Genomic DNA, 256044 nt, shown 5'->3' on the forward strand with positions numbered 1-256044 from the left:
GGGGGCGCGGGGCTTCGGCCGAGGCGGCCCCGGCATCGGCCCCGGCATCGGCCCCGGCCCCGGCCCCGGCCCGGGGAGGGGCAGCGGCGGCGGCGGCGGCGGCGGGGGGGCAGCGCGGTTCTGCTTCTGCTTTTTTCCCCCTTTTCCTTATTTACAAAACTCGCCGCTGCCCCCCCACAGCCGCCCGGCAGCAAAGCTAAAACCGGCAAAGCGGGTGCGAGGGGCAGCGCCGGAGCTGCCCCCAGACCCCCCGCCGCTGCCCGGCCCCCTAACCCGAGCGATGCCAGGGCGGGATGGTGAAAGCGCTGAGCGGGGGTGGGCAGCCGGGGGGGGCCGTGGGGGCGGCTCCGCATCTGGAGCCCGACACCTGGGAGTGAAGCGAGGGGCGACGGAGGCGGCAGGGAGGGAGGGAGCGTCCCGCCGCCGCGGCCCCCGCGGCCTTCCCGCGCCCCCGGAGGCCCCCAGGGTGGGGGGGGGCAAGCGCCCCATGCGTCCTTCGCCACCGCCGCCCAGGCCCTCACCGCCCTTAGGAATAGGCCAGTCCTTGGAGCGAGCGCGCCGAGGTGTGAAACTTGTCCGAGTCCTCGAAAGACTGGTCTGGGCGCCGGGGAGGGAAGGCAAAGGGGGGGGGTGAGTGGTGGGGCACGGGCCCCCGTCGGCGCGGGGCCGGCGAGGGGGCCGGCGGCGGGCTGCGCTCACCTTGCAGGCTGCCGCCGCTGGCACTGGAGCAGGCGGGCGGCGGGGAGCTCTGCGGTCGCACCACGGGGGCGAAGGCGCTTTTCTGCTTCACCGCCGAGATCATGTTGACGGGGGAGAAGGAGAAGACGCCGGCAGGGCTGGAGGTGTTGGTGCCCGACGGGAGGCTGATGGAGGAGGCACCGAGCGGGGGGCTGGAAGGCATAACTGGGGGGAGAGACACCCACTGAGCCACGCAGAGCTGCACGGGGCGAGAGCCGGGGACCGGGCATCGCTCCTGGCTCAGCCCAGGACGCCCGGCGGCAGCAGCCCGGCACCTGGCTTCACTCCCGGCTCAGCCAGGGACGCCTGGTGGCAGCATCCCAGCACTGGGCATCGCTCCCGGCTCAGCCTGGGATGCCCGGAGGCAGCAGCCTGGCACCTGGCTTCACTCCCGGCTCAGCCCGGGATGCCCGGAGGCAGCAGCCTGGCACCTGGCTTCACTCCCGGCTCAGCCCGGGATGCCCGGAGGCAGCAGCCTGGCACCTGGCTTCACTCCCGGCTCAGCCCGGGATGCCCGGAGGCAGCAGCCCGGCACCTGGCTTCACTCCCGGCTCAGCCCGGGACGCCCGGCGGCAGCATCCCGGCACCTGGCTTCACTCCCGGCTCAGCCCAGGACGCCCGGAGGCAGCAGCCCGGCACATGGCTTCACTCCCGGCTCAGCCCAGGACGCCCGGCGGCAGCATCCCGGCACCTGGCTTCACTCCTGGCTCAGCCCGGGATGCCCGGAGGCAGCAGCCCGGCACCTGGCTTCACTCCCGGCTCAGCCCGGGATGCCCGGAGGCAGCAGCCCGGCACCTGGCTTCACTCCCGGCTCAGCCCAGGACGCCCGGAGGCAGCAGCCCGGCACCTGGCTTCACTCCCGGCTCAGCCCGGGATGCCCGGAGGCAGCAGCCCGGCACCTGGCTTCACTCCCGGCTCAGCCCGGGATGCCCGGAGGCAGCAGCCCGGCACCGGGCTTCACTCCTGGCTCAGCCTGGGATGCCCGGAGGCAGCAGCCCGGCACCTGGCTTCACTCCCGGCTCAGCCCAGGACGCCCGGAGGCAGCAGCCCGGCACCTGGCTTCACTCCCGGCTCAGCCCGTGATGCCCGGCGGCAGCAGCCCGGCACCTGGCATCACTCCCGGCTCAGCCCGGGATGCCCGGTGGCAGCAGCCCGGCACCGGGCATCGCTCCCGGTTCAGCCCAGGATGCCCGGCGGCAGCAGCCTGGCACCTGGCATCACTCCCGGCTCAGCCAGGGACGCCCGGCGGCAGCATCCCGGCACCAGACATCGCTCCTGGCTCAGCCCAGGACACCCGGCGGCAGCATCCCGGCACCAGGCATCGCTCCCGGCTCAGCCTGGGATGCCTGGCGGCAGCAGCCCAGGGCCCTGCTGCCCCGTTTCATTGCAGCCGGCTCGGGGCCGTGGATGGATGCGGGATGCCGGGGGCCCCGGAGCACCGTGGAGGCAGTCGCACCGCGCCGCGGACTCACTGGCGTAGGGGGAGTTGGCGGTGGAGCCGTTGAGGAAGCTGGGGGAGCCGGGCACCCCCAGGCTGGCCATGGTGCTGCCCCCGTAGCCGCTGATGCTGGAGGCGCCGCTGTAGCTGCCCTGCTGCGGCGTGGAGCTGGGCACATAGCCCCGCGGCGAGGCGCTGCTCGTGCTGCGCGCGTAGCCTGCGGGCGACAAAGCCGGCGCTGGCACTGCGGTGGCAGCCCGGCGCCCGGCCCCGCGCTCGGCCCGGCGCCCTTCCCACCTTGCTCGGTGCCCTGCGCCGCCTCGCCGATGTTGACGGCCAGCTGGCTGCCGAAGGAGTTCACCCCCATGACGCCGGCGGCGCCGTGGCTGCCGGCGAGCGAGGAGAGCTGGCCGGGCGTGCGGGGGACGCTGTACAGCGCCTCGGCGATGTCTGCCGCCCGCTTCAGGATGATGTCCTGCGGGGACGGGGACGGCGTCACCCCGGCGCACAGGCTCCGCTCCTGCCACCCTGGGACACGCGCAGCCCGGGCGGCCCCAGGAAGGGGAAGCGGCTGTGCCGCGGCGGGGGCGGCCGAGGCTGCTCCCGCTCGTGCCAGGGGCCAGGAAGGACGTGGGAGCAGCGGAGGCTCCGGGGCGGCAGCGCCCAGCCCAGCGGAGCCGCGGGGCCCTGACCCGGGCGGCCGCGCTTTCCGCCCAGGTGGGGGGCGGCCGGCGGGGCCCTGACGCAGCGCCCGAGGAATCCTAACGCGAAGCAGATGTGGGGCCGGGCGGCCTGCTGCCGGCACGGCACCATGTGGCGCTGCACAGCACGGCACAGAGCATCACAGCACGGCACGGCACAGCGCTGCACGGCACGGCACAGCACTGCACGGCGCTCTATGGCACGGCACAGTGCTGCACGGCACGGCACAGCGCTGCACGGCGCTCTATGGCATGGCACAGCGCTGCACGGCATGGCACAGTGCAGCCCAGCATGGCACGGCATGGCACAGCACAGTGCTGCACAGTGCTCTATGGCACAGCACAGCACTGCACGGCACGCCACAGTGCTGCACGGCACAGAGCATCACAGCACGGCACGGCACAGCGCTGCACGGCGCTCTATGGCACGGCACAGCACTGCACAGCACGGCACAGTGCAGCCCAGCATGGCACGGCATGGCACAGCACAGTGCTGCACAGTGCTCTATGGCACAGCACAGCACTGCACGGCACGGCACAGTGCTGCACGGCACAGAGCATCACAGCACAGCACGGCACAGCGCTGCACGGCACGGCACAGAGCAGCACGGCACGGCCCAGCGCTGCATGGCCCAGCGGCATCCCGGCACGCATGGCCCCCGGTACCTGGTTGCTGTGCGGCATCCCGTAGAGCGCTTCCACCAGGTCGGCCGCCCGCTTCAGCAGCACCTCCTGCGGGGGAGCGGGTCATGGTTTGGGGGGGGGACGGGCACTGGCACCCCGTCCCCGTCCCCGTGCATCGCCCGGGCGGCCCAGCGCCTACCTTGGGCAAGCGCTCGGGGTCGCCGGGGTGCCGGGGAATGACCTTCTGCAGCCGCTGGAAGCCGTAGTCGATGGTGGGCTCGTTCAGCGCTGGGCGAGGGGACACGGCGGTGAGGGCTGCCGCGCATGCCACCCAGCAGGCCAGCCGCCACGCCGGCACTGAAACCCTGTGATTGCCCTGCACATCCCACGTGCAAGTGCATGCGTGTGCACAGCCCTCGGGCACTCCGCACGTGTGTGCATGGCTGCTGCTCATACCAGATGCGTGTGCACGCTGCCACGCTCACCCTGCGTGCATGTGCACACTGTAGGCATGCATGCTGCCCTGCTCACTGCACACGTGTGCATGCTGCCACACTCACATCATATGCATGCTGCCACGCTCACACTGCACACGCATGCATGCTGCTGTGCTCATGCCACATTCATGACGCTGTCCAGGATGGGGCTGGGTCACCCCACGGAGCCAGGGGAGGGAGCTGGCAGGAGGCTGCGGGGACCCCCGGGCATGGGGACAGGCACATCTGCACACACGCGTGCACGTGCACATGCACGCACATGCACCCATGTACACATTCACCCACGTGCGCAGGGGCTCCCCACTCTGCCCCGGCACAGATGCCTCAGGCGGGTGCACGCTGGCTCCTTTGCACACGCGTGGTGGATCCCGCAGTGCCCACACACACGTGACGCCGCACAGGTGCGGTCATGCACTTGCCATGCCGGACGTGCACTGACACACTCTCCCACACGTTATTGCACACGTGGAGTCTCAGTGGTGCCTCCTGCATCGTGTTGTGCATGCATGCACAACCGCTCTGCACACACAGAGCACTGTGCATGTGTGCCACACGCACTGGTGGTGCGGCACGCACACGGCACAGCCGCGTGCCCAGGCCGCCCACCTGGCGCCCGCCCTCACCCGTGTAGACGAAGCGGCCCGGGGCGCCCTTGCAGAACTGCTTGGACTTGTAGGAGAGCGTCACCTCCACGACGCCGGGGATGTGCCGCGGCGGGGTCTGCACGCGGATGGCGTGCGGCGTGATGAGCTGCGGGGGCGTGCCGGGCTGAGGCGGCCGGGCGCCGGCGGGGGGTCGCCCTGGCCCCCCTGCCGCCCCCGGCACCGCCGCCTACCTCGCTCCACACCAGCATGGTGCCGAAGACGACCTGGAGCCCGTCGAAGAAGTTGTCACCGATGACGATGACGGTGGCCCCGCCGGTGGTCCAGCCCTCGCTGGGGCTGATGGCTTTGATGCAGGGGGTGGCTGCTTCGGGCGGCAGGGGAGAGGCAGGGCAGCAGCGTGAGCGGGCGCCGCATGGTGGGGCCGGGCCCGGAGCGGCGACGCAGCGGGGCAGCACTCGCAGGAGCTGCACGCGTGGCACGGAGGGACGGAGCACGCGTGCCGCGTCTTGCACGGATCGAGTGTGTGTGCTGCGTCTTGCACGGATGGAGCATGCATGCTGCGTCTTGCATGGACAGAGCATGTGTGCCGTGTCTTGCATGGACGGAGCGTGTGTGTCACGCCTTGCACGGACAGAGCCCGCGTGCTGTGTGCGCAGAGGGATGGAGCTTGTTGGAAGGGCAGGCAGAGCCCGTTCCCGCCGGATGGACGGGCACAGAGAGCGCGCACGGGCCGCGCACACCCCGGGAGAGCAGAGCAGCTGAGGCTTGGATGGATGGACGGACAGGCAGACAGAAAACGCACGTACACAGTGTGGGCACGGACGGGCAGGGAAGCTGTGCACGTGCTCCTGGCTGCCGCGAGCGGCCGCGCGAGGCCTGGCTACGGAGCGGGGCGCCCGCTTTTGCGGCTCAGCCGCGCGCCCCCCCGGGCCACGCTGGCTCCGTGCTCGGAGCCGCTGTGTGCCGAGGGGCAGACATGCACCTCCACGGGGGCCCGTGCTGGGGCACCGGCTCCGCAGGGCTGCACTGGCCCTGCCGGACGTGCACACGTGCACCCTTGTGTGCAAACACGTGTGTGGGGTGGGTGCAGGTGTGTACGCCCCTGTGAATGTGCTCACTTACATGCATGTGTGTTTGCTTTCCAATGCTACATTAGCATCTCTGGGCACACACGCCAGGACTGTGGCACGTACACCCACATAGGTGTGTGCAAACACACGGTGCGTGTGCGTGTGCACGCCCTGGTCCCCATGCCGCAGGCCCGGCTGGCCGGCACTCACCTTCGGAGGGGTCGAGGCGCCGTGCCCGGCGGCCGTGCTTGGAGTTGTTGTGGACGAACATGTTGTCGGACACAGCCAGGACGTGGCCATCCACGTTCACCGTCGTCGACACCACCACCTGCGGGAGAGTCGCGGCGGGGGGAGCTGGCTCAGGGCCGCGACCGCCCCACGCCCGGCTGCTCCCATCGCATCCTTTCCCTCCCCTGGACAAATCTGTCCCGCCGGAGGGTCCTCATGGCCCCGCTCATCCCCAGGGTCCCCCCACACCTCTGAGCATCCTCAGATGGCCTGGCCTTGCCCTCTGGACCCTCTGTGCCTGGATGGGACAGCCGTGGTGGTGGGGCGTGTGCAAATATGTACGTGTGCATCTGTGTAAGTGTGCATGCATGTGTACATGGGTGCTCTTGTGTGCATGTGTGCATACACAAGCACCCATGTGCATGCATGCATCCGTGTGCACTTGTGTATCTATATGTGCACACGTGAATATGTGTGTGCACATATATGTGAGTGCTTATGTGCGCGTGCACAAGCACCTGTGTGCATGCATGCATCCATGTGCATGTATGCATCTGTGCACATATGCACACAAGTGTTTATGCATGTGTATGTGGGTGCTTACGCGTGCATGTGTGCATACACAGGCACTGGTGGGCATGCATGCACCTGTGTGCACACATGCATCTGTGCATGCACAAGCGCGTGTGTGTATGTCTGCACATGACTGCGCACAACACTCGCTGCAAGATCCCAGCATCGGCCAGGGCACTGCCTTGGTCAGTGGCCATCACCATGCCGCAGGGCTGGGGGACACCGGGCGTGGGGGGACACCCCAAGTCCTCCCCTGCCACCCCAGCCCACACCCGCACGCCTCCCCTCGATCCCCTCGATCGCTGCCTCCGGCGTGGAGGTGGGTGGACTTGGCTGTTCTCCCGGAGCTGCTTGGTGCTATGCAAATTGGATAGGTCGTTAATCATGTAAAAATGTCACAATTATCATATCTTTACGAGAGGCCCTAATGAAGGCACCCGTGCTGGGTGGGAGACGGGACAGACCCCCCCTCTGCTCTGCAAAAGGAAACTCCAGCTGCCGGGGGGAAAGCTCAGCTCTGGGAAGGGGGGACATGGAGGAAGCCTTTGCAGAAGGGTCCAGGGGCGCGGGCCGCTCGGGAAACCCCCGAAGGGAGATCGAGCGCCCGATTCCCCTGGGCCCCTTTGAGAAAACATCCACGGGGTCGGCTCACCTGGAAGCGCCGCATGTCCCGGGGGTTCCCCGCATTCTTCAGGCAGTTTTGGTTGCATTTGAGGAAGAACTTGAGGAAGAACCTGGGGGGGAAGGCAAGACCCCAGTGGCCGGCGGCGGTCGCCCCGGAGACGCGCACAGTCGCTCGCTGCCATGCACGGCCCTGGTTTGTCCGTGCACCGCCCGCCCCATCCCGTCCCCCCTCGTGGGCACGGCCAGGTCCTCGGCTCGGCCTCTGGGACCTCGGGGCCGCGCACGCAGCTGCATGCCCAGAGCAAGGGCACGTGGCCTCTGGGGTCATGGGCATGTTCCCGGGAGCATGGACATGCTCCTGGGACCCTGGACATGTTTCTGGGAACATAGACATGTTCCTGGGACCACAGACATTTTCCTGGGACCCTGGACATGCTCCTGGGGTCATGGACATGCTCCCGGGACCCCGGACATATTCCTGGGAACATAGGCATGTTCCTGGGGTCCCAGACACACTCCTGGGACCCTGGACACACTCCCGGGCCCCCCCTCACTGCTGGTGGGAGTGCAGGCACACACATGCTGTCCGGGGACCACCCATACAGCCAATGTGCATGTACACATGTTGTGCCATGCACACACATGGGGACACGTGTGCACTGCACACACACACACATACACACAGGGGTGCACGCCAGGCACAAGCACACGGGCACACACTCTGCATGCACACACGCACACTGCCATATACCCGGCGCAAGTCCCTGCACACACACAGGCACGCGTGACCTGCATCTGCGCACAGCTGCAGGCACCCTGCATGCACACACACGCGCACACACATGCGCACACGGCTGGGAGGCCAGGCCCTCTGCCCGTGTCCCGCAGTGCCCCACGCAGCAGCTCGCTGGTGGCCTGCTGCACGCCCAGGACCTGCCCCGAAACATGGGCACCCACCAGCACCATGTCACTGCACTGTGCCAGGCCACCACACCGTGCCAGCCACCAAGCCATGACCAATCGCTGCGCCATGCCAGGTCACTGTGCCATGCCAGGTCACCGTGCGGTGCCAGGTCATCAGTGTGCCAAGCTACCGTGCCATGCCAGGTCACTGCACTGTGCCAGGTGATCGTGTCATGCCGGGCCACCGTGCTGGGACAAGTCATCACAACATGCCAAGTCACCACCCCACGCCAGGTCACCACGCTGTGACAGCTCACTGCATGGCACCAGGCCACCGCGTCCCTCCCTGCCACCTCCCCTCCCTTCGTTGTCTCCCTGCCCCTCGGCAGCGCTCCCGGCCTGCATCCCATGGACACCAAGGGGGTCTTGGGCCCCACTGGGCTGCAGGGGGCTGCTGGTGGCCCTGGGGACCCAGTGCTGCCAGGACTGGGGTTGCCCGGGCTCCTGCTCCCTGCCCACCCCTTGGTGCCTCCCAGAACCTCCAGAGCATCCCCTGGACAGGGTGACAGTGCCCTGGCCCTGCTTCCTGCGGGGACACAGCTGTGGGGCCCCTGCCTGCAACCACCCCACGGCTGCCAGCGACCTCGTCCTGCCGCAGACCCTGCTCAGTGGGCACGGGCCTCGCTGCCCTGCCCAGCGTCCCGCCTGGCATCCCGCCTGGCATCCCAGTCTGGTATCCCAGCCTGGCATCCTGCCCAGCATCCTGCCCCCCACATCCTACAAAGCATCCCATCCCTGCATCCTGCCTTGGCACCCCACTCCCACATCCCAATCCAGCCGTATCCCGGTCCCACATCCCACCCTGGCATTCTGCGCCTGCATCCCAACGCAGCACCCCACGCTGGCGTCCTGCCTGGGCATCCCGCGCCCCATCCCGCCGCAGCTCCCTCCCCGACCCCGCAAGGGCTCCGGGGAGGCCGCGGCAGCGCCGGGGGCTCCGCAGCAGCCGTGCCGCCGCGCCGGGGCCGGAGCGAGGCGAGGGGCCGCATGCAGGCTCCCGCCCGCCGCCCTCCCGGGTGCTCATCAGGGGAAGGAAGGAGCGCGGCAATGGGAGGGAAAACACCCCCCTGCCCGCGCGGAGATTGACGGAGGCGGCGCGGGGCGGCGGGCCGAGCCCCCCCGGCCCCCCAGGGCTGCGGCTTCGCGCCGAGGAGAGGGGAAATAATAATAAAAACACGTTGGACTTCTTCACCTCCTTAAGCGGCAGCCGCGCATATGGGCCCGGGAGTTAAAAATACAGACAATGTGCATACATTAGCATCCATAATGCACAACGCTCCCCATTTAATATGCAAATTCCCGGCAATGCTGCCGAACACCTTCTGTTCCGAGCGCATAAATTTGAATTTGCAATTAGAATAATCTTGTATAATTAATGAAAAGCGTCAATTTTAGCTCCTAAGTAATTTGATTAACATGTTGATAGGGCACTTATCTGGCTCTCTAAAGCAGTGGGGCCGGGCGCCGGGCCGGGGAGCGGCGCCGGGGGAGGCAGGGTGCGGGGCCGGGGGGAGGGCGCGGGAGCCGCGGCCCCGGGGAAGCCGCTCGCCCAGCCAGGCCGTGGCCCTGGGCCAGAGCCCGGCGGCCCCGGAGCGGTGCTGGGCGCCCGGGGTGGTGGCGGCTGCCTTGGCCGGGCCGCCAGAGCCGCAGCCGGCAGCAGCGCGGGCGGGCGGACGCACATCTGGCCGGCGGCCCGGGGCGGCAGCCAGCACATCTGGCTGCGCTGGGAGGGCCGGAGGCAGCGGGCGCATGGGGGCTCGGCGCGGGGCCGGGGCCGGGGGCGGTGGGAGGAAGCGCCGCGTCCCCATGTCCCTGCAGCCCAATGTGCCCGCATCCCCGTGCTCCCGTCCCCCTGCCAAGCCCTGGGGAACTCGTCACACGGGGAGGCCGCGCTGCACGGTGAGGGGTGGTGCCAGCTCCAGCCCCAACATCCCTGCACCAGCCTGGTGCTGGGCCGGGGGCATGGGGGGCCCTGCTGAGCATCCCGGCACCCATGGGCAACCCACAGCCCCACAGAGCTGCCCACCACGCTGGGGGATGCAGAGAGGGAGGCAGGGAGGGAGGACTGGATGGGAGAAGGATGGAGGGATGGAGGGCGGGAGGGATGAATGGATGGAGGGAGGGATGGGTAGATGGATGGAGGGATGGAGAGAGGGTGGATGGATGGATGGATGGCCAGAGGACTGGATGGAGGGAAGGGGGATGGATGGAATAGTGGATTGATGAATGGTGAGAAGCAGGGAGGGATGGAGAGAGAGCGAGGACTGGATGGGGGAAGAACACAGGGACAGATAGAGGATAGGATTGGGGAAGGGTGGAGGGATGGAGAGTGGGATGAGTGGATGGATAGACAGAGAACTGGATGGGGGAAAGGATGGAGGGATGGAGGGAGGGATGGAGGGGTAGAGGACTGGATGGGGGGAAGGATGGAGGGATGGAGGGAGGGATGGAGGGATAGAGGACTGGATGGGGGGAAGGATGGAGGGACATGTGGATGGCTACAGGACTGGATGGGGAAAGGGAGGGATAGAGGACTGGGTGTCCCGACCTGCTAAGCTGCCACAAGTGCAGCGATGAGCGTGCATTGCATGTGCATGTGTGCGACCCAGGCGTGGTGCCTGGGGGCAGCGTGGGGCTGTGCGGGTGCACGCTTGTGCCCCGTGCTGGGAGCCCAGGGTGCAAGGCAGAGCCGTGCCGCCGGCCTGGCTGTGCGTGTTTCCCAGGGAGCGGCAGTGTGCACGCCGCATGTGCCCGCGCGTGCCCCGCGGCACGGAGCTGGCGTGCCCTGCTGCCTGCCCGCCCCGGGCGCTGGGCACACACGCGTTCCCCGCTCGGCTGATGGAAGTGGTTGGCTGCTGCTTGTATTATTTATTTGTTTGACGTGCGTCGCAAGTGCTGCACTGACGGCAAACGTCGCTTCCCCCATCTGTCACAGCTGGCCACCGCCGCCTGGTGCCGGGTGCCTGGTAGCTGCGGCCAGCGCCAGATCGGTGAGGCGGCAGCGAGCTCTGAGCTGGGCGCATGGCACGGCATGGCATGGCACAGCACGGTGCAGCACGGCACAGCGCGGCACGGCATGGCGTGGAACAGTGCAGCATGGCATGCCATGGCGTGGTGCGGCATGGCACGGTGCAGCACAGCACGGCACAGCACAGCATGGCATGGCACAGTGCAGCATGGTGTGCCATGGCGTGGTGCGGCATGGCACGGTGCAGCACAGCACGGCACAGCACGGCATGGCATGGCACAGTGCAGCATGGCATGCCATGGCGTGGTGCAGCATGGCACGGTGCAGCACAGCATGGCACAGCACAGCATGGCATGGCACAGTGCAGCATGGCATGCCATGGTGTGGTGCAGCACGGCACGGTGCGGCACGGCACGGCACGGCATGGCACAGTGCAGCATGGCATGCCATGGCGTGGTGCAGCACAGCACGGCACAGCACGGCATGGCGTGGCGTGGTGCCAGGAGCCCGCGCCGGCCGGCTGCACCGCCTGCAGCGATGCCTCAGCAGACGCAGGCTGCCCTGGCTGCCCCCGTCGGGCCACACATGCAGCGAGTGCGCGGGGCCTCAGCGAGGTGCCGGGCTCGCACAGCAAGTGCTAAGCTCTGCCCGCCGTGCTGCCACGGAGCGAGGCGCCGAGCAGCTGCGGGCGCTGGGGCACGAGAGGCCGCAGCAAGCTGCGGGGTGCTGCCTAACACCGGGGAGCAACGGCCGGGGAGAGCCGAGGGATTTCCTTCGGCAGCAGCCCCGCAGGGCTCCCGCGCCTGGCAGAGGGGTGGGCACGCCGCAGAGAGCCCGGCGGCGTCAGCCGCGGAGGAGATGGAGCAAGCGGAGAGCCGAGCGGCGCCACGGCTGCCCCCACCCCCAAGTCATTAACGCTAACAAGGCAGCACCTGCACCGATCCGGCTGAGGCTCCCCACCAGCTCCCGCATGCCCGAGGGATGCTCGGAGCCACCAGCCCGAGGGCACCGGCGATCCCCGGCTCCCATGTGCCCGAGGGATGCTTGGAGCAGCCAGCCCGAGGGCACTGGCGATCCCCAGCTCCCGCACGCCCAAGGGACGCTTGGAGCCACCAGCCTGAGGGCACAGGTGATCCCCGGCTCCCGCACGCCCGAGGGATGCTCGGAGCCGCCAGCCCGAGGGCACCGGTGATCCCCGGCCCCCATGTGCCCGAGGGATGCTCGGAGCCACCAGCCCGAGGGCACCGGTGATCCCTGGCTCCCGCACGCCTGAGGGATGCTCGGAGCCACCAGCCCGAGGGCACCGGTGATCCCTGGCTCCCATGTGCCCGAGGGATGCTCGGAGCTGCCAGCCTGAGGGCACAGGTGATCCCTGGCTCCCACATGCCCGAGGGATGCTCGGAGCCGCCAGCCCGGGGGTACTGGTGATCCCCAGCAATCCCCGGCTCCCGCACGCCCGAGGGATGCTCGGAGCCCCGCAGGCCACGGGCACCTACCTGTCGATGATGACGGGGTCGGACGGCGTCTCGTTGCGGTTCCCGCAGCTCTTCTTGTCGCAGCAGCGGCTGGGCAGGCGAGAGGAGCAGCGTGAGTGGGGCCGCTGCGGTCCCCCAGCCTGGCACTGCACCCCAGGGTGCTGGCAGCTCCCAGCCCTCCCAGCCTAGCACTGCACCCCAGGGTGCTGGCAGACCCCCAGCAGCAGGCACCCCAGGTCCAGCAATGCACCCCGGGGTGCTGGCAGCCCTCCCAGCCCACCAGCCCTGTTGCTGCACCCCAAGGTGCTGGCAGTCCCCAGGCTCCAGCCCCCTAGCCCCGGTGCTGCACCCCAGAGTGCTGGCAGCACCCCCAGCAGTGGGCACCCCAGGCCCAGTGCTGCACCCCAGGGTGCTATCAGCCCCCCTGGCAGCAGGCACTCAAGTCCAGTGTGCCGCGGGGAGGCATCGGCAGCCCTGGCCTCGTTAGCACGGCTCCCGAGATCAATTAGCGGCGCTGGCACGGAGTGCTAATTTGCACAAACACCGCGCGCGAGCGTGGTAAACAAGCGCTGCTCTAATGGGGCCCCGGGGACGGCGGCGGGCGCCGGCGGGCACGGCGGGGCCGGCAGCGCCCGCCGCCCCGGCGCTGCGCCTACCTGCACATGATCTCGTGGGTGAGCAGCACCCGGCACATCTCGGGGTTCTTGTCCTGCCCCTCGTAGACAATGGCCTGGGGGAGAGAGCGCCCAGCTGGGGTCCCGGGCCGGGCCAGGGCCCCCGGCCCCCACCGGCACACGCGTGTGTGCACAGCCAGGCAGAGCGCAGGGGCGTGCGCAGCCCGGGTGCATGCCCAGGCACAGCAACTTGCGGGTGCTCACGCCAACGCCCGCGTGCCAGCGAGCGACGTGCGCTGCTGCACGCGTGGCTGCGTGCAAGTGCAGGGCTGTACACCCTGCACACCTCTGTGCATGTGTGCCTGGGTGTGTGCACATGCAGTGTGGCCATGCACACCTGCGTCTGCATGTGCACATGAGCCTGTCCTGCACGCCTGTGTGGGTGAGTGTGCGCATGTGAGCATGTGCAGTGCAGGCATGCACACCTGCCTCTGCATGTGCACATGGGCCTATCCTGCACACCTGTGCATGTGTGCATGTGCACATGGGTGTGTGTACACATGTGCACATGGGTGTGTGCACAGGCAGTGCAGCCATGTGCATGCAGACGGGTCTGTCCTGCACATGGGTGTGTGTGCATGTGCAGAGAGGCGTGCCCTGCACACTTACATATGCACACACAAGTGCAGCTTTGCATGCCTTGCATACCTGTGTGTGCACGCACAGGTAAGACATGCGTGCCCTGCACACCCAGGGTGTGCACACAGGTACAGATATGCAAGCTCTGCTTACCCCTGTGCGTGCACACAGGCGCAGATGTGCATGTCTTGTGCAGCGGTGCGCGTGTGCGGCCCGGTGCAGCGCGCATGCTGCGAGGGCGGGCACCGGGGGGCTGCGCCGCCGCCGTACCTGCTTGGACATGGAGTCGACGAGGCGCACGTAGAGGTCCTGCTCCGTGCGGACGCCTGCGGGAGGAGAGGGGAGGCGTGAGCCGCGCGCGGCGCCCGGCCCCGCCGCCCCGCCGGCACCCACCGTTGCTGTAGAGCAGCTGCAGGCGGTAGTGGATGCCGTTGTTGGTCTTCTCGCCGCTCTGCTCCTGCGGAGGGAGGCGGCGGGTCGGACGCGGCGGCGGGGCCCCGCCGGCGCCCCGGAGCGCCGGGCATCGCCCGCGCCGGCCCCGCCGCCGCTCACCCGCTCCTTCTCCACGAAGTCGATGAAGGAGGTGCGCTCGATCTCCACGGGCTGGCCCTGCCGGTCGTACATGGCCAGCACGAAGTGGAAGAAGTTGGATTTCCGCAGGTTGGAGGGCGGCTGCTTCTCGAAGTGGGCGCGGGCCAGGCCCACGCCGCTGCGGGCAGCGGGCGGGCGGTGAGCGCCGCGCGGACACCGGGGCCCCGGCACCGCGGCGCAGGTCTTCAGGGGGGTGCAATGGCGGGGAGCGGGGAGGATCCCAGCGGGCAGCGGCCAGGGCGGTGGGGGAGCCCGGGCTGCAGGGACCAGGGGCGTTGGGGGGCTGAGGAGGTCCAGGGGGGCCTGCAGCACTGGGACAGGGCTGTCACCACTGGGACCCGGGAGGTGGGGGGGCATCCTGGCACTCACCCGGCCCCACAGGCCTGGGGACAGGGACCTGCCCCCTGCCCTGATGCCCCCGGTGCAGCACCCAGCACCCTGTGCTGCTCCCGCTGGGTGCAGCTCCCTGCCCTGCTGCCCCTGGTGCAGCACCCAGCACCCTGTGCTGCTCCCCCTGGGTGCAGCTCCCTGCCCTGCTGCCCCTGGTGCAGCACCCAGCACCCTGCCCTCTCCCCAGTGCAGCACCCTGCACCCTGCCCCGCTCCTGGCACACTGGCCCAATGCACGCCCGGTGCCGCTGGCAGGCACGGGTAGGCACACACACGTGTAAACACACGTACACACACGTGGTGCCTAGGTGCACTGCTAACAGGAGTGTCCCGGCATACCCCCATGCACGCGCACGCGAGCGTGTGTCCTCGTGCACAGCTGGCACGTACGTGCCCATCCTCGTGTGCTTGCACATGCCCATGCAGCGGCACACGCACGCTGGCTGCGTGCCGGCAGCCCGCGGGAGCCCCCCGGCCCCGTGTTTCCTGGCAGCTCCCCCCGGAGCGGGGGCTGCTGGCCGGGGGCTCCCGCAGCGCCGCCCCTCCCGCCAAGCGCGTGTGCACGGAGCCGAGCCCCGACGCCGCGGCTCCCGCGGCTCCCGTGGCGCCGGCCGACGGCCCCGGGCCGTCGGGGCAGCCGTGGCCGAGCCGCACGGCCGCGCGTCCCCGCGGCGCCAGCACCAGTGCTGGGCGGGCAGGCGCCCCGCGGCGCGGCCACAGCCCGGCCCCGGGGCTCCCGGCTGGCGCGGAGGCGGCCGGTGCCAGCGCTGCCCCCGGGCTCCCGGCCCGCGTGCCCGGAGCCGCGGCCCCGGCAGCGCGGCGGGAGGGGGCCGAGCCCGCGCGCCGCCGGGAATAGCTGCAGCTCTGCTCTCGGCGCTGCCGAGACCCCGGTGCTCCGAGAGCCCAGCCCGGCTGCCATTAATTATTAAAGGAAATCAGAGCATTTCCTAGCAGAGGAGCGCGGCGAATGTCGGTTACAGTAAAGCACCATCTCCCGCTCCGGGTCCTCCAGGAACCCGGGGTGCGGCGCAGCCAAGGCGCTCGGCGAAGCGTCCGGGGAGGGGGCACCCACACCGCCTGGGCCTGTGACCCACCGGGACCCCAGCCCCTGGGCACTGCACCGCTGGGACCCCGGCCCCTCTGCACTGCACCGCCGGGACCCCAGCCCCCGGGTGCTGCACTGCCGGGACCCTGGCCCCTGCGCACTGCACTGCTGGGACCCCGGCCCCTCTGCACTGCACTGTCAGGACCCCGGTCCCTGGGCACTGCACTGCCGGGACTCCGGCCCCTGCGCACTGCACTGCAGGGGCCCCGGCCCCTGGGCGCTGCACCGCCGGGACCCCGGTCCCTGGGTGCTGCACCGCCAGGACCCCGGCCCCTCTGCACTGCACCGCCGGGACCCCAGCCCCCGGGTGCTGCACTGCCAGGACCCCGGCCCCTGCGCACTGCACTGCTGGGACCCCGGCCCCTCTGCACTGCACTGCTGGGACCCTGGTCCTTGTGCACTGCACTGCTGGGACTCTGGCCCCTGTGTATTGCAGCACTGAGACCCCAGCCCCTCTGCATTACACTGCCATGACCCTAACCCCTGTGCATTAGGACCCCAGGCCCTCTACTTTGCACTGCCAGGACTGCAATATTTCTGTGTTGCAACCCCAGAGCCTGTGTGCTACACTGCTGGGACCCCAACCGCCGTGCGTTACATCCCTGGACTGGCCCCTCTGCCTGCTCAGGGCTGCAGCCCCTTGGACAGTTTGCTGGGGGCTTCAGAGCAGCGTGCAGGGAGCGACCCTGCGAGGCCAGACAGGCTCGCGCAGGTCCCTGCGGTGCTGCTGTCTGCTGCCACAGGAGCAGAGTGGCAGTGAGACACCCAGGAGCACCAAGGGTCTTGAAACAGGTCTGGGACACGAGGCACAGGCCGACTGGGTTTGGAGTCAGCAGTGACCTCGCATGCCCATGCGCCACGTCCACGTGCACGTTGCTCTTGATACGCGTGCAATTTGCGCCCAGGCGGCGGGTCTGGACTGCCCCGGCTGCCTGGATCCCATCCCCAGAACCACTGGGCTGGGGAGGCACAGCCCGGGGGGGGCTCCCACAGCATGCTGCGTGCCCGGCCAGCCTACGTGGGATGCTGCATGCCCCCCCCCCCCCCCCCCGGAGACGTGTGCAGCCACGTTGCTGCGCCTGCGCCCGGCCTGCGGCACGGCCCTCAGCTCCATGCGGCTTTGCCTGCCACCACGTCCCTTTGCACCTGCACTAGCTGCACCGAGCCCAGTTCGGTCCTGCCCCCCCACCCCGGCTGCCCCCTGCGGGACCCCGGCTGCCAGCACCAAAGTGCCAGTGCAAAGTCCCCGCAGCCCCTATGAGCCGCCGGAGCCGGGGAGCAGCCGGCGGGGAGGTATTTATCCACCTCGCCCACGGCCTGCTCTGGGCAGGGGAAGTTTCTGCACCCAGCAGGCAAGACCGGCACCTCCAGAGCAGGCGCAGGGGCTCTCCGGGGTGTCCAGAAGACCCCGGTACCCGACATGGATTCACACTTGAGACGCCCTATCAAGGCCGCCCGGCTGCTCCTCTGCACGGCACCGGCCGGAGACTCCCAGCTCCAGCGCCACTTCGCCCCACCAGCCCCATTCCTGGCAGTGTGTGTGGGGGAATCCTGCACATATCCCCCCCCCCCCCGCCTGGTCCTCATCACCCCACGGGGCAGAAGCTGCTGGTGACACGGACCCTGGCAGGGCAGGTCCGGGGCTGCACGAGGGCAGCTGCCACGGGCACCAGCATCGCTGCCTCCACAGCCCCGGGGCGAGCAGGGCTGGGGCACCCGGGGCCCGGGCCAGCGCCAGGGGGGTTGCCGGGGTCAGCAGTGTGACTTCCACAGCTTTTAGTCACCCTGGAGTTATTTGCAAATAGGGCAGCTCAGGATGCCCCCCCCCGGCTGGGCTTCAGCCCGAGGGTGCAGCTGCCGGTGCAAACGCGGACCGCCGGCAGCAGGGCTGGCAGTGGGGCTGTGGACCCCGAGCGCAGGGCCAGCGCGCTGGGACAGGCTCTCCCGTACTGCCAAGTGGCTTGGCGAAGCGGCTCAGCGTGGCGGGTACCGGGCTCGTGACTCTCTTCCCTGGGCAGGATGCAGAGGGGAGAGCAGGGCAGTGACATTCCCCCCCCCCGCCCCTAGACCCCCAGGTCCCACTGTCCCTGGCTGGGCAAGGGGCATGGAGCAGCCTGCCGTGGGGGCTCGGGTGCCGAGGAGGCTCTGGATGGGCTCTCAGCAGGCTGTGCTGGGTCCCCCCCAGCTCTCCATGCTGTGGGGTGCGAGGGCCAAGCCCCAGCACTCAGAGCGACCGTGAGCTCCATCCACGACCACCCCTTATGGACCCCTTCACCCTATGGCACACATGGGGGCATGGCCAGTGCTGGGGCGCTGCGGCAGGCCACAGCCCGGGACCCCCGGGCATGGCAGGGACAGCAATGGGCACACGGAGCCCCATGGGGACAGCAGGGATGGCGACGGTCACACAGAGACCCACAGGGACAACACGGACAGCAGTGGGGCACACAGAGCCCCATGGGGATGGCACAAACAACAATGGGGCACACAGAGCCTGAGAGGGACAACAGGGACAACGATGGGGCACACGGAGCCCCATGGGGACATCAGGGATGGTGATGGGGCACACAGAGACCCACAGGGACAGCAGGGACAGCGATGGGGCACACAGAGACCCATGGGGACAGCAGGGATGGTGATGGGGCACACAGAGCCCCATGGGGACAGCAGGGACAGCGATGGGGCACACGGAGACCCACGGGGCAGGCACGGACAGCGATGGGGCACACAGAGCCCCATGGGGACAGCAGGGACAGCGATGGGGCACACGGAGCCCCATGGGGACGGCACAGATGGTGATGGGCACATGGAGACCCACGGGGCGGGCATGGACAGCGGTGGGGCACACGGAGCCCCATGGGATAGCAGGGACAGCGATGGGGCACACGGAGCCCCAAGCCCCACGGGGACAGCAGGGAGCGCAGCGCCATGGGGAGCTGGGGCTGGCCAGGGCGTGGGGGGATGGCGGCGGGCGGTTGAGCGTGGCGAGCTCGGCGGTGCAAGCTGCGCGAACGGTTGCAGTGGTCCCTCCCTGCTGGCCCGGCCGGCCGGTGCCCTGCCCTCGCCCTCAGCAGCTTTTCCCACCCGACGTGGCGGACAAGGTGGGTGGTGCAGGTCCCGGTCCCGGTCCCAGCGGACGTGCAGCATGGCACTGCGCGATGAGCCCCTCGTGGCTCCGACAGCGGCACCTGCCCTGCTTCCACCACCCGCTGGCCCATCCGACATGTGGCCACAAGTCTGGCATGTGCAAGGTGCCAGGGTGGGAAGTGGGATGCCCAGGGTCCCTGGGTGCACGGGGTACGGAGGATGCCCAAGTGTCTGGGGTACCCCGGGTACCTGGGGGGTCCTGAAGTGCGTGCGCTGCGCAGGGTGCCTGGAGAGCGCGGGGATCCCTGGGATACCCGAGGTGCGCAGGGGTATGGACTGCAGGAGATGCCCAAGGAGCCCCGGTGCTTGTGCTGCCTGAAGTTCCTGGGGCGTACAAGGTTCCCGGGATGCCCCAGGAGTTCCTGGGATGCCCCAGCAGTCCTGGGATGCCCGGGATGCCCAGGGTACCTGGGATGCGCAGGATGCCCACAGTGCCCAGCATGCCCGGGACGCCCACGATGCCTAGGATGCCCGGAGTGCCCGGGATGCCCACGACGTCCGGGATGCCCACGACACCCGCAGTGCCCAGGATGCCCGCGGTGCCCCTTACCTCTGTGCGGCCGTGCTGGCGTCCAGGATGCCGGTGCTCTGCAGCCACCTCACGGAGGGCAGTCCGGCCGTCAGCGGCTCTTCCTTCATGGGCAGCCCCCCCCGGGGCAGCGCCTCCTGCACGGAGAACATGGCAAGGGGGGCTCGGGGGCAGCCCACCGCCCTCGCCCCGCAGCCGCCCCAAACTTTCTGCTTGGGCCTGGGGCTCAGTGGCGGGCAGGTGCCGCGGGCCGCCGTCGTGGGCGCTGGGGAAGCGGCATCTGCGGCTGCCGCGGGCCGGCGGGAGGGGAGGCTCGGAGGCTCAGGAGGCTCGGGAGGCAGGCGGAGGCAGGGCCGCAGAAGTTGGAGACGAGGCGACCAGCAGCCAAGTGCCGGGGACCGGGAGGGGAAGGGGCGGGGGGCAGGGGGAGAAGGGGAGGGAGGGAGGGCTGGGGAAGGCAGAGAGGAGGAGTGGAAGGAGGGATCGGGATGGAGGGATGGGGGAGGTGGAGAGGAGGGCTGGAGGGGAGGCTCAGAGGAGGAGTGGAAAGAGGGATGAGGAAGGCAAAGAGGAGGAGTGGAAGGAGGGATGGGGAGGAAGAGAGGAGGAATGGAAGGAGGGATGGAGGAAGGCAGAGAGGAGGAGTGGAAGGAGGGATGGAGGAAGGCTCAGAGGAGGAGTGGGGGAAGGCAGGGAGGAGGAGTGTAAGGAGGGATGGAGGAAGGCTCAGAGGAGGAGTGGGGGCAGGCAGGGAGGAGGAGTGTAAGGAGGGATGGAGGAAGGCTCAGAGGAGGAGTGGAGGGAGGGAGGGAGGAAGGCTCAGAGGAGGAGTGGAGGGAGGGATGGGGGAGGCAGGAGGCGTGCGGGCGGCGGCCCGGGGCGGCAGAGCGGCGGCGGCGGGCCAGGATGGGGCGGGGGCGGCGGCGCGGGGCTCGTTACCGGGCGGGCGGCGGCGGCGGCGGCGGCGCTGGGCGGCGGCGGCGGCAGCGGCAGCGGCAGCGGCAGCAGCAGCAGCAGCGGGCGGCCGGGGGGGGGCCGGGGCGGCGGGGGCTCCGGCGGCGGCGGGGGGCCGGGGGCGCCGCCGCCCCGCCGCCGCCCCGCGCCGCGGCCCCGCCGCCCCGCCGCGGCCACCAGCACCATGAGCACCAGCACCCGCCGCCGCCGCCCCGCCGCCCCGCCGGCCCGGGCCATGCCGCCGCCGCCTCCCCGGGGAGGCAGGGCCGGAGCCGCCGGGGGGAGGCGGGGGCCGCGGCCGGGCAGGCTGACATCATTCCGGGGAGGAGCGGTCCCTCCCCGCGCCCGCGGAGGGGGTCCGCGGGCAGCGCCGGCACCGGCCGCCGGCCCGGCCCGCGCCCCCCGCGCCGCCGCCGCCGCCGCGGGGAGGGAGCCCGGCGGGAGCCGGCGGACACCGCGGCCGGGCCCCCGAGATGCCCCGGAGAGTCCGTGCTGCGTCCACAGCGACACGCTGGAGAGACCCCGCTGCATCTCCTGGGACCTCCCGGAGAGACCCCAGCAGGGCCCCGAGACCTCCCGGGCAGAGCCCAGGCAGGCCCCGGAGAGGCCCAGCAGAGACCCCGCTGTGGCTCCAAAGACCTCCCAGAGAGACCCCACTGGATCCCTTGGGACCTCCCAGAGAGACCCCACTGGATCCCGTGGGACCTCCTAGAGAGACCCTGTGTGTCCCCTGGGACCTTCTAGAGAGACCCCACTGGATCCCCTGAGACCTCCCAGAGAGACCCTGCTGCATCCCCTGGGACCTCCTAGAGAGACCCCACCGGATGCCTTGGGACCTCCCAGAGAGACCCTGCTGCGTCCCCAAAGACCTCCCAGAGAGACCCCAATGGATCCTCTGGGACCTCCTGGAGAGACCCCACTGGATCCCCCGAGACCTCCCAGAGAGACCCCGCTGCATCTCCAAAGACCTCCCAGAGAGACCCCACTGGATGCCTTGGGACCTCCCAGAGAGACCCCAGCAGGGCCCCAAGACCTCCCGGGCAGAGCCCAGGCAGGCCCTGGAGAGGCCCAGCAGAGACTCTGCTGTGTCCCTTGGGACCTCCAGAGAGACCCCACTGGATCCCCTGGGACCTCCCAGAGAGACCCCACTGGATCCCCTGGGGCCTCCTGGAGAGACCCCAGCAGGGCCCTGAGACCTCCCGAGCAGAGCCCAGGCAGGCCCCGGAGAGGCCCTGGAGAGACCCCACTGTGGCTCCTGGGACTCTGCAGAAAGACCCCACAGAGATTCTGCAGAGCCTCCTGAGACACCCTAGAGAGACCCCCAAAAGGGCCCTGGAGACACCCCAGAGGGGCCTTGCTGCATCTCCTAGGACACCCTGCAGAGACCCCACATGGACCCCGAGACACCCCGAGATGTCCCCAGATGGCCCCTCGCATACCCTATGGAGACCCCATGCATACCCCTGTGCCCACCGTGTACCCCAGAGAGACCCTGCTGGGCCCCTGCCTTCCCTGAGATGCTCCACAGTGACCTTGTATGGGTCCCCTGCATCCCAGGGTGCCCTGGATTGGCCCCAAATGCACCTCAGGTCCCCCAGAGTGACCCCAAGGGGCCTGCAGGCCCCCAAAGCAATGGCTACCTGGGTCCCTTGAGCTACCCCACAGGGGACCCCAGCACTCCTGAGACTCCCCACCATGACCCCAAAATGGGGCAGCCCCATCACCTGCACTGGCACCCATGGGTGCTCCCCATCAAGCACCCGCCGACACCTCCAGCCCTGCCCCAAGGGCAAGGACTCCTAGCTCCTCATGGTAGACCTGGGGTCAGGTCACCCTTCTCCAGCACAGCATCAGCTGGGGCTGGGAAGGGGCGTCCTGCTCCCTGCACCTTGTGTGGGATTAATACGGCTCAGCGACAGGCAGAGTAAAATGGGCTTGGAGCTGCCACCGGGAAGGAGCAGCCATGCGGGGCGAAGCGTGGTGGCTGTCACCGTGGGCTCAGGGCAGCAGGTGATGGGCCGTGGCCCTGCAGTGAGGTTGGCCTGGGGCGCGAGGCCGGGTCTGTGCGCCCAGGGAGGCCGGCCGGCGCGGGGGCTGAAGGGGACGACCTCGCGGGTGAGCAGGGACAGGCGCTGGAGCAAGCTGCTGGTGGCCCTACCAGAGAGCCGTGCTGGTGGCACCAGCAGCCACGTTAGGGGGCCCTTCACTGGGCTCTGCACGGCGATTTCCGAGAAGATCCAGCCCGGGGCTGCAAAGGAGGCAGCTCCCGAGCCGGGACAGAGGCCAGAGCAGGAACTCGGCGCATCAGCGGCCGCACGCTGCTTTTTGGCTCGGATTGCTGAGAGCTGCTCCGGCTCCTTGCGGCAGCCGCCCGCCGGCACCGGAAGGTCGCGGCGCTCGCGGCGGGCCGGCGGCTGCTGATGCTGCAGCGCGGGGCGCTCCAGCGTGGCGGCTGCCCTTCGGGAGCGTCCTCAGCCGCGGCGGCGGGGACGCGGCGGGGACGCCGGCCGGAGCAGCGCGGCTGGGAGCCGGGGCCCGGGGCGAGGGGAAGGCGCTCCCGGCCCGGCAGGGCTGCTGGCAGGGATTGCATTGCTCTGCTCCAGGGCTGCGGGAGGAGACAGTGGCCGTCGGCCGGGGCGGGAGAGAGCCTGGTCCTGGGATGTGGGCCGGGAGAGCGATGCGCTTGCTCCAGGTACCAAGCGCACGCGAAGCTCTGGCTGTGAGCTGGAGGGATGGAGAGAGCAGCCCCAGCACCGAGGGGGCATTGGGACCCCTGCCCAGGGCAGCTGGTGAAACACCAGCCCCAGCATCTCCCCCAGCACCCCCACCACCCATGGGTGCCGTGTGGGGAAGCCGGTCCTGCCAGGGGTATCGTGGGGCAGGAGGATTTACATCCGTGTCATTTCTGTCTCCAGCTGCAGCTGCTGACGGAAAACAGCAGGGAAAAGCCACGAAGGAACGGAGCAGGGAGGGAGGGAATCCCCAGGCCCGGTGCTGAGCCGGCGGGTGAACTCCTCGGCCCCCCTGGCCCCCCCCCCCCCGAGGCAGCCGCTTGGCTCGGGCAGCATCTCTCGCACCCTGCGCTCTTGCTCGCACACCGTGCAGTTTGTCCTTCCCTGGGGAGGGCCGGAGGCAGCCAAGCCCCACAGACATATGGACACCACTTGGCCAGGCCAAGCTCCTGCAGCATGAGAGCTCCTGCCCAGCACCCCAGAGTGGTCTTCAGACGCCCACGCGCCTGCTCCTGTGAACCGGACCCAGAGCTGGACCCAGAGCCAGACCCGGCTTCCTGGCCGGCCTCGAACTGGCCCCATCACTGCGGCCTTGCTGGGTGAGCCCTGCGCTGTGTCTGACCCGGGCACTGTCTCTGGGCCGAATCCGGGCTGGCTGTGCCACCCTGCATCCCGGCTCCTCGTGGGGAGGTCGCTGCTCACAGATGCCTTGTTATCCCGCTCCAGTCCCGGTTGCCTTCCCATGCGGAGCAGCCAGCCCTCGCTGCGCCCTGACCCTGCTGCTCCCTGCAGAGACTGAGGTGTCCATCCAGCTGTGCACCCATCCTGCCCAGCGTCCAGCCAGCTGTGCACCTGTCCAGCCCAGCATTCATCCAGCCATGCACTGTCCAGCCCAGCATCCATCCAGCTGTGCACCCATCCAGCCCAGCGTCTGGCCAGCTGTGCACTCACCAGCCCAGCATCCATCCAGCTGTGCACCCAGCCAGCCCAGTGTCCATCTGTCCACGCACCCATCAGCCCAGCATCCATCCGTTCACGCACCCATTCAGCCCAGCATCCTTCTGTCCATGTACTCATCCATCCCAGTGTCCATCCTTCCATGCACCCATCCAGCCCAGTGTCTGGGTGCCACTGGTGTCACTAGCTCCTCACCCACCGCCCTGTGCGGTCGCCTGGCCCCTCTGCGGCTGTGATGGGACAGTTGTGGCTGGGCCAGCCATGGGGGTCTCCAGCGGGGCTCAGCCTGGGGGGGCCCAGCACAGGGCCTGGTTTTGCTGAGCGGGGGGGAGGCACGGAGCCGTGTCACGGGGAGGAGACTCGGGGTCCCAGGGAGCCTGCACCCCTGCAGCCTTGCCTGACCTGCTGCTGGGGGCCGCGGGGGCACCCCACGGTGAGGTCCCCGCACCTCTCAGCGGGTGCTCCCACCCACCGCACTCTCCCGCTTCCAGGCAGCATCAGCCAGCTCAGCGGAGCCCCCGGGGACGGCCCTGGCGGGAGCCTTGTTCCGCGGCCCGGCTCCACCGCTGAGCTAATGGGGCCTTAATGGAAGCAGTGCGGCCGCCGGGGAGGCCAGGAGAGCACCGCAGCGCCGCCCGCGCCCGCCGCCCCGGCCCCCGAGCAAGCCCCGGCTCCGGGCGTGCAAACATGCCGCGGCCTCCCCGGAGGCGGAGGGGACACGCTGGCGGGGGCACACACGCTGGCCGGGGCTCTGGGGTGGCTGTGCTGTCTCCAAGCCCTGCTGCAGCCCCTCACCCTGGCAGGGCAGCAGTGCTGCCGGCCCCAGCAGCAGCACTGGGGCAATGCAGCAGGGTGCCGGGCGGGGGGGGGGGGGGGGTCCGTGCCCCTGCACCAGCCTCCCCACGGCCGGGGAGCTGCCGTGGCCCCGGCTCCCTGCAAGGGGCTGGAGGCCGGGTCGAGATTTGGGGACGGAGGCGATGGAGGCCGGCAGTGGGAGGAGGGGGGGGTCTCACTGGCACTCGCCTCTCCCCGGATGGGTTTTATCTACGAGCTGCTCTCTCCCTCCTGCTAATGGGTTTGCGCAGGGCCCCGCTGGGCCGCTGCCATCGCCTCCGTTCGGAGAAGTGCCGGGGTGGGGCAGAGCTGGAAGGGGAGCGAGTCCATTTACCGCCTCCCCAGGGCCCCCGGTCCCTGGGGTCCCCCCTCCCCTTCCCCGCCGACGCCGGGCAGCAAAGGTGCTTCCAGAAGCCCAGCGCCAGGACGTGGCCCCGGCAGGGCCGGACGCCCCGGGGGCGGCCCCGGCGTGGCCCCCCCCCGCCCCCCTCGGACCCCCGCAGACGCCGGGCCGCCCCTGCCGCGAGCCGCTCGCCCCGGTGCCGCCTCTGCCCGGCCGGAGCTGCGGCGGAGCCCGGCGCTGCGGCGCGGGGGCAGGGGGCTCGGGGCGGCGGGGCTGGGAACGGCCCCCCAAGCCCGCCCAGGCCCCCCAAGCCCGCGCCGCGCCGCGCGTGCCGTCCGTGCCATCTAGCGGGGGAAGGCCAGAAGACACCCGGGCACCCCGCTTTACCGGGGGGGTGGGGGGGGCCGTCCCGGGCCGGGTACGGCCCCGGCTCCAAGGCATCCAGCACCTCGGAGCAAGCCCCGCGGCCGCTCGGGGTGAAGGACCCGCTGGAGACGCCCCTAATTGCGGTGCTCGCCCCCACGTCCCCCTCCCTGGTCCTTCCCCACGCCAGGCCCATGAGCCCCCTGGATGGACAGTGCCCGTGGGGCCAAGGCTGCCCTCACACCATGTGGGGAGGGGGCTGGAGAGACCCAACCCTGCACCCTGCCCCTCTGCAAGGTCTTCCCAGGGCCCAAGCAAGCAGCTATCACCCCCAGCCCCATTCCCCGTGGGCCAAGGCTGGGGGGGGGGGGGAAGCTCAGCCCCACACTACCAGCAGGAACAGCGAGAAGACACGTGCCCCACATCCCACCAGTGCCTAGCAGTGGATCCAGGGGCTCGCAAATCGAACGATCCAGGGACCGCGGCGGCAGTTTAATTGCAACCCCAAGGGCGGTGCGGGGGGGAGGTGCTGCTGCGAGGCGCCCAGGGCGCAGCGCCAGCAGCAGCTGGCAGCTCCCTGGGGGGCACCAGGGCCAGGACACCCCTGCCCAATACCTTCGAGACTCCCACACCTCCAAAGCAAAGGCAACGCAGCACCCCAGCTCGCCCGCCGCTGCCGCTGCTCAGACTCCGTTCGGGCGCAGCCAGCAGCAACTTCAGTTCCTGCTTTATTGCAGAAAAGAGTCCGTAGCCCTACCTGATTGCCGGGCACCAAGCATCACGAGCGTCCTGCTCAGCCCCAGCCCTGCTCGCGGCTGGGGCTCTCCAGCGCGGCAGTGCCGCAGCACCGAGGCCAGGCTAGCGAGAGGGGACCCGTGCTGCAGGCTCAGCCAGGCTGGGGGTGCCGCCAGCCCCCCGGAGCGTTGGGAGCAGCCTCCCCAGGTCTTGCAGCAGGGGAAGCGCCCGGCAGTTTGTGACGGGAGGGCTGAGGTGAGAGCCGCTGTGCTAGGAGGGGCCGTGACTGCTGTGGGAGCCCCCACTGTGCCCCGCGCCCAGCTGTGGGCTGTCAGCGGCAGGCACTGGGTGCTGCGTGTCCTGGACGGAGGTCTCTGCCCCACAGGGCTCCGGGAAGGTACCCATTCCTTGCTCCTGCCGAGTAGAGGCATCCGGATGAGCAGCCCCGGGGCCTGGGGAAGCCCTGCTGCCGCCCTGGCCGGGCAGCGGTCCCGGGGGCAGCCCTTCGTCCCAGGGCTGAGCCGGCACTGGTGCACTCCACTCCGGCTGGCCAGGGCTTGCAGAGGCTCCTCCATCCTCCGTCACCTTGTCCTCGTGGTCTGGCTCCGGCTCCGCTGTGTCCCCGGCGCCTGGTCCTCCCTCGGCGGCCGCTGGCTGGACCTGCTGGTGGCACATGGGGCAGGTGTCCTGCACGTAGAGCCACTTGCGGAGGCAGGCACCGTGGAAGAAGTGGTTGCAGGGGGTGATCACGGCCACCTGCATGTCCTGCGGACAGAGAGAGGACCCACATGGTAATGGGTGGAGGGACGCCAAGGAGCTGCTGCAGCCCTCCCGCAGCCCAGCTGGGAGAGGATCGGGGTGCAGCAGGGCCCCAGGGCCGAGCGCGGGGCACATCACCTCCCCCAGGAAAGGGACGTGCTCTCCCAGCTGCACAACGAGCTCTCTGAGCAGGCGCAGCCACCGCTGCAGTGCTGAGACTGAGTGTACCAAGGCCAAACCTCACCGGTCCCAGGGTGCAGTCTCTTACTTTCCGTGCCCATCTCCCAGCACGGCCGAGCAATAGCTTCCTCCTTCCCCCAGTAAAGCAGGGGGTGTCTGGGGCAGGATACTCGTGTTTCTGCCTGCCTCTCTCTGGAGGGGTTTCAGCCTTCCTCCCACCCCGTCCAGAGCAGCAGAGGCTGTAGGATGAGCCCATGGCACAGGCTGCAGAAAAGCTGGGCTTGGAACTAGGCGTGCAAGGGAGAGGGGGACTGCGCTCTCATGGCATACTCAGGAGGAAAGATTTCCCAAAAGGCAAACAAAGACCTTGCCCCATCCTCAGAGGGGCACAACAGCTCTGGTAGCCCTCCTGGTGCCCCTGGTAGCCCTCCTGCATCGGACAGCAGGGAAGTAGGGGGGAGCTGCTTAGGGGCCTGCGGGGACCCTGCAAGAAGAGCAAGGTGGGCACTGGCGCTGGTGTGGGCTCACCTGGAAGCAGATGGCACACACGTCGTTGTGGTCCCGCAGCTGCCCACGCGTGGCCCTGGGCAGGGAGCTGATCTTCTTCGCCGCCTCGCGGCGCAGCAGGAAGCTCTTCCAGCCCGACTGGGCGCGCAGCCAGACGTTGAAGTAGGAGTGGATGATGATGACGGAGGCGCCCATCCAGCTCCACTCGCCGAAGAGGGACTCCCAGGTGCCGTAGCCCACCACGCACACGGCTACCAGGAACTCCAGCACCCGGCTCACCGCGTTCACACAGTAGATGATCTCGTCCATGCGCTCCAGCGGCGTGTCCTGGAACAGCTCGACCATGAAGAGCGCGTAGATGAAGAGCGTGCCCATCACCTGACAGAGAGCGGGGACAGCGCGTTGCTGCTGGCAGCCGGCTGGACCACACGCCGCGACCCAGCGCCCCGTCCTGGCGGCGCGGCCCCGAGCGGGCTGTGCACGCCCACGGGAACACGGCCCCTCGCGTGCAGCAGCCAGGCAGTGCCCCGGGGAACGGGGAGGCCACAGCTCTGCCCGCTCCCTCTCTGGGGCCGTTCGTAGGGGACATATTCCAACACAGGACAAGGGACAGGCAGGTGCTGCAGGCCGGGACAGGGGAGAGCGAAACCATTCAGGGAAGCCAAGCAAGGTGTTGCCGGGACAGCGACGGACCCCCCGGGGCCGGGGCTCTCCTGTACCTGCAGAGAGGTGAGCATGCAGCTGGAGACCAGGATCAGCAGCCAGAAATCCAAGTGGAAGAAATGTGCGATCTTGTAGGCCATGAAGCAAGGGAAAACCAGCAAGAAGAGGCACATGCTGACACCGCGGAAATGCTTCCAGGGGCTCCTAGGGAAGGTGCAGGTCAGCAACGTGGTGCCGCCCCAGGCCTGCCGGCAGGACCCACGCACCCCCAGCCGCCACACTGTGGAGAGGGGCACCCACTGCCCCCCGGATCGTGTCCTCCGGGACCCATCCTCCAGCACCGCATCTGCCCAAGAGCGGGCAGAGAGGATCCAAGAGGAGCTGGTGGGCCAGGGAGCAGCTGTGCAGGGCACCAGTCCCGGCCAGCCCTCGGGAAGTGGGGCTAGATGCCAGGCAAAAGGAGATAAAGGGAGGCTCAAGGGCCCAGCCACGGACGTGCCCAGTCCACAGCCCCAGCTCCAGGGACACCCTGACGTCTGGGACAGGTCTCGGCAGGCAAGGGGAACAGGGCAGCGCTCCTAAGCCCAGAGAGACCCTCACCAAGAAGCGGGGGCATCCCGGCTGCACACTGGGATCTTGGTACCCAATTTGGCTCTTTCAGAAAGAGAAGATAACCCCAAGTCCAAAAAGAAACCATAGCGCTGATCTGCCGATCCTCCTCCCAGCTCCTACACAGCAAACTGTGCACCCTGGGCAGGGCTGGTCCTGGGGGCTGGGCCGGGCAGCGGGCTGCAGGCCTGGGCCGGATCCTGCTCCTCTTCCCCAGGAACCGAGGGAAGAGGCAAGTACCTGTTGCGGGAGGCCCCCAGCGCCAGCACAATGGGGTCAGCTATCTCGATCATGGACTGCAGCGTGGAGGTCACCACGATGAAGAGGATGATGCTGAGGAGGAAGGTCCGCTGGAGGATCTGCAGGTCGAGTAGCCCCGTCTGCAGTGCCAGCAGCAGCAGCGTCACACCCTCCGTCACCCCCCTGCGAGAAGCGGGGCGTGAGGCCAGGGCGTGAGCGCACACGGTGCCGTGCACAGCTTGACCGGCACGGCAGCACGCACCGCGCGCCAGCCTGGGCCACAGCCGGGGAAGGGGGACCCGGGCCTGGATGGGGCTCTTGGGCCAGCCCTGCGCTTTTGGCACAGCACACGGGTCCGTCTCCACCTCCAGGGAGGCTCCTGGCTCAGCCACAGCAGCTCATCTGGCTGGGCCGGGCCAGAGCCGGCACCACGTGGGACAGCTCCGGCTTTGTCCCGGCAGCCAGATTACAGCTCATCCCTGCGGGAAATACCCCAACCCCGGGCCTGCTCCTCACTGCACCTGCGCGCTCCCCACCCTCCCACGCCCTCCTGCGTGGGGCTCTGGTGTGCAAACTGTCCCGAACGAGGAACACCTCTGGCTGCTCAGCACCGCAGAGACGTGCTGACCCCCTGCAGCTCTCCGTGCGCAGGGCAGGCGCCATCTCCCAGCCTGAGGGAGTCGGTGCAGCCAAGGGGGCTCAGCACCGAACCCACCACAGGGCTTGGACAAGGGATGTCCCTGCTGCCTCCCATCCAAGGCAGGCACTGCTGCGATACCTGCCCCGCCGCCTGCCCCGGCGGCTCGCTGCTGGGATGCCAAGCTCACCTGTGCATGACGTTGCCATTCTGGAAGGCACCGTAGCCCAGCAGGTAAAACTTGCAGAGGTTCAGCACGCCCAGAGCAAGGTAGGAGACAGTGAAGGTGAGGCCAATGAGGGAGTAAGGCGTGCTGCAGCACTCGGCCACACTGCAACAGAGCCTGGTGTGAGTGCAGACACTGACCGAGGGTCCGCCGGGGCCAGGCAGTGCTGCAGCACAGACCCAGTCCAGGAGGCAATGCTGGGGCCTCCAGCTCCCCAAAACCCCGTGGCCTGCAGACCTTCCTCCTCCTCCTGCAGCCAAGGCAGAGGAAGGCAGAGCTCGCAGAGCTCCTGCCAGCGGCTGTGCCCCAGCTGTACCCAGAGAGAGCTTCCCCCCGGCTGTGGCACGGTCCCACGCTCCTACCTGCTAAGGAGGACGAAGATCAGGCCCTGCTGGGCGAGGGGGCTGCTGGAAGAGGCCAGCAAGGAGGAGAGGCGCAGGGAGAAGAGCACCAGCCAGAACACGAGGAAGACGAGCGGGACGGCCAGCTGGCACCACAGTGACACCCCCAGCGCGACCAGCCTGTACGCCTCCAGCGCCTGCAGGGAAGGGCCATCAGCGGGGCAGCCAGAACCGTCAGCACGCCCGGCTGAGAACCACCGGCATCCAGCACGTGCTGGGCGGCACCGGCTCCCGGCACAAACCAGAGCCTCCTCACCGCGGCGGCGAGCAAGTGCTGCCCGCGAGAGTCAGGAGCTCCTCTGGCCCTCACGTTGGTTGGCTCCCTCCCAGCCGTGCCAGGACTGCAGAGGCGGGCTGGGAGCCCTGCGGAGTCCCAACACATCCCAGCAGAGCTCCCGGCCACCTCTGGCTCTGGAGAGGCCAGGAGGCAGCAGTCTGGCAATGACAGAGGGGGGCACACAGCACCCTGGCCCTGTCTGCACGAGGGGCAACCTGGAGCAAACTCCGCATCACACTGGATTCCCCTGAGCTGGCCACGCCAGGGCTCCCGCGCAGCGTCCGCGCCTCACCCGGAGGCTGCGTCAGGGCGGGCGCCGTGTCCTGCCTCCCACCGCCGAGCCGGGGGCTCCTCTGCCCCCAGAAGCAGAGGGAGCTTCGGCACAGCTGAGGTCTCGCGCCTCATCCCGCCCTCGCCCCTGCGATCCCGGCCCTGGAGGCGCAGCCCTACGCACCCGGACGAGCTCCCTGCAGGCCACGGCAGCCAGCTGGAAGGGCACGAGGATGTGGGAGCTGACAACGTAGAGCACCTCCGCCACGGTGAGCATGGTGGCAAAGGTGTTGACCGCGGGCAGCACGTGGAGGGGGAAGCCGCAGAGCCGGGCCAGCAAGGGGAGCAGCGGGGCAGCGAAGAGCCACGCTTGCCTGGTCCTCATGACGAGCGAGCAGAGGGTGCACACGGAGAGCTGGCCTGCGGAGCGGCAGAGGAGACGCTCAGCCACGGGCACCCCGCACGCAAGCCCAGGGGCTGCCGGGCAAGCTGGGGGCCGAGGACGCTTCTCCCCGGCGTGAGGGCACGATCCCTCAACGGGAATCAGCGCTGCTTCCTGCAGGGACCAGCTCTGCTTTAAAAGGCACCAGCTTCGCGGCCCGGGGGGCCACCCCAGGCTGCTCCCCGGAGGAAGGCTCTGCCCCGTCCCCAGCGCTGCAGCCTTTCCCCCTTCCCCCAGGTCCCGGCAACCAGCCCGCCGCTCCCCGTCCCCCGGGAAGGGCCTGCAGGAGGCGGCCGGCAGAGGGGCAGCGCTCACCTGCGACGGCGGTGACGAAGCGGCCGAGCGCAACGGGGTCGTCGTACACGGCGCCCTGGAACTCGGACTCCAGCTCGCGGCGGATGTAGTCCCTGCCCGGAGAGAGGCTCAGCACCCCGGCCTGCCTCCCACAGCGCCAGGGCCGGCCTGGGGCACTGGGACGCGCGCTGGGCACCCGGCACGGGGAGGGCATCCGCACCCGGACGTGCCGCAGGCACCCAGCACGCAGAGGGCGTCTGCACCCGGCTGCAGGCAGCCTCGCCGCGTGCTCCTGCTGCATCACCGTGAGCGAAGCAGGGGATCCACAGGGATCTCCGTCGCTGCCCCCAACCACACGTGCCAGCAGCCCGGGGTGCAGCGGTCTTTGCCAGGCGCCAGTCCCCTGTCTGGGCCAGGCCCCGGGCACGGAGGGGACGCCGCCGCTGCGGCGCCCCGCGTCCCCCCGCGCGGCTCACCTGGCCGTCTGGTGCCCCGCGGAGAGCAGCAGGGCGGTGAGCAGGTGGAGGTAGAGCTTCACCAGCGAGCGCACGGGCAGCATCAGCACCACCACGCACAGCACGTGGCCTGGGCGGGAAGGAGAGCCAGGAGGTGAGGCGGCCCCGCGCGGGGAAGGGGCCCTCTTCGCCCCCCGCGGCGGAGCGAGCCGGCAGCGGCCCGCGACGGCCGGCGCGCCCCGCTTCGCCCCGCTGGCGGGGAAGGCGGACCGCGGCGCCCGCCGGGACGGGCCGCGGCGGGGCTCGGGGAGCCCGGAGCCCCTCACCCAGGCAGTAGGCGCCGCGGAGGGCGCGGGGCCGGAGGAAGGCGTCGGGGCGGCGCGGGCGCAGCGCCTCGCCCAGGGCCGCCGCGTCCCAGCGGTACAGCAGCTCCAGCAGCGCCAGGCCCGGCACCCGCAGCGCCACGTTGGCCACCGCCTCCAGCCGCGACATGGCCCCGGCGGGGGGGGGGGAAGGGACGGACGGACGGACGGACACCCCCTGCCACCGACCCGACGGGGCGGGCTGCGGGGGGCGGAGTGGGGGGGCCGGGGGTCCCGCCCCCGCCGGGCCCCTCTCTCGGGGGGGCGCGGGGGTCCCCGCGAGCGCGGTGCCCTCCCCGGGGGGGGGCGCGCCCGGGGGGTGGGGGGCGGCAGGGCCCCGCTCCCCTTCCTGCTCCCTCCGACACTTTCGCTTTCTCCCGCCCCGCCCCTACGCCGAGCCACGTGCCCGGGACGTCGCAGGCAGGGCCTTCCGCGAGAGCGCGACAGGCCCTGACGCCGCGGCCGCCATCTTAGAGCAGGGCAGAGCGGCACCCCCGCCTCCTCCCCTTTGTTTCCGCCGCCATCTTGAATAAGGGCAGTGCGCTGGCGGCGAAGAGGGGAGGGAGAGGCGGGTGGCCATTTTGGAAAGGGCGCGGCGCTCTTCGATGACCTCACGAAGCGCGCGCCCCGCCCAGGTGGGGCATCAGCCATCTTGGGTGCGGGCAGGTCCTGTGGGTGAGGCTGCGGCCGCCATTTTGGGTAGGGGAACAGGGAAACATGGGGTCCCCGGCGGTGCTGGGCGCCCGCGGTGGGGCAGGGCTGGGGTCGCCTTCCCCGTCCCGCTCCCTGAAGCTGGATGTGATGGGGATGGGCGCCCGGGCCTGTGGCGGGCCTGAGGCTGTTGCCGCGGGCTGGGTCTGCGCCCCGCTCTCAGCAAGGCCTGCGTCTCGCTCTGGGCCTGGCCCTGGCCTCAGTGACAGCTCCTCGGCGGGCTGGGCTCATCCCGGCTCTGCTGGGACCAGCTGGGGTGGGGAGAGGGGGTCCCCTGGGGTTGGTGGAGAGCCTCCTGGATCAGCTGGGATGGGGTGGGGAGAGGGGGTCCCCTGGGGTTGGTGGAGAGCCTCCTGGATCAGCTGGGATGGGGAGAGGGGATCCCCTGGGGTTGGTGGAGAGCCTCTGGGACCAGCTGGGATGGGGAGAGGGGGTCCCCTGGGGTTGGTGGAGAGCCTCTGGGACCAGCTGGGATGGGGAGAGGGGGTCCCCTGGGGTCGGTGGAGAGCCTCTGGGACCAGCTGGGATGGGGAGAGGGGGTCCCCTGGGGTTGGTGGAGAGCCTCCTGGATCAGCTGGGATGGGGAGAGGGGATCCCCTGGGGTTGGTGGAGAGCCTCTGGGACCAGCTGGGGTGGGGAGAGGGGGTCCCCTGGGGTTGGTGGAGAGCCTCCTGGATCAGCTGGGATGGGGAGAGGGGATCCCCTGGGGTTGGTGGAGAGCCTCTGGGACCAGCTGGGATGGGGAGAGGGGGTCCCCTGGGGTTGGTGGAGAGCCTCTGGGACCAGCTGGGATGGGGAGAGGGGGTCCCCTGGGGTTGGTGGAGAGCCTCCTGGATCAGCTGGGATGGGGAGAGGGGATCCCCTGGGGTTGGTGGAGAGCCTCTGGGACCAGCTGGGGTGGGGAGAGGGGGTCCCCTGGGGTTGGTGGAGAGCCTCCTGGATCAGCTGGGATGGGGAGAGGGGATCCCCTGGGGTTGGTGGAGAGCCTCTGGGACCAGCTGGGGTGGGGAGAGGGGGTCCCCTGGGGTTGGTGGAGAGCCTCCTGGATCAGCTGGGATGGGGAGAGGGGGTCCCCTGGGGTCGGTGGAGAGCCTCTGGGACCAGCTGGGATGGGGAGAGGGGGTCCCCTGGGGTCGGTGGAGAGCCTCCTGGATCAGCTGGGATGGGGAGAGGGGGTCCCCCGGGGTTGGAGGAGATCCTCTGGGATCAGCTGGGATGGGGAGAGGGGATCCCCTGGGGTTGGTGGAGATCCTCTGGGACCAGCTGGGATGGGGAGAGGGGGTCCCCCGGGGTTGGAGGAGATCCTCTGGGATCAGTTGAGGTTGTCTAGGGATCATCTGGGGTCCTTTGGATCGTGTAGGGGTGGCTGGCATGCCCCCCCCCACCCAGGACTGCACACCGTTCAGGGGCAGCGGATGCTTGGATGTTCCCGGAGCCGTCGCAGCTCCAGCATCCAGCAGGTGGCACCTGGGAATGGGACACTGCTGGGCACAGCAGGCAGGGCCAGAGCGGGGCTCGTCCCGCACAGCCGCCGCGCCCGGGGCTGCGCCTTCCCCAGCGCCCCGGGCCTGTTTGCGGGGCAGAGGTGGCCCGTCCTTGCCCTGCGGGCAGACGCCTCCCTGCATCCCGGGGACCTGATGCTTGGGTAACATTTGCAAGGCCATTTCCTAAATTATTCCTTCCCTGCACGTATCTCTGCATCGCTCCTCAGCAACAGTCATCAACAGCTGCCTGTCTCTGGGAACTGCCTGTCACCCACGCGATGACACCTGGAAAGGGACAAGGTGGCCTTGGAACTGAATGCTGCGGGGCCCCTGTGCTGTCCCAGGGGTGCTGGCACTTCTGCATGCAGAGTCCCTGCCTGCTTGCCGTGTCACCCCTGGCAGGACGTTGGCACTGCTTCAGAGGGAGCGTCCCGGCTCTTCACCCTGCCTGAGTGTCCAACCTGGCACAGGCTCCCACTATCCAAGCCCCCATCCCCATGGTGGATAGGAGAGATCTCCTTGCTGCCGGGGTGGGATCCTGATGGGAAACACTGAGGCTGAGCTGGAAGACGGCAAGGTGCCTGGCTCTCCCAGGCAGCATCGCTGGCCCCATCAGCACTGCAATCAGTCATCTCCAGCAGTTTAATTAAACTGGGATGACAAGCAATTAAAGTCGGGTTAGTGGGGTCCTCGTTAATGTACCGGTGGTACGGGGAAGGGGAGGGAGATTCTGTCCCCCCTCCACAGGCAGGTCGCTGCCGAGCTGGGCTCTCGGTGCAGGGAACTCCAAGCCACGGTGTGAGGCTGAGCCCTGCCTTGGTGGGAATGGCCACCGTCTCGCCTGGCCCTGGCCAGGACACGGGACGCAGCAGCGCCAGCCCTCATCTCCTCTGTGCTGTGGCCTGCCAGCATACAGGATTGGTGCACCAGAAACCCTGGTGCCTTGCTGGGAACAAGAAAAAAAGTAGATGTTCAAAAGATAAAAAGAGATGTGGGCAGAAAGGTCCCTGCTAGCCGTGGGGAGCACTGCCGAAGTGCCTACACAGCTGCAGAGGGGTCCCTGGCCAGCACCCAACCTAGTCTTGGCTTCAGATGTCCCTCCAGCTGCAAAGGTGTCCCAAGACAGTATTGGCCACCTTCACCACAAGGCCTGGAGAGAGGCACTGGCTAAATCTCTTGCTGGAGAGAGGCTGAAGCGAGTGGGCACTTGTGGCTGTCACAGCTCTGGCTGTAGAGTCCCGGTCCCAGAGATGAGGGATCCTCCTGGTCCCAAATCACTGGCCGTCGGCATGGCTGGATGGGCTTGCTCTGCCCTGTAATTTGATTGGAGATGCTCAGAGGAGAGGCTGGTGCCAATTTACAGAGCATCATTACTACCAGTGCATGGAAGCACCTTTAAACACGCCAGCAAACCCTGCAAGTGTCTTTGCAGGGCACCAATGGCCAAAGTCCGCTGCCCTCAGTGCCTGGCACTACTGCGAGCTCCCGGAGTGACCCCCAGAAGCTCAGTCTGTGCCTCAGTTTCCCCTCTGGTGCAGCTCCTGCCTCCCTGGGGCTGTGAGGACTGGTGCCACTGGTGTCTGGGGATTGGGAACGAGCCAGGACTGGCAGTACCATGGAAAGACTGTACTGTTCACACAGAGCACGCAGGCGCTGGGTCTGACTCTACTGGAAACTTTTTAATAGTCACAGACACAGAACTGCCACCGAGTCTGGATGAAGGAGATATGGTCAGGGTGCTGCTACCGATGGGGGGTCCTGCACCATCTGGCACACCCGGCTCCTCCAGGGCTCACTCGTGGCCAGGCAGCAAGTGTCCCCTGGCGCCGCTGGGCATCATCTGTGTTCACCACGCCACGTCCAGGACCGAGCCCATCCCGGCCACGGGGATACTCCTTGCTCAGCCAGAGGGGCTGCGTCCCGCTGCTGCTGGAGCTGCTCTGCTTCCCAGAACCCTGCACCGCGCCTCAGCCCCGGGCTCGCCTGTGGCTCTCACCCCCCACCCCCGCTGCGCTGCCCAGCAGTGCACTCCCACACGGACCCACAGCACACGGATGGACGGACCGACGGGCACACGGGTGGGCTGAAGGGCACATGGACGGACTGACAGATACCTGCCTGGAGCGACAGCCACACGGGTACTCCGACGACCATGGCCGCACGGCTGGACAGCCACGCAGACAGGCTGACGGGCACACGGACCAACAGGCGCACGGAGAGTCTGGCGGGCAAATGGATGCACAGGCCGATGGGCACGAGGACGGACCGACGGGCACGGGGACGGACCGACGGGCCCTCCCGGCGCTGAGGTTCTGGGTGGCCCCGTCCGGCGCGCGGGGCGCTCGGCAGCGCGGCCCCGGCCCGCAGCACCCTGGACAGCGGCGGGGGAGGGCGGGGAGACGGGGCGGCCCCGGGGGAGCCCCCGCCCGTGCGCCCCCCGCGCCCCCATCCCCTTCTTCGGTGCCGCCGTCCCCTGCGCCCTCCGGTGCCCCCGGTCCGTGGTTCTCTGTTTCTCCGCCCCGTGCGCTCCCCGATGTCCCCAGTGCCTCCTTCCCGGTGCCGGTGTCCTGTCGCTCCCTGGTGCCTCCTTCCCGGTGCCGGTGTCCTGTCGCTCCCCGGTGCCTCATTCCCGATGCCGGCATCCCGTGAGCTCCGCGGTCCTGCCGGCCCGGGCGGTGCCTCCGTGCTCCCCGTCGGCGGGTCCCGCGGGGCCTCTCAGGGGCCGCCCTGGTGCTCCCAGGGCACCGGGTCGCTCTCCCGGCCGTCGGCCGCCTGCTTGCGCTCCTGCCAGAAGTGCTGCACGTCGGGCAGCACCTGCGTGCCGGCCGCCGCCCCCGCGCTCCGCAGAGCCCGCGCGCCGTCGGGGGGTCCCGCGGGGCCGCCCGCCACCCGGGCTCGGCGCAGCCCGCGGCGACACTCCTCGGAGGCGGCCAGCAGCACGCCGGGGCTAAGCGAGCTGTGCGCGAAGAGCAGGGCCTGCGCCAGCACGGCCAGGGCGGCGGGGGCCGGCGGGGCGCCAGGGAGCCGCTCCCAGAGCCACAGGGCCCAGAGGGGCAGGCAGAGCGCCTGGAAGAGCAGGCTGAGCCCCAGCAGCGCCCAGCGCAGCCGCCGCTCGCCGCCGCCGCCGCGGCGCAGCGCCCGCCCGTAGGCGCCCCAGCTGAGGCCGGCGGGCAGCAGGAAGGCCAGCGCCGGGTACGCCGCGCCGAAGAGCTCCGCGAAGCCGGCGGCGTCGGGGGGCGGCTGGAAGAGGCAGCGGCGCCGGGCGGCGCCGGGCCGCAGGCGGGTGAAGAGCAGCAGCGGCAGCGGCAGCAGCAGCGCCGGCGCCCAGAGCAGCGCCGGGAGGGCGGCCAGGGCGGCGGGCCGGGCCGCCAGCCGCCGCCGGGAGCCGGCCGGGCCCAGCGCCGCCAGCGCCCAGCTCTTGGCCAGCAGGCAGGCGTGCAAGCCCCAGTCGCCGGTGCGGCAGAGGAAGGCGCCGGGGCGGCGGGCGGCGGCGGCCAGGCGGGCGGGCAGGCAGCCCAGCAGCAGCAGCAGCTCGGCGGCGCAGAGCCCCAGCAGCAGCGGCCGCCCGGCGCCGCCGGGGCCGGAGCCCAGCACGGCGGCCGCCAGCACCGCGTTACCGGCCGCCCCCGCGGCGCCCAGCGCGCCCAGCGGCACCAGCAGCCCCGGCGCGGCGCCGACGGCCGCCCAGGCCGCCAGCCCCGCCGCCAGCGCCGCGGGCTGCGAGCCGTTGCCCGCCGCCTCCGCCGCCTCCGCCGCCTGCATGGCCGCGGTGCCCCGACGGGGCGGCCCCGCCGCTGCTGCCCGCCGCCGCCGCGGCTCCGCCGGGCTTTATCGGCCGCGCCGGCGCCGCCCCAGCGCCCTCCCCCGCCGCCCGGCCCTGCCCGCTGCGCCGCTGCGCGGCGGCTCCGCTTCCCGGCGCCCGGGTCCCGCGGCGACGCCCGCGCCCCCGCCGGGGCGGCCGGGACCGCTGCGCACCGGGACCCAGCACCGCCAGACCCCCGCCGAAACCCGCACCCACAGAACCACCGCACCGCTAGACCTCCAGGGAAACCAGCAGGTCCCCCACACGACGGAGCCCCCAGGGAAACCTGCTTCCTGGCACCCCTGCACCACCGCACCCCTGTGTCCCCAGGGAAGCCTGCACCTTGGGTCCCCCACAGTACCAGAGCCCTGTGCCCCCCTGGGAAATCCATGCTCCAGGAACCCCACACCATTGCACCCTCACATACCAGGATCCTCATAACCTGGAGCATCTGCACACTGGGACTCCTGCACTGCTGGACCACCCGTGCCCCCAGGGAAGCCCATGTCCCAGGACCCCCATCCCTGGGGCTCCTGCACCTCAAGATCCCCATGTCCCAAATCCCGACATTCTGGCATCTCCACACAGAGGGTCCCTGCATGCTGGAAACCCTGCATGTCTTGACCCCACACCCCTAGGCACCCATGCTCTGGGAATACTGTGCTCCAGAGCCCCACACCGTTAGGTCCCTACAACTCCAGGACCCCACACTCTGGGACACCCGTACACCAGAAAACTGTGCTTCGGGGGCCCTGCAACTAAATTCCCTGCACTGCAATGTCCCCATAACTGCAGGACCCCTCAGACCCTGGGACCCAGGGGGACCCAGCCTCCATGGGGCTGCAGCTGTGCTCAAGGGACTTCGAGCTCCTCAGGTGCCTGACCCAGGCAGACCAGAGGGACCCCCCCCTTCTTTCCTTGCCCCCATCTCCCTGGTAATCCCCCCGGCACCCCCAGCCTGGATGCCGAGCCTTGTGGCACTGACAGCCGCATACAGAGGGCTGCACAGGCTCCCCAAGGCATCGCCCATGCATTCACTGTGCAAGCAGCTGGCCTGGGAGGCTGCTAGGAAGGGGGGGAGGTGGGAACAGGACCAGACAGCCAAGTCCCAGTCCAGGGCACAAAGCGCAGGAGCATCCCTGCCTCCTAGCACCAGCGGTGCGGTCTTGGGTGTGCTTGGGGTGAGGGGAAGGGGTAAATGCCCCGCTGCGGGTACAGGAGCACTGAGAGCACAGGGGAAAGGCACTGCTGAGGCTGCGATCCTGCACGGACCCCAGCCCAGGGCTCATTTTGCAAAGAGTTGCTGCTGGGGACAAGCAGGGCTGGTGAGGCCAAGCGCAGAACAATGATGTTACCTGCAAGGTGAGGAGGAGGCACCGGGGCCAGATGGAGGGAGCTGGGAGCAGGAAGGACAGGATGCCAAGCCCCCGTGAAGGAAGGACTCAGGCTTCTTGTGTGCTGGGCTCAGGGGCAGCTCCAGCAAATGCAGGGCCCAAAGTGGGCTTTGCAAGGTCAGCCTTGACATTTTGAAGGCAGAGCGAGTGAGGCAGAGCAGGGCAGGGGCCCTGGGGCAGCCAGGCACCACTCCATCCTCTCCTGCAGAGACTGCCCTCGGCATCTCTGCTGCTCCCTGCTCTTGTCGAAGTGGCAGGGACCTGGCACTCACTGACCAGCAGCTGGTTGATTCAGTCTGGGTGTCTCTGATGCCCTGGCCGCGGTTGCACACTCGGCTCTGAGCGACGGCTCGGGCAGGGCCCTGCACGTGCTCTGAACATGGCATCGCCCCGGGGGCTGCCCGGGTAGCAGATAGCAGTAGGGCCTTGGATCGCTCAGGTCTTTTTCTGCTCCCCAGCTGCCAGACAGACACTCGGCTGAACAGGAATGTACTGGAGCAAGGTACCTCTGGAAAAGCCCTGGGGAGCTGCCTGCTCCCAGCAGCCTTCTTGCAGCAAGCCCTCCCTATCCTCCCCCGCAGCGCAGCCCCCAAGCAGCTGTCGGCGCGGAGTGGGGGGGGCTGCGGGTGCACGCCGGCATGGAGGCGTTGTCGTTCGGCCCGGTGCCGTGGGCATACTGCCGCGCCGTGCAGCTGTGCCCGCAGCTGGCCCTGCCCAGCCCCTGCACTCCTGCCACTCTCCTCCACGTCATTCGGGGGGGTAGTCCTCCGTTCGGGGGGGGGGGGGGAATGGCCCTCACTCACCCGGTGAGGGGGCTCGATCCCCATGTGGGGTGGTACACTGCTCTCGCTGACGGGTAAGGGCCAGGGACAGGGCTCCGTGCGCCTGTGCAAAGCCCCTTCTCTCTCCGGCAGAAATCACTCCGGGGCCTGAGGCCGGCGCCAGGCAGAGCAGCAGTCTGGGGGTCACCTGGGCCCTCCGTCCCTCTGCCAGCAGGGACGGGGACAAGGATGCTCAGGGCGCTTGGGTGCTCCCGACCCCCAGGACGGCGCCGTGGTGGACAAGTGCCAGGCTGCTGAGCGATGCACGCGCAACGGAGCGGCGGCCTCGGAGCAGCCGCGGAGCTGCACGCTGGGCAGAGCTGCCCCCGGCTCTCGGCGTGGCTGTCCCAGCCACGCCACTGCTGGGGGTCTTATCCTGACCAGTCTTATATTAAGGGCTTACTTTCAGATGCTCGCTGTGGCTCAGGGGATGCAGAGGGCTCACTCGTGCTGCAGCAGCTGTGGGGCACATCCGCAGTCCCCGATACCCCCCACCCCCAGAGGCCTTTCCAGCCGGGGCTGCCCCACGCTTGCCACCTGGCCAGGCTCCCGCCGCTGCGGGATGGATGGATGTGCCGCTGGCCCCATGGGGTGCTCCCGGGGCCGGGGGGTCTTTGCTCTGTGCGAGATGGTGTGCTGGGCCCCCAGCCAAGCAGGAACACTCGGCCCACCCCAGGCCGCCCGCCCCATGGAGCCCAGCGGGAAAGGGGCCGAGTCCGCGCGGACTGGGGAGGCGCTTCTGGGCTTTGCAGCAACTCCCCCATTCGCCAGCAAATGCAATTTCTGCGTGCGTGAGGCTATTTCCAGAGCCGGTGTCAAACACAACAATGGTTTGGGCTGAAAGGAAAATGACAACAAGAAAGAATAAAAAGGGGGAAAAGAGAAGAAACCCTGAAATAGCTCACCCGGGTGTTTTCAGAGCAGGGGCTCGGCACGCCGTGGCTCCCAGGCTCCTGCGGAGGCACAGCCACATCTAAGCGAGGCTCCGCAGCGGAGCAGCGAGTGTCTGAGCTCCGTGTGATGCTGCGGGGTCCCGCGGGCAGGCGACGAGGGCCCAGGCGTCCTGCACTGCTGCTGCCTGCCCCAGCCTCAGCCCTTCCCTTTGGAAAGCCGTCTGGGCAGGCGTGCTCCCGGCTGGACACACAGGTTCACAGACAGACATGGGTGTTCCCAGCTGGACGTGCTCGGGATATGACTTCGCCCGAGCGCGGCAGCCACACATCACTGCCCCCCGAGAGCAGCCTGTCCCGGGAGTTCGTCTTTCCTTGCTCCAAGTGACTTCTCAGCCAGGCTGAGAAAATTGCCAATAAATATTGCTAAAAGAGTAATGATAATAACAGTAATAATAATAATAATAGCTCTTGCTGTTGCTCAGAACATTACATTGCAATTGCTATTTCATGTTTGCCTTCTTTTTTTGTAGATAATAAGGAAGAGGAATATGAGCAATACACGGGACAAATTAGGGCTGGATGAATTGTCTCCACTGCTGTTAAAAAGAAATACAGAATAATTTCTCCCTTTGGATTTTTCTAAGGCTCCTGTGCATATTTTTAGGTCTGAAGATGAAAAACAAAATGGGATTGGATCTGAGATATATTTTTAAACAAAAATGAAGCTGAACTCAATCTTTGTCAAGAGGTTTTCTTTCCAGTTTCTAGTGCTGGAGTAAAACAAGCAATTTTTAGCAAAAAGAGATTTTGCTATAAAATAAACTCATGGTGAGCTTCTGATTTCTTTCTCACTAGTGTAACCCCCAAATCAATGCTCAGAATTGCTGCCTCCTCCCACCTGAGCAAGGATGCAACAAAACCTGCCCGCACAGAGATGCAATAGCCATACCCATGCCTCAGTTTCCCCAGCAGTATCGCCTGGCCCCAGCTCCAGCGGGCGTCCATCCATGCTCCCTGTGCAGGGGTGTCCGGCTGGGATGGCCTGGCAGGAGCGGCTGGATGCACGGAGCGGGGAAGGAGAGCCCTGGGCAGATGTGTTTGAAGTTTCCAAATAGTCTAAAAGAGTGGGGAAAAAGGAGATGGGGAACCTCAGTAAAACCAACCATCTTTTGCAGGGGCTCGGGGGAGACAGGCTGAACTAGCATGAGCTTGCAGACAGGAAAGAGTTGGCCGTGTACATTTTCTGCATTGCCACTTTGTCTTCTGAGAAGGAACGCAAGGAGATGTTTGCAGGAAGAGCCATGAGCAAGAAATATGGATTTTTCCTGCGAGTAGACCCAGACAGGAGCAGGTCTGGTCGCCGCTGCAGGCAGTGAGGCCAGTGCTGTGCCGTGGGGCAGCCGGTGCCAGCAGATGGACCCCCATCCTGCAGCCCTGCCCCTGGATCCCTGCGCTGCGGCAGGGGCATGGGCTGCTCCTACACTGGCAAAACTGCAAAAAAGCTACTCGCAAGGTGTAATCCCAATCACTGCTCGGTTTCGGAAGGAATTCTTGTGCACGTGGCCCTGTGCTCAGCCCTAGGGACAGGATATCGCCCAGGGCTCGCTCGTTGTGGGTCTATGGGTTGGGGCACAGCTGGCAGTGCCAGGAGGCAGTGATCTGCACACAGGACACATCGGTCACCTCCAGGGTCTGGGCAGCTTCAGAGCGGTGCAAAGATGCAGAAATTAGAAGAATCAGCTAAAGCAGCCCAAGGACGGAGCATCTGAGCAAGTCCCAGGGTTTTTCTCTCTGGAAATGGCTCTGCAATGCTGCCAAGAGATCTGCACACAGGGCGACTGAGCAGCTGCTGCTCTGGCTCTGCTCGTTTTCTTGGAGTATTAAATTAAATGCAAGCAGCGTGTGCAAATGCTCCTAGAAGAAGGCAGCTCTCTGGGCTCAGGCAGAGCCTTATGAGAGCATACATAGGCTCTTTAGCACATATAGGCTCTTTTTTCTTTTTTTGTCTCTACTTTTTTGATGTGGTCAAGGAGCTCCGTGAGCAGCAGGGCTCCCTGGGGGCACATTGGGGCAGGTTTAATGGTTCCCAGCACAGGCTCCTCTCCCCCAGCAGCTCTGATCTGGCGAGGAAAGGCAGGCCAGCGTGCGCGCTCAGAAGACTGGCCATTTTGCACATTTCACAGCGGAGGGAGTCAGTTTTGGCACATGAAGCAGAGAAGAACCCAGCCCGCCGCTCCCTGCCACGGGCACGACCCGCGCTGGTTCAGGGCCAGGCGCTGAGCCCTCGCTCAGCAGGCCCCGGGCAAGGGCACAGCCCCAGGGCTGGCGCAAAGGCAGCAGCGCTGCAGACTGCGCCCGCCTTCGCCCGAGGATATCGAAACTCTGGGCCCACATCAACTGCAACGCTTGCCCAAGGTGGGGCTGTGAGAAAGCCCTGCCCTGTCCCTGCTGCTCCAGAGCCCTCCTCGAGCCAGCACTACTTCTCCGCAGCGGGACCCAGCACCCAGCCCCGGGGAGCAGGGTCCTCGTGAATGGGGTGGGGGGCAGGACCCGTCTGATGGCCCTCGGGACACCGACTGCACTTGCCCTGCAGCCTGGCCAGAGCAATGCCGCCCCGCGGTTTCCTCCCCTGCCCCCCTTCCTCTGCAGAGGTCTGTAACAGGAATGTGAAACAGGGCTGCAAGAGGCACCGTGACCAGAACTGGGTGCTGCAAAAGCCCGCAGAGGAAGTGCGTGGTGGCAGATTGACGGGAATGGGCTGCGGGCTGAGACAGGGTCAGCAGTAGTCAAACAGCGCACAGCAGGGACAGGGATCCTGCCCACGCCAGGGACCAGGATCCTGCTCATGCCAGGGACTGGGATCCTGCCCACGCCAGGGACCGGGATCCTGCCAATGCCAGGGACCAGGATCCTGCCCACGCCAGGGACTGGGATCCTGCTCATGCCAGGGACTGCCATCCTGCCCACGCCAGGGACCAGGATCCTGCTCATACCAGGCTCCAGGATCCTGCTCACACTGGGGACAGGGACCCTGCTCATACCAGGACCAGGGATCCCACTAACATGATGTTGGGACAGCTGCTCACGCCAGTGACAAGGGTGCAGCTGTGGCGTGCCACACTGCCCCCCTCCCAGCACGCTGTGCCTGCAGCACCCAGCGCCTGCGGTTTGGCCCCAGCACATCTTGTGTGGCACAATCGACCACGAGGAAAACGATCCTGAGGAACAGAGGAGCTCTCCTTGCCCGGAGGGAGAAGGTGCTGGGGGAGGCCCGTGAGGCTGGTGGGACTGCAGGACAGGATGCAGCCCGGAGCCAGAAACGGGGAGTTCCTCCTGAAATACCTCCAGGGTGTGTGTGTGTGCGTGTGTGTGTGCCCACGCGTGGACAAACGCCCCAGGGCCAAGTTCCCTTTCTGGGGCTTTCCTAGCGCTCTCCTCCCACAGGCTCCGAGGAGGAAGCAGCCGCCGGGGCGCTGCTCGGTGCCCAGGGATGGCAGCGCAGGGGGCAGATCTTTACGAGAGCCTGAAGATTAAATATCCTCGCAGCTTCTCTCAAGGTGAGGCGTGCTGCGGGCGGGCCGGGCCGGGCCGGGCCGGGCCGGGGCGGCGCTGCCCGGGCTCGGCGCGGCCCCGCTCAGGCCGCCCCGCGCTTCTCCCCGCAGCGGTGGCTCCCGGCGGGGCGGCGGCGCCGCGGCGCCGGGCGCTGCGCCCCGCGCTGGCCCTGGGCACCGTCGTGGCTCTGGGCGCCTCGCTGGCGGCCCTCGGCGCCCTCTGTAAGTGCGGCCGGGCCCGGGCGCGGCGGGCGCGGCGGGCAGGAGCCGCGGCCGAGCCCGCGGCGCCGCTCCGAGCCGCCGCCTCTGCCGCCCGCAGACGCGCGGGCCGAGCGGGAGCTGCGGGCGGAGCGAGCCGCGGCCGCCAACGCCTCGCACGGTGAGTCGGGCGGGGCCGGGAGCGGGGCCGGGATGGGGCCAGAATAAGGACCGGGGCCGGCATCGGCATCGGCACCAGCATCGCCACCGCGGCTGGGAGCGGGGCCGGCGTCGGGCTGGGGCCGGGATCGCGACTGGGACTGGGATCGAGAATGAGGTCGGGATTAGGAACGGGACCGGTACCGGGGCCGCGACCGGGCGGGGATCGGGACCAGGGCTGGGATGGAGACCGGGATCGGGGGTGGGACCGGCTCGGGGCCAGGATCAAGAGCAGGATCCGGGCCGGGAACGCGCCAGGATCGAGGCTGGGATCCGGAAAGGGGCCAAGATCGGGCACGGGGCAGGGATCAGGGCTGAGATCGCGGTCAGGAGCGGGACTGGAACGGGAACTGTGCCGGGATCGGGGTACGGAAGGGGGATGGGAGCGGGTCCGGGATCGGGGCGGCCGGAGGGCCGCTGCGCCGCCTGATGCCGGCCCGCTCCGCGCGCAGAGCCGCCGAGGGGCTGCGCGGCGCCGGGCGGAGCGGCGAGCTGCCGGGAGCGGCTGGGTAAGGGCGTGCGGCCGGGCAGAGCCGCCGCCGGGCCGCCCGCGCCCGCGCCCCGGCAGCCGCCCCGGCGGCGGCGGAGCCCGGAGCTGCCGGCGCCCGGCGGCGGCGCCCGGCGTCCCGCGCCCGGCGCCCGCGGGCCGCGCCGGGCCGGGCCGGGCCGGGGCCGGGGCGCGGGGGCCGGGCCGGGCCGGGGCGGCGGCTGCGGGGGAGCCCGCGGCGCGGGCGGCAGGATCGGCCCCGGGGCCCCGCTCCGCCGCGCGGCAGGATCTGCCCCTGCCTCCCGCCGCCCCTGTCTTCCCAGGGCGGTGGCTGCAGCGGCTTTCCATCGGCTGGCGGTACCACGACGGGAACATCTACTATTTTTCCGATGAGCGCAAGCCCTGGCAGGACGCGGAGGATTTCTGCGTGTCGAAGCAATCCCACCTGACCTCCATCACCAGTGCGGAAGAGCAGGTGGGAGCTTGGGACAGAGGTCCTGGTGCCACCTCCCCGTGTGGCCCCAGCGGGGCGGAGGATCGGCTCTCGGGGACGCGGCCCCCAAGCCCCGCCCGGCGCCCGCAGCCATGCGGGGCCCCCAGCCCGAGCCCCGGAGACCGGGACGCAGGAGCAGGCCGGTCCCCCTCGCCGGGGGCTGCCCGCAGCGCCGTGTCCCTCCCCGTGCAGAGCCCCACTCACCCGCGGGCGGCATCGCGGCTTCTCCCCGCTGCTTGAAATGCAGCTGCGGCTGGAAGAGACCCGGGATCCCCATTTGGAGGCGGTAGGAAAAGGGGCTGCAGGGCTCCGGCTTGTCTCACTCCTGCTCAAGGGCTACCAGCGACCTCGGAGCAGTTCGGGAAGGGCAGATGCTGCACTGGCACCGAGGCAGAGCGCGTCTCCTCCTGCCCCGGGCCCTACCCGGACCCGACCTGGGGCGGCCCCACCGCCTCCGGGTCCCCGTGGGCGCTGGCCCCGGCCCCGGCCCCGCCGCCCAGCGCCACCCTCCACTGCCACAGACCCGCCCGCGCCGCCCGCTGCTCCCGAAAAATCCTCCCGCCCGCAGCGCTCCCGCTCTCTGCCCTGTCTTCTAGGACTACCTCGCCAGGGAGGCGGGGAAAAGATTTTACTGGATCGGCCTCACCGACAGGGTGAAAGAAGGCACCTGGCGCTGGGTGGACGGCACCGAGTACAAGCCAGGCGTCAGGTGAGCGGGGCCGGGCGAGGCGCGGGGCCGGCGCGGCAGCGGCCGGCTCTGCCCGGCGCCCCGACGGGCCGGCGGCGCCTGCCGTCTCTCGGCCGTGCTGGGGGCGACGCTGGAGGCCCGGGCAGCCGCCGCTGAGCTCCTGCACCCGCAGTTTCTGGGCGCCGGGGCAGCCGGACAACCGGGACTACGGGCAAAACGGCAGAGAAGAGTGCGCCCAAATACACCCGGTGGGAAACAGCCTCTGGAACGACCATAACTGCAACGTCTCCTTCCTGTGGATCTGCAAGAGGCACTTTGACGCGGCCGGGCTGTGACGGGGCGGGCTGCGGCGGGGGCGAGTGCTGCAGCGGGTCCCGGCGGCGGCGGGTGGGGGCAGGGGTCCGCGGCGCCGCCCGGCTGCAGGCGCCGAGCCCCGACGGGGCGGCCCACGGAGCTGCTGCCGGCAGCGAGCGCCGCTCCCCCTCGCCCCTCACAACCCCCCGTTGCCGCCCCGCTGCAGTGCGGCCCCGGCCCGGCCCGGGCAGCGGCTGCCCCGGCCCGAGGGTGACCCGCAGCCGGCAGGCAGCAGCTCGCGGCGGGACGCCGACGGGGCAGAAGTCGCGGCGCCTGCATCTCCGCCTGCGCCCAGGGCCGCTTCGGTGCCGCGGGCGGGCGACAGTGCTGCCGTGTCCGCTGGCGTGGGGCTTCGCCCGTGGGGCAGCGCCGCGGCAAACAGCAAATACACGAGCTGCGGCTCTGCGCGGCGGCGGCTCCCTGTGCTTCCTGGACGTGCGCGGCGAGGCCCGTGCACTGCGGCCGCCCCACCCGGGACCCTCGTCGCTCGCAGGAGCCCTCTTCTTTCAGCGGGTCGCAGCCCGGTCCGCGTGGCCTCGCTGCCGCCTGCGCTGCTGGGGTCGGGTTTTAGCGGAGGTAGCGGAGAGCGATGAAGCAGCGCCGGGGGGGGGGGGGGGGGAAAGGGGGGCAGGGGCAGGACGAGGAGGGGGCGGAGAGCCGCCGCCTGCCGCTGCGGGGGGGGCCGTTCGCGGTGCCTGCGCGCAGCGAGCGAGCAAGCTGCGCTCCCGTGCACGGGCGCCTCCGGGGGGCGGCAGCTGCCCGGGGACCCCGGCAGCGCGCAGCGCCCGGTGCGAGGTGCCGCGCCGGGGAGGCAGCCCCGCGCAGAGCGTCCGCCAGGCCGGGGAGGATTTGTCCTCTGGAAATAGCTCCTCCCTGGTCCAAAGAGTTTCTGCCGCGGAGAGCGGCCCCCGCGGATGGCACCCCGGCCGCGGCCCCGGGAGGCAGTTTCCTCTCCTGATATTCCCCCGCCAGAGACGAAGGCTCCTAGAAAGCAGCAGCCCTCTGGGCTCAGCACGGTGCTCAGCGACGGCAACGGGGCGCGGAGGCGCTCGTGAAACGCTGGAGCCTGAGCTCGGGCCGGGGCCCTGCGCGGGCTGCCGCGGTGTCCAGCCGCGCCGCGGGCGCGGGGGCCGTCGGTGGGGAAACGGGAGCTGCCTATAGCAGCCGCAGCACAGAGCGGCGGAGCAAGGCTCCCGGTGCGGCCCCGCGGGCTCCTCGGGCCTCTGCGGCGGTGGAGGGAGCCCGGGAGCCGCGGCCGCGCACCCGAGGGTGCCAGGCTGGCAGGTGGGTGCTCCGCAACCGCATCCGGCCCAGCGAGCCCGTCGGGCCGAGGAGGGGAGAAGACACGCAATGCTGGCGCGATAGCGCGGGCGGTGTGATGGACGGCATAGGGCGAGCTCTCGCAATCGCTCCGGAGCAGTTTCCTTTTACTGGGACACTAATTTAAACACAAGCACCAAATGCAAATGCTGCTAAACGGAAGTAGTCGCCGGGCGCTGCTCAGCACCCAGGGGTGGCGATGGAGGGGGCAGACGTTTACAAGAACGTGGACGTGAGGCAGGGATTTCGTCTGGGGGAAGGTGAGGCGTGCTGCGGGCGGCAGGGACTGGGGGGTCCTGCTCACGCCAGGGACCGGGATCCTGCCCACGCCAGGGACCGGGATCCTGCTCACACTGGGGACAGGGACCCTGCTCATACCAGGACCAGGGGTGCAGTTTGCATCCAGCCTCAGAGGCTCTGCTCTAGCGGAGCCCTGAGAGCTTGTCAGGAGACCTGTGCTGTGATACCAGCCAGGCAAAAACAAGGCCAGAGATGTGGCCTGACCGTTCCCCTCCCTGTGCTCCCAACAGGGAGCAAGAAAGGTGTCCTGAGTTAGGAAACTCAGGCAACAGCAACAGCTTGGCTTTGGGTTTGTGGGTGATGAAGAAGACAAGAGGATGACAGAAGGTCCCCCAAAGAAACTGCTGACTCGTGAAGGGTGTAAAAGGCCTGTTGAAAGCTCGTTTTCCATTGGCAGTAGAAGTATAGATGCAGGGAGGACTAGACAGCCAGCCCTTGCCCTCTGTGTCACACCAGCGGCAGGATGAGCAGAAGTCATGGTGCTTGGGAGGATGAAGGAGCGTGTGCAAGCAGAAAGCGTCATGTTTACAATAAATTTTTGCTGCCCGAGGCTTCATGTCGAGTTTTGCTGCAATCATTTCCTGCACCCTGTGGCTGTGTCCCGCAGCTGTGGCGTGCCACCCTGCCCCCCTCCCAGCACGCTGTGCCTGCAGCACCCAGCGCCTGCGGTTTGGCCCCAGCACATCTTGTGTGGCACAATCGACCACGAGGGAAATGATCCTGAGGAACAGAGGAGCTCTCCTTGCCCGGAGGGAGAAGGTGCTGGGGGAGGCCCGTGAGGCTGGTGGGACTGCAGGACAGGATGCAGCCCGGAGCCAGAAACGGGGAGTTCCTCCTGAAATACCTCCAGGGTGTGTGTGTGTGCGTGTGTGTGTGCCCACGCGTGGACAAACGCCCCAGGGCCAAGTTCCCTTTCTGGGGCTTTCCTAGCGCTCTCCTCCCACAGGCTCCGAGGAGGAAGCAGCCGAGAGGCTGCGCGGCGCCGGGCGGAGCGGCGAGCTGCCGGGAGCGGCTGGGTAAGGGCGTGCGGCCAGGCAAAGCTGCGGCCGGGCCGCCCGCGCCCCGGCAGCCGCCCCGGCGGCGGCGGAGCCCGGAGCTGCCGGCGCCCGGCGGCGGCGCCCGGTGTCCCGCGCCCGGCGCCCGCGGGCAGGTGCGGGCCCGGGCCCGGGCGCGGGGGGCGGGCGGGGCCGGGGCCGGGGCGCGGAGGGTGGGGGCCGGGCCGGGCCGGGGTCGGGGCGCGGGCGGCGCTGCGGGGGAGCCCGCGGCGCGGGCGGCAGGATCGGCCCCGGGGCCCCGCTCCGCCGCGCGGCAGGATCTGCCCCTGCCTCCCGCCGCCCCTGTCTTCCCAGGGCGGTGGCTGCAGCGGCTTTCCATCGGCTGGCGGTACCACGACGGGAACATCTACTATTTCTCAAGATCAAAAAAGACCTGGGAGGATTCAGAGGCCTTCTGCACTGCAGTGAAAGCCCACCTGGCCTCCATCAGCAGTGCGGAAGAGCAAGTGAGTGCTTGTGTCTTGGGGAAGACTGGAGTTGGTGTGAACCTCTAGCCTTGTCTTGAACTTGCCCAACCTCAGCCTTGCCCAGCTCCGCCTGCAAATCCCCCCGCCCGCAGCGCTCCCACTGTGCATCCTGTCTTCTAGGAATACATCGCCGGGCAGGCGGGGAATTTGCAGTACTGGATCGGCCTCACCGACAGGGTGAAAGAAGGCACCTGGCGCTGGGTGGACGGCACCGAGTACAAGCCAGGCGTCAGGTGAGCGGGGCCGGGCGAGGCGCGGGTCCGGCGCGGCAGCGGCCGGCTCTGCCCGGCGCCCCGACGGGCTGGCGGCGCCTGCCGTCCCTCGGCCGTGCTGGGGGCGACGCTGGAGGCCCGGGCAGCCGCCGCTGAGCTCCTGCACCCGCTGCCCCGGACAACTGGAGTGACAGGACCGGACGGGGAGAGGATTGCGCCCACCTGCAGCTGCAGCTCTCCCACCGCTGGGACGACAAGGGCTGCAGCTCGCCTCTGCGCTGGATCTGCAAGAGGCACTTGGACGCGGCCGGGCTGTGACGGGGCAGGTTCCGGCCTCTCGCCCGGGTCCCAGCCCGGCCTCCGCTGAGCCCCAGCTTCAGCTGCCGCCGCCGCCTGGGTTGCCCCCCGCCCCTTGCTGGAGCAGCTCCCCCCTCCACCACCCTCTCTGCGGCCCTGGACCATCCGCTGCCCGCTGTCCTCCTCGGGGACCACGGAGCTTCCCACGGGACGCCCCGTCGGGGGTGTGGGGGGGGAAGGGTCCTGCTCTGCTGCCCGTGGGCGAAGGAGGACAGTGCTGTGCGAGGTGGCACCACGGCCCCCAGGCTGGGACCCCCCCCCCCGGGTGGCCCCAGGATCCCACTGCGCCCTTGTCCTTAGGGGGTAGCTCAGCACCCTCGGAAGGGGGGGCAATCGTTGTCTGGAGCGAGATCCCCGAAGCTTCCACGGTCTGCATTCCTGCTCTCTGTTTTTAATTAAAAAGCCCAATTCAACTGTATCCCACAGCGCAACTGTGCGCTAATCTCTTCTGCTTTGCGCCTGCAGCACTTGCTGTCACTGGAAGGTCGCAGTTTCCTAAGGAATGCCGTTTCCGCGGCTCTTCCCCCGCTGGGTAGCGGGAGCAGGAGCGGCAGGCGGAGGGCAGGGATCCTGCGCTCGGGAGGCGCCTCCGGCTGCTGTGCCGGGGGGGACGGGCAGGGCCGGGGGGGCCTCGCTGCCGCCCGCAGCCGCCTGAGGGGAGCAGGGAGGACGGAGCCGGCGTCTCGCCGCGGGCCGCCACTGCCCGGGCCGGGCCGGGGCCGCGCTGCAGCGGGTCGGAGGGTGAGGGGGCAAGGGGGAGCGGCGCTTGCCGCCGGCAGCGGCTCCGCCGTCCACCCCGTCGGGGCTCGGCGCCTGCAGCCGGGCGGCGCCGCGGACCCCTGCCCCCGCCCGCCCCGTCACAGCCCGGCCGCGTCCATGCCCTTCTGGCAGATCCAGCGCAGAGGGGAGCTGCAGCCCTTGTCGTTCCACTGGTTGGAGTCCTCGGGCTGCAGGTGGGCGCAGTCCTCGCGGCCCTCGCTCGCCTCTTCCCAGTTGTCCGGCTGCCCCGGCGCCCAGAAACTGCGGGTGCAGGAGCTCAGCGGCGGCTGCCCGGGCCTCCAGCGTCGCCTCCAGCCCGGCCGAGAGACGGCAGGCGCCGCCGGCCCGTCGGGGCGCCGGGCAGAGCCGGCCGCTGCCGCGCCGGCCCCGCGCCTCGCCCGGCCCCGCTCACCTGACGCCTGGCTTGTACTCGGTGCCGTCCACCCAGCGCCAGGTGCCTTCGATGCCCAAGTCCGTGAGGCCGATCCAGTACGCGTCACCCCCCACCTGTTTGGTGAGGTATTCCTAGGGGACACGACGGAGGGCGGGAGGGGTTTGCAGGCGGAGCCGGGCGGGCTCTGCAAGGAGGAACCGGCGATAAAGAGCTGCAGTCCCCACGCCCCCACCTGCTGCTCCGGGCTGGTGATGGAGGTCAGGTGGGATTGCTCCGACACGCAGAAATCCTCCGCGTCCTGCCAGGGCTTTGGCTCTCTTGAGAAATAGTAGATGTTCCCGTTGTGGTACCGCCAGTCTTCGGAAAGCCGCTGAGCCAATTGCTCTGGGAAGACAGGGGCGGCGGGAGGCAGGGGCAGATCCTGCCGCCCGCGCCGCGGGCTCCCCCGCAGCGCCGCCCGCGCCCCGGCCCGGCCCGGCCCCCGCGCCCCGGCCCCCCCGCAGCCGCCGCGCCCCGGCCCGGCCTGGCCCCCGGCCCGGCCCCGGCCCCCACCCCCCGCGCCCCGGCCCGGCCCCCACCCTCCGCGCCCCGGCCCGGCGCGGCCCGCGGGCGCCGGGCGCGGGACACCGGGCGCCGCCGCCGGGCGCCGGCAGCTCCGGGCTCCGCCGCCGCCGGGGCGGCTGCCGGGGCGCGGGCGCGGGCGGCCCGGCGGCGGCTCTGCCCGGCCGCACGCCCTTACCCAGCCGCTCCCGGCAGCTCGCCGCTCCGCCCGGCGCCGCGCAGCCCCTCGGCGGCTCTGCGCGCGGAGCGGGCCGGCATCAGGCGGCGCAGCGGCCCTCCGGCCGCCCCGATCCCGGACCCGCTCCCATCCCCCTTCCGTACCCCGATCCCGGCACAGTTCCCGTTCCAGTCCCGCTCCTGACCGCGATCTCAGCCCTGATCCCTGCCCCGTGCCCGATCTTGGCCCCTTTCCGGATCCCAGCCTCGATCCTGGCGCGTTCCCGGCCCGGATCCTGCTCTTGATCCTGGCCCCGAGCCGGTCCCACCCCCGATCCCGGTCTCCATCCCAGCCCTGGTCCCGATCCCCGCCCGGTCGCGGCCCCGGTACCGGTCCCGTTCCTAATCCCGACCTCATTCTCGATCCCAGTCCCAGTCGCGATCCCGGCCCCAGCCCGACGCCGGCCCCGCTCCCAGCCGCGGTGGCGATGCTGGTGCCGATGCCGATGCCGGCCCCGGTCCTTATTCTGGCCCCATCCCGGCCCCGCTCCCGGCCCCGCCCGACTCACCGTGCGAGGCGTTGGCGGCCGCGGCTCGCTCCGCCCGCAGCTCCCGCTCGGCCCGCGCGTCTGCGGGCGGCAGAGGCGGCGGCTCGGAGCGGCGCCGCGGGCTCGGCCGCGGCTCCTGCCCGCCGCGCCCGCCGCGCCCGGGCCCGGCCGCACTTACAGAGGGCGCCGAGGGCCGCCAGCGAGGCGCCCAGAGCCACGACGGTGCCCAGGGCCAGCGCGGGGCGCAGCGCCCGGCGCCGCGGCGCCGCCGCCCCGCCGGGAGCCGCCGCTGCGGGGAGAAGCGCGGGGCGGCCTGAGCGGGGCCGCGCCGAGCCCGGGCAGCGCCGCCCCAGCCCGGCCCGGCCCGCCCGCAGCACGCCTCACCTTCCCCCATATGAAATCCCTGCTTCACGTCCATATTCTCATAAACGTCTGCCCCCTCCATCCCCACCCCTGGGTGCTGAGCAGCGCTCCGGCAGCTGCTCCCTCCCCAGAGCCTGTGGGTGCAGCGTGTGAACATAACTTAGTTCTCCAAGAAAAAGAAACTACCCTGAAGTGACTCTGAGCTCTGACCGGATGCCTGCTCATCCCACCACTTTTGATATCACCCCCCCTCGCAGACGCGGGGCTGCCTCGTACCAGGCTGCTCCTGCCAGGCTCGCTGCGGCCGGATGCAGCCGTTGCCTGCTGCTGCCACGCTGGGCTCTCGCGCTCTGCTGGCATCGCACGGGCAGCCAGCCTGCTACAGCTGGGATGCCCAGGGAGCCGCCCACTCATCAGGTGCCCAGGCCTGAAGTACTTGATGCTTTGCAGTTACCATTACATCTGGCTGATGAATCTATATGAAAGTATCCAGAAAGAGGAACACACATTAGCCAGGCACCAAAAGCAGAAACGCTCAACAGGAAGCAATATTAATGACCGTGAAAACAGGGGCCTCAGGAGTCATCCTGGCTGAACCTGTGTGCCCGTGCTGCTCAGCAGCTCTCCTTCAACCCCCCCCCCCCAACACACACACACACACACTCCCAGCACTGGGGCTGCCTGCCCCCTCCGGGACAGAGCAGGGCCCTGTGGTCGGGATGTGGCCATCCCTAGTTTCACGTAGTTCCAGGCTCCACAAGTGCCACCAGGCTGGGGTTACACCCTGGGCACCAGCACTCTGCAGCGTAAATGTACCCAGGTACCAGCAGCAGCCCAGCTCCTGCCCTGGCAAGAGCTGCGCTGGAGCACAGAGCAGTCCGGGTGCGACGCTTCGCTCGGAAAGCAGTCTGCAGAGTATCATCACCCAGAGCGGAAGGCATGCAATGCAAGGCCAGAGGCTCATAAACACATTTGCAGATTTTCCAGATACTCTGCTCAGGTCAGCCAGCTTGTTTCATATTTTGTAGTGTTTCAGACAAAACAGAGGTGCCCAAACCACTGACATGCGCAACATCTGCTCAGGGCTCTGTTTCATCCCCTACGTTCTGCCTTCCTCTGTCTCCCTGGCTGCTCCCTTTCTGTCCATCCCCCCTGGATTCCCTTCTTGGTGCCCACGCGGCTGATCCCAGCCTCTGACCGGCCTGTGCTACCGCCAACGGGAGCTCACTGCCCCGTTCTCCCTCCAGAGAAAGAAAACCAGCCCCTGAGTGTATGCCTAACACTAAACTCAGCCCAGAGAGCCTCCCTGGAGAGCCCCCTCCCTGTGTCCTGCGCTGGGGTAGGGCTGGGGGCACAGGGGCCAGGTAGTGCCGCAGCCACAGCCAGGGACCACGGGCAGCTGGGGAGGGAATGGCGAAGCCCCGGCCGCCGCTGGGAGCTGGGCTCGCTGCTCCGCTTTCCCTGGGCACGGCGCTGGCCCGCATCCGTCCCGGTTGGACAGCGGGATGTGGCCAGGGCCAGCTCCTTCCTCCGGGCTCACAAGAGGGCTGGGTATTTTGGGGCTTCCTCGGCAACAGAGGTTCCCAGCATCTGCCCTTTTCTTCAGGCTGACAGATGAAACGCTTGCAGAAGCCACTGAGGGAACAGCACGTCCTGTAAAGGCGTTTACGGTCTGGAGGACCTGCCAGCTCGTGGTCGGTCCACCACAAGCAGAGGCAGGGAATCGGAGGAAAGGGCGAGCACACGTAGAAAACTGAAACTTCTTTTCCGGTAGTCCTGTTTCCATCCTCATTTTTTATTATTTAAGAAAAGATAGCAATGCCTTACACATCCAGCCCTTTTGTTTCCACTGGCATCCAACACTTTCCTGCCCTCCCGAGAAGGCACCGGGATGGGGCAGACAGATGTAAACCCTCCCCGTTTCCGGCTCACATCCCAGTTCTTTCTTTCTGAGGCTCCTCTGACAAGCTGGCCGCCTCTCCTGTACATTTGCTGGCCTTGAAACCAGTGCCTGCTTGTGGGGAAGGTGGGTTTGGTTCCCTTCATTTCCCCTTTTTAATTCCCCCTTTTCTCCCCAGTGGGTTTGGAGAAGGCCCAAAACACCAGCCTCAAGCCGCCCAGTCTCACCCCCCAGGTACCTGCCCCACTTCTGCAGGGCTCGGCTCCCTCCAGGTGTGCCACCCGCGCTGCACAGGGGCACGAAAACCCTCTTCCAGGCGGGGAGTGGGGCAGGGCTGCCGGCACCCCGCCTACCGCGACGCCTTGGCGCTCAGCTCCCGGTCCAGCGCCTGCACGAACTGCTCGTTGAGGAAAAGCAGCTGCCCGTGGGGCAGGAAGTGGTCGAGGAGAACCTCGGCCTTGTCGGCCCGGAGCAGGACGTCGGTGCCGGGGCTGAGGAGGCGCAGGGAGCTCAGGAGGCGCTGGGCCAGGCGCCGCAGCGTGGTCTCGGCCAGCAGCAGGTTCTCGTGGGGGTCGCAGACCAGGGCGAAGCCCAGCGCCAGCACGGCCAGCCACACCACCGTGGTGGGCCCGGCAAAGGGGTCCCCGGCGGGCAGCCGGAACAGCCCGCCCGGGGCGGCCTGCAGCGACACCGGCTCGTCGGGGAGCTGCGGCAGCGCCGGGGCGGGCCGCCCGGCCCGCGGCCGCCTGCAGCAGCCGGCACTGCGAGTCCACCTGCCTGGGAGAGCACGGCCACCGGTACCGCGCGGCCAAGGCCACCCGCCGGCCCGGCCCCGGGGGGCAGTAAGGCCCGGGATGGGGGAGAGGCTGACAAAGCCCCTGGGGGGGTCGATCAGGCCCCTCAGGCTCCCAGGGCGTGTGTGGGGGGTGGTTAATAAGATCTCAGGAAGCCCCCCGGGGGGGGGGGTCAGGGGATAGAGGGTAAGACCGCAGAGAGGGGACCCCGGTGGGGGGAGTGGATGGATAAGGCCTCGGGGGGGGGGGAGTCCCCAGGGGGAGTCAATAAGGTCCCTGGCGGGGGGGGGGAGCCTGGGGGGGTCGATAAGGCCCCGGGAGGGGATTGATAAGGACCCCGGGGGGGGGGCTCACGGGGGGGTCCCGTCAGGGTGGATCGCTAAGGCCCCGGGGGGGGTCTCACCGCAGGGGGGGGTCGCTAAGGCCCCGGGAGGGGTCCCGCGGGGGGGGGTCACGGGAGAGTCCCCAAGGGGAGTCAATAAGGTCCCTGGGGGGGGAGCCCGGGGGGGGTCGTTAAGGCCCCGGGAGAGGGTCGCTAAGGCCCCGGGGGGGGGTCCCGCCGGGGGGAGTCGCTAAGGCCCCGGGGGGGGGGGTCGCTAAGGCCCCGGGGGTCCCGTGGGGGGGGGTCCCGCGCAGCCCAGCCCAGGCCCGGGGGGCGGGAGGGGGGGGTCGCATCCCGGCGCGGCCGCCCGCGGTACCTGGCCACGGCCAGGAGCTGCTCCTTGCGGCGGAGGCGCTGCCGCGCCGGCGCCCCCTCGGCGGGCGGCCCGAAGACGCGCGCGTAGAGCACGCGGCAGCGCGGCGGCGGCGGCGGCGCGGCGGGGCCGGCGGCGGGCGCGGGGCCGGCGGCGGCGGCGGGCGCGGGGCCGCCCAGCGTGTGCAGCACGAACGCGCGCACCATGGCAACGGCGACCCCCTCCCGCGCGCGCCGCAGGGGGCGGGCGCCGCGCTGGCCCCTCCCTTCCTCCTCCCGCTCTTCGGCCGCCATTGGGCGCCGTGTGCGGCTGGGCTCTGCTCAGATTGGCCCAGCGCCTGGATAGGCGTGGTCCAGCCGGGCGGGGGCGGCAGCGATTGGCCGGCACCGCGGAGCGGAAGGGGCGCGCGGCGGGGCTCGGCGCTAGTCGGGCGCACGCGACAGCGCCAGGCCGTCATTGGCCAGCGTCACGGGAAGGGAGGGACGCCGCTCCCTGATTGGCTAACAGCGGCGGGCGGGCGGGGTGGGGCGGAGCTAGGAAGGGGGTGTGGCCCGCGCGGCCCCGCCCCGCAGCTCCGCCTCAGAGGGAGGGAGGGGAGCGGGGCCGGGGGAGGCCTTGGGGGGGGAGGGCAGGGCCTGTGGGCGGCATGGGCTGGGTGGGGGGGGGACAGGGCCTGGGCGGGGGGGGGGGGGAACAGGGTCTGGAGGCAGCATGGGCTGGGGGGGGGGGGGAAACAGGGTCTGGGGGGCAATATGGGCTGGGGGGGGGACAGGGCCTGCGGGGGAACAGGGCCTGCGGGGCAGCATGGGTTGCAGGGGCAGGGCCTGGAGGGCAGCATGGGCTGGGGGGGGGGGGGCAAGGCCTGCAGGGGAACAGGGGCCTGGGGATCGGTGTGGGCTGGGGGGGGGGGACAGGGCCTGCAGGGGAACAGGGCGGGATGGCCTGGGGGAGCAGCACAGCCGGGGGGGGGGGGCAAGGCCTGTGGGAGACAGCACAGCCAGGGGCTGGACAGGGTGCTCCAGGTCGGGGACGTTCCCATCACATGGTGCTCCTGGCACGGGATGCTCCAGACGGGGATGTCCCGCGACGGGGCGCTCCCAGTGCGCCGTGCCGCTGGCGCGGGGCGCTGCCACTGCGGCATTCCTAGTGCAGGATGCTCCCCACTCCCCCGCCCTGCAGCCCGGTGGTGGTGGTGCTGCTGCTGGGTTTTAGACCTCCCCTCCTGGTCCCACCAGCACAGCCAAGCCCAAGGCCCGGGTATAACAGAAATACCAGAGCAGGGAGAAAACGTGCCGGATCAGGGGGCAGCAGTGGGCAGTTGCAGCTGTTTCTGCTGCTCGGATGCACGTTGGCCAGCCCGGAGAGAGCCCTGGCACCGCTCCGGGAGGGAAGTTTCCCCAGAGCTGGTGCTTTGTGGAAATGCCCCGTCCTTGCCTGCGGCATCCGGGCAGCTCTCCACCGCCAGCCCCGCTGCAGTGAAACGTGCCGGGGAAGCGGGCAACTTAGGACAGGAACGGAGCCGGCAGCCGCGGCTTTCAAACGTTTGGCTGGCTGCCGCTGCCATAAAAAGCTGGAGCGCTCGAAGCCAGGCGCGGAGGGGCTGCTGGCTCCCGGCCCCAGCAGTTTATTTTCCTCCGAGCGGTTACACAGCACCATGTGGGAAGTGAGGTTCTTCTCTCCCTCCTTAGCAGGTTACAAAACCAGGGAGGGTAAAAATGAAAATAGAAAACAAACAAACAAAACAAAAAAACCCCAGAAAAACAAAACAAGGAACGAGACACGACGGTACAGAGACACGTGGCGCCCACAATAAAACCTTTCTCCCGGCCCCAGGAGGGGACCGTTGGCAGTGCTAATCGCAAATCGCTTCGCCTATTTGGAAGCAGCCCTACTAAAGTTACCAACTACCTTAAATAAGGAAGGAACAAATAAGAGAGCCGGGTGCACCCCAAAATCACTATTTTAACAAGGGCCGGCAGCCACGGGGGTGCCCGGCCCCTCCGGGCGCCCGCGGCTGGCTGCTCCCTCGCACCTCGGCCGGAGGAAGCGCAGGGCCGCAGCCAGGCCCCCTTTAAGTGCTTTTCTGCAACGTTTCTGCCAATTAAGTCCAGCCAGAGGCCAGGGCCCTTCCCTGGGTGCCGGGAAGGGGGTTGCCCAGCTCCGGTGCTGCTGTGGGTGACCCCAAGCCGCAGCCCGGCAGTTTTTCCTGCCGCTGAGACCCTGCCCGTGGTGCCCAGCCCATGTGGGGGGCCAGGGGCACCCAGGTGGTTAAGGCAGCTCCAAGCTCTGCCCCATGCCAGCCCCACAGGGCTTTCCAGGATGCTTGAGCATCACGTGCTCAGAGGGGGAAGCAGGGTACAGCCGTGCCCACCGCTGCGATCGGGGGCAAGGGGAGAGGATGCAGCGCGCAGAGCTCCGCGCCTGCAGCGCAGCCCGGCTCGCCCCACGCACGCGGGTGCGCGCGAGCTGGCCCAGAGCCCAGGGCGGTTTCGGCTGCAAACAGGGAGCGGTCCCGAGCTGCTGCCGCGGATGCAGACGCCAGGCAGGGATGCAACGGGCCGGGCTTGGAGCTGCCTGCAGGATCCGGCACCCCGGACAGGGTGAAGAAATAAAAATAATAATAAAAAAATCCCCTCCACGCCCCAGGGAGCAGCAGGGGCAAAACCAGGGGCGGCTTCACAGCAGGGCAGGGCCAGGCAGGCATCCGGCACCGTCAGAAGTTCTTGAGGCGGCTGTAGAGCTCGCGCTTGCTGCGCTCGCCCGCCCAGGTGCGGCTCTTGAGGCGGAACTTGCGCAGGTCCTCCTTGAAGTCCTCGTGGTGCATGGGCCGGTAGTCCTGGGGCTCGCAGTGCGCCTGCCGGGGGGGGGAGGCTCAGGCCCCCCGGACGGCGCCTTCCCTGCGCCCGCTGCCCGCCCAGACCGGCCCCCCCGGGGCGCTCCGGTCTGCCCGCGGGCTGCAGCCTTCCCGCGCGCCGTGCCCCGCTCACCTGGTACTGCGGGAAGAACTCGCGGTAGCCGCCTTTGAGGACGTAGAGCTCGGGGTAGTGCAGGTGGGGGTACTCGTTACAGGCGCGGTCCTTCTCCCGGACGAAGCGGCACCTGCGGGGCGCGGGAACGCGGCGGGAAGAGCCGCGGGGCGGCGGAGCCGGGACCCCGCGGGCGGCCGGCATGGAGCTTCGGCACCGCGGAGCCCGCCGGCGCCGACCGCAGCGCCCGCCCTCCCCCAGCCTCGGCACTGGGGACCGTCCTGCCGCGAGGAGACGTTGGAGGAGGGTTTTTTTTGGAGAAGCCCCAGCCAGCCGGGGCGGCAGGTCCCCCCAAAGCCACCCCGCGAGACGCCGGGTCTCCCCCGGCCCGCGGGGGGACACTTACATCCTGGGCCCCCTCTCGGAGGAGAATTCGCAGTGGAATATCACGATCACCCTCTTCGCGGCGTCGAAGGGCACGATGGGCTTCTTGAGCAGGAAGTCCTCCACGTCCTGCTCCATGGGCAGGTTGACGGCGCCCTGCACGGGGACGGGGGGCACCCTCGTCACCCCGCGGCAGCGCCGCCGGCCCGTCCCCCCCCCCCCCCTCCCGCCCGGGGCTGCGCCCACCTTGATGTGGCCTCCCTCGTACTCGTAGGGGTAGCGGCAGTCCACGATGACGCAGCTCTCGATGAGGCTGCTGAACTGCCCGTTCAGCACCGCCACCATCTGCGGAGCAGAGGCGCCCGTCAGCACGCGCCGGGGCCGCGGCGGCCCCCCGCGCCGCCCCCGCGCCCTCACCATCTCCGGGGAGATGTACTTCAGGTCCTGGTGCTTCCCTTCCACCGTCTGCAGCAGGTAGGCCTGCAAGAGACGCGTTATGGACCGCGGCCCCGGGGGCCTCCGGCTGGGCGCCACGCGGGGCTCGGGAGCCCCCCGCTCCGCTCCGGCCGGGAAAGCCGCGGCTGCTGCAAAGCACCGGCGCCGCGGGAGCCGCTGCTCTGCACGCGAGCAGCGCTGCCAGGCTCCGTGCCCGGGTGCCTCCACCAAGACCAGCGAGGTCCTTCAGGGCGCGGGAGGAAGGCGGCTCCCAAGAAAGGGCTGGAGGACAGAGCCAAGCGGGGAGCCCCGGCGCCGCGTCCCCTTCCCGTGGGGCCAGGGTCCCGCGCCGGCGCCCTACCTTGGAGAAGTCCCCGATGAGCTCCCGGTGGTCGTTGGCCAGCATGTTCTCGATCTCCTCGTGGCAGAAGGACCGGGAGCGCAGCAGCCGTGCTTTCTGCGAAGGACGGGCGTCAGCGGGGCTCGGCCGGAGCCCCTGGCACGGCTTCCGCCCCGCTTCGAGGGACCGGCGCGGCGCCTACCGGCTCAGCCGCCTTCTCCTCGCCCGGGGTGCCGGCCACGCTCCTCCGCCGCTTGGTTTTGACCGGCGTGTCTCTGTCCGGGGGCCGGTCTATCCGCTTGAGGATGGGCCTGATGACGCTGCTGGGCATGGAGGGCGAGCGGAAGAGCTGCCGGCACTTGCCGCGCTTCGCCGGCCGCTGTTCGGAGGAGAGCCCCGCGTTACCGGGGGACGCCCGGCCCGCGCCCGAAGCCCCACGGCTAACCCCGGCCGCGGCACGGGGGGCCCGGGCTGCTGCTTGCAACCGAGCCCTTCGCAGCCCAGGGCGGGCCACGGCTGCCCGCACCGCGGCTCCCCTCCCCGAGACCCCCCAGGACCCCAAAGCAGGGCCTTGGGTCCCCCCCCACCCAAGCCCACCGGCCCCGGGGAGCTCCCACCTACCGGCTCTGCCTCCTCCTTCTTCACCAGCGGGGCGGTGAGCAGGTTCTCCATTCCCTGCGGCACGTCCGCGTCGCTCTGGCGCGGCGGGGAGAGGCAGAGGCGCACGTGAGCGGGGCGAGCCGTGCCAGCCCGGCGCCCGGCGGCAGCGGAGCTCTCCCTACCTTCCCGTCCTCCTCATCCAGGATCTCCATGAAGCCGTCGTCTTCCTCCTCGGTCACGGAGGAGGTCAGGGAGCAACGGCGCAGCGTCACGGGGCTCTCGCCCTCGGGTACGTTCTCCTTCCCGGGGGTGTCGAACTGGGCAGGGCAGGGCGCAGGACTGAGCCGGAGCGGGTCGTCCTCGCTCCGGGCAGCGGCCCCAGGGACCGCAGCGGCCAGGGCAAAGCCGCACGGAGCCGGCCCCGGTATGGCACGGCGGCTCCCGCGCTGCCGGGCCCCCCGGCCAGCCCCCCGCCCCGGCTCACCAGGAGGTCCGGAGCGGAGCCGGGTCTCCGGGCGAAGGGGTCCGTGGCCGCAGCCCCGTCCAAGCGGCTGCGGTGACCCGGCCTCTGCGGCTTCTTGAACACAGAAGCCTCCTGCGAGGGAGGGGAGGGCATGGTGTTGGCGGCCACCCACCCCGTGCCCGCTCCCGCCCGCCTCGCTGCCCCACTCACATCGTCCCGGGCCTCCCGCTCGCTGCTCCTCGGGCCGCTGAGCTCCTTGGAGTTGGAGATGTTCTTCAGGGCCGGGCTGGCGCCCAGGAGCCGCGCCTGGAGCAGACGGGGAGGTGAGGAGCGCCACGCCGCCCCGCTCCATCTTCCTCCTCCTCCCCACGAGCCCAGCCAGAGCAGGATCTGGCCCTCCGCCAGCCCAGGCTCCCGGCAGCAGGTTGGACGCTGCATCCCCCAGGGCTTACCGGCAGGGAGTGGATCCTACGAATAAGGAGCTTATTGCTGCAAAGAAGTGAGAAAGGGGATTGGATCAGAGCAGAGATGTGCCCTCAGGGCTCGACCGGTGTGACCCCTGTTCCAGCCCCCCTGCAATGGGGTGAGACCCCCCCCCCCCGGGGCTGCCACAGCATGCAGCTCCCCAGGGACCTTGGGGCCCCGAGGAACCCCAACGGCCCGACCCAGACCCCGGAAAGCCCGCTCACTCGCTCTTTAACAACTCCCCCAGACTCCAGAATTGCTTTCTCAAAGCCGCAGGGAGAGAAGGGACCAGCAGGAAGCTGCGGAAGAGGAGTGACGGGGGGCAAGGAGGCCCCACAGCCTGCCCACCCTCCCCCCAACACGCTGAGGGGACGGGGCCACGCCAGAGGCGATGCCGTGAGCGCTGGGGCAGGGGCCGTCCCTTGCACGCCCCGCGCATTGAGCCCCTGCAAGCTTTGCAGCGGGAGCGCAGCCCGTGCGGGTGTCCAGGCTGGGACAAAGCCGGCGGCAGGGCCCCTCGGAGCGGCGAGGCTGGGAGCGTCGCTGCAGCAACCCCGCTCTCCACCTGTATGTAAATGGGCAGCGCCGGGAGGGGGAGCGCCGCGGCCCCGGCACGCACCGGAGCGCTCGCGGGAGCGCAGGAATGCCGGCCGGCCCCGCCGCGGCCATCTGCTGCCAGTTACTCATTCTCCCGGGGAACATCTGTCGGGAAAAGCCTTTGCAAACGGCCACTGCAGGTGCAAGGGGGAGGCAGCGGCAATCCCGGCGCCCGGACACCGCCACCTGCCAGATCCCCACCCCCGGCACCCTCCGGAGCACCGGCTCCGGGTTCACAGCCGGCACCGCCACGGAGCCCTACCCCAAGGGGCCCCGTTTACAGTGCCGGCGCTGTGCAAGGCATCAACGTGTCCCTGGCACCAGGCATTTTCTTAACCCACAGGAAGCAGATCTGCAGCTGATAAATAGCTGGTAGTGCCGGTGGGGGGGGGGGAAGCAGTGCACCATTTCAGACGTAATTCCTGCATGAAGGTGATGAAACCGTAGACTGGCACTTGCTGGGGCTTTGCTGCTACCTTAGGCCTCCTCTCTGCCCTGCAGGTCCCAGCCCCTATGTCCAGGTGGAGGACGGTGCCCCTGGACCCTCCCGGGTCCCCCACCCTGGTCTGTGGCCACTGGTCCCTAATGACTCCCAGCCGCCCTCCTGCACCTTCCTGCGGGCCCCCGCAGCAAGGAAGCTGAGCTGCGCAGCACTGGGAGCAGCCAAAAACCCGGCCACAGCCCGAACACGCTCGCTCCAGGCACCCGCGGAGGGTGCAGCGGGCCGGGGCGGGGGCGCATAGCGAGAAAGAGGCAGGAAGCCCGAGGGCGGGGAGCTGCTTTCGGCCGCGTTGGCCCACGGGGGCGAGAACGGTCCCGGAGACACTCACACTTCAAGTGCCTCGGGGTCCTCCTGCGTCGGGAGTCCAGCCCCACTCCTGCGGGAAGAAGGGGCAGGGATCAGCGCCCGGGATCCTGGCCCCCCCCTCGGGCCCGGGGGCGCCGCAGGCCTTGCGGGAAGCTCCCGGTGCAGCAGGACGGGGCCCGTCGCGGGCATCGCCGCCGTGCTCGGGCAGCTGCCCCATCCCGCCGCGAGCGCCCCGGCGGCGCCGTGCCCCCGGCAGCAGCCCCCACGTCCGATCCGAGCCTCCCGACGGGCTCCGGGGAGCCCCGGGAAGCGGCCGCAGAGCCGGACCGCGGGCCAGCGGCCCTGGCAGCGCTTTTACACGGCTCTTCCAGGAGGGAAGAGGACAAAACCGAAAGGAGCCTCTCAAGAGGAAGTTTCCAAAACAGGAACTGCGGAGGCCGGGCCTCCGCCAGCGCGGGCACGTTTAAAATTCAGGAGTGACTCAGAGCCGGGGCCAGAGCCAGGGAGCCGCAGGCAGCCCTTCCTCCAAGGGGCTCCCACGTGCTCCCCGGCCCCAGCACCAAAGCCCCCCGCTCCCACCCCCCCGGCGGCTCCCGAGCTAACGGGGAGCCCTGCAGAGCCCGCGGCTCGGGGGCCCCCGCGCAGCCCCCACGGCGCGGGGTGGTAACACGAGCCGGGGTCCCGCCGTGGGACGTGGTCCGGCGCTCACCCGCATCCGAGGACTCGGAGAACACGGAGTCCTGGGAGGAATCTGAAGACACCGAGTCCTGCGACAGCCTCGACCAGTCGCTCTTGAACGACATGCCCAGAATTTTTCTCTTGGGGGTGTCGAAGTGGCTGCAGGAAGGGGAAAGGACGTGTCAGCTCGAGAGGGGAAAAACGCATCTGCCCTGCAAGGGCCGGAGCTCTGCCCCGTCCTCCCCCCCCCCCCCGCCCTCGCACGGCCCCCGGGCCCCGGCGGCGCTTAGCGCCCTCCCCGCGGCACCGCCGCCGCTCCGGAGAGCGAGGGCTGGGGCCGAGGCCGGCAGCGGCCGCCGCGGGGGGCTGCCCGGCCCCGACGGCCGCACTCACCTGCCCAGGCCCGTGAGGTTGTCCATGTCTAGGGCTAGCGTGGTCACCGGCGACATGCCCGCCGGCTCCGGCGCCCGCAGCGCCGCCAGCCCGGGCAGCGCGCAGGGCGGCGGGGGCTGCGCCCGGGGCCGCCCTGCGCAGCCATGCCGGGGGGGGGGGGGTGCAAAAAAATAAAATAAAAATGATAAAAAAAAAAAAATAATAAATAAAACCCGGAGCAGCGGGGCGCGGGGCGGCGGCCGGGCTCAGCGGCGCGGTGGCGGCGGCATCGGGGGGGGGGGGGGGGAAGCGGCGGCGCGGAGCAGCGGGGCGCGGGACGGCGGCGGGGCGGGAGCGCGCGGGGCGCCCGGGCGGGGAGCGGCGGAGCCGCCGCTGCCGCGGCCGCCCCTATTTATATTCGAAAAATAACAAGGGAGGCGGCGAGGCGGCAGCCAATGGCGCCCGGCCCCAAAGCCCGGCCCCGCGCGGGGCGGGGCAGCGGGCCGCCGTCGGGGGGCCTGGGGGGGCGGGCTGTGGGGGGCTTGGGGGGGTGCGGGGTGCGGGGCTGGGGGTGCACGGGGACGAGACTGGGGGTGCATGGGGGGGAGGCCTGGGGGTGCACGGGAGTGGGACTGGGGGTGCACGGGGGGAGGCCTGGGGGTGCTCGGGGGTGTGACTGGGGGTGCACGGGGGGAGGCCTGGGGTGCACGGGGGTGGTCTGGGGATGCATGGAGGCAGGGCTGGGGGTGCACAGGGGGAGGCCTGGGGGTGCACGGGGACAGGGCTGGGGGTGCACGGGGGCGGCCTGTGGGTGCACAGGGGAGGCCTAGGGGTGCACGGGTGGCAGCATGGGGGGACGGAGCTAGGGGTGCATGAGGTGCAGGGCTAGGGGTGCATAGGGTGTGGGGTTAACTGTGCATGAGGTCCAGAGCTGGGAGTGCATGAGGGGCAGCCAGGGGCTTGGAGCTGGGGGGGGGGCGAGGAGGGTGGCCTGGGGGGGTGCAGGGCTGAGGGTGCATGGTGGGGAGGCCTGGGGCATGCGTGACTGCAGCGTGCAGGGGTGGGGGGAATAGCCTGGGGGGTGCAGGGCTGGGGGTGCCTGGGCATATATGGCCCTCTGGGGTGCGTGGCTGGGGGGCGCATGGGGCTGGAGGGATGTGGGTGGTGCAGTTAGGGGGTGCATGGCAGAGCACATGGCCAGGAGGGATGTGGGGCTGGGGAGATGTGGGGGGTGCATGGCAGGGTGCGCATCCAGGAGGCGCATGGGGCTGGAGGGATGTGGGTGGTGCAGTTAGGGGGTGCATGGCAGAGCATGTGGCCAGGAGGGATGTGGGGCTAGGGAGATGTAGGGCGTGCATGGCAGGGTGCGCGGCTGGGGGGGCGCATGGGGCTGGAGGGATGTGGGTGGTGCAGTTAGGGGGTGCATGGCAGAGCACGTGGCCAGGAGGGATGTGGGGCTAGGGAGATGTAGGGTGTGCATGGCAGGGTGCGCGGCTGGAGGGGCGCATGGGGCTGGAGGGATGTGGGTGGTGCAGTTAGGGGGTGCATGGCAGAGCACGTGGCCAGGAGGGATGTGGGGCTGGGGAGATGTGGGGGGTGCATGGCAGGGTGCGCGGCTGGGGAGTGCATGGGGCTGGAGGGATGTGGGTGGTGCAGTTAGGGGGTGCGTGGCAGAGCACGTGGCCAGGAGGGATGTGGGGCTGGGAGATGTGGGGGGTGCACTTGGGGGCGCACGGCCTGGGGACCCGGCGGGGTTACAGCTTTCTCATGCAAAGCGGCAGCTGCGGGGCGGGCGCTGGGGCGGGAGCGCGCTCCGGCTCCTGCGGCCTGGGTGGCCTCGCTTTCATCCATTGTCCGCCCGCCTCCTTCCCCGCTTTCCGGAGGGGAGCAGAGGGGGCGGCCGGCCGAGCCCCCCCGCGCCCCCGGGCTCCCCCGCCGGCGGCAGCCCCGCGGCCCCCCCGCCGCGCTCCGATCTCTCCCTCCGCCGTCGCGCCCGCTCCGGCGCTGCGGTGAGCGGCGGTGTCTCCACCGGGACCTACGCCGGCTGGCTTTGACGGCGTGGTGTGGGGTGGCGTGGCGTGGCGTGGGGTGGGGTGGCAAGGCGAGGGTGGCACCGCGGGGGGCGCGGGAGGAGGTGACCCCCTGCCTCCCTGCAGCAGCCGGCGGGAGCCGCGCGTGGTTGAGCCGTGCCGGCTGCGCGAAGCCTGCGGCAGAGCCGGGGCGCAGCCCTGGAGGCCCCCCGAGCCCTCTGCGCGCAGTTGGGCGTGCGGAGCTCGCCAGAGCCCTGGAAAAGCCTGGAAAATAAGTTACTCTACTTTTTTCAGTTTGTTATCCTAACAACCTTTTTCGCGCTGCTTTGATCCGCAGCAAGGAGCGGGCCAGGAAAGCAGCTCCCGTGCTCTCCCCCCTTCGCGGTCAGCAGGGAGGTGCCATCCTTGATGGGAACCGGATCCGCTGGCTCCACCTGGGCTCTTGCACAACGTCTGCCTGGGGCTGGCGGTGAAGCAGCACCTTGGGGTGCAGGTAGGGCGGGTGCTGCAGCAGCGGAGCCGGCAGAGCCCCCGTCCTCCGGCTTTGCCAGCGGGAAAATCAGGGGTAGCAGCTGGGAGACGGTGGCCACGAAAGGCGCGCTCCACCGAGCCCCTGTGCGTCGGAGCCAGCAGCGCGGCAGTGCAAGCGCCGAGGCTGGGGACGGCGGTGGGACCACCAGGGCGGGAACGCCGCCGTGCCAGACGGGGTCCGAGCGGTCCCCTCCTGCCTGCAGCTGGCCGCAGACGCCCGCAGGGGCTGGCGTCGGGCAGGCAGCAGCAGGAGATAAACTGCCCCGCCGGGCAGGAGCCTCCCCTGCCGCTGTCCCCGTCCCACCTCGCTGCCGTGGGGCTGCGCCGCGGACGGACCTTATCGACCTTCCCAGCGTCCCGCTTGCCGCCGGTATCGCTGCAAGCAGGGCCTTGCACCTCCGCGTCGTCTCTGCCTACCGACGTCCCCATCCCTTGGCGAGCTGTGCCGGCCGGCAGCAGCCCCGCGGAGCTGTTTCCCCGGGGGATTGGTGCCTCCCTGGCTCCTGGGAAGCTTTGCCGGCGGCGGGACGAGCCCAGATCCGGCAGTGCCATCTGCAGGCTCCAGCTCGGCTCGGCCCCTCCGGCTCGCGCCCTGCCGGGGCATCTCTCTCACCCGGTGTGCAGCTCGGGGGCTCACACGGATGTGCCTGGCCTGGGGGGATCCGGGAAGGGATTCGCCGTGTTCCTGCCAGCCATGGGGGCTGCCCTGCGGGGGGAGCGCGGGAGGGGGCTGCAAGGCAGGACGTTCGCAGCAGTGTGGGATAAATTGCATTAAAGAGATTTTCCCAGGCAGAGCAATAATACCTACTGCCTAAAACAACCAGGGAGCCTGGCACGTCCTCGTGCACCTTCTGGGATTATTTTGTCTCCGAGCGGGGCTCGAAGGCTGTCACGGTCCTTCACAGGGCCCCAACAAGCTGCAAACCCTTCGGGCTGCTGCTCTCCTGGGCAGGGCTGGGGAGGAAACCTCGGCTGTCTCGGCTCTCCACTGAGTTGTCAGCGCACTTCCCGTCTCGGTCTTGCGGGGTGGGGACCTCGCTAACCTTGCTGTTGGGCGTCACTGCGCAAGCCAAGACCCACATCCCGCCCAGCCGGGCCTCCCGCGCTCCGCACGGCCTCGGGAAGGGCCTGGGCACGTGGCTGCAGCTGTTTCCCAGCTTTCTGGCTTCCCAGAGCTCTCGTGGTTCAACCTGCGAACGCTGCCCGTGTTACCAGCACCCCTGAGCTGGGAAGAGATGGCTGCTCTGCTGCTGCTGGAGGGAAGGAGGCCAACCCAGGGAAGGTGTCCATGTCAGCTAAGGTGTCCAGCCCAGCCAAGGTGTCCGCCTCAACTAAGGTGTCTGACTGCATAAAGTGTCTACCCCAGCTAAGGTGTCCATCCTAGCAAAGGTGGCCACCCACGCTACGATGCCCACCCCCATAAAGTGTCCACCTCAGCTAAAGTATCCATACCTGAAGTATCCATCCCAGCAAAGGTGGCCATCCCTGCTAAGACAGCCATTGCAGCTAAGGTGTCTACCCTAGCTAAGGTGTCCATCTCAGCCAAAGTGGCCACCCCTGCTAAGGTAGCCATTGCAGCAAGGCGTCCACCACACCAAAGGTGCCACCCTAGGGAAGGTGTCCATCCCAGGGAAGGTGTCCATCACACCAAAGGTGTCCACCCCAGCGGGCTGCCCCTCAGGATGGCTATGGTAGAGCCTGGCTTACACCCTCGGGGTGCAGTATCACCAAGTGCAAAGCTGATAACTTAGGAGTTGAAGCCAGCTGCTCACATCCCACATTTTTTGGTCCATCAAGAGGCAGTAAATCAAGGATCCTCTTCCCTAAGGATCGGGGGCTGGCAGAGGTTTTGGGGGAGGTGACCTGGGGATAGGCCTGTTCTTCTTCCCTCCTGCAGACGCTTTCTTGAGGCCAAGACTGCAGGTCCTTGGGCTGTGCGCTGTGGCTGCAATACATGTGCTTACGGCTCCTGTTGGTTTAACTGGACTTGGGAACCCAAACATCGGCAGGAATCAGGCACCAAAACGCCTGGAGGCCCCAGGCCCCGGCTGCAACATCCGGGCCCGGCCTGGCCCTGAATTCCCGCGGTGCTGGAGAAGGGCGCAGCCTTCCGAAAACACAACAAGAGCCCATTTTCTGGGGGCTTTTCTTGCATCTCCCCTCGCCTCGGGCTGTCCGCGGGCCACGGCCCCCCAAAGCCCCCCCATTGCTGGGGGCCCCACAACTCAGCCCCCCTTTGCTGCCCCCCAGGACCTTGTCTGTTGCTGACCCCCCCACCCCAGGGCCCCCCCCATTGATGATTCCCCCACCCCAGACCCCCCCATTTCTGCCCCCCATACCCAAGGCCCCCATCGCTGGTCCTCCCCATACCCTAGACCCTCCCATTGCTTGTCCCCCCCCATACCCAAGCCCCCCCATTGCTCTTCCTCCTACCCTGCCCCAGCCCCCCCCCGCCATTTCTTGCCCCCCCCCATACCCAGGGCTCCCCATTGCTGCCCCCTCATACCCAGCCCCCCTACTGCTCTTCCCCACACCCCAGACTCCCCTATTTCTTGGCCCTCCATACCCACCCCCCCATTTCTGCCCCCCATCCCCGCTCCCCCCCCCACCGGGCCCGGCCCGGCCCGTTGCCCGGCAACGGCAGCGCGCTCCCGGCATGCCGCGGGCGCGGCGCGGTTGCCATGGCGCCCGGGGCGGCGGCGCGGCCTGGTCGGCGGCGGCGGCGGGGGCCGGGGCCGGGAGGGGCCCCATGGCCGGGCCGGCGGCGGCGGCGGCGGCGGCGGGCGAGGAGAGCCTGCGGGCGCTGTACCGCTGGGTGGACGCCATCCCCCTGTCCCGGCCCAAGAGGAACATCGCCCGCGACTTCAGCGACGCAGGTGGGCCGCGGCCCCGCGCCGCGCCGCGCCGCCCCCCCGGCCTCCCCGCCCCAACCCTCCTCCTGCGCCCCGCAGTGCTGGCCGCCGAGGTGGTGAAGTTTTACTTCCCCAAGCTGGTGGAGATGCACAGCTACGTGCCCGCCAGTTCGACGCAGCAGAAGCTCTCCAACTGGAGCCACCTCAACAGGTACCGGGTGATGGGGGGGGGGGCTGCGCTGGGGCAAACCGCCCAGAAGCATCAGCGAGGGCCCTTCCAGGCCAACAACCCCCCTTCCTGGACCCCTTCCCCACGGACGCCGTCCCCCCGCCTGCCGGGTCAGGGCTCAGCCGCCCTCCAGAGCGATGTCCGTGTGCCTCAGCCAAGGGCCGGGCTGGTGGGGTCGCACGTGACCGCAGTGCGGGCAGAGGTGGCCTGGGGGTGCCCTGGCTGGGTGTCCGCCTGGGGCGATGGCTCGGCTGCTTTGCAGGAAGGTGCTGAGTAAGCTGAACTTCTGCATCCCGGATGACATGATCCGGAAGATCGTCCAGTGCAGGCCTGGCCTGGTGGAGCAGGTGCTGATCCTGCTGCGGCAGAAGATAGAGGAGAAGCAGAAGCAGAGCAAAGCTGCGTCCAGCCCGGACCAGGTCAGAGGGGGCTGTGGGAAGGGAGGCACCGAGTGCACCATACCCTGTGTGTCGGTGCTGAGCGCTGCAGGCCTGAGGGAGATGATGGCATGTAGCTCCCCTGGGGCGCTGGGCAGATTTGCAAACATGGAAGGAATGAAAGGCTGGTGTGATCACAGCAGAGCCAGGAGTCCTGAGCTGTGCTCCAGGCACTGGGGCGGATGAGGCCTATTTGCTTGTGGGAACTGCTTTCCCTCTGTGCACCTCCATCTCCCCTCCATGGGGACCCTGCTGTGATCTCCCGGCTCCTTGCGGGAGTGTGAGGAGCGTGGAGATGTTTGGCTGGGAGCTGAGCCAGGGACGCCTGTCTGCCGCTATGCTGGTAACCAGCCCACCCGGCGAGAGGAGGTCCGGCCAGCAGCCACGCTAGCACCAAGCAGGAAGGTGTCCATAAAGGCACATCAGAAAATCCCACACCAATGGCCTCCGCCGTGGCCGGCCCCTCTGTGTGCGGCAGCCATCCCGCGGGGGTGCTCCGAGGCAGGGCAGGTGGCAGAGCGGGGCAGAGCTGGGCTGCCCCAGCGTCCCCAGCAGGAGCAGTGCACGTGTCAGGGCCGGCCACACTCGCTCGCTGGCCGCGGATGGCAGCCGTGTGCCGTTCGGGGAAGTGCCGCAGCCGGTCTCGCTTTGCAGTGGGAACAAGGAGCCTTGAATAAGGCAGCCTGGAGGAGCTGCTGTGAGCCAGGGAGGAGAGAGGGATGCTGTCTCCATCACGGTGGGACGCCTTCCTGCCCCACTGGTAGTCACCTGAGTGTCCTGGCTGCACTCTCCATTTGTGACACCACTGAACAGGAGCAGGGAGATAGTCTGGGATTGAGTGAGGCTTGGCAGGGCATGCTGAGCCAACAGCTCCAGGGGAGGGCTGGCAGCAGCAGCTGGCTCCTTTCCTCCCCCAGGCAAACCTTGAGCAGCCCGCAACTGTTCTGGTCCTTGCAATCTGAAAGAGAAAGATAACAAAACCGCAGCTTTGGGGGCAGGCCGGGTTATGCCTCTGCCAGTTACTCTGGTACTCAGATCTGAGAGGTGGACTTTGCTGTGGGAAGCAGTGGCTATGACAGAGGCAGGAATTCAGACAGACCCACCCCAGCCCTGCCTTCGGACAGTAACACTGGCTGTTTTCCCGCCTCTCCATGCAGGAGCTGGGCGCGCAGGCAGCGCTGGAACGGATCAGCTACCTAGAGACAGGTGGGGTTGGTGCACGGCACACTGGGCACGAGGGTCCCAGCTTGGCTATGTTACAGGTCCCTTGGGTCTATAACCCAAGCCATAACCTTTCTGGCCTCTAGGCCCTGGGGAAGGGTCTCGTCTGGCCCTGCCTCATGCTGGGGTACCCAAATAACGAACTTGGCCCAGCCTGGCCCTGGTGAGACTCTGCCAGAAGGGGTTGTCGCAAGGGCTGGGGTCCAGGGCTGTCTGGGCAGGTCCTGTGCTCACTGCTGTGTTATACAGGCTACTCCTCAAAGGTGAAGAGCCACGTGGGAGGGGGCTGTCCCCAAGAGTCTCCGGGGGCTGGCAGGTAAGGGCTGCAGGCTGTGCTGTGCAGCAGGCACCGCAGGCTCATGGTGGTGACAGGCCCTTCCCAGGGACTTTCTGGGATGGAGGGGCTGGGAGTTCCCAGGGGGAGACGGACCTCGTGTTGGAGGGAGCTCTATGCTGCAGGGGCAGCGGTGTGTGAGTCTGGACACGGAGAGGTTAAGCTTGCCCATGAGCTCGAACGACCTGTGCGGTTTAGGAGGCGTTTGCCTCCTGGTTGCAGCTCTGTAGGCCGAGAGCAATGCTGCACAGGGGTCTTTTATTGTCCCAGCATTTCCCTTCTTATCCCAGACTGAACAAGAGCCACCACGGCTATGCCCAGGCATCCTCGGGGGACACTGCCTTCCGCCTGCAGCTGGCAGAGAGGGAGCAGGCCCTGCTCCTGGCGCAGGAGACCATCCAGGTGAGGCCACCACACACCGTGGCCCCTGCCACTGTACCTCTGCAGCAAAGCACTGTCCTCGTCCTACCCCTGGGGCGATGGCAGCACCAAGACAGGGACAGACTCCTGGGTGCCCTTTTGCCTTTCTGCCAGTCACAAAATCACAGAGCAGTTGAGGTTGGAAGGGACCTCTGGAGATCTAGTCCAACAGTGTCCCGCAGTGTATGGTGTATAACGTAGCTTGAACAGGAGGTTGCTCAGTGCCATCAGCCTCCTGGACCACTCTGGGCGCTGTTCTCGTGGCACCCTTGGGCGTGTGCCAGCCTGGAGGTGGCAGTGCCATTGTGCACGTGGCTGGTATCTTGTTCAAGTGCCCTCCTGGGCTGCTCCAGGGCAGTGCTGGGCTGCTACTGGCTACAGTGCTGTGCTTAATGAAAAAAATCTGATCAAACTAGGCTAGAAATTCAGTGATAGCCCAGTGTGACCTGGATGCCTGGTTTGATCCTTGCAGCCATGGTCTCCTTCTGTAACAGAGGGTGTTTTGATGACATTTACAGGGCAAAAGCCCTCGTAAACCCTCTGCCCTGCAGATCTCTGCCTCTGGGTGAACAGCTTTGTCTCTCAGTCCTTCCCCCCGGCCATGCCGTGGATCTCTGTGACAGACACCTACATCAGTCACATGAATCAGTGGTTCCCAAATGCTTCAGATTTTCATCCTTTCTCATCAGTCTTCCAGCCAAGAATATATAAAGGTGATGAAAAACAGGCCTGTAACACAGCTGCTTAGACACTGTGCAGGCCGCTCGCTGTGGCCTCTAGGCTGTCACTGGGCTGCAGACCAAGCTCTGGGCAGCCTTTTTTTAATGGCCTGGCAGTGGGGGATTTTTGGAACAGCAGCTCACTATCAGCGAGCTGGCTCACTGGCTCTGCAGCCTGGACTGCCAGTCAGGCTGCAGTTTGCTGCCCTGAACTGCCACGAGCTGATGGGCATTTCCACAGAGAGGGGAGCCTCTGGGGGCGCAAACCCCTCTTGGCAAAAGAGAAATGGGAAGTGTAGCAAAAGCCACAGTTTTGGGAATGGCCTGGAAACAGGGCTTTTCTGCTGGAAATTGTCTCTTGAGGCATGATGTTTTGATAAAGAGCAAAGAATCCTCTGGGCTACCTTGGATGGGGAGATCTTTTAGGGGGGTGTTTACTTGATGCACATTGTGGGAGCAGGAATTGAGGCCCCAATCCCAAATCTGTCACTAAAGCTCTCCACGCCTGTTTTCCCTAGAGTAAAAGATAGACGATGCTACTCAGTGAGGTCTCCTACGTGCCCAATAGCCACCTCAGCACGGCCCTACATGCCCTAGCCCTCTGCCATGCTGCCCATCATCACTTCTGGCTGTGGCTGGGGTTTAGCATGTCCACAAGTGCTCAGGAAGAGCAAGACGTGGGACTGCTGAGAGTGGGTGGCTGTTCTCGGGCTCTGGGCCCTTTGTGGGCCGTCCAGGCCGAGCATGCCACTGCTGTGGCTGGCCCAGGAGCTGGCTGTGGTTTCCCCAGAGCTCAGAGGTGCAGGGGGTGAGTTTAGGCTCAAAGGTCTGTCTTCCAAAGCAAGCTGAGGGGAGGCACGTGCGATCTCTCTGCTCAGATCCTGCAGATGAAGGTGCGAAGGCTGGAGCAGCTGGTGCATCTCAAGAACATCCGGATAGATGACCTCAGCCAGCGCCTGCAGGAGGCCGAGCACAAGCAGAAATGAGCAGTGCCTTGCCTTCCCTGCAGTTCCTCTGCCTGCTCGCTCAGGACCTCTCCAGTGGGCACTTGTGACAGGGCTTTCCTGTGCCCCCTGTCCCACCTCTCCCCCCATCGTAGCTCCTCCTGAGCTGGAAGGCCGGGCTGCCAGCAGCATGGGTGCTCAGGCTGCAGGAAAGGCAGCAGCAGAGCAGAGATCCCAGTGTGAGGAGGCAACTCAGGGCATCTCAGGTTCCTGCGGGGCTCTTAGCTTAGTTCTTCCTTTCTTTGTCTTGCCTGTTTGTAATGAAAAAGCCAGGTCGTTGTTCAGAAACCTTCCTCTAAGGAGAGCATCAGCGGCTGAGACGCCGCTGCAGGAGGTCCCACCTACCGCGGCCTGGGGAGCAGGTTGCAGCTGACTTGGTGTCTGCCGGCGGTTTGCAGCGTGGGACATCTCCTGGCTGCCCAGGCCTGGGAGCCAGGCGTGAGCTGGCGGAGGCGATGTTATGAAGTGCTGAGATTTAATCCGTTACCCAAAGCTCTTGATTGCGCTTGTAATCTCAGAGAAAATCTGTGCTGCAGCAAACAAAGCTGCTTGCGTGATCACTGCACAGGAGCCCCGGAGCTGTGTCCCGCCTCTCCGGCACGTACACGTACCTGTGGCGCTGGCCGGGGGACCGGACAGGCGTGGACTCACCGGGGTGAGAAGGCAGTAATGACAGAGCTGGCAGCTCTGCCAAACACAGTGGAGATACCTGAGGTCCGAGCGGGGCGTGTGCAGCTCCCTCCCGCGAGCAGCTAGACCACGCACAGGTACAGAGGGGTCAGCGTTGCTCTGCAAAGCTAATTGCTGTGCGTGACGCCGGCTCTGTCTCGGGGCCGCTAGAGCCAAGCAAGCAGGGGAGATCCCAGCCTCCAGTAGACCTCTCCCTGGCTCCCAATAATTTGAAGCATTTCTGCAGCAGCATTCCTGTATCCGTTGAACTCTGCCGGGTGGCAGTAAACGCCCCTCTGCACCAGGGCACGGCCTGGCGGGCTCCCTGCGGGCGTCTGGGAGCAGCTATGGGACCCCGTTTGCAGCCCAGGCGGCTCTCGGTGGTTGGAGATGTTCGGGGATTTGTGCGTTGAACTCGCGTGAGCCGTCTGCCGCCCTCAACGAGAGGCCGTGGGCTGGACAGCAGTGCCGCAGGGGCTGCACCGCGCTGTGAGCTGCCTCGGGCCGCCTTTGCGTCATGTGCTGCAGCTCCCGTCGCCCTGCGGCCGGGCTGTTTCGCAGGACACGCTGACCCCCGCGAGGCCGCGGCGGGAACGACCTCCCGGCCTCGCTCCGGGAGCTGAACCGGGCCGGTGCCGTGGGGCCGTCCGGGGACGCAGCGCTGCCTGTTCGCCGCGTCGCACGCCCGCTCTGGGCCGAGCGAGCCCTGACCCCGCTCCCCCACGGGACACGGCTCCTCTCCGCGCAGGCAGGCCGCCGCTTTTCCCTGCTGTCTCCCAGCCGGGCGGACGTGCTCTTCGGAAGGGAATTGGCAGCGTTTTCCCATGGAGACGTGTCCCGGCTGCCGTTCCCATCCCTGCCGGTCTGCTCCGTCCCTCCCTGGAGACGCGTCTGGGTCGCCTCGGTGGAAAGTGGCCCTTCCCCAATGCTCCGTGAGCATCTCCATCCCGCCTGCACCGAGGTGCGCAGGCTGGTGCGCCTGGACGAGGACCGGGAGAGCCTGCGAGCGCGCAGCCTCCGCGTGCAGCCGGGAGGCAAATCCTGCTGGATCAGTGCAGGAACCAGCACCTTGCCAAGGGCAGGGCAGCGGGACTAATCCAGTTCAATTTAAGCGAAGGGCAAGCGTTAGCCGCTGCGCAGGGGTGTGTTTTCCTCCAGAGCATCCCAGCTCGGCTGCAGGAGAGCCGGGACGTGGAGCGGGCTGCCCTGGGCACTGGGATGCGCTGGGGCTCTCTGCTCTGAAGGAAAGTGAGCCGACCGAAGGCTTTGCGGATGCCGGTGTGGTGGGAGCCCCTGTCCCATGATGGTCTCGGTTCCTGGGAGGCTCAGCCCCCCTGGGACAGATGCTGGCAGCGGGAGCATCGCTCTGATGAGCCCCTGGAATAAGGAGTGTGCTGCCCATGTTAAGGGTATTTTGATTTCCCCTGGGGATTTTCCTGCCTAACCTCCATTTTGAGCATGGTTTTCACTTTTTATTTTTTAATAACAAAGCCTGAAAAGAGGAGCGTGTGTCACATGAGATTTTCCAGCCATCCTTTTTATTTTTTTCCTTTCTCTGTTTTTGAGATAGAGCCGCCAGACTCAGGAGGAGGCTCTGACCGCAAAGAAGGTGTTTTCATGGGGATTTTCCACAGCACAAAAGCCCACTGCAGCCTGGTGCGGCCGGGAGATTGAGACATACCGAGTGGCGAAAAATCAACGGGAAACAACAAGTTCCCAAGGCAGCCGCCTCGCCAGGGATGGGACGGGACGGGACGGGACGGGCATCCTCCGGCCGCCGTCCGTGGCGCGCTTGGCTCGCCCTTCCCCGGCGGCGCCCGTTGGACGGGTCAGAGCAGCGTCGGTGCTCGGAGGGGTGAAGCCGTGCACGGGGCACACCACGGGCAGCCAAACGCTGCAAAACGTGGCGCCGGCGGCCACGACCAGCAAGGACCCTCGGATCCGCTCGCTGCACCACAAGAACTGGGGCTTCCTCTCGCTTGGCTGACGCCAACGTGAAGCCTCCGACGTGAGTCCGAGGACGGCAGCGAGCGGCAGACGCCAGCTCCCTCGCCTCCCCCCGCCTGCCGCGGGGCGCCCTTGCGGCGCCGCGCAGCCGCTCCTGCCCCGTGGCACGCCGCCTCCGTGCCCTCGCAGCCCCCGTGGGGCCGCCTGCGGGGCCGGGTGCTGACGGACCCCCCCGGGGCCCGGCTCGGCCGCGCTGCCCCCCGGTGCTCGGCGCTGCGCACCGGGCGCGCGCGCGCGCCCCCGCCAGGCACCGCCCACGTGGCCGCCCCAAAGCGAGACGTTCCCTCGCGCCCGCTCCCCATTGGCTGCGCTCGCGCCTTGGCCACGCCCCCCTCAGCGGCAACCCCGCCCCTCGCCGGGGCCCGCCCCGCGGAGAAGACCCCGCCCGCGGCGCCGACCTCGCCACGCCCTCAGGAGCCGGAGCCAATGGGAGCCGCGGGGGAGGCGTGTCCCCGGCGGAGGCGGGCCAATGAGCAGAGGGGAGCGCGCTCTTAAGCGACGCGCGAGCCAATGGGCAGGCTCGGGGGCGTGTCCCGGCAGCGGGCGCCTGGGGCGCGGGCAGCGCGGCGGCGCCGGGGAGAGCGCGGGGCCGCGCCGGGCCGGTGAGTGCGGGGGCGGCCGCGGCCGCGGCGGGACCCCCCCCACCCCTCCGCGGGGTGACTGCCCCCACCCCCATGGGGTGACTGCCCCCCCCCCCTTCGGGATGGGGTTAGTGCCCCCTCCCCCCCCCGCGGGGTTAGTGCCCCCCCCCCCGTGGGGTTAGTGTCCCCTCCCCCCAACACACACACACCGGGCTGGGTTTAGTGTCCCCTGCTCTGTGGGGTTACTGCCACCCCCACATCTATCTGGGGTAAAAGCCTCCCCCCCCCCCGCGGAGTCACTGCCCCCCACTTTGGGTTGGGGTTATTGCCCCCCTCCGGGGGTTATTCTCCCCCCCCCACCCTGAGTCACTGCCCCTGCCCCCATCCTGCGCTGTGGTCTGAGGTTGTTACCGTCCTCCCCCCACCTTACTCCCCCTTCCCCTCATGGGGTTATTACCCCCCCAAGTTATTGCTTCCCCCTCCTCAAGTTGGGGGTATTGGTGTCCCCTTCTCACCTCCCAGCCTGGATTTACTGCACCCCCCCCCCCCACCTTCCTCAAGGTTTATTGCCCCCACCCCCACCAGCTTATTGCCCCTGTGCTGCCCCCCCCCCAGGTTTATTGCCCCTAGCCGTGGCCCAGCATCGCTGGGGGGGGGAGCGTGTGCGCACCCGGCCTGCGTGGGGCGGGTGCCCGCATCTGAATACCTGAATATGCGAAATGACGGGGGGGGGGGCCGCACGGCATCCCGCCCGCCTCCAGCCCCGGCCCTGCCGCTTCGGCCCGCGGTCCCCCGGCCGCCCCCCGCGCGGAGGGCAGGCGCTCGGCCTGGAGACGCTGGTGCCCGCGGCGAGGAAGAGGAGGGCGCGGGGCAGACGCCCGGCCGGGGGCGAGGTGCCGGGATAGCCGCGCCAGCGCCGTAATGCACCCGGCGCTGAGCCCCAGCCGGGTCCCGGCACGGCTGGCGCCGGGACGGTTGTTGCCGGCCGCCCCGACGGGACGGGGGTCGCCGCGCTGCGGTTCATGCCGGTCCCTGGTGCCCAGCTCGTCTTTGCTCCCCGCTCTGCAGCACCCTCGGGAGCATTTCCACGCTCCGAGCTTTTCTTCCAAGTTGGCGAAACGGCCCCTTCCCGTGCTTTCCCCCTCCTGGGCTGCGCTTCCCGGGCCGAGGCCGCGCTCGGCCGGGCCGGGCGTCTGGCCGCGAGCCGCTCCTGCCCGGCGCCGCTCGGGCCGGCGGCTCGCGGGAGCCCCGGGGGGACGTTCGCCGACACGAGCGGGTTTGCGCCGCGTCTTGGCCGCTCGTCTCTGCGCTCGGCGATTAATCACGGGCAATTACAGTTATTTACGGAGCCCGGTCCATTAGGAGCGAGCCATTAAACCGGAGCGGAGGAGATGCACTTAGCGCTTGGGCTCGTCTGCCTTGGGCCCGGCCGTGCCGCTGACGAAGCACCCGTGGGGCCGCGTGGGGGGCGGAGCGGGGGGATGACCCCCACCACTGCCCGTTTTCGGGAGCGCGGGCTTCCCGGGAGCCAAAATCCCACCCCACGGGTTTACGGATGGGCTTAAGCTGGTTAGGCGGCAGTGGCGCTTGGTTGGGGGCGGCCAGGACTGCTGGACCCCGGCTGTGGGTCCAGGGGTGGCTCCCCACGAGCCGGAGCAGCGATGGGGTGGGGGGGGATCGGGACTGCGCCCCGTTTGCACCGCTGGTGGGTTTTGGCTCGGTCCGGAGCTGCTTGATGACCGTTTCCTGCTCTGTGGCACCTTCCTCCCGCGTGACTCCTCCTCGCCACCCGTTTCCTTCCTTCTTGCCGTGATCTGGCTCCATCCTGCAAATCCCCTAAACCCCGGTCAAACCCCCCGCGCCTGGGGGGCCGGCTCAGCTCTGCCCCGGCGCCTCTCCGTGCCTTGTGCCCGGGCTGGAACCGGGCGCTGGAGCCCGCTCCTGGCACCGACGTCCTCCAAGAGCAGCAGCAGCGGGGCCGCTGGGACCGGCTTGCTCTGCCCTTCGCTTTTTATATGTTAGCTGGACGCCTTGCTAAAGAAGTCTCTTAAACACTCTGTGGAATTTAAGAAACGCTTAGCAAAATGGATAGGCTTTGAGTAAACCCTGCGCTGCTTCTGGCAGCCGGCAGATCATAAACGCGATAAGGATGGAGGATATCTCGGGTGCCAGGTTTCCGTCCCGGGCAGATCGCCGCTGGAGCGCTGCCGGCTGCGCCGCCCCCAGGGTGGCTTCGAGCCTGCGAGGTGCCGGGGGACGATGCTGCCGTGCCCCGGGCTGCCGCTGGGATGGTTTTGGGGCGGAGGGCTGCGGCGGGCCCTCGTCCGGCTGCAAATGGAGGCGTGCAGGCCCCCCCCCCCCCAAATACAATCGAAGCTGGCTTAAAGCAATCCCCAGCCTCAGCCGCTCTCGCCTCGGGCTTGCGCTGCAGCCTGGGGCTCTGGGGATGGCGGGGCGCTGGGAGGGGACTTGCTCCGAGATGCCCCTGCGAGGAGGGCTGGCCCCGACGTGGCCCATGCGGGCGTCTGTCGCCGGGCTGTGACGAGGCCTGCGCAATTAAGGCTGGGGCAAGTTCGCCAAGAGCCGTGCCAGCCGTCCCCAGACTCCCACGCGGTGATGCTCGCTGGTGCACGCGTGCCCTTCCGACCAGGAAGGGTTAGGAAAAGACCAGGCAAGTGGTGGTGGCAGTGTTTTGGGGTGAAAAGACAAGTGTTAGGTAAATGCTGGGCTAGAGGGGGATTTGTTTCTCCCGAGGCTGCGGCTGTTGCAGCCTGCAGCGCGAGCATGGGGAAACTGAGGCACGGAGCACTGTGTGCCCGGTGGCGCTGAGCAGCCACGCGGCCGCGCTGCGGGTGCCTCGGCCGGAGGTGACCCGAGTCACGCCGTGAGCTTGTGGCCCGGCAGGAAGAGGAACCGCCTGTCCCGCGGGTTGCTCCTGCCCTACCTGGGCTCGTGGCGGCAGCGGTAAGCTGGGGTTAAAGCTCGGAAAGGGGCTTTCTTCAGCCGAAGCGCAGCTCCCGCGCCCCCGGGGCAGCACGAGCTCCCGCGGCCCCGCCGCGCCGTGCCGTATCCGCGCCGCCCGGCCGGGCCCTAGGACCCGGAGGAGGCGGATTCCCGGAGCCGGCTGGAGGCAGCAGCAGCCCTCCCCAGCCGCAGCCTGACTTTCCCTGACGAGCTGCCCAAAGTCTAACCGCGTCCCTCCCTCCGCAGCTCCGGCGTGGACGGGGACCTGCTGCTGCGCCTCGGAGCATGGCCTTCGGCTGCTGCCCGTGAAGCCTGGCGCGAGGACGACCGCTTCGGGGCTACATGGCTACGGCTGGCAAGGGTGAGTTCCCGGCGCCGCTCCCCTCTCCTGCCTGCTGAACCCGCCCGCGCCCTCCGCGGAGAGCCGGCTGTCGGCACGGGGCTGCCTTCCCCGCGAGCCAGCTGCGAATCTCAAAGTTTGATGTTCCTCCCGCGCCGAAGCCCCTCGGCGTCCGGCAGAGCCCCGCGCCCCGGCACGGCGAGCGCGGGGGCTGCGGCGGGCAGAGCCGCTGCGGCGGGCAGAGCCGCTGCGGCCGGCTCCCGCGGCTCGGCCCCGGGCTCGCCGGGAGCCGCGCGTGCGGGACGGTGCTGCGAGGGACCTGGAAAGGCCGCGGCGGGTGCGGGAGCGCCCAGCGTCCCGCCCCGCGGAGCCGCCCAGACAAAGAGCGGCGGCGGCTCTTTGTGCTCCTGCTGGGCGCCAGCTCCGTCTCCTCCACGCCGCCGCCGGCGCCTCGCTTTCTCCCCCGTCCGCCTCTCCTTCCCCGTGGTGAACGAGCGGGGTCGTGGGATGGCTCCGTTGTGGCTCCCCTGTCGTCCCCAGGGGCCTTCTGAGCCCCCAGAGCCTTTTTCCTCCCGCATTAAAGATTTGTCCAGGTGGCTGGCTGGGCTGTTGCCGCTGGCTGGTAGCCAGGCGAGCCAGCTGCGGGTGAGCGCCCCGAGCGAGCCATCCTTGCCGGGGCCGGGTCCCCTGGCTGGCCCCGCTCGCTGCCCTGTTTGCAGCGGTCGGCTGAGGCTTCCCCGGCACCGGAGCTGGCTCCGGGCCCTTGGTAGGTATCCCAAGGACAGAGCGGGTGCCCTGGGCCGCCTCGTTTCCCGTGCCGCAGGGCTCGTCCTGTCTGAGGGCACCTTGGGGGAGCGCGCCGGGGGCCCTGCAGCTCTCTGGCCCCGCGAGCGCCGGGGCTGGTGGCCACGAAGGTGACATTTTGTTCACAGTTTGGGATCGTTCCTGGACATGTGCCTGTGGCGTCTGGCCCCTTCCCAGCTTCCGACCAAGTTCCCTTTCCCGAGGAGAGCTGCTGTGCAGGGCTCCCGGGGGGTGTTTCGGGCCTGCTCCGTCCTTGCCGTGGGGCCGGGGGCCGGAGCCCGGGGCCACGTGCGCGGCCTTGCAGGGTGCTTCATTGCTAGGTTGGCTGGGTGTAGAGCCCTTTGCTGTCCCTCTCGCCCCGTGCTGCCGCGGGGCACCCTGCGTGCCACGGAGCGACTCCCCTCCCGCTCCGGGAGCCCGCGGCACGGGCGTTACGGAGCAGGGCAGAGCGTGGGATCCAGACCTGGCTGTGCGGAGCGCCGGCTGCGCCGGGTCTCCTGGGTCTCGAGGACCCTCCTGCAGCGCCGAGGGTGAGATGCGCTGCTGCGGGCCCCGGGCTGCTCCCCGCAGCCACCGGCGTTAACGACTCTCCCTGCCATTCGCCTCTCCCTTGCCGCTTGGATGTGTGGAAGATGCGCAATTGAATTTCATCCCGAATCTGATTTCTTTGCCGGCTGACTCACCGGGGTTGTTCTTGCACGGCCGGGCACCCGCCCTGCTGGCACTGCGCGCGGCGGGTGCGTGCTCGCCCCAGCCGGGGCCGCCGGAGGTGCCCGGGCCGGTTATCCGGGCTCTGCTGAGCGGTTGCGGCGGCGCTGGGACCGTCCCCTCCTGGAAGCACTCGCGGCGGATGGGGAACGTCCCTACCGGAGCGAGGCCGGAGGCGGCCGGCAGCGAAACGCGCTCCCGAGGTCGGCGGGCGCGGGCAGGGCTCGGAGCCGTCCCCGGGCGGCGTTTGCTTCCTCACTATCGCCTCTCATCCCGGCAGGCTTTCGGGGGGGGGGTCAGCTCCGGGCGGGGGTGCAGCGCTGGGGCGGATGGACGGAGGGAGGAAGCTTGGTTACACCCTCTGTCCGTCCGTCTTTGGGGAGCAGCAAGAGCTGCGTGGTTGGCGACGGCTCGGCCAGCGCGGACCCTGCGGTTCGGCTCTCCTGGCTCCAGGCCAGGCATCGGCTGCGCTGCCTCCAGCGACAGACGCGACTTGTGGGGTTTTCCTTGCCGGGCTCCTGGTGGACCAGAGGGCTCGGCTCCTCCGACGCCGGAGCCGGCGGCAGCCAAGGGGCTGCACAGCACAAACCCTCGGGCTGCAACTTTTGCATTTCCCTGCTGGCATTTGGGATTCGCACGGGATCAGTCTGGGTCTCTCTGGCTCGACCCATCTCGCAGCCCAACATCTAGAGAGCAGTATCCAGCCCCCAGCGATGCATCCTGCCCATCCCCAGCTGGGGATGGCACCATTCCCTTCCCGTTTCCGAGCACTCGGCGAGGCGGCTCCTGAACTGCACATGGTCATGTTGCCCTGCAAGCGTTTGATCCTTTTATTTGTTTATTATTTTTTGTGTTTTTTATTCCTCCGCGCAGCGCAGCGGGTTTTGCCAAGCTGCTCAGGCTGAACAATGCCGAGTTATTAATCCTGTTGCATTTCAGTAATTCAGAGAAGCCTGCTGAGGCACAAAGAGCCTTTTCTTTAAGGACGCAGCAATCTGCTCCGCGCACGCTGCCAGATGGATGCGCTCGGCGTGGCTGGCGAGCGGGTTTGCCCTGGCCGGGCGGGCGGGAGGTGCCTGCCGCTCGGCCCCGGGGGTCCGGCTCCCAACGCCGCGCCTGCCGGGGTCCCCGGAGCGTCTCAGCCGCCGCTCTCCCGCCCTGGCATCCTCTTCTCCAGCAGTGGCGAGAAGGAGACGCAGAAATAGGGGCCCAGAGAGCTGCCACCCGTCTGCCCGTCCGTCAGGCCCCTTTTTGATCAGTTCGTGCCTTTGAAAGCAGACAGACGTGCTGCGTCCCCCCTTCCAGCGGCCGGGGGCTTCACCGAGCCCCGGGCGGCCGGCGCCGCGGGCCGCCGACGCGGGGGGCTTGCGCGGCCCCTGCGCAGCGCCGACCGTCTCTGGCCGCGAGCCTTTCGGCCCGGCGCCTCCAAGCAGCGGCGAAACGCGGGCGTTGCGACCCCGGCGCGGGGGGATCTCGGCCGCGCAGCCGCGGGGCTGAGTGCGAAGGGGTTGGGGCCAAGCGCCTTGCGCCGGCCCGGGGCCGCCGCGGTGCAGCCCCTTTCCCGGGGCCTCTCGCCGGCGGGAATAACGCGGAGCAGAGCACGCGGATGCCCTCCGCTGGCTCCGGCCTCCAAAGCGTTTGAGCTCGGCAAGCGCGGAAATGCGGCCGGGGGATCCCTTAGGCTGGTGCCGTTCCCTGCGCTGCCCTGGGCCGGGCCCCCCTCGGAGCCCAGGGCACCCGTGGCTTTTGCCTGGCGCCTGCTCCGAGTTCGGCATCGGGCGCAGCACGGCCGGGGACCCCCGGCCGCCGGCGCAAAGCGAACCCTTCCCAGGGATCGCGCCCGGGGCGGCTGAAGGAGGGGACGCTTGCAGCCGGCACGCGGATAAGCTGGAGGTGAGAGTTCCTTGGGAAATGTCAGGAAAGGAAGGAGGAGAAATTGTTTCTCTTTGGAAACCCGCCGCGGTTTTGTTGCAAGTTCGGTCGGCCGGGGCGCGCGGGCCCCTCCTGCCGCTGCTGGGGCCGGCGCGGCTGCAGCCCCACTCGCCGTCGGAAGGCTTCGCCGCGGGGAGCGTCGCGTGCCCGGCGGGCGCCTGCCCTCCCGGGGCCGCTGCCCCTCGGTCCCGGGCACCCGGGGCGGCGCAGTGACGGCGGCCTCTGTCCCCTCTCGTCCCCACGCAGGCGCCAAGGCGAAGGCGGGCGGCGTGCGCTTCGCCCCCAGCCAGCCCGCCGAGGGGGCCCCCGGCCACGTGCGCTTCGACGAGAAGCTCCACGACTCGGCGGTCATGGTCACCCAGGAGAAGGACGGCAACTTCCTCGTGAAGGTGAGAGCGGGGCCGCCGCGGAGCCGGCGGACGGGGCGGTGGAATCGGCCGTGCCGTCGCGCCTTGTTGTCTCCCTGCCGCAGCCCAACGTCCCTCTTCCCGCCAGGCGCTGTTTGAGATGCTTTTCCCTATTTTATTCCCCTCCTTGTCAAGCAAAAAATCTGTTTCCACCACTAGGAGCAAAACTCTCCTGCCCTGGCCCGAAGTTGGCCGCTCCTGGTTGTTTTCAAATCACACGTAAAGGAAGATTTGGCGGAAGCGGGTGTCCCTGCTCCTGAGCTGGGTGTTCGCTGTGGGAACTTGGCTGCATTTAATGGTTAAAGTGTTGGAAATCATGGGAAGAGTTTGCCTTGGCCCTCTTGGAAGTTGCTCTTTCAGACTGTCCCGGCTGCCTCTGCTCAGCCCGGAGCTGTGCCGTGGTCTCTGCGCAGTGGGATAACTGCTCATGGCTGCGGAGGAACTCGGAGCAGTTCTCCAACCAGCACGTCCGGAGAGCTGGGAATCCCTCAGGAGCCTGGCTGCTCCGCTGCCCGTGCCTCGGTTTCCCTGTCTGCGGGACAAGGATGGAGCTTTGCTCCGCTGGGTATCCCGAGGCGGCAGAGAGGGGCTGTTTGCATGGACACCCCCAAACCGAAACCATTCCCTGTCCCGGCGGCGCTGTGCCGGCCTGGAGCAGGGCGAGCCAGGGCCACCACGGGGCCGGGTCACCCCAGGGCTCGGTATGGGCCATCTCAGGACAGCAGCCAACCTACGGAGAGCGGCGGCAGCACGGGAGGGCGAGCAGCCAGCTCCAGAGCTTTGGTTTTGCAAGATACGTTGCAAACGGGGGCTGTTTGCAGACTGGAGTCCCGTGACTTATCTGTGCTCGGTGCCCAAGGAAACCTCGAGTCTGGAATTAATGGGAACGTACGTGGGCTTGTGACAGCTCTTCCCAGAATCACGCTCAGGGATGGCTGTGAATAATAGATGCATTGAATCAGCTGAAATTCCTCCCTGTGATCTCAGGAGGGTTTTAATGTCGGCTTGGATTTGATAGCGGCTCCCAAGCCAGCCTGGAGTCTGGCGGAGGTGATGGGGACAGTGATTTGTATTTAACAGCACTTTGCATTTGGCCGTGATTTCCCCCTGCGTCCCGCAGGAGGTGGTGGAGCCGAGCGCGTGCCGCCGTCCCGGGGCGGCGCCTCCGGCTGCCAGGCACGGTTGAGGCTCGGCCAGCCGATGGGAGCATCCGCGGGCTCCCTGGGGGCCGCAGGGAATCACTGTCTCTCGCTGGACACACTGGCGCTGAGCCCCGAATGCAGAGGGAGAGATTTTGGCACCGGAGGCTGGTGAGTTTTGGTGGGAGCCAGGCCTTGGCTTGAAACTGGTGCCACGACAGCGAGGTCTGACGCCCGAGCAGAGTCGCAACTGGCCGGTTCGCGTGCCCGTGCTGCGGGCTGTGTGTCCTCCTGGAGCCTCCGGCACGGAGGCGGGAGCTGCTGCATCCCCCGGGACGTGGCCGCCTGCCGCCTCCTGCACCGGCCTTTGGGAAAGGCGCAACGAGCCTTTTGCACGCAAATCGCCGGTTCCCTGCGGTGCGGAGCGAAGCAGAGCGGTCTGCAGTTGCCTTCTGAGCTCTGAGTCAGTTATTTGCGTGGGACGGATGATGGATTATCGCCCTGAAAACTGCTGTGAGTCGCTTCGCGATTGCTGACTTGTTATTTTCTGAGCCCGCAGAACGCGGCGTCCCCGGGACCGGCACGCGGCGCGGCCGGCGCCTCGGCCGCTCCAGGCCGGCGCCGGAGGCAGAGCGGGACGAGCCGCGGACCTGGCTGCGGCCGCGCGTAACGCCGCCGGCGGAGAAGCGGCGCCGGCGGGTCGCGTTTTCTTGCGCGGCCTCTCGTCCCGCGGAGAGCGGCGCGCTGGCGGGAGCCGCTGCTCGAGCGGCGCCGCGCGGGGACGGCCCCGGGCGTGCGGACCCTGCGGCGCAGCCCCTCCGCTGGCAGAGGCGGGGGGAGAGCTCCGCGTCCTCTCTGATGTGGATTGAAAAAAAAAAAAAAAAAGCAAAACTTTTTTGGGCCAATCTCCATAGATCTTTCACTGACCTAAAAATCCCCAAAGCTGGGCTGCTTTGTTGTCGCTTTGCGTCGGCTTCTGTATTGCAGTGGAGTCCTGGACCTGCTCGCGGGGAGGAACACTGTGTGCAAAGCACGTGGCTTGCATTTTTTGTATACACACACACACAAATATATACGTATATATGTGTAAGTACAGGGAGCGTGTTGGCTCTTGGTGTCTGCGTGCAGCAGCTATCTGTTTCCCTTTGCTGCGTTGCCCTGTGCACGTGGAGCGACGGGGTCACCGGCTGCAAAGCCCTTTGGCAGGAGGACGTGGGGACTTGGCAGGTGTTACGGTCCGCAGCGTAAATGCCAGTGTTGTTTCCTTGGCAGGGGACAGGAGGGATTAATGCTTTTTTTTTTTCTGCCTGGCTCAGGTGATAGAGGTGCTCCGGGGCCGAGCTGGGTGCCGGTGACCTTCAGCCCTCGCTCCCCGCGTGCCGGCACGGAGCGCTGCGTGCCGGGAGCCCCGTGCCCTTGCAGGGCTCTGCTCTTCGTCGCGGGGCCGAACGAACGCCGTCTCTAGACCCGCTCCCGCAAGCGCCTGGGCTTTTGGGGACCAGAAACGGCAGCTGAATGTTTCTCCGATTAACCTGGGAAAATTGCTCTCCTGCTCCCAAAATGCTGACGGATTGTTACCAACAGCGCTTTGCCTAGAACTTGTTATTTTTGTCGCTTGTTTGTACAGTGAAAATAGATGTTCTCATTCTGTTTTTCTGTTTCCTTTCAGTGAAGCAGCCCTTCCCCACGCTGCCCCGCCAGCCTTGCCCCGATGGTGCCCGGGGCGCGTGGCCGTGCCCGGCCGTCGCCCGCTGAGTGTTTCTCCCTCCGCCCCCTCGCAGGTGGGGTTCCTGAAGATCTTGCACAAGTACGAAATCACCTTTCTCCTGCCCCCGGTGCAGCGGCTGGGGAAGGACGTCTGTGCCGTCCCCCTTCCCAACCTCAACCTGAAAGTCATCGGCATCACCCCCGTGTCCGAAGGTAAGGGGTCCCCATCCGCGCGCCGCGTCCGCTGGCCCCGGGGGGCTGCAGCCGCCGACCCTCCCGGGGCTCCGGTTTCCCCGCGGGTGCGTGCCGGGGCCGGACCCCCGAACCGAGACGTCCTCTGTGCCCAGGCTCGCGGCGAGTTCGCCCGTCCCGGAGGAGGGGGAGACACCCCGCAGCCGGAACGCGGTGCTTGCGCGCAAAGGCTCGCTCCGGGTGCTCCTTGCCTGCCGTGCCGGCTGGCAGCCCGCGTCGCTCTCCCGTGCCCGTCGCTGGCGTTTGGGACGTTGCGGGCTCCGGCGGGGCGAGGGTCGGAGCCCTCCCGGCGACTCTGGGCCCGGCAGCGGCAGGCGGGGGGCTCGGGCGTCCCCGGAGGGGGATCGCGGGAGCCTCGGGTGGTGGTGGGGGCTCTCATCCCCCCGCAGGGGATAAACGCTCCCCACGGCGCTCTGGGCAGCAGGGTCGGGCTCTTCCCACGCCTCCCTCTTCCCTTTGCAGCTTGGGTGCTTTCTGGCCCAAATCTGGGAAGAAATTCTGTGTAAAGCTCCCTCGTACTCGCCGGCAGTCAGCGACACGTGGGGAAGCGCTCCGGGTGCGTGGGTCCGGCTCGCTGCTGGAGCAGGGAGCTTTGCCAGCTGGCGTGGGACTCCCCGGTGCTGCACGGCTGGGATCTATCCTGCTCCGCTTCCAGCCCGTCTCCTTGGGGCTGTGTGAGGCACCCCGGCCCTGGCGCCGGCTCTGATGGATGCGGGGGCAGCGTGTCCCGGCTCTGGGCACAGGCCCGGGCTGAGCCCGGTTTCCCTCGAGGGTTGGAGGGGAAAAGCCGCGTCCGTCGCCCCAGCGTGGTCCGGTGCGCAGCACCGAGCTCCTTGCGCCGCCTCCCCGGCGCGGATCGGAGCGGGCAGCGCGCGAGGACCAGGCGGGAGCGGAGCAGCGGGAGCACGTGCCCTGTTTTTTTTGCGTGTGCGTTGGGGTTTCCACGCGCACAGTTTGCCGTGGGGCGACCGTGGGCCCAAGGAAGCCTCGGTGCGTCGTCGCTCGCTCTTGGTGCCCGAGCACCTCCGAGCCCGGGGCCCTGAGGCCCGTGGGGCAGCCCCTGCCCTTCCTGCCGTCGCGAGGCGCTGGGAGGGCTGCACGTCGCCCGCCGTGGGGCGTCGAGGAGCCGTTCCCACACCCATTCCCTCTTCATCCTCCTGCTTCTGTGTCGCTCCTGTTCCCCCCTTGCCCAGGTCGGTGTTTCCGAGCCCTGCGGGTGAATCTCGGAGCTGGCGCCGCTGTTGTGAATGCGCGGGGAGCCTGAGCTTCACGCTGCAAATTCACGCTCAGCAGATTTTTTATTTTTTTGGGTACTTCTGTTGAAACTTCCCCAGCCCGCACGTGTACGCGAGCGCTGCTCCGGCGGCTGAGCCACGTGCGGCGCTTGCTCACGGCGAGCGCCCGTCCCCGTGCCGCCAAGCTTTGACTAACACCTGCCTTCAGCTGGGAGGCCAGAGCGATTTGTTTTTCCGCCTCTCCTTTATATTGCTCTTTTTTTTTTTTTTTTTTTCCTCTGGAATTGAAGGCAATTGCATCCCCCAGCTCTGACGGCTGCGTCTTTTTGCCGGCTCTGGCTAGGCGGCCGCCGCGGGAGACAGAGCGGGGCCGTGCGGTGCGGCCGGCCCCCGCTGCCGTGGTGGGGCCGCTGGTCTCGGCGGTGGTTTTGCTGTTCCCGGAGCGATGCAGGCGCCGGCTGACGGCAGAGCCGGGCCCAAGCAGCCCCTGCGCAGGCTGCAGCGGCACCCTCGGGTGCTGCCCCCGGGCTCTGGGCAGCTCTGCCCCAAGCTGCAAATGGGGGAGGCGGTGGGGGGCAGCCGGGACGCGTCCCCGGGCTCTGCGACCTCGCCGTCCGTGCGTCCCACTGCCGCGTGCGCCGCCGCCGCCTCCCGCCTTCGTCGCGGTGCAGCCGCTGCTTTTCTCTGCCGCGCTCTTTTTCGCGGTTCGTGAGACGGAGGGGCTGGGAGGGACCCTCTCTGCGCCGGGGGGCGGCAGCCCTCGGCCCCGGCCCGGCTCCCAGCGCCCCTCTCTGCCCCGTCCAGGCCTCAGCGTGAAGTGCGAGTACACGGCGCACAAGGAGGGCGTCCTCCGGGAGGAGGTGACGCTCTCCAGCGAGACCCAGGACGGCGCCTGCGTCAAGGTCGTGGTCCAGGCCCGCGTCATGGGTAGGTCCCGCGGCTCCCGCCGGTCTCTCTGTGCCCAAACGTCTCGCCCGTGCGGCGGCGTCCTCGGGACCGAGTGTGGGGCGGAGGCTGGGGAAAGGCGCCCGAGGGTCCCTCTGCGTCGGTGGCCCGGGGGCTGGTGGCCCCGGCGCCCTCTCCGCCGCCGGCCGGGGCCGCGCAGAGCCGTCCCCGCGACCGCAGCCCTGGCGCCTCTGCCCGAGCAGCCCCGGGGCTCCTCCGCCCCGGGATGCTGGCGGGAGCCTCCGGGGCGATGGCTGGGGACCCCCGCATTTCCAGCCCCTCCTCGTCCCCGTGGCGTGAGCCGCCGGAGCTCCGCACCCGCCCCGGCTTCGTCGCTCCCCGGTGCCGGCGTCCTCCGCTGGGAACCCGCTCCCGAGCCCGGGCTTGTGGCCCCCTCGCTCTTTGCGTCTCCCAGGGCGCTGCTCTCTGGCCCCGCGGCTCCAGCAGCGCTGCGGGGCCGGGAAGCGGGATCCTGCGCCCACGGGAGCTTTAAGCATTCCTTCAGTTTTTTTTTTTTTTTTTTCTTTTCTCACTGCCTAATTTGAGGTTGTTAATTAGAACAGCATTGAATAATGCCATTCCCCTCCTCTGCTTCTTGCGCACAACTCGTTCCTCAGCTGGCTCCTCCGAAGCAGCCGGTGCCGGGGAGATGAGCAGCGGTTTCTCCCGCGCGGGTCGGTTTTAGCCCCAGCCTGTCCCCTGCCGTGGGCGTCCCAGCGTGTCCCCTGCCACATCCCCGCCTGGCGTCCCAATCCGGTGTCCCGTTTGCAGCCGGACCGGTGTCACCACCCAGCGTCCCCTTTGCAGCTGCAGCCCACCGCGGCTTAGGGACGTCTCTGTCCCCCTGGCTGCACCTGCAGCTCGATTGCCCCCCCCGGAGCTTCTCCTGCTGGGCCCTCGAGGCGTGGGGCACCGCAGGGCAGGGGCGCCCGGGCGCTGTCCCTGTCCCCACCGGGCCGCTCCTGTCCCGCAGACCGGCACCACGGCACGCCGATGCTCCTGGACGGCGTGCGCTGCATTGGCGCCGAGCTGGAGTACGACTCGGAGCAGAGCGACTGGCACGGCTTCGACTAGCCCCCGCCGCGCCTCCCCCGGCCTTCCTCCCGCCCGAGCTTGGAGCTTAATTTAAAAAAAAGGAAAAAAGAGAAAAGACAAGACCCGAGCCCCCCAGCGCTGGCGGGATCCCCGGCGCTGTCCCTCCGTGGCCACCGCGGAGCTCACGGCGCGGTCTGGGCGCCGCGCTTCTGCCGCTCGCCTCCTCTTCCTCCCCGAGGGCCGCGCGGGGCGGGTTGGCGAAGGAGCCGGCTCCCGGCGCGCGAGGAGAGCCGAGCCCGCGGGGCGCCCGGCCGAGCCGCCTTCCCCCCGCCGGCGCGGGCCGGGCGCGGGAAAAGGCTCCCAAACCGCGGGAGCGTCCCGCGCGGGGGCCTGCACGAGGCGGGGGGACGAGGCTCCCGCTCGCCCCGCTGCCGCCGCCACTGCCGCTGCTGCTTTCAGCTTTTTCGTTCTCCCAAAGAGGCGTGGGGGGGCTCGAGGGCTGCTCCCGGAGCCCGTGCACCCCGCAGTCCCCCTGTGCACCTCCTTGCTTCCCCCGTGCACCCCCTGAATCTCCCTGTGCACCCCCGGGTTTTCCCCCTGGATCCCCCCCCCGTGCACCCCCCGGAGCCACTGCGCCAGGCTGCGCGGTTGCAGCGGCTGCGCGGTCCCGCCGGGAGCAGAGCCCAGCCCGTGGGGCCGGTTTTGCCGCGTAAGCTCGGCGCCGGGGTCGGGGTGCCACCTCCGAGCGCCCCGCTCCAAGCTGTCGTGTCTCAAACATAGTCTCGAGCTATTCCGGGTTTTGCTTTTTCTGTTTTGTTTTTGTTTTTTGTTTTTTTTTTTTTTAAGATGTGGTACAAGGACCAGGCAAAGTGGTTCAGTTTGGAAAGCAACAGAGGATTTTATGTGCCTATATATATATATATATAAATATATAGATATATATATATACATGTGTGTGTGTCTATGTGTATTTTTTTTTAATTACAAAAGTCTATAAAGGAAAGCAATAAACTTCAGCTGGAAACGTGCCCGAGTGCCGTTTGCCGGCGTTGAGCCCGGCGGGAGCGCCCCGCTCGCCGGGGGAGCGCCCGCCCCGTCCGGGCCGGCGCGGAGCCGACGTGGCCGCCGCCCCGGTCCCCGCAGCCCGGCGGCTCAGTCGGAGAGGAAATCGATGGTGGCCCGGACCGTCTTGGAGGTCCGGACATCCACCGCGGTGACCTTGATCTCCGTGTCGCCGAACTGCATGCTGGCGCGGATCTCGCGGCGGCTGCGCTCGGCGCCGCCGGCCTCGGCCGCCTCGTCCAGCTCCAGGGTGACGGTGCCGCACTTGCGCACGCCGGGGTCGGTGATGTAGACGGCGTCGTCGGTGGCGCAGCAGTAGATGTTGATGACGGTCTGGCGCTGGCCCGCGCGGGCCGGGCAGTAGCTCCTCTGCACCACCTCGCCCAGCGCCACGGACTGGTCCACGGAGACGAACTTCTCGAAGACGTCCGTGCACCAGCTCCTGCCCTCCTTCACCAGCAGCTTCTCCGGCGGGTGCTTCCCTTCCACGAACTTGTTGAGCACCCCGACGCCGTAGGCGAGCGGCGAGCGGCGGACGCGGACGACGGCGGGGTCGAGGCCGAAGAGCACGGCGCCCTTGAGGACGGCGAGCGCCGCGTCCCGGGGCACGGCGACGCGGCAGGCGGCGCCCCAGGCGGCTCGCGCGGCGCGCCGCAGCAGCGCCGACTCGGCGAAGCCGCCCACCAGGAACAGCAGCTTGACGCCCCGCAGCTCGGGCCGGCGCAGCAGCTCGCCTGGCGACGCGGCGCGGGGCCGTCAGCGCGGCGCGGGGCCGTCAGCGCGGCGCGGGGCCGTCGGCGCGGCGCGGCGCCGGGGGCTGCAGCGGCGCCGGGGGCTGCAGCGGTGCAGCGGCGGCGGCACCGGCGGCCGCGGGCACCTACCCACGTGCTCGATGATCTGGCTGATGGTGGGCTGGAAGAGCTCGCTCACGGCCTCCGGCGAGAGCCGCAGCAGCCCCTGCGACGACCACTTGACGAAGTTCACGCTGCGGGGCGGCGGGTGAGGCTCGGCCTTCCTCCCCGCCCCGCTCCTCCTCGCCCCCCCCCCCCCCCCGGCCCCCGCTCACTCGCTCTTCTCGAGGGCCGTCTCCACGCCGCGGCCGCGGTGCTCGCGGTGGAAGTCCACGAAGGAGAAGGGCAGGGAGACGCTGAGGGGCGCGGGGCGGGCGGGCGCCGCCGCGCGCTTGCCGGCCTCGAAGGCGATGCCCAGGTCCACCCAGGCCGCCGGGCGCCTGGCCTTGAAGGCGCCGATGAAATCCTCCCCGAAGATGCGGCACAGCAGCCGCTCGAAGGCCAGGTCCACCCCCACGGCCCCGCAGGGCCCCCCTGGGCGGCGGCGGCGGCGGCGGCGTCAGCCCCCCCCGCCCCCACCTGCACCCCCCCCAGGACCCCCATCCAAACGGCACCCCCCCGGGGACCCCTATCCTAATGGCAACCCCCCGGGACCCCCATCCCACCTGAACCCCCATGGCACCTCCATCCCACCCACATCCCCCTGGGATCCCCATGCCACCTGCACCCCCTGGGACCCCCCCGTCCCACCTGCACCCCCTATGGCACCTCCATCCCACCCACATCCCCCTGGGATCCCCATGCCACCTGCACCCCCTGGGACCCCCCCGTCCCACCTGCACCCCCTATGGCACCTCCATCCCACCCACATCCCCCTGGGATCCCCATGCCACCTGCACCCCCTGGGACCCCCCCATCCCGCCTGCACCCCCTATGGCACCTCCATCCCACCCACATCCCCCGGGACCTCCATCCCACCTGCACTCCCATGGCACCTCCATCCCACCTGCCCCCCCCGGGACCCCCGTCCCACCTGCACCCCCCCCCGGGACCACCGTCCCACCTGCACCTGCCCCGGGACCCATTGTTCCATCTGCACCCCTCCAGGACCCCCCCTCGCACCTGCACCCCCCCCCCCCGGGACCTTCATCCCACCTGCACCCCCCATGGCACCTCCATCCCACCCACATCCCCCCGGGGACCCCCATCCAAATGGCACCCCCCTGAACCCCCATCCCACCTGAACCCCCAGGGCACCTCCATCCCACCGGCACCCCCCTGGGACCCCTATCCTAATGGCAACCCCCCGGGACCCCCATCCCACCTGAACCCCCATGGCACCTCCATCCCACCCACATCCCCCCGGGACCCCCGTCCCACCTGCACCCCCCTGGGACCCCTATCCTAATGGCAACCTCCCGGGACCCCCATCCCACCTGCACCCCCCATGGCACCTCCATCCCACCCACATCCCCCCGGGACCCCCGTCCCAACTGCACCCCCCTGGGACCCCTATCCTAATGGCAACCTCCCGGGACCCCCATCCCACCTGCACCCCCCATGGCACCTCCATCCGACCCACATCCCCCCAGGACCCCCATCCCACCTGCACCCCCCATGGCACCTCCATCCCACCCACATCCCCCCAGGACCCCCGTCCCACCTGCACACCCCCTGGACCCCTTGTTCCACCTGCACCCCCTCGGTACCCCTCCTCCCACCTGCACTCCCCCGGGATCCCCCCTCCCACCTGCAGCCCCCCGGGACCCCCATCCCACCTGCAACCCCCGGGACCCCTTGTTCCATCTGCACCCCCTCGGTACCTCTCCTACCACCTGCACCCCCCCCCCCGGGACCGCCGTCCCACCTGCGCCCACCCCCTGGTACCCCCCCCCCCCACCTGCACTCCCCGGCACCCTCGTCCCCCTGCAGCCCCCCCACACCCCCATTTTCCTGCACCTCCCCATCCCCCCTGCACCCCCCTGCCCCATCTGCCCCCCCCGGTTCCCTCCCCCCGGCACCCTCCGCCCCCCCCATCTCCGAGGGCCGTTTCCCTCCTGCCTCCCCCCGCGCGGCCGCCAGGTGGCGCCAGGCGACAAGAGACAAGGACACGAGCACGCGGGGGGGGGCACGGCAACCGTGGGGGGATCACGGGCACCGTGGGGGGGTCACGGGCACCGTGGGGCAGATATGGGAACCGTGGGGGGGTCACGGGCACGCGGGGGGGGCACAGCAACCGTGCAACCGCGGGGGGGATACAGGCACCGTGTGGGGGGGTCACGGGCACCGTGGGGGGGATACGGGAACCGTGGGGGGGGGACACGGGCACTTTTGGGGGGATACGGGAACCGTGGGGGTCACGGGCACACGGGGGGGCACGGCAACCGTGGGGGGGGGTCACAGGCACCGTGGGGGGGACATGGGAACCGTGGGGGGGGGATATGGGAAGCGTGTGGGGGGGGGTCACGAGCACGCGAGGGGTCACGGGCACTGTGGGGGGGGGCACGGGCATGCGGGGGGGGACACAGTCGGGGGTGCAGGGGCGATCTGTGGGGGGGCCCTGGGGTGTGTCCCAGGGGGTGTCTTGAGGGGGTCCCAGCCCACCTGAGGCTTTGTACAGCTCCTTGAGCGTCCCCTGGGGCTTCTCGATCTGGTGCACCGTGAGGTCCACCGTGCCACCGCCGCAGTCGGCCACGATGTAGCGGTCACCTGGGGACGAGGACGGTGGGGGGCTGGGGTGGGGGAACACCGAGGTGCCGGGGGGAAGGGGGCAGCACCGCCATGGCCACCACCAAGGCCACTGCCATGGCCACCGCCACGGTCACGGCCACCGCCATGGCCATGGCCATCACCACCACCATGGCCACCACCACCACCACCATGGCTATGGCCACAGCCACCGCCACGGTCATGGCCACCACCATGGCCATGGCCGCCACCATGGTCACGGCCACCACCACCATGGCCATGGGCATGGCCATGGCCACGGTCACGGCCACCACCACGGCCATGGCCACCACCATGGTCACAGCCACCGCTACCACCACCATGGCCATGACCACTGTCATGGTCATGGCCACCACCACCACCACCATGGCCACCCCCGCCACCATGGCCATAGGTGGCACAGCGGTTGGTGGCACGGCCACCGGAGCTCACCTGCCTGCATCTCGGCCCAGAGCTCTCCGACGCCCGGCTCCACCAGGAAAGTGCGGCTGTGGCGGGAGCGCCGGAGCTGCTCCCGGGCTGCCGGAGGAGAGGCCACTGAGATCTCGCACCGGCGGGGGACGGTGGCAACCTTGCAAGGGCCCGGTGCACCCGGGCTCCCGTGCAGCCGGGGCGCTTGGTGCCGCCGGCGAGGAAGAGGAGCGAGCCGGCTCGGCTGGCCGCGCTGCCCGGGGATCCCGCGGGACGTGCCGGGCGGAGGAGAACGCGCTCCGGCGCTTCCCGGGAGAACCGCTGCTGCCTGCCCGCAGCCGGGGCGGCAATCGGGCCCCGGGCGCGGGGACGCGGCCGCTCACCCTGCCGGAAGCTGGAGTCGACGGGGCGCTCCGGCGCCGGCCCGTTGGCCGGGCGCTGGCAGCTCAGCTCCAGGAGCTGGTGCAGCCGCAGCATGCGGCAGTAGACGGCGGCCGCTTCGGGCTCCAGCGCGATGAGCAGCTGCTCCGGGCTCTCCGGGGACGCCAGCCCGGCCTGCCGGGGCAGAGGCGTCACCTCCTGCGCGCCGGCGGCGCTTCGGCCTCCCGGCCGCTTTCCCGTGCCCGGGCTCTGTGGCCCGCTCCTGCCTGGTGGGATCGCATGGGATCCTGGTGGGATCACACAGGATCCTGGTCGGATCGTATGGGATCCTGGTCAGATAGCAGGAGACCCTGGTGGGATCGCATGGGATCCTGGTGCGATTGCAGGGGATACTGGTTAAGTTGCATGGGATCCTGGCTGGAGCACACAGGATCCTGGTTGGGATCTATGGTCACACGGGATCCTGGTGGGGATTGCACGGGATTCTGGTGGGACCCCATGGGATCCTGGGGGGGGATTGCACAGGATCCTAGTGGGATCACAGGGGATCCTGGCTGGATCCTGATGCTGTGCTGTCGGAGGGGCCGGAGTCACCCTGGCTGTGCTGCCCTGGCTGCGGCTAATGGCACTTCCCGGGGAGCTGCCGGCTGCGGAGGGCGCCCCGGGGAGCGGATCCCCCACCTCGGGCAGGCTCCCCCGGCGCGGCACGGCGCAGTGCGGCGTGGCACGGCATGGCATGGCACACCACAGTGTGGCACGGCACGGCATGGCATGGCACAGCACGGTGTGGCATGGCACGGCACGGCACGGTGCGGCGTGGCGCTGCGCGGCACGCCTGGACTCACCCTGTAGGCAGCCTCCCGCATGAGCTGCTTGGCCGGCGGCTTCCAGACGGCGGGCACGGTGAGGACCCAGCGGACGGCCCCCTGCTCCGGCAGCGCCGGGCACTGCTCCCGGAGCTCCTGCGGGGCGAGGCGCCGGTGGGCCGCGGCGCCGGGCCGGGTGGGGGCTGCGGCGCGGGGCCCTTACCTGCACGGCACGCTGCTGGAAGAAGCGGAGCGCGTGCGCCAGCACCTCCAGCGCCGGCACCTTCTGCCCGTTGGCGGCTTCCAGCTCCGTCCGCGCGCTGAGCTCCTGCCCGGGGAGAGCAGCGGCGGGGATCGGGCGCCGCGGGCCGCCGCTCTCGCCGGGCTTTGCGCCCCCCCCCGCCCACCCGCCCCGGCGCCGGGGCGGCACCGCGGACTCACGCCGCTGCTCTGCATCTGCATCTTGAACTTCTCGAAGTAGAGCCAGCCGCGGGCTTCCTCGGGGGGCAGCCCATGGTAGTGGTCCCGGGCGGCGTAGCCGAAGCTGTGGAAGGCGCCGTCCGGCGTCAGCAGGAGGCTCGAGGGCGTCTTGTGGTGGGCAACACCGGGGTCGGCCCCGTCCCAGCTCCTGCCACGAGCGGCCGGAGGCGGCTGAGCGCCCGGCGCCGCGCGCGCTGCCCCGCCGGCACCGGGGGGGACGGGGGGGAAGGCTCGCCGCCGGCCGGCCCCCCCTCACCTCATCGCGTGGACGGCCTCGGGCGCGCTGCGGAGGGCGAAGGCGTAGCCGCTGCCCGCGGTGCCCAAGTCGACGGCCACCACCGCGGCGAAGGCGGTGGCGCCGGGCGCCCGGGCCTCGCTCCTCTGCAAGGCGAGCCGGGGCGTGAGGCGCCCCGCTGCGGGGCCCCCGCAACACGGAGCCAGGGGGGAGAACGCCCCAGCCCGCCGAGGGGGTAATTTCCTCCCTGCTCCGGGCCTGCAAGCGCTGGGGCGCGTCCCTGCCGAAACGCGGTTAAGGCCCGGCGGCGGCGCGCTGCAGCCGCTCGCGCGCCAGGGTGCTCGCGCGCCCGCTGCCGGCCCTGCCGAAATTATTTGCTGCGGTTTCGTGACGCTGGGTAGTTTCTCCTCTTGCAAAAGCCCCAGGCAGGAGGCCGCGGCGCCCGTGCCACGTCGCGGCAGCGCTTCGGGCAGCGCCGGGAGCCACCGGCGCCGCCGCGCTCGCCGCCTCCCCGGGGACGCGGTGCAGACGCACAAAGCTAAAAGCCCTCATTAACTTTTTAATGCCCCCCCCGATACGATGAGCACGTTAGCTCGCCTCGGAAAGAGACCGTTGTTAGCACGGATGAGCTGGCTGTCTCGAAAATACGCGTGGTCAGGTAACGGACCGCGGGGCGAAACGCGCTTTACGCGCTCCTCGCGCAGGTACGAGCAAGCCGAGCGCAACGGCGCGGCGCGGCCGGCGAGCCCGGCCGGCGCCTTCGCAGAGAGTCAAACTCATTTCCTCGGGCTGCTTTCTGCCCGCTGCTGCGCCGCGCTAAGGGCGCACCGGGGGCTTTGGAAAGAGAAAACCCACCAATTCAGCAAAAGCTACAGCGAAGGGGTGCAGGGGGGCGAGGGCGGGCGCCGGCGGGCTCTTACCGGGGGCTGCGTGGGCGTCAGCGGGGCGATGCTGCAGCTGCGGCCCGTCCCCGGCGAGCCGGGCGGCCCCGCGGCACCTGCGGAGGCGGCAGCGGCGTGAGCGGGGCCGGGGAGCCGCCGGCGGCCCCGCTCCGGCGCCGCTCCCGGCCCTCGGGCCGCTCCGCTCCGCGCGCCGGCTCCGGCAGCCGGTTCTGGTTACGGGCCAGCGCCGGCCGGCGGCTCCTTAGAGGGGCTTCGCTGCCGGCGAGGGGGGGATGGAGGCGGCTCCCGCGCCGGGGGCCTCGGCTGCGCCGAGGGGTCGGCCTGTGGGGCCGGGAAAGGGGCCCGGAGCGCGGCCGCCGCCCCGCGCTGCCTTACCTACGTGGAGGCTCCGCGCGCCGGGCTCCGGGAGCGTCGCCATCCCCGCCGCGCTGTCCCGGCCGCGGGGAGGAGGAGCAGGCGTGGGGCCGGCGTCGCCCGAGGGCACCCGAAAGGTGCAACTGCAAAGGGTGCACCCCAGGCCACGCGCGTGGCTTGGGGTTTTGGGGCAGGTTTGGGGAACGGGGGGGTGGGTTGCAGCATGGCTCCCCATGCGGGCAGCCAAGCCGCCCACCCCGGAGCCGCGGTGCTCCCGCCCCGGAGCAGCGTCACTCCCGCCCCGGAGCCACGGTGCTCCCACCCTGGAGCCGCGGTGCTCCCGCCCCGGAGCTGCAGTGCTCCCACCCCGGAGCAGCATCACTCCCGCCACGGTGCTCCCGCCCCGGAGCAGCGTCACTCCCGCCCCGGAGCCGGCGGCTCCCCCGCCCTGCGGCTCCGCTCCCGGCAGCTCCCTGCAAATTGTGCACGGAGCAGCATTTTTGAGGGCTTTCTACTATTTCTGCTTCGGCAGGGGCTCACGGAAACGGGGCAGAGGAAACGAGCCGGGGGCAAGGCAGAGAGGCCGGGGCGGGTGGCATCTCCCCGCAGCACGGGGGGAGGCTCCGCCGGGCTCCGGCTCCCGCTGCGCAGGGATTGGGGGGGGGGGGAAGCCCTCGCCTGCCTGTTGCCGGTGGAGCAAAAGCATCTGCGGCGCTGGGAAGCCCCCGGATGCTCCGGGAAAGCTGCCGGGCGGCTCGGCCGCCGCTCGCGGGGAAACGCTTGGCCTCCCCGCCGGCACCTCCGGCAGCGGGCTCAGCGGCCGGGAAGGGGCCCTGCCGTCCTGACCACCCCCCTGCCCTGGGCCAGGGCCAGGGCCCAGGCGTCCGGGCACCCCCCTTCTCCGAGATGCACCCCCAGGATGGTCACCCCACGCTGGGGGGGGACGCAGGCAGGTCCCGGCCCCGCTGCGACGGCCCCGCCGGTGCCTCACCCGCCTCGGGGCCCCGAGCGGCTGCGAGGCCGCCCCGGCCCGCTGCAGCGCCCGCCGCCGGCTCCTGCCTGCTGCTGGCTGGCCGATGCCGCGGCTCCCGCGCCGTGCTGTGCCGTGCTACACCGTGCCGTGCCGTGCCGTGCCGTGCCGTGCCGTGCCGGCCGCCCACCTCTCCGGCTTCCTCTGGCTTCCCCGAGCGCCTTCCTCCCACTCCCGCGGCCCGGCCCAGCCCCGGCAGCGCTTCAAATTGCAATTCCAGCTGCGGAGGTGGGAGCGGGGAGGAGGCAGGGCCAGGCGGCCGCCGGCCCCGCGGCGGCGGCTGCCCCGTCCTCCGCCTCGCCGGGCGAGCGGGGCGCCCCGAGCCCCCTCTCTGCCCCCCTGCAGCACGGGCATTCGCCCCCCCCCGTTAACTCAGCCCCCCGGAGCCGCGCAGATGCCGACGCTTGTGCACCCAGCCCAGAGGTTCGGGGCTACGGGTGCACAGGGCAGAGAAATGGCTCCTTCGCAGCGGCGAAGGGGCGATCTCGGAGGCCCGGGAAGCCCGGCGGGACCTCGGGCCCGGTTTCACGGCCGTGCAACGCGAGCAGCCGCCGCCTTCCCACGGGACGCAGCGGGCGCGGGCGGTCTGCACACCCTCGGAAAGCAGCGGGAAAACCTGCTGCAGGGGGTAAAAAGCACAGACACCTAAACCTAGGAGTCCCCGAGCCGCAAGCCGGGGCGCGGGGCGGCTGGCCGGCGTCCTGGTGTGCTCAGAGCTGTTCGAAGTCTGACTGAAAGCCTGCAGAGGTGTGTGAAATTAATGCAGTGCCGGCAAACTGGATCCCGACGGGGCTATGCGGATGCCGTCGGGAAGGGAGGCTCCTTGCTGCAGGGGGATCACGCGGCGCCCGTCTCTAAGCCGGGCTGTTTTATCGGGGGAAACCCGAACGCCGCTGCCGAGAAGCCGCCCGGGCATGGGGTGCTCGCGGGGACGCCCGCGGCCCCGTCCCCGCGCCCCGTCCGTCCCTCCCGCGCGGGGCGGCAGGGCGAGAGCGGGGCGGAGGGGGCGATGCCGGTGTTTGCATCCCTGGCGCCTCGTCAAGGGATGAGGTAGCGTTTTCCGGCCATTGAGGAAAAGCCCATAGAAACGCGCGGAGCAGCGGCAGGAAGCAGCAGGGGCGCCGGGAGCGGGGAGGGTCTCGGCCCCCGACCCCTGGCCGGGACGCACCGCGGCGGCGGGGGGGGGAAAGCAAGCGCGGGGCCGGGGCCGAGCTCGCGCTCGGCGCCGCGGCAGGCAGCGGGGCCGCCGAGGACGGTGCCGCCAGCGGGACGGCAGCCGCGGGCCTGGAGCAGGGCCAGCCCGGGAAGGGCCGGCTCGCTTCCTCCTCGCGGCCCGGCCCTGGCGCTCGCAGCCAGGCGCCCGCCGCGGCGTCGAGGAGCCGCGTTGCGGAGCTGGCCCCGGTGCCCTTCCCCTCCTCCTGCCTCTAACCCGAACGCCTGCGGGTTTCCGGGGCCGTGCCGCGTCTCCGCAGGGCTGCCACGTCCCGGGGGGTGGCAGGGCCCCCCGGAGCCGCCTGCTCGCGGGCTGCTGGCTCCGCTCCCGCGTGCAAACGTCGCGGCCCTGGAGCCACGCACCCCGCCGGCCTTCGGTCCCAGGGAAACGACAGCAGCCCACCACGAGCGCGGCGGCGGAGCAGGGCCGTCCCCTCGTCCCCGCGCTCGCGCACCCTCGCCCCCGCTGCAGGGCTGTGCCGCGGCCCCCCCCCCCCCCCGGCACGCGCGCCTGTGAAATGCAGGCGCGGCCCTGCCGCCGCCGCCCCGCAAGCCGTGCGCGTGCGAAATGCAGGCGCAGCCCTGCCGCCACCGCCCCGCAAGCCGTGCACGTGCGAAATGCAGGCGCAGCCCTGCCGCCGCCGCCCCGCAAGCCGTGCGCGTGCGAAATGCAGGCGCAGCCCTGCCGCCACCGCCCTGCAAGCCGTGCACGTGCGAAATGCAGGCGCAGCCCTGCCGCCGCCGCCCCGCAAGCCGTGCACGTGCGAAATGCAGCCGCGGCCCTGCCGCCACCGCCCCGCAAGCCGTGCACGTGCGAAATGCAGGCGCAGCCCTGCCGCCGCCGCCCCGCAAGCCGTGCGCGTGCGAAATGCAGCTGCGGCCCTGCCGCCGCCGCCCCCGCAAGCCGTGCACGTGCGAAATGCAGGCGCGGCCCTGCCGCCGCCGCCCCGCAAGCCGTGCGCGTGCGAAATGCAGGCGCAGCCCTGCCGCCGCCGCCCCGCAAGCCGTGCGCGTGCGAAATGCAGCTGCGGCCCTGCCGCCGCCGCCCCGCAAGCCGTGCACGTGCGAAATGCAGGCGCGGCCCTGCCGCCGCCGCCCCGCAAGCCGTGCGCGTGCGAAATGCAGGCGCAGCCCTGCCGCCGCCGCCCCGCAAGCCGTGCGCGTGCGAAATGCACGCGCAGCCCCGCGGCTGCTGCCCCGCCAGCCGCGCGCACGCGACGCGCCGTCGCAGCCCCGCACGGCCACGCTCGCCGCAGACCGCGTGTTGCACGCACGCACTCCTGGCTTCCCCAGGAAACCGCGCTGAGCGCGGCGCGGCGCACGGACCTTTAATCTCCCCCGGCCGCGCTGGTGCCAGCTTCCTTCCCGGCCTCGCCCCTTCCCGCGCCCAGCTCCGCGCCCGGCGCCGCCTCCCCGGCCGCAGCTGGGTGCCTGGAGGCGCCAGGCGGGCGGGATCGCGCTGGGCGCTAACGGCGAGGACGCGCCAGCCGCCGGCCCCGGCCCCGCGACGCCCCGGCCCCGCTCCCGCTCTCTGCGCCTCGAGCCGTACATTTTTCCAGGAGCGGGTCGGCGGGGGCTCCCCCGGGAAGGGAGGCTCCCGGTGCTGGATTTGGGGCACTGGGAGCGTGACGGCCGCGGGAAGGAGCATCTCGGCGTCATGCCGGGGAGAGCTCCCTGCCCTCGGAGCGGGGACGGGAGCAAAGTTAATGTTCCCTTTTTCGCTTCCCGTCCTCGCCCTCTCCCTCCCTCCGCCGCTCATGCATCCCCTCCGAGCGCCCCCAAACCCCCCTCCGAGCACCCCCAACCCCCCCAAGAGCTTAGCTGTGTTGTGGCAACCCCCGTCAAGGTAAAAATCCCGAAAAACTCCGGATGCCTCCGGCTTCCCGCCGGGGAGGGGCTCTGTGGCCGGCTCCGACCCCCGCTCAGGGACGCCTCCCCCCGGGCAGTCCGCACACAGCGTGGCACCCCAGATCCCATTTTCTCCCCCCAGTAAAACGCCGCCGGATGTCCCGGGCCGCGGGGCAGCTCCCCGCAGAGCCCCAGGCCCGGCGGGACCTTTGAAAGCCCTTTTGCATCCTGCTCGAGGCTTTTAGGCTGGCGGAGACGGAGCGAGCGTGCCGGGACCGGAGCCACCGCCCGCTCCGTGCCGGGGCCGAGGCGCCGGGCGGGTGTCGCAGCGGGGCGCGACGGCCCCTGGGCGCCGAGCAGCAGAGGAACAACTTGTTCGGCGGAGATAAGTGACGGTCGCGGGCGCAGCTCCTGCGGTCGCCGTGTTGTGTCGTGTTACGTTGTACTTTCCTACTCCCTGCGCTGCAGGAATAATTTAGGTTGATATTTCTCGTCCGCTGTTGCAGAAACCCAAGTGCTTTCCTTGAACTAAGGAAACCTCCGGAATCAGCGGTGCAAAACGCTTGCAACCTTTCAGTCGCGCATTTTCTACATCCAAAAGTTGGGGCTTGAGGGCCGGGAATCGCTTCCCGCTTCAAAGCTCGCAGCGCCGCTGCACGCTGCACGCTACAGCCTTCCGGGGCGCTGAACGCAACGCGACGCGCCGAACGGGCACGGGGCAGCGCGAGAGCCGCCCCGCAGCGAGCCGGGGGGACGCGCGTGCCGGGGGGCTCGGGGGGCGCTCGGAGCTCCGCTCCCCGGGGGGGATGCATGGGGGGCTCGGGGGGCGCTCAGAGCTCCGCTCCCCGGGGGGGACGCGCGGGGGGCTGGGGGGGCGCTCGGAGCTCTGCTCCCCGGGGGGACGCGCGGGGGGCTGGGGGGGCGCTCGGAGCTCCGCTCCCCGGGGGGGACGCACGGGGGGCTCGGGGGGCGCTCGGAGCTCTGCTCCCCGGGGGGACGCGCGGGGGGCTCGGGGGGCGCTCAGAGCTCCGCTCCCCGGGGGGACGCGCGGGGGGCTGGGGGGGCGCTCGGAGCTCTGCTCCCCGGGGGGACACGCGGGTGGCTCGGGGGGCGCTCGGAGCTCTGCTCCCCGGGGGGATGCGCGGGGGGCTTGGGGGGCGCTCGGAGCTCTGCTCCCCGGGGGGACGCGCGGGGGGCTCGGGGGGCGCTCAGAGCTCCGCTCCCCGGGGGGGACGCACGGGGGGCTCGGGGGGCGCTCGGAGCTCCGCTCCCCGGGGGGGATGCATGGGGGGCTGGGGGGGCGCTCGGAGCTCTGCTCCCCGGGGGGACGCGCGGGTGGCTCGGGGGGCGCTCGGAGCTCTGCTCCCCGGGGGGGACGCACGGGGGGGCTCGGGGGGCGCTCAGAGCTCCGCTCCCCGGGGGGGACGCACGGGGGGCTCGGGGGGCGCTCGGAGCTCTGCTCCCCGGGGGGGACGCGCGGGTGGCTCGGGGGGCGCTCAGAGCTCCGCTCCCCGGGGGGACGCACGGGGGGCTCGGGGGGCGCTCGGAGCTCTGCTCCCCGGGGGGGACGCGCGGGTGGCTCGGGGGGCGCTCAGAGCTCCGCTCCCCGGGGGGACGCACGGGGGGCTCGGGGGGCGCTCGGAGCTCTGCTCCCCGGGGGGGACGCGCGGGTGGCTCGGGGGGCGCTCGGAGCTCCGCTCCCCGGGGGGACGCACGGGGGGCTCGGGGGGCGCTCGGAGCTCCGCTCCCCGGGGGGGATGCGCGGGTGGCTCGGGGGGCGCTCGGAGCTCCGCTCCCCGGGGGGACGTGCGGGTGGCTCGGGGGGGCGCTCGGAGCTCCGCTCCCCGGGGGGGACGCGCGGGGGGCTGGGGGGGCGCTCGGAGCTCTGCTCCCCGGGGGGACGCGCAGGGGGCTCGGGGGGCGCTCAGAGCTCCGCTCCCCGGGGGGACACGCGGGTGGCTCGGGGGGCGCTCGGAGCTCCGCTCCCCGGGGGGGACGCGCGGGGGGCTGGGGGGGCGCTCGGAGCTCTGCTCCCCGGGGGGACGCGCAGGGGGCTCGGGGGGCGCTCAGAGCTCCGCTCCCCGGGGGGACGCGCGGGGGGCTGGGGGGGCGCTCGGAGCTCTGCTCCCCGGGGGACGCGCGGGGGGGCTGGGGGGGCGCTCGGAGCTCCGCTCCCCGGGGGGACGCGCGGGGGGCTGGGGGGGCGCTCGGAGCTCTGCTCCCCGGGGGGACACGCGGGTGGCTCGGGGGGCGCTCAGAGCTCCGCTCCCCGGGGGGGACGCACGGGGGGCTGGGGGGGGCGCTCGGAGCTCCGCTCCCCGGGGGGACGCGCGGGGGGCTCGGGGGGCGCTCGGAGCTCTGCTCCCCGGGGGGACGCGCGGGGGGCTCGGGGGGCGCTCAGAGCTCCGCTCCCCGGGGGGACGCGCGGGGGGCTGGGGGGGCGCTCGGAGCTCCGCTCCCCGGGGGGACGCGCGGGGGGCTCGGGGGGCGCTCGGAGCTCCGCTCCCCGGGGGGACGCGCGGGGGGCTGGGGGGGGCGCTCGGAGCTCTGCTCCCCGGGGGGACGCGCGGGGGGCTCGGGGGGCGCTCGGAGCTCTGCTCCCCGGGGGGGACGCGCGGGGGGCTGGGGGGGCGCTCGGAGCTCTGCTCCCCGGGGGGACGCGCGGGGGGCTCGGGGGGCGCTCGGAGCTCTGCTCCCCGGGGGGACGCGCGGGGGGGCTCGGGGGGGGCGCTCGGAGCTCTGCTCCCCGGGGGGGACACGCGGGTGGCTCGGGGGGGCGCTCGGAGCTCTGCTCCCCGGGGGGACGCGCGGGGGGCTCGGGGGGCGCTCAGAGCTCCGCTCCCCGGGGGGACGCACGGGGGGCTCGGGGGGGCGCTCGGAGCTCTGCTCCCCGGGAGGATGCGCGGGTGGCTCGGGGGGCGCTCAGAGCTCCGCTCCCCGGGGGGACGCGCGGGGGGCTGGGGGGGCGCTCGGAGCTCCGCTCCCCGGGGGGACGCGCGGGGGGCTCGGGGGGCGCTCGGAGCTCTGCTCCCCGGGGGGACGCGCGGGGGGCTGGGGGGGCGCTCGGAGCTCTGCTCCCCGGGGGGGACGCGCGGGGGGCTCGGGGGGCGCTCGGAGCTCTGCTCCCCGGGGGGACGCGCGGGGGGCTCGGGGGGGCGCTCGGAGCTCTGCTCCCCGGGGGGACGCGCGGGGGGCTCGGGGAGCGCTCAGAGCTCCGCTCCCCGGGGGGGACGCGCGGGGGGCTCGGGGGGGCGCTCGGAGCTCTGCTCCCCGGGGGGACGCGCGGGGGGCTGGGGGGGCGCTCGGAGCTCCGCTTCCCGGGGGGGACGCGCGGGGGGCTCGGGGGGCGCTCGGAGCTCCGCTCCCCGGGGGGACGCGCGGGGGGCTCGGGGGGGCGCTCAGAGCTCCGCTCCCCGGGGGGACGTGTGTGCCGGGGGGCTCGGGGGGCACTCAGAGCTCTGCTCCCCGGGGGGACGTGCGTGCCGGGGGGCTCGGGGGGCGCTCGGAGCTCCGCTACCCGGGGGCACACGGGTGCGTGCTGGCAGCGGTGGCCTCCCCTCCGCGCGTTGCCCTGGCACCTCGCAGACTTTCACTGATTCGCTGCATTTGTTTCGATTTCCCCGAAAGTTCCCCTTAGCAGATGGACGCCACCCTTGAGAAACATGCCCCAGGGCCTGGAAAGAGGAACCGGACGCTGCTGTCCACAGGACGGCTCGGCGCAGAGGGCTGCTCGAGGCAGGCAGCCTCTGCACGCGTGACACGGTGCTGGTGGGTGATCCAGGGGCAAGAGCAAGCGCTGCTGTTGCTCCTGCCTCTTACTGGGGAAGCCCTTGGGTCTCTGCGGCCTGGCTGGCTGTGGGGAGATGGGTGCAAGCTTAGAGCTGGTGGAAAAGCATGTGAATGATGCTGGGAGCGGCCTAGTAACGCCTGGGTTTGGTGTTGCATAGCTCAGTCATGTTTGCTGAGCAACTCGGGTTGTCCCACCTTGGTGGAAATGGAGCGCGAGGTGGGCTTTTGACCCCGAGAACATGACCACAGAGCAGGGATGAGGCTCCTGAGCTGGCTCTGCGGGTGCTAGCCCCAAAGCTGCTTCTTCCAGAAGCGCAGATGTCCAAATGGCTCTTTGGAAGAGGCTGAAAAGGAGACATCAGCTTGGACCACACTGGTGGGGTCCAGCTAGCAACAGAGCTGCCCTGAGGAGCCGTGGAGAGCGAGGGACCTTGCCGGGGTCTCTCACCCCACATCTTGAGCAGAGCTGTGGCACAGCAGAGACAGCATCTGCTCGAGCAAACGTGGTGCGAGCGGATGAGAAGGGAAGCACAAGGGCCTGGAGCTGCCGCAAGCTCGGCCGCGCCGGGGCCGGATGCTCCAGCCTGGCCCTTCGCGGAGCTCTCGGCGCTGGGCGCCCCGAGCCCAGCCGCTTGCGCTGCGCCCGGAGCGGAGTCGGGGTCCCGCCGGGACACAGCGGGGATGCAGGCGGGTGCCACGAGGGGCTGGGGCGTCTCCCCCCGCCGAAAATCCCGTCTCCCAAGCTGGGACGCCCGGGCTGCCCAATGGCCCCCCTTGCAGGCGCCCGCGCGGGGAGAGCCGGAGGTGCCCGGCTGCCTCCCGCCGCGGCCGGCGGAGGTGGGAGAGCGGGGGGCGCCCGCGGGAGAGGCACGGAGCAGCTGACGGCGTCGGGCACTTCCCAAAACCGGAGGCGGCGGCGGAGCCCCGAAGGGGGAAGTGATGCGCCTTTCGGGTCCTCGCCCTCCGCGCGGGACAGGCGGCTCTGCTCGGCGCGCTGGCGGGACGCGCGCGGAGGTACCCGCGCCGCTTCCCGGGAATGCCGAGGGCGCGCGGCATGGCGGGGCGGCGGGGGGTCCCGCGGGGTGGGGTGGGGGGACGCTGGCGGGTCCCACGAGGTCGCGTCCTTCCGCCAGGCTCGGCCCCCCCCTCCCCCGTCCTGCCCGATGGAGGGTCCCGAACCGGGGGGACGCGGCGAGGCCGAGCCGGGGATTTGGCCGGGGCACGTGCCCGGGGCGCTTCCTTCCCCCTCGGCCGGGCCGGGCGGCCCCCGGAGCCCCCCCCCCGCGGCAAGGAGCCCTCCCCGGCCTGCGTCCCTTTATTTATTTGTTTATTTTTAAATTTATTTAACGTTATTATGAATCAAGGAGCTCCGTGGACCCTGCTGCCGTGAAAACGCAATATAAACGCCAGCTTTCCTAGGGACCCTTAGCGTAAAACGCTGCCGCTGCCTTCCTCGCTCTGCGCCCCAGACGGGCTTTGCGGCCGCAGGATGGGGCAGCTCTAGCTCGGGGGGGGTTGAGCGTGGTGCAGCTAATGCCCAGCTCGCGGGGGCTGGGCTAGAAGACCCCCAGAGGTCCCTTCCAGCCCCTCCACTTGATGATTCTGCGAATGGCATTGATACATCCCACCCCGCAGAAAACAGCCCCCCAGCAGAGCGCAGAGCGAACGAACCGGTGTTGAAAGACCTGCCGAGAACCGAAACCGGTTCCTCCCCCTCTGTGCCCGAGGTCGGGCTGGATGGAAATCGCCCCCAGCTGCCGAAGCCCCTCGGTGGTTTCTGCCCCGTGGTTGACACGTCACCGGCTGCAATCTCTCCGCGAACCCCCCTCGTCCCTCCGGCCCGGACGCCGGTGGTGCCTGTGCCGGACCGCCATGGCCCCCGTCCTGCGACTCATCCTCCTGGCCGGCCTCATCCCGCACGGTACGGCACGGCACGGCGCGGCGCGGCGCAGTGCGGCGCCCGCCCGCTCGCCGTCCCCCGCTTCCGCCCTCCCCGGGGGCTTCGCCCCGCAGGGTTTCGCCCCGCGGTCCGCCTGCTGCGGCCGAGGAGGGGCGAGAACTGCGGACGGCGTCGCCGATGGACGCGCCGCCGGGCGGTGGCTGCCCTGCCGGTGCCGCGTGGGCCTTGACCCCCTTCTCCGTCCCCTTCCCTCCCATGCAGTCCTTGGCTCGTGGGGCGTCTCCTACCCTGAAGCCCTGCGGGGCCTGGCGGGCTCGTGCGTGGTGATCCCCTGCGCCTTCAGCTACCCCAGCAGCGTCTCGGCCAGCGAGGGCATCGTGGCCATCTGGTACAAGGATTACGACGGCCAGAAGACCGTGGTCTACCACTCGGCAGCCCAAGACGAGGTGGACGACAGGTTCCGGAGCCGCACCAGGCTCCTGGGGGACCCCGCTGAGCACAACTGCACGTTGCTGCTCAGGGAGGTGACACCCGAGGACAGAGGGAGCTACAGGTTCAGGTTCGAGATTGTGAACGGCGACCGGTGGTCAGCCGCGCGGGACGTGGTGCTGATGGTGTCGGGTGAGCGCCGCCGCCGCCTCTGTCCGTCTGTCCACCCCGGCCACAGGCGCTGCGGGGATGTCTCATCCGCTGCCCTCTGCTCTGCATCCCCAGATGACCCCGAGTGCCCGAACATTGCAGCAAATGAGGAGATCTCCGAGGGGGTTGTGTCCACCTTCAACTGCTCCACTCCCTACGCCTGCCCCTTCAGCACCATCAGCCTGCACTGGAGGGGCTACAACGTGCAGGTCTCCACTGTGTCCAACAGTGTCCAGCTGGACACCAACGGGGTGAATCAACGCCAGACCCTCAGCACCTCCTTCTCCTGGAAGGACCACTCCAAAAAACTGTTCTGCGATGTTTCCTTGGGATCCAGGAAGGCCGTAGGGGAGGTCATCCTGTGGGTGAGACGTACGTGGGGCGGCTTTGTGTGCAAGGGGCAGGGCAGAGGGACAGAGCTGCCACATCTCCTGCAGCTGCCATGCCCAAGTCTCTCCTGCCTCCTCATGCCCTTCTTGCAGCTCTGCCCCCTGCCGAAGCTGTTGCCAAGAGCCAGAGCAGGGTCACATCCAGCTCCCTTCCTCCCCATCCTCCTCCTTGTAGCTTCATACCCGTCTCCAAAATTAGGGCTGGTAGAGGTCCCAGGAACACACCTGGATGTGCAGCACCTCCTCCAAGCACATCCCTCCCCCCCGCTGAGGGTTGGGGCCACTTGTGTCCCCTTTTGCTGCCATTAGACCTTGCATCCTGCAGATCCTGCTGCCTGTTCAGCTTTGCTCGTCTTCTGTCTCTCTGTCCTGCAGATGTCCCTAAGGATGTCAAGGTCTCCATGAACCTCTCCACGCAGAACATCCGTGTGGGCGACATGGTGTCCTTCACCTGCACTGTGAACAGCAGCTACCCGCCGGTCACCGCGTACCGGTGGTACAAGGATGGTGCGGTTGTGGCTGGCGAGCAGGTCCTGACCCTCCAGCAGGTCCGTCGTGAGGACTACGGCCAGTATCACTGTGAAGCCGAGAACTCAGTCGGGTCTGGAGCGGCACCGGCTGTGACCCTCTACGTCTTCTGTGAGTAGTGGGACAAGTCAGAGGTTGAAACCCCGCTGTCGGGTGCAGGATGGGGGCCACCTCTGTTGCTACTCTGCCACCCCGGGGGCTGGAGGGATCTCCTATCCCCAGTCTCCAGCCTGGTTGCACCTCAGGGGTTGGGACTGGGTCTGTGCAGCGGGGATCTCCTCCCCGGCTCCTGGGGTGGCTCTGAACGTGCTCCCATCTCCTCCAGCTGCAGAGGTCTCCGTGAGCCCCGCGGCCAAGGTGCGGGAGGGGACTGCGGCCACGTTGTCCTGCAACGTGCCCGGCAGGGAGAGCCAAGACCTCAACTACACTTGGTACAAGAACAGCGTGTGGCTCAAGGAGGGCCCTGCTCACTCGCTGGTGTTTCCTGATGTGGCCGTCGGTGACACGGGCTACTACTCCTGCAAGGTGCAGAACGACCTGGGCAGCGTGACGTCCCAGGCCATCAGCCTCAGCGTGACATGTGAGTGCCTGTGGCCACTGCCACCACTCTGCCAGGGACCAGGCTTCCCCGACAGACGAGGGTCCCTTAGCGTCAGGTGCTGAATAAACCCCAGGAGAAAAGAAAACACCAAACACCTCCAGTTGGGCTGAACGGGGGTGTTCAGCCCTGTCGTGAGAACACAGCTGCAGAGGCAGCGACTTCAGGCACTGGCAACACTTGGAGATACCATAAAGTTCTCTGTTATTATTAGGTTATTGAAGTTACTCTCTGTAATGGGGACCTGTCTGTTCACTACAACATCTACCACACATCCACTGCTCTCTAACAGGCCATAAACTCTGCTCAGAGCTTGCAAAGCGAGGAGCCAGCTACGATAACCACAGCTCAAGAGCTTTTGCAAGTCAGGGGAAAAATAAACTGATCTTGGATTTGGCTTTGACATTTCTACGAGCAAATATAACCCGCTTACGTAAGCGAGGAAGCAGCTCCAAAGAGCAGCTGTGTTTGCTGGCAGGGCTGGGCTTAAACTCGACACGTGGTCTGTTACTCAGGTGGGGGACACTGCGCTGGGGTCTCCTGAGCTGCTGCATCCAGCTGCTGTACTGCGGGCAGCAAAGGCAGCGGTTTCTTTTCCTCTCCCACAGATCCGCCCCGGACCCCAGCTATTACCCTGTTCCAGGAGACACAGGATGGCAAGCTGGCTATCGTGCACTGCACCGTGGACAGCCACCCGCTGGCCACCATGGCCCTCTACCACGATGGGAACCTGGTGGCCACCACCAATTCCCATGCGGCGCCCGGCCAGCGGCTCAGCATCACTACCTCCCGCAACTCCCTGCGGCTGGAGATCCGTGCCGTGACGCACGCGGACAGCGGGGAATACCGCTGCACGGCCAGCAACGCCCACGGCAACGCCACTGCTGCCAGGCCGTTCACTGCTCGGAGTAAGTCCCATCATCCTGGCTGTCTGCTGGAGGAAGGTGCTGCTGCAGTCTTGACTTCCCCTGGGCTTGCTCCTGCCCCGAGGTCTTTCAGCATGGTCCCTCCTCCAACGGTCCTCCAGGCATCAGTGAAACCTGGTGTTCATCTGGGCTGTATCTGCACGGCAGGATGAGCCTTGCTGTCCAAGCTGGGACCCGTTGGAGTGCCCTGACCTCCCCTAGGCCATGTGTGCCCGGGCATAGTCCAACCTCAGTGGGCCAAGACATGATGGGGACGTGCCAGGACGAGGGCAATGAGTGGGTGCGGGAACTCAGAAGGGCCCCAGGGAGGTGCCCGGTGCTGCAGCAACTCGGGGGCCAGCGGCTCGGATGGAGGTGCCTCCAGCTCGCTTGCTTCCTAGCGTCCTCGTAGCGTCGCCAGCCACAGCCGGCGTCCGGCAGGGCCAGGCTGGAGCGTTGGAGGAAACCAGGGCGTGGGACGAGACAGGAGGTCTCGCGGCAGCGGTTTCCCTTCCCTCCCTGACGGCCCGTCTCTCCCACCGCCGCCCCAGCCGCGCGGGTGCTGATCCAGCCCTCGGCGGAGGTGCGCGAGGGGGACGCCGTCGCCCTGACGTGCCAGACCGCCCAGCCCGCGGCCACCTTCACCTGGTTCAAGAACGGCAGGCGGCTGGCGGAGAGCGCGGAGGCGGCGCTGCTCTTCCCGTCCGTCCGCGCCCGGGACGCGGGTGCTTTCCACTGCCGAGCCCGGAGCGACGGTGGTGACGGCGGTGACACCTCGGCGGCCGTGCCCCTGCGCGTGCTCTGTGAGTGCCTCCTGCCCGCGCGGAGGGGAGCGTCCAGCCGGGCTGACCCGAGCGCGTAGACGGGTGTGGGGGGAGCCCCCGGACCCAGACCCGAGCTGCTCCGCTGGGAACGTCCTGCTCCCACCGCTGCACGCTGGGCCCGGGATGCTCTAGCTAACGCAGCCAGCGCCGGGCTTTTTCCATCAGGGCAAAAGCTGAGGAGCTCTTGGTTGGGAATGTGCAGAGTCCGGAACTTCCCCTTTTAGGTGTAAATTTGTGATTTTTGGGGGGGAGGATGAAAAAAATCCAGAGAATTCCCAAGAACCAACATGTCCCAAGAAATTACATTCAGTTTCTCAGAACGGGAAGGTCGTCCTGATCTTATACTTTGCAGTGGTAAAACTGCACTATTCCAGTCTGATTTCACTTTCCAAATATTGTCTGTGCTGCAAAATGCAAGTCTTCCCTCAGTGCAAGCCAGGAGAAACATGCTTGGGAAGTCCTGACAAAACAGGTTTTTTGTAAGGGTAGGAAGTGTCCATCAGAGCTGGGCCCCCGCCCTGCACTGCTGGGCTCTCTGCAGACCTGCTCCGTGCTTTTGAGTGCAGCGTCAGGGGCTCCTCCCTCCTGTGGGCTGCGCAGCGAGATCCCCCCCAGCCGCCCCGCTCCCATGCTCAGCACCAGGAAGGAGAGGGCAGAGATCAGGTGCAGCTCCAGGCTGCAGACACCCAGCTTGGGGTGTGCTCTGCTGAGCCACCAGAGATCCAGCCTGGGCCATCGGTGGTGGCCAGGGAGCTGCCTGGCTCAGCCTGCAGCATGTCCCCTGCTTGGTGAGCCGGATCAGTCACTCCCTCAGCTCCACGGCTGGTAAGGGGAGCACAAACGCCAGAGCTTGGACCTTGAGCTCAACCCAGCTGGGAGAGAAAATGCTGTTCAAAATGCCTGGGTGATGCAAGTCCCTTGCCCAGAGTGGGCAGCTGTGCCTTGGACCCGGTGGTCTGGCAGCTGGAGGGTGGGTGAGATGCTCAAGAGCATCTCAAGGAGCATGAGAAACTAGTGACTACATCCAGGGGCGTCTGATGGTTCTCGGCAGCTGAGAGTAGATTTCTTGGGGTTCTCCTAAGCTCAGTGGTTGATAGTATCCTCAGCAATGCTGTTTTATCCTGGCAGTCCCACCAAGACTACCTGTGATGAGCTCCTTCCTGGAGACCCAGGGCGGGCACCTGGGCATCATTCAGTGCACTGTCGACAGTGACCCAGAGGCACAACTGACCCTACTCAGAGGAGAAGAAGTAATAGCCTGCACATGGGACTGCCACCTAGCCACCAACCCACGGGTCCATGCGACCCCATCATACAACAGCCTGAAGGTGGAGATCCAGGAGGTGGTGCTGGAAGATGAGGGGACCTATGTGTGCTTGGCAAAGAACCTGCAGGGCAACGCAAGTGCCTCTATGGACTTCACGGCTGAGAGTGAGTGTTGCTCTGGGGTGTTGTGGAATGGGCAGTGGGAGTGCCTGTGGGTCAGACCCCAAGAAGACAGTGGGGAGGCAGAATGGACCCAGGTCCCCCATGCTCCTGCACTGGGAGAAGGATGGAGAGCCGATCTTGTCACGGGAATGTAGAAGAGCTTCCAGCTAGTGGGCTGAGAAGGTCTGAACACTCTTTAGGAAAATCCTGGGAGACAGGAAGAAGGAGAGGGAATTCCTAGAGAAGGAGAAAAGCCTGGGAATATTAAGGACTGTGTGATTGCACGAGTGCCACCTCCCCCGTGCTGCTGGGGCCCTGGGCAGCTCTCTGACACCCGCACCTACTGGGTCCTGGAGGATGGTGTTTGGCACCTGGCCCCTCCGCGATCCTAGCTGGGATCCAGCCAGGGCTGGCGTTTGCCGTGGGGAGCGAGGCGAAGGGAGGTGCTCCGGCCTTCTGCGCATCGCTCTGCGCCGCGCTTCCAGGGGAGGCTGCTTTCTGCAGAGCCGGCAGCGTCCAATTTAGGCTTGAACTGTGACTGAATTCAGTAAATTAAATCCAGCTTCCCTGCGTGTAGATGAAATACTAGCTGTCGCAAGCATGCAGAGGAGCCTGCAGCACAGCTGGCTTTCCGGGGGCCTCCTCTGAGTTGCCCCTGCCTGTGCCGTGCCCTAGCTGCCCGAATCCAGGTGGACCCCTCCTCCCGGGTGCTGGAAGGCCAGCCCGTCAACCTGACCTGCTGGGTGAGCAGCGACGCCCCGGCTCTGCCCAACTTCACCTGGTACCGAAACGGCCAGCGGCTCGCCGAGGCCTCGGCGGCCTCCCTGCTGCTCCAGGCAGCGGCCAGCGCGGACGCGGGGCTCTACTACTGCAAAGCGACGACGGACAGGACCAGCCGGAGCTCCGCCGCGGTCCCCCTGGACGTGCTGTGTGAGTGCAGCGGTGCGACGCCCCGCTGAACGAGCCCGCGCGCAGCGTGTGTCCGGGCGCGCGGGCGTGATGGGGCGGGCGCAAAGCTGCACGGCGCAGCATGCGTACGCGCTGCTGGAGGGTGGCTGCGTAGCATCGGCACTCCTGCAAAAGCCCGTGTAGGTATCTGCTGCGGGTGCAGACCGAGCGGTGCCTCTGCGGTTCCTGGTCCGACGTTGCCCCGGCTAGCAGAAACCCTCCTTCCGCTTTCGAAGGAGAGTCAGTTTATGGCTGGCTCTCTGCAAGGTCTCCGATGGCTGCTGCCTTCCGGGAGAGTCCGCGTGCTGGGGCCTGGTGGCTGTGCGTGAGCCGCGGAGCAACGTTGAAATGGTCCTGGCGCTGAAGCAGTGGTTCTCCGCCCTGTGCAGACCCCCCAAGGAACCCCCGGGTGACTCTGTTCCTGGAGATGCAGAGAGGAAGGCTGGCCGTCTTCCAGTGCTCGGTGGAGAGCAACCCTCCTGCCCAACTGGACCTCTACAAGGGAGACGAGCTCGTGGCCTCCAGCGACCTGGGGAGCAGCCCCAGCCAGCGAGTCAGCATCGTGGCCTCCCCAAACACCCTCCGAGTGGAGATCCGGGATGTCACGCTGACGGACGAGGGCAGCTACCGCTTCGTCGCGACCAGCGCACACGGCACCGTGTCCCATCGCCTGTATTTCCGTGTGCAGAGTGAGTACGGGCTGTCGTGGTGGGCTCGCTGATGCCCTGCTGTGCTGGCCTCACCACTGGACCCAGCACCACGGCACGGCGAGGTGGCACCATCCCGGGGACCAGCCATCTCCATCTTGGTGTTGGCAGCAGGACCCAGCACCTTGCTCACACGCCGATGTGTGATCACCCCACCACAGCAGGACTCGGGCTGGGGAGGAGAGGGAAGACCTCTTTGGAAAGATCCCATTAGGGACGGTTGTGCCACCCAAGACACAATGTACCTCCTCAAAGTGCATCCTTGTGTGCTCAGACCACTCTGACGCAGTGGGAAATGTTGTGAGAAAGGTGGGCTGCAGCACAACCTGCTCTGTGGCAGGCGAGAATTAACAAGAAATGTGACCTTTTCTCTGTGTTTCTGCCTCTATGCTGCTGTCTGATGGGAAGAGATAGTTCTCCAGGAATTGTCCCATGATGAAAGCAGTTGAGAGAAATGTCACTGAGCATCTCAGACTATGGCCAGACAACCCAAAGCAGCTAAGCTACCACAGCTGGGCGTTTTCCCACTCACCCCAAATCACAGCAGAGAAATGGTTTATTTTAAAGCATTTTATGTAGAAGCCAGCATAAGCCAGTATCTGGCATGCTTTGTTTTGCAGCTCAGCTGACAAGTTGTTGCCCCTTAAGGTGGCTTCTTGAACTCCTTAGCCTACATCCTCAGAAATGGTTCAGGTGGGATGTTTCATTCCTGCCAGTGTTCGATGCAGAGCATCATGTCTCCATGATGAGGAAGGGCTCTTTATACCCAGGGACTCTCATATGAGCTGGAGGCCCATTGCCTGCATGGATGGTTTTCCAGCAGTGGAGGGAAAGAGACCTCTCTGGCTGCTGAGGGTCAATGTTGATGCAGAATCAGCACTCCAGACCCAGACACTGGGAAAAGCTTGGCTCTGCACCCAGATCCTGAAACTCTGTGGTTGGCCAACACCTTAGACGCACAGGGTATTTACCAGGAATCCCAAACTGAATTCATTTTCTGAACTTCTGGATAGATCTAAAAGCAGGTATCTGCATGGATGTGTCCACTGCCAGCCTCAATGCTGCCCAGTGTCCATGGCCTCTACTGGTTATAACAGGAGAGTCAATAGGTTCAGCACTACGATGCCCACTGCACAAGCTTTGTGGTGCTGGTTTTGATGCATGCTAGTTAATCCTGCTGGGCAGTTTCAGTTCAGTCTTGGGGTGAGGAGGTGGTCTGAGTGGCCTCCGGAAGGCTTTTCCAAGCCTGGTTCATGCAGGTCTGTGACACCTCCTAGCCCATCGCAAGCTCCAGCTTGTCATTACAGACCTGTCTTCGGGGCTAGTCAGAGAAAGGAGCTGATCTCCACCAAACCTTGCTGTGTTGCTCTCTGAACTGGTTGTGGCTTATCTCCATGCTCTAGCGGCCAGAGTCCTTGTTGTGCCATCCACGGAGGTGACAGAAGGAGATGATGTCTCGCTGACATGCGACTTGATGGGAGACCCACTGGAAGACACTGTCTACTCATGGTACAAGAACAGCAAGCAAGTCCAGGAAAGCTCAGACAACTTCCTTGCACTGCCGCATATCTCTAGTGAAGCCATGGGCTCCTACCACTGCAAAGCCCATAGTCCCACAGGAGCCAGCACCAGCATCTCTCCGTCCATCAGCCTACGTGTCTTCTGTAAGTGGGATCATCTTGGGAAATACTAAGGGAAAAGTGAGACTGGAAGCAGTGTGCATCCCAGAGCTTGGTGTGTCGTGGCAGGGAACAGGCAGCGTCCAGGCAGCAGGATTATCTGGTCTAATTCCAGGGGCAATGGATGGACCACAAAGTGGGCTTGTCTCAGTGCTGAGCTGGGCTTTGCTTTGATGTGCTGCTTTGCAAGGCACGTGGCGGGCGGCTGGGGAGAGGACACAGAGGGTGCTTGAGAGGGCGGGATGTCAAACAGAGCTGTGAGGCAGTGTATCAGGCTGGAGCCAGCTGCTGGTGCTGTCCCTCATGCCCCATTTCCCAGGCATGGAAAGAGGCTGGGTTTTGACCAGGGCTCTGCAAATTCTGTGATGAAACATCCTTTACCCTTAGAAATGGCACGATGTTGAAAGCAAAATGTTCCATGGAAACATATCTTCTCCATGAAGGAGGATTCCTTGGTCTGGAATCACACCCACCTTGGTCAAACACGTCCCATTTCAAACAGAACCTTCTGATCAGAAATGGTGTGGCCATCCCATGTCTCATCTGCATACTGCCTCACATAAAATGGGGGCAAGGGGGAATTGCAATAATGATTGGTTCAGTTCTGTTAAAATGACATGTTTCAATTAACCTGAAATTACCTTAATTTTCCAAGATTCAGTTTTGGGAAAACATTGTCTTTCTGGGATGGAGAGGAGAAACTGGGAAAGGGAAAGTCTGGATTATGCTCTGCTGTGAGTGCAGAATGCTGCTGCCCAGGGGCTGGAGTTGGGTGCTAGAAGAGGGGTGTCAAGAGTCACTCCAGACACCCTGTAGCATCCAAAATCCACATGAGGATGGCAATATAACACAGCTCCTGGAGTGGGTGAGAGCCCACCTGGAGCAGAGCTGGAGACCGGCAGGATAAGGGCATGTGGAGGGTTTGTTCATATGCACACAATGTCTTGCTTGGGCAGATCCACCCCGCAAGCCTGTGTTGACCTCCTTCCTGGAGACATCTGATGGGCAGCTGGGCATCCTGCAGTGCACCGTGGACAGCAACCCCGCGGCGGAGCTTGCTCTCTTCAAAGGAGACGTGCTCGTGGCTTCCACCACGTGGCCCCAGCCCGTGGCCCCACCGCGGCTCAGTGTGTCCTCCTCGCTCAACAGCCTGCGGGTGAAGATCCATGCCGTTGTGATGGAGGATGAAGGGGAGTACTTGTGCTTGGCCAGCAACGCCTACGGCAACGCAAGCACCTTGGGGAACTTCACTGCGGGGAGTGAGTGTGGGGCTGGTCCTGCCTTAAGGGCCAGGGCTGGGGCTGGGAGGGGAGATGGGACTGGGACTGAGTCCCAGATACTGGATGCATGAGTTGTGGAGGGGACAATCGATGCAGTGAGGTTGTCATGAAGATATGCAGGTGGACGTGAGCTGGAGGATGCTTATGGGGAAGGGAGGTGGAGAGAAAGAGAGAATAGGGTACGTAGTGTAGAAAGAGGGAAGAAATAGGGAGAAATGTGTGTTAATGGGAGAGATGGAGGAGCAGATGGTTATGTCGAAATGCATTGTATTCCCTAACAGCTGCGTGCGTTTCCCACGCGCTGGTGGGGAAGGGTCTACAGGGAGAAGGAGCTACAGCTCCCTCTTGGAGGCAATGCAAAGACGTTGCTTTGCTCTAGAAAGCTCCCATCCGGGTTATTGCCAGCCTTGGCCGTGCCAGCACGTTCGTCTCCACTCCTGGGCGCTCCTGGGTGGGGAGAGTATTTGCAGAGATGGGCTAAGGCATCTTGTCTGGAAGGACAACAGCCCAAAATAAAAGTACCAACCTGTGTCAGCTCTCCCACCAAACTGCCCACCGCTCTCCTACCTGCCTGTCTCTCAAACGCCTCTGCCCCCGCGGAAGTTGCTCTCCATAGAAATCTTTGCCTGAGTTTTGTTCCTCTTTCTCCTTCCACCTCAGCTGCCAGGGTCTGGATCTCCCCCTCCCCGGACGTCCGTGAAGGCGACGCCGTGAACCTGACGTGCGCGGTGGCCCGCAGCGGCCAGGGAGCGCTGAGCTACACCTGGTACAAGGACAACGCCTGGCTCAGCGGCGGCCCGGCCCCGTCGCTCGCCTTCCCCAGCGTGGCCGTCGCCGACGCCGCCTCCTACCGCTGCGCCGTGCAGGGCCCCGAGGGCGCCCGGAGCTCTGCCCCCAGCACCCTCAACGTCCTCTGTAAGCTACGGCCGGCCCTTTCTCCAAATTTCCCCACTTCATATGCTGTGCTGAGAGTGAAAAAGAAAAATGTCTGGCTTTCAAGAAACATTGCGTGATCTTATTTTATTTTATTTTTTGCTTCCTGATTTGGAAAATTGAAAACAGACATTGTTTAAAAAAAGACATGCACAAAAATTGTAGTTGCAAGTCAGAACAGAAGATTTCCCTTTTTAGTAGAAAAAGATGGCTTTAACTTATAAATCTGTTGCGAGGAGTAGCTGTTGAGTAGCTCTCCTGGAAAACCCTGCAAAGAGACACAGACTTAGCCACCAAATTTATCATTTCTCTCCCTCCTCATTTTGGATGGGGAAGGGAAGATGGATGCTGCTGCTAAAAATACATGTATTTATATATGCTTAAGCTATCTTATATCTCATATATATATATATATATATATATATATGTATATATCTTGGCATTACAGGCTTGAATTGCAATGCACGTTCATGCAGCTTTTCCATCAGCCGCATGAAGGTTTCTGCGCATCGCTGTGCACAGTGTTTTCCGGGAAAGGACATGTGGGTGGGTGGGATTTGGGGAGCTCGTGGGGCTTGGGGAGCTCATGGGTCCTGGGGGTTTTGGAGGTCTCAGGGGGCTCAGAGCTCATGGTGCTCATGGGATTTGGGGAACTCATGGGTCCCCGGGGGTTTTGGAGCTCTCGGGAGGGCTCAGAGCTCATGGTGCTCATGGGATTTGGGGAACTCATGGGTTTCATGGGGTTTGGGGAGCTTCAGTTCAGCTTCTCCTCTTTTTTCCTCCCATTCCCTCCCCAGACCCCCCCAGGAACCTGCAGCTGAAGACTTTCCTGGAGACAGGCGAGGGGACGGCGGCTATCCTCACCTGCACCGTGGAGAGCAACCCGCCCGCCGAGCTCACCCTGCGCAGGGCCGGAGAGCTGCTGGCCACCAACCCGGCGGGCGGCGAGGGGCTGCGGGCCCCCAACACCCTGCGGCTGGAGCTGGGGGCCGCGGCGGCCGAGGGCGAGTACGAGTGCCTGGCGCACAACCCACTAGGCAGTGCCCACGCCTCCCTGCCCCTCCGTCTGCAGAGTGAGTCCGGCGCGGGGGACCCGGCGGGCCACCGGCACTGCGGCCGCGACGCCCGGTGTTGCTGTCCGGCAATCGCAATGGGCTGCGGCAGGGGATGCAGGAAGAGTGGGGAGGCTGTGTTTGGCCCTTTCTGGGGTTTAGGCAGCCCAATCTCCTTGGCCACCGGCATGTGAAGGAGCCTGGTGGCTTTGGAGCACTGGAGAAGACCTTTCCCACCTACAGGCAAGGGTGGGCAGCTGGAGCATCCGCCTGGCACTGGCCTCTTGCTGTGAAAGGGGCAGCATGAGGTCTCCCTGGAGCGGGGACATCCCATGGGGCACCTGCTGCACCCATGACTCAGGGGGCTTGGGGGCTCACAGGGCTCAAGAGTTTCATGGGGCTTGCAGGGCTTGGGGGGAGTTGGGGGGCCCACGGTACTGAGGGGTCTTGTAGGGCTCAGGGCACTCATGGGTTCATGGGGCTCAGGGAGGCTTGTTGTTCTTGGAGAGCTTGTGAGTCTTGTGGGGTTTGAGGTGCTCATGGGGTGTGGGGAGCTTGTGGGTCTTGAGTTTTGGAGGGCTTGGGGGGGCTCAGAGCTCGTGGGGCTTGGTGGGGTTTGGGAGGCTTGGAGAGCTCATGGGGTTTGGGGAGCTCATGGGTCTTGGGGACTTCGGCACTCAGAACTTGTGGGGCTCAAGGAATTGGAACTCAGGGGTTGTGGGAGGCTCATGGGACTCTAGGGTTCTTGGTGGCTTGGGGATTTGGGGAGCTCGTGTGTCTTGGGGGTTTTGGAGGGCTTGAGGGGGCTCAGAGTTCATGGGGTTCATGGATTTGGGGAACTCAGGGGTCCCAGGGATTTGGGGAGCTTTGGGGGTCTGAGTGACTCATGGTTTGTGGAGGGGCTTGTGGGTCTCATAGGTTTTGGGCAGTCATGGGGTTTGGGGAGTTTGTGGGCCTTGGGAGGTTTGGAGGACTCAGAGCTTGTGGGTCTCATAGGATTTGGGGAGCTCCTGGGTCTCAGGGGCTTAGGGGTTTTGGATGGCTTGGGGGTCTCAGAGTTCATGGGTCTCGTAGCATTTAGGGAGCTCATAGGTCTCATGCAATTTGGGGAGCTTATGGGTCTTGGGGGTTTTGGAGGTCTTGTGGGTTTGGGGAGCTCGTGGGTTTTGGAGGTGTTGGGAGGCTCAGAGCTTGTGGGACTCATGGGATTTGGGGAGCTCATGGAGGTTGCGGGGCTCATGGGTTCTGGAGATCTCATGGGCTTTGGGCAGCCTGGGGGGCTCGGGGAGCTCGTGGGTCTTGAGGGTCTCGGTCGGCGCAGGTCTATCAGCCGGGCTGTGCTCTCCCCGCAGCCGTGCGGGTGGTGGTGCGACCCGCGGCCGAGGTGCCCGAGGGGGCCGACGTGACGCTGAGCTGCGAGGCCGTCGGCGCCCGCCCCGGCACCCTCTACTCCTGGTACAAGAACACGCGGTGGCTGGCGGAGGGCCCCGCCGCCACGCTGGCCCTGGCCGCCGTCTCGCCCGCCGACGCCGGCGCCTACTCCTGCCAGGCTGGGATGGGGCCGGGCGGCCGCCGGGCGCTCCCCGTCGCCCTGCGCGTGCTCTGTGAGTGAGGGGCGGCCCGGAGCCCCGCGTCCCCCCCTCCCCGCAGCGTCGGTGCATGGCCGGGAGGGCTGGGATGGGGTCCGTCCCGGAGCGGGCCGTTCCCAAAGGGGGGTCGGAGCGCTGCCGGGCAGGAATGTCGCCGTCTGGTGCCTGCTCCAACCCCACTTCCACTTCCCACGGACGCCCGGGTGTTGCGCGTCATCCGGGGACCCCCGGCCCCCCCCGGCCCCACCGCTGGCCCGGGGCTCCGGGGGCAGAGGAGACGTGGGGATGGCAGGAGGGGAGGGGTGGCTGGCAGCCCCGGGGCCCTTCTGCCGCTGGTGGGCGGTGGGAGAGGCTGGTGCCACCCGCGACGGTCTCCAAAGGTCCCTTGCAAGGTCGACGCCTTCCCCTCCAGCGTGGGACAGGAGGGAGGGAAAGCCGCGAGCCAGAGGGGAGCGGGGCAGAGGGAAACGCCGTCTCCGTGTTCGCAGATGGCCCCCGGGACCTGTCGCTCACGGTCCTCCCGGCGAGCCGGCGGGGGTGGCGGGCCGCGCTGCACTGCACCGTCGACAGCTACCCGCCCTCGGCCCTCGCCCTGCGCCGGGGCACCGAGCCCGCCGCCCTGGCCTCCTCGCCGGGCCCCTCGGACCCGCGCCTGGGCGTCCGGGCGGCGCCCAACTCCCTGCGCGTGGAGCTGCCGGCCGCGCCGCCGCCGGGCGATGGGCCCTACGTGTGCACGGCCAGCAACGGCCGCGGCACCGCCGCCGCCGCGTCCCTGCGCCTGCCCGCGGAGCGTGAGTGCGCGGGAAACCGGGCGGGACGGGGCGGGCGGGCGGGAAGCGGTGCCATGCCTCGGGGGGGGGGGGGAGACACCTTGGCAGCCCCCCCCCCAAATCCGCCCCTTGCCGGCGTTCTCGCCCCCTTGCCTCGCCGTCCCCGCGCTCCCGGCGTCTCCAGCGTTTCCCCCCCACCTTCCCTTTCCTCAGCTGTCCGAATCGCCGTGGAGCCGGCGCCCGAGGTCCCCGAAGGCGCCACGGCCACGCTGACCTGCCGGGCGGCCCCGTGGCTCGGGGACGGGGCCAACTTCACGTGGTACAAGAACGGCCGCTGGCTGGGCGAGGACGCGGCCGGCTCCCTCGTCTTCGCCCCCGTCTCCAGCGCCGACGCCGGATCCTACCTCTGCCGGGCGAGCGGGGCGCGCGGCACCGCCGCCTCGGCCCCCGCCAGCCTCAGCGTGAGCTGTGAGCGCACCCCCGCCCCCCACCCCCTCCTTCCTCCCCGCCCTTCTTCTTCCTCCTCCCTCCCTTCCTCTTCCTTCCTCCCCTTGTCTTCTTCCTCCTTCTTCTTTCTCCCTCTCCCCTTCTTCTTCCTCCTTCCTTCTTCCCCCTTCTTCTTCCTTCCTCTCCTTCTTCTTCCCTCTCACTTCTTATTCCTGCCTCCCCCCTTCATCCTCCCCCCTTGAGACCCAGGGCAGCTGGCACTGGGGTCTTGTATAGCTGGTGATCACAGACACCCCTGAAAACCCCAGACTTGGGAGCCGTCGTGCTCCGGGCCAGGAGGGGACTCACCAGGTGAGGCCGAAGGCCCAGGAGGGACCAGAGGGCTGGAGAAGGGGGTGAAATTTCCAGCTGGGGGCATGGGGGAGCCGGAGCCCCTCCAGGCGTGGGCATGGGGGAGCCGGAGCCCCTCCAGGTGTGGGCATGGGGTGGAAGCCGGTGCCACAGCCCCACCGCCAGCCCTGTCCCCCCCACTGCGCAGACCCCCCCCGGAGCCTCTCTGTTCGCACCTTCCTGGAGAACCGCAGCGGGCGGGTGGGCATCGTGGCGTGCACCGCCGACAGCCACCCGCGCGCCGCCCTCGCCCTGTACCGCCGCGGGCGCCTGCTCGCCTCCAGCGGAGCCCCCGCCGCCGCCCCCCGGCTCCGCGTCTTCGCCTCCTACAACGCCCTGCGCCTGGAGATCCGGGACCTGGGGCCGGAGGACGCGGCCGAGTACACGTGCGTGGCCGGCAACGCCGCCGGCAACGCCACGGCCAGCTCCCACTTCGACGTTCGCAGTGAGTAACGCCGCGGTGGCCGGCGGCGCGGAGCCGGCCGGAGCGGGGAGGGGATCCCTTTGCGAGGAGTAAATTCAGCAGAAAAGGTGATTCTGGAGCAGGGAGGGAGGTGGTGGAGTTGTTACTGCCAAAGCACTGAGTTTTGCTTCTTTTAGAAGGAGCTATTTCCTTCCAAAGAGTTTTTTCTCCTGAAGGCTGCTTTTTAAGAGCTAAAAGGGGGGGGGGGAAGACCCCCAACCCCCCATAGACGCAGCAAACTGAGTTGAACGTTGCACTGGCCCAAAACACGAGGAGGAATCGGTGCACCAGGAGGCAGGGCAGGGACAGGCCGCGGGTCCGGAGCGGGGTGCCCCAGGCACGTGCCAGCCGGCGCAACCCTCCGCCCCCCCCCTCTGCCCGCAGCGCTCTCCCACCTCCTGGCGTTCACCGTCCTGGCGGGGCTGCTCGCTGCCCTCCTCGGCGCCGCCGCGGTGGCCTTCGCGGCTGTGAGGCTGTGGCCCAGGTGAGGTTGCTTTGGCCTCGTCCCGAGATGGGACGGGACAGGACGAGGCGGGGGGCGCGCAGGGGGCAGCGTTGGCCGTGGGTCCGCAGCGGGGAGCGTGGTGGGCCGGCTGAGCCTCTCCTGCGGCAGCAGCCACGTAGCAGAAGGTTGCCCCGTGGTGGGTACCACATCTAGCTGGGCTTTCCTCTGCACCTCGGACGCCCACGCTCCTCTTTCGCTCCCTCTCCTCCTGCCCAGGATGAGGAAGTTCTGGGGCCTGCCAGGTGCCGAGGACACCTTTGAACTGAGCAGTAAACAGGAGCAGGTGCAGGTAGGACCCGCAGTGGGGTGCTGGGACCCCTTTCCTGAGCTCTGGGAGGATCCCTGCAGGGAGGTGTTGGGCTCCAGTGTGCTGGAGAGCAGGCAGAAAGCATGAGACCGCTTCTGGGAAGGGCCTGGTCATGCAGCCTCCCAGACCCTTCCCATGGCTTGCTGCTCCCAGAAGCTTTCTACACCATGCCCTTGTCTTTTTCCCCATCCTTCTTCACATCCTCTCCCAGTCTTCCACCTATTTTGAAGTCTCGTGAACTTCCCCTGTTCCCCAGGCTGACCACTGTCCATGAAGCACCATGTTGGGCAATGGCTGGAGAAGGATTTTTCTGGGGCTGCTGGGAACAACAGTGACCAAAGTCCCCAAGAGCTTTCAAGTGTTGCTCTGGCACAGTTTGGTGGGAGGATGTAGGCCCAGCCCCTGAAGGTGTCTGGATGCTCAAGTCTGGACAGGAGTTAAGGAAGCCAAATTACATCTGCTGGCTGAATCAGGGCATATGGACAGGCTGGGATCTGACCCAGCCTGGGCTCAGTCTTAGCCTGTGTTAGGTGCTGCCACCCTAGCTGTGGCTCTCGTTCATGGAGCTGGGAAAGGGCAGGAGAGGGAGGCAGGCCCTCATGAGAATCTGAGTTACCCCCTGAAAGCTACTCCCAGAGGGGTTCAAAGAGCACATGGATGTTGGCCCATCTCTAGATGTTCTTGGTGCTAGTTGTGGTTCCCTGGACCTCAAGGCTTTGCCAGGGAAAGGGTTGCCCAGCTGGTGCTGAACCCACAGGTTCCTTTTCCAGGTGGATGAAGCCTCTTAAACTGGTGGCTCTTTGGCCCAGGAGCAGCTGTAGCAGCTTGTGCTGGAACTGCACAGACCCTCCTTGCCTGGCTGGATCCAGGCCAACGATGCAAATTCCCAGCCCTGTGGACTGAGCTGTCGGGGAGAATACTCACCTGTGGCCTGAGCTGGCAGTCACCGGCCTTGGGATAACCCAGCTCCAACTCCATCTTCCCTGCAAGCCCTTGCCTTCTCAGTCCGTCCTCTCCTCCCCCTTCTGCCTCTCTCCTGTCCCTTTCCCCACCATGGATGTTGTTCTCACTCCGGGCATGGTCTCCTGTGCTCGTGACAGTGCATGGTGCACCATGTGTGCCAGGCACAGGAAAGCTGTGATTGCTCAGGGCCCCTCTCTGGCTGCAAAACCCCAGAGGAATGTTTCTGGGGTGGTGGCAAGAGCCTGGCATCAGCGTCTTCAACTCCAGCGCTCTTTGGCCCAGACCACTGCAGCAGGGTGCTGCCCAGTTGTGACGCCACATGGTCTCCAGGTAGCCGGGCCTCCCCACGTGCTACTCATCTGCCTGGAAATAAAACACAGAGCAATGAGAGTCTGTGTCTATTCAGAGGAGCTTGGAAAGAGGTTCAGTGCCCAACAATAGCCAACCTCAGAAGGGGTCAGAATTATTCCCTGGGCTCACCTGGGATCCTATCCAACCTTCTGCTTCAGTCTGCTGGTGGGAGATCAGCAAGGGATCAGCCTGGCTCCTGAAAGAGAGGGAACCCCCCTCTTCATCACACATTCCTCCAGTGCTATCCAACTGGCTTTGAGCCCTCAAACACCCCATATGCTCCAGCCCTGGGTATGTAGCTTGTTTCATACTGGAAAAAATAAGATTTATGGGCCATGGGACAACTCCCACGCTACTGCAGACTCTTGGCTCTAAAGCTCTTGCATATGATGACGTGCAATATCCAGAAGGGCTCCTCATGTTGCTTTGGGAGGCGATGGAGAGCCCAGTGGGAAGCTCGCAGCTTCGGGGCTGAGCGAGGCCGATTCCTGCGGGGACTCTCCTGTGCCAGCCTTTACTCGCTTCCCCCACTCTGTTCTCAACAGTGTCCTTGAAAGCCAGTCTGCGGCCACCCTGGAGCAGCTGGCAATCGCTTGGTCTGCAGATGTGACTCAAGACACACGTTTGCTGCTTGCTGTGGAAGGTCTGGGATGTGATGCCTGGAGACAGTTCCACTGCCACAGCAACCTGTTTTCTTGGCATCTGTCTTTGCAGCCTGTTGAGCACAAGGCCAGAGATGTTAAACAGGCCAAAAGCGCCCCCCACTGTGGTCCATGTCCTGGAGCTTGTAGCTGGAGGCTGCTTCAGCTCTGAGCTCCCAGGTGTAGAGGGTTCCCTGGCCTGGATGGGTTGCAGCTGGGCAGGCTAGGGCAGAGCTGGGCAGGCTGCAGGCCCTGCAGCAGAAGCCCCAGGCTCCTCCTGAGCACATACTAAATGCTCTGAGACAGCTCTTCCCCTGGCCCTGCTCTCCTCCAGCTCCTCTTCTTCTGCCAGCGCCTGAGCGTGGCTCTGGGGAGATCCCTGGCAAGGGCTGCACCCTCCTCGCCCGCGCATCCCGGCTCCCTGGCTGCCGGGAGGGGGTAGGTGTCCCCTTGGCACTGGGTGCTGACCCCCTTCCCAGCCCGCGGGTCCCCGCGCCCTCCCTCTGCCCGCCCGCCGCCGTTAGATGTCACTCTGCGGCCGTCTCACGCGCGGCGCCGCGGGCCCGAGCTCCGCCGTGCCTGCCTGCAGCGCCGGAGCTTTCCGAGCGCAGCTCAGGCTCTCCGCGGTGATGCTTTGCTCACGTGGACTCCTAATCCTGCATTATCCTGCTGTTTTGCTTTTCTTGTTTGCTTGCTGGAATAACGGGCTGCAATTTGGGGTGGGGGCGGTATATGAAAGGAGAGACCTCCTTTATATGCCCAGTTGCCTCTCCATCCACTCCCAGTGGTGTTAGCACCTTCCAGCAGCCCACCCTCCTTCGGGTGCTCGGTGGTGTCACCTAGGAGGAAGCCCAGGCCTAGGGATGTGCTGCCACGTGCTCAGGTGGGGCGATGGGACCTGCTGCCTGGACAGATGGGCGGATGGACTCGTGTGAGGGCAGTCGGCAGGCCCAAGGGAGCAGTTTTTCCCCCCTGCCCATCCCTCAGGAGGCCATTTCTGGTGCCCAGTATTGGGGTCCCAGTGCGAAAGAAATGGCAACAAAATGGAGCAAGGCCAGTGGAGCCCCCCCGAGATGGTCGGGGCTGGGAGAGCTAGAGCCATGCAGCCAGGGGGACGGGAAGGGACAGGGGGTCTTGCTGCCGCCTGCAACTGAGTAGAGGTGGGTTATGGGGAGATAGATAGAGCCACATTCCTCTAGGAAAAAGGCAAAGGGCACAGGCTGCAGGAGTACAAATTCTGATTTGATATAAGGGAGAAAAAAAATCCTTCACCGTGAGACTGCTTAAGCATGGCAACAGGGGTGCAGAGAGGCAGTGGGACCGCCATCCTTGCAGATATTTAAAACCTGGCTGGAGCAGGCCCTGAGCAACCTGTCCAGGCTTGGAGGTGAGCCCTGCTCGGAGCAGGGGGTGAGGGCAGAGACCGCAGGAGGTCCCTCCCTCCCTGCCTGGGGCCTGCGGTCAGGGCAGCGCAGCAGCGGCGGCGAGGAGCTGAGGGCTGCGGGGCAGTGCTGACTCGCACCAGCGGACGATGAGGCCCCTGGACTTCAGAGCAGCAGCTCTGAGCTGCTCCTGAAAGCTTCTGGCACGAGGCCTCGAAAGGGATTCCTGCCAGCAGACACCTGCTCCGCCGCGGGCGTGTGACCCCGGCGTACGCGAGCCAGGTATTCATGCAGCTCATTTTCTGCGCTGAAAAATGTCCCTGTTGCCCACCGGCTGGAGCGGCCGCCCCGTTCAGTGACCCCCGGTTGGATTCCCCGTGGCGCCCCGGCGAGGACCTGCGCTTTCCAAGCCAGGGGCTGGCTTTGCTCCCGCCGTCTCAGCCTGCGTCTGGAAGAAGCGAAGCCGGGGGGAGTGAAGCCGATGCGAGCGGAGCTGAGATGCCCGCGTGGCGGGTCGCCTGGCCGGAGGCGTGCTCGCCTCCCGACCCGCGCGGCAGCCAGCGCCTCCCCGCCGATGGAGCGCCTCTCGGCAGCAAGGTTAAACCTCGATCGTCTGCAAACCCACCAGCGCAGACGGACGAGTTCAGCTGGAGCAGGGGGAACTTGGGCAAATCTGCCCCCCCCCCGGGGGCTGGAAATCACCTGCTCGCCGGCCCCTCCGCGCGGCCGCCCGCCTGCCAGCCGCGCTGCTGCGCGTGCGCCCGAGCCCTCGGCGCTGAGCCGGGGCCCCGGGCTCGCGCCCCTCGTGCCGGCCCCTGCTCCCTGTGCCGTGCCCAGCTGCTCGGCCCCCAGAGCGCTGCCCCAGCTGCTGCCCCGGGCCCCCCGTGGGTGCTTCCCAGTGGGGCGCCGCGTGGAGCCTGCTCCCAGGGGCAGAGGGAAGGTCCCACCGGCATCCAGCCGGGCGGCCGGAGACACGCTGAGCGGGGCAGGCACCGGGCAGCACCGAGGCAGAGCCAAGGGATTGCTCCGGTTACACTAAACCTCTGCAAACACCCTGCGCTGACCTGCACCAAGGGGACACAGAGACCTGCTTGAGGAGCCAGCAAGCAGCAGGGCTTGGAAGAGGACCAGGGTGCGTTCCCTCCTTAATCCAGAGCCACCGCTCCCGGACCGCCCCTGAGCAGCCGGCGAGTAGCCAGCGATTACCTTCGGTCTCTCTGAGCTCCTTCTCCTTTCCTTCTGGAGCGATACATGTTAAGCCAAATCCTCCTGTCACATGGTTTAAAGGCAGAGCAAGGGAATAACGGCAGGTCAGAAGGTGAACTGGAGGCCACGGATTTGCCATCAGGCAGAGGACCTTGCAGAAATGTGCTAGGCATTTCTCCTTGGATAAATTAGTGCGCGCTTTGATTTGCTGCTTACAGTAATTCCCGGGCCGGCTGAAATGCACACGGCTTTCGCATTGGAAGCGACTGCCAGGCGCGCACGGGGCTCGGTTCGCTCACGTCGCCTCGCTCGCCGAGAGCTGTCCGCAAGTGTGAGCCGAACTTGCCTCAGTACATCAGTGACACTGATGACTGTTGCAATTATTATTACTGGCCTGCCGGGCTTGGAGACGGCGGGGGAGGAGGCCCCGTTCGGCCAGGAAACGAGCCAGCCCGCTGCACGCGCGAGCAGATGAGTGCCGCCCGTGCGCAGATGTGTCCCTCGCCCCTGCCCTGTGACCTGCTCCCTGACGGAGGAGAGCCGCAGGGTCCGCGGCGGTGGCAGCTCCGAACAACGCGGAGGCAGCAGGTCGGGCCCGCTGCCCCAGCGCGGGCTCGCGGGGCCGCGCTTGCGCCGCGCTCTGCAGCCGCGAGGGCGAGAGGGGCAACGCCGTGCGCGCCGCCCTTCCTTGCGCTGCCTCTCTGCATCTCCCAGGACCCACCCGGGAAACCATCAGCAACTGGAGACGTCCCGCTCTGGGGGGACGGGCCCCCCGGCCCGCGCGGGGCGGCTGCTCCGCCCTGCCTCCTGCCCTGGTTGGAGCGACCCGTCCTCCATGCCTGCACTGGCTCTCATCACGTCCTCGCTCCCTAAGACTTAGCACTCTCGGTAACATCTGCTAAGTCCAATCCTGCTTCTTCCTCACCATCGTCAACAATTATCTGCAGCTCCCGGGTAGCTGCAAGCTGGGCGGCAGCAAGGCACCCCTTCGCCTCCCGCTCCCCCACGCCGTGCAAAGGGGGACCGAGGCCGGCTCTCGCTCAGCCCTCCTGAGGGGCTTCTCCTCTTCCGTGGCCTCCCTGCGGGGAGCCCTATCCATGCACAGAGGAGAGGTGGGGGCTGAGAGGGTGCAGCCCCTGCCCTCCCAGCCTGCAGAGCCATGCTGAACACGTCCCCTCCGCGCTGCAGTGCTGAGTGTCGCCCTCCTCGAGTGGCCGGTAGCTCCGGCAGCAGCGGTGCTCCCCGGCCCCGGGTGTCCCCGGCCCTGGGTGGGCATCTCCCGGGGAATGCACGGGAACCCTCCTGCTGCCAGGACCCCTCCGCTCCCAGCGACTGTGGAGGAGGAGGTTTATCAGGACCCTCCTTTCCACAGGGATCCTCTGCTGAACCGGGGCCAGGCTCGAAACCCGCATTCCCAGGCGCACCCCAGGGCCCCGTGGATGAGGCTTCACAAGGTGCTCGACTGCGATGATTTGCTGCTTGTGGACTGGAGTTGACTGCGTGCAGCAGGGGTGGGTGCCTGGGGGAGAAAAATGTCTTTTGGAGCCATTTCCCCACAACAAGGGAGACGTCGGTCATGAAGGATTTGTTTTGTGGTTATTTTAGTTCATAATAGCCCTGTAACGGCACACTAGGGATGTAGGGCTATGGAGACCATGTCACCAGGGGAGGGTGCTGAGGACTGCCTGGGCTTGGGGGCCGCAGCAAGCAATGCCCCAAAGCATTTCTGGAGGTCTGGGAGCACGGAGAAGCACAGAGCAGGGCAGGAGGCAGGGAAAATGCGGAAGGTCGAGATTACAGAAACGTGGTAGCAGCTCCGGCGGGCTGCGATCGCCACCTCCTCCCAGCACCTGGCAGTGCCCAACGTGGGAACAGCACAGGCACCTTGTCACGTGTGTGCTAGTGCCCTGATCCTCCTGCGCCCCCGGCCCCACTGAAGCCATGTGTGCCTGTCACCGGCCGGGTGTGTGTGGCCATCCCCGGACCCCAGGGAACGAGGGAGCAGCTGAAAGGCTGGATGTGATGTGCAGGGGGCACACGAGCAACCTAGAACTAAAAACTGCAAAATTCTGAGCAGATTATTCCAGTGCAAAATATCCTGCACTTGCATTTTGGTAAAACCAGACCTGGACTTCTATTCATCCTCCTTCTCCTTCCTTCTGCTTTTAGGCAGTGTGCTGTTGCAGGGATGGGATCCTTATGCCCGAGTGCTCTTCACAGTTTGTGTTTCTCTGGTGGCCTTGTCTCTGCCATGGACATCTGCAGCTAGACTCCTGTCTGTGGATATCTTCATGCTGGGGCTTGTCTCCAGCCTCCACTTTGGGGACTGCACTGACTTAGCAAACTCCCCAGCAGCAGGACACTGAGCTGCATGCTGACAGCAGCGAGGTGTGTGCAGCAACACCACTGTCCCCAATGGTCCTGTGCACACCTGGAGGGGGGAAACTGAGGCACCGCTAATCTGCCTCCTGCGTGTGACAGAGCTGCTGGGGCTGGGGGGTGAGGATGCACCTGAGCCATAACATCCCCCCTCCCTTGGGCTGTCCTGCTGCAGGGATGTGCCAGGCAGCACCAGATGCAGGTGCGTGTTTGTGGGTGTGTGTGCACCTGTGTGTGTGTGTGTACAATTTGTGTGCACATCTGCACATGTATATGTGCATCTGCAAGTGTGTGTGTGTGCATCTGCATGTGCAGGCATGTGCATGCATGTCTGGGGGGTGCTGGGGGTGCACCCGTGCGCTGGTGTGCCTTGCAGGAGGCTGATGAGGGGAGTGTGCCCTGGGGAAGGCTGTCTAGCCAAGGGTGTGCACGTGTTTGGGGAAGGCTGTGTGCTGAGGTTTGTGCACTCAAACGTTTAGGTGTCTCTGCTTGTGTTTGGGGAGGATCTGGGTCTGGAGCTGGCCCTGCTCCACACGACAGTGTGTGCCGGGGCCGGGGCTGTGCCAGCTCCAGTCCTCAGGGCTCTCTGGGATGGGTCTCTGCCAGGGGCTGCTGCACCACTGTGCCAAGCCGGTGGGAGCAGGGATGGCTAGAGCAGGGAGTGAAGATCCCAGAGGAAGGATCCCGGGAGCTGAGATCCAGCTGGCAGAGTCCCCAGAGCGGAGTGGGAGTGGTGACCCGAGGAGCGCAGATGCAGGGAAGGGGGATCCTGAGTGAAGGGATCCCAGGGGAGATGGTGCCAGGAGCAGGGACACGGGGATGGGAATACTGGGCGTGGGGTGCCAGGAGCAGTGATGCCAGGAACACGGATGCCAGAAGTGGGATGCCAGGAGCAGAGACACCAGGAGCAGGGATGCAGGGTTGGGAATCCTGGGAATGGGGCACCGGGAACAGGGATGCCCTGGGAGGGGAGCGGCTGCTCCGTGGCAGGAGCCGGGAACTGGGCGCTGCTCGCGGCGGGGCCATTGCAGGGCAACGCCGGCGCTCGGGGGCGGCAGCAGGGCCGGGAGCTGTCGGGGGGCAAGGGGGGCGGCCCTGCCATGGGACCCGCAAATCCCGAAGGGAACCGGGGTGGGGGGCGAAGGGGAAGGGAAGGATTCGTTGCGGCCCCGAAAGGGCCGGGTTAGGGAGACGCTTGTGAGCCGGAGAGGGGCCGAGCGGGCCGGTCCCGCCGCGGCGCCCGGCAGCGCGGTTGCAAGCCCGGGCCGAGCCCAGGCACCGGGGGCCTCTGGAAAGGCAGCGGGGTCTGCTCCAGGGTCACACATCACTTGGTGTTTCCCCCCCCCCCCAAAAAAAAACAAAAAACAAAAAACATCGTGGGGACCGTGGGCAGGAGGGGGACCCCAGGAGCGGGGCCGGGCCGGGCCGGCAGTGGTGCGGGACGGAGACCCGCGGGGCCGGCCGCTTTGCGACGGGGGGACGGCGAGGGGGTGGGGGGCAGGACCCCGGATGGGAAGGGGCAGTGGGACCGGGAGAGGGGAGCCCGGCGGAGGCACCCGCGGGCTTGCGAGAATTTCGTTTACTTTGTGCGGGCTGCGGCGGGGCCGTGCGGGATGGGGCAGGCAGCGGCGGCGTCCCGGAGGGAGAAACGGGCTCCCCTAGGGGCTGCTAGCGGTGTCTCCCCGCCCCGCGTGGCGCCGCGGAGCCGCTTTCGTTTCCACGTAAAAAACGAAAACCAGCAAACGAAATCAGCGCCGGCGGGGGCCGGGGCGGGGGGGGCACGTCGGGGCTGTGTCTGCCGAGAAGGACCCGGGGCGACGGCGACCCCAGATGCCCCCGGGGTCCCCAGTGCTCCCCCCTGGCGGCACCCACGGACGGGACCGGCCCCGTGCCTGCGCGCCCCTTGCCCGTAGGCAGCGGCGACCTGCGGCCAGGAGCCGCAGGGTGTCCGGGTGCTGCGGCGCCCGGGCACACGGTACCGTTACCCTCCGGCTGGGTGCAATTACGTTTGGTCCACGCGAAATTGCGCCGCATCTGTGCACGGCCACATGGCGTCCACGCACACGCCCGCCGTATCCTATTTACGCACCCTGGCCGTGCACAGTCGCACTGTGGCCGTGCACACTCACCCCGCATATACCCTGCACAGTCGCACTGTATTCACGCATCCCGCACAGCTGCACCGTGTCCGTGCACAGCTGTGCACAATCGCGCTGGCCCCGTGCACACTTAACGTTGTGCCCGTGCGGGGTTACCCGGCGGCCGTGCGCAGTCACACTGTGTCTACGCACGCTTACACCGTACCCCGTGCACACTTGCACGGTACCCGTGCACGCTTACACTGCACGCCGTGCGGTTACCCGGCGGCCGTGCGCAGCTCCGCTGCGCCCGTGCGCGCTTAACGTTGTTAGTTTAAGGTAAATATCGTTGCCCTTTGGCCGTGCACAAGCGCACGGCGCCTGTGCGCACACACACTGCAGCGTGCACAGCCGCCCCGTGTCCGTGCGGGCACACGTGTCCGTGCGCCGTTAGCCTGCGTGCTCTTCCCGGCGCACGTACCGCGTGGCCGCGGGGCCGGTGCATCCGGCCAGGCCCACGCAGTGGGGTGTTGCGTGGGGTGAGTGGGGGCTGCCTGGGAGTGGGGGTGGCTGGGGGCTGCTGCCCGGGGCCGCCGCCGGGCTCCGCGCCGCCGGGCTGCGCGGGGGCCGCGGCCTCCCCCAGGGCAGGGCGGCCCCAGCCGTCGTCGAGCTTTCTCGCTGCCTCCACCCGAGATTTCGTTTCTCCCGGGCGGCGATGGCGGGGGCGGCGGGGGCTACGGGGCACACGCGGCCCGCGCCCCCGCGAGCACGGCGGGGCCCGGGCCCGGGGCTCGGTTCCGAGGGAAAACCGTTTGCTTACGAGGGAAGCCGGAAGGAGGGAGGAGGAGGAGGGTCCCCTTTTCCCTGCCCCCCCACCCGTGATGCCCGGCCCGGGGGCACCGAGCCCGGTGGGAGCCCGGCAGCACCGGGGGGGCAGCTGCGCAGAGCCGGCGGCCCTGGGGAGCCCGGCAGCGGCGACTTTTGTTTCTCGCAAAAAGCCCCAGTTTCCTTCCAACGATTATCCCCGCCCGGAGCGCGGAGCCGGGGCCGGGGCCGGGGCCAGGTCAGGGGCCGGGACCGGGCCGCGCAGGCCGCCGGGGTGGACGGTGCATCCCGCGGCCCAGGGGAAACGTGGCCCTGCCGAGCCATGCCGTGCCGTGCCGCGCCAAGCCGAGCGGAGCCAAGCAGTGACAAGCCCAGCCATGCCGAGCCGTGCCAAGCCGAGCCGAGCCCGGCCAAGCCAAGCCGAGCCGAGCCGTGCCAAGCCCGACTGAGCCGAGCCGAGCCACAGCGCACCCACCCCCGCCTCCCGCCCCAGCTCTGCGCCGGCTTCATTTCCAGCAAGCCGGGGGTGGCGGCTCCCCGAGCCCCCGCTCTCAGCACCATCCTGCCCGACTTTCCTCCAAGATGTAAAGCAGAAAAAATAAGATTTTTTTTCCCTCTCTCCTCTACCCCAAAGAGCGGTCTGGCAGCGGGGCCTGCCGCACAGGAGGGCCCCGGCGTCTGGGGCGGACAGCCCGTCCGGGGTGGCTCGCTGGGCACTCCCGCAGAGATTTTTCCGTTTCCGATGCCAACGAGAGGTGTCTGCTCAGGACGAGAGCGATCCGCCTCGGCCGGGCTTTCCTGCGCTTGTTTCTGTTTCACAAGGCCCGAGTTAGAAATAAAAATAATTAAAAAACCCAATAATATTAGTAAGAACAATAGAAATAATAATAACAATAATAAACAAAAATCAAAACAACAATAACAACAGCAATAATAATTTAATATATATACACATAACAATTACTATTATTATTATAAACCAAATGAGCCACATGCTCGCCGTGGCTTTTCTCCGTCCTGCGCGGTGTGCGCAGGGAAAGCGGATCCCCTCGCCTGCTCTTGGAAATCGGCGGAGCGCCGGAGCCAGCTCGCACGCGGGTATTTCCCTTCCTCTGTTATTCAGCAAATTGTGCCCCATTCCGAGCAAATGTCGTATTGCTATTACTAATGATAACAATAACGATAAAAATAACAGCAAGAGCGAGAGCAGGAGCAGCGGGGTGAGTGCGCGGGGAGGGCTGCGGCATCCGCGCGGCGCTCGGGGCTGCGCTTTGAGTTGAAATGCTGGGAAATGTTGGGGCTCGGAGGGGGAGAGACATTTCGTTATAGCAGCGGCTGGGCGGCGGCTCCCCTTCGTTTTCCCCTCGGTTAGAAATCAGCCTGGGAACCTCTCCCACGTGTAACCGCCGGGAATCGCCTCCCCGGAGCGCGGGGTGGGTTTTGGTCTTCCTTGTTTTTCCTGTTTTTCGTTTGGAATCGTTCGCCCCTGGCACGAAATGATCCACTGCCCGGCCGGGAACGGCGGCGGAGAGCCCCGGCCCGGACTCCAGCCCCGGCCCCGGCCCCGGCTCCGGCCCCGGCCCCGGCCGCGGCCCCGGCCCCGACTCCAGCCCTGGCCCCGGCTCCGGCCCCGGCTCCGGCCCCGGCCCCGGCTCCGGCCCCGGCCGCGGCCCCGGCCCCGACTCCAGCCCTGGCCCCGGCCCCGGCTCCGGCCCCGGCTCCGGCCCCGGCCCCGGCCCCGGCCCCGACTCCGGCCCCGGCCCCGGCCCCGACTCCAGCCCCGGCCCCGGCCCCGGCCCCGGCCCCTGCCCCGGCCGCCGCCCCCCCGCCACCGTGAGCCGCGGCAGCGCCGGGCCGAGCAGCCGCGGCCGGCGGTGCGGAGCGGAGCGGGGGCCGCGCCAGCGCTCGGCGTTGCTCGGCCCTTCCCTGCGCAGGCAGCCTCGCCGCGTCTATTCTTTCCTCTCTCTCTCTGTGTATTTCTTTTTCTTTTTTTCCCCTTAATTTATTTTTATTTTCTCCATGTTGTTTTGGTTACTCTGCCTTTACTAAAAAAAAAAGAAAAAAAAAAAAAAAAAAAAAAAAAAAAAAAAAAGGGAGGCAGAGGCTGCCGGAGAGAAGCAGCCGCGGCTTGGGGCCCACCCAACACAAGCAAATTTGGAGGCCTTGAATCTCCCCGGCGCCGGGGCCGGCGTCGCTGGGAAAGCACTTAAGCCGGGCGCCTCCCGCCTCGGCCCTCCGCAGAGCCGGGCCCGGGGAGGACGGTGCCGTACAGAGCCGAGGCGAGCCGAGGCACCCCGAGAAATGCCCAACACCGGGCAGCAGGCTGCAGTAAGTCCCCGGGGCCCCGGCAAATCCGCCTGCTGAAGCTGCCCTCCGCCGCCCCGGACAAATATTGGGGGTTGGAGACCTGCTCGTGTCCTTCTGGAGGTCCCGGTCGCTGGGGATTGAGCTCGCGGGGCTGCTGGGCTCTCGGCAATTGGATTAACAGCTAATTTAGTTATTTTAAATCCACCGTCATCATAACCGCTTCGATTTGAGGGGATTCAGTGCCCGGCGAGGAGGGGTCCTGCTTGCAACCTGTCCCTCGCCTGCCCTTTCGGGGAGCGGCAGGAGGTGAAACAACCCGGTCGCTCCCGATTTTCCGCCGGGTTTTGCCCTGCTGTAAGGGCGACGAAAACGGAGCCACCGGACGGGTGGTGGTAGGGGGTTTCCCAGGACCCCCGGGCCCGAAAAAAACCTCGGAGGCCTCGGCGGCCTGACCGGCACCAGCCCCGGGATGCTCCCGGCGCGGCTCGCTCCCCAGCCCGGCCGGGAAGCGGTTTGGGGGGCGTCGGGGTCCCCCGAGGGGCCGCGGCAGTGTCGAGGCGGCGGGCGGGAGGGCAGCGGCGGCCAGAGCCCCGCACGGCGCCGGCCGCATCCCCGGGAGGAGCCGGCAGCCGCGGCGGTCGGTCCGGCCGAGGGATTTAAGCGGCCTCGCACGGTTTTGCAGCGGATTCTGCAAGGTCCTGGGGAGGGGACCGGGAATTCCCGGAGCATCGAGAAACGGGAAGCCTCGGATGACCGCGGAGCCGGGAGCCAGCTCGGCGGTAGCGCTGGGGCCGGAGCGGACCCCGAGCCCTCCCTCCTGGCCGAGGCGCGGGCACCGGGGCAGCGGGGCCGGGAGAGCCCGGGCCACGGGGTGATGTTTTTTTAATTATTATTCGTTGCCTTTTCGGCGGGTTCTTGCACCCCCGAGGCGCGGGATGCTGGGGGGGGGGGGGAGGGGACGGAAGGTGCGGGGCCCCGGTGGGCTGAGCCGAACCCCCCCGCTCCGAGCGCAGCGCTCCCGGCCCGGGCGGCCCTCGGCGGCACCGGGCGGCCCGGCGGGGCCCGGCCCGGCTCCCCGCAGAGCGGCGGCCGCCGAGGTGCTGCTCTTTGTTTACCAACCGCTAGCACCGGCCGGGAGAGCAGGAAATTACGTGTGTGTCGGGGCAGCGGATTTAAAATTGCTCCTTCGCCTCCCGTCGCTTCCCGGCCGCCGCAGACGCCGCCCGCCGCCGCCGCGCTCCCGCCGCCGCCGCGCAGCGGCTCAGCACCGGGGCGGCGGGAGGGCCGCGGAGCAGCGCCCGTCTTCCCTGAGCCCACCCCTCCCCGCTTCCTCCGCAGCTCCCTCCCCTCCCCTCCGCCTCCCCTTCCCCTCCACTTCCCCCCCCCAAAATGCTCCCCCGCATCTCCCGGTATTGATTTCCCCGCACGCGAATCAGCGGCCGATGTCCAGCGCGGCGCGCAGGGCGGCGAGACTTGCGCTGCCTCCTCCGTCGCCCTCTGCCTCCATCTCTCTCTGCCTCCATCTCTCGCCCTCCCCGCTGCCTGCTCCTCGGTGCTTTCGGCCGTCAGCGGGAGGCGAGGCAGGGCGCTCCATGGACGGGGAGCGCCGCGCCGCAGGCAGCCCCCGCGCCTGAAGTTTGCCCGGAGCGAGGTGCTGCGGCGGGAGGTGGAGCTGGGGAGGGCGCGGGGCGGGGGGGGGGGGGGTCCCGCCCCGCCCGCCCCGCCCGCCGCTGTCAAAGTTTTTAGCTGCTTTTTTCGTTTCTTTCTTTTTTTTTTTTTTTAAGCCCTGCCGCACCTTGGCCCCTCCCGGCCACCCCGCCGGGGGGGGGGGGGGGCGGCGGCGGGCGGGGAGGGGGCTCAGCATCACCCTGAGAGGGCGAGCGGCGGCGGGGAGAGGCGGGAGGGCGCGGGCTGCTCCCGGCCATGGGGTGAGCTGGGGCGCGGAGCCCCCGGCCGTGCCAGGGCGCTGAGCCCCGGGGGGGGGGGGGGGAGGGAGATGTGGGGGGCAGGGAGGGGCGGGGAGGGGAAGGGGTCTGGGGAAGGTGGGGGGGGAGCTCCCCTCCCCCCCAGCCTAGTCTTGCCTCCTCTCTCCCTCTCTCCCTCTTTCTCCCTCTCTCCCTCCCGATGTTTGATCCCGCCGCGGCGCCCACAGGGATGAGCGATGGAGGGGCCGAGCCTGGCAGGAGCCCCGTGCTGCTGGGAGAGCCCGGAGCCGCCGAGGCGGCCCGCGACAAGGCGCCGAGCCGGGCGGAGCTGGAGAGCGCGCTGCGCGGCGGCGGCGGCGGCCGCGCGGGGTTCAAGGAGACCGCGGGAACCTCGGCTGTCAGCCCCGGCTCCTCCGAGGAGTGCGGCCCGCACGGCGAGAGCCCGTCGGGAGCCGGCGAGGCGGACTACTGCCGCCGCATCCTGGTGCGAGGTAAGGGCGGGGGGCTGGGGGGTCGCGGGGCCGCCGGCTCCGCCGCCGCCGGCCGGGGCTCCCCGCCCGCCGCCGGCTCTGCCCGGCCCGCATCGCCGCGCCCGCGCTCGGCTGCGGGCCGCGGGGGCCGGCAGAGGCCCGGCGCGGCGCGGCGAGCGGCGCTGCGCGCCCGGCGCGGCGGCGGCGGAGCCGCAGCCCGCGGCCGCGGGGCCCTGCGCGCCCGGCTCGGGGCACTCGCGCCGCCGGAGAAGGCAGAGGGAGGCAGCTTTGCCTTTTAAAGCGTTGTCGCAGGAGAAAAGCGTCACGGAGCAGCAGCGACTTAAGGGCTCTTTTTTATATATATATATAATAATGTCACTCGCTTGGCTGGTGACGGGGAAACGGCGGCGGGCTCGGCCCGGGCAGCGGCAGCGGGCAGGGAGCCCCGCGCCCGCCCCGCCGCCGCCGGCCGCGGCTCCCCGGGAGCCGCCTCGTCCGAGGCGAACCCCGAAAGCCTGGGGCATCCCTCGGGGAGCGGAGCAGGGCGAGCAGGTCCGGGCCTTTCCTCGCCGCTCGGTCCTCGGCGGCCAGCAGCGCTGTTTCGCGGCCGGCAGCCTTTCCGCGGCCGCGCTGGGGACTCACGCCCGGCGTTTTCCCCTTCGCCAGGCAGGAGCGCGGCGAGGCTCCGAGGCCGCTCGGCGAGCAGCACCGAGCCGCCCCGGCCTCGCGCGCTGCCCCTTCCCCGCTCGGCGGCTCGGCCCGGCCGGCTGTACGCTGCAAGGCCAGGCCGTGCGGCCGAGCCGGCCCCGCTCCGGCCGGGCCACCGCGGGGCTCCGCCGTGTGCGGCCGGGGCTGCGCGGGCTCCGCACCTCTCACGCGGGGCGGGATGCGGGTGGGGGGATGCGCGGCGCCCCGGCTGCGAACAGCCCCGCGGAGCCTCGGGCCGGCGCCGTGGGGCTGCCCCGCAGCGCGGGGGGGCCGTGGGGTCCCCTCGGGGCTTGTGCCGCGCACCCAGGTCCTTTCCCGGTTGTGTGCTGGCCGGCGCGCGTCTCTATCGCGATAGGCACCCGTCGGCGACAGGCTGGCTGTCGCACCCCGCCGCCTATCTCCCGGCGGCCCTGGGCACCTTGGCGGGGAAGGGCAGGGCGGAGGAGCCGGCAGGGCTCAGCCCGGGTCCGCCGCCTCCCCGGAGCCCCGGCAAGGCCAGCCCGGCGCTCGGGGGCTCGGAGCAGCCCGGGTTTGGGCCCGGCAGCAGCGCGGCTCCTTGGCGTCAGCATCGGCGGCTGGTGCAGCCGGATGAGCCCGGGCTCGGGCCTCCCTCTTGTGCCCCGGCCTCGCCGGCGGCCGAGGGCCCGCCGGGGGCAGGAAAAAAGCTGGGGCCGGGCCCCAAAGCGGCGGAGCGGGGCTGCGTCCCCTTTCGCCCCGGCCCGGGGGGGCTTTGGCCTGGCAACGGCCGGTCTCACCATCTTGCTGCAGCCGCCAGGGCGCGGACAAAATGGTGGCGGGGAGAAATGCCGCAAATAAAACGAAATTTAATGGGGAAAAAAAAAATTTTTAAGTGGCGAAGGTCCCGGTGAGCCGCTGCCCGTGCTGCCGCGATTCCGCGGACAGCGGCGGCCGCGGGGCCGGGTCGGACCCGCTCCCTGGCCCGGTCTCCCTTGCTCGGAGACGGGGCCGGGTGGGAAGCACCGGACAGCGCCGGGGAAGCGCTTCCAGTTTTCTTTCCCAGTGCTTCCCCCGTCGCAGGCCCGGGATGAGCCGGCGGCAGGGCGCTGGGAGAGGCAGCGCTTTGTCCCCCCTCGCTGGCTGCCTCCATACCGGGCCCCCGCGGTATTTCGAGGGGCGCTTCGTTATTTCCCGGCGTTTCCCGGGGCCGGGGCAGGGAAGCGGCTCTTCCGCGCCCGTCCACGGGTAACAGCGCCGCATTTCCCCCCCTCGTTTTTTTCGTTTCCAGCGGAGGGGCTCGCCGCAGCCCTGCGCAGAGCGGAGCGGAGCCGGGCAGGGCCGCAGCGCTCGGCTCGGCTCGGCTCAGCTCGGCGGCGACCCACGGGGCTGCTACGGCCGAGCCGCGGCTCCCCCGCGGGCCCCGCTCCCCGTGCAAGCGCGGGGCGCCGCTGGGAAGCGGCATTCCCCGGGGATACGACCTCCGCCGGGAGCCCAGGGAGGGTTTCCCCGGCCCAGGAGACGGTGGGAACCCGGGGGCTCGGCCGGGCTGTGTCGGCGCCGCGCTCGGGGCCGCTCCCGGGCGCTGCCCGCGGGCCCGGGGCGGCCCGGAGCCTCAGGAGGCGGCCGTGCGCCGCCCGTCCCCGTCCCGTCGCGGCGGGCAGGGTTTGCAGGCGCCGGCAGCGCGGCTCGCCGAGGAGATGCGGGCAGCACGGGTCTGTCCTAGGCGGGAGCGGAGGGACATCGGCGCGACAACGGCGCTTTGTTGGCGGCCAGCGGAGCGGCCCGGCCGCGACCGGCCCCGCTGGCAGCGCAGGAAGGGCGCTGGAAGCCGGGACACATCCGGCGGGGTGCGGATCCCCCCCGGCCTCCCCGTTCCCCGGGGTCTGGGCGAGGTGCCCAGCCCGGCTCTGGGGCTTGCCCCACCGGAGCACCGGGGAGGGCCGCGGGAACCCCAGGCGCACCCTGAGACGCGCGTGCCGCCGTGCACGCACCGGCCCCAGCACGCAGAGGGACGGGTGCGCAAACACGCAGCGCGCCCGGGCGGGCGAGGCGGGGGCGAGCTGCAGCTGCCTGCTTGGTGCCAGCTCTTTCGGTGCAGAAGCCCCACGTAGGTTTTTGTGGGGGATGCGCCCCTCACCCCCACTGCGGCGCGTGTGTGGGAGTGCGACCACTCGCACGGCGGTGTGCGGTGTGTCCCTGCGCACTCGAGGGGATGTGTCCCTTTCGTGCAGCTGCGTGCGTGATTCGTCCCTGTGCACATTGGGGTGTCTGTGTGTGCGTGTCCGAGTCCTCCGCGTGGATCGGTGTGCGCAATGGGTGCGTTATGTGCGCCGGTGAGCGTGTGCGTGTGCGATGTGTGCTGCATGGCGGGTGCAGCCTGCACAATCCCTGTTAACCAGCATTGTAGTCAGTGCTCCAGAGCTGCCACCCACTCGTGCTTCTGCCCTGTGCCTGTTGCCTTCTGCTCCGCTGCTGTGCCCGGGTGTAGGGCCTCGTCTAATTTAGCTGCTAAGATAGAGGGCAGATACGGACCCCTTGTTTTTTGAACCAGGCGTTTTGGACCAGACCTTGCTGTGGATGTGCTGCATCGAACGTACGGCCCTTCCCAAGAATATAAAACCTATCACAACAACTGCACTGGCGAGGCAAAGGGCCGCTGTAAAACCCTGCTCCACCCCAGCAGGACTCGGAGGGTGGTTTGGGGATCTGCAGTCCAGCCGCTGGTACGGGCAAGGCTTTTAGGAGGGGGCCCCCGGTGGCAGGGGGACCACGGGTCCCCCGAAAGCCGTGCTGATGGGTGCCTAGAAGAGTGGGCAGGGAGCAGTCGGGCCGTGGACCGCCTGTGGCTCGCGGGCTCTTCCAGGCACATCTTCGGGGCTGGGCCAAGGGGGCTTCGGGCCTCTTCCCGGCCGAGCTGGTGCGGCGTGCTGCGGCCGCGCACGAATCACACCCTTTCACTCAGGGCCGCGGGCAGCCTGCCTCCCCCGCCCCCCGGCACAGCTGGCACTGGGGAAAATAACAATAAATAATACTGCTCGTAATGATGGCAGTGCCACACGGAGCAGCGAGGGCGGAGGCGCAGATACTCGCAGCTGCGCCCGGGAAACGTGATCGTCTCTATCAGCCGTTCCTTGTTAACAGCCCCGGCTGTTGTTGTGCAGGGCGACCTCAGCGTGGACGGCGGAGTGAGGACGTGGTCTGGGCATCATCTGCGCAAACCCCCTCCTGGCTACAAAAAGGTTCCCAGTCTGGCATCCGAATCCCCGCCAGAGATAGATACCCCTGGGGCACCTAAGCACCTTTCCTGGAGCAAATCTGCTCCGAGCCACCGTTCAGCTCCCTTTCCGTGACAGACCCATGCCCACCTGCAGGTTGGGAGCAGCGGATCAGAGACCAGTGCAAGCTCCTTGTCTCAGCCAGGCCTTTTCCTATCCTGCTCCTCCCCAAGCCCCAGGGTTTTCTGCAGTCCCCAGGCCAGATCCAGCTGCTCCTGATGGGCTGGTGCCTCGGACACATATCACAATACAGCAGTGGGAAAGTGCCTTCAGGAACTGGATATTTCTCTCAGATTCATGCTTGCTCCCCAGACCCCCTCTTCCCCATGCTGGCTTCATTGCCTTCATCCCTTGCCTCTCCGCACTGTTTCCCCCCTTCCTGCCCCAGCAGTTTTAAATCCCTTCATGCATGAGTCAGCCAGAAAGAGAAAATGCCAGGGCTTGAGGAGACCTTGAGCCCCTAAGGGCATGGGAGCGGAGCAGAGCTGAAGCCAGGGCCTGACCTGGACAGAACCAGCCTGGAGACTGGGCTGATCATAGCAATCATGCCGTGGTTTCTGTGATTGATTTTTAACCCATGCATGGCAGAGGAGTAACCCAGCAGAAACGGGGAGCTCGGGAGTTTGGATGTCTGCAGCCCGTCCATCGGTCTGCATCGCCGAGAGGGGTCCCAGCGCCCTGCACTGCACACACCGAGCCTGGAGGCGGCCCGCGGGGGGCCAAGGGCCCGGTCCTGCCTCTCTCCATGCGCTGGGAGCCTCCGACGGGTCTGGGCGCCAGGTCGCAGTTCCCGAATCCCCGAAGCTGCTCGCAGAGCCAGGGGTGCGCACTGCTGTCCTTGAGCACTGTGTCCCAGCGTTCGCTTACGCTTGGCTCTGTCATTTGGGCATTTAAGGGGAGCTAGAAGAAGGGGCAACAAGCGCAAGGGGTTTATGGTCTGGGAGTGCTGGAAGGAAACTTGGGGGAGAATTTCCAAGATGCGTTTTAGTGCCCTGTGCCGTGTGCAGCACACAGAGCCTGTTAGTTAACAGGGGCGTAAGCACCGCAAGCGGCATCACGCACTGTGCAAGGGTCTGTGCAGGGCTGGCCAGGGCTAAAGGCGACCTAAACCCTCCTGCTTTTGTTTCCCCAAGTAAAGGTGTGGACAGGGTTAGTCCTGGCCTTGCAAAATCTGCTGGCTCTGCAAGAGGGAAGCTGAGGTCTTCCCTGGCTGCAAAGCCATTTTCCAGCCCTCATCCGGCTCCACGTGCAAGAGTTTTGTTCCAGTTTTGTTCTCGACAAAAGCCTCCTTTATCCTCGCGTGTTCAGACGCAGTCTGCTCTGAGGCTCCCTGGCTGATCATTCACCGGTGAATGCACAGGGTACAAACCTGGTTGCACTGGTTTTTCTCTGCGCTTCCCGGTTAGCAAAGCATTAGCAATGCACCGGTGCCGGGCAGCCCATCGCCTCTTGCAGGGACACAGAGCCCACGGGACTGATGCACAGTCGGGCCGGCTGGATCCCGCTCGCTCCGCTCGACGACGATCCGGTTCCTTGACCTTTTGGTTATGTTTTGGTTACGGTTCTGTCCTGGTCCCTCCCGAATCCCCACGAGTGCTGCATGGAGCTTGCGAGCTCATTCTAGTTACTCAACCCGTGCCACCTGGAGACCTCAGTGGAGACTTCTGTGGTCGCCCGATTTTTTAAACCAAAGTTGTTTTGGCTAGACTGTGTTTGCATGCAGCGCCCGTGGCAGGGAACCATGGAAAAATGCCCCCAAAAGTGGGACTAGTTGCTTTTTACTGAAAATACTCCTGCAGAGAAAATACCGTTGGAAAAGCGAAAATTTTAATAGAGATCAAAAGCTTCCAGCACTCTGAAAGGAGGAGTGAAACAACAACCACAAAAAAATTAATTAAAAATCTGGCTAGCTTGAACTTCAGGGTTTATTTGGTGTGTAAAACTCTTCTGTTCCTAGCTTTCAGGAATTATTCTTCCTGTGTTTAAATGCATTGCTTTCTTTAAAGACTTAGTTTCTACTAATCTCTTGAAAAAACAAACAAACTGTTTTTATGAAGAATTATTACTGTTCCCTGGAGTTTTATAAATTTGTGCCATTTAAGACCGGAGGGGACCATAAAGCCATGCAATGTGACCTCTCTTAGTGACAGCTTGGGGAATTTCTCACGGTTACTCCCAAAGGGAGCCCCGATTCTCAGTGTGCGGCTTGTGGTTTAATTAAGATTTTTTCCCCCAAGGAACTGCTCTCTGCGACCAGTCCCCTCCAGACCTTTTCCTCTGACCGCTCTTTTCCCCATCTTTCCTCCTAGATGCCAAAGGGACGATTCGGGAGATTGTCCTCCCCAAGGGCCTGGACCTGGACCGGCCCAAGCGCACGCGAACCTCCTTCACGGCTGAGCAGCTCTACCGGCTCGAGCTGGAGTTTCAGCGCTGCCAGTACGTCGTGGGCAGGGAGAGGACGGAGCTAGCGCGGCAGCTCAACCTCTCCGAAACGCAGGTAAGGGCCGGGGCATCTCCGGCACATCCCCACGGTGCATCCCTGTCCCGTCTGCGGGGTGCTTCCCTGCACAGCCCCCCGGTGCACCCCCGGCAGACCCCACGGTGCATCCCTGTCCCGTCTGCGGGGTGCTTCCCTGCACAGCCCCCCGGTGCACCCCCGGCACGTCCCCACGGTGCATCCCTGTCCCGTCTGCGGGGTGCTTCCCTGCACAACTCCCCGGTGCACCCCCGGCACATCCCCACAGTGCATCCCTGTCCCGTCCCTGCGGTGCTTCCCTGCACAACCCCCCGGTGCACCCCCGGCACGTCCCCACGGTGCATCCCTGTCTCATCCCTGTGGTGCTTCCCTGCACAGCCCCCCGGTGCACCCCCGGCACATCCCCACAGTGCATCCCTGTCCCGTCCCTGCGGTGCTTCCCTGCACATCCCTGCAGTGCTTCCCTGCACGTCCCCGTGGTGATTCCCAGCCTGTCCCCGCTGTGCTTCTCTGCACACCACGTCCCTGTGGTGTATCCCCTGCCCGTCCCTGCGGTGCTTCCCTGTTCTGTCCCTATGGTGCTTCCCTGCATGTCCCCACAGTGCTTCCTTGCACATCTCCATATTGCATCTCCATCCCGTCCCTGCAGCACTTCCCAGCCCATCCCTGCAGTGCTTCCCAGCCCGTCCCTGCAGTGCTTCCCTGCACGTCCCCGCAGTGCTTCCCTGCGCATCCCTGCGGTGCATCCCCGGCACAGCCTCACGGTGCGTCCCCGGCCCGTCCCCGCGGTGTCCCCAGCATGTCCTGTGCGCTCCCGGGAGCAGTGTGCGCGGTGGCGCGGTCACATCATGCTCAACCCGTTTCTTTTAACCCATCACAGCCCTGTTCCCACCCCGGTCGTGGCTCCCACTGGAGCCCCCGGGGAAGCTGGTGGCTTCTCCCACTCCTCGGGCTGGAGGAGCAGCAGGTTCCCAGTCCGTGGGGGGAGCAGCCTGGGGCAGAGGGCCCTGGAGGCTATCGCCGTCTGCCACCCTCCTCCTCCAAGGGGACCCTCGTTCCCAGCGTCCCAGGTTCCCCCAGAAGGATCTGAGTGACCTGGGGGAGAGGAAGGGAGCAGGGGGATCAGCTGAGATCCTTACGGAGGCACCCGAAGCGCAGGGTGGGGGAGCGGGATCACTGGCGCGTGAGCTGGGCCAAACACCCTGCGGGACCTCCGAGGGTCCTGCACCGCTTCCTCCCGGCCCCCCCGCCTCTCTCCAGCCTTCGCTGCCTTGGTCTCGTGGCAGCGGGGTGGGAGCTGCCGTGTCCCAAGTCGAGGATTTTCCCTACGGACCTGGGGGAATCCCTGAGCTACGGCGCAGCTCGGGAAGCTCGTCTTGGTGGCTTCCAGAGCGAAAGGCCCTTCACCTGCCAGGTGGCTTTTAGCCTGCTTGGATGCACCGTGTCCGATCATGTGCAAAGCTTCACTACTCCGTCCGGCTGGGAGGGATTTTCCCAATTTTTTTCTGCTGCGGTTCTCGTGGTGCAGAGAAAGTTGGGCTGAACGGCACAGGCTGGGTGCGAAAAGGTGGACCAGGTTGTGGTGAGAAGTCTGTATGGACGTGTACGGAGGAGAAAGTGCACCTGCTGGAGTTGCACTGATTTGGGGCCAAAAGATAATTTATGCAAAAATAATGATAACAATGAAATTATTGAGGAGCGAAATAGAGCTGCTGTGAATTGCACCGATAACTCTGTCAGCTCAAGCTGCTTCTTTTCTGGTTGGTAAGGCGGGTTTGAGGACAGCTGCCGTTTCCCCTAATGCGCATGAGGTATAATTTCAATTTTTCCAAAAGTGCAGAACAAAACTCTGCGGCCGTTGGTGGCATGCCACCGACTGCCCGGCTTTTCCTGCGCGCCGTGCCGAGCGGAGCGGAGCCGGGAGGCCCTGCTGCTCTCTGCGGGATGCACACAGGCTGTTTCTGCACCGCCAGGCTTAGGCGTCCCGACGAGGAGGAGCCGTGCAGAAGCCTCAGTGCACCGGCAAAAATAGGTTGTTCTTGCCTCTTGTTGCGGGGGAGACTTTAAGGAGCAGGTTTCTAGCTGTGGGATAGGTGCAAGGAAATGTCGGTGGCCGGCGTGGCTGTCTCGCGTTGAAGGGCGAAGCACATCGGGGACGTGCGTCCCTGCTGGTGCCGGCGGGCAGGGAGGGGGTGAAGTGTCCACATCCCTCCTGTTCCCTTGAAAAAGCAAAATGACTTGTTTTGGGGATGGTAAATCATCCCTTTCCCCCCATTAAAAAAAAAAAAAAAAGGCAAAATCAAAATGGAAGATCACTATTTTTTTTTCCGTACAGAAGTGAGTGGGTGTTTTACCCTCTTTGGCAATGGGAGCCCCAAATTCTCAGGCTCTGTAGCTTGCCGGGGAGCCGGGGACGAGCGGGGCGGCTGCACGGAGGAGGGGGCAGTGCCGAGCCGGTGCCGAGCCGGTGCCGGCCGTGCAGCCCCGGCGGAGCGGGGCAGCGCGCAGCCTTTCTGCGGGCTCTGAACGTCTCCTTGCTTGGTGCATCACTGCTGCGCTCACCACTCGGTGAGAAAATTCACACCCTGTAGGCCACGGCTGCCTCTTCTCCTCTGTTCTTCTCCATCCCACATCCTCTTTTTATTTTTTCCTCATCTCTCCCCTTCATCTCTGTCTTTTTTAATCCCTTTCTGTGCTTTTCACAGCGTTTCCTCCCCTGCAGCTAAGTCCCCGTCGCACCTTCTTGGCTTCCCTCCCGCCGCCCGTCCCCTCCCGGGCGCCGGGCTCCGCGCTGCCCGCGGCCGGGGGCTCCCATCCCTCGGGGGCCGCTGCTCAGAGCGGGGCAAACCCGGCGTTTGCGGCAGTCGCAGCTCTCCTGCTACGTCTGGGTGGATTTTCCTTCCAGCCAGCTAGCCAGGAGCAGCTCTCGGTGCTTATAGCCGCTCCCGGTATAATTGCTCCCTCTAACATTTTGGTGTTGTTCCCACCCAGCAGCATCTCCTTGGCTGAAGTCTGAGCTGTGCTGGTGGCAGTGGCAGCGAGACGGATCCTCGCTCTCCCCTCCTCGCGTCAGTCCCAGCTTGCTTGCCGGGCTGGCGGCTCTCCCCTCATTTGCTGCTCCCGACTTTGCTCCCCGCGAGCGTCCCTGGCACGGTGGGAACCCGCCGCGCTCCCCTCGCTGGGCAGCCCGCGAGGAGAGAGCGAAGCGGTGGGCGCAGGGCAAGGCGCCGCCGGGGCGGGTTTTAGGGAATGGTGTGTGTGGGGGAAATAATGATTCATCTCCACTTCTCTGCGAAGAAAAAAAAAAGGAAAGAAAAGAGAGAGTGGTGCAAGCGGCGTGATGAGATAGGAACAGACACGATGTCATCACAGCTGGAGAGCGGCAGCCGAGCGTCCCCGTAAGTGTGTCCGCCGATCAGGGCTTCACCCCTGAGAAAACCTGCCGGAGCAAAAAAAACGGCTCTTGGAGGCTCCCGTTTTGCTCCCTGGGGATCTGAGCCGGCTTTTTGGCAGCCTTGGAGGAAGGCGGTCGTTGCTGCCGTCGCGGGGAGGCGCGGCGAAGCCCGGGCGCTCCCCTCCCCGTCGGCGGCGGAGAGCCTCTGGCTGTCTCGTCTCTGGCCCCGGCGAGGGGAACCACCCCGGCGGGGGCGGCTCGGCCCGCGGCGTGCCCCCGCGGCGCCCGGCAGCGTGCCTGGTTTCCCCTTGGCCAGGCCTGGAAGGGAAATGCAGGCGGGGCTGGGGACATCAGCCCCCCACCAGCGAGGGCCGGGGGAGCAGCAGCAGGTCTGTCCTGGCTTCCTCCGCTCCCCCCCAGGAAGCCCAAGAGCAGCTCTGCCTTGCCAGGAGCCGGGCCAGCTACGAGCGCTTTCGCTTGCTGATCCGCGGACGCGGCTGCTGCGCGGTGTTGGTTTTATCGCCCTGCAGAACATTTTCCCATCGACCTGCGGCTCCCGCCCGGGTGAGCTGTCGCTTCGCCCATCTCGGCGCGGAGCGATGCAGGGAAGCTCTCCACGTTGGCCCTGGTGGGAACGGCGCAGAAGCTGCCCCCACGCTACGAGCAGGGAAGAGCCTGTGTCCGTGCCCCGGGCTTTCCCAGGCAGCCCGCTCCGAGGCGCCAGGGGAAAAGTGCCCCTTCTTCAGGTCCTTACGAGCTAGAAAATGCAAAGTGCAGAGGAGACTGCATGGCAGAACAACCACGGGGGATGTTTGGGGGAGGATAATTCCCACAAATCCTCTGGCAGGGAGGAGATGAGAAGATGGGGCTGACTGAGGGGATTTGCCGGTGCCCAGGAGGCTTTGCTTTCTAGGTCATGGGTTCAATGATAGGCTCAGGTTCAAGTGACCTGGTCCTCCTGTCCTCATTAGAGAGAGGACAGAGATGTGGCACTTGCATCTCACGAGGGCCACCTTGAGCGTCAGGCACCCAGGCAGTCGGAGAGGCTGCCTGTAGGATTTGTTGTATCAGGTGCTCTCAACACAAGACCTAGCTCCAGGCTTTATCCTTCTGCTGAGAAGCAGCTCATCCCCTCCCCGATGCAGGTGCTTTGGGGGCCGGAGATGTTCTCACTCAAGGAGACCATGCCCAGGAGCACAGTTGCCAGGTCTTGGGACCCTCCCTGGTGCTGTCCCACTGGGATGCACCTCCAGGAGGATATTGGTGAACCTTTGGGCTCCCTGGCTCCTGTGTAGCAGCTGGACACCTGGGTGGCACAAAGCGGAGATGGCACAAAGGGAAGGGAGGTCTTGGACCATGCTATTTGCCATGCAATGGATCTACTCGGAAGCTAGGAGGTGCACAATATTGCCCCTGCCATGGTGCTCTGGTTCCATCACAGCCGGTCTGACCCGAGCCACCTGGCAGGACCTCCTCAGGACAAAGGTCATGGGAGACGCCTGGCAGAGGCAGTTCTCCTACAGCACCATCACCCTGCCAGCGGCCTGGCACCCCTAAGCATCCTCCGAGACGCGCAGGGCCTGCGCGGGGTGGGGAACTCATCGTGCTAGGCTTTCAGGACGGTGATCCCCCAGACCCAACGCAAAACGTATGTGAGAAAGCAGCTGAGTCAGAGAAGGGGCAGAAAGGTCTATTTATAGCAGTGCAATTAAGATGTTGCCGTTAAAAATTAATCGCACCTCAAGTCATTAACAACTAACAGTCTGGGCAGCAAGAGAAACAATGAAGCAATGGTCTGCACCAGCCCAAGCTGTCCTCGTAGGTGGAGAACCGCTGGGAAGCTGCTGTCTGGAAGAGGTGAAAGTCATCCAGGCCTTGGGTCTGGAGCGTGTGGGGCAGGGCCTTCCCCAGGAATAGGGGCAAAGAGGACTGTAATGCTGATCTTCGGGCTGCAAGGCGGAGGGATTTGGGTAGCCTCAGTCCCCATGCTAATGGGAAGCTGATTTTCCAAAGCTGTGCTGGAAATTGCTTTTCTAGACCATGCAGAAAGTACAGACCAAGACACCACAGCCAGGTATGTTCTTTCTGGAGGGGGCCCCTGCCCTGCAGCCCATCTGTTCCTTCTCTGTTGCTCTGCGTTGCTGCCCTAGCCTGCTCCGAGATGGTGGAAATGCTCCATCACGCCCTGCTGTGCGTAGTGAGATGCTCCGGTAACATCCTTGGCTCGTGATGCCTCCACCCAGCTGCTTCTGAGCCCTTCCAGCGTTGTGCTGTTGGGCGTTTGCTCACAGCTCTCCCGTAGGTAACTGCCCGGCGGGTGACGTCCCCCCCTGCTTGGGGGACCTGCAGCCCGGCTCGGACTCTGCTGCAGGGCTCAGGTCTGCGTGCGGCGCTCAGGAGCCTCCAGGCCTTGAGGTGCGCAAGTTACGGGGCAGGAGAGACAGCCAAAGCCAGCGTCGGCGTTAGAACGGGCTTCCTACGGCTACAGCGTTCCTGCCGGAAAACCTAGGGGCCAAACGGGTTTGGAGCAGAGGGTTTTAACGGGGTGACGCCGGCGTCCCGCCGGCTGCCAGAGCGACCGAGACCTCGCGGCATCAGCGCCGCTCCGGGTCCCCCCGCCGCGTGCCCTGCCCGGAGCGCGCTGGCGGACTAAGCGCCCGCACGTGGCTGGGCTAATCCCGGCAGCGCCGCGGTGGGCGCACGTGCCGGCGGTCACCCGGCAGCCGGGCGGCGGGGGCAGCGGCGCGCACCGGCCGCGCAACCCGGCGCCCGGCCCTCGGGGCCTCCAAAATCCATGTTTGGGGATTTTCATTTTCCAAAGCGTTTCCGGGAGCCGGTCCAACCGGAGCGCGCTCGGGCGTAGGGGCGCTGGCTTCTTGCTGACACCTTGCTTGCGGCCACCTCGCCGAGCAGCGGAAAGGGCCGGGCAGCCCCGTTTCTGGGCAGGGGGAAGTGATGGGACCCCCGGAGAGCACGGCTGGTCCGCGGGAGCCCACCGGCGCCTGGAGCCGGGACCCCCCTGAGTCCCACCGTGGCCGGTGAGACTCGGCGCGGGGGCGGTTAGGGCGTGCGAGGCCAGGCGCGTTCATCACGGGGGACGAAAAGTACAGCCGGCTGCGAATCAATCATTCCCCGAAACGGCGTCGCGTGCGAAAATGCAAGGCTTTTTTCTTTTTTGGAGACGTTTTGCAAAACGTTGTCCTTTGCAAAGCTTCTGGTTTCTACGAAATTCTCAGTTTGGAGCTGGAAACTGCAACGCCCCATAGAAGGAAGGACCCTGACCAAGCGTAGAAAACGTCCGGTCTGGGGATAACGTCTCCCATTTAGAAAGCAATTAGCACTAAGCAAAAAGTTTAATTTAAGCAAATGTGAAATATTTCATTGTGATTTGTATCGTGAGCCGTTCCCGGCTCCGCGTCGCCTCCCGCGCGGGGCTCGCGGAAAAGCCGGTGTTTTTGACGGAAGCGTCGCACGGCCTTTGCGGGAGCCGGGAGCAGGGCGGTTGCAGCGCTCCGTGGGCCGGACTCCGGCACGATCCTGCCCTTCAGCCGCGCCGGCCCAGCCCGGCACCGGCTCGCTGCCCTTTGCGATGGGCCGGCTGCTGCGTCGTGGCATCCTGCGAGGTTGCAGAAAACAGTCCCGAATTGCAGAGCAAAAGCGAAGCCAAGGACAGGTTTCTGCCTTGTGCTTTGGACGAGCGGAGGGTCCCGCCGGGCGCGGGCAGGGAGCCTGCAGAGCCTCTCCCCGTCGCTCTGCTGCGCTGGTATAAAGCCCCTTTCCTCGGGGAAACAAGCCGGTGGCTTGCGCAGCGGCGAGGCCCCGCGCCGCTTCCACCTCCCCCGCAGCTGGCGGCATCCACGCGGGATGCTGGCCTCACTGGAGGCAGGAGGAGGAGGAGGATGGGAGCGGCGCGAGGAGACGGCAATGGGGCTGCGGCGCCAGGGGCTGTGGTGGGTGTCAGCTGAGCCCTAATCCCTGAGCAGCCAGCGCCGGTTAGGAAAATGGCCTTGTCCAGGAGCTGTGAATAGTGCGGTTCCTGGTGTGCAGTAGTGCAATTCCCAGCGTGCAATAATGTGGCTCCCAGTGTGCAATAGTGCGGTTCCCACTGTGCCATAGTGTGGTTCCTGATGTGCAACAGTGGCATTCCCAGTGTGCAGTAGTGCAGTTCCCAGTGTGCAACAGTGTGATTCCCAGTGTGCAATAGTGTGGTTCCTGGCATGCAATAGTGAGGTTCCTGGTGTGCAATAGTGCGGTTTCTGGCATGCAATAGTGCGATTCCTGGTGTGCAATAGTACAGTTCCCAGTGTGCAATAGTGCGGTTCCTGGTGTGCAGTAGTGCAGTTCCCGGTGTGCAATAGTGTGGTTCCTGGTGTGCAGTAGTGCAGTTCCCAGCGAGCAATAGTGCGGTTCCCGGTGTGCAATAGTGCGGTTCCTGGTGTGCAGCAGTGCAGTTCCCAGTGTGCAGTAGTGCAAGCCCCGGGCAGGGCTGTTAAATAATCAACGGCGTCAGGAAAGGCCGGTTGGTCTGTCCCCACCTGGCGACCTCCCCGGCCGATCCGGATGCCCGTGCGGCTCCGGCCTTCGGGACCTTCCCGCTGGGGCGGGCTGGCGGGAGGAGGACGGGCTGTGCGAGCGTGGAGGGGCGGGGGGAGGTTGGCTCGGCAGCGCCCGTCCCGCTGCCAGCGGACAGCCGGGCGGGTGGACGGCCGGTGACTTGGCAGAACATCCCCATCGCGGAGCTGGAAAAATTTCAGACACTGGGTGACATTTGGAATTGTTTTCTCCTTGCGACGGGGGCCGGTGACACTGAGCACACTGCTCCCCTGCCTCCCTCTCGAGCGGGGAGCCAGGGAAGCGATCGGAGATGTAGCTAACGTGACATTTGAGGAGCGGCTGGAGGGCCTGGAGCTGTTCAGCCCGGCCTCGAGACGGGCAGGCCGAGGGAGGACGGGAGCCCGGTCTGCAGAGCAGCAGCGATTCTGCTGCGGAGGGGAAGGGAACAAGCCGTCCTGCCTGTCCCCGAGGACACGGTGCACGTAAACCGCAGCAGCAGGGCTCAGGTGAAGTACGAGGCCAAGACCGTTTGGTAGGAGAGACAGTGCAGCCCTGGCATTTGAGGGGGGAGGAGGCGGCGTTGCTGGAGGCTGAGAGCGCTGGGCTGGACGGGCGCGTGGGCGGGAAGGGTCCGTGCCCAGACCGAGCCCCTCGAGGACGAGGTAGCTGAGTGCAGAGCCCCGGCTGCTCCAATGTTTCAGGGGCAGGTTATGCAAAACCAGTCCAGCCTTGAGAAGGGGGGAAGACTAGATGGTTTCTCAGAGGCTCTTCTGATACTGTTTTTGATGACAGTCCAATTTTATGTTCTAGCCATGATTTGGCATTTTTTGGGGTGATGTTCAAAGATCTCCAGGCAGAAGCTGGTTAAAGCGGGGGTCATGGTTCTCAGCCAGTCAGGATGCCTGATTAACAGGATTTGAGCTTATGTAGGAAAGTCACAATGCAAACCTGAAGAGGTCCTGGGCTGGACCTCTAAACTCGGCCCAGGACCATAGAGGAACGTGGTACGGATCAGATCAGTACCAGTGAGTTTGTCAGCTGTCTCTGTGTGTGCATTCCTGGAGGAACATCTCCACCAGTAAGGAGGAGATGGACCTTGCTCCAAAGCACGTGCATCTTCAGTTTCGGATGTGATGAAAGGAGGGTGTGGAAAGAAAATCCTATGGGGGGGTGTCAAAAATAGGATGTCTGGGACCTGCAGCTATGGGTGGTCAGTGAAATGTTGCTGGTATTTTTTAATGCACTCTGAGGACTGTAAAGGATTTGAAAGGCAGATAGACCATTCTGACCAGCTCATCAGGCTTTTAGCCAGGGCATCTCTTTCTCTAAAACTTTGCGTACTAACTGAACAGCTTAATGTGAGGTGAGCATGCTTCTTCCTCAGGAATGGCGATCTTCTGGGCAATTCTCCTCCATGTTATCGACAGGCACTTTTCTTTTCCCATTTGAGTCTGCCTAGCTTCAGCCCAGGGATCACATCTTGCCTTTGCCTACTTCGATAAGAGGTCCTCTACTGTTAGCAATCTCCTCTCGTGTGACAGAGACTGAGAAAAGCAGAATTCCCAGACCCCAAAACACCCGAGGGGTTTTGTCCCAAGTTCTTTTTAGCTGATGACTGTCTTTACAGGGAAGTGGATGCTGGACCTTGTCATAGTATCATGAATATCCAGCTCCAGGACTCCTTGTTTATGCACCCATATGGATTTATAAACTTGTAGGTCATGCTTATCCTCACAGCTTTAGCATCATACTGCGAGCTCTTGCCAGGTTTCTTGCATGTCGTGTCTCCTAGGGCTTTCAGAGACATCTCCTTTATCTAGCTTGCCTCCTCCCCATCCTCCGAGAGTCACCTTCCTTTTCTGGTGGATGCATGACCTCACATGCCCTCGTATTCAGTCACATTCAAGTGCGTGTTATTTGTCTGTGTAATCCAAGTCTCAGTTTCACTGATGCATCCCCATCAGGTTTTTCCACTTTCTTATTCCAGAAACTGTCTTCAAATTTTACAAACCACAAGCTTATACTGCTCTTCCACACTATTGATAAAGGTATAGAATAGACCTCCTATAGGTGCCTGTCGTTCATCTGCTACTGCATGATGATTCACCCGCAGCCGTGCTTGCCAAGCTGTGTGTTTTAGCTCGGAAGAGCTGCTTGTCTCATGCTGGGATCACCAGGTCTTTAAAAATAAGTGAATTTTCTCGATACAGTGGTTCGGTGCCCCCGAAGGAGACAGACCATCTTAGGAGAGGCCATATGCCAGGAAATGATGCTTACAGCAATACAAGGTTACACGATAAATACTTCATGCAAGCAAAGCACAGGATTGCAAAGTTTATTAAAAGAAGTTACCAACAGGAAAAAAACAAACAAAAGGCTTGTTTGGGTCCCCGGGGGACCTTAGCTCACATACTTGGCTTCCTGAAATCTCTCCAGCCAGCAGCACAGGGACCTGATATCACAACGGGCTGTGGTCATGCAGACACGACGTGTCCTGTGTGGTCCCAGGTCGCAGACAGCTCCAGATAGAGGCCTTGCAGCCTGCAGGAGCCTTGGCCTCTTTCCGAGGATCCTCCTGAGATGAGGAGTCTTCTCCCCATTCTTGTCCTCTCCAGCCAGCTGTTTCAGATGTCCCTCCAGTCCTATCAGCGTTGACTGTAAATTGGCCTTTCCATTCCTAGGGAAAGTGTCATTTGTCTCACTTTCTTCTCCCTGGTCTGGCAGGAAACTTGGGGTGATTGGTTTCCTCGGAAAACCTATTCAGTTATTACCATATCTTATCAGGGCAGTAACCTAGAAGTAAAACGTTGCAGGGCTGTAGTGCCTCATCGCAGTGGATCTAGATGCTGGATTACACAGCGGTGCCCCTCAGTGAGGTGCCAGCATGGCTTGCGCTGCCCTTCCTCCAGATCAGACTGGGGAAAGGTGTCACGGCCACATCACAGGCTTGCACCAGTTCACCTGGTTACTTGGGTGAGGATGAAAGCTACTTTTTTGGAGAAGGAAATGAAGCCAATTTCGTCGAACTAGACCATGGCAAAGCATTAGCTATGGTGGCTGATGAGGAGTTATGAATGAAATTGAAGCAAAAAGATGACTGAAGAACTTGCAATATGGAGAACGGATTGTAATAGAGGGGAAATGGTGAAGGAGATTGCTGAAAGATGAAGAAACAGCTGGAGGGAAATTACTCATGGAGTTGTCAAGGATCATATCTGGCTGATCTTATTTACATTTCAAATGATAGAAACTGAGTGCTTGAGCATAATGGAGGGTGAAAAGGACATAGATCTACTAATTAATGACAATCTGAATATGAACTTTAGCCATGAAGGCAAATGTGATACTGCTCATCTGATTTGTCATCAGTACAGAGAGGGGAGAGCTCATGCCAGTCTATGAAGCATGAGGAAACCTTATCTAACATAGCATGTTCAGCTTGGACCGTGGTATGCAACGGTGATGGGCTCAGAGAAGACTCACAGAGATGGGTTGGGGAAGGGAGAACCTCACAGAAGAGCTCAGGACACTGGAAGAAAGGTCTAGAAAGAGGTCCATGGAAAGTTTCTGATCTATAAACTAAAAATGGAGATACAACCATTATCAATAGTATCAGACAACCCTGTCAAAAGTAGAGTGAGACAGGAGTATATTCAGACTGGGGATGAGGAGGCACCTGCCCTCTGGAAGGGGCCGGTCCCAGGACAGTCTCCCAGCAGGAGCAGTGGGAGTGAAGAACCCAATGAGCTCCTTAAGGCAGAGGGACCCAATGAGGCGCCTTAATCTGTGGAGGGGGCACTGCAGTGTCTATGCTCCCTGAGACTGGCAGATGCCTCGGGGGAGCCCCGCTGATCTCGTGCTGCCATTTTTCCAGTGAACTCTGATAGGGTTGGCAGGGGTGTGTGCTTCTCTCAGGCAAGCTTCTCGTCAAGGAGTGCGGCACACTGGTCGCTCTGATCTCTGATGGCTCTTCTCACCCTTCTGGAGGTACCATAGCGGGGTCGTGCCTCTGCTCGGGTAGCGGAGGTTACTCTGAAGTAAGTGAGTATGGCAACTCACTGATTTCTGACTTTAGAAGACATATCCCTCGAGCATCTTCTCAAGCTGGTGGCTGCATGGACGGCCCATCAGAGGTTTGATAGAGCAAAGACTTCTCTAAGAATGATGTCAGACTCCAGGCAGTGTCTGAGCCTCAGTAAAGGCCCCTTTTACATCTTTACATGGAGAAATGTGTATCCTTGCTTACCTGTTTGTTTGGCTCCCCAAGTGGAACTATGTCCAGCCTGAGGCTCCTGCCTTTCTGGGACCAGCAGGAAACCTTGGGGTGGGACATCAAGGCAGGAGAAAAATGCTTGTGCCTTCTTGACAAGTGTCTGTTGAGCTTGGTCTGAAAGACCTGGGAGGGTGGGAATGCTGCTCCAGCACTAGCAGCCTGTCCTGGCCAGTGAAATGCATCTATCTACATTTCATCTCCTCTCCTTTGCTGCATTTAAGCTCATCACCTCACGTCCCGTCCCTGTAGCTCTGAAGAACAGATGACTGCTACCTTTCGCAGTAGCTCAGGCCTTGTTTGTATGATGAAGCTCAGACTTTATCTGCTGGGGGAAGCAAATTTTTCCCTTAGTGAGTTGCTGCGTTGCCCCTTTGGAGACCAGCTTTGGTGGGTAAAGTCAGAGGTCCCTGTGCCAAACCAGACCGGATTAGGACATTCTCTTCCCTTGTGTGCTGTTTATTCCTCCTTCTTGGCTGCCACAAGCTGCATGGCCCTGGGAAGACCCTTGCCTGTCCTGCTGCCCAGTGACATGGTCTGCAGCCCGCTGAGGCTGCGTCCACCCCAAGGGGCAGCAGTGAAAACCAGCTGTGCTCAGGCTGTTGGCAGCCAGCAGCTCTTCCACAGCCCAGGTTTTATGGTCTGCTGGCAAGTGTTTTCTAAAAAAAAGTTCACAAAAATGCAGGTTTGGGGCCTGATCACAGGTGCAGAGCCTTGTGCACCCGGGCACACGTCCAAGCAGAGGACCACGAGAGCAGATTCCCAGCTAGCCCAGGTTAGAGGCAGAGCGCAGCTGATTTCTGGCAGAATTAAGAGATGTATTTTAAGAGCAGTTTGCAGCCAAGCAGTGGACTCTGCTCACTTCCAGGCCAATAACTTAATCTCACAGATTTTGACTTTTGAATTTGCCGCCCTGCATTTTGCTACGTCGCCAACAATTTCCTTGGAGCGGCAGTGTGCCGCTGTCCCGGGTGAGGCACCGAGGACGTGCGAGCATCCCTGTTGAAATCCCTTGGCTTTAGGCTGTCCAAAAATCTGGGGCAGATGGTGCCGGTCAGTAGGTGCCTGTAGCTGCATTGCTCCATCTTGCCGTCTTCAAGGGTAACAGAGCGGCGGTGAATCAGTCCGACTGCGTAACATATGGGGCAAAGACAAGCAAGGCTGAGGAAGTGCCTTTCTTTTTACCCTGGGAAAAAAATCCTATTCCTCAAAGATATTAGCATGTTAATGGTATTTTTGAGTTGTTGGTCATATGGGGTCTTATATATAGGGTCGCATGGGTGGGACTAGCCTGGGGGCTACTTTTTTCGAATAAAGAGTGTGTTTCTGCATGGAGTCTTCGTTAAGAGTTGGGTAACGACACAGGGTTGTGCAGCTCTGTGCGAGTCCCCGTTAGTCCTGCTGTCTGCGTGAGATGGGTTTGTGGGAGATGGAGCTGGTGAAACCCCACAGCAGCTCACCGGGGCCTTGCTGCCCCTCGCCCCGGGAGGTCGCGGTGGTGTGGGGGGCACCGTGCGGGAGCCAGACCTTTCCCTGGGAGCAGAGCTTGGGCGATGGGCCTCTGGTGAGCTCTGCATGGTCCACACCATTTCTGAGCACAGAGAGACGCTATTGCAGACGGGAGGGGGCCCAGCACGGCTTGGAGACACGGCTGCAGGACGGGGGGATTGCTGGACGCTCCGCTGCATGTTGGCTGGGGGAAGCTCCTTGCAGCTCACTGCATTTAGATAAGCATTCTTGGAGCTGCGAAAGTACGTGTGTCACAAGACCTGTCTGGGGCACAAGACAGAGCTGTGGGGTTTCCAGACATTGCCGTGTGCCTCTAGCTTGGCTGGCAGTGACTTCTGTGGTTAACGGTGGCTGCAGACTCTGGCTCTATCTCAAAGTAGCCTTCAGCGGAGCAGCAAACAGTGTGTTGGTCGGGGAACAGCTTCTCCCCAGCCCTCCGCTTCGTGCTCCCTGCATCCATTTAGGATGTGGGATGTCAGCTCAGCCTCGTGGTCCTGGCATCTCCCCAACCCTAGAAAAATGCACAATTAATCTGATGATTTGGGTGTTTCTAGACAGCTGTGCTCCAACATAAGAGGTGTCCTGGCATCCTTCTGCTCTTTCCTAGGGCATGGCCCACTTTGGGGGATGCTTGGTCTCTCATGCTAAAGACCATGGGCTTGTCTGAAGGTATAAAACAAAACAGCCTTTTTTTTTTTTTTTTTCCGGTTTGCAGACTTGACACAGAAACATCTGGACCCAGAAACTCAGCAACAGGGTGATCCCTTCCAGCCCAGTTTTCTGGGAGTCTCCTTGCCCATCAGGCTGGGGTGTGGAGGAGCTGTGGGGACACCCCTCCTCGTCCCGGCTCCTCATCACCCGGCTCCCGGGAGCAGGGTGCTGTGAGCCCCGTGCAGCTCTCCCAGGGTGGCTGCTCCTCCCTGAGCATCCTCGAGCCTGAATCTGACGTCGCAGAGATGTCGGCTCCACTCTTATGACCCCAGAAAGGGGCCGGGGGGCTGAGACCTCCTCCACCCCCACGGTCCATTAGCTCTGTACTGTGGGGCTATTGTGCTGGGGGATGCGTGAGGGCTGCGTCAGCGATTGACTGTCCTGCTGGAATGATTTTTCAATGACTTGCATGAGTTAGAGACCCCGCTGGCCTCAGAGCGAACGGGGGCAAACCTTGTGTTGATGTGCTAGGATTTACTCACGTGTTCAAGGCCCAATGTTTGGCTCTTCATCCATGCATGCGCCACCCCCTTCTGCCACCAGTCTAATCGGAGTATCTTCCCATTCATGTCCTTCCCCTACCATCCATCTCTCTCTCTCTCTGTCTCTCTGTCCCTTGCATCTCTCTCTCTGTCTCTCCTACCCCTCTGATCTTCCAGGAAGGGACAGGTTAGGGGATGCCAGGGGCAGCCCTGGGTCGGACACTGAGTCCTACATGAGCCCCATGCACAGGGCTGCCGCGTGCCTCAGAGGGATGCACTGCTGGAGACGGGGAAGATGTCTTGCCCGGGCCATTCACAGCCTGAGTCTGCAGTTTTGGAGCAGGAGGGTCCCATGGGGGCCCCTCGCTCCTTAGTTGGGCTAGAGGCAGATGGAGCTTGGAGATGTCTCCCCAGATGCCCCGCTGGGTCTGGGCCTGCAAAGCTGCTCTATCTCTTCAGAGATCTTGGGGTCAGCAGAGACTGTCCAGTCCCCAAAGTGTCCCCCTGCACAACGGCAAGGTCAGGGACCCCCCCCCCAGCTGCCCTGCATCATGGGCCAGCAAGGGAAGGGCTCGTAGGAGAAGACAAAACCTTGGTTTAAAGACCACTCGCAGAGGGAAGTCCAGCATGTCCCATAGCACAGCGCACCCAGGAGAGCGTGCAGCAGCACAGGAGCTGATCCATGCAGCAACGGGACAGCTCGGGCTCCTGGGCCCCATCTGTTTTTCCAGGGCCTGCTGGCAGCACAGGCTGCCAGGCGGCGAAGGGGAGCCCAGCCCTCGCTGGGCTGGTGGTGGACCCGGGGACCAGCGCAGGTTAGGAGAGCGGCCCCAGGGGCACATCCGTCACCCCGGCCCTCCCGCAGCCCTGCTGCTGGAGACCCCAGAGGCAGCTTCTGCCCTTCCAGAAATGGACTACTTCCTTGGAAATGGCAGCGGCGCTGGCAGCTCCATAGCCACGGGGCGGCGGATGGGTCCGCACTTGGGCGTTTATTTTAATACGTCTCTCTCTCTCTCTCTCTTATATCTCTCACGCTCTCCTGGTTCTTGTTTCTCTTTCGCTAATCCCCCGTTGTGCTCTCTTTCCATCCACGCCTGTCTTTCCCTCCTGCCCCGTCCCACTGCTCCTCCTTGCCCCCTCTTTCCCTGCCCCAGGTCAAGGTCTGGTTCCAGAACCGGCGCACCAAGCAGAAGAAGGACCAGAGCAGGGACTCTGAGAAACGCTCCACCTCCACCTCCGAATCCTTCGCCACCTGTAACATCCTCCGGCTCCTGGAGCAAGGCAGACTTTTATCCGTCCCAGCCCCTCCCAACCTCCTCTCTCCGAGCGCGAATCCCATTGGGAGTCCTGCTGGGAACAGAGCCGGCTTAGCCACGCCGGGCACCACCTCGCCGGGGCTCGGCGGCGGCAGCGGCAGCCCCCCCGGGACGGGAGCCTTCAGCCTGCAGGTCCCGTCGCTGGCTTCGTCCTCCTCGCCGCGGCTGCCCGCCGCCCCGCTGTGCTTCGGCGGGCCGCTGCTGGGGAGCCTCCACGAATTACCCAGCGCTTACGGACTGGGCAGCTCCGCTTTTGAGCCTTACACGCGGCTGGAAAGGAAAGACACTTCGATACCCAGCAAGAAGCCGAGCCCTTAAATAAAAAACAAGTGTCAAAAGAGATCGTGCCCCCCTCCCCTGCTCCCCGCCTCTCTCCCGCACACACTCCCCTCGGGCAAGTCGCGCCTCGGTCCCCCCCCCCCCCCAAGGGCTCTGCGTTACGGCTGAGGTGGTTTTGGAGCATCCCGGTGGCAGAAGGTCCCATCTACTGCGGGCCGTGTGGTCCCCCCCGGACCGCCAGCCTGGGGTAGGGCATACGCAATCTGGGCGTAGGTGATGGTGCTAATGGTCGTTTCAGCCCCCCCTCACCAGGAGCATCTGCCCTCAGTGGCCTGAGAGCGGAGCAGCCCTGACTTGGGAGAGGTTTCTTGCACTCCTCCATGTTTGGTCATTAGGATCCAAACCACCTTTTCAGGCTGAGTTTATAAAACTCGGGTGACTGCGTGGAGTGATGGGGCACCTCTCCCACCCTCACTCCGCCTCTCCAGCCTGCGCTGCCCCGGTGCAGGACTGCGCGGGCTGGGCTGGGCTCTCCAAGCCCTGACAGAGCCTTTGCTGATGCTGGAGGAGCCTTCAGCCTCCTCTGTGGGCGCCCCCTCCTCATGGAGAGCTAGGGCATGCCTGTCCTCCTGCCCCCCGCAGGGAAACCCCACTGAGGGGTGCGGACACGTGAGCTCTTAGCACCCCCAGCACCATCCTGAGCGCTGGTCTAGCAGCCATGCTCCTCTTGCTTCCTTCCCCTTGCAGATCTAGCGTTTAATCCTGTGAGGTGCTGAGTCCCTACTGACTTCGTTGTCAGGATCAGGCTCCAAAGACCTTGGGCAGTCTCAGGTACTGTTCTGCTGCTATTCCCACAGTCCCAGAGCGTGACCAAGGCCACAGCTAGTGGTGGCTTTCTGGTGGGCAGGGTTCAGCCTTTGATGTGCTGGGCTAGGCGGCTCTTGTGCAGGGCATGGCTCTTGGGTGGCCAGAGGGCCTCTGGGGGAGCAAGTCCTGCAAGGCTGAAGGTGGCTTGGAGCCCCCCGGGCAGTGCACGGCGCGGCATTGCATGAGGCAACCCTTGCAGAGAGGGGCAGCCTGGGGCCCCTCTCGGGTCTGCAGGGGGATTTGTCCTGGGCAGTGCCTGGCCCCGATGCCATGTGAGCATCACCTGGGTAGGATGCTCTGGTAGCATCACCCGGGCAAAATGCTCTACGGTGGCATTGCCTTGGTGGAACACTCTGCGGTGGTGTCCCCTTGGTGGGACACGCTGCAGCGGCATCGCCTGGGTGGGATGCCCTGCAGAGTCATTGCCTTGCTGGGATACGCTCTGGTGGTGTCACCTTGGCGGGACACCCTGCGGTGCCATCGCCTTGGCGGGACCAGGAGCGATGCCCTGAGCTACCTCCCAGCTCTGGGAGCTCCCAGATGCTGCCAAGAGGCTCCTCCTCCCTGGCGCGCACCCCCAGACTGCAGGCCTGGCAGGAAGGGGCCAAGCCAGAGCGCAGGGACCTCCTGGCCCGGCGGGGGCCAGCAGCGGGACGCCTTCTCTCTCAGCAAGGCGCCGGGGACGAGCCGGGGCGCGTGCAATGCCCGGGCTCCGGTGCGCGGCGGCGGCGGGGACGTGCGGCCGCGTCGCTGCCCGCCGCCGGGGGGTCTGCAGGGCTGTGGAGGGGGCAGCGGCCGCTGGCCAACCCAGGCAAGCTCATGCTCAGCGTCTGCTTTGGGCGAAACTCCCCGGGGCTTTTTCCAGGGCAAAAGAAAAAAGGAGGAAAAATGGAAGCTGGAAGCAGAGTCAGGCTTGTAAATGCAGAACAAAAAACCGGCTTTAAAAGATCTTCGCATTCTGTTTTTTCTCAGAACAAATATGTTATTTTGGGAAGATGGGGAGAAAGAAATGAAAGTGATACAAGAAGCCTCCTGGAAAGACCCAGCTCTGGGGTAAAGCAAATCTCTGCCAAGGGGCCGTGGTGCCGACCGGGGCTCCTGCAGCCTCCCGCTGCTCTGGGGCTCCGTGCGGAGTAATAATAATAATATTAATTACTGCTGGGCAACACTGGGGCGAGTCGTGGGGTTTCCAGAGCCTGCGGCCGAGCCGGGTTCGGGTTGGCGCGTGCGGGGAGCCCCAGCGTTGCTCCCCGCCGCGGACTGCCGCTTCTCCCCGGGCCCCCAGGGAGGACACAGCCCTCAGCCGGAGCGATCAGCCCCTCCCGCTGCTTTGCAGGGAAGTATTTAAAATAAATGATTTTATAAAAAGGTTTCTGTGATTTTTTGTTTTGTTTTGTTTTAAATGAAGTGTTTCTATGAAATAGTATTTATCGATCGTATCACTTCTGGAGCACTTTACGGGAGCGAGCGGCCGTGTCTCGCGCGGCTCTGCTGAGCTCGGGAGGCTTCCACGCCGCAGGCGGGGAAACTGAGGCAGGACGCGGGGTTTGCCCAAGGCTCCAGAGGTCAGCGGCGGCCTTGCAGCTCCAGCTTTCCCGAAGGGTGATATCCGCAGGAATGCCCTGGCCGAGCCGGGACGGGGGCTCCGGCAGCGAAGCGTCCGCGCTCCCGCTCCTCCCTCCGGCCTCGCTCTCGCCCCGACCCTGTCTCCACCGGCACAGGCTGCAGAGCTTGGCGTCGTGAGGACATTTTTGACTGAGGTTTTGGATTCTGACAGGATGGAAATCCGCTCCCTTCCCCTCCTCGCTGAATTTATATTTATATTTATATTGCCATTCGCCACCCTCCCTGGTCTGCAGAGTTCGTGTGCAGAGGAAGCCGAGACGTGCAGACGGGCTCCCGGGCGGCCGTACCCCCCGGGAGCATTTCCGACCTGCGGCGGGCGAGAGCAGCAAAGCCGTGGGAAGCCACCGCGAACCGCCCCGCTCCAGGGAAACTCTTTTCTTGCACCTGGAGGCAGGGAAAAACCTGCCTACAGGTAGGATTCGCTGCAAATCGCCCTCCGCGCTCTCGTTTTGCTTTGGTTTCTCCTGTTTCCCTGCAGCATCCACCTCCCCCCCCCCCCGGCGAGAGCCCGGGAGCCGCCTGGGACAAGCCGGATATCCGAGGATATCTGAGCCCTGTTCTCCCAGCTCGGTCTCCGGTGAGAGGAAGCTTGGTCCAGTTCAGAGAAGAAGTGACCTCCCCGCACCCTTCAAGGCCGGGAGAGATTTGGGGTCGCTTCTGAGATGGGAAGAGCCGCTTTTGCTTTCCAAAGAGCCCCCAAAGCCGGAGACGCCTGCTCCTGCCTCCCTCCCCCCATCCAGTCGCTTAACGGCCAGGAAGGAGGGGAAAGTCCCCAACGCTGCTTTCGCAGAGGCTCCCCCGAGACCTGCCCCAAGTCTCGCCTCGCAGAGCAGCCCGGCGCGGCGCTGCTCAGCTCCCGGACGTGCAGCCCGACTCATCAAGGTGGCCAGAAACCCCCCCGCCCGCCCTCCCCGAAATACCGTATGTAAAACTTCAGTGAACGATGTGATTTCTCATGGTTTCTTATGGTTAATAAAAGTTATGTCCTGCCTCCTGCCTGCCTCCTCTTGCATCGCTTTCGGGAGCCGACCCCGCGGCAGCGCTGCTGCAGATTTCACGGTATCAGTAACCTTCCCAGCGCTGGGGTGGCTTTAAAAGGAAGCACGTTGGGCGCCGTCGTTCCCTGCTCTCCTCTGACCTCATCAGCGGCAATAAAATATACCCGTAAAATAACCGCTGCTCACTGGGTGCAGCCCCAAGGGTGGCTCAGCGTCGCCGCTGCGGCAGCCACGGGCACGGAAGGAAATTCCCGGAGGAAAAAAGCACCATGCGCCCCTCGCCCAGGCGCAAGCACCTGCGCGCAGGCGGCCCCCGGCCCCCGGTCCCATGCGCGCTGCAGCCTCGCAGGCACAGTGCTGGGGCCGCTGCTGCCGGTCCCCTGCCGGGCGCCCACCCCGGCTCTACCCCTGCCTCTAATCCCACCCCCACCTCGAGGCACCCCTATCCCCGGAGCACCCTGACATCGGGGCACCCCCATTCCCAGAGCACCACGATCCCCAGAGCACCCCACCTCCGAGGCAGCCTCATGTCGGGGCACCTCCAGTCCCAGAACACCCCCACGTTGGGGCACCCACACCCCCCGGGGCACCCCCACGTCGGGGCACCCCCACATCAGAGCACCTCCACCCCGGAGCATCCCCATGTTGGGGCACCCCTACCCCCGGGGCACCCCCACGTCGGGGCAGCCCCACGTCGGGGCACCTTTACACCGAGACACCCCCACCCCGGGGCACCCCCCCCCTCCCGCTGCCCTCCAGCCCCGCGGCCAAGGTGAGGGCCGCGGCCGGCGCTGCCGCTCGCGCTATTTACAGTCAACACGGGCTGCCCGGGCGGAGCCGCAGCCGCAGCCGGCGCCGGCCGGGTGCCGCGGGCCGGGGCCGGGGCCGGGGCCGGGGCCGGGGCCGGTACAAAAGCGGCGCGGGGCGGCGCGGCGGCCGGGCCGGGCCATGGCTGCGACGGGGCGGTCGGCAGCGCCGGCGGCCGCCGCGGCCGCGCTCCGCGAGCAGCTCCACGCCGCCAGCCGCAGCTACGGCGGCAGCGCCCGGCTCAGTGAGTGCGGGGCGCGGGGAGCCCGGGGCCGGGCTGCGGGCAGCGGGGCGCTCCGGCGGCGGCGGCAGCCCCGGAGCGGGGTGCTGCGAGCCCCGGCGCGGGTGCACGGAGCTGCGCGTATCTGCCTGGGCTGGGGAGGGGGCGGCGAGGCTGCTCTCGGGCCCGCGGGGGGGCCGCCGTGCAGGACGGGCGCTTTCTGCCCGGCTCCCGGGGTCCCGCAGCGCCGCGGGAAGGGGCCGGGCTGGCGCTGAGCGAGGTTCGTGGTGGCCGTGGGGCCAGCGTGGCAGCGGGCAGCGGATCGGGGCCGGCAGCCCCCTCCTTGCCGAGAAGCGGCCGCGTCGCTGCCCCACGTCCCCGCTGGGTGCTCGCCGGCCCCAGCACGATCCCTTCCTGCAGCCCCCGGAGCTGCGACCCCGCGGGTGCTTGCGCTCCCATGCACCTACCTCCACCAAGCTGCCCGGAGGGTTATTCGTGCGTGTGCAGCAATCGAGGTGTGCATGGAGGGGGGGGGGGAGGGTGTCAAAGTGTGTGTGTGCACACACGTGTGTGCAAATCTGCATGCAGAGTCGTGTGGACATATGCAAAGGAGACGGGGGACTTGCTGCGGGGGCGTTTGCTGAACGCTGCGTCTTCCGCCGCCCCTCGCGGGACACGCGTGTGCAGAGGGGCGCAGGCTGCGTCCGTCAAGCAGACACCCGTGTGTCTGCAGAGCTGGGGCTGCCCGTGCCGCCTGTGCGGGTCTCCCTCCGGCCGCACGCCTCTGCGCCCGTGCGTGCAGCCGGCGGGTGCTGGACACAGGCACCCGCTCGGAGCGGCCTGTGGCTGCAATCCGCCGGCCCCGAGGGCAGCTGTGACCCCTGGGGCCCGTGCACGGTGGGTTGGAGGCGTCAAGGACAACACGCCGCTGTGTTTTTGCCATCGCTGCAAGGTCACGAAGGGTGGCGAGTGCTTTGCTCAGCATCCCTGGCCCCAAGCCGGATGGCTCCGGGCGGGCAAGGCTGAGCCGAGCCGGCTGCGCCCGGGCGGGCGCCGGTTGCCCGTGTTTGCTGTCAACACGGAGAGCAGGGAGCAGCCTGGGGCCGAGCCGGCCAGGGTGCAGCGGCTCTGGCCGGGGTGGCGTGCCATGGTGCAAAACATGGGGGAGGTGGGTGCCGGCGTTGGAGGCGGCTAACGCGCACGGCCGGGCCGGCCGCAGCCCGCGGCCCCGCTGCAGCCGGCAGAGCCGGCCGGGCCGGAGGAGAGCGAGGGCCGGAGCTGCCCGCGCCGCCTGCCGCTCGGCTGGCGCCGGCTCTCCTGAGAGGCGGCAGAGGTATTAGCAGCTGCTCCCGAGCACTGCAAATCCATTAGCACGAGCGAGTGGAAGAAGCACTTACCACCTTCTGGCCTTTGGCTTGCCCCAGCTTTGCAAAAAAACAAAACAAAACAAAAAAATACCAAAAAACAACCCACCCCCCATCCCCCCAAGCAGCAGGCCGGGCCGCCGCACGTGGGCTCGGTGCCGCTGCCGCACGTGCACCCGGCGGCTGCAGGGCGCTGGCGCCAGCGGCCGATCCCGGAGGCTGCCCGGGCCCGTCGGGGACGCGGGATGCGGCGTTGCCTCCCACAGCCGTGGGAAGCGGGAGGAGAAACCTGGAGCCGAAAACACGTGGCGTGCCCAGGAAGCTGTTCCTGCAGCGGGAATCCCGGGGCCGGCAGCGATGCAGCGCTGCCGCTTGCTGTTATTCCTTCTTTTTTATTATTATTATTATTTCCCCCCCCGGTGGTCGGACACCCGTGGGCCGCCTGGGGGGAGCGGGTCCGGCAGCCCCGCTCCGTGCGGCCCCCCAGCCCGGGCCCAGGCGCTGCTTTGTGCGAGGGCAAACGTGACCGCGGCAAGGGCAGCACTTTTATTTTTTTTCTCCCCCTTTTTTCCCCCTTTTTTTTCTCTCCCCCCCCCCCCCCGCTCGGGGCTGGCGCGTTCGGTTCACGCTCGGCTGCTCGCTGCCATTCTTTGCGCTGCCTCACATGACCGTGCAGGTGTGTATGGGAACCCTCGGCCGCGGGCCCTAATTAGTGGCATAGCGCGCGGCCCCCCGCCGGGCTTTTCACGGGCCCCCGCCGGCCCCGTGCGTTTGACAGCGCTGCACAAACTGACGCGTCGCACAACGGGCAGGTTGCGGCGGGGGGAAAGCGGTCACTTAGGGACTGTCGGAAAAGTTTGAGGAAAGCTCCGGCTGCCCTTCCCGCCTTCGCGGGAGGAGGTGGCGACAGGCCGGACCAGGACCTCCTGGAGGTGACTCCAGCCTGCTCCATTGCGGCTGGACGGGCCACCAACGCTGGCTTTGTGCAAGCTGGACGAGCCACCAGTGATGGCTTTCTGCAAGTTTGCTGGGCCACCAACACTGGCTTTGTGCAAGCTGGATGAGCCACCAGCATTGGCTTTCTGCAAGTTTGCTGGGCCACCAGAGTTGGCTTTGCACAAGCTGGACAAGCCACCAGAGTTGGCTTTGCACAAGCTGGATGAGCCACCAGCGTTGGCTTTGCGCAAGCTGGACAAGCCACCAGTGATGGCTTTGCACAAGCTGGATGAGCCACCAGCGATGACTTTGCACTTCTCTGTGGCTTGCTCTGCCCTGCCTGGCCTCCTCCAAGCTCACAAGCTTTTGGGAGAGACCTTGCCCCAACCTGGAGATAGCTGTCCTGGGTGCTGGGGGCTCTGTCCCGGGGTGCTGAGCTCCTCCCAGCTTCCCTGCTTGCAAGTCAAGGTGGGAGAGGTTAGCTGGAAGAGAGAAGGAGAGCTGGGAAAGAAGTAGCTCCCGGGTCAGCACGTCCTTGCTGAGGTCCGCCGGCGGCGTGCGCCGGTTTGAACGCTGCCGCCAGCAGCCCCGCGCCGCAGGCGGGCAGACGGGCGGAAGGACGGACGGACGGATGCCCCCAAGGAGCCGGAGCCGGGCACTTTGCAGCAGAGCCCTGGGAGCGATGCCGGCCGGAGGAGCCGCCCCAGCCGGGCCGGGCGAGGGGGATGAGGGCCGCCGAGGGCGGATGATTGGAAACAATTAGTGCTTCGGTGTCGCTGGGTCGCGGCGGCTTTTGTCACCGTGGCCAATTTCCTCAGCCGGCGGCCTCCCCCTCCGGGGCCCTCCTCCGCGGCGGGAGTTAATAGTGCGTGAGCGCAGGGGCTAATGGAGATTGCATGTGACAGGAGCTGTGAATTTGGGGACTGGGGTGTGGAAAAGGCCAGGTTGAAAGACTTTCTTTTTCCTCTTTGCCTCTCGCTGCGGGCGCTGGCCTCCCCTCCGCGGGGGCAGGCGGTGCCCCTGCGGCCGGCTCGCCGGGGGCCGCGGCCACCCACCCCGCCGCGCCGCCGCTGCCTTTTTCACAACGGCTCAACGTCTTAATTATCTGAATTAGTGTTTTCCGGTAGCCGGGGCTGCTCCTCCTCCTCCCTCTCCTCCTCCTCCTCCTCCTCCTCCTCCTCCTCCTTCTCCTCCTCCTCCTCGCAGCGTTGCCTTCCTCCCCCATCCCTCCGCTCCCTGTTGCCTCTGGGCTGCCCCAGCACCCTTTTGGGCGCCCTTCACTTTTACGTCGCCCTTGGCGGAGCAGGGACCGGGGCCGCAGCGGCCCCTGCAGGCGCCCGGCGCCCCGATCCTGGTGTCTCGCCCCAAATTGGGCGTCCAGGTGGGCCCAGGCAGAGCAGTGCAGCGGGCGCAGCGCTGGGCATCCTTCCCTGCAGGATGCCCGAGCCAGGGGGTTGCTGTCGAGTTGCAGGGGGAAAAAAAACCCAAAGCCAAAAATAAAGAAAAAAAAAGGCAAGCAGCAAGGAGGTGGTGCTGCTGATGAGTCTGTGCCGACTCTGTGCTGCAGGCGCCCGAGTTGGTTCCCAGGAATGTTTTCCTGCTCGTTCGCTCGTTTTTCCGTAGCTCATGGAAAAAGCCCTCACGTGAGCTGAGCTCGTTCGCGGCGCCGGCCGCGGGTTCGGTTCTCCTCGCCGCCGTGAGGCACGCCGGAGCAAAGGTGGCCCCGTAACCGTGCCCGGCTGGGCGCCCGTCGCTCCGGCTCCTGCCTGCCTCTGGACGCGCTTCACGCTTCAAAGTTCAGCGCGTCGCTTCTCAGGACCTGCTTCCCGCCGTGGCGTGGCCACGCGTCTTCCTCCGTGGCGTGGCCCTGCTAACGGAGCCGCTGCGCGAGCCGGGCCCGCCTGGGACGTGCCCTCCAAGCTGCTCCTCTCTCCGCGTCCATCTTCAAGACTGCTTCTCTCTGCAGGGCGGTGGGTTTTGTCCCTGCCGTCGTGGCGTCACCGTGTCCGGGTCTAGCGAAGTTCCCTGTTGATGTCTCAGAAGCTTTAGCTTTCTCTCGGGTCAACATTTTGCTGGGCAGAGGTTGGATTGGCCTCGCAGTAGATGTTTTCCTTCTCTTGGATGCTGGGTTGAAGCTCATGAGATGAAGGGAGGTGTCAGGGCTGAGAACTGCTTTGGGGGGCAAGGAGGAGTGAAGCTTGGTAGTGTTCCCTGGGCCTGGTCCCTCCCCGGTCTGTCCCCATCCCCTTTGGCTGATGGAGACCCAGCATTCGAGGAGAGCAAGCCCAGGACCCCCTAGCTGGAGCTGGAGGACCGCAGCAACCCTTGGGTTAGATTTCTCCCTCTGTCCTGGGGATGTTGATGTCCTGCTGAGGACATTTCTCTGAGTTAACCTGTGCTCTCCTGTCTGTTTGAACAACTGGTGCTTTGGGTCCATCACCCAACAACCAGTCCCAAAAATGAAGGCGTGATGAGGAGAGGAAAGATGAGAGCGCAGAGCATGAGATCTTCTCCAGCGGTGACTGGAGGGCAACTTTGCTGCAAGTAAAGAGCTGCTGCAGCGCGATGAGAGCATGAGATGTTCTCCTGCATGCAGGAAACCCAGCGTGGAGACTCCCCGGGAGTCTGGGCGGCAGCAGCTTCGTTGCCTCGGTTTCCCAAGGAGAAAAAGATGGGAATAACGCTGCCCCGGAGTGGTGGGTGCAGGGCGAATCTAGGCCTGTCGGACGGACGGATGGAGAGTTTGGGGGACAGTTCAGCGGCCCAGGTGCCTGGGCAGCGCTGCCGGAGCCCTGGGCATGTCCGGCGGGAGGGAGCCGGGTGGGCCGTCATGGAGACCACCGGAGGAAGAGGAGGGCGAGAAGAAAAGAGCCCCGCGAAACCTCCCAGGGGAGGGGAAGCAGGCGAAGCAGATTTGTGAAGCCGCCGGGAAGGGGAAAAAAAAAGCAGACCGGTCGCTTTGGGAAGAAAGGAGACAAAAGGCCCGGGGGGGTCGGCGGCTTAGCGCCGCGGGGTAATTGGGGGGGGACGCGGAGAAGGCTAATTGCAGGAGCGGCGGGGCTTGGCGGGCGGCCGAGCATCTCGCCCGACGGGGCGGCGCGGGTGCCGGTGCCGGTGCCGGTGCCGGTGCCGACGGGGCTCGCCGGCCCCTCCGAGCCGCTCAGGACCGGGAGGGACGCGGAGCGGCCAGCGCGGGGGCGGCGGGGCGGCCGGGGCCCCGCGGGCTCGGCCGGGCCGGGGGCTCTTCGTGCTCTCCGGAGCCTTGCAACCCCCGGCCCCCCGCCACTGTGGCCCTATAAACCCCTTCGTTCCCGTTGCTTTTCCCGGCGTTCAGCTCCGCCGGCGGCTTCCCTGCCTGCGGCTCGTCGCCGAGGGCCGCGCAGGCGCCTCGGAGCGGGCGCATCGCTGCTGAGCACCGGTCCCTCGGGATTCTCCGGGACGGTTTTCTCGGCGCAGGACGCGCAAGGTGCCTGGAAGCGGCTGCCTGGGGGCCGAGGCGCCGCGGGAGGATTTCCCGGCTCCCCGCCGGGCGCTCGGGGCCCGCTGCCTGGCCCCGCTGACGCCGTGTCCTTCTCCCCGCAGCCTACCGGACCGTGTGCGGCGTCAACGGGCCCCTCGTGGTGCTGGACAACGTCAAGGTAGGCGAGCGAGGGGGGAGCGCGGCCCTCGTGCCCCGTCCCCCGGGCTCTGTCCCCTCCTCTCGGGGCGCCTGGGCCGGCGCCGAGCTCCCTCCTCCGGACAGAGGCTGCAGCAGAGCCTCTTGCAAACGGCAGCGGTGGGTGTGAGGGCACACATGGCCGTGCAGCGGTGTGTGTGCATACGTGCCTGCACGTGCCTCTGTGTGTGCGTATGTGCATGCACGTGCCAGTGTCTGCATGTGTGTGTGCGCAGCTATGTGCATGTACATACCTGTGTGAGCATGCATGCAGACACATACCTGTGTGTGCATACATGCATGCACATGCCTCTGTGTGTGTGTGCATGCACACAGGTGTGCGTGCATGCATGTGTGTGTGCATGAGAGAGCATGTATGCAAGCATACGTGTGTGTGTGCATGCACTTGAACATATGTGCATGCACAGGTTTTTACACATACACGCATGCACATGGCTGTGTGCATATGTGCATGCATGTGTGTGTGTGTATGTGCATGCATATGCCTGTGTGTGTACGTATGTGCATGTATGTGCATATGTGCAGGCTCATGCATGTGTGTGCGCTTGCATACATACATGCACGTGTGTGTTTATGCTTGCATGTGTACGTGTATGTATGTGCATGCATGGCGTGTGTGTGTGCATGCATTTGTGTATATGTACATGCACATGCCTGTGTGTGTGTATGTGCATGCACATGCATGGGTGGGTGCATATACACACATGCAGCTGTGTGTGCGCATATGTACATGCGTGCACATACCTGCATGCACATGCATGGGTGCATGTGTGTGCACACATACATTCATGAACATGTCTATGCATGTGTGCATACATGTATGTATGTGTGTGCATATGTGCACGCACTTGCATGTGTGTATGCATACCTGCATGCATATGCACATGTGTGCATATGTGCAGGCGTGTGCATTTGTGCAGGCATGTGTGTGTACATAAACTCATGCACATGTGGATATGTGCATGTGTGTGTGCGTACATGCATGCATATGCCTGTGTGCGTGCATGCACATGCCTGTGTGTGCATGCATACATGCATACACATGTGTGTGTGCTTTTGGGGCACGCATGTGTATGTGCGCGTATGTGCATGCACATGCCTCTGTGTGTGCGTAAGTGCATGCACATGCGTGTGTGTGCACATACATACACGCACATGCTGGTGCACACGTGCGTGCAGACTCACGTGCGCCTGGCGGTGCGTGTGCCTGGCCCCTGCCCGCGCCGGGGTGCACCCGGGTGACCCTCCGGCCAGCCCGGCGGCGTTGCTGTGCGGTGAGCGGCCGCTGCGCCGCCTCCGCTGCGCCGGCCCCACGTGCAGCGCCCCGGGCGGGGAAGCACGTTAACCCGCGGCACCCAGGGCTGCTCGGGCCCCCCGCGGCCCCGGGACGCCCCCTCTGAGCGGGGTGCGCGCCCAGGCACGGCGAGCGACGGCCGCCCCAAATCCGCACGTCTGCGCTTGCACGGAGCCCGGGGGGAAATTTCCCTCCAGCACCGGTGTCGGCCGGGAAAAGCAGAAAACGCTGTTGGCGCTTTGGCAAGTGGCCTCTAGTGGAGACGGCCTCCGCGGCCGCCGGCGCTGCCCGGGCGAGGGCGATGCCGATGCGCGGCAGGAGCGCGCGGCCCGGGCGCTGTCGCCCTCCCGCATCCCGGCCCTGAGCCCCTCTCTCGCTGCTCCCGCGCGTGGGGATGATGACAGCGCTCCGTCCTGGCGGGCGCTTCTGCTGCCCTTTGCGCCAGGACCTTTGGTGAGGAGCTGAAGTGCAAAGTTCACAGCACCGGGGGCTGAGCAGGAGTGGGGATCTGAGGGGCAGAGAAGGCGACTGTTGGCTGGGGGGCGGGACTGGAGCACTGGAGCAGGGTGTTGCACCAGAGCAGGGTGCTGTGCTGGAGCAGGGTGCTGCACCGGAGCAGGGTGCTGTGCCGGAGCAGGGTGCTGCACCAGAGCAGGGTGCTGTGCTGGAGCAGGGTGACATGGTGGAGCAGGATGTTGCACTGGAGCAGGATGTTGAACCGGAGCAGGGTGCTGTGCCAGAGCAGGATGTTGTGCTGGAGCAGGGTGACATGGTGGAGCAGGGTGTTGCACCGGAGCAGGATGTTGAACCGGAGCAGGGTGCTGTGCTGGAGCAGGATGTTGTGCTGGAGCAGGGTGACATGGTGGAGCAGGGTGTTGCACTGGAGCACAGTGTTGCACCGGAGCAGGATCTTGCACCAGAGCAGGGTGCTGTGCTGGAGCAGGGTGTTGCACTGGAGCAGGGTGCTGTGCTGGAGCAGGACGCTGCACCTGGAGGTGTGCAGAGCTCCAGCCCGGCGTGTGCATGGGGCAGGGGGGCATCCAGGCCTTCGCACCCATTTCCTCCTCCTCCTCCTAACGCTGCCGGAGGGCGCGTGGCAGGATCTACCTCCCCGTCTCCCGCTCGGTGCCGTCCCTGGGCCGAGACGGCGGCGCAAGCGCCGAGGGCAATCCCACCAGCGCTGCCGCCAGCTTCGGCGGCGAGAGCCGGTGCCGGGGGGGGCCGGGGGCCCCATTGCAGGAGGGAAGCCGGGGCCGCGCTGGGGGCTGCTGGCACCCCCTCCGCTCGCCCCTCCAGTTCGCCCAGTACGCCGAGATCGTGAACTTCACGCTGCCCAACGGCACCAGGCGCAGCGGCCAGGTCCTGGAGGTGCTGGGCTCCAAAGCCATCGTGCAGGTGAGCGGCGCGGGCACGTCGCCGGCGCACGGCGCCTCGCTGCTGCCCGCCGCCGCGCCCTCGGTAGCCCTGGGTCCCCGCAGGTGTTCGAGGGGACGTCTGGGATCGATGCCAAGCAGACCTGCTGCGAGTTTACCGGGGACATCCTCCGGACGCCCGTGTCCGAAGACATGCTCGGTAAAGCCGGCTGAGGACGGAGCGTCTCGGTGCACGGACCGCGCCAGCACGCTCTCTTTTTGCTTTGCCGCCCAGTTTCCTCCCTGTTCTCCCTGGCGCAGCGCAGGACGAGCTCCTCAGGAGCCCCTGAGTCCAGCACCGCCGGGGGAAGGCAAGGGCTGGTGGCTTGGGTGGCATCAAGAGGTCTCTGGGGACCTGGGTGCTCCTCGGTGTGTCACCCATGCTCGCTCCCAGCTGGCACCAGTGTGCACCCAGGGATGCCCAGTGCAGCACCCAACACGGCACCTGGTGATGCGCAGCACGGTACCTGCTCGTCTGCACCCAGGGATGCCCAGTGCAGGAACTGGTGATGCCCAGCATGGTACCTGCAGCAGTTGGGATGTTGCCTGGCACCCTTAGGTGCTCACTATTTCTAGGGTTTGCCCCCAGAAAGCCCCGGTGGTGCTCCAGGCACCTGCTTCGGCGTGAGCTGGAGGCACCAGAGAAGCGCCCTTGCCCGTGCCCGGCGCTGCCCTGGCCGGTGACGAGCTGCGTCCCACTTTGCAGGTCGAGTCTTCAACGGCTCGGCGAAGCCCATCGACGGCGGCCCGCCGGTGATGGCCGAGGACTTCCTCGACATCAACGGTGAGGCTGGGCCCGCCGGCACCCGGCAGCCCGCGCGCTCGCCTTTCCCTGCCGGGGCGTTGGGGCTGGCTCGGCAGCTGCGTGCGTGCTGCAGGGCAGCCCATCAACCCGCACGGCCGCATCTACCCCGAGGAGATGATCCAGACCGGCATCTCGCCCATCGACGTGATGAACAGCATCGCCCGGGGCCAGAAGATCCCCATCTTCTCCGCTGCTGGCCTCCCCCACAACGAGGTGGGTCGCCAGCGATGGGTGGCAGGGTACAGCAGCAGAGTTGGGCTGCGGTGCTGGCACATGGCATGCGGTCTCTCCCCCATCCCCACACTCGTCCCCATCACCGTACCGATCTCCACCCATCCCCATCTCCATCCCCGTCCCCATTTCCATCCCTGTCTCCATCCCCATCCCCATCTCTATCTCCATCCCCATCCCCATCTCCACCTGTCCCCATCCCCATCCCCATTCCTGTCCCCATCTCCATCTCCATCCCCATCCCCCTCTCCCTCTCTGTCTCTGTCTCCGTCTCCATCCCTGTCCCTGTCCCTGTACCCCTGCAGATTGCTGCTCAGATCTGCCGGCAAGCTGGCCTGGTGAAGAAGTCCAAGGACGTGATGGACTACCACCAGGACAACTTTGCCATCGTCTTCGCTGCCATGGGGGTGAGTCACCCGTGGGGTCAGGGCAGCAGCGGCAAAGCCATGGTGCTCGTGGTGCTCTGGGCACGGGGATGCAGCCAGGGCCAGGTTGGGGGACGTGGGGCGCACCCCTGTCCCCGCTGCCGCGGCCTGGCTGTCCCAGTTTCACTGTGCGTCAAGCCACCAGCGGGCCTTTCCTCCCGTGGTGGGCAGGTGAACATGGAAACGGCCCGCTTCTTCAAGGCGGACTTCGAGGAGAACGGCTCCATGGAGAACGTGTGTCTCTTCCTCAACCTGGCGAACGACCCCACGTGAGCAAGCCCGGCCGGCCCGGCACGCTGCTCTCCTCCTCCTCCTCACCCTCCTCCTCCTCTTCCTCACCCTCCTCCTTCTCTTTCCCCTTCTCCTTTCTCCTTCTCCTTCTCCTCCTCCTCCTTCTCCTCCTCCTCCTGCCTGCTGAGCACCGGGTCCAGCGCCGGTGCCATCCAGGCTAAGCGTGGGGGGCGGCACGCGGTGCCACTAGCGGGCTGCCGGGGCGGTGCCGGGCGCGGGGACCGCGAGGCTGCGGCGGCTGCGCTGCCCCCGCGCCAGCCCTGCCCTCGGCGCCGCGAGCCCCGACTCCACGGGGATGGCTGGCACCCGGCCGGTGTTTTCCCCCCGCCGCCGTGCAGGATCGAGCGCATCATCACGCCCCGGCTGGCCCTCACCACCGCTGAGTTCCTGGCCTACCAGTGCGAGAAGCACGTGCTGGTGATCCTGACGGACATGAGCTCCTACGCCGAGGCGCTGCGGGAGGTCAGGGCGCCGGCGGGCCGGGGGGCTCCGCCGCCCCGCGCCGCCCCCCGCGCGTGCTCACCCGCCGCCCCGCAGGTCTCGGCGGCCAGAGAGGAGGTGCCCGGGCGCCGCGGCTTCCCCGGCTACATGTACACTGACCTGGCCACCATCTACGAGCGGGCGGGCCGCGTGGAGGGCAGGAGCGGCTCCATCACGCAGATCCCCATCCTGACCATGCCCAACGACGGTGAGCGGCGGCGGGGGCCCGGGGCCGCCCGGCAGCGGGGAGCGAGCGCAGCTTGGCTGCTGCGAGGGAGTTTCCTGGGATCTCTCGGGGTTTTGGCTGGGCAGATTTGCAGCGACGTCCCCTGCCTTGTCCCCCGCGAGCAGGGTCCACCCATGCCTCCCTGCGCGCAGCAGTACGCTGCCTTGGGATGGAGAATGTGGTTTGGGTGACTTCAAAACTGGGCGTGTGTGTGCATGCGTGTGCATGCATGTGTACACACCTGTGTGCACCCTTTTGCATGTGCATGCATGCCTGTGCGCACATGCGCACAGCTGTGTGCATGCACGTGTGTACAATTGCACGTCTGTGTGCATGCATGTGCATCCATGCAGGTGTGTGTGTGTCCATGTGTACACATGTGTGCAGCACATGTGTGCAGATGTACGTGTCTGTGTGCATGCAAGCGTGCATGTGCATGCACACCTGTGCGCATGCATGTGTTCACAGATGTGCACTTACATGTGCGCACAGGTGCGCATGCCTTTGTGCATGCATATCTGCTCGTGTGTGCATGCCTGTGTGCATGCATTCATGCACACATTTGTACATGCATGTGTGCACTGGTGTGCGTGCCCTTGTGCGTGCATGTCTGCTCACCTGTATGCATGCCTTTGTGTGTGCATGCATGCGCAGATGTTCGTGTCTCTGTGCACAGGCAGGCATGCACGGGTGCACCTGTTCACACCCACCTGTATGCACGTGTGCAGCACATGCGCGTACATGTATGCACAGCTGTGCATCTGTGTGTGCACAAGCGTGCATGCACGTGTGCCTGTGTATGCATAAATGTGGGCACGCTTGTGGGCACCTATGTATGCATTTGTGCACGTGTGGAGGCCTGAATGCATGCATGTCTGTGCACATGTCTGCATGCCTCTGTGTGTGCCTGTGCGCATGCCTGCATGCATGCGTACATTAGTGTGTGTGTATACATGTGTGCACAAGTGTGCATTCCTTTGTGCATGCATATCTGTTCATGTGTGTGCATGCATGTAGAAATGACTGCATGCATGTGTACATGTGTGCATGCAAAATTGTGTGCATGTATGCAGACATTTGTGTGCGTGCCTGTGTGCATTCCTGCATGCACAGGTGTGTGCATGCACATGTGCATACTGCTGTTGGCATGCATGTGTGCACAGGTGTGCATGTCTGTGCACATACATGCGTGCACATGCATATATGCTCGTGCATGCATGTACATGTGCGTGCATGCCTGCCCCAGTGTATGCATGTGCGCACACAGGTGTGCATGCATGGGTGCACAAGTGTGCATGCATGAAATCTCAGTTGTGCATGCAGTTGTGCATGCATGCTTGCATGTCTGTGCATGTATGTTTGTGTGTACGGCTGTATGCATGTGTGCAAGCTGTGTGCATGCAGGTGTGCACATGTGTGGGGGACTGTGTGTGTGCTTAGATCTGCATTCCTGTGTGCATGCTTTTGTGCATGCATATCTGCTTGTGTGCGTGCCTGCCTGTGTGCACAGGTGTGAGTATACACATGTGCATTCATATGCACACAGCTGTGTGCATGTCTGTGTGCATGTGCATGCACACATGTGTGCAATGCCTGAGTGCACAGATGTGCATGCACTTATGTATGCTTATGTGCATGCACGTGCGCACACCTGACTCACACCATCCTGTCCCCCGCCCCCCCCCCCGCAGATATCACCCACCCCATCCCTGACCTGACCGGCTTCATCACGGAGGGGCAGATCTACGTGGACCGGCAGCTCCACAACCGCCAGGTCTGTGCCGGGCGCCCAGCGCCGCGGCTGCGGGGGCACCGAGCGATGTGGGGCAGGTGGGGCGGGCTCAGCGCCGCGGGCCCGGCCTCGCCCCCCCCCCCCCCAACACCCGGTGCAAGGGGGCTGGCGTCGCCCGCTGAGCCCGCCCGCGCCCCACAGATCTACCCCCCCATAAACGTGCTGCCCTCCCTGTCCCGCCTGATGAAGTCGGCCATCGGGGAGGGCATGACCAGGAGCGACCACGGCGACGTCTCCAATCAGCTGGTGAGCGAAACGGGGCCGGGGCGGGGGCCGGGGCGGGGGGCGCAGCCGCCGCCGGGCGCCGCGGCCTGACGGGCGCCCGCAGTACGCCTGCTACGCCATCGGCAAGGACGTGCAGGCGATGAAGGCGGTGGTGGGCGAGGAGGCGCTCTCGGCCGACGACCTGCTCTACCTGGAGTTCCTGCAGCGGTTCGAGAAGCAGTTCATCGCGCAGGGTAGGGCCGGGCGGCAGCGCGCGTGCGAGCCTGTGTGCGCATAAATGTGTGCACGCGTGCGTGCGACGCGTGCCTGCGTGTGCGCACCACGCGTGTGCGCGCACGTGGCCGCGCGCCGGTGCTCTCACGGCCGCCCCGCCAGGCCCCTACGAGAACCGCAGCGTCTTCGAGTCCCTGGACATCGGCTGGCGGCTGCTGCGCATCTTCCCCAGGCAGCTGCTGAAGCGCATCCCCGAGAGCGTCCTGGCCGAGCACTACCCGCGCGAGGCGCCCGCCGCCGCGCCGTGACGCCCGCCCCGCGCCGCCCCGCGCCGCCCCGGCCGGCCCCGCCGCCTCCCCCAATAAAAGCGGTGCAGCCGCCCCGAGCAATCGCAGTCCCGGCGCTCGTGCCCGTGTCCCGTCCCCACCGCGGGGTGGGTTTCCCCGCTCCGCGCGCGGGAGAGTTTCGCTTCCCCCCACCCCGGGGTCGGGTGCGCGGGCGGAAAGCCGAGCAGTGCCGAGCGGCTCCGCTGAGCCAGGGCCATGGATTGGGCTGGCGAAAGTGTGAGACCGCTCGCAGGTGAGGTAGGGGACGGGGGGGGGGGTGGTCCGTGGCCATCACCGGGGCCTCTGGGCGAGTTACGGCCGGGCAGGCACGTCCAGCGCCCGAGCCGGGCTCCCGCCGGCGCGTTGCGGTCTCAGCAGCGGAGGAGGTGGGATTTAGATTCCCGAGCGCGGTCCCCACTGGATTAGACCCGGCGTGGAAGGGGTCCGAGGCGGGTGCCGAACTCCCGCCGGGGCCCGGGGGTCGCTCTGCCCCCGCCGCTGCCCGCGAGCTGGAAGGCAGCCGGGTGCCCGACCTTCCCGCCGAGCTCCTGGCCCCCCAAGGGCGAGGGGCTCCCGGGCTCGGCCCCCCGGCACCGTGGCCCCAGGGCAGAGCCTGCTCGATGCAGGGCGTTGGTGGTGCTGGGGCAGCCAGAGAGCGGCGCTGGGGTCCCTTCGCTCCCCGGGTAAGCCCGGCGTCTCGGCCGCAGCTCCCCACCACCGCTTGCACCTTCTGGGCCTCCTAAAGCGGCTCCTTCCGATGCAGCCGGCTGAGCCGGCGGGGCCGAGCCCCCCTCACCCCGGGGAGAGCGCTGGCACCGCGCGGGAAAAATACGTGGTGTGTGTGTGTGAGAGACTCGCTCTAGTTCCCTCTTCGGCTCCCTGGAGCTTTTCCACCTTTCTTGGTACCTCAGAGCCCCCTCCCCACGCAGAGACCCCCTGGTAGTGGTGGTCACTCCAGAAATGGCCGTGGGGGGCCAACCCCCACCCGCAGGCAACGGCCAGGGCCCGGCACGGGCAGATACGCCGCGGCACGTCTCCAGCCTCCCGCGAGACGCAGGGCCAGGGCTCCCGGGGCGGCAGCGGAGACCTGGTCTTTCTCGGCCCGTGGTGGCATTTTCCTCCAAAGACTGATGGTGACCAAAGCCCGTGGTGGCTCTTTGGCCAAGGGTTCCCACGGCAGCGAGCACCAGAGCATGACCGCAGACCGTCCGGAGCGTGGCTCCTTCTGCTCACGTGGGAGCTGCTGTGCAAACAGGTCACTTCACGGAGGTCTTGGGGACGCTCCTGGCACGGAGTAAACCAGCCCCTTACTCCTGCCCTTCGTCTACGTGTCCGTCTGCAGCTGTTTGTCTCCTCCAGGACTTCACCCTTTGGCAGCTCAGGTTCTTTAAGAGCCTTTGGTGAGGGGCCACCCCGAGCCAGCGGCTCCAGGCCACCAGGAACAGCTCCGGGATTTCACCCCCAAGCGGAAGCAGGACGTTGTCCGAGCCTGGCGGGTTTTTCTCCTCCGTGACGATCTCCTCCGCTCCGCTTAGACCAGTCCTGCCGCTGCGCCCGAGAGCCCCCAGGGAACCCCCCGGGATCAGCACGGCGCTTTGCTCCCCCGTGCTCCGACCCCGTCCGAGCGCCCGTCCCCTCGGAGCAGCCCCCTTGCTCCAGAGTGGGGCTGGCGGCCGGGAACCTCCCCGGCTCGCACAGCGGGGCTGAGGTTTGCTTTTACGGATGGGGCAGAAAGCGTGGAAAAGGCAGGAAAGCAGCCACGGGTCGGGGCTCGGCACAGGGTGGCCGCGGTCTTGGCTCAGTGCTTTTCTTCCTAAGCTTTTGGCACCCGGCAGGGCCCAGGTTTGCCCTTCGCAGGCGCCGGGCACCCTCAGCCCCTGCCGCCCGCGGCGCCCGCCCGCGCTCAGCACCTTCCCCGGCTGCAGAGCGGTGCGGTGAGCCGCCGGCCGGGAGGCGGCTGGGCAAGGCAGGGCGAACATGCCGAAAAACACCCCCGGGTTTCAGCCTGCAATATCAGCTTTCAGTTCCCCTGCAGCTGTCCTGGAGTCAGAAAGCAATGAGGAAGAGGAGAAGGAGGAGGAGGAGGAGGAGGAAGAGGAGGAGGAAGGAGAGGAGGAGGAGGAGGAGGTAGAGGCAGAAGGTGCTCTGGTACGGGTACCTGTCCCAGGCTCGCGTGCTGCATCGCTTCCTCCTCCCGCCCGCGGGCTGGGCTGAGCCGCGGCGCTGGGGGCGCTGGGGGCGCTGGGGGCGCTGGGGCCGCGGCGGCGGGCTGGGTGCGCGCTGGGCTCCCGGGCGACGCTGCTCTCGCCTGGCAGCGCCTGGCCCTGCTGCGGGAGGTGGACGAGGCGAAGGAGAAGCTCTCCGAGTTCGAGCAAGGTGAGCGCGGCGGGCGGCTCGGCGCCCCCAGCTCCCGCTTCCCCTTCTGCCGGCTGCGTCACGGCGAAGCCCCCGTGCAGGGTCTCCCCGCTCGCCGAGCCGAGGAGCCGCGGCGGGAAAGCCCTGCCGGACTCCCGAGCCCCGGCTCCCTCCCTCGGCAGCGTCACAGGCGCTGCTGCTGGAGCTCTCGGCGCTGGAGACGGAGTTTGAGGTCGAGCGAGCGTGCCGCCAGCAAGCCGAGGCGTACGCCGCCCAGGTGGGGCCGGCGGCGCCCCGGGCTCGGGCTCCGCCGCGTTCCCCGGGGGGCTGCGTGGGCCGGGGGCAGCCGCCACCCCTCCGGCGCTCCCCGTCCTTCGGGCCCGGCGCTCGCCGGGCGTCCGGAGCCGGCAGCCATGCGGCGGTGAGCGGCTCCAAGGCGGGCGCGGGGCCGACCGCCGGCGCCGCCGGGCCCCTCTCGCCCCCCCAGGTGAAGCAGGAGAACGTGAAGCTCCAGCGGCTCAGCCGGGCGCTGCTGCCCGAGGACGCGGCCGGCGCCGGGGAGCCCGGCCCGGACCCTGCCCGGCTCTACGGGCAGCAGCTCCGAGGTGAGACGAGCCGCGGCTCCCCGGCTCCCCAGCTGCCGAGCCGCAGCGACGACCCCCCCCCCCCGAAATCAAGCCTAAACCAAGCACCGCCGGGCAGGCAGTAAGCTCAGCAGACCCCAGCGCGGCTCCGCGCCAGGGCGGGTGATTTGGCAGCCAAGCCGCAGCCCCCGGCCCGCCCGTCTTGGCCCCGTGTCACCCGAGCGCAGCTCGGTTTGGTCCTGCGGTGTCACCTCGTGCCCTGGCCTCAACGCAGCTCAGGCAAAAGAAAAGTGATACTAGGAAAGACAGAGGAAGTGAAAATGCTGCTGCCCAAACTTCTGCTTTTCCATCCGCTTTTTCCACACTCAGAGTTTCTGCGGCCTTTGCTGCTGCAGCTGACTTGCCCTTTGGATTGGCTCAGCGCTGGGCTGGGCTGGGGGCATCACTCCGCTCCAGTGGTAACACCCATCCGGGGAGCGGGGAGCTTCGAGCAAGGCACGTGGGGAGGGCCGGGGTCTTCCTCCAGGAGCAGTCCAGCCTCTGGCATGTGGTTCCCATAACCCGGTCTGGGTCCATCCCGTGGCGGGGAGTGGGCCGTGGGCTTTGCTGCATCCCCCACACCCGCGGCGAGGGGCCGACCCACCGCCCCCCTTTTTCCACGCCGTTTCTCCCGCTTTGCCTCCGAGACCTGCAAGAGAGGATCTCCCGGCTGCTGGCGGAGAAGAAGGACCTCGCGGCCGAGGCCCAGGAGCTGCAGAGGTGCAACAGGGAGCTGCGGGAGCAGGTAGCGGCCGGCAGCCCCGCGCCGCCCCGGCCCCCGGGCAGCTCCCGCCAGCCCCAGCTCCCAGCTGCTCCCTGAGCCATGTGCTGTCGTTCCCGGGCTCCTCTGGCGACCGGGCCGGGGGGGTGCCCGGGGGTGCCGGTGGGACCCGCTGGGCTGAGCCCATCCTGCCCACAGCTGGAGCAGGAAAGCAGGGAGAAGGAGATGCTGCGGGCGGCCCTGGACAGGGACCAGCGGGCCCTGAAGTCCTTCAAGAGAGGTGAGCGGGAGCCGGCAGCGCCGCCAGCGCTGCGCCCACTGCCTCCCAGTGCAGCCCAGTGCAGCCGCCTCTGCGAACCAGTGCAGCGCAGCAGGCTGCAGCCCTGCAGCCGTGCCGAGCCGCCAGCGCCGGGGCTCCCCCGTCCGTGTCGCTGGGGGCCGGGCGCCGCTGAGCCCCCATCGCCGTCCTCGCCGGCAGTGTCCCGGATCGTCACACAGGATTACTGCGAGGCCGTGCAGCAGCTGGAGCTGGAGCAGGAGCTGCGGCTGCACGCCGAGGCCTTCGCCCACCAGGTACGGCGGGGCGCTGTGAGCAGAGGCCGGCGGGGGGCTGGGGCCCCCCTGCAGCACCCCTGGGATGAGACCCTGCACAGAGGGATCCTTTTTTGCAGCCGGCAGCTGAGCGAGGGAATAAGCAGCCTGGGAGCTGTACCCTGGGGTGGGGGAGCCAAAACCCAGCGCTGTCGCTGCCGGCGCAGAGCAAGGGGCATTTCACCACCCAGGGCGGGCGGATGGGTGGGGGGATCCATCCCCATCTCACCCCCGGCGTCTGGGCCAGATGCTGGTGGAGAAGAAGGAAGCCAACAGGCAGAGCAGCATCCTTCTGCAGAGCGGGGGGCCCAACGCGCAGCTCCTCCGGGCCCTGGAGGACATGGGCAACCTCACGCGCATGCTGGAGGAGGCCAAGCGGGAGCACCAGCTGCAGGTAAGGGGCTCGCGGCTTTGCCCGAGGCTCGCTCGTGCTGGTGTGAAATCCGATGGGTAGCTGCTCACCGGGCGCCCAGCCTGGAGAGCCCTAAGCAGTGCAGGACGCTGGTCCCTGCAAAGACCTCCGGCGGGGCTTGGTTGCCCCCCTCGAGCCCGCTCCCTCCAGCAGCCCTGCAGCCTGCCATGCTGGGTAGTGGCCCAGGATGCTGCACGAGGGGTGGTGTAGCCGGTCAGGTGCAAGCTCGGCCCCGCGTCCTCCGCGCTCCCGCGCCTGCAGGTGAAGGCGCTGGAAGAGCAGCTGGAGACGAGCCCGCGGCAGGAGGAGCTGGACCTGGCCCGAGCCGCTCTCGCCGCCGCCGAGGAGGAGAAAGCACAGTTGCGGCAGCAGCTGCAGGAGGCCCAGAAGCAGCTTGCAGAGCTGGAGAAAAAAGGTGGCCGGATGCCCGCAGTGTCCCCAAGCGGTGGCCCTCGACACCCCTGAGGGACCCTGCAGCGCTCTCACCACCCGCCCCCGCCGCCTCCCCCTTGCAGTGCGGGCGCTGGAGGAGACGCTGCCTGGGGACCCGCCGTCGCGGCCCGACCCGCCGTCACCGGCTGCGCCCGCAGCACCGCCGCCGCCGCCACCGCCGCTGCCGCCGCCGCGACCTGCTGTGCCTGCGGAGTAAGCGCCGGCCGCTGTCCCCGCTCGGCCCCGGGAGCCCCGGAAGCGATGCTGGGGCAGGACTTTCCCTATTGCGTTTTGCTGCCCCTCGACGGGGTGACAGCAGCGGTTGGTGGGGGATGCGGGTTCACGTTCCTCTTTCCCCCCCAGCCCGCTCTCGGTGATCCGGCAGAGGAAGGGGCTGGTGAAGGGGAATCGCGGTGAGTCCTCCTGCCGGCCGCCCCCGGGGGTCCTGCGGCGGGGACGAGGGGGGCAGGCCGGACGGGACAGGATGGCCAGCTCGGGGGGTGTCGGGGCGCGGGCACAGCGGGCGCAGGGCCGGGCAGGGCGCCGGGGGGTCAGGCTGGCGTCGCCCCCGCGGAGGGGGCTGCGGGCCCCAGCGCCTCCCTGCCCCCGCGCAGCCGAGCCGGCCGCCGAGGACGTTAAAGCTCGAGCCGTGCAGGAGATGATGGAGCGCATTAAGAGCGGCGTGGTCCTGAGGCCGGCGAGGGGGCGGGCGCTCCCGGGCCAGGTACGCCGGGGCCCCGGCTCGGCCCCTCCCGGCCCGGCCCGGCCCGCCCCGTCCCCGGCCGGGCTGCCCTGTCCCCGCCCCGGCCCGGCCCGGCCCGGCCGGGCCGGCTGCTCCGCTCCCGGCAGCGAGCGGCGGCTCCCTGCGCGCCCCGTCCGGAGCGAAGGGGAGCGAGGAGGGGGGCTCGCGGCTCTGCAGGGGGCCGGGGGGTTGGGGGGCCGGGGGTTGGAGGGCCGGGGGGCCGGGGGTTGGAGGGCCAGGGGGTTGGGGGGCCGGGGGGTCGGAGGTTGGAGGGCCGGAGGGTTGGGGGGCCAGGGGGTTGGAGGGCCGGGGGGTTGGGGTGCCGGGGTGTCGGGGGTTGGAGGGCCGGGGGTTGGGGGTTTGGGGGCCGGAGGTTGGAGGGCTGGGGGTTGGAGGGCCGGGAGGTTGCGAGGCCAGGGGGTTGGGGGGAAGGGGGGTTGGAGGGCCGGGAGGCCGGGGGTTGGAGGGCCGGGGGTTGGAGGGCTGGGGGTTGGGGGTTCGGGGGTTGGAGGGCTGGGGTTTTGGAGGGCCGGGGGATTGGGGGTTAGGGGGCCGGGGGGTTGGGGGGCCGGGGGCCCTTCGCCCGGCGGCCCGGCAGGACGCCCCGGCGCCTCCCCCCCGTCCTCCGCCGCAGGGCCCGTCCGCGGCCGCCGGCGAGCGGCAGAGCGCCGCGGTGGAGCTGCGGGCCGTGCTGGTGAGCGACACCCTGCTCCCCGCCCGCCCGTCCGTCCGCCCGCCCTCCCCCCCCCCGCCCTGCCGCCTCCTCGGACGTCCCCCCCCGGTGCAGACAGACGTCTGCACCCGGCAAAGGCCGCGGCGCCTCTGCGGCAGCCCCGCGGGCTGCGCCGGCGGCGGGTGCCCGGGGCGGCCGGACGCCTCCAGCTCGGCGTGGCCGCTGTCGTTCGCTAGGGCCCGGCGAGGCGGAGCGGCGGGAGGCCGAGCCGGCGGGCGGGCAGCGCCCGCGGCCCCGCCGGGCAGCTCGAGCGCGTCCTGCAGCGGCGGCGCAAGGCGCTGGACGCGGGCGGCCCGGGCCCGGCCCCGCCGCCCGGCGGCCCGGCCCGGCCCGGCCCCGGCGCCGAGGGGACCCCCGCGGGCGGCGCGGCCCCGCTCGGCGACGGAGCTGCGCCGGTGTCGGGGCGGCGGCCGGCGGCCCGGCGCTCCGGGCGGAGCGGCTCCGCGGCGGAGGAGCGCCGGATGCCGGAGGGGTTGGCTCCCGGTCCGCGGCGCCAGGCGAGCTGACGGAGCGAGCCCGGAGCACGGTGCCTGCCGTCCCGGGGAGGGGGGGGAGGCCTGAGCGAGACGGGGCTTTGGGCCAGACCCCCTCCCCCCGAGAAGGGGCCGAAGGAGCCGCGTGCCAGAAAAATCTCATTCACCCGTGCCCTGACACCCGCTTCCCTTCGGAAACGCCGGCTGCTGAGTTTTGCCTTTTCCCCGCTACCGCGGCTCCTTGGCTTTTCACGTCAAAGCCGTGCCTTCCCCCGGGACATTAACCTGCACGAAGGCAGCAAAACGCGGCCCAGAAAGCTTAGCTAAACCCAAACCAGAAGAACAGTTTTGCTTGTGGCAAAGGAAAAAAAAAAAAAAAAAAACTCAAAAAACCCCCCACCCCCCTGAGAGCCGGCAGAGACACCAGCGCAGCGGCGGCCGAGCTCTGCTCCCTTCCTGGGGATCTCGGCGCCCGGGGGGAGCGGGGCAGATACTGCCCAGAGGAGAGGAGCGTTTACACGCGCGGGACGTTCGCCGCTAAACCAGCAGCGAGGGGAAGCGGGCTCAACGCGGACGCAGAGCCGCTGGTTCTAGCAGCCTCGTAAAGTATTAAACATATATATACGTATGCAAAAGAAAGAATCATTTTTAACTCAAACAATCCCATTAGAAGCTTAAAATGCAAAATTTGGCATTCGATTCCCCCCTCCGCCCCCCGAGCACCTTTGCAATGGCCGAGACGGGAAGGGATTCACGGAGCTTCTCCCCACCCCCCTGCATCCCCCTGTCCCCCCGGTCATCCTTTTTCAGCCTCTAAACAGCTGCTGAAGCCAAATGTGTGAAAATCTTGTAATGAGCGGTCAGGGTGGGTAAACGCCAGTTTTGAGGACAATCTGGGCGTTTTCAAGCAAAGGAAGCCCAGTGAGATGCCGCTCTGCAAAGCAGCTGGTGAAGGGCACCTGGGCTGGTGGAGCTGGAGCCACGCTACGGGTGAAAAAGGGGGTATTTTGGGCAAAGCTGCAGCAGCCCGATGTCCCCGGTATGGTCCCAGCGTGGACACCAAGGTCGGCTGGAGCCACCCCGGGGCCGGGACCGCTCGCGCTGCCTGAGCTCTCCCTCCCGACTGGGGAAGGCATCCTCCGTGCTTCCTCCCAGTAATTAATTCTCTTGTCCCGTTAAAAATTTATGCCTTATTTGTAGTCAGAATTTATGTAGCTTCCACTTCCAGGCAATGATCTCATTATGCCTTTTTGGGCTAATTGAAGCGCTGTGTGGTGTAGGAGTAAATACTCCCGTTCTGCTCGGATGGCCCAAAGGAATAAGGCCATGCCACAAAAGCCGTCGGATGGAAGCCGCTCTGCTGACCACCGCGTGCAGCCGGAGAAAGGAAGAGCTTTTTTGTCTGTAAACCCGGCGAGGGGGCGAACCCCTCTGCAGAGGCCGTCTCTGGGGCCACAGGACCCGCTCCGCGCAGGTGGCCACTGTGCAAGCTACATTTCGCCTGCTTTTTTATACCGTCTCTTTCTCATTCTTGAAGGTCTACATGACTTTAACTGAAATATTTAAGGCCAGAAGCTTATCTCTCTAATTATGGAACATTCCTCATCCCGGCCTTTCGGTTCTCTAGACGCCCGAAGGACGCCATGCGGAAACGAAACGCTGCTTGCGCGAGGCACGAGGTTGGCAGCCCGAAGGACGGACGTCAGCCTGCGGAACAGATCCTCCTGCCGAGGAAGGAGGTAAGAGCCCCAGGGGCCGCAGCACCGGGGACGGCTCGGTGGGCTCCGCGCTCTGCAGGTCCCAGTTCCCATCCCCAGAAACAAGTGGGGGAGCCAGGCTGGCACCCAGTCCTTTAGAGGACACCCACGGAAGACCATGGTGGTCCAGCTCTTCCGTCTTGTGAAGCAGAATTTGTCCAGACCAGGCTTTTCAGGGGACACCCATCACCTTTTGGGCAAAACTGACCCATCCACCGTTGAACCGTCAGCAAGATTTGTTTCGATCCCAACCGATTTCACCCTGCTCCTTGTTTTCCACTCCCCTGGGGTAACCATTCGGAGCCATACGGTCTCCTGCGCTCCCACCGTCTGGGAAATGTCACGGTCTGAACCTGTTACTCATTTGCCGCGTGCCCTTTCTTAATGCCATGCCGTGCGCTCTTCCTGCCCACTCGCTATCGAGTGAATTCCTCTCTCTTGATTACACCCTCCAAAGACCCATAAAAATCAATGCCTGCTCCAGCCTGAACCCAGCACGGGGCTCGTCGAGGGGCCGAGCACGCCGCTCCCAGGAGACGGTTCTCCTCGTTACGGGCGGGATGCTGCGGGCAGCGAGCTTGGCCTTCGGATAAACAACCAGCTCCGCTCGTGCAGCAGGAATCTCCAAGAGCTGCTCATTGCTGAGGCTTCCTGAGCTGCCTGCTGACCAGCCCCAGCTCTCGCAGCCGTTCCCCGAATGAAAGACGTTCCAGTCCCTCCATCATCTCAGCAGCCCTACACTGGACTCTCCCCAGTAGCTCCATGTCTCTCTCGCACTGGGGAGCCCAGAACTGGACACAGGACTCGAGATGAGGCCTCCCCAGGGCTGAGTAGAGGGGCAGGATCACCTCCCTCGACCTGCTGGGAACGCTCTCCCTAATGCACCCCAGGAGACCATTGGCCTTCTTGGCCACAAGGGCACGTTGCTGGCCCATGGTCAGTCTGTCATCCACCAGCACCCCCAGGCCCTTCTCTGCAGAGCTGCTCTCCAGCAGGTCACCCCCAGCCTGCACTGGTGCCCAGGGTTATTCCTCCCCAGGCGCCGGACTCTGCACGTGCCGTTGCTGAACCTCATGGGGTTCCTCTCCGCCCTCCAGCCGGACCCTGCGCCGCTGATCCCAGCCCCGCGAGCCTGGCAGCTCGGGCAGCTCGCAGGGGCCAGCGCTCGCTCCGTCCCTCGGCAGGGGGGTCGCGCGGGGGGACGGCAGCAGCCGCGGGCGAGCGCGCTGGCGCTGCCGGCTCCGCGCTCCACCTGACTCGCCCTCCCCGCCGCAGCAGCGAGCAGAGCGGCGCGTAACCCGCAGCGCCAGCGGAAGCTTTGCAGAAAGATGCCAAGCCAGAAGAGGCGTTTCAGGCGCCAGCTGTTTCGGCCGCGTGTTTTAACACACACGCTCTTAAATACTTAAAGCGATAGCTCACACTTCTCTTTTTAAGCTGGAACTTCTCGCAAACAGTCTGCGGGCGCACTCTGAAGTACCACTGCCTTGTCCACACGAATGACAGGAGATTTAACGTCCCATTTACCAGGCCTCCTTGGATGCTTGTACTTTAATGGCAGGAAGACGGGAAACATGGAAGGCGGCAGCATCTCCCCCGCGCCAGCGCAGCTCCCGCGAGAGGCCGCGTTTTCACGAGGCCAGCGCACGCCTGGGCCCCGTCCCCGCGGCGAAGCGGCCCGAATACCTCCTAACTAAGCCGTGTAACTCAAGGCGAAAGGCGGCCCGGCGCCTCTCGGAAGCGGTGGCTGTAATTCTATCTTCTCGCGCAGCGGCTTTTTCTGATGCTCACCTTTTAAATATTCATATGGTTTTGCTTGCTATAATTCCATGATGAGATTTTTATCTTAATCTGCTTCGGCTGAGAGAAGTATATTTCATTAATGTCTCAAATACCTTATGATCACAAGCATTACCCAGGAAAAGTGGACTTGTCGCCTGTAAAAATACAACATAATCTACCCTAGTTTTCTGGTTAATTAAACAGGACATGAGGACTAAAAAGACTCAGCGGAAGGGATGTTATAGCTACTGATCTACCCTATTTACATCCTATTCACCCGCTCAGCGCTGCAGGAGCCTTGGGGACGCTGCTTTTCCTTCTGGGCCTGGGCTCCCTGGGAAGAAGGGCCTAGGCCTCCGGGGCAGCCCCCCATCGCGTCCTGCTCTTCCCATCGCGGCAGTGACAGCTTTCAAAGGCTCTCGACCTGCTTCCCCTTCTTCCAGCAGCATGCTCAGAGCGGCAAAAACTAAACTTCTGCTCACAGCACTTAACACCTGCCTTGAGGCTGGGGAGCGAACGGGTAGCAGAGCTCGCCCCGCCGCCCTCAGCCGCGTCCTGCGCATAAAGCATCCCACCTACGCCGGGGCTTTGCGCCTTCGGCATTTCTGCGGTCAGCGGATCCCTGCTGTCATTCCGCAACGCTTTCTCTCGCCCATCTGGTTGTGCCTGCAGCAATGGAAACCGTTAAACACAGTCTGAAGAGCAGCCGTGAACACAGGGCTGGAAGGAACTTCGCGGCACGTCACGTCCCGCTCCCTGCGATCGCAGGCACCGCGGCCCCAAATCCCGCCGGTGCCCTCTCAGAAGCAGTCACGTTCTACCTCACTTCTCCCATCCAAGAGAATGAAGGCACATGGCTGGAAATCTACTTTTCAGCCTAAACATAGCCAAGTTTAAACCTACCCGTCAGGTTAAGTGAGCAAAAGCACCTGGACTGCACACTGTTCCCGCTGCTTATGAACGAAGGGGAGGAGGGACAGGCTGCCCGGGCGCGCGAGGAACGGGAAGCGGACCAGCTTTTCCAAGAGCCTTCTGCAGTGCTACGGGCAAGGCTGACGGCTCCCTCCCATCCCTTCCCACCTCCTCGACTCCGTTCCGCACATCTGGTGTCTTCTTTCTGCATGTTCTACCCACTATTAATCATTTACCTTTACTTTCAGTATCCTCATTAATAGAAAAAGACGCAGCTTATATTCAAGAGCCTCTTTGTACTGAAAATATTTTCTTGGTAACAGATGCTCTAAGAGCACAGGCTGCACGGATCAACGTCTCTCGAGGCTGCACTGCGATGTGCTGCTGGAGCCCTCAGATCCTTTTGGTAGTTCTCTCATTTTCCAGTTTCTCTAAAAAAAGATCACAGCACACAGAGGAGGCAATTTCCTCATGTCACACAGGCTCCTGCTTCAGGTGCTGATGGGTTCAGCTGGGGAGCTGCAAGACAGAGTTAGACAGACATCACCTCATCCAGCTTCCTGGTGATAAGGCAAACTTCACCTACAGCCTTTATTAAACAGAAGAGTGGCTCTCAAACAGAAATCACACTTCTACTAAATTCAGCATAAGAACAGACACTGTTAGTGGACCCCCTGAACAAACCCAGGGACGTGGAGTTCTTGATGTACAGAGGAAGGCTGTGTGTTACGGGAGCGAGCGTCCCGTCTTTGCCTCCAGCCACAACTGACCACAGGAGAAAACAACGCATTTTCTCACAGACACCTCAAAAAGCCTTTCAGGACCACAACCGTGCTTCTAGACCAGGGCACTCACTGCCACAAACAGCCTTGGCTCCGGGTTAAGGTGGAGAGATTTACTTCTGGCACAGACTTATGGTGACCAATAAAGAAACACTAAGCGAAAAAAATGGATTTTTTTGAGAAGGAACAAAAACAAGAACAAAGGGTTTCCCACCTCCTTCTCAGTAGGGTCATCTACTTTTTTTTTCTTCTAGAAATGACGGAGGTCTGGCGAGTTTAATGGCAGTGCAAGTGCCAATCGAATGAAAGCCAAACGAGGCTGAGGTGGTTGCTGCTCAGTTGCTTGCTCTCCTGACACCTATTCATATTAAATGGAGAATTGTTCTCTAAACAACACAGCTTCCCAATGCCTTAATCAAATACCAAGCACTACAGCAGCTTCTAAGCCATTAAGAGAGGCTTCCAGCAAAAACAGGGAAGACAAAAGTGGGCAATTCCAATATTAGGAAAAAAAAAACAAAAAGTGATATAAAGTCCTTCCAGGTCACCTCCCTACAGCATCAGAGAACAGTGTGAGATTAACAGCCTGGCCACCTTTGGGAGATGCGAGGCCGAGCAGCACTTCTGCGCCCCGGTACCAGCTGGGCCTCGTCATCGCATTCACATCACAGACGTGTGCTGTGCAACAAACAAGTGTGCTGGGATGCCAGCATCCTCCAGCACTGGCAGGCTTCCAGACGTGAATATGTGGGAGTTCAAGAGTTTGGTTACTTTTATTTTTTTTTTAATTAATGGCTCTGTGTAAACCTCAGTTAAATGTCAACTGTGTTCTGCTGCAGTACTGAGGGAATGCTTTCCCACAGCCAAACTACATCATACAAAGACTTCTGGCTTTAAGTAAGAGCAGATGACAACACCTCACAGGTCTCTGAGCAGGATGCACAGCTCCAGGAGGTTGGGTCCTCCTTGCATCCAGCTGGAATCAAACATCCTTCTTGCAAACAGTCCCAGGGGATCTGCAGACCTGTATAAAAAGGCAACCTCCCGCCTTTGCGCAGAGAAACACGAGTCCTCCTCGCACACCTGTCCAGCGCTGCTGGCACCTCCAGCCATTGCACAGTTTATACACTCCTAGCAAAATCCCTCAAAGAGACATTAAGGAGGGTTCAAGTGAGGCTTGGGGACAACACTGTCACGCAGCCCTCCGCATAGTTTGAGTCTGTCCTGCTCCTTCACCACTGCCAACACCGCCTGTGTGCGGGGCTCAATATATCTTCTGTCGGCTGGGCAGGATGGCCTCCTTGATGAAAGAGAAGATGAGCAGGATACCAGAGCGCTTGCCCCTCTTTCCTTTAGTGAAGTAATTGGAGACCACATCATCTGTACAGGGAAGAGGAGAACAGTCAAACACAAAACCACTATCAAGGGAGCTGCAGGACAGATCATCTGATTTTAGGGCAACACACAAGCCACTTCTGAAGCACCATGTTTTCATGTTTGCTCAAATTTGACCTATCTAAATGTTCCAGTAAGCCACTCATAGGTAGCTCGAATCCTTCTTCAGCTCCAGCATGAAGGGAGAGTCCAGCAAAGGCTACAGGCCCCAGAACCAGAGAGATGCAGCCCCATCATCACAGAATTAGACATAAGCCCAGAACTCCTTCTACTCATTCATCCCCCACCCAGCAGACACGGGGTGTGTCTTTCCTTCCTTCACTTTTGGAAGGATTTACACAACGTGGCTTGAGCTGCTACTTCACTCATCTGTGCAGAGGGAACAGGGCTTGCTGAAAACATCAAATTATTGCCAAAAAGCCCCAGGCGTTTGCCAGGACTTCAGAAGCACTCACCTCCAGGCTGCACTGTGGAAGGCAGGACATTCTCTCCAGCCGATAAGGACACAAAAAAAGCAAAGGGAATTAACCACAGGCAGAAGGTGAAATAGGCAAGAACCTGCAGACACAGCAAGGGAAGCAGTGAAAGCCAAGCCACGACAGACTCTCTGCAGCGCTCAGTCACTCACTCAACGGCCCTTCACACTGACCTCTTAGGTGGGTAGATGCCCTCAACTTGCAGTGCAGCCATAGTCCAGTCGGAGAACAGCAAAAACGGCACATCTGATCCACCCCCTCCTTCCTACCCCCAGAGTAAACTGCAAATGGGCCACGTCCCAGGGCCCAGCTGAGAACTGCTCCCTCCTTTGTGTGATCTCCGGCTGCCCTGCGACGGGAACTGCGTGGATGGGAGGGAGACCCGGAGAGCAGCCTCCCCACTGACTCATGCAGATCTGCATCTTCACAGAAAAATCCCTCTGCTGGGCCTGATCTGTGGACACATCTGGAACACTACGTCTGGCTACACATGCTAACAAGTTGGTTGCTTTTGTTTTGTGAAACCTGCCAAGCTGACACAGCTGATTGAGAGAGAGACTCCTGACGACTGCGCCAAGCGGTACCTCTACACAGTATACCACAGGTTTCCGTCAGATTCCCTCAAGAGAGAGGGCACTGAAGTGAGAAAGCTGCAACTTAACCTCTCCTCCCATCAACCTCTCAAAGCTGCTGCATCCTGGGAAGCAGATAAGGGGATAAAGAACTTACCTACCAACTTCCAAGAAAGAACACGGAAGCTACCAACCATGCAGGGAAAACCCTTACTTTCTGTCCTAGGCTTCTCAAAACCTTTACTGCACCCAAGAAAACAGAATTTTAAAGAGCACAAAGCTTAACTAAACGAATAGGAAATTGGCTGTGCTCTTATAGCTAACAAAATCCTCCTCATACCTTCCTGGGACTAAAAGTAACGGTCAAGATCTGGGTTTGCTCCCACTGCAATGAGGGTCCCAGGATAGGACATTAATTTAGCGTCATTCAGAGGATTACCCAAATTGCTAGTTATAAATACTGACCACCTCTGACCTATTTTACTGCTGAGAGGTGATGATCTGTTACAGTTGCACACCAGCTTTCTTGTGCATTGAAATACTGAAAAAGTGTTAAATTTCATAATGGCTTTTTCTTTTTTTAAACTTCCATTAAGTGGCAGCTCCTGTTGAGCCAAAACAAACAGGCCCTTTTGAGAATTTGGGCCTTGATCTCCCTTGGTAGGTGTGAGGGTGGTGAGACAGTTGAGTCAGGATGTCAGAGACATAAAAATAGTGGGAAATGATTATTCCAAAAGGGAAGTGATTTGCATTCAGCTTGCAAAATTCTTTTTTCTACTTTTCCTAACTTACAGTGCGTCAGGAAAAAACAAAAACAAAAACATATCAATATTTCTGCCCTTCGATTGGTGCTTTCTCAGCCCAGTCCATGCTCAAGGGCTCCAGGGAAGATGCTGGAGCTTCCCCGGTATGTCTAAGGGAACATGCAGAAAAAACCTCTAGACAAGTTCTGGGAAAAATATTCTCACCATGTCTCACAGATGACTGAAAAAGGGGCCGAAACCCATTTTCCTCTTCTCCCCTTCCCACCAGCCTACAGCCACACGCTACCCAGAAGAATATGGAATTAAATCAGCTCTTTCCACAAGAGTCTCTTACCTCAGAGAACAGGTAATACTCTTCAGCAAAGTACTGGAACGCTAAGTAGTGATTCAATATAACCAGCACTGCCAAAGAAAAACAAAGTCAGTCTCCAGCCTGAAAACAAGAGCATCTGCTTATTTCAAAGTCCCCTAAGGAGAGCAAACACCTCTGTCACCACAAACCCTGGTGAGAAGCAGCTTGTCATGGCCACAGTTCCCCTTCCCCAACAGCCCATGTAGACCTGGAACCTTACTATTCCTAAAATATTTTCAGGTTGCACAGGCATCTGGTGAGAAATAGTGTGAGCAGCCAGAGCTCCCCTGAGCCCTAGCTTCATTTTATTACTCCGTACAACCCTAGCCAAGTCCCTTTTCCTCCTGGTATTACGCTTTATTCACACTGTCACGGGGGTATTCTGGAAAGCCCAGCCTGGTGCTTGCTAATGCTGCAAAACATTAAGAGAGAAAGCGAAAAATCTTGTGTCCATGACAGCTGCGGCAGAGAGAAGCTATTCTGCATCTGTAAAACAAGTCAGGCTGAAATGCAGCCAGGACAGTAGGGTTAACAGTGTCCTCAGCAGAGAAAAACACCATTTAGCTCTTAAAGACCAAGAATCTGCGCTTGCTTTTGCCTTTTTATCTGAGATGCCAGTACACCACCTCCAACCCAGGAGCACCGCATCAGTACAGCCCGAGGCAAGAGACATCCCCAACACCAAATATCACATCCTGCACTACTTTCCTATCTTCTCTGGTCTGAGAACATACCAAAGATCTATAAGGAAAGAGCTACCAGACGAGAGTGCAGGTCTGCGAGATAACCCAGCTCCTGATCCACGTAACACAAGAGTGCTACGCTCATTTTCAAGCAGCAGATAAAATTCTGCCCACTTGAATGCTTTGAGAAGATATTTTAGTCATACACAGACAGCACCCTGAAATATGCATAAGAACTCAGAAAGTCATGCTGGAAGATATTTCGCCCATTCAGTACTTAACGTGTCACTACAAATCATTCAGAAGCAGAGATTTAAAGTCACACCCCAGCACAGCACTCTACAACATGCAGGAGAATCAAGAACTCGTGTTGGAAGAAAACCATTTAAACTACTCAGTGCTACCAAAATCAGTTTAAACGACAGAGCTACTGGCACATCGTCTCGGCCCGAGCGGTGAGTTCAGCCTGCGCCGAAGCTCTGCCTACGTATCGGCTGAGCGCAACAGATAAATGAAACGGAAGCTGCTCCCAGGATGCCCGCCCTCGAGGAGCGCGGCGCAGGACCGTCACTGAGAGGCGAAGGTTAACGCGTGCCCGAGGCCTTACAGCATCTCGCACAGACGTGGTCGAGGGCATTTTAAACCCGAAGCGCCCACCGTAGAGCCCGGAGCCAGCCCCAGCCCACCAGAACGCCGGGCCCAGCCGGCCCCCGCTCACGGGCTGCTTGGGTGCGGGCAGAGCACGGACAGGGAGCCCAGTACGTGGTCAGGCAGCCTGGTCTCCCGCTGCCCCAACTCCCTGAACCTCCAGGCCTTTCTTTACCCTTGACCCATGGCATCTGCCCCACGACCGTACCGCAGGCCCCCCCTTGCGCCAAGCACAGTGATCCCGCTGCTGTCTGCGTGCACTCAGATGCCAAAGGGGCCGCGCTGGAACCACCTGGAAGTTGTCCCACACTCAAGACACAGCCCTCAAAGTCTCTGCAAGAAGCCAGGCAGCCTGCTTTGGCCAGAGTACCAGTGCTGCTAATTTAAACTGCAGCTCAAGCACTCAAAACACCCCCTTATCTGCATCAACTTCCCAAAGGAAAAGAAATGCCCTTGTGCTCATTTAATACCATTGCTTGCCCAAACACAGCAAGGAAGCCTGCAGCAGACCCAGAAATGGAACCAGGAGGATCGGAGAAACTAGGCTTGCAAATACCACAGGAAAAGTGTACACGTGAGAGATAAAAATCCCTGGTTTAAGATCTGCAATGCACGTTTTTAATTTGATTTTCTACAGCAATCTTGATGAATTTCCACATATAACCTTAGACATTCGTTTCAAAACTCTCTTTTCTCTAAACATCAGCTCCTTATAATGATATATTATATATTGTCTTTACAGCATACAGTCCAACACAGCATCATGCTATAATGTACACACTACCACGAGGGGTTTTCACTTTGCTTTAAAAATCTACCTACGCTTTGTCAAGACAGAACGAATGTCCAGAACATGAGCTCTCTCCACTGTGGTCTCCAAGAAGCACAGAAGCAGCTGAGCTTTGGGCTAGGGCACACAGCAAGTCCTGGGATTTTCCCCAGCATCGCGTCGTGACTTTGGACTCCAGGGGAAGCAGAACCGACCTAAGGGCCCTGCACTGCCCTACGCCTTTCCTGGCTCTGCTGCTGGCTCCCAGCCCAAGATGGAATAAAAGGTTCTTCCCAGGCCGCCCAGCCCAGCCCACGGTTATCACTGGCAGCCACATCACAAAGCACGATTAAAAGGTTCTGTACAAAGCTCAAAGTCCTGGCTCAAGCCTTCCTAAAGCCACAAGGGCCCAACAACAAAACTCAAAACTTTGCCACCATCTGGCCAGAGCTCACGCTGCAACAGAGGGAAGAAGGGGAAAAAAAAGAAAAAAAAAAAAAAACCCTTCTCTGCCCCAGGGCCTGTTCCCAGCAGAAAGACCTGCCCTCCCCTTCCCCCCTCCCTCCCACAGCCCCACTCACCACAGGACAGTATAAAATTTGGAGACGTCAGCATGATGAAAGGGAAGGTCTGCAGCAAGCCGAAGTACACCAGGTTGGTGAAGAGGCCCACGCCCACCATGAAGCCGGGAAAGCGTTCGAAGAGGTACAGGCCCACGAGCACTGCCGTGGAGAACTGGAACGCAGAAGGGGCTCTCAGCCCGACCTGGGCCGAACACGGAGGCCCTGCAGGCGCCCGGGGACAGCAAGCGCCGAGCACCTCCAGGCAGAGCCGCGCCTCCCCCGCTGCTTCCCTCAGCTCCCACCCCGAGGCTCCGCTTCAGGTGGTGGTATCACACAGAGGAAACGCGGCTGGACATCTTCTTCCGCCACGAGCTCTGAGGCTAAAGAGGCGAAGTGCAGCTGCGTTCGCACCTCACACCCACGGATCCCCGCACGCTTGCTGCCGGCAGGCTCCCCAGCTGCGCGTGGGCAGCCTGGCAGGCAGGGAAGCAGCAACCCTGGCGTTCTCGAGGTCACTTTCACGCACTCTGCCAAGAAACGCATCCTGCACCTTCTCCGGAAGCAGGGAACGGAGAGTCTCCTTCGCTCCCCTGAGGAAGGCTACTAGCAGCAGCTAATGCAAATGCCGGCCCCAAGGGGACACCGTGAGCTCTCACCGACTTGGCAGAGCTCCCCATGCCCACACACCTCCAGTCAGCACTGGGCCTGCCACACAGTGGCACACTGGGAAACGTCCCAACTGGAATCCCACATTCCCTCTGCGGTTCCTGCTAGGACACCTGCGCCTCACGGGCGGGATGAAATGCTTTGCCCAGCAAGGGTTAAGCAGGATCATTACCCTGCCAATGCAAAGAAGGTGCAATTTTGAGGCCACTTACACAGGCAACTGTCGCTGCCAACCTCTCCCCGCAGGGCTAGAGCCAGTGGAAGCTTCCTGAGCCCTCGTCCCTGCTCTGGCACAGAGGGGGGAGACAGCTGTTTTAGCTGAGACCAGAGGTACTGCATCACAGCTGCCCTGCTCCAAAGGCCTTTCCCAGGGAAGCTGGTTAAATCCCTTGGCTAAATCTCTTCCCATGCTAAAACGCTTTGGCAGACAACCCGTTTCCGAGGTTTTGGTAGCGTCCAGCTTTGTGCATGGCCCAGAGCGCTCCCAGCCGTGCTCCGAGCTGCCTCAGCGCCAGGCTCAGGCCTGCAGGTGTTTCCAGGGGGCCTCGCTGCTACCCTGGGTGCAACCAGCAGCCGCTGACTTCCGCGAGCACCGTGAACGGCGGCCGCCCGGCGGCACAGGGCCGAGCGCCGGGGCGCTTACCCAGATCATGTACTTGATGATCCTCCTGGTGACGACGGTGTACTCCTCTATCAGCTCCGCCAGGTAGTAGAGCCCCGCCGCTGCGGGGAGAAAACGGCTCGCCCGGGCTCGGGGACCGCGGCACGCAGGGCGCGGCGCGGACGCGGGGGCCCAGGGGCTGTCGGCTGCCGCGGGGCCCAAGGCCAGAACGGGGCTGTCCCGGGGGCCTCCGACCTCAGGGAGACCCCCCCCCTCCCGGGGGATCGCAGGGGAAACGACGGCGGCTTGGGGGGGGGGGGGGCGCAAGTGGCCGCGGCCCACCGGGCGCTCAGGGAGCCACAGGCCCGGGCTGCCCGCGCCTCTGCGTCGGGAGATGGGCGATATATCGCGACAGAGCCCAGCGCGGCGGGCTCCCCGGAGCGAGGGGCCCGGGCGCAGGCCCCGCCCGCGGGCTGGAGGGAGGAACGGGCCTCGCAGCCGGTGCCCCGGGACCCCCGGCGGGACCCCGCGGGGAGGCGGCGCTCACCGATCGCCAGGGTGACGAAGGCCACCTGGATGAGCAGGGACAGCCAGCTCAGCGCGTAGATGAACCACATGGCGCGGCCGGACCGCGCCGCTCCGCTCCGGACCGGACCGGGCCGGGCCGGGCCAGGCCGCCGCCGCCGCGCCGGGCCGCGCCGCTTCCGCTGACCACGCGGCGCAGGAACAAGCGAGCGGCGCCGGCAGCGCGCCGCGCTGCGCCGCAGCGGCCCCTGCTGGCGCGGCGGGGAGTCGGCGCCGCTCCAGGGACCGGCACTGCATAGGGACCGGGCACCTCTATAGGGACCGGCCACCTCTATAGGGACCGGCGCCGCTCCAGGGACCGGCACTGCATAGGGACCGGGCACCTCTATAGGGACCGGCACTGCATAGGGACCGGGCACCTCTATAGGGACCGGCGCCGCTCCAGGGACTGGCACTGCATAGGGACCGGCACTGCTCCAGGGATCGGCACAGCATAGGGACCGGGCACCTCTATAGGGACCGGCACTGCATAGGGACCGGGCACCTGCATAGGGACCGGGCACCTCTATAGGGACCGGCGCTGCTCCAGGGACCGGCACTGCATAGGGACCGGGAACCTGCATAGGGACCGGGCACCTCTATAGGGACCAGGCACCTCTATAGGGACCGGCGCCGCTCCAGGGACCGGCACTGCATAGGGACCGGGCACCTCTATAGGGACTGGGCACCTCTATAGGGACCGGCACTGCTCCAGGGACCGGCACTGCATAGGGACCGGGAACCTGCATAGGGACCGGCACTGCATAGGGACCGGGCACCTGCATAGGGACCGGGCACCTCTATAGGGACCGGGCACCTCTATAGGGACCGGCGCCGCTCCAGGGACCGGCACTGCATAGGGACCGGGAACCTGCATAGGGACCGGCACCTGCATAGGGACCGGGCACCTCTATAGGGACCGGCACTGCATAGGGACCGGCACTGCATAGGGACCAGGCACCTGCATAGGGACCGGGCACCTCTATAGGGACCAGCGCTGCTCCAGGGACTGGCACTGCATAGGGACCGGCACTGCTCCAGGGATCGGCACTGCATAGGGACCGGGCACCTCTATAGGGACTGGCACTACATAGGGACCGGGAACCTGCATAGGGACTGGCACTGCATAGGGACCGGCACTGCATAGGGACCGGGAACCTGCATAGGGACTGGCACCACTCCAGGGACCGGCACTGCATAGGGACTGGGAACCTCTATAGGGACCGGCACTGCATAGGGACCGGGAACCTGCATAGGGACCGGCACTGCTCCAGGGACTGGCACTGTATAGGAACCGGGCACCTCTATAGGGACTGGCACTGCATAGGGACCGGGAACCTGCACAGGGACTGGCACTGCTCCAGGGACCAGCACTGCATAGCAACTGGGCACCTCTACAGGGACCGGCACTGCATAGCGACCGGGCACCTGCGTAGGGACCTGGTACTGAACAGGGACCGGGCACCTCTGTAGGGACTGGCACCTCTGTAGGGACTGGCATTGTATAGGGACCGGGCACCTCTATAGGGACCCGGTACTGTATAGGGACTGGCACCTCTGTAGGGACTAGCACCTCTATAGGGAGCTGGTACTGTATAGGGGGCTGGTACTGTATAGGGACATGGCACCTCTATAGGGACCCGGTACTGTATAGGGACTGGCACCTGTACAAGGAGCTGGCACCTGTATGGGGATCCAATACTGTATAAGACTGGGCATGGTATAGGAACAGGCACCTATATAGGGACCCGGCACTCTATAGGGACCCACACCTGTATAGGAACATGGCACGGTATGGGGACCTGGGCACGTGTATAGGGAGCCAGCACACATGTAGGGATCCGGCACCTTACAGTGACCCGGCACTGTATAGGGACCTGGCACTGTACAGGGACCCAGCACATGCATAGGGACCTGGCACCTGTACAAGGACCCAGCACTCATATAGGAACCCCACACCTGTATAGGGACCTGGCATCCACATAGGAACTGGGCACCTGTATAGGGACCCGGCACAAGTATAAGGACCTTCCGCACCCACACAAGGCCCCCTCTGGCACTTGCATAGGGACCCAGCATCCTCACAGGGACGCCAGCACCCACATTGAGATCCTGACACCCCTATACGGATCCCTCTGCACCCATATACAGACCCCATCACACGTATAGGGACTGAAAAACCCACATAGGGACCCCCTGCACCCATATAGGGGCCCCTGAGCTGGGATCCAGCCCCTGGGCTGGGATTTCACCACCCATATAGGGACCTTGAAACTTATATGAGGACCCAGAAACCGCATGGGGACCCTGGGTGGGACCTCGGCAGCTGCTAGGGACCTCTTCACCCAGGTAGGGCCCCCCTGCATCCATATAGGGACCTTGCTCCCACGTGGGGACCCCAGCATCCGTATACGGAGCCCTGAGGCTGTATGGGGAAACTCTATATCTAGAGACACCCGTGTAGAGACCCGCTGCACTCGTATAGGGTCCCCTGCACCCATATAGAGTTCCAGCGCTGGGACCATGCAGCAATGTAGGGGCTCTTCTGCCTCCTCATGGGGCCCCTGTGCATCCGCATAGGGACCTGGGAGGGGACGTGTCCCTGGGGTGTGGGACAGCACGGTGTCGCTGGCTCCTCCGGCAGGGGTTTGGGGCCGGGACCGGCTCCAGATGCCGCAGGCACCGCGGGGACTCTGGGGACCGCGGCGAGGCGGAGCTGGACCCGTCGCCTCCGCCCGCCTCTCGCCCTGCGCGGTCCCCGTGGGTGCACGGCCCCGCAGCCCTCCCTGCCTCGGTTTCCCCAACCGCGCCGGCGCGGCCGCATCCTGCTGCTGTCGGGGCTGCAGCCGCCAATGCGCCCGTGCGTGCGTGCATGTGCTCATCCGTGCACCCATGCATGCACCCGTGCACGCACCCGCACCCATGCACGCACCCACACCCGTGCATGCACCCCCATGCATCTCCCCACGTGCACACACATGTAGACGTGCACTAACGTGCCCGCGCACACGCACCTGCACACACAGCGATGTGCGGGCGTTCACACAGGTGCTCATGCAGCGGCACCCACACGAGCGTGCACACCCATGTGCACGCCTGCATGCCCATGCACGTGCACCCATACACGCCCTGTGCAGCCCCGCAGGGGCACCCCTGTTGCAGCGAGGGGGCAGAGCGGCAGTGGGTCCCCCCCACCGAGGGCCGCCGGCACGTTTCCAGCTTCCTCCCGGCGCTGGCTGGGTTATGCTCGTCCCCGCCGGGGTGCACGCTGCAGGGATGCGTCACCCCCACCGCTGCGCCCCCTCCCACGCCAGCGCCCATCACCCAGGGCGCCGGGGACCCATCGCAGTGTCCTGCTTTGCCCCCCGGCCGGCCGCCTGCACCCACGCTGGCTGCGAGCCCCACTGCGCTTTGCACGTGGCCGGGGCTTGTGCTGGGACCCCAAAAAGCCAGGAGGAAAAGGGCCGCCGCCACGGCGAGTGACAGGGCCTCAGCGGAGCCTCCCCGTGACCCCGGCAGAGAAGATAACGCGAAGGGACGGCTGCGGCGCCGCTGGCCTTCCCTGACCCCGCTGCGGAACCGGCTGTCTGAGCGGAAAACAGCCTGTCTGCTCACTGCCCCCGCTGCTGGCCAGGCTGTGCATCCCGGCGTGTGATCACGGGGTGCCGGAGCCCCGGGCTGTGCATCCCGGCGTGTGATCGCGGGGTGCCGGAGCCCCGGGCTGTGCATCCCGGCGTGTGATCGCGGGGTGCCGGAGCCCCGGGCTGTGCATCCCGGCATGTGATTGTGGGGTGCCGGAGCCCCGGGCTGTGCATCCCGGCGTGTGATCGCGGGGTGCCGGAGCCCTGGGCTGTGCATCCCGGCGTGTGATCACGGGCTGCCGGAGCCCCGGGCTGTGCATCCCGGCGTGTGATCGCGGGGTGCCGGAGCCCCGGGCTGTGCATCCCGGCGTGTGATCGCGGGGTGCCGGAGCCCCGGGCTGTGCATCCCGGCATGTGATTGTGGGGTGCCGGAGCCCCGGGCTGTGCATCCCGGCGTGTGATCGCGGGGTGCCGGAGCCCTGGGCTGTGCATCCCGGCGTGTGATCACGGGCTGCCGGAGCCCCGGGCTGTGCATCCCGGCGTGTGATCGCGGGGTGCCGGAGCCCCGGGCTGTGCATCCCGGCGTGTGATCGCGGGGTGCCGGAGCCCCGGGCTGTGCATCCCGGTGTGTGATCGCGGGCTGCAGGAGCCCCGGGCTGTGCATCCCGGCGTGTGATCGCGGGGTACCGGAGCCCCGGGCTGTGCATCCCGGCATGTGATCGCGGGGTGCCGGAGCCCCGGGCTGTGCATCCCGGCGTGTGATCGCGGGCTGCCGGAGCCCCGGGCTGTGCATCCCGGTGTGTGATCGCGGGCTGCAGGAACCCCGGGCTGTGCATCCCGGTGTGGGATCGCGGGGTGCCGGAGCCCCGGGCTGTGCATCCCGGCGTGTGATCGCGGGGTGCCGGAGCCCCGGGCTGTGCATCCCGGCGTGTGATCGCGGGGTGCCGGAGCCCCGGGCTGTGCATCCCGGCGTGTGATCGCGGGCTGCAGGAGCCCCGGGCTGTGCATCCCGGCGTGTGATCGCGGGCTGCAGGAGCCCCGGGCTGTGCATCCCGGCGTGTGATTGCGGGCTGCAGGAGCCCTGGGCTGTGCATCCCGGCGTGTGATCGTGGGGTGCCGGAGCCCCGGGCTGTGCATCCCGGCGTGTGATTGCGGGCTGCCGGAGCCCCGGGCTGTGCATCCCGGCGTGTGATCGCGGGGTGCCGGAGCCCCGGGCTGTGCATCCCGGCGTGTGATTGCGGGGTGCCGGAGCCCCGGGCTGTGCATCCCGGCGTGTGATCGCGGGGTGCCGGAGCCCCGGGCTGTGCATCCCGGCGTGTGATTGCGGGGTGCCGGAGCCCCGGGCTGTGCATCCCGGCGTGTGATCGCGGGCTGCAGGAGCCCCGGGCTGTGCATCCCGGCGTGTGATCGCGGGGTGCCGGAGCCCCGGGCTGTGCATCCCGGCGTGTGATTGCGGGCTGCAGGAGCCCCGGGCTGTGCATCCCGGCGTGTGATCGCGGGGTGCCGGAGCCCCGGGCTGTGCATCCCGGCGTGTGATTGCGGGCTGCCGGAGCCCCGGGCTGTGCATCCCGGCGTGTGATCGCGGGGTGCCGGAGCCCCGGGCTGTGCATCCCGGCGTGTGATCGCGGGGTGCCGGAGCCCCGGGCTGTGCATCCCGGTGTGTGATCGCGGGCTGCAGGAACCCCGGGCTGTGCATCCCGGCGTGTGATCACGGGGTGCCGGAGCCCCGGGCTGTGCATCCCGGCGTGTGATCGCGGGGTACCGGAGCCCCGGGCTGTGCATCCCGGCGTGTGATCGCGGGGTGCCGGAGCCCCGGGCTGTGCATCCCGGCGTGTGATCGCGGGCTGCAGGAGCCCCGGGCTGTGCATCCCGGCGTGTGATCGCGGGGTGCCGGAGCCCCGGGCTGTGCATCCCGGCGTGTGATCGCGGGCTGCCGGAGCCCCGGGCTGTGCATCCCGGCGTGTGATCGCGGGCTGCCGGAGCCCCGGGCTGTGCATCCCGGCGTGTGATCGCGGGGTGCCGGAGCCCCGGGCTGTGCATCCCGGCGTGTGATCGCGGGCTGCAGGAGCCCCGGGCTGTGCATCCCGGCGTGTGATCACGGGGTGCCGGAGCCCCGGGCTGTGCATCCCGGTGTGTGATCGCGGGGTACCGGAGCCCCGGGCTGTGCATCCCGGCGTGTGATCGCGGGGTACCGGAGCCCCGGGCTGTGCATCCCGGCGTGTGATTGCGGGCTGCAGGAGCCCCGGGCTGTGCATCCCGGCGTGTGATCGCGGGGTGCCGGAGCCCCGGGCTGTGCATCCCGGCGTGTGATCGCGGGGTGCCGGAGCCCCGGGCTGTGCATCCCGGCGTGTGATCGCGGGGTGCCGGAGCCCCGGGCTGTGCATCCCGGCGTGTGATCACGGGGTGCCGGAGCCCCGGGCTGTGCATCCCGGCATGTGATCGCGGGCTGCAGGAGCCCTGGGCTGTGCATCCCGGCGTGTGATCACGGGCTGCCGGAGCCCCGGGCTGTGCATCCCGGCGTGTGATCGCGGGGTGCCGGAGCCCCGGGCTGTGCATCCCGGTGTGTGATCGCGGGCTGCAGGAGCCCCGGGCTGTGCATCCCGGCGTGTGATCGCGGGGTACCGGAGCCCCGGGCTGTGCATCCCGGCATGTGATCGCGGGGTGCCGGAGCCCCGGGCTGTGCATCCCGGCGTGTGATCGCGGGGTGCCGGAGCCCCGGGCTGTGCATCCCGGCTTGTGATCGCGGGCTGCAGGAACCCCGGGCTGTGCATCCCGGCGTGTGATCGCGGGGTGCCGGAGCCCTGGGCTGTGCATCCCGGCGTGTGATCGCGGGGTGCCGGAGCCCCGGGCTGTGCATCCCGGCGTGTGATCGTGGGGTGCCGGAGCCCCGGGCTGTGCATCCCGGTGTGTGATCGCGGGGTACCGGAGCCCTGGGCTGTGCATCCCGGCGTGTGATCGCGGGGTACCGGAGCCCCGGGCTGTGCATCCCGGCGTGTGATTGCGGGCTGCAGGAGCCCCGGGCTGTGCATCCCGGCGTGTGATCGCGGGGTGCCGGAGCCCCGGGCTGTGCATCCCGGCGTGTGATCGCGGGCTGCCGGAGCCCCGGGCTGTGCATCCCGGCGTGTGATCGCGGGGTGCCGGAGCCCCGGGCTGTGCATCCCGGCGTGTGATCACGGGGTGCCGGAGCCCCGGGCTGTGCATCCCGGCATGTGATCGCGGGCTGCAGGAGCCCTGGGCTGTGCATCCCGGCGTGTGATCACGGGCTGCCGGAGCCCCGGGCTGTGCATCCCGGCGTGTGATCGCGGGGTGCCGGAGCCCCGGGCTGTGCATCCCGGTGTGTGATCGCGGGCTGCAGGAGCCCCGGGCTGTGCATCCCGGCGTGTGATCGCGGGGTACCGGAGCCCCGGGCTGTGCATCCCGGCATGTGATCGCGGGGTGCCGGAGCCCCGGGCTGTGCATCCCGGCGTGTGATCGCGGGGTGCCGGAGCCCCGGGCTGTGCATCCCGGCTTGTGATCGCGGGCTGCAGGAACCCCGGGCTGTGCATCCCGGCGTGTGATCGCGGGGTGCCGGAGCCCTGGGCTGTGCATCCCGGCGTGTGATCGCGGGGTGCCGGAGCCCCGGGCTGTGCATCCCGGCGTGTGATCGTGGGGTGCCGGAGCCCCGGGCTGTGCATCCCGGCGTGTGATCGCGGGCTGCAGGAGCCCCGGGCTGTGCATCCCGGCGTGTGATCGCGGGGTGCCGGAGCCCCGGGCTGTGCATCCCGGCGTGTGATCACGGGCTGCAGGAGCCCCGGGCTGTGCATCCCGGTGTGTGATCACGGGCTGCAGGAGCCCCGGGCTGTGCATCCCGGCGTGTGATCGCGGGCTGCAGGAGCCCCGGGCTGTGCATCCCGGCGTGTGATCGCGGGGTGCCGGAGCCCCGGGCTGTGCATCCCGGCGTGTGATCGCGGGCTGCAGGAGCCCTGGGCTGTGCATCCCGGCGTGTGATCGCGGGGTACCGGAGCCCCGGGCTGTGCATCCCGGCGTGTGATCGCGGGGTGCCGGAGCCCCGGGCTGTGCATCCCGGCGTGTGATTGCGGGCTGCAGGAGCCCCGGGCTGTGCATCCCGGCGTGTGATCGCGGGGTGCCGGAGCCCCGGGCTGTGCATCCCGGCGTGTGATCGCGGGGTGCCGGAGCCCTGCAGCAGTGCTGCTGCCTCCCGTCAGGTTTCACAGCACTGGGAGCCGCTGCTGCAGCCGCCCTGGGTTGTTGCTTCTCCCCCGGTGCAGCGGCCGGCGCCGTCTGGGCTCCGGATCAGTGACTCCCACTGCCTTTCGCCGCATCCGTGTGAGCAGGGTGCCCACAGGTGGGGGAAGCCCCAGGGGGGCACCGAGAGCCGGTGACAGGGGCATCACTGGCGCCAGGGCAGCAGACAGCAGGGTCCTGGGGACAGCGGGGCCGAGGGGACGCTGGGTGATGGGTGTCACCTGGCTCAAGGTGACAAGGCGTTGGGCGGGGGGGGGTCGCTGGCCTCTGTGGGCAGGAGTCCTGGGGGGGGGGGTGCATGCGGGCGGCCATCCCCGGCCGCGTGGGGGGGGGGGCAGCTCAGCGCTAATGCGCCCTGGCACGTCGCTGCGCGGCTCCCAGCCGGCGCCGGCACCGTGGTGCTCGGTGACCGTGCTCTGAACCCCGCGCTGGCGGCCCGGCTCGGCCCCCCAGGGCTGCCGGCCATGCTGGTGGGGGGCATGGGGCCCCTGCGCACGTGCATCCCCGTGCACCGCCCCGGGTGGGCTTGCACCCACCTGCACGCTGCTGGCGCCCGGGTGGGCTTGCACCAACGTGCACGCTACTGGCACCCAGATGGGCTTGCACCCACCTGCACGCTGCTGGCACCCAGATGGGCTTGCACCCACCTGCACGCAGCTGCCACCTGGGTGGGCTTGTACCAGCGTGCACACTGCTGGCACCAAAGTGCACACTGCTGGCGCCTGGGCAGGTTTGCACTCATGCGCATGCTGCTGGCACCCAGATGGACTTGCACCAACATGCACGCTGCTCGCACCTTGACGGTTGCGTGCTGCTGGCACCGGGCAGGGCTGCACTCATGTGCACGCTGCCGGCACCCTGCTTTGCCTGGAAGGGACCTGGTTCGCGCCCTGCACGGGGTCTGGGGACAATCCCTCGTCCGTGGGACGGCTGCAAGGACAGTTGCAAGGTCCCTTCCCCTCGACAGCGTTGCTGGACATCGCACTTAGGTCTCCTCACGTTTTTCTCCAAGCTGTGCCCAGCGTTCGAGATCTGCTGAGAAAGGGCAGATTTTCATACTGGTTCCTGAAAGGCTGATTAAAAAAAACGTCTGATAAAACACGGGCCGGGTGCAAACCCCGCGCGGGCTGCAGGTTATCGAGCAGCCTGCCAACGGCAGCCGCTGACCCAGCCGAAGCGAATCCGGGCTCACGGCGGCGCTGGAAGCGCCCGGGGAGGCTCAGGAGCAGAGCGGGGCCGTGCTCAGGCTCCGCTGTGCCCAGGCCCAGCTCCTGGCTTCATTTGTTATTCCCCCCCCCCACACACACACACATGCACGTTTTCCAGTTCGACCCAGCAACAAAACGGCTGCGATGCTTCTCGCTGGGGACCTGGCTTGCGGCGCCGGCGTGGCCGGGGCGCCGGAGCAAAACTAATGTGCCAGTGCCGCCGCGGAGGGGGCCCGGGCGGCTTCTCCCGCCTCTTTTCCAGCCTTTTTTTTTTTTTTTTTTAATGCATTTGGTGGAGTTTTTTTGCTGCTTCGCCGCCGCCTGCCCGCTCGCAGCCAGGGCGGGGGGGGGGAGGGCTGTGCTTTCCCGCGCCCCGCTGCCCCCCAAGCTGCACGAGGCGCTTTGCAGGGGGCTCGAGCGGGATTTTACGCGGGGGCCCCGGTGGCTGCCGCCCTCCCCCCGGCCCCCCCGGCGGCGCCTGGCCCCCGGCTTGGGCTCGCCCCCCGCCCGCCTCCCTGCGCCGGTGCGGCCCGACGGGCCGGCTGCGGTCGGTGCCGCGCGCGGAGGCGACCCAAACCGCGTGCTGTTTGCGCTGACGATAATTTGCTCCGTGTTTGGCGGCGGTTCACGGTCCGGTCAGCCTTGCCTGATACTATATTCCCGCTCGTTGCAGGAAAGGTTTTCCTGTCGGCTCCCCTTAGCCCTGACGTGCTCCCCGAACCGTGAATGCGACGCAGCTTGGGACCGGCGCACGTGAGCGCGGCCGGAGCCCCCCGGCTGCCCCCGGCCCGCCCCAGCCCCAGGGTGCTGCAGGGCGACGGTGCAGGAGACCGGTACGTCCTCAGGGCGGCACGAGAGGCCAGCAAGTGCCCGCGGCGTGTGGAGGCCGGTATGTCCCCATGGGGTGATGCAGGAGGCCAGCGCGTCCCCACGGGGTGCAGGAGGCATCGTGGCCCCATGGGGTGATGCAGGAGGCCAGTGCGTCCCCATGGGGTGCAGGAGGCATCACGGCCCCATGGGGTGATGCAGGAGGCCAGCGCGTCCCCATGGGGCGCAGGAGGCATCACGGCCCCATGGGGTGATGCAGGAGGCCAGCGCGTCCCCACGGGGCGCAGGAGGCATCACGGCCCCGTGGGGTGATGCAGGAGGCCAGCGCGTCCCCACGGGGTGCAGGAGGCATCACGGCCCCATGGGGTGATGCAGGAGGCCAGCGCGTCCCCACGGGGTGCAGGAGGCATCACGGCCCCATGGGGTGATGCAGGAGGCCAGCGCGTCCCCACGGGGTGCAGGAGGCATCGTGGCCCCGTGGGGTGATGCAGGAGGCCAGCGCGTCCCCACGGGGTGCAGGAGGCATCGTGGCCCCGTGGGGTGATGCAGGAGGCCAGCGCGTCCCCACGGGGTGCAGGAGGCATCGTGGCCCCGTGGGGTGATGCAGGAGGCCAGCGCGTCCCCACGGGGTGCAGGAGGCATCACGGCCCCGTGGGGTGATGCAGGAGGCCAGCGCGTCCCCACGGGGTGCAGGAGGCATCACGGCCCCATGGGGTGATGCAGGAGGCCAGCGCGTCCCCACGGGGTGCAGGAGGCATCACGGCCCCATGGGGTGATGCAGGAGGCCAGCGCGTCCCCATGGGGTGCAGGAGGCATCACGGCCCCATGGGTTGATGCAGGAGGCCAGCGCGTCCCCATGGGGTGCAGGAGGCATCACGGCCCCGTGGGGTGATGCAGGAGGCCAGCGCGTCCCCACGGGGTGCAGGAGGCATCGTGGCCCCGTGGGGTGATGCAGGAGGCCAGCGCGTCCCCACGGGGTGCAGGAGGCATCGTGGCCCCGTGGGGTGATGCAGGAGGCCAGCGCGTCCCCACGGGGTGCAGGAGGCATCGTGGCCCCGTGGGGTGATGCAGGAGGCCAGCGCGTCCCCACGGGGCGCAGGAGGCATCACGGCCCCGTGGGGTGATGCAGGAGGCCAGCGCGTCCCCACGGGGCGCAGGAGGCATCACGGCCCCATGGGGTGATGCAGGAGGCCAGCGCGTCCCCACGGGGCGCAGGAGGCATCACGGCCCCGTGGGGTGATGCAGGAGGCCAGCGCGTCCCCACGGGGCGCAGGAGGCATCACGGCCCCATGGGGTGATGCAGGAGGCCAGCGCGTCCCCATGGGGTGCAGGAGGCATCACGGCCCCGTGGGGTGATGCAGGAGGCCAGCGCGTCCCCATGGGGTGCAGGAGGCATCACGGCCCCGTGGGGTGATGCAGGAGGCCAGCGCGTCCCCATGGGGTGCAGGAGGCATCACGGCCCCATGGGATGATGCAGGAGGCCAGCGCGTCCCCACGGGGTGCAGGAGGCATCGTGGCCCCGTGGGGTGATGCAGGAGGCCAGCGCGTCCCCATGGGGTGCAGGAGGCATCACGGCCCCATGGGGTGATGCAGGAGGCCAGCGCGTCCCCATGGGGTGCAGGAGGCATCACGGCCCCGTGGGGTGATGCAGGAGGCCAGCGCGTCCCCACGGGGCGCAGGAGGCATCGTGGCCCCGTGGGGTGATGCAGGAGGCCAGCGCGTCCCCATGGGGTGCAGGAGGCATCACGGCCCCATGGGATGATGCAGGAGGCCAGCGCGTCCCCACGGGGCGCAGGAGGCCGTGCTGTGCCCAGCCCCCAGCCGGCGCCGGCTCCCCCAAGGGTTTCCCGGAGGCCCCCTTGGTGCCGTGCAGCCCCACGCGCACCCGGCCAGCTCCTGGCCGCCCGCGAGTCCCCGAGCCTGGACTGTCCCCGGTTCCCTGCGCGCCACGGGCCCCCCGGCGGGGCCCCCAAGCCTGGCTGCGACGCTGCCCCTTGGCTGGCAGCTCCTGGCACCGAGCCATGCGGGACCCACCGCAGCCCTGCAGCACCCACACAGCACCCACGCCGCATCCCAGTGCACCCACTGCACGCACGCAGCCTCCCAGTACACCTGGAGACCGCCCCCCCCCGGGTGCTCAGCACCCCCCTGTGCCCGCCGCAGCTCCCACGTGCTTCTGCACCCGCCCTGTCCCATGTCTCAGACCCCCATCCCGCTGCATCCCGTCGAATCCGCCATCCCGTTGCACCCCGCATCCTGCAACACCCCGTCTCCTCCTCCCCCGTCCCGTCGCACCCCGTTCCACCGCCGCGCCCCAGGGCGAGGGCGGGGGGAGCCGGCCCCCTGCAGGGGCTCGGGGCCGTGCCGGGATCGGCGGGGCCGGACCCTGCACCCCACGCACCCCGAAAGGGCACCGGCACCTGCCGGCGCCTCCCGGGGCCCGTGCCGAGCCGGACGCCTGGGCCCCGGCGCCGGCGCCGGGGGCGGGGGAGGGCGGCCGCAGCCCCCCGGCGCTGCTCTGAATCCCCCGTCGGGAGCCGGCAAAGCCGCCGCTCCGCGGCTCATTAACTCGCTTTCCAGGCCGCCGGCGGCTCCAGCCGGGGCGTCGGCGCTGCCGCGGCGCGAGCGGCCGCGGGCGGGGAGCCCCCACCGTGGGAACCCCCACCGTGGGAACCCCGACCACGGGGAGCCCCCACCGTGGGGAGCCGCCGCTGCGGGAACCCTGACCACGGGGAGCCCCCACCATGGGGGGCCACAGAGCGCCGGTGCTGCTGTGCATCGGGGTGCGACGCCCGGCCCCGCTGCAACGCCGCAGCGGCAATCCGGCCCCACTCCCAGCCCCACTGCAACGCCGCGGCTGCAATCCGGCCCCACGCCCGGCCCCGCTGCAACGCCGCGGCGGCAATCCGGCCCCACACCCGGCCCCACTGCAACGCCGCAGCGGCAATCCGGCCCCACGCCCGGCCCCACTGCAACGCCGCGGCTGCAATCCGGCCCCACGCCCGGCCCTGCTGCAACGCCGCGGCGGCAATCCGGCCCCACGCCCAGCCCCACTGCAATGCCGCAGCTGCAATCCGGCCCCACGGCCGGCCCCACTGCAACGCCACGGCGGCAATCCGGCCCCACACTCGGCCCCACTGTAATGCCGCAGCTGCAAACCAGCTTTGCACCTCATTGCTGCAAACCACCTTTGCACCCCAGCCGCTCTGCTGCGGGAGCGGACGTTTCTTTCCCAGGACTTTCTGTCCCTGGGGAAGGCCCTGCCGATCGGGATGAGGCTGGAGAGGGAACAGGCTCCGGGTTGCCGGCAAACAGCCACGCTGTCCCAGGCAGCAGCCCCCCGAGCCACACCGAGCAGGACGGAGCGGATGGCACCCACCGTCGTCCTCACGGATTGAAATTTATTATTGTTATTATTATTATTATTATTATTATTATTATTCCATCTGGGACTTACCCAGCCGCGGGGCCTGGCATGGACGAGCTTCCAGGATTTTGGGGAGGTTTTCGCTGTGGACCCCCACTTCGGCACAGAGAGCCGGGATGCATGAGCACGGGGCAGAAAAAGGCTCAGGCGGATGGGCGGCGGGACGGACGGACACGGCGGGAGGCGCACCCAAAGGAGGGCGCCTAGGGGTAAGGACGGACGCACGGACGGCGCCCAAGCTGCCCGCGGTTCCGCGGCATCCGATGCCGGTGGGACGGAGCCGGCAGCTTCGCTGCGGAGGGGAGATGCTCAGCGCCTCCTTCGCCCACCGCGGCTTGGCCCGGCCCGAGGGCGCCGAGGCGGCCTGGGGAGGGCTCTGCACCGCCGCGCTGCTGGGGACAGCTGCCGCCCAGCAAGCCGTCCCCGTCCCTGTCCCCGTCCCCGTTTCAATCCCCATCCCCGTCCCTGTCTCCATTCCCATCCTCATCTCCATCCCTGTCCCCATCCCCATCCCTGGCTGCGTCCTCATCTCCATCCCCATCCTCATCGCTGTCCCCATCTCCATCCCCATCCTAATCCCTTTCTCCATCCCCATTCCCATCCCCGTCCTTCTCTCCATCCCCATCCCCATCCCCATTCCCATCCCGTCCCCATCCCTGTCCCTCTTTCAGTCTTCATCCTCATGCCCATCCTTGTCTCTATCTCCATCCCTGTCTCCATCTCCATCCTTGTCTCTGTCCCCATCTCCATCCCTATTTCCATCTCCATTCCTGCCCGTCTCTATCTGCATCCCCATCCCCATCGCCACCTCCATCCCTGTCCCCATCCTTGTGCCCATCTCCATCCCCATCCCCGTCGCTGTCCCATCCCCGAGCCGGCGCAGAGCAGCACCCCGCGCCCACGCAGACGGGTCCAGTCTGCGCACCCGGGCTCGGCCGGCGGCCCGCAGCCCCTTCCCGCAGCGGCGCCCGCGGGCTCCCCGGCCCGGCGCACTCACCCGCCCGCGCCGCCTCCGCGCAAACTTCGCACAACTTCAGACAAAGGCCCCGGCCGTCCCCCCGCGGCGGTGGCGGCGGCGGCGGCAGCGGCGCGGGGCAGACAGCCTGGTGCCAGGAGGGGCTTAATGAGGGCGGTGGGTTCAGGGGCACACGCGCACACACACACACACACACACACACACACGCGCGCGCGTGCACACCCCTCCGCCGGGACGGCGACTTAACCCTTCCGCTGCCGCTCCTCTCTCCCAGGGCCCGTCCGTCCGCCCCTCGGTGCTCTCCACGCACCTCGTCGTCCTCTCCGTCCATCCACCCCTCCCTCCTGTGCCTCTGTCCCACCAGCCGCCTGCCCCTCCGTTCGTCCTCTCCAGCCGGCCAGCCAGCGGACCACCCTTCTACCATCCATCATCCATCCAGCCATCCGCCTCTCCGTTCTCTCCACCCATCCGTCCGTCCACGCACCCATTCATCTGCCACTCCATTGACTCAACCATCCACACCTCCATCTTCGCCATCCATCCATCCATGCCATGTATCCTCTCCAGCCAGCTAGCCATCTGACCACCCCTTCATCCTCCCCAACCATCCATCCGTCCCTCCATTCTCTACATCCATACATCCATCCATGCACCCATCTATCTGCACCTCCAACCACCCCTCCATATTCTTCAGGCAACCATCCCACCAACCACCCCTCTGTTCTCTCCATCCATCCAGCTGCTCCTCCATTCTCTACATCCATCCATCCTTGCACCCGTCTGTCTGTCCGTCCGTCCATCCATCCATCATCACCACCCATCCATCCACTCCTCTCTCTTTCCCACTTGTCCAACCAACCCACCACCCCTCCATCCTCTCCGTCCACCGCCCTTCCGTCTTCTCCACGCATCCGTCCATTCCTCTGCCCTCCACCTCTCCGTCCCCTCCGTCCGTCCGCCCTCTGCCCCCGCGCGGCCCTCCGGAGCGGCGGGCGGCTGCGGTGGCCCCGGGTCCCTCCTCGCCGGCGGTTCTCCGGGGTTGTCGCCCGGCTGGACGGGCCGCGAGGCTCGAGGGGGGGCAAACGCCGCCGGAGGGGAGGGCGCCGCGCCGGGGGGGGCCCGAGGGAGCGAAAAGCGCCGGTTTCCCCCCAAAAGTGGGTGCAAGGGTGTAGCAGAGCTCCCGCCCCGGGCAGCGACGGGGCGGCCCGGGGGGTCCGGGGGGCCCAGGCAGTGACGGGGCGGACCGGGGGTCCGGCGGTGCCGGGCAGCGAGGGGCGGCCGCGGAGGCGCGGGCAGGCGGGGGGGGAGGGGGGGCCCGGACGCCTGGGCTCCCGGTGCCGGGAAGTCCCTCCCCGCGGGCGGGGCGCGGCGCGGCGCGGCCATGGCTGCGCTCTTCGGCGGCGTGGAGGGGTGAGCGGCGGCGGGCGGGGGGCGGCTCCGCTGCACCCCGAACCGCCCCGGGACCCCGGCCCGGGGGAGTCTGCACCCCCGAACCGCCCCGATATCCCATCCGTGGGGGGCGGGTCTGCACCCCGAACCGCCCCGGGACCCTATCCTAGGGGAGGGTCTGCACCCCTGAACGGCCCGGGGACCCCGGCCCGGGGGCGGGGGGGGGCTGCAGCCCGAACTGCCCCGGGACCCTATCCCAGGGGGGAGTCTGCACCCCCGAACCGCCCCGATATCCCATCCGTGGGGGGCGGGTCTGCACACCCGAACCACCCCGGAACCCCATCCCGGGGGGGGGGGTCTGCACCCCTGAACCGCCCGGGGACCCCGGCCCGGGGGGGGGGGGGCTGCACCCCGAACTGCCCCAAGACCCCATCCTGGGGGGGCGTCTGCACCCCAAACCGCCCTGATACCACATCCTGGGGGTATCTGCCCCCCCAGACTGCGCCCAACACCCTGGCCCAGGGGCATCTGCACCCCAAACCGCCCCTGGGGAGGCACCTGCGCCCCCCCAAGCCCCAGGCTGCCCCCCGAGGGTGCCCCATGCTCGGCTCCCCATGGACTCGGGGCATTTTGGGGCAGACGCCCTGGGTGGGGGCAGCGCGGCGGCAGCAGGCTGGAGGGGTGGTGGTGGGGGGGGGGCTGCGCCCGGCGCCCGGCTCAGGGACCCGCTTGCTCCCGCAGCGGGGGGACGCGCTCCAGGGTGGTGCTCATCTCCGAGGAGGGCCGGATCCTGGCCGAGACCGAGGGGCCGTGCACCAACCACTGGGTGAGACGGCGGCGGGGGCCCCCCGGCGCCCCCCAGCCCGCGGCGCCGGAGGAGGAGCGCGGGAGCGCCGCGGCCGACGCTCTTCCCTTCCCGTCCCGCAGCTCGTGGGCTCGGAGAAATGCTTGGAGAGGATCAACCAGATGGTCAGCGAGGCCAAGGGCAAGGCCGGGGCGGACCCGCGCGTCCCCCTGCGCTCGCTGGTGAGTCGCCGGCGGGAGCCCCCCGGCCCCTGCCCTGCTCCGGGGGCCGCGGGGGGCCCTTCGCCGGCTGAGCCGAGCCGTGTGCCGGGGCCAGGGGCTGTCGCTGAGCGGCGGCGACCAGCGAGACGCCGTCGGCAAACTCCTGGAGGAGCTGCAGCGGCGCTTCCCGCACCTGAGCGAGAATTACTACATCACCACCGACGCCATCGGGGCCATGGCCACCGCCACCGACCGCGGTAGGGCCGGCGTGGGGCCGCGGAGGAGAGCCCGGGGCCGCGCCGGGTGCTGGAGGGGGGAGGCAGGAGAGCCCCCCTGGGAGACGTGGGGTGTCACGAGCATCGCGGGGTCCCGCGAGGTGGGACCGGCCCCGAGGGGACCTGTCCTCGCGCGGACCCGGCTCCCGGGGCGGAGGAGGAGGAGCAGTGCGGAGGGAGGAAGAGGAGCAGTGCGGGGGGAGGAAGAGGAGCAGTGCGGAGGGAGGAGGAGGAGGAGCGGTGCGGAGGGAGGAAGAGGAGCAGTGCGGAGGGAGGATGAGGAGTGCTTTGGAGGGAGAAAGAGGAGTGCTCTGGAATGAGGATGAGGAGCACTTTGGAAGGAGATTGAGGAGCACTTTGGTGGGAGGAAGAGGAGCACTTTGGAGGGAGGATGAGGAACGCTCCAGAGGGAGGAAGAGGAGTGCTTGGAGGGAACGTGGGCTCGCCGGGCCTCGGCGCCCGGCACCGTGCGCCCACCGACCCCGCTCCGATCCTCGCAGGCGGCGTCGTGCTCATCTCGGGCACCGGCTCCAACTGCAAACTCATCAACCCCGACGGCTCGGAGATCGGCTGCGGCGGCTGGGGGCACATGATGGGCGACGAAGGCTCGGGTGAGGCCGGGCGTCCGTCGCGGTGCCGGGGGGCGGCGGCAGCGGGCTCGCCGGGCCGCCGGCTCTCAGCCCGGCTCCCTCCGCAGCGTACTGGATCGCGCACCAGGCCGTGAAGATGGTCTTCGACTGCATGGACAACCTGGAGGTGCCGCCCCATGACGTCGGCTACATCAAGCAGGCCATGTTCGACTACTTCCAGGTGCGGTGGGGCCGGCGCGGACGCCGCTCGCCGGCAGCGGGGCCGCGGGGCTCAGCGGGTGCTTTCTTTCCCACCCCTGCAGATCTCTGACCGCATGGGCCTCCTGACCCACCTCTACCGCACCTTTGAGAAGTCCAAGTTCGCGGGGTTTTGCCAGAAGCTGGCGGAGGGTAGGAGAGCCCCGCGCCCGGCAGCCGGGTCTGGAGATGCGGTTGAGGGGGGAATCCTCTTTCCGCGGTGTTTTGGGGCCAGCCGGGGTCTTGCTCTGAGCCAGGTCCTCCAAAACGGAGAGGGTGGTCTGGGCTGGCAGTCCCACCTGGGGGGGATCCATGGTTTCCTCCGCGATGCAGCAGCCGTCGCAGCCTGGGTCCGCGGGCTCCGGGGGGGCTGCGGCCGGGCGCCCGTCCCACCGCCCCCCTCGGCACGCAGGGGCCCGGGCCGGTGACCCGCTGTGCCGCTACGTCTTTGACAAGGCCGGGGAGGTGCTGGCGCGCCACGTCGTCGCCGTGCTGCCCAAAACCGACGAGGTGAGAGCCGCGCCGGGGCCGGGCGCCGGCTGTGCCCCAGCCTGGGCACCCTGGGCCCCCGCCGGCTGCCAGAGCCGCGGTGCCGCCGGCGCAGCCCGGCTCTCAGCCGGCGCCGTTTGCCGCTCTCCGCAGAGCCTGTTCCTGGGAGAGCTGGGGCTGCCGATCGTCTGCGTGGGCTCCGTCTGGAACAGCTGGGAGTTGATGAAGGAGGGTGAGCGGAGGATCGCGGCGGGCGGGTTGGGGGGGGGGGGGAGGCTGTGCCCCTGTTTCTCCACGGCGTGAGCTGGGAAACCCAGCAGGGCTCGCGATGCAGAGCTCTCGGGTGGACGGGAGGGGTGACGGCCCCCTCCCTGAGCTCCCTCGGAGCTCTCCTGGCCACCAAAGCCGTGCTCCCAACCTCCCTGCCTGCTGGAATAAGGTCCTCCTAGGATCCGGGGTCGCGGCGGGTGCTGCTGTGCCCGTAACCCCCTTTCGCCCTCTCCTAGGGTTCATCCGGGTGCTGCGGCAGGCCAGGGAGGAGTGTCCCGACAACATCTTCTCCAAGTTCAGCCTCTTGAAGCTGAAGCACTCCTCAGCTCTGGGGGGAGCCAGCTTAGGTGCTAAAAACATTGGCCAGGCTCTGCCCTTAGACTACACGAGCAACGTGGACGTCTTCTACACCCACTCCTTCTAGCCTGGCCCGCGGGTGCCCCGGCCGCGCGCTGCCTGGGCTCGGAGCAGCCGCAGAGGCTTTTATTCTCGCTCACGGTGCGCTGTGTTTCCTGACGTGCATCTCCGTGGGACGAGGAAAGCCTCTTCGTGCAGGGCAGGGTCAGGTGTTTCTGTACAAATACGTTTCGTAATTTATCAATAAAAAGTTGTGCCATTCGAAGGGGAGGAGGGGTCAAAGCCGTCTCTCCCGGGCAGCACCTGGCGTCTCAGGGTGACCCGATGGCGCAGAGCCGCCTGTGACTAAAAGGGGGCAGGAGACCCGCACGGATGAGCAAGGAGCTCCGGGCAGAACTCAGCACACAGAACATGGAAGAAGGAACATGCTGCTTGGGAGGATAAGAAGGCTGGTCAGAGCATGCAGGGATGCAACAAGGAAGGCAAAGACCCATTTGGAATTGAATCTGCCGAGGGATGTCAAGGACAACAAGAAGGGCTTCAAATACATCAGGAGCGAAAGGACAGCTAGGGAAAATGTGGGCCCGCTGCCCTGGTGACAAAGGCTACAGAGGAGGCAGAGTTCCTGAATGTCTTCTGTGCTTCAGGCTTTACTGCTAAGACCGGCCCTCGGGAATCCCAGACCCTGGGTACAGGAGAGAAAGTCTGGACATCCTGACATCCACGACTCCGTGGGCCCGGATGGGATGCACCCACGGGTACTGACGGAGCTGGCGGATGTTATTGCCAGGCCACTCTCCATCATCTTTGAAAGGCCATGGAGAACAGGATTGGTGCCTGAGACCTGGAAGAAAGCCAGTGTCACTCGGGCCTTCAAAAAGGGCAAGGAGGACCCAGGAAACTTCAGCCAGTCAGCCTCACCTGCATTCCTGGAAAGGTGATGGAACAGCTCCTGCTGGATGTCATCTCTAAGCATGTGGAGGAAAAGGAGGTGATCAGGAGTAGTCAGCATGGATTCACCAAGGGGAACTCCTGCTTAATGAACTTGGTAGGCTTCTGTGATGGACTGACTGGCTGGGTAGATGAGCGGAGAGCAGTGGCCTGCCTTTTGTGGGAGGCCTGTAGCTAGCGGTGTCCCCAGGGATCAGTACTGGGTCCAGTCTTATTCATCAGTGACCTGCATGAGGGCACAGAGTGCCTCCGCAGCAAGTTTGCGGGTGATCCCAAGCTGGGAGGAGTGGCTGACACACCCGAGGGCTGTGCTGCCATTCAGAGAGACCTGGACTGGCTGGAGAGTTGGGCAGAGTGGAACCTCCTGAGGTTCAACAAGGGCAAGGGCAGAGTCCTGCACCTAGGGAGGAATAACCCTGGGCACCAGTACAGGCTGGGGGTGACCTGCTGGAGAGCAGCTCTGCAGAGAAGGACCTGGGAGTGCTGGTGGACAACGGGTTGACCATGAGCCAGCAACGTGCCCTTGTGGCCAAGAAGGCCAACGGTCTCCTGGGGTGCATTAGGGAGAGTGTTGCCAGCAGGTCGAGGGAGGTGATCCTGCCCCTCTCCTCAGCCCCGGGGAGGCCTCATCTCGAGTCCTGTGTCCAGTTCTGGGCTCCCCAGTGTGAGAGAGACATGGAGCTACTGGAGAGAGTCCAGCGTAGGGCTACGAAGATGATCCGAGGGCTGGAGCACCTGCCCTACGAGGAACGGCTGCGAGAGCTGGGCCTCTGCAGCCTGGGGAGGAGCAGACCGAGGGGGGATCTGATCAGAGTGTACAAGTACCTGCAGGGAGGGTGTCAGGGGGACGGGGACAAACTCTTTCCAGTTGCCCCGTGTGACAGGACAAGAGGCAACGGGCAGAAATGGAAGCACAGGCAGTTCCGCCTGACCGTGAGGGGGAATTTGTTCCCTGCGAGAGTGACGGAGCCCTGGGACAGGTTGCCCAGAGAAGTGATGGAGTCTCCTTCTCTGGAGATCTTCAAAGCCTGCCTGGATGTGATCCTGTGCAACGCGCTCCAGGGGGGTTGGACTAGATGATCTCCAGAGGTCCCTGCCAACCTCAACCATTCCGTGATTCTGTAACTAATGCACTGCCTCTCCTGGGAATGCAATTCCCGAGCATGGCAGCTTGCAAGCTGCTCCTGAGAGCAGATGGAGATGTGCTGGGGGGCCAGAGCCCACCAATGCAGGCAGGGAGGGCCCCCCGGACCCACGCTGTCCTGCCTCCCCGGGGGGCTGTGCCAGCAGCACCAGCTCCGTCTCCATGGCCAGACAGCAGAAGAGCAGGAATGAGGAGCTGCTTACAACGAGGAGGAGGAATGTCTCGAGTTTAGAGCCCCAGATCTCAGCATCCGCGCTGCTCTTGCCAGCAGGTCTTGGGACTGCAGCATGTAAATCCACAAGCGACATCTGAGCACTGCCAGCTCTGGCGTCAGGCGCCCAAAATAACTGCAGGAATCTGTGGATGGATGCAGGGTGGGCCTTGGCCCTGGTAGGCTGCAGCAAGCGGGAGGGGAGGATCTAACTCTTGTTTTCACCAGCTTCTTCTCTGCTTCCGGTTAGCTAGGAAAGGAAGGAAAAAAAAAAAAACAAAACAAACCCGAGCTCCGTGGAGGCTAGAGGGTGCGTAATAAGGAGGAGCTCAGCTGGCAGAGCCTCGAGCGGGGCCGGACGTCACGCGGGCGCTCGGCCGCGCTCGGCCCCGGCCGCCCGGAGCTGCCCCTTGGGGAGCCGCGTCTCCAGCGAGGCCAGCCGCCTTCGAGGCCGCGCGCTCGTGCTCCCGCCCGGCCGGCGGCTCGCTCCGCCGCGCTGCTCGTGGGAGCAGCCCGCGAGCTTTGAAAGCGACCCGCTGCTTTCGGGGGCGGTAGCTCCTGGTTTTGCAGAAAACGTTGGGCAGATCGCTGAAGGCCAGACCAAAGACGTGCTTGTGTTAAGGCTCTTGGACGCGTCCCCTCCGGAGTCAAACCCTGGCAGCAGACCGGAGGATCGATTTAAAACATGGCCCATTTGCTGCTGCCAAGTTGCCCTCAAAAGCCCACCACACGTTGCTATGGATTTTAACAGGCCCGGGGAGAAATCAGCCCCTTCAGGCTGGTGGGAAGCACAGGTTTTCAGACCAATGAGCACTTCTCATACTGCACAGGGCTGGTGGCAGGGTTCACCTACATGAAGGCAGGCTGTTCGTGCCTAGCAAACACACTGCTCCACCAGCACACGCTGCCAAGGTGTCTCCGCAGCTGCTCCTGTCCTCGTCCAGCAGCAGGACAAACCCACGGGCCCGGGAGGCAGCTCAGCAGCGTCCTGTGTTTTGCTGGAGGAGAGAGGAGCAGCTGTGGAGCAGAGAGCATGCCCAGCTGCAGCTGGCTGTCTCCTGATCAAAATCCAGCAGTGGATTTAGTAATTCAACCTCTAAATGATTGCTGTAGGAGTGTAACTGCCTGGCTCCACCTCTTCCCAGCCAGCTTCCTCGTAACAGCTCCAGCTGCTCTTCTCTCCTTTTACCCTTCCAACAAATCCCTCCCTGCCTCACCTCGGTGAGTTTTGCCCCCTCCCTCCTCCTCACCGAGGCCTCCTGCATTGCTTGCAAGCTGCCCAAGTTGGGTGAGTGCAGCAGTCCCAGCTCCCAGCATCAAAGCCCTGGGTGATCTCCCCTGGCTTCCAGAAATGATGCTTTTTATGTTTTTTCTCCCTTTGGTGACAAGCTCCTGACCCAGCATAAACTGGAATAATTTCCTTTTCCATTCATTTCAGCCTGTGCCCTAGCAGCTCTAGGGAGAGCTCCATCCTCCAGCAGAGGATGCTGGAAGACGGCACTCAGATCAGAGTGGAGAAGGTGCCTCAGCAGATCAAAGAGGGAGGAAGACATACCACATGTGTCTTTGGAGGGGAAGGCAGTGGTGAGGAGTTGAAGGATTTTCCTTTAAGAGTTTCAAGCTGCCTCTGAATTTGATTTAAACACAGCAAATCATGGGCACATGCTCAACCTAGCTCCAGCAGAGCAATCTAATTTTCAAGTGGCAAATGTGTTTGCCACTACTGTGGATGCAGTTATTGTGTTAGCTCATCGCTAGAAGCAAATCCCTGAGCGCAGAGGTCCATGTGTCACCAGCCACAGAGGCGCGTGCTGCTTGGCTGGCACTCCTGACTAAGGCGAAGAACTTCCTGCTGGGACTGTGACATTTGATGGAGATGCTGTTGAATACAAAGCTCACCCATTCTCAAAGGAAGATTTCTGCACTGCTGAATTCAAAAAAAAAAAAAAAAAACAGTTTATTTTTCATAATGCATTGTCTGAAGTTTACAGCATGTCATCAGAGGGCTTTTTTAATACGAAATCAAATAGAAACCAGAGAAGGGGTGGTGGCGGCGGGTGGGGAAGTGAACTACCGATACAAAAGAAGTTTGACCGGGGTGTACTGCCCTTCCTCATGCAGCTCTGTGCGTCGCTGTAGCATGGCCCTGACTCAAGGCAGCCTCACAACAGCCTGCATCAGAGCTATGGAGTTTGAACACTTTCTGCTTTTACACTGCAGTTTATCTGCTGCAAAATACTTAGCACAAGATGTGCTCTGGCCCCAGAGAGAGGGGAAAAAACCTCTGATAGCCAGAGGCTAGAGGCAACTAAGCAGGTGCTGAAGGCACAGATTTTACGGAAAAATAGAAGAATATAATACAAATCAGCCAATACCTCTGGACAATAATGTTTAGATAGATACCTTCAACAGGCATCTGACTCTGGCTTCAGCTGCTGTGTGAAGTTTAAGAGTTTAGTGCTGGTTTTAAGAATGACAGCCAGAGACCGATGTTCTGTTGAATTATAGACTATATACAGAGAGCAACCAAGTTAATTCAATTCTGACCTGTCCTCTGGAGCATCATTAGTGTTTGTGGTCCTTTTAACTGTGGCCCTTCTGCTGAGTTTACCAAGGTGGGAACCAGAGCAAAAGAACTGCAGCTGCAAGCTTTTCCACGTGGAGCTAGCAGAGATGGACCAACAGGTCAGCAAGCAGCTATTGCATGGCCATTAGCTTCCGTCTCTGCAAACCCCAAAGGGATCTGCAATCCCCATCAATTAACTAGTCTATTTAAATAAAGGGAGTACTGTAAATAAGTGCACCTTAGAGGCAAGATCTATCCAGAAGAGAAAAAAAATTACATAGCTTTACTAGAGCCAATGCAGTAAAAATTAAAAGCTTATGTTTGGGTACGAGCCTTAACAAAAAGCATCTGACTCTTCCTAGCAAAGATTTCCGGCCCTGGTTCTCCAAAGAAGGAATCCACTAAGAACATGATTTAAAAAAGCAGAAGTGAAAGGGGCTGTGGTTTGGGGAACTGAAGCCTGGCTACTGCCAGCTCTTGCTGATGGAGAAAGAGATCACAGGAACAGAGGCATGCATGCTGTTCACCAGCTCACACCAAAGTGCAGGGCAGCTGCTTCTGTGGCAGACTTGACCAAAAGCCATCCGCCAGCAAAGTTTCTCACACATGGCATTTAGGAGACCAGCACAAAACGATGACTGTCACCTTCTGAGAATCTCTCTGTGTGTGGGGGATTCAAAATTGTCCTGCTCATCAGCAAGTCCATAAGGGCAGATCAAAGTGGATTTATTCTTTCCCCACCCCATACGAGCTGTTCCAGAGAGGATATTCCCTTCTCATTGAAGGGGGCTCCTTTGCCTCCACATTCAGGGAGCACTGCCCCTGGAAGAAGGCAGCTCCTGCTGACGATGTGGTAACAGGATGTCAGTACAACTGTCTTCTCACCCTCCACCCTGCAACTATCTGGAAAAAAGGAGCAGTTTCAGCCCTCTCTCAACCAAGAGAAAGTAATTTCCAAGGAGGCAATCTGCTTTCCAAAGAGCAGTGAGGGATGGGAAAAGGGTCTCATAAGATGTAAGCCCATTTGTGGCAGGAACCCTCAGAGCTTGCCAGGTGATATAAGATTCCTCTCCTTTTCCAGAGAAGCTGTTCAAAACAAACTCCCTACTGATCTACTTCGCAACATGTCTCAGAACAGGCTATATTCAGTTTCTCTTGGATTTATTTCAACTATTTCAGTAAGAAATGAAGGTACAGATGCTTCAGAGCCATAGTCTAACGCTGGATAAGCCCAAAAGTCAGGGCGGAAAAAAAAAATTCAAGGGGAACACATATTTTGCAGCAGAAACACCTCCCCTAGGAAGGATGGCAGGGGCTAGTGTCTAATGGATCTGGTCTCCCCCACTGTGCAAGAACTCCCACAACCAATTAAAGCAGGCAGGACTCTTTCACCTACCAGCAAAGCAGCATATAAATTAGTGTTCAGCACTTATCAGAGATCTGATGCAGTCTGCTGCTTGGAGGGACTTAGGCTTTACAGTCTTGTTACACTTCACCTTTCCTTTAGATAAAAAAGAAAAAAAAATCCTGTTTAATGGAATTACAAAAAGCTGGTGTGGCTCCTTGCCCAGGCCCTGTCCATCCTGGCTCGCTACATCTGAGATAGGAGCAAGCAGGCAGGGGGATCCCTACAAATTCTACTTAAACAAGAAAACATGACTCTGTCACTAGCAGGTCTGAAGCACGCATCAAAAATTGGCTTCTGAAGCAGGAAGAGTGCTGGACTCCAGGACAGACCTAAAGGCCACAAGTCCTAGAAAGCAAAAACTGCCAAAAAGTGATAAACTATGAAAAGAAAGAATAAAAAAAGCCAAAACAAAAATCCCCCAAATGGTACTTGAAGCGTAGAGCAAGATTTTGCCATGTTGCAGCAACTCTGCTACGGCGCAGAGTCCAGCTGGTGGGTGGATCCCTTCCCTTTCCTCCCTGCTCCTTATTGCCATCTTCCCCACCACTGGAGCCAGGGACACAGTCTTTCCAAAGCCAGCCTTGAAGGTCAGTACTTCACACCAGGCACAAACTCCTTGGCATCTGGATTCAAGTTGCTTTTGCTCTGAAAGAGAAGAGGGAGTATGGCCCATGAGTAGTCAGAAATACCTGCATATGCACCACCTGCCAAGCATTACCCCCTCCATAGACCTGCACATGCCTTTTACTAAAGATGCTCCATCCTGCTAGTTGTTTGCAGGGGAGACAGTCACAGATCTCCATGCATGCAAAGCAGCCACCCTGGCTTTATATTCCTGCAGGCTCTCCAAAGTCCGTCCCCACGATTCAAGATGCCGTTTAACAGGTGACAGCTCAGAAGTATCTACTCCCAGGACATGCTTTGGAGGATAAACATGTGAGAATCCTCCATCTCTCTCTTTTGGTTCTTGCATCAGCAGAAAAGTTGTCAGACAGGCTGCAAGGTGCAAACAGCTATACTTTATCATCCCCCATGGCAGAAGAAGGTAAAGCAAATGCCTGAACACAGTCAGCAGAGCTGGACTAGACCACCAGCCTCCAGTGTGCTGGTCCATGTAGCCCTCCCCAGCCCTGCAGTACACTCCTCTTTTCAAGGATGAAAACAGACATCTCCTTAATGCTTCTGTTCTTTCAGGACACCCCAGCTCTGCCCAGAAGTCAAAAGAGGTCCTAGTTTGCTCTGGGGCCAAAAACAGACCTTCACATGTACAAGTAGCAGTCCCATTCCCATGGCTTTTAAAGAGCAAATTATGCAGATCTAGCACACTTATTTCTGTTTTTAAGATATACTGACACAAAAAGTATTCTTGCAGAAAACTCCAAAAATGCATTACACATAGTCACCAACAAGTTATAACCAGCTCTTTCAGGGATATCCTATAGCCAGTTAGAAAAACTCCAAGAGAAATTCTGTCCCCTTCCCTGCTTCCCAAGGCAGGTACCCTGCTCTTCACCAGCACTTTCTCTGAGGTCCTTACCAGAATGTCCTCCGAACTGTGACCGTCACCAACAGAGAGCCCATTCAGCTGTTGCTGCAGTTGCCCAATGCCCTGGGGCAGGTCGCGTGATGGAATGAACCAGTCCTGGTCTTCCTCGTCCAGCATCTCCTGGAAACAGCGGTCAAGGAACTCCTGCTCCTGCAGCTCTTCCTCCACCTGCCCAAACAGAACCATCAGCCACAGGGTACAAATCATGCATCTTCATGCTTCCCGTATGCTGTCCTCTACCATGGAAAAGCAGACTCTGCAATGGGACATGCCTACCTTACCTCAATATCTGTCCACCCCTTAAAAAGACCACAATACAGTCAGAGCTGTATTTTAAACCCAGACGACACAGAAGGGTTTGGAAAAAAACAAAAAACAAAAAACAAAAAACAAAAAAAAACAAACAAACAAACAAAAAAAAAAAAACAGACCACCATGGCTGAGTTGCCTGTAACTAATCACAAGAGTCTAAAATTAGTACCTTTACTTTACTTTCAGGTACCTAAAGCAAAGCCTTTTTCAGACATTGCTTCTTGGCCACTGTGGACTGCTAGGACGGGATGCGTGGTAATGTGCAAGTACACTGCACCAGGTGAGTCCAGACACGAGTAGGGTAGTATTTATGGGACATCTAAATATGCTAGCATGCGTGCAGAACACCAGGATACCACATTCCAGCAGAACTTGCTGCAAAAGGGATAGGATTGCTCACAAAATCCTAACGGGAAGCAGCATTAGAAGTGTATGTTGTGGCACAGAGAAGTCTCTGGTACAGAGTCCAACGTTAGTGAGGCTCAGATTGATGTCGCAGCGACAAAGCAGGGACTTTGTTTACTTGCTTCCTGTGCTTCTACAGTTCAATAAGCACCACAGCTCAAAAACACTATAGTGCTGCAAAACACTGAGTTTTAACACGCTACTGTAAAATACAGGTTGGCAATAAGGTTTAATAACATGGGGAGCTGAGGAGTACAGCTTCTGGAATTAGTGTTTTATTCTCCAGCAAGCTCATTTAAGGTTGAAAATCTGCCCCATGTGATTCACCCAGGTTGCCTACATAGTTTACCAATTCTCTTCATCAAAGAAGCTGAGCATCTGAAACTTAGTGCAGGCCAGATTTCCCACTGATCAGACCAGAAAATTCACTAAGTAAGGATTTGCAAGCTTCTGCCAGGTACCACGGGAGGAGAAGCAGCAGAGCTGTCAGCTGGTACTACCTTAGGCAAGAACAGAGTGTAACCTCTCTGAGGTAACTTGTTTACACTAGTTTAGGAAAGCCCATATACACATAATATTAACACGTCCTACTGTATGTGCAACACTAAGAACAGAGGCAACTCCCAACTTCATTTCTGCAGTGAGACGGCACAGGGAGGCAGCTCCCACCGCCCACAGCACAGAGGGAAGGAGACCAACTTATGCACACGCTCCATCTGGAGCGCCCTCTGAGTGATCAGTTTGCTCAACCACCTCAAGAGCAATGTTAGGTGCTTCCAAACATACTAACACAGGGTGGCAGTCAACTCCTGCTGAGTGCAGAGGATTATTCTATCTTTGCTGCAGGAGAGTCCAAGTAAGCTCATAGGACTTGGCTTTGAATCCCAGAGCAGGAAGCAACTAAGACATAGGAGCAGAGGCCAAGGAAGGGGGATAGAGATGGTCAGAAGGACTCTGACAAACTGAACAGATGAGGCAGCTGAGGAGGGTGGCTGATTAGGTCCCATATTTAGCCACAAGCAGGTATGTACCATCAACTGGTCATTTTAATCAGCCAGTATCCACTTCCCATCCAATTTTCTCTAGCCACTCACGTTTGAGCAGAATAAGTGAGCCTGCGAACTGGCTCAGCCCTCAAGTCGTAGCTGCTATTGGCCTTATGCTAAACAGGCACTTCCTCACTAGAAAGTGAACAGGCCAGGTAACAGCCAGAAAATAGTAGAATTTTGATCAGCTGTTCCAGCATTTAGAAATACAGAAGAGCTCAGTGCGTCATCAACATCAATTTCTTGCCAGAAGGGCAAGAAATTTAGTCCAAAAGGGTTGAGTGAATCCTTACATCACAAAATGCTTTAAAAAGCTTAACATTCTCCATTAAAGAGAAGAAAACAGAAACTACAACTAAAACTGGCTTCCTGGAGGAAAAAGATAAGCTCCGTAATCCACCACAACACCTAACACAGTTCCTCAGCTCCTGATAGAGGTGATGGAAACTCCTTGCCAGTAACTAGCTACCAAAGGAACTGCTGTACCATGCCATGCTGTGTACCCAGAGGTACTGCCCATAAGGAACCGGCTCAGAAGGTAGCGCTGGTAAACTCAGTCTTGTCACCTTTAGTGACTGAGATGTCATGGATTATTCACAGCTTGTCCCTGTTGCATTTTAAACTATACCCAGAACAAGCAAATTGTACCAGATGATGCACTTCCCCTACCTGTGTGGTTTGTGCCCTGGTTCAGACAGTCTGTGCTTTAGGCTAAAACAAGTCAAATCAGCAGCAGCTCTCCCTTTGTAACGTGGCTTTCCACCTGGACAATCCCAAAGCACTTCCAAAATCCCATATCCATCTTTGCTCAAGCAGACACTTGCCTCCAGATTCAGTACCATGTCCCCTTTCCTCCCTCAGCACCAATTTGCTCCCTCCTGTTATGTCCCCAAATGCTTCCTTTTTGTCCAAATCCCTCTTGACCTCATGCTTCTGCCATGTGGCCTAGGAGCGCTACTCCAGATCAGCTGCAGCTGACACCACAATCCTGTATAGCTGCCTTCCCCCCTCCCCAGCATCTTCCAAAGCAACTTCACCTTTCTGTTCAAGGTCTGTAGGGCAGACACTTCTCTGGGCTTGTCAAGCAGTGCTTCCTACCTTCAGTGCCCAGTACTCCAACACACAGGCTGGAGCAGAGTCAGACGCCCCTGCCTGCACCATCAAAAAAGTCCCAATTCCAACCGATTTCAGTTCCTGGCTTCCCTGCCCTAGCAGGCTGTTTCCAGCAAGCGTAGCAGCGCCCCAAGGCAAAGCGTTGCTCCTTCATGACCTCATCCTCAGCTAGGCTCCAGACCCTCCTTTCCAATTCCTGCAGAGCCACGCAGCTTTTCTTGCCGAGCTCTTTCATAAGGAGTCTGACCAGAGGAGGATTAGTCTCGGTGGTGAAGCAAAGCAGTTCACCCCTCTGCCTCAAAGAGGACCTTGGACTTGTGCTAAGCCAAAAGGAAAGAGAAGCATTCACCACATCGCAGGAGGAGAGGTCTTTGGCTTTGCAATACTAATGCAAACTTTTACAAAATGCAAACCAGAAATCTATGTTGGAAGCACAGCACAGACCATGCCAAACTCTGCCTAAGCCCAGAGCAAAAGCAAGCTTAAAGACTGATCTTGCCTGAAATGCCGCAAACTTACTCTTTGAATCTTCACTTAGAACAGGGGGCAAGTTTCCCGAGAGCATTTTTAAAAGCTCTCTCACTGAGTAACCAAAGTAGTCTGATATCTTGAAGGTCATCTCCAGCCTGAACTACTGGAAAATGTTTCTCCATCAGCCCTCAAAAATCAGTTCTGGGTGGGGAAAATCTCCTTTACCACTAGCAAACCATCCCATAATTATCCTCAGCTGGGTTTCCAGTGGCTGTTCTTGAAAGCATATTCTGACACTAACTCATGAAGAAACAGGATATTACAAGAAAAAAAAAAAAAGATTAGCCTTATGTGATCTTACAGCTCCCATGTTGCCATCATCTGCAAAAAGCTCAGCAAAAGCATCTCAGATATTTGTCACACTTCATTCAGCAGCTCCATTTGCTGCTGTATGCCCTTCCATGCACATGATTTGTGCCTGGAGCCACTGACACTACTCCCAAAGCCGGAGAACCAAAGCAGTCCCCATGCTTGCACCTCCCAGCTGGAGTTGCTCCAGGTCCTTTCACACGGTTGCATGGTATCTCACAGGGGAGCAACAGCTCTTCCAAGCCCAGCTTTCCCATCACCAGTGACGTGACTGCAATCCAGAACAGCTCTCCCTTGCATATTTTATTCTTAGAGCAGCCCACTGGTTTCTCCTACCCCGTTGTTCAGTGTTACTATGCTTCCTGCACATATTCTGCCTGTCCAAGACTGCTGGATGACTGTCCTTGGATCCTGTGCATCTATAGGACACGGCATGGAGCTAGAGTCAGTTTTGTCAGTTTACATATCACAGAATATTTCAAAGGTGAATATTCCCTCTTCAAGTCTCGTAGCTGCCGGCTGGATGCTAGCAGGTTCAGATAGCACCTATTTTTTTCCACACCAGAATCATTTCGGCATGTGCAACTGGCCATGAAGGCCAATGCTCGTGCACACTGCAAGTCAGGGGAGACAGTGACAGCGCTAGCACCAGCTCCGGTCAGGGAGAGAGAGATCCTAGACAAGCTCACACCTTTCTCTAGCTACCAAGAAAGCATCAGGCCCCTTACTACTACATCATGACAATCTAAACTAGGAGACAAAAGGTTTATTATTTGCTTTGAGTTTTTCTTTAGCCTCCTGTGACATTTGATACAGCTGTCACATTTAATACAGCTGTCACCTCCCACTACAGGTTATTCCAGAGATTCTGCAGCAGCAGCAGCCTCATCTGGTGTCAGCACAGTTTCTTCCTACAGCAAGGGCTCACTACTCCCTTTCTTGCCCTCTGGGATGTGCTGGCTCCTCGGGAAAAGGAATCTTGCTAGCATAAATAATGGTGGATGGCGCCAAGCAGCCTGTGGGTTTCTGAAAACACCTGCCTGTTCTATTTCTCCAGTGCTTGAACTACTGAAAACGCTGTGGAGGAGGTGGGGAAGAAGCGTGACTTTGGAAAGCTGATAAGAATTGAAAAGACAGTGGGTTCAAGAAAAGCCTGGTACTTGCTCCCATCACTGGCACCACACCCTCTCTTGCGAGCACAGGTCAGCTTTGACCCGGGGCGACTTCCCAAACTAGGCGCTGCAGAGCCACATAAATTGTCTTGCCAACCTGAGGACAGGGGCAGCATGACTGCTTCCCCCAGGAGAGGCAGCACAGGCTTCAAACGTATGAAAATCCTGCAGAAAAGTGCTCTCTAGCTTGGCTGGTACATCACTAGCAGGAGAAGCCCTTGCCACATGGGCTTCAAAGCCCTTAAAAGAGTAACTGGAACTTCCATAAAAGCTATTTATTTTCCCCAGGCAGTATTTCACCAGGGCATCAAGCAACTATGACACAACAGGGCTGCAACCACCGGTTGAGTTCCCATGGCATTTCCGAAAAGCTGTAACTTCAGAAGCAAAAGCTGGCAGACTAGGAAAACACAGGTATCTCAACCGCACAGTATGGTTACTTCTCTTTATCTTACTCTCCAGGCTCCTTGGAGCTCTGTGCCAGAAAAATCCCTCAGTTGTCAGCTCCATTTTCTTCCCTCCTCATCTCATTATGCCTCATCATCATGCTCCCTTTGCACTGCCTTCACTGCTCCTCCACCCCAGAATCTTCCCTCCATCAGAGAGAAGGAGAAAGAAAATGATTTGCTGGGCCTTCTAATTCCAGCACTTTGCCTTCATCATACTTTTAATCAAGACAGCATTTTACAAACATTAACTAATTAATCTTGCACATTTCCATCAGCACAGCTGCTTGTGGGGGCTGCCTGCTGCCTAATCACGTCATTAAAAAAAACAAAACACTTGAGTCATAGCCCACTAACAATTGCTAACATAATTTGGTGTGGCAAAACTCAGTTACTGCATACTCACTAGGAGTAACTGTGAGCTGGCAGCTGAAGTTTCCTCCTGTGGGAACAGACTTAAGTATTACCATATGGAGATTTTCTGCTGAGAGCACTAATAAGGCTGATGAAATTCTCCTTTGGTGACCAAGGGCGTGGTGAGGGCTCAAAAAGCAGCCTCCCTGCATTCAACCTACCCTAAGCTAAAGTGTTCCTCCCCTACCAATCTCCCAATAGCTTGGTGTCTGGAAATCCAGTACACACTTGTGGGAATGTGTCAGGAGGGAAGAAGCATTCTGCAAGTTGTCTCCATGAACGAGGGTGCAGGTTTTCTGCTCACAACAAGCTCAGCCAGCTGAAGCAGCAAGCTCCTTCCCCACCCAGTTCAGGCTGGCTGACTTCTCCCCAGCTCCAGGGATGACTGCAAGGGACTAGGAAGCCTCCAGCAGTCTCTCCGCTGCCACCTTGCACGGCCCTGGCATTTGAACAAAAACCTTACGCAAGCCCAAAGCAAAGCATGGAGAAGATGCTATGCTGAAGTTACCTTTGCTCCTGCACGCAGCATCACAGTATTCACTCAACCAAGCTAGTGCTGTTCAAATCATATCATGATTTACCAGGTACTCTGGAAAGTTTAGCTGACCGTTACCAATAGATGAGGCATCCAGTGATCAAGCCTCCTATCAAGTGGTCCATAACATAGCTGCTTCAAAGAACATTTGGGGCCATTTCACTTAAATGGAAAGACCTTTACCTGAATGGGCAGGAAGTAACTGTAAAAACTCATCACCGAGACAGCAATGCTACAAATGCTACAAAATTTTAGGTGCTGATTTTTGTGCTTGTTTTCTCCTTTGAGCTGAGCATGCACAAAGTGAACATCTCAGTTATCAGAGCAAGGTGCAAAAAGAAGTAACAGTGCCATCACTGGCCCTCTGAAAGAGATCTGACAGGGCCAAAGGCATCATGAGTTTTTTTTTTTGTTTGTTTGTTTTTCTAACTTTACACATCACACATCTTTACAGGCAGACCCAACAGAAACAGTGCAACTCTGCCCTCTAGCTGAAAGTCATCCCCTCTTTGCAGGGCCAACATCAGCTGTGACTCGCACACTTTCACAGTGCCTAAACATCAGCAAAAGAAACCTTCTTTCCTTTATCCTCTCCTCAATTTTAGCCTCAGAAGCATGGGGCTGGATAGCACTTTTCCTACCTGTCTGTTGAAGTCTTCTTCATTCTCCATCCACATGTACTCTGCAAAAGGGTTGTTTTCCTTTTCATCGTGGCCATTCACTACTTGGTCCTCTTTGGATTTGGGGCTGGATGTTGTTGTATTGGCAACGTCGGAACCATTCATCATTACTGACTCTGGGAAGGAAAACAACAGGGTCAGGGAGCAGACAAACAGCTGGAGAGTCCCACACCACCACGTAACACACACTTTCAAATTTACAGCGAGGAGTAACACACCAAGCTGGCAATGCAGCTTACAATGGCACGCTTGCCATCAACCATGTTAATGGACAACAAGTCAGTCTTACAATGCAAGAACCCCAGTGCTTCCAGGGCACTTTTTGTTTTGTTTTGGGTTTCCCCCCCCCTCAAATAGAGGCAAGGCACTATTCTTTCCTCCTGTTCTGTCCTTCAAAGCATGTAGCACTAGCAGTAGTATTACTTTTCTCCAACACTAGTGGCCTTTATTTTTTAGGGTTTTGATCTGTCAGGGGTAGTCTGAACATACTTGGTCTTGACTTAGTGCAAAGGGATAATCTGAGCAGTGTTTCTCAACGGGGCCCACAGCCATGAATGCACACGGATTTAATTTCAAAAGGACAGTCTGTGAAAAGGGCCGAGTCTCAACAGCTGCCTGATGCTGGGCTACATAATCTTGAGGTCTTTTCCAGGCTCAGGGTTATTAGAGGACTCCCAAATGCCCATGAATTGCTTTCTACACTCAGATGCAAGGACAGTGGCAATTCCCATATGAAGCTAGTGATCACAGGAATTATTAACAGAGCTTGGCTCAGGCACCATGTCTCCACATTCCCAGTTCATCCATCTCATTTGATATACTAACTGCATTCTTCAGTCTGCAAGTTTGAGCTGGGAAAATGGAGTTTAATATTCTCTCTATAATGTTCATTTTCCTACATAATCTAATTTCTGGCATACCTGAACTATATACCTTGAATAAACTTCAGACTAACCTAACCACTTTAATATTGCAATGGGAACCCAAAGGATTCAAACTTAGACATGTAATTATGAATTTCACATAGACAACCCGACCTCTTCTCTAACTAGCCAGAAAGTGGGTCAAACACTTAAGCCTTTTATTATTTATTTAAAATCTGCCACAAAATACAAAAGACCAAAACCTGGCTATCAGTACAGTCAACACACCAGCAACACTGAATAAATCACTCTGTACCTCAAGATAATGGATTTTTTTGGATGAGTACCAGTTTGAATCCTATTATCTCTCCTTTAACTTATTTTTAGAGCACATTTCACAAAAGTTTGTTGATTTGAAACATTAAGGCTGCCCTTAAAAAAAAAAAAAAAAAGCACGCACGCACACACACACAGAATCACAGTTTCACAGTTCCAGGAGCATGGTTTTACAAAATACAAACCTTATGGAGTTTCTGATAAGCTATGCCAGCTAACAACTCATCTTTCGAGAGGTCAACAGAAGCAGATGGAAGGAAAGACACAAAGAGAGGTTAATGAGACGAATATTCCATAGAGAAGTACAGACTATGACATGTGGGAAGCAGGAAGCAAATGTGGACTTAAAAATCAGCGTGACACTGTTGAAAAAAGTCTGATCATCACATAATTACATCCAGGTTTTATGTTCTGCTTTTCACTGGTGAAGGCCACGTCTGGACCTGAGCTGCATCCAGCTCCAACATAACTCTGAAACACGTGGACGAACTGGAGAGTGTCCAGAGTGAATAAGAGGGCTGGAAAACATGATTTCTTCGGAAGACTGACAGATGTGAGTTTGTTTAGTCTGGAGGAGGTTCTAGGCAGGGGAAGCCTGAGACAACACAGGCCTTAAAACAACCTTCAGGTATCAAAAAGGCTTGCAAAAAATTAGTCTTTTGTTCTTTTGTCTTCATGGACATAGAAGGTCTTTTTACAGGTATTGTAAGACTTGTAAAGACAAAAGGTTTTTGTCTTTTTACAGTAGTAGAAATTAGGTTTTAAGAAGGGTGTCATGGGGACTGGTGGGAAACCTTGGGGGACAATGGGAACAAATAGTCTTTGTAGGGAGGGCTGAAACTTCTCCCAGGGGTTTCAGGGAACAGTCACGGAGGAGTGTCAAGGTTAGTCCCAGTACGCTTAACCTGATCTCAGGAACACATAGACAAATCAGATGACCTCTCATGGTTCTCCAAGCCTTACACGGCTACATACAAGACAAAGGACCTGCTCCACCTCGGATCCCTAGCACTCGGAGCAGTGAGTAACGAACGCCCCAGGAATCTCTGCCCGCAGCTTTGAAAGATGGCACCTCTCAGACAGCCCAGAACAACCAGGGCTGCACAGCTCCACCTCCTGCACTATTCTGGACATCCAAAAGGACTTTTCCACAACTTAATTAAGCAAGGCACTCAACACAAGTGGCAACGAAGACCAACAGCATGAGTGAACCAAACACAGGAGACAGATTCATGTTTAACAGCCAGCTACTGACCTGTCCTCCAGAAGTCAGACTGTGACCCCGCAGTCAGAAAGTCTCTAAATCAGATTTCCAGACTGGTCATTCCTGACAAGGCAATTTTTATACTTCCCTCTAAGCATCTACTGGCGATTACTACGCAAGTTCTGTGCTAAGATAGATCTCTGGCATACTGCATTGGATCACTTAGTTAAGCCCATCTTCACTTTCACAGCTAAATTAAAAAAGAGGAAAAAAAACACTTCTGTTTCAATGTAGATCACAACTGACATCAGATCTACATCCTGGCCAAAAGCTCTAACTCATGAAAGAGCAGTGATTTATTAAATTACTAACTAAATTATAATTACTAATTAAAATATAGCTTTATTTATTTATTTTTTCAAGAGGTGAAGCAGATTATTCTTATTTCCAGGAGAAATCTGAAGTAGAAGTATACTAAAGCTGTCTCATGTTATCTTAGGTTACCCACTTTGAAAAGTGATCCCTGTCGACAGCAAAGGTGCTCAGCCCTAGAGCACTGAGACTAGCAGCTATCACTGGCTGCTTCTGGTCCTTAGGCCTATGCGTAAGCTGGCGATATGCACTGTATCAGACCACATTTAAGCAGTGTTCACCATCTTCAGAGAAGCAAGAAGTACTCTGTATTAAATAAATATGAAAACTTAAATGATGCCAAAGCTAACGTGACGTCTCTTGCTTGTTAAATAAAACTTCTTGAGTACAGACAGCTCAAGTCTGGCAAAAGACAGTTGCAAGGCAGAAAGAAAAAGGAACAGAGTTGCAAAGCAAGCAAGAAGATGCTGAAGTTTTAGAACAACAGAGTTCTGTCACCTGTTAGAAAGTCTATCATTCCCTCCTTCCCGTGCTGCGAGCAGAGGTGTTTGAACAGGCAGAGCCTCTAGCTCAACTGCACACAGGATTTGAGGAGCTTGCAGCACCTACTGCTTATACCTAACAACCACCTAAAGTCAGCTCCTCTAAGTAAATAAAAATGTAAGGCAGGATCACTCATAAGAACAGCTATATCGGTGGAAGCAAAAGTCCTTCCATCTCCCTGTTATCCATCAGGCAGTTGCCGTCAGCTGCTGTCAAGGGGAGAGCATGAAAAAAAGGGCAAGCTGCCTGTCGCTCTGTCCTGGTGGAGGCCAGGAGGCTCTGTATCGATTGCTGAGGAAAATAGTTGAATTGGAGAAGCAGCACAAAAGGAGAGGGGAAGATTTTATGTTTTCTTTTTAAGCCAGCTTCTTCTCCCTCCCCGAGCCTCCCACATCCTTCGCAATTATCTGTCTGCAGCAAGAGACCTTGCTCCCTCGGTGCAGGCTCTAAACAGAGCTTTGCAGCTGTTTCTGAACAGCAAAAAAGGGTTTCCCCCAAGTGTTTGCCAGACACTCCAGAACAAAACGTTAGCTCACCACTCCTCTGAAGGGCCTGCCTTCTGTGCCATAAATCACTCCAGCGCTGGGCTGGAGAGAAAGAGAGAGACCCTGCTGAGCATGCACTCAAGCTGGCAGGAAGAACGAACCGTCTACAGCGCGAGCGTGGAAAAATACTGCGCTCCCGATGAGGTAAACAGTGGAGAGACACCAAAGAGCTCCAAGGCGTAGCAAAAACTTGGATCTGTGGAGAAAAGCAAAAAAAAAAAAAAAAAAAAAAAAATGTAGCCAGTAAGAGAGACAGCCAGTTCCTGCCTCTACAGGACTGCACCCTACAGAGTGCACAGGCTGTCTCTCCCTTTCGCAAACGGCTTTTCTTCTCGCTCTCCTTTCCTCCCCTCGGGCCTGCCCAGAAGGGGACGGCGGAGCTGACAGCATGGCGACAGCCGTTGAGCCAGGTGACCTGCCTGGCGGGGAGGACGGCGTTGGTTCCCTCTCGCCCGTCGGCGCTCCCCGTCCTCCGCCCCGCGCGGACGGGAGCACGGCTCCCGGTGCGGGTCAGCTGCGAGCCGCGAGGAGCCTCCGCGAGAGGAGGGAGCGCGCCGGGCAAGGCTGCGGCGAACGGCCTCATGCCAGTAGGTGTTCAGGAGAAAGGAGGCCTCTGCACGGGACGGAACGGGTCCCTTCTCACAAAAGGGACACCCAAGATCCTGCTGGCCACCTACACGCAAAGTGGACGTGCCAGTTATAACAGTCAGAAGGGGAGGAGAGGAGAAAAAGAAATCTCCGTTCTCCCGCATGTTCTCCTTTCAGGCCTCCCACCAGCAGCAAACCCCAGGTTCAGCCTGGTCTTTACACAGCATTTTCACAGCCACCATGAAACTTTAATGCTGAAAACTCCCCAAAACTACGGTTTCAAGGCAACAGTTTGGAGAGCATCAGTTCTGCTGGCTCCAGGGCTAGAAGGATCAAGCAGCTGAAACGAAGTGTCTCTAGAGCGTATCTTGACCCTGAATCTACAGCAGAATTTGGGAGGCCTCTTCTGACGACAAATGCTGTCAGGAACAAGAACTTTTTAGCCAAGGCTAAAAAGTACCTTGGCCTCACATCCTATCACCGTATTTACATCCTCAACACAGAGGTACCAAAAGGGCACGCTCATTTAGTGAGCGGCAAGAAAACTCTCTGCAGCCACACAAAAAGACAACTTACGTTTAATTTCCCTTCTAGGTTTATAACGCTGCGGTAGAAACACAGCAGGACTTTCATCTCTGTTACCATCAGTCAGACAGGTTTTGCAGGAGGACAGGGAAGCAGCAAAGGCAACAGCTCTCAGCACAAATAGATCTTAACAGTGCAGTAACTATGAACGCCATCAGCATGTTAAAATCCAGTTCACTCGGGGCAGCTTTTCCACCCCTACGGAAGGGAGGCTCCAAAGTCCAAGTCCTGTTGCCCATTTCTGGTTCTATGGATCAGAAACAAACCGAAGGGATTCAGCACGCCCAACCCCGACAGCCGCTGCAGGGCAGAAAGCGTCGGAGCGCTGTTAAAGCCACCCTTGCTCAGCTTTCAAGTTCTAGCTTCAACAGCTTCCTAAAGAGGCAGATCAAGAGCTACCAAGAGACAGGACCGCCTGGAGAGCGGCCAGCCTCTCGGCACCGCTCACACACGCCGGGGATGCGAAGCCACCTAACCACCACCGGCACCTCCAGCACAACGCGGCGCTGATCGGCTCGCGCCGGGGCCCTGCGAACAGACGCTCCTTTCACCAAAGCTGGAGCGCAGGAGGAGTCCGTACCTCAATTTTATGGTCAATAGCCCTTATTTACTTTGTAACAAATACCTCAATTTTTTTTCCTCCATTCTGATTGGTCCTAAACCCGTAATTCAAAACATGCAGAGGTCCAAAGCCCAGTTTTCCGCTGCTCTAAGCATGTGCAGAGTTGTCCAGTTTCACGACGGAAAGCTTTTTCCGCTACGGTTATTATATACATTTTCATGCTTAAGTATTCCCAAGTCTTCTGCTTAAATTAAGCTGCCTCAAAGCTTCCAGAGGGTGAAACGTTCCAGATTCCTGGCGTGGGGTTAAAGCCTCCTCCGCTACTGCCCGACAGAATCCTGGCCAGGCGTTTCAAAACGGTCCTAAGTGAAGAGGGACTTTGCAGCGACCACCACAAGCATTCGTCGGTGCCGCCACCGAACCCACGAAGCGCCGGCGCTCTCCTGTTTCACCTCCGCTGGAGGTGAGGCGAGAGCCACGCGCGTGGCATCCCGGTGCACAGCAGCTTATTTTCAGTTACGGATGTTTCAGAGCAGCCGCGTCAGGCAGCCGCATCCAAACCATCAGCACGCACGGACACCCGCAGCGCTGCGGCATTTCGCAGCTCTGAGCTGCTGAAATGGGAGTCCTTTCTCGCGGCCTCTTGGAAAAAACAGGCGGAAATCAGATCCATCGGCAACATTTTGGGTGAAAGTGCTTATTACGCAGAATACTTTTCAGTAACGCTGGTTTAAATCCCGGTCATCTCAAGCACAAAGAGGTCTCAGGTGTTGCCAGTACTGCAGGGAACAGAGGTGTTCACAGGCTACAGACCATGCCCGGGCGCTCAGGACAAACACAGGATCTCCCCGATTCACCAGCCCGACACGCCGGGGGCCAGCGCCTACCTGAGCAGCGCTCTGCAGAGGGGGCAGCGCGCAGGACACGGCTCGGGGCACGCAAGCACAGAGCAACGGCATTGACGCAACCTGACGGATTTACTGCCTCGGTAGCCAAAACAAGAAGGAAAGAAATGAAGTGTTTCATCTCGCATTTTTCACTGCTAGGTCTGAAGGACTCAAGGTCACCGTTTCCCCTTATCTGCTCATGTGCTGAACATATCAGCGGTCTCTCGCAGGAGCAAACCAGAAGCACTTACTTTCCTCCGCTGTGTTTTGCGCTTGTGCTTTAGCAGCCTGAGCGAGGAGCTGCAGGGCCACCTCTCCTGGGGTTCGCCGTGCCACTGCTTCGGATCCCTCCCCGCTCGGCCCTTCATCCCGAGCAGACCCCCCTCTCCCTTCCCTCCCGGATGCAGGCACGGCGAGCACAAAGCAGACCATTCACCTGCAGTCCTAGCAGGCAGCGATTTAGAGGCACGTAAACTCCATTTTCAGCTTGGAAGAACACCTTCCAAGGTTATATTTTCCAGCCTTTCTAAGCCAGCCTTAATGTATATTTTGGTCAGCATGTTATTCATCTGAGTTGCTGGAGCAGCACTGTAACCATGAGTGTGTTCACACTCTACCAAATATACACACAGAGTTTGGGCAATTTTGATATATCACTGAGACACTGTACAGCAAAGTACTGCTCTGAGCCATGATTCTCCATTAAAAAAAGAAAAAGTCTTCTTACGATGAAGACTTCTTAGACTTGTTTTCCCATTCATCTCATGCTGGAAAACGAGATCAATAAAGAAGTAGTCTTGAACCTGAGCTCTGAGATCTCAAAGAAACAGATCTAGAGCATATAAACTATCTCCCGAGAGCTGCAGCCACGCAGAAGCACCGTTCTAAGACAGAGCACGGTAAATCCAAGGAATTATGCACTGCGGTGGCCTGTGAGGCAGGAAATTAGCCTGGGAGGTCCTCACCAGCTTTTATAAACATTTCCAGGGTTTCTTAATGTTTCAGTACTTGCCTGGAACTGGAAGAGAGGCCTGGCACATTAGTCTTCTTTTGGAAAATGTACTGCAAAACACACAAAGGGAAATAGGAATTCTGGTCCCCTTTGGTGTTTGAGCAAAGGGACTGTACCTCCAGTCCTCTTACTGAAGTGATTCAAAGCACAGAGCTCATAAATCACACGCAGAATGGAGCGTTTGTTTATCATTCTGCAGAGGCATCGGCCAGGCTCCACGCATTAAATATTTCATCTTCTAATGATGAGCAGAACATGTGCGGACTTCAGCCCAGTAACCAGAGAGCCTTTGGAAATCCTGACGTAACCAGCCCTCTGAAGAGCAGTGATGCGCTTCCACGTGATACACACAGCAGAACTATTTTCACCCTACCGGACTAGAACAGTATCAAGATATTTCTACAATTATCACTACTGCTAGAATGCAGCAGCAGGTCCACCAGAAACAGCCCAAACCTCTACAATATTCAAAGGTTAAGTATGTTGTGGAACCCAATCCCACAGCTAGAATTACTAGGCAATCCTGATTTGCTACAAGATTTATTTTTGTGTATTTTTCAGCCTGGCTAGGCCAATCCAGCCAGTTGCTATGTTTGCACCTGAGCAGCCGCTTTCATCCGTGTGTAACTATCTGTTCAGGATAGGTTATTTAGTGAGGGGAAAAAAAAAATCAATAGCAGAATAACACATGCTCCAGCTTCCTTAGACCACTTTCTTTTCAAGATCTTCAGACACTGTTGACATATAAATATGTCTGTCCTTTCTGCTCTGTGACCTCACTACATCACACCCTGTAGAAACAGAGGAGAATGACCTGATACTTGTATCTCTTGTTGAGATTACCTGGAGGGAGCAAAGAAAGGGGAAGAATTTATCTGGTAACCCAGCGACCTTCAGATCAGCCTCATCTCCAGCCTCAGTCATCAGGTAAGAGAGTGAGGCAACACCAGCTTCTTTTGTCGGCCCAGGCTGAGTCCCACTCTTTGGGGTTCAGCATAGGGCCCTAGAGTTACATAAAACCCTCTGCCTCTCACCCCACCTTCCTCCCCACCCAAAGGGCACTGGAAATGTCTGATAGATCAAGGTTTTCAGGACTCCAATTCAAAGCTCAGCCCGTAAGGGAACAACACACTGAGTACCTGCAGAGAGACTGACTTAAAACTAAAGATCAAGCAGGCCTTTTGCCAGCCGATACTGGGCTGGACACATGCTATGCCCACGCAGCCGTTGCTGAAGTTCAGTAAGTGACACCCAGTTTAGCCCCAGCTGAACAGGGAGTTACGCTGAAGAGCTACCGTGCTGTACCGACAGGACCAAAGCATCACCGTTCCAGTGGGAAGGTGAGGAGGATCTCCCGTACGTTGGCACCACTGCTGGAAACTAGCACTCCAAAGTTGTGAGGTCTCAAACACCCCACAGTTAATGCAGCCCTGGCAGGAGCCTGACTCAGGGCCTCCAACAAGCACCACAAGCTCTAAAGCCCTAAGCAGGAAGCCAGGCCCATCAGCTTTGAAATAGTCACTGACACAAAGCAAGCAAGCTAAACACCGGAGGGCTATCAAACCACACTCTGTTAGTGCAGGCTACACAGTAAGATGCTAATGTAATAGTATTATCAACTTCACCAACATCTAAAGGTGATGAACTTTTTTTTTGAGGAAGCATCCTTGTTTCCATACAGACGTGTCCTTTAGCACCTGTGCTGGCTGTCAGCAGGACCGCAGGCTGACTTGAGCACTTCCATAAACAAAATGCACCATCAGCAAAATCCACCTGCTAACAGCAGAGGCAGATATGGCAGGGACAGGAACGCTGTCCAAGTCCTATCCCATTTAAAATATTCTTAGCCACAACCAGTCCTCAGCCAGAGGCTACAGCTGGTGGGAGAACAGGAAGGCATATGCCTTCCGAGAGAGGAACTGGACAGAGGCATCTACCATCTCACACCAGACACTGCAGTCCTTGGCACATTGCAGCTCTGGATCCATAATCATCTGTTGTTTTGCACCCACAGATTTAAGTACTGTCAGGACTCCACCATCTAGCAGTCTTGTGAGCTTAATGACAAAGAATGGGAGGAAAAACCATCATTCCGATCTGCAGAGCTAGAGGGCAGAGGAGATTTGAGGATTTGCCTGTCATGAACTTCAGGGACTGTTTCTTGTGAGCAGCAAAAAAAGACAGCACTGTGGTACAGACACAAGGCTGGCTATTGAGCACAGACCTTCATGTTCGAGCACTGCTGCAGAGTTCCCTGTGGAGCTGTGAGCTTTATTTGGTATTCAAAGTAGTGAGTACTGGAACTCCACAAAAACGTAACCTGAACCCAAGTGAATCCACTCATGGCCAGAGCAAGTGTGCTGGAGAGACCAGCAGAAAGAAAGCAGTGCACAAACCTTCCTGCCCAGCACACACAAGGAAAGCGGATCGAGCCCTTCTGCAGAAAACACACAGCCATAGTCATATTTCACCATTTGGGATCTGAAATCAAGGCAAAGGTGAGCAGCAGGAAGCATAACTCAAGGAAAACAACCCGAGCTCTAACAGCTGTCTTGCATTTCCCATTTTAATCAGGCAGTTATGGAAATTAAAAAGCATCTCAAAAACCACTTTTGCATTTGAAGTTCTGTGAGTTGATATCCAAGCATCCCATCTTCTGCTACCTTGTTTTAAGAGCTTATTTCTTTCTTTTATTTTCTTCCCGTTTTCACTCCCCCTCTTCTTTTCAACTCAAACCACATCTTTTTATTTGTTAGCTTTAAACTTGTGTCTTTGGAACTGTAACAGCCATATTAAACTAAATTCAGGAAAACGAATACAAGTGACATGTACCTTGAAAAATCTCCTTTGCCTTTAAAGATGTTAGAAATTCTAGTCCAAGACACAATGGCAACACATGAAAACAATCAGTCCCACTGCTGCAGAGCTGAAGCCTGCTTTGGGAACAGAAAAGTAGCCAGGTATTTCCCACCCGTCCCCTTTCTCCCACCACATGACACTAAAGCTCCTGCTCAGGTATGTTAAGTTGAGCATTATGTGGTTGGTACAAAATTTGAGGGGAGTTCTGCGCTCCAATTTAAAGAAAGGAGATAGCAGCCAAGCCAGCAACAGAATTCAGATACGGCTAGTTGAAAACTGTGAGCCCGATCTTGCCTCTGATTCCCCAGAGAATCACCGTTGTGTACTCACTCAAGAGCAGTGCCACCCGTTAACCTTGGATGTTACACGGCACAGGGCTGACAGGGAGCAGTCCTGCTCCCTTCGCCTCCAGCCTCTCCACACCAGCTCTGAAGTCATCCGATCCCTTTGGCAGCAGAAGACAACTACATCAGCTCAGTCGTAGCTGCCGCACTCCAGACTCTTGTTTGTACCTGACAGGGCTGCAAAATGGTCTGTCAGTGTACTTTGGCGCTCCGGTCTGATTCGGCACTGCTGCAAACACCACAAACAATCCGGTTCTGCTACATGAGAAGCGCTGTCTTTGCCTCAAAGCATACAGTCTAATACAAATGACAGATGAGAAGTGGGCTGTAAGGGGGATAAGAAGCAATAACTCCTCCCACGCAGTTTCAGCTCTCACTTTGGAATTACAAAACTGAGCAAGTGCAGGTTATCCTCACCCCTCAAGCCAACTTCACAGTATTAAGACATTTGATAGGAGGACAGAGGCTTCCTGGATCAGCTCAGTGGGAGGTGGGGAGGGATGCCACATACAAGGCAGTACTGCAGCCCGGTAGCTGACACACAGGGAGACAAGGCCAAGATAGAGAATTATGTGCGAGGGGACAGAAAGCACAAACGAGCAAGTAACAGTCTGATGCAGAGAAAGAGATAACAGAATGATGCAGCTGCAGCAACAGAGAAGGAAGCTGATCCTGGAAGCAAAAATTTGCCAGTGGGTGAGCCACAGGCAGAGGAAACAGCAGAAAGGTGCTGCTGTGGGAGCCATGCGGTAGTGTGGGAGCCAGCGGAGTCCCTCCAAAGCCATTCAAGCGGAAAGGGAGCAAAACAAAGTCAGTCAATGTTGAGATCAAACTGTGGTTGGAAAACAGCCTTCCTGGTGGCAAACGGGTACACACAGGAACGCTTCAAACTGCGAAGACGGAGCAGCCTAAGACATGGAGAGTTATTAATATCTGGATAACACACTCAGATACCACAGAATTCCACATATGGTTATCCGCTCTTTCCAGGCAAGCTATTAAACCATTTCCTTACCTAATTCAGTAGGATAACACACAGCAAAACAAACAGTGTCAGTCAAAGCAAGACTGTTGAAACTCATGAAAAGCAAATCTCCCTCATCAATCCCACTTCTGGTTTGCTCCTACCCCCTGTGAAAGCTTGTTTCTTGCACTAAATATGGCATTAGTCATATTCCTCCCCCTTCACCCCCAAAGAGTTAACAAGTCAGCACTAGACAGGAGAATTGAGTACAGCTGTGCACTTGGCTCAAGGCGAAGGACATATGGTCCTCCTTACCCTCCACAAGCTAGTGTTGGGGAAAGGCAAAACTTTGGTCTAGGCCCTTTCAGCAGAGCATGTCAGGGGTTATGCGATAGAAGAGGCTGGCAGGGCTACGGTTCCCAGCCCAGAGCTCTATAAATAGCCTTGGGAATCATTGTGTTTGCACACTAGCTGATCATTTACCAAAAACCCACCCATAACAACCCAGACTTCAGAAAAATCAGCCCTTTCTTTGTACACTTTTACAGCTCCTTTCCTTGATGTCTGCCCAGTGGTCACTCAGGAATAAGCCTCAATTTGCAAGGGCTGGCACAAGAGGGAGAGAGGAGAGGTGACTGCTGCATTCCCAATTTTCTGCTGGATAACAGATACCATCCCAGCTGGATAACTCTCTTTGGGTTTAACAATGCTCAAATTCCAGCTTGCAAAGTGGGGTCAGAGGCCATCTAATTATCCCTCAGTCTGATTCAGAAAAATTATCAAGCATACACATTACACATAAGACTTTTTTTTTCTCCCCAAAGTGGCATCACTGACAGCATGTGTGTTTGGAGACCAGTTGCTAATAAGCTCTAACATTTTACTCTATAGGAATATAATCTTGACCTTAACAGAAATCCAGACAGCACATCAACTAACCCATACCCATGCAGCACTCAAGCAAGAAGGAGAAAAAGAGGAGTGAAAATTATTGTGGGCTACCCCTCAAAATCTCTAAAGTAGCAACATGAAAAGGGTCTGAAGTTTATTAGCCTCATTTTTTAAGAGATCAATTCCTCTAATTTCACAAAAAGAGTATAGATAGCAAATTCATGTAGCAGTTCGTATACATAACTTTTAGACTCCTTATGAGTAGGCCACAAATCTCAGGTTGATCTATTTTAGCTGCACTATGAAGAATCTTTCTCCTTTCTTCAAGTTTCTCCTCCTCACCACCTGTATACACACCTTTTTAATATAGTAGGCTGTAAAGATTAAATTGCTCTAATCTTTGTTGAGAGATAAGGCCTTTGCATCTGGAGTCCCCAGTCACACTTATCTCCCAGCTGTGTAGATTTTTCCAGTACCTTATGCCTTGCCAGATGCCCTGCTTTAGACATTCTCTTACTGGGCTTACACCCAGATGAGTTATCAATTCTCTGCTTTGAGCTGTGATTCACTGGGGAACCCAAAGTTACTGTGTTTATTTTTGTTCTCCTACACTGCAATGCAGCTGAGGCCCAGCCCACAGCTACACAGACTATCACCACCCCACACTCTTTCAAGTATTTTTCCCCAGGCATCTCCTTCCTATATACTTGCTCTTCAGGTTTCATTCCCTACCAACAACGCTGAAGTGCCAAGCTGGTGAGCTGCTCTGGACCTTCAGGAGTCACACAGCATTCCCTCACTTCTTTCCGCCCTCTTTAATTAGAAAATTTTAAAAGTCTTCCAGGTTAGTCTAGACTTCTAATATTTCTGTGCCAGGTTGGTCTAGACTCCTAATATTTTCTGTGAGAGATAAATAATATTCCCTTCTTGTACTTGCTGTGCTATTGGACGGATGCTGCTGGTCACTGCTCATATCCCTCAACAGATGCGGAGCTTTCCATTTTCATCTGTCGCCGAGGAAATGCATCCTATTTCAATCGCCAATCTGGGGAATAATCTCATCCTCCACTCTTAATCCGTATGTACAAGAGCAAATTCAGTTTACTCAGATGCAAAATGAAATGTAGTAGGATCCCTACGTCATTTTAAAAGCACCAGATATCTATACCACAAACATCTAAACCACTCTTATGGTGAGTCCAGAAATGCACAGAAACCTAATTTCAAACTCATCCTAAACACTGTTCTTCATTTAGCTAGATTTAATCTCAAGCAAAGACGATACTCTCCGCACTTGACAGCTCATGAACAGGTCTTGCTGCTTACCAGGATTAATGCTGCAATATACTGTAGAAGAGAGATGGCTAAGCAGCACCGCACATTCACCCACGAGAAACAATACTTCTGCAGTTTCTTTAAGGGAACTGATAATAGAAATTTTAAGACTTCAAAAGAGAGCATTCATCATGAAGTAACTTTCATCTCAGAAGTCAGTACCCAGACAGCAGTGGCCCCTGCAGCTCTAGGAAGAGAAGTCACCTGCCTCCTTGACAGTGCCCAGAGATGCTCTTTCCCATATGAGTGTGTCCACAGGGCAAAGCCCAAAGACAGAGTTCCCTGCACACATGGATGCTCCTCCGCCCATCAAAAGAGGGGCAAAAATAAGAACTGAGAGAACACAAAGAAGACACGGTACTGTCACCTGTGCAGTAGAAACACTTGGAAATGAAGACCAGGTGAAACAGGATAAGTACACTGTTCTTCAGATTTCCAGGAGCAGAGTTTTACTTATATTTATGAAAGAGGCCTTAAATGAAAGCACTTTTTTTCCCATACAGAGGTATGACACCTCACTGGGGAGTCCACCCTACTGGTTTCTTTGGGGGGGGGGGGGGGGAGGGGAGGGAGAAATCACTCCTCCTGCAAGAATATCCAATGATGTTAATGCAACTACAACCAGTCACCATGCTCCCAGGTGCAGCTGTGGCAAGACCCTGCAGCCAGCCTACAGCCAAATGATGTTGCCATTAAAGCAAGCTCACGTGGAACAGTATCTACACCTCCCAGAAAGGTGCATTCAAGTGCTTTTTGTGCAAACTTTTCCAGAATAGTGAACTCAGAAGAAACTGCATGTATGCATGCCTTTAACTCTACCAAATATAAAGTAGCTTAATGCAGTTGAGAGATGACACAGACTAAGCTGCAGTCACGGAGTGTATATAGCATCAGCAGAACGAGTCCACACACAGCTTGCATCAGGGTGATGTGCTTGTATATGTACCGCCTCGAACTTCACTCCTATTCTGAAGTTAAAAAAGCATGTGGGAGATCATGCATTTTCAAAGCACAGATGTGGAACTGAAGCACAGCAAAGCTAAATTTGTCCAACATCACACAATAGGTCTAAGGCAGATGTAGTAATTAAACTCATATTTCAGGAGTCTCAAGCTCGTATCCTAGCACCTGGACCATGCTCATCCTTGTTTCTCCCTTCTGCAAAAACACACATTATAGTAAGTCTGTAACAGCTGCCTGCTCTCCAGCACCATCCTCTAAGTGCTCCAGAAACTGCCTACTTGATGAAATGTTCCCTGTCAGCGCCAGACAAAAGCGTGCGTTGGACAGACTCACTGGCCTGGGTGGGGGAGGTTGGATTTCAGCAGCCCAGATTTCATCCACTGACAACACCAGTTTGAATCAAATTAGCACTGGTAGAAGAGCTGGCATGATGACAGCTCCACAGACTGACGCTGTCCTTGCACAGGTGCAGTGCCTGGTCCCCAGGGTGCTGCAGCCGTAAGCTGACTGCTCCTGCCTCTGATAAACCCGCCTGCAACCTGAGTAAACTCTCTCATCACAAGATTAAAAACAAAACAAACTTGCCAGAAATGGCACTGTTGTCACCAACCTAGTCTGGCTGCCGACAGATGATCCAGAGGAGAACAGCCAAGGATATCGCTTTACTGAGTCCTGTGGTCAGCCTTAAACTACAGCTCATAGCAGCTGACAGGAAAAAGAATGAGATTATCATTTTATATGCCCTTCCCTCAAACATGAGGCTGTTTCACACAGGCTGCTCAGAAGAACTGGGATAGTGTTACTGATTTCCATACACAGTAACACTTTTTGCTTGGGGGGGGGGGGAGCAAGGAGACAAAAAAAACACCAAGAAAATAAGTGAATTTTACTAATCTTCTGGACTCTAAGAGCAGCTTGATAGCTGAAAAACACCTTCTGTATGGTGAGAGAGGGAAACCAGCATCCTGTACTTGCACAAGACAGTACCTCTCTGGTGAGTTTTCCTGGACAGGCACCATTCCCAGGAAGCAGTCTTCACCAGCCCCCCACGGCAGGGAATGCCTTCCTCCGCAGGCGCTGCGGCAGCAGGCCCTGCCTGCAGTTAGTTCTTTTTCCATATAGATTCTACTTGATGCTCACAGAAAAGCTTTACTCTAAGACAGACCGAGAGAGAAGATGGCCGTATCAGGGGCCATTTGAGTCCTAGTCCTTCTGAAGGGTAGGGCTACTTTGGGGTGAGGAGGGGAGAGGGTTTGGCTCAATGTGGGACATTTCAGAGCCCAGCAAATAACTGAGACAAAACATCAGCTGGACTCAAAGCACTTCAGGAATTCAATCTCAGAGGGGAAGCAGCAAAGTGCAACTCCACATTAATGTTTCTCAGTATTGGCTCTGTCTAACCTTGCTCTTGTATTCCAGCTCTGTCTTGCTGATTTACTCTTCACGGAAGGAAGGGAGGCCACTCTGAGCGTAGCCATCTCTCCAGCACACTATGCCAAAGGCTGTTCCTTAGGAAAAAATAAATTCACACTTCAAGGGAGGGGAACAAGCTTATTTCTCTTCCTCAGTTATTCATTTTCAGAACAAAAGCTTGTAAGTTTGTGTGAGGACACCAGGATCCAGCATCTCTTCAAGAAGTACTTGGCACAGGACATACTACTCGTTTACCTCTCATTACACCTGGATGTGACTGGAGCTTTCTGCTTGTCTCAAGTAAGTAGAGCAGAAGCCTCCAAGCATGTGTGTATTTTACATATAATGTGCACACACGTCTAGCTCCTTGTTAATCAAATTGAAAAATGACTATCTGTGTAGTTTACCACCTGCAAGGCCTCCAGAGGGAAAAATTGGAGACTTCTTTGCACTGAAAAAAAAAGGTGGATATTTTTGACCTAAGCTTCTAATATTCCTTTTTTCCCAGCTGTTAGGAACTGAATAAACACACATAAAAATTTCACACAGCCTTTACTACGGGCTCTACGTTCATGACTAACATGGGAACAAGGATCTGAATCAGATGTACTCCAAAGCAAGACAGCATTTAAGATGCCACCACATCAAGTAGTCACAGCGTCAGACAGAGAAAGAAATGTTTCCTACCTTGCTGTGATGTTCTCGTAACAATATATGACTTGTCACTGCACGTTAGGGTGAAACCTGAAGAGCCAGCATGTAACGAAATATCCCAAGTGCGCAAGCCAAGAACCGTCTAAGCCACGCGGAGCCTGTGCAGGGGGCAGAATGGCAGGTGCCTCGTCCCATCCTCTGTAAACAAGCCTGGGGGAAGCTCAGGATGGAGAGGGTGCTCTTTTTGCAATACAAACCTACCCCTATAATCCCAAGAGTCTTTGTAGCACAGCCCAGATTAATTTTCTAGGTAAAGCTGAAAAACAAAACTGCTTTCAGTTGCTGTGACCAGTGAAGACACCACATTGTACCTCAGAGTTCAGACTTCCTTTCTAGCATTAACAGTTGCATGGCGACATCAATCTATCTGCATCCCCGCTCGGTATTTTGGAGGTGCTGTAGATGAGCCATGAGGCTCTGCATCTACACAGCGTGGTGAGCGTGGCCTGCTTTCTGCTCAAAACAGGCTTAGGCAAGCATGCACAGATATCCCCCTTCCCCAGCTCGACTGCAGCCCTGCGAATTTGCCGAAAGCATTACCTGCACCGGACAGATCAGCACATGCCGCAACGTAAGTGGTGCGGTCTCCTTGCAGAGAGGGGATCCAAACTACCTGGAGAGAGGAGCTCTGACTATCCAGCAGAGTTGGCATGGGGACAAACAAGAGGCAGCAGCAAGATCAGAGTGGGGAAATTCGAGCAAGGGGAGAGCGCCCACGTGAAAAGACAAGAAGCACCGCGGGGCAAGACAGAGTCCTGCAGAGACCCTGGCCTTCAACATCCATTCAGCAAGACCAGCTGAGATGCACTTCGGGCAGTCTCTCTAACCAAAGCACATGGTTACATATCTTGTATCTCTACTGCCCTACTAACTTGATCTTCCACAACACAGTTCTCCCAACAGCCTTGCCCCCCCGAAATCCTGCACTTCCTACAGCAGATCCCTTCCAGCTTTGTTTGGTCTCTGTGCGTCCCTGGAAAAAAAAATAAAGCTCTCTGCCAGCAGCAGGGAGACACGCAAAACACAGCGGCTGCTGTCCGGTAACCTGATGAAAACCTTAGACTTGAGCTGTATTTATCCCCGTCTCTCCTCCCTTGGGAGGCACACACGCCCCAGCTCACAGCAGCGCTCCTGGGCAAGCGGCGGCGCTCGGGAAAGGAGGCCAGAGCGCTCGGCTGCAAACGTTTGCGCAGATGAGGAATTCCACCGAGCCGGCAGACGAGCGGGCGATATCTGGAGCTGATAATACCAACTGACAGCATCCCAATAAACACGCTAACTCCCTGCGTGGAGGCCTGCCAGGACAGAAAATCCAGAGCCTTCCCCAGAGGCAAATGGCTGCCTCCGGAGGCAACGAGCTTTCCCCAGGAGGCTGCAGCACCCTTCGCTCTGGAGGGCAGCCCGCAGGAGGGATCACCGCCTCCTGCCAGGGAAAGGACACGGCCACTCATCCCATGGGGTTTTTTTAAGACCTAGTGTGAGATCCTGGCCAGGCAGCCCGGCAGCAGAAACAGTCCCGCTCCACGAGGGCACGACGCTGCCTGTCCTGTCCCGCAGGAACGGCTCCGGGAACACCCGCGGGCAGGGGGGGGGTGGGTCTTTTGGGGATATCCCCCTACCCACCCCGTAACACTGCTTCCAAGCCCTCCCCGACCCTGCAAGAGGCCGCCTGCAAACCCGAACGTCGTCCTGCACCGCAGCATTCAGCGGAGGGGGAGGGAAGGGAAAGAAACGCGTTTTTCCCCGCAATTAGCGCCGGAACATCGCGGAAATTCGGCTGCGAGGCGTCCTCCGCAGGGAGAGCGGCCGGCTGCGGCCGAACTGCTTACAGCGGACGCACCAACTTTCAGCACGGGAGCCGACCCGCACGGGGCGCAGGCGGGCAGAGGCAGGCTTTCCGTCGGGAAGGTTTTTAATTAAAAGCCAGGCTGAAGCTGGGCGGGGGGGGAGGTGGGAAAAATCCGGTCGCGGCGACCGCCACAGTGCGGCCGCGCCGCCGTGTCACCGCGCGCCGCCTCAGCGGCCAGCGACGGTTGGGCGCGAGGGAGCGAGCGACGGTTGGGCGCGAGGGAGGGGGCGCCGCACGCGCCCCCCCCCCCCCCCCGGCACCTACCTGCCGCGGGCCAGTCCGCGCCGGTCCTGTTCCGCGCGGGCTCCCTCCGTCCCTTCGCCGCCGCCGCCGCCTCATTGGCCGCCGCCCGCCGCCAGCCGCGCCCCTCTCGCCTCGCCCGCTCTCCCCATTGGCCAGCGGCGCGCGCACCGCCCCCCTCTCCCTCAGGCGCCCCGCCCACCTCCCCCGCCCTCTTCGCTAGCGGGTTAGAGACGGCGAACGGACGCTTTAGCCCCATTGGCCAGCTCTGCGGGGCGCCCCGCCTTCCGCACCCGCCACGCAATCTGATTGGACAGAGCTGCTCCCTCCGCCCCCCCGCACACGCTTTGGCCCCATTTGCCTGCCACTCCAGCCTCCAACTCCACCCACCTTGACTCCCACCTCTGCCACCATCGGATTGGAGAGCTGGGTTCACCTTCTAGCCTATGAATAGGACGAGAGGTGATGAAACGCTGGTGATTGGTTACTCTTGGGGCTTCTGATTGGTTGGGCTCACGCGTCTCCCACGTGGGGTAACAGCGGCAGAGCTCGGGGGCGGGGCTGCGGGGGGGTGGGCGGGGCCCGGTGCTTTGTAAATAACCACAGAACCACCCCCCT

At 64.2% G+C, this 256044-nt stretch overlaps 17 protein-coding genes across 29 annotated transcripts; 9 read left to right on the forward strand and 8 right to left on the reverse strand.

Annotated features, from left to right (window-relative positions):
- Positions 1 to 448: 448 nt before the first annotated feature.
- LOC134139728 (transcription factor COE1-like) lies at positions 449 to 19670 on the reverse strand. 2 transcript variants are annotated; one of them, XM_062574466.1, is made up of 16 exons: positions 19540 to 19670; positions 14310 to 14466; positions 14151 to 14214; positions 14028 to 14083; positions 13161 to 13234; positions 12526 to 12594; positions 7127 to 7208; positions 5884 to 6001; positions 4834 to 4964; positions 4622 to 4748; positions 3701 to 3789; positions 3544 to 3609; positions 2474 to 2651; positions 2211 to 2393; positions 700 to 903; positions 449 to 597 (listed from the first exon to the last, which is right to left on the reverse strand). In XM_062574466.1, exons 1-16 carry the CDS (start codon positions 19668 to 19670, stop codon positions 527 to 529), a joined length of 1800 nt encoding a protein of 599 aa, XP_062430450.1. In that variant the 3' UTR covers positions 449 to 526. The 2 variants fall into 2 exon arrangements, with proteins under 2 accessions (XP_062430450.1, XP_062430449.1); XM_062574465.1 differs by having other exon boundaries at positions 4834 to 4967.
- A 6508-nt stretch (positions 19671 to 26178) lies between these two features.
- On the reverse strand, positions 26179 to 33130 carry LOC134139731 (RING finger protein 145-like). Of its 3 annotated transcripts, XM_062574472.1 has the most exons (11): positions 32723 to 33130; positions 32418 to 32526; positions 31963 to 32054; positions 31390 to 31625; positions 30620 to 30795; positions 30222 to 30362; positions 29395 to 29577; positions 28602 to 28749; positions 27904 to 28260; positions 27022 to 27201; positions 26179 to 26850 (listed from the first exon to the last, which is right to left on the reverse strand). In XM_062574472.1, exons 1-11 carry the CDS (start codon positions 32886 to 32888, stop codon positions 26707 to 26709), a joined length of 1932 nt encoding a protein of 643 aa, XP_062430456.1. In that variant the 5' UTR covers positions 32889 to 33130; the 3' UTR covers positions 26179 to 26706. The 3 variants fall into 3 exon arrangements, with proteins under 3 accessions (XP_062430456.1, XP_062430455.1, XP_062430453.1); XM_062574471.1 differs by having other exon boundaries at positions 26179 to 27201; positions 29395 to 29487; XM_062574469.1 differs by having other exon boundaries at positions 26179 to 27201.
- Positions 33131 to 45353: 12223 nt separating this feature from the next.
- LOC134139740 (C-type lectin domain family 4 member K-like) lies at positions 45354 to 47866 on the forward strand. Its single transcript, XM_062574479.1, has 6 exons — positions 45354 to 45420; positions 45734 to 45793; positions 46284 to 46340; positions 46642 to 46793; positions 47408 to 47520; positions 47672 to 47866. The coding sequence occupies exons 1-6, from the start codon at positions 45354 to 45356 to the stop codon at positions 47832 to 47834; spliced, it is 612 nt and encodes a 203-aa protein (XP_062430463.1). The 3' UTR covers positions 47835 to 47866.
- Positions 47867 to 50275: 2409 nt separating this feature from the next.
- On the forward strand, positions 50276 to 51982 carry LOC134139741 (C-type lectin domain family 4 member F-like). The gene is made up of 3 exons (XM_062574480.1): positions 50276 to 50489; positions 50823 to 50974; positions 51116 to 51982. Exons 1-3 carry the CDS (start codon positions 50276 to 50278, stop codon positions 51230 to 51232), a joined length of 483 nt encoding a protein of 160 aa, XP_062430464.1. The 3' UTR covers positions 51233 to 51982.
- LOC134139742 (C-type lectin domain family 4 member F-like) lies at positions 51753 to 54427 on the reverse strand. Its single transcript, XM_062574482.1, has 6 exons — positions 54367 to 54427; positions 54004 to 54063; positions 53457 to 53513; positions 52950 to 53101; positions 52736 to 52848; positions 51753 to 52584 (listed from the first exon to the last, which is right to left on the reverse strand). Exons 1-6 carry the CDS (start codon positions 54425 to 54427, stop codon positions 52422 to 52424), a joined length of 606 nt encoding a protein of 201 aa, XP_062430466.1. The 3' UTR covers positions 51753 to 52421.
- Positions 54428 to 56093: 1666 nt separating this feature from the next.
- AP5S1 (adaptor related protein complex 5 subunit sigma 1) lies at positions 56094 to 58027 on the reverse strand. The gene is given in 4 exon segments (XM_062574483.1): positions 56094 to 56969; positions 56971 to 57022; positions 57738 to 57850; positions 57938 to 58027. Coding segments are annotated over 4 exon segments (630 nt in total). The 3' UTR covers positions 56094 to 56594.
- A 1297-nt stretch (positions 58028 to 59324) lies between these two features.
- Positions 59325 to 65142, reverse strand: CDC25B (cell division cycle 25B). Of its 2 annotated transcripts, none has more exons than XM_062574468.1 (13): positions 64815 to 65142; positions 63375 to 63390; positions 63133 to 63228; positions 62944 to 63054; positions 62642 to 62776; positions 62481 to 62555; positions 62062 to 62238; positions 61881 to 61976; positions 61502 to 61564; positions 61331 to 61429; positions 61107 to 61240; positions 60722 to 60833; positions 59325 to 60588 (listed from the first exon to the last, which is right to left on the reverse strand). In XM_062574468.1, the coding sequence occupies exons 1-13, from the start codon at positions 64979 to 64981 to the stop codon at positions 60448 to 60450; spliced, it is 1422 nt and encodes a 473-aa protein (XP_062430452.1). In that variant the 5' UTR covers positions 64982 to 65142; the 3' UTR covers positions 59325 to 60447. The 2 variants fall into 2 exon arrangements, with proteins under 2 accessions (XP_062430452.1, XP_062430451.1); XM_062574467.1 differs by having other exon boundaries at positions 63375 to 63411.
- Positions 65143 to 71152: 6010 nt separating this feature from the next.
- SPEF1 (sperm flagellar 1) lies at positions 71153 to 77790 on the forward strand. Its single transcript, XM_062574484.1, has 7 exons — positions 71153 to 71279; positions 71355 to 71466; positions 71747 to 71903; positions 73079 to 73127; positions 73392 to 73458; positions 73767 to 73878; positions 75494 to 77790. The coding sequence occupies exons 1-7, from the start codon at positions 71153 to 71155 to the stop codon at positions 75599 to 75601; spliced, it is 732 nt and encodes a 243-aa protein (XP_062430468.1). The 3' UTR covers positions 75602 to 77790.
- Positions 77791 to 78837: 1047 nt separating this feature from the next.
- ADISSP (adipose secreted signaling protein) lies at positions 78838 to 93292 on the forward strand. The gene is made up of 6 exons (XM_062574868.1): positions 78838 to 78897; positions 82087 to 82201; positions 85871 to 86013; positions 88952 to 89090; positions 91169 to 91291; positions 92283 to 93292. The coding sequence occupies exons 2-6, from the start codon at positions 82183 to 82185 to the stop codon at positions 92381 to 92383; spliced, it is 525 nt and encodes a 174-aa protein (XP_062430852.1). The 5' UTR covers positions 78838 to 78897; positions 82087 to 82182; the 3' UTR covers positions 92384 to 93292.
- HSPA12B (heat shock protein family A (Hsp70) member 12B) lies at positions 93223 to 101697 on the reverse strand. 4 transcript variants are annotated; one of them, XM_062574867.1, is made up of 13 exons: positions 101485 to 101697; positions 100515 to 100636; positions 100158 to 100234; positions 99259 to 99383; positions 98964 to 99150; positions 98746 to 98850; positions 98562 to 98678; positions 97719 to 97890; positions 97357 to 97443; positions 96802 to 96906; positions 94473 to 94731; positions 94288 to 94391; positions 93223 to 94140 (listed from the first exon to the last, which is right to left on the reverse strand). In XM_062574867.1, the coding sequence occupies exons 2-13, from the start codon at positions 100555 to 100557 to the stop codon at positions 93497 to 93499; spliced, it is 2025 nt and encodes a 674-aa protein (XP_062430851.1). In that variant the 5' UTR covers positions 100558 to 100636; positions 101485 to 101697; the 3' UTR covers positions 93223 to 93496. The 4 variants fall into 4 exon arrangements, with proteins under 4 accessions (XP_062430851.1, XP_062430850.1, XP_062430849.1 ...); XM_062574866.1 differs by having other exon boundaries at positions 100515 to 100669; XM_062574865.1 differs by lacking the exon at positions 101485 to 101697 and having other exon boundaries at positions 98964 to 99066; positions 100515 to 101413.
- A 7555-nt stretch (positions 101698 to 109252) lies between these two features.
- On the forward strand, positions 109253 to 127991 carry SIGLEC1 (sialic acid binding Ig like lectin 1). Its single transcript, XM_062574549.1, has 22 exons — positions 109253 to 109386; positions 110008 to 110293; positions 110534 to 110893; positions 110987 to 111283; positions 111676 to 111939; positions 112154 to 112408; positions 113035 to 113334; positions 113883 to 114134; positions 115284 to 115586; positions 116259 to 116513; positions 116921 to 117220; positions 118642 to 118902; positions 119874 to 120176; positions 120858 to 121112; positions 121928 to 122203; positions 123535 to 123786; positions 124260 to 124562; positions 124755 to 125009; positions 125527 to 125823; positions 126226 to 126325; positions 126563 to 126635; positions 127463 to 127991. Exons 2-22 carry the CDS (start codon positions 110110 to 110112, stop codon positions 127472 to 127474), a joined length of 5157 nt encoding a protein of 1718 aa, XP_062430533.1. The 5' UTR covers positions 109253 to 109386; positions 110008 to 110109; the 3' UTR covers positions 127475 to 127991.
- Positions 127992 to 141077: 13086 nt separating this feature from the next.
- VAX2 (ventral anterior homeobox 2) lies at positions 141078 to 164151 on the forward strand (the record flags this gene model as incomplete). Its single annotated transcript, XM_062574485.1, has 3 exons — positions 141078 to 141201; positions 147431 to 147618; positions 163672 to 164151. Coding segments are annotated over 3 exons (792 nt in total), but the record flags the coding sequence as incomplete, so codon positions are not given.
- Positions 164152 to 168551: 4400 nt separating this feature from the next.
- ATP6V1B1 (ATPase H+ transporting V1 subunit B1) lies at positions 168552 to 190225 on the forward strand. Its single transcript, XM_062574486.1, has 18 exons — positions 168552 to 168654; positions 170895 to 171016; positions 172237 to 172311; positions 172498 to 172573; positions 174513 to 174568; positions 177197 to 177295; positions 177379 to 177472; positions 178019 to 178096; positions 178191 to 178330; positions 178654 to 178755; positions 178945 to 179042; positions 179403 to 179526; positions 179602 to 179752; positions 181462 to 181544; positions 181704 to 181808; positions 181891 to 182020; positions 182163 to 182287; positions 190082 to 190225. The coding sequence occupies exons 1-18, from the start codon at positions 168552 to 168554 to the stop codon at positions 190223 to 190225; spliced, it is 1905 nt and encodes a 634-aa protein (XP_062430470.1).
- Positions 185437 to 189111, forward strand: LOC134140387 (shootin-1-like). Its single transcript, XM_062575462.1, has 10 exons — positions 185437 to 186049; positions 186224 to 186305; positions 186504 to 186598; positions 186864 to 187010; positions 187296 to 187443; positions 187544 to 187673; positions 187824 to 187873; positions 188075 to 188184; positions 188837 to 188896; positions 189034 to 189111. Exons 2-10 carry the CDS (start codon positions 186251 to 186253, stop codon positions 189109 to 189111), a joined length of 873 nt encoding a protein of 290 aa, XP_062431446.1. The 5' UTR covers positions 185437 to 186049; positions 186224 to 186250.
- Positions 190226 to 194132: 3907 nt separating the features above from the next.
- On the reverse strand, positions 194133 to 202808 carry TEX261 (testis expressed 261). The gene is made up of 6 exons (XM_062574875.1): positions 202675 to 202808; positions 202170 to 202249; positions 200879 to 201032; positions 198180 to 198247; positions 196489 to 196591; positions 194133 to 196018 (listed from the first exon to the last, which is right to left on the reverse strand). Exons 1-6 carry the CDS (start codon positions 202742 to 202744, stop codon positions 195903 to 195905), a joined length of 591 nt encoding a protein of 196 aa, XP_062430859.1. The 5' UTR covers positions 202745 to 202808; the 3' UTR covers positions 194133 to 195902.
- A 15510-nt stretch (positions 202809 to 218318) lies between these two features.
- NAGK (N-acetylglucosamine kinase) lies at positions 218319 to 221833 on the forward strand. 2 transcript variants are annotated; one of them, XM_062574527.1, is made up of 10 exons: positions 218319 to 218366; positions 219087 to 219171; positions 219273 to 219371; positions 219466 to 219607; positions 220126 to 220236; positions 220323 to 220435; positions 220518 to 220605; positions 220865 to 220962; positions 221095 to 221173; positions 221448 to 221833. In XM_062574527.1, exons 1-10 carry the CDS (start codon positions 218338 to 218340, stop codon positions 221633 to 221635), a joined length of 1032 nt encoding a protein of 343 aa, XP_062430511.1. In that variant the 5' UTR covers positions 218319 to 218337; the 3' UTR covers positions 221636 to 221833. The 2 variants fall into 2 exon arrangements, with proteins under 2 accessions (XP_062430511.1, XP_062430513.1); XM_062574529.1 differs by lacking the exon at positions 219087 to 219171 and having other exon boundaries at positions 218337 to 218366.
- A 5751-nt stretch (positions 221834 to 227584) lies between these two features.
- PAIP2B (poly(A) binding protein interacting protein 2B) lies at positions 227585 to 255534 on the reverse strand. Of its 5 annotated transcripts, XM_062574885.1 has the most exons (6): positions 240212 to 240275; positions 238812 to 239010; positions 237742 to 237782; positions 236319 to 236473; positions 229386 to 229562; positions 227585 to 228493 (listed from the first exon to the last, which is right to left on the reverse strand). In XM_062574885.1, exons 4-6 carry the CDS (start codon positions 236463 to 236465, stop codon positions 228437 to 228439), a joined length of 381 nt encoding a protein of 126 aa, XP_062430869.1. In that variant the 5' UTR covers positions 236466 to 236473; positions 237742 to 237782; positions 238812 to 239010; positions 240212 to 240275; the 3' UTR covers positions 227585 to 228436. The 5 variants fall into 5 exon arrangements, with proteins under 5 accessions (XP_062430869.1, XP_062430867.1, XP_062430868.1 ...); XM_062574883.1 differs by lacking the exons at positions 237742 to 237782; positions 238812 to 239010 and adding an exon at positions 255451 to 255526 and having other exon boundaries at positions 240212 to 240416; XM_062574884.1 differs by lacking the exons at positions 237742 to 237782; positions 238812 to 239010; positions 240212 to 240275 and adding an exon at positions 255451 to 255534.
- Between the last annotated feature and the right edge of the window lie 510 nt (positions 255535 to 256044).

Source organism: Rhea pennata, chromosome 4, assembly GCF_028389875.1.
Source record: "Rhea pennata isolate bPtePen1 chromosome 4, bPtePen1.pri, whole genome shotgun sequence".
NCBI lineage: Eukaryota > Metazoa > Chordata > Aves > Rheiformes > Rheidae > Rhea > Rhea pennata.

Bases quoted from the DNA above. Each gene is read 5' to 3' on its own strand.
- LOC134140387 (XM_062575462.1), top strand. From the start codon at position 186,251: ATGCTGCGGGCGGCCCTGGACAGGGACCAGCGGGCCCTGAAGTCCTTC. The intron at 187,444-187,543 runs GTGGCCGGATGC...TCCCCCTTGCAG, and splicing joins TGCAGAGCTGGAGAAAAAAG to TGCGGGCGCTGGAGGAGACG. The intron at 188,185-188,836 runs GTACGCCGGGGC...CCTCCGCCGCAG, and splicing joins GGCGGGCGCTCCCGGGCCAG to GGCCCGTCCGCGGCCGCCGG.
- HSPA12B (XM_062574864.1), bottom strand. From the start codon at position 100,872: ATGCTGCTCCGGGGTGGGAGCACTGCAGCTCCGGGGCGGGAGCACCGC. The intron at 94,732-96,801 runs GTGGGCTGGGAC...GCCGCCGCCCAG, and splicing joins GGAGCTGTACAAAGCCTCAG to GGGGGCCCTGCGGGGCCGTG. The intron at 94,141-94,287 runs GTAGGTGCCCGC...CCGCGTCGCCAG, and splicing joins CCAGATCATCGAGCACGTGG to GCGAGCTGCTGCGCCGGCCC.
- PAIP2B (XM_062574883.1), bottom strand. From the start codon at position 255,525: ATGAGGCGGCGGCGGCGGCGAAGGGACGGAGGGAGCCCGCGCGGAACA. The intron at 236,474-240,211 runs GTGAGCTAACGT...TTTCCTTCCCAG, and splicing joins GCAGGCCCTTCAGAGGAGTG to AGTCAGTAATGATGAATGGT. The intron at 229,563-236,318 runs GTAGGAAAAGTG...CTGTTTGGGCAG, and splicing joins AAGAAGACTTCAACAGACAG to GTGGAGGAAGAGCTGCAGGA.
- TEX261 (XM_062574875.1), bottom strand. From the start codon at position 202,744: ATGTGGTTCATCTACGCGCTGAGCTGGCTGTCCCTGCTCATCCAGGTG. The intron at 198,248-200,878 runs GTGAGTGGGGCT...TTTCTTTGGCAG, and splicing joins AAATTTTATACTGTCCTGTG to TGCTGGTTATATTGAATCAC. The intron at 196,019-196,488 runs GTGAGTGCTTCT...TTCCCTGTACAG, and splicing joins TTCCACAGTGCAGCCTGGAG to ATGATGTGGTCTCCAATTAC.
- SIGLEC1 (XM_062574549.1), top strand. From the start codon at position 110,110: ATGGAAATCGCCCCCAGCTGCCGAAGCCCCTCGGTGGTTTCTGCCCCG. The intron at 113,335-113,882 runs GTAAGTCCCATC...CCGCCGCCCCAG, and splicing joins CAGGCCGTTCACTGCTCGGA to CCGCGCGGGTGCTGATCCAG. The intron at 122,204-123,534 runs GTGAGTCCGGCG...CTCTCCCCGCAG, and splicing joins CCTGCCCCTCCGTCTGCAGA to CCGTGCGGGTGGTGGTGCGA.
- ATP6V1B1 (XM_062574486.1), top strand. From the start codon at position 168,552: ATGGCTGCGACGGGGCGGTCGGCAGCGCCGGCGGCCGCCGCGGCCGCG. The intron at 171,017-172,236 runs GTTTGCTGGGCC...TTGGCGGAGCAG, and splicing joins CCAGTGATGGCTTTCTGCAA to GGACCGGGGCCGCAGCGGCC. The intron at 177,473-178,018 runs GTAAAGCCGGCT...CCCACTTTGCAG, and splicing joins CGTGTCCGAAGACATGCTCG to GTCGAGTCTTCAACGGCTCG.
- LOC134139742 (XM_062574482.1), bottom strand. From the start codon at position 54,427: ATGGAGGGGGCAGACGTTTATGAGAATATGGACGTGAAGCAGGGATTT. The intron at 53,514-54,003 runs GTGAGTCGGGCG...CTCCGCGCGCAG, and splicing joins GGCCGCCAACGCCTCGCACG to AGCCGCCGAGGGGCTGCGCG. The intron at 52,849-52,949 runs GTGGGGGCGTGG...CGTGTCCCCTAG, and splicing joins TCACCAGCCCGGAGCAGCAG to GAATACCTCACCAAACAGGT.
- NAGK (XM_062574527.1), top strand. From the start codon at position 218,338: ATGGCTGCGCTCTTCGGCGGCGTGGAGGG. The intron at 219,608-220,125 runs GTAGGGCCGGCG...CGATCCTCGCAG, and splicing joins GGCCACCGCCACCGACCGCG to GCGGCGTCGTGCTCATCTCG. The intron at 220,237-220,322 runs GTGAGGCCGGGC...CTCCCTCCGCAG, and splicing joins GATGGGCGACGAAGGCTCGG to CGTACTGGATCGCGCACCAG.
- SPEF1 (XM_062574484.1), top strand. From the start codon at position 71,153: ATGGCCGGGCCGGCGGCGGCGGCGGCGGCGGCGGGCGAGGAGAGCCTG. The intron at 71,280-71,354 runs GTGGGCCGCGGC...TGCGCCCCGCAG, and splicing joins CCGCGACTTCAGCGACGCAG to TGCTGGCCGCCGAGGTGGTG. The intron at 73,879-75,493 runs GTGAGGCCACCA...CTCTCTGCTCAG, and splicing joins TGGCGCAGGAGACCATCCAG to ATCCTGCAGATGAAGGTGCG.
- LOC134139741 (XM_062574480.1), top strand. From the start codon at position 50,276: ATGCAGCCCGGAGCCAGAAACGGGGAGTTCCTCCTGAAATACCTCCAG. The intron at 50,490-50,822 runs GTAAGGGCGTGC...CTGTCTTCCCAG, and splicing joins GAGCTGCCGGGAGCGGCTGG to GGCGGTGGCTGCAGCGGCTT. The intron at 50,975-51,115 runs GTGAGTGCTTGT...CCTGTCTTCTAG, and splicing joins TCAGCAGTGCGGAAGAGCAA to GAATACATCGCCGGGCAGGC.
- LOC134139731 (XM_062574469.1), bottom strand. From the start codon at position 32,888: ATGTCGCGGCTGGAGGCGGTGGCCAACGTGGCGCTGCGGGTGCCGGGC. The intron at 32,527-32,722 runs GTGAGGGGCTCC...CTTCCCGCCCAG, and splicing joins CCGCGGCGCCTACTGCCTGG to GCCACGTGCTGTGCGTGGTG. The intron at 27,202-27,903 runs GTGAGCCCACAC...CTCTGTCCGCAG, and splicing joins TGTGTGCCATCTGCTTCCAG to GACATGCAGGTGGCCGTGAT.
- ADISSP (XM_062574868.1), top strand. The intron at 89,091-91,168 runs GTAAGGGGTCCC...TGCCCCGTCCAG, and splicing joins CATCACCCCCGTGTCCGAAG to GCCTCAGCGTGAAGTGCGAG. The intron at 91,292-92,282 runs GTAGGTCCCGCG...CCTGTCCCGCAG, and splicing joins GGTCCAGGCCCGCGTCATGG to ACCGGCACCACGGCACGCCG.
- CDC25B (XM_062574467.1), bottom strand. From the start codon at position 64,981: ATGCCCGCGACGGGCCCCGTCCTGCTGCACCGGGAGCTTCCCGCAAGG. The intron at 63,412-64,814 runs GTGAGTGTCTCC...ACTTCTTTGCAG, and splicing joins GACCCCGAGGCACTTGAAGT to CAATAAGCTCCTTATTCGTA. The intron at 61,977-62,061 runs GTAGGCGCCGCG...CGTCCTTCGCAG, and splicing joins AGGAGAAGGCGGCTGAGCCG to AAAGCACGGCTGCTGCGCTC.
- LOC134139728 (XM_062574465.1), bottom strand. From the start codon at position 19,670: ATGTTCTCCGTGCAGGAGGCGCTGCCCCGGGGGGGGCTGCCCATGAAG. The intron at 7,209-12,525 runs GTAGGTGCCCGT...CTTCCCCCCCAG, and splicing joins GACCCCGTCATCATCGACAG to GTTCTTCCTCAAGTTCTTCC. The intron at 3,610-3,700 runs GTAGGCGCTGGG...GCTCCCCCGCAG, and splicing joins ACCCCGAGCGCTTGCCCAAG to GAGGTGCTGCTGAAGCGGGC.
- LOC134139740 (XM_062574479.1), top strand. From the start codon at position 45,354: ATGGCAGCGCAGGGGGCAGATCTTTACGAGAGCCTGAAGATTAAATAT. The intron at 46,794-47,407 runs GTGGGAGCTTGG...CCTGTCTTCTAG, and splicing joins TCACCAGTGCGGAAGAGCAG to GACTACCTCGCCAGGGAGGC. The intron at 47,521-47,671 runs GTGAGCGGGGCC...CTGCACCCGCAG, and splicing joins GAGTACAAGCCAGGCGTCAG to TTTCTGGGCGCCGGGGCAGC.